Raw genomic sequence first — 288,358 nt, forward strand, 5'->3', positions numbered from 1 at the left:
ACAATGGTGCCCACATGAGATATGCTGGAACTGACTTCCAGTGAGTTCCAGCTGGGAAAAGCGCTGGTTATTCATAGGTAAACTCTCTTAATTCAACGTGGGAAAAGTTTAGCAATTACGGTTATAGAAAATTCATGTAAAAATACTTCATCCCAGAGGCACTGAACACCAAGGTATCTAGAAAACAAGTCTTTTTGTCATTTTTCTTTGTAAGAGGTGAATAGATACTGCGCAAGAGTTACACTCATGAATTGCACTCTGTATGGTTCGCTCTCTCTCTTTTCACATTGTGAAATCAGTCACATGAAAATGCTTTTTATGTACTTCTCTATCCACCAAACAGCTTTTGCTTCTTCTTTTTACACTCTGCCATCATTTTTACATGCGATTATCCAGATCACTGTCTCACCGGATGAATTTAGTTACATAAGATTGTACAGCTGACTATTGCTTCGCTGCAGTTTATAAAGACATATATTTTGCCCTTTACTCACCGGTCTACGTGTTGCCTCTTTTGGATCATTTTTACATGTAGCAATGCAGATTTGAAAGTAATGCAGACTTTCAAATCTGCATTTCTGCTAATTTCTCTCATTAGGAAAAAAAAAAGGATTCATTATACTATTGAACGCTTGTGGAACCAATTACAGCGGCATAGTTTTTGTTATGTCTAAGCCAGCAGCTTAATGGAGTGACGTAGCAATGCTTGCAAAACTGACATCCTGCATAATAAAAGGAAAACAAATCTTTTGCCAGATGTAAATCGCTAGATCTAATTCTAGCAAATAGTGATACACATCTATTTCACTCATTTCCATGAAAATCTCAAGCACGATTATTACAAATGCCTACAGCATAAGAAATAAGAATTAAAGAAGAACTCTGCTGGATCAGACCAAAGGCCCATCTACTCCAAAATCCTGTTATCACAGTGGCCAGCCAGACGCATCTGGGAAGCAAACAGAACACTTTCCCCTGATGTATCACCTCAAAGCCTTTAGGTCACAATGGTAAAATGAATATATAAAATATTAAATATTTGTATTAAACAGTGTTGCAATAGTAATATTATGCACTTTATTTACTACAAATGTATATTAGCTATGTTGACTATACAGTGGTACAGTACCTCGGGTTACAAATGCTTCAGGTTACAAACGCTTCAGGTTACAGACTCCGCTAACCCAGAAATAGTACCTCAGGTTAAGAACTTTGCTTCAGGATGAGAACAGAAATTGTGCTCGGGTGGCGCGGTGGCAGCAGGGTCCCCCATTAGCTAAAGTGGTACCTCAGGTTAAGAACAGTTTCAAGTTAAGAACAGACGTCCGGAACAAATTAAGTTCTTAACCAAAGGTACCACTGTAATTATACATAAACTTCCATTCAATAAACTTTAATGTGTCTGCATTCATAACCACCATTTGAGATAAGCTGCTACTATTCCCATTTAATATTTGGGAGACGAGAGGCCAAGGGCCAATTCACCCGAGCACAGGAAAAAGCATTTGTGAAACTTGGCGCCATCCAACAGCAGTTTTAACATTTGACAGGTAGAAAACACAAGATTGCTGCAGTATCCTGTGTGTGCCAGGAAAAAACTGATTTTAATAGAATCGGGGTCAAAAGGTTGGCTTTGTTGGCAAGCAGTTCACTGGTTTGTCGCCATTCTCACAATGCATTTTACTGTGAATAATCACATTGTGCCACGCCAGAGGAAGGATGGTTTCAACCTGAAAAATTAATCTTTTGCTATGGCGGCTCCAGCATGAGGCAGGGGGTGGCTGGACTTCAGTTAAGAGCAAACTTTAATACATATAGAAACAAATACGGTATACTTTTTGTAATAACCTCCACAGGGCTCATTCACACTTTATGAGGGGTTTTTCCAGCACAGGATTACTTGCACTGTAAACGATTGTCAGAATTTGACAAGTTGTCACCTACAACCCAGCACTCTTAAGCACATAAAATCCATGTGGTAATGTGATACACTGCATAGTGACATATGGTCAACAGTGTAATAAATGTTCGGTTTCTGATAATTGGTTCTCATGGGAAACTTACAGATTCTTGCTTCACACAATTAACTCAAGGCAGTGTCAATTTACTCTTGGCAGAAAGCCAAGGTCTGCCTGGCCTGGCAACAACTCTCTCATTGGTTAATGACCAGCACTGAACTCTGTTATCTAGGAATGCTAGCACAGTTGTTTCTTGTGGGTGTTAGGAGTAGGAGTGCTGCATATGGTTGGAGAGAGAGAGAGTAAGGATTTATTTTGCTTTGCTTTGTATGCAGAAACTCTGCTGGTTTTATTTTCTTTTAATAAATCATGTAAATGGTTATTCTGCATCTAGCCGACTAGTCATTTCCACCTCAACTAACTTCTGCGCTGTGCAGGAAAACTCTGCTACGTTTGGGCTAAAGCCACTAGAGCTATGCCTGACACTTCAAAATTCTAAGAATAAAGACATCTTTATGTGACATCAAATGCAAGTTTCTTTTCTTTTGATTTAGGCTGCAACATGAAAACAATCACATTGATCCCAGACAGGGACTTACTTCCAGACAAATTTATATATGGTTGCCCTCCATGCGTTGCTTTTTTCTTATTATTATTTTTGCATTTATTTATTGGTTTTCAAAATTATAAGTAAAACAATCTTTTTAAAAATTAGATTGTTGGCCTGAAGTGCTTTTTTCTGCTCCATTTACATAAAAGTCTCTGTAGGAATCAATCCATACCAGAAAGATCATGCTGTGACAATGGCCTCTTAATAGATACATTCAGCATGTTGCACATTAAAGTTTCTCCACCTCGCCATGAATGTACACACACACACACACACAACACAGACTGTTGATGAATTTCACCTAGCAAAGCTGTTATCCATGCAAGATTGGTTTCATTGACAAATTAATAAGGTAATACTGCCTATATTTATCCTTATTAGAATACTATCCGACTAAGGATCATAGTAGTTCAGCTTAACTCTTATATTTTAATTAATTATAGCATCATAATTGATTGTACACATTTATGCTCAGAATTCCATCACCATGTTGGTGCTACAGAATGTGGAAATGACTTGAAACAAATCTGTTTTTATCTCATAAAGGCATTAATAAAGGTAATAAGTGCTCTAGCTATCCTGTTTTCAATTATTAAAGAATATAATCTTTTCCAAGGAGGATCCCTGGAAAAGCTATTTAGAAATAGCAGGACAAGTGCCATTGGCTACTTCATTTATATTATTCACACAGCTCATTATAAATTCTCAATTGCATCTGCAGTCAATCTCATTAAATGTGGAATGAGGTAGCTAGGCGAGAATAGCTGGACAACAGTATGTCTTAAGTCATAGGCAAGGGACATGTTATTAAACAACACTACAGGAGAGGCGTAAGTAAAACATCCCATAGCAGGCATCGGTGCACAATGCAGATGTCATTGTTTACCTACAGAGGTTTGAGGAGTTCAAGGTTTCCAAATCTGGATACAACCTGGCTTGACTGATCTGCATCGCTCAACTTAAAAGTGCAAACTGAAAGATAGCTTGAACTTCCCCAAATGTCGCAATGCATTTCTCAGCAGTTTGATCTTATCAAGGTGCTTCTAAAATGCATGTTTTGAGAGAAAATGAATGCAGAAATGTGCATTTATATACACATTATATACACATGAAAAAAATGCAATTAATGCAGAAACTGAACAGAACAACATTATGAACGGCATGGTCCATTCCTATGTTCACCCAGACAGATAACAAGTTGCTTTTCAGGTATACAGTATTCTGAAAGAATACTGGTGATTACATTACATACTTCTTTTTCTAGAAAAATGACACTGGAAATTGAGATTCTTTTTGACCTTTGGATAGTAAGTGACTAACAAGTTTAATTAATAATAGACATGGCATTTTGCACCAGATGCATATTCTGAACTAGCCTTAACAGCAGTTCTACTTCCATAGTCCTACTCCTATTATATTATTATTAATTAAACTTGTTATAATTCTACCACATGTTATCATTCTACCACCTGCATATAGCAGCTGTTAAAGGAAAAGCACTAGCCACTCCTATGCTGTCAAGCCAAGTTTAAGGTTTTGTTGTTAACTTATAACTTATAACCTAAACAACTTAGGACCAGATTGTCTAAAAGAACACCTTCTCCTGTTATAGACTTGCCCACCAGTTAAGGTATTTGCAGACAGTCCTATCAGTTATATTGCAACTTGGGGGAGGATCTTGTACACAGTGGCCCCCAGCCAGGGGGATGATATGGCAAGCACTGAGATTCAAGAGGTACCTACTGGAGTTAGAAACTGTTACAAATATAACTGTTTACTCATGCTTACCTTGGCATCTAATATTAGTTGAATATAACAGAATCGTAGAATCATAGAGTTGGAAGAGACCACAAGGGCCATCCAGTCCAACCCCCTGCCAAGCAGGAAACACCATCAAAGCATTCCTGACATATGCCTGTCAAGCCTCTGCTTAAAGACCTCCAAAGAAGGAGACTCCACCACACTCCTTGGTAGCAAATTTCACTGCCGAACAGCTCTTACAGTCAGGAAGTTCTTCCTAATGTTTAGGTGGAATCTTCTTTCTTGTAGTTTGAATCCATTGCTCCGTGTCCGCTTCTCTGAAGCAGCAGAAAACAACCTTTCTCCCTCCTCTATATGACATCCTTTTATATATTTGAACATGGCTATCATATCACCCCTTAACCTTCTCTTCTCCAGGCTAAACATCCCCAGCTCCCTAAGCCGTTCCTCATAAGGCATCGTTTCCTTTGACCATTTTGGTTGCCGTCTTCTGGACATGTTCCAGCTTGTCAGTATCCTTCTTGATACTTGTTTTGATACTTGATATTATTCTTGTTTTGTTTTGAATTAGTTTTTGAACCTTTGAGATTAATCTTATAATGTCTGGGACAAATGCAGCTGCAAAAAAGAAAAGAAAAAATCATAAGACAAATTCAGCACCGTAAACAATCCAGCAGTCCCAAATCCAATAGGGAACTCTACAATTCAATCATCCAAAGGAACTGCAAAGGCTAGAATGTCATTCAGAAGGCAGCGGGGGTCAACTAAAATAATCTCTTGTTTCCTTAGAATTTAACTACAGGACATTTTCAAGTGCCTGAAACTGGACATCAAGCAGACACCTGATGAAAGCAGAAATTGCTTCCCTGGTGTCACATAAGACAGAAAAATAAACCTGAACACCATCATTCCTACTGGCAATAGTGCATTTATGTCTCTTCATGATGACATCTCAGAGAAACACATAAGCAGAACAGCTTGAGAACAAAAATTTAGTCCAGTAGAAATCCTTAGAGCATTGAAAATACCGTCCTTATCAATGGATTGTACGAGTCATGCTGTGTGAAGTGACCACTTCAGGCCTTGTGCAAGTCATTAAAATTTACCTTCCCATGAAATGTAGTGCCTAACTGCCTAGATCTCAATTAGATGAAAAGAGTTTTCTGCTTGTACTCCTGCTTAAGAAATGTTATTGTAGAAAGACACTGGTATGGCAGCAAATCTTGGCCTAGGCCCTGGACTATTACACAGCACACTCATAAAATATTAAACCCATGCCTTTTCTGTAAAGTGTAAACAACAACAAAGAGCAAGAAGAGTTGACCTAACCCTGTTAACAATTTCCCTGGGACCTACACACTCCAGAATAATAATTCTTCCAAATATCTGAAAACTTCAAAATCTCTGCCATAAAGTAGGGTTCTTGACATCTTGGCATGTTGGAAGAATTAAAAGTACCCTTTAATTTTCTAGTACAATAATCCAAAATCATTAAGGTTCCAAAGGTAGCATTTTACACAGTTGTCAGTACACATATGGTTCTTAGACACCTTCTCTTAAAAGAATGTTACCCGTTATCCTGTCCCAAAAGCGCTCTATACCTTTAAAAGCAGTGTGGTGATTTTGTTTCATTTGTTTACTTCTGGAAGTTATTCTTTCTAAGTATCTCCAAGGAGCTTAACTATTAAGAGGCTACAACTGGTCATCCACCATTCATTATAGCTACTCCCTCATGTCTGAAACACCTATGAATTCTTACAGGACAGGGGTGGTCTCTTCTTTAGTTTTCAGGTGTTCCTAGAGCCATGGAAATTCATACATCAAGGCAGCACAAGGGAAGGCTTCCTATGCTTAGTACCTCTGGAGTAATAGCACTGCCCGCCCCCTCAAAGTACTAGAGCCTAGGACTGGAACTGATTGTGTCTGCAATACTTTCAATTTAAGACGGAGGAAAAGTGGCAGACTGACTATCAACTACTGAAGAAATACCTGTCCCTCAAGGTAAGACATTTGGGATCTTTGCACAACAAGTAAAAGAATACTGTTTTTTGTTCCTGTAGAATGTTTTTACTTTGCCCTAATCCACTGTAGTTGGTTTCTTTCTTGTGGCTTATCTCAAACACTCTGCCGTTAATTTTGCTACATATTTCAATGATTAAGGCTGGAGTCGCAGTGGTGCTTCTTTAGTTTGCTGAATGCCAAAGAGCCTTTGGCACTTGTTCAGCACCAATACTATTAGATTAGCCAGAAGCTTAATAGTCAAAAACATCTTCTAAAGGAGTCGTGGGACTTAATACAATGAACGATTTTTAAGAAGCAAACCTCTCTCAGTCCTGATTTATTACAAACAGCAATTATAAAACCATAAAGATGAAGCATCCTGTTTAGATTAGTATTCGTCATATCTGAATGCATGACTTTTTTATATACATAAAAGGAGAACAAAATCAATGGCCGGTTTTTGCTTTATTTATTCGCTTAGCCTTGGAAGCTATTCCTCCTGCGTGTGTCTCCAAGAAACTTTTCAATCAACTTCAAGATCCATATCTCTCTTTCACAGAGTTTGTTATCTTAACGGGCCTGGCCTACATCTTCCCCTGTTAAAGTCTTTAGCACAGCAAGCATTGCATTGTAGAAAGAAATCAGAGGGGGGAAGCAAATACACTGTGACCAATTGCTCCATCTCTAGTAGTCTGACTAATGGTGATGAAACCCATTAATTAAAAAAAAAGAAAGGAAGAAAGCCGAATTTATAATTGAGGAAGAACATACAAAAAAAAAATTCTCAGTTAAGTGAGATTGCATATAAATGAGCTGAAAACCATCATTAGGGTAGCTCCTCTTTCTAAGCTAAAATGTGGACAAATGAAAATACAAAGATATACAGGTGCCAGCAAACATATTATCATGCCTAACGCACATCTCCCCAATGGTGTATTTTAGCAAAATTAAAGGGAATTACGGTAAGCTGTCTACCGGTCATTAAGGGTATAAAGTTTCTTCCTGCATTGCTGATTCCATACTCTACCACCAGTTTCAAAAAAGGAGGTGGTACCCTGAGGTACAGGGTCTATAATTTTAAACTTTAAACAAAAATTTATTGTAATTTGAAATGGAAATTCTAAAATGCACTTTTGCTTGAAAGATGGCACAGCCAATGTCTACTTCTATAAATATTATCCTAGTGACGGAAAATGATTTTAAATGTCTTTCCTTCTGGCAGCTTCCTCAGCCACCAAGCAGATTCCATGTGGGAATCAGCCTAGAACAGTGCTGGGCAACCTTTTGAGCTTGGTGTGTCAAAATTCGCCCAAAAAACCGAGCATAACTTGGGTGGTGTGTCACTTCGAGAGAGAAAACCATAATTTCGTGATATTTATAGTTTAAATAACAAAAATGTATAATTGTAATATATAACTGTATTTAATAAACCAAAAACTAATTATTTAACCAAACCAAACCAAAAAACCCTTATTTATCACAAAGTGCCCAGAGTTGTTGAGCTTTTTGGGGGGAGCTGCTGACCAATGTTTTGGAGGGTTTTCTTGGGGGGTGCAAAAGTTGCTTTGCTTTTGGGGGGGGAAGAGAACAAAAATAAATGACGAATAATACCTTCGCTGGAACTAACACGCAGCACCGACATAGTCTGCCAAAGCGCCAGAAAAAACAGCACAGAAAGGGTTAAAAACCAATCTCTGGCTACCAGCAACAACAAAAAAGATCCGGGTTTTAACAGCGGAGACAAGCTGTAGTGTGAGGAGGAGCGGGAGAACAAATAGGGGGGACGACAACAACAACATCGCGAATATGGGCCGATGGGGCGCGTGCCAGCAGTGAGGGCTCTGTGTGTCACGTCTGACACGCGTGTCATAGGTTCGCCATCACTGGCCTAGAACTATGAGGCCTTGGGGGATGGGGAGCAGGCCTTCCCATTCACCTTTATGGTGTGGCCTATGAATAAGATGTCGTCTCCAGCTTAGCCTCCAGTTCCTGCAAGCAGGGCTTTGGGTCACCCTAGAGGCTGCAGTTGCTTCAGCTAGAAATTTGCTCCCGCACCAATAGTGTTTCCCTCTGCAAGGGGTTGTTGTGGGTTTCATCTGAAATAAAGTGCCCCTAGTTCAACCTGGACTCTGTGTCTATCTGTTTATTTGGCCGCTTAACATTCTGAACTGCCTTTGGCAGTAGATTATTCTGCAGCAACTGTAAAGCCACTGATTATGAACTATTAAAGATATTCACTTGTCCTCATCAGCTGGAATACATTTAAGGCAAAAAGGCTAACCCAAAGTAATGACTTCAGCTTTCATCACTGAGGCAAAGAATTTCTTCATAGGCTAAAGAAATAATTGCATTATCTGTGACTATTTTTGCACACTTCTTTATTAGGTCCACTAATTTGCTGGTCCTATTGTTTACCTTTATGTATAATTTAACGTTTTAAACAAAGCTGGAGAATAATAGAACAGTATCTATTTCGTAGTTTAAACCTATACCGACCGTATATTGTACTTGTTTTACACATTAGAAAACAGCAGAATTATTGCCATGCATTTATTACATTTAACCACTTTCCCTTAACCTTTGCTCCACATCTAGTATTAAATGCATAGGGGGGAAACACGGTCTGCCCTGAGCCTATCATCTGTGGAAGGACTCATTAAGGATGGGGTAGCATTTAACAAAATTGATGATAAACTTTTTTTTAAGATGTCACAACCTGATTTCTTCGAAGGAAGAGTCTCAACTTCTGTAAAAAACAAAAAGTAAAGTTACTATGAAACTCAGATTAATATCAGTTTTACCATCTGTTATGACTGCAGACAGGAAGTTTCCATCTATATAGAAATAACCGATTCAAGCCTTGCAAGTGGCTAAGCTTATGCAGTCAAAACCACACTACCTATAAACAAGAGGGACATACCAGCAAACTGCAATTTATGTGTAAGGTTTTTTGTTTGTTTGTTTTTTAAAAGCAGACACCCCCCATAACAATATTGTGCTGTTCTTATTCTACCCCAACACCGGAATCTTTGTTGCCGAATGTATATAGTTTACACATTTATCCCTAAAAAAATAAAGTACATTGGTAATGCCTATTGAAATAACAAAATCCAGTGGATGACTGAATAACATTTCTAGTGCTTGAATAACATTTCTAGAGATTGAATAATCTGTCAGGTTCACTTCTTTTAGTTTCTCAGGACTCTCATCTTCAGTTCTTCACATTTCTCCAGCAAGCTACAATATATAAGAAAACCTCGTGAAAATTTGTCAACTTTTTAGGGTATTTTAGCCAAAAATATATTTGTATGCAGTCTGTTTACTCCTGCCAAAACACATTCTTGGGCTGTACTTCTGTGGCTGACTGATAATTGCCAGGTAGGAAAATGTCCCCTAAGAAGTGGCTTTCAGCCACTGGGCCCAACACAGATGAAAAAAGGAAGGGACTGGCAGGGCTCCAAAGAGTGTGGGGTGGAGACAGGAAACCAGGGGAATGACCCACAAGAAGTGATTTATGGGGTTTGGTGCTGCCTGCAAGGTAGGAGCCAGAGCAGGGAGAGCAGGAAACCACAGGACAATCTGAGGAGGAGGAAGGCAAACAGGATGTGGCATGAGAAGAGGCCAGTTTGAGAATTGTTACAAAGCAGGCAAGAGACATGTATGTAGATTGTCTAAATGCCTGGAACACAGGTTTAGCTCTGCTTTCAAGATCAATGTTGATGAGCCAAGAGTTTCAGTTCTTAAAAATCCTTCAATCAGGTAAGTGAAAAGACTTTAAAAAAAACCATAGAAGCACAACCACATCCACTCTTAATTTCTCTTTAGTGGCCTGATGCGTGTAAAAACTGGCATTTGCCTGCATTAGGATTCATTATTATGTACACAGCGCATCTTACACAATGATATTGCCATTTGCTACCTCAAAGAAAGCTAATAGCATTTTCAAAATGCAATTATAACTTTTCAGTAGAAAGCTCAAACTGTGTTTGGATAATCTGAAGCAACTCGCTACTACATTCACAGACAGCACACCAAAGCTAATAAATTCTCCTCATGTCTTCATATTATTAACACACCTACCGGCAATGTCAAGATGTTAGTTTAAAGAATTTCAAATATGAAACAGTTCAATAATCTGGTTGGTGAGAACTGACTGACAAAGCTAATTAACTGCCTGGAGAAGATTCTTTATAAATGAAGCAGCTTCTGTCTGAACACATTTTCAGGAAGAACAAAATGTTCTTTTTGTCTCTTGTTACTCCCTCACAAGCTCTATCCCTCTCTTCCTCTAGTCTCCCCATCCCACCTAAACTCTGGAAAAAAACGGAGTTCTCCGGATAATCTTTACCTGTTGCTCCTATGATACTTGAAGTCACATATCTTCCACACCTTGTGCTGTTTACAGCTTTCAATTGGATAATTCATCTCCCTTGTAGCTTTCATTAATTCTACCAGGGGATGATTCTTATATTATTTAGCTAAGGGTACTTTACACATTCGATTTCACATCTGGCATTCTGTCCTGGCAGGCAGAAAAACTGTCTAAACCATTCAAGGCTTCAAAGTTTTGATTTCCCTCTACTTACAAGCAGTCCCCTTTATCATCAAAACCATCCCACTCAACAGTGATAAGTTGTTGCCTTGTTTGTTTTCAGCATCATTTATGGGATTACTAATGACTTTTTTTGCAGGCAGGGGAGGGGGAAATATGAGAGAAATAATCCGCCTGAGAAAGTTGGCTGCAGTGTGAAAGTGTCACTGCCAAACATCGTTGTGTGGAATGCTATGGAAGGATCCACAGTTGCTTTTTTTCTCCATTATTTTCTCATTCTATATCCACATGATGCAATAGCCAACTTGTTTTTTTATTCATTTATTTAAAACATTATTATGTTGTCCTTTGTTCCATGTAGAATTTCAAGAAGGCACACAATCAATTAGATCAATCATTAAATGAAACAGGAGAGAGAAAAACTCATTAATTCTGAAAACATATACAGATTCAAATGCATCATTGAAAATATTGCAAGAGGTTGCCAGGGGAGCTTCTATAGGAGAGCATTTTATCAACAGGGTGGTACTGTTGAAAATACTCTTTCATTTTTTGTCACATATTATAGAATCATAGAGTTGGAAGAGACCACAAGAGCCATCCAGTCCAACCCCCTGCCAAGCAGGAAACACCATCAAAGCATTCCTGACAGATGGCTGTCAAGCCTCCGCTTAAAGACCTCCAAAGAAGGAGACCCCACCACACTCCTTGGCAGCAAATTCCACTGCCGAACAGCTCTTACAGTCAGGAAGTTCTTCCTAATGTTTAGGTGGAATCTTCTTTCTTGTAGTTTGAATCCATTGCTCCGTGTCCGCTTCTCTGGAGCAGCAGAAAACAAGCTTTCTCCCTCCTCTATATGACATCCTTTTATATATTTGAACATGGCTATCATATCACCCCTTAACCTTCTCTTCTCCAGGCTAAACATACCCAGCTCCCTAAGCCATTTCTCATAAGGCATTGCTTCCAGGCCTTTGACCATTTTGGTTGCCCTCTTCTGGACACGTTCCAGCTTGTCAGTATCCTTCTTGAACTGTGGTACCCAGAACTGGACACAGTATTCCAGGTGAGGTCTGACCAGAGCGGAATACAGTGGCACTACTACTTCCCTTGATCTAGATGCTATAACTCCTATTGTTGCAGCCCAGAATTGCATTGGCTTTTTTAGCTGCTGCATCACACTGTTGACTCATGTCAAGTTTGTGGTCTACCAAGACTCCTAGATCCTTTTCACATGTACTGCTCTCAAGCCAGGTGTCACCCATCCTGTATTTGTGCCTTTCATTTTTTTGCCCAAGTGTAGTACCTTACATTTCTCCCTGTTAAAATTCATCTTGTTTGCTTTGGCCCAGTTGTCTAATCTGTTAAAGTCATTTTGAAGTGTGATCCTGTCCTCTGGGGTATTAGCCACCCCTCCCAATTTGGTGTCATCTGCAAACTTGATCAGGATGCCCTCAAGCCCATCATCCAAGTCATTGCTAAAGATGTTGAATAAGACTGGGCCCAGGACAGAACCCTGTGGCATCCCACTAGTCACTTCTCTCCAGGATGAAGAGGAGCCTCAGCATACTTGAAAAGTGGCCTCAGCACCAGGAGGCACTCTTCCAGGTATTTGGGTTGCAGGCCATTTGTGACTTTTAAGGTAAATCCTACCATTTTGAAGTGGGCCTGGAAGCAGACAGGTAGCTGGTGCTTTTAAAACTGCCCATGATGTGCATAAATCTGGCAATATCAGTCAAAGTTCTGGCAGCCACATTCCACAGCAATTGAAACTTCAGTCATTTTCAAGGGCAGGCTCACATATATGCATTGTGGTAATCCAAGAGGAATTGTTGTTCACAAATCAGCCTTTTTCTCAGTAAATTTAACGCAATCCCCCCTGCTAGCCAATATCCCATCTGTAGCCATGGAGGTTCCTTACAATCATGTGCATTGTGTATAGGCTTCACACAGGGAATTTCAAGAGGTGATCTGAAGCTAGCTTTAATCAAGAATCAAAGGATATGTAAAGCAGCAGAATGAAAAACACACCAAGGCAAGCCTAAAAGCTCTCTCTCAGCTGCAGCAGATGTATGTAGCCCATAGTGCACGCATTTGTAAAGTTTCAGCAATAGAATTTTTATTTTAACAGAACTGTTCCATACACCACCATATGAAGGAGAACACAATTTTCTTGACCCTAGTGGGCCACATTTGTCAATTTCAGTTTCTGTCTTTTTACTCATAGTCCACTTAGCAGCACTTAGAGTTCAGGTGGGGGGGGGGAGAATAATCCCAATTAAATGTATAAATCAATAACAATCAGTTTGGTGCAGTAAAGCTAAAGAGCCACCCTCTTAATACTGGGATTGGGCAGACATTGGTGGGCTGGTGGAGCAGAAGACCATAGGTGGAAGTAGATCAGGCATCCCCAAACTTCGGCCCTCCAGATGTTTTGGACTACAATTCCCATCATCCCTGACCACTGGTCCTGTTAGCTAGGGATCATGGGAGTTGTAGGCCAAAACATCTGGGGGGCCGCAGTTTGGGGATGCCTGAAGTAGATCTTCGTCAGGCAGAGGCAATTCTAGTTTTGCGACATCCTCCTCTCTGCTGACAACAGAAACACTGAGACTACAGAAGAGGAACCTGACAGCCAATGCCAGCTGCTGGACCAGTTGCAAGAAATAAGGTGGGCAGGTGGACTCCCCTCATGTGTTTACTTTGCAGTCATCTTAATGACTTCCACAACATCTAGTTTGATTCATAGACCTCCTGATGTTGAACTACAATCAGCTGCAGTCAACATTGGGAATGACCAGGAATGATAGGAGTTGTAGTCCAATGACATCTGGAGGGCATCACATTGACTGCTCTTGATCTAGTGGAAAAGTGGTTGAATTTGAATTTTAAAAGCTTTCCTCTGTTCTGATTATTGATTTTAATTCTTAATCACCCTGCCTCCAAAGCATCTGAGGGTGTTATGCAACAGCAAATAAAGATCAAGATATATCAATGAATAAAATATATACAACACTAAAAAAATAAAATAAACAACAGAATAATAAAAACAAGACACTCATGTATGATTATATTTCTGCTAGGGATTAAGCATCCCATTACCAAATTTAGTGGTGTTATTTTTTTATTGCATTTGAATATCTAAAATGTATACACATTTGTCATATCAAAAGCTTTCCGAAGATATTGGTTAATAATTCAGAGAATGCTTCAAACATGGACTCTCCTTTTCCTTCAAAATTCTGCCAAAGAATGAAATCTCTTCTTTCCACTTTTGCTTTGAATCATTTTTCCAATTCAGAAACCTCATATTGATCCACGGCAATACCAGCATTCATTAGTCAGATTGGATGCTTCCTTTTCCATTTTAAGGTCTCTGCTAGCTGATTAGAGAGTTTATTTATGCATTCTTCTGTTCTTTCTAGTTCTCCCTTAAGAAAGACTTTTATCTTTACAGCTAGGCACAGATCATCAAGAAATTCAAGTTCTGTGTTACATGACTACCTATAATGAGCCTTAATGAAGCCTGCAAACAGCTGTTGAAAATTCCACTTGAATGGGCTTTCTGGCTTATCAGTAGCTTAGGACATTCTTTCAGCCTTCAACTGTTGAATCATTTGCTCACCATACTATCATGTGAAAAGGGAAATGAAACACTAAAGCAGCTTAATCCTTTTTCATTAGATATTTTATTTTAATCAGAATTTTAATATGTTCTTATTGAATAAGTACATTATGAACCATCATATCTAAGCCTCTCACCTTTTTTAATAATGCTCCTGTGCTGAACAGAGAGGCAAGCAAATGTTACTATGCAAATTTCCACAGAATTAATGTCCTCAGCAAAAGCAGAGTTCAAATCACGTTTGTTTGTTTTTTATGCAAAGGTCTCCAAATTGCAAGGAATTAAGCCAAACCAGTGAGGGTCTCCCTTCTGCCATCAATTCATAGAAGTTGGTCAAAAGATGTATAGGTGGGGATGAGGAAAATATGGTGGCTTAAAGCTTCTTTTGTTTTGCTGCCAGCTCCACACACACCTCACCAGCCTCCACTGAAAGTACACTCAACAAATGTGGCAACCCATACCATTTTCATGTCTTAACTCGCACTCAGACATAGATGTCTTAACCCAGTCTTAAGCCAGTGTTCACCATAACCACAGCTGTGGCTCAATTTCATGCAACCCTTGCCCTGTTTTTATGTGTCTGGCAAGGAAAGGATAGGGAGGAGGTACCAAAAGGAGAGGCAGAAAGAGAGAAATGGGTGGCCCCCCACCTTGGGTTCTGGGGTCATCCCATTTTTGGCTTCATCCCAGCACAGTTTTTACTCTGGCACCACCCATGTGTGACCCATGAATAAGGTCCTCAAAAGAGGTGTTCCTAGGTTGGACAGTGTTCTCGAAGCTACGAACATGAGTTTGACCAAACTGCGGGAGGCAGTGCAAGACAGGAGTGACTGGCGTGCTATGGTCCATGGGGTCACGAAGAGTCGGACACGACTAAACGACTAAACAACAACAAGGCTTGCCATATGTCAGGAAAATTCCTATAAAAATGGCGTCAAGGGGGAATTTTGCTAAATTGGCAAAATGTCAGGGAAAACCTTGAGGTATGGCAGTGAAAACGGCTTCAGAAACTTAAAAGCTTTAAAAAAGCTCAACAAATTTGGGGTCTTCCTAAAAAAATCCCAACTCAACAACTTTGCGGGTGTCCGGAATTTTACTTTTAGAAATATGGCAGCCCTAGGTTTTCCTCCCTTTCTACCATAATTAACCCTAAGTACATAAAACAGAAATAATTGAAATTCTTCTCTTGTCTATCCTGACTCCATAATAATAATAATAATAATAATAATAATAATAATAATAAATTTATACCCCACCCATCTGGCTGGGTTTCCTTCGCCACTCTGGGTGGCTTCCAACAAATATTAAAAATACATCAGTCATTAAAAACTTCCCTAAACAGCGCTGCCTTCAGATGTCTTCTAAACATTATCCGTCCCTCGCCCTATTCTCTGTTATCTCTGCTGTGTCTGTTTTCCAGATTTTAAACCCCCACTGGGGGTAGGAACTTTTTCTCTCATTCTTTGTAAAAGTCCATGTACACAGATGGTGCTATACAAATAATAAAATAATCATAGTCACATTTAATACTTGTCAAATGTATTCAAAGCTCTGATACGTGAATATATTGAATAAAACTAACAGAATTCTGTTAACCAAGGGAAGCTAACAGAGTTTCCAAGGGAAATTGGGAAGATAGAATAAAAGACCGCATACCTTGCCACAGACAAAGGCAACTTAATAGAATCAGCAATTTAAATCTTATTAATGAGATCATAAGTCCGAGTCCTTATCAAGTTCTTCAGTTATTCTTCACACATACCGGTAGCCAAGATCAGCAAAGAACTCTTAGTTCACATTATAGCAGCACGATCTAATGAGGAAAGAAACGACAATGAGCTTTTTTGGTAACAGTAAACGCCCTACCAATTGTCGATTTTTTTTCTGAGGTTTTCCCAGTATTTAGCTGCTTCTGGACTTTATACACTGTTGCAGATTGCGCAGGTCACATTAATAAAATAGAAGCAGTGATACTTCACGTGTTTAAGGGCACTTCATAATGGATGCGAACAGCACTACCACGGTGTCTGAGGGCAGCAAGCAACAAAGCTGAGCAGGTTTGACTGCCGAGGTTCAAAACCTCATTTGCTTTGTCTGTAAATGCTTCTAACTTTTCAGGTTTGGACATTTCTGTATGTCACAGTATCCTTTGGAGAGAGAGAGAGAGAGAGAGAGAGAGAGAGAGAGAGAGAGAGAGAGAGAGAGAGAGAGTCTATGCTACTGCTGTCAACGTCAAGTCAGCAAACAGATCAGGAGCTAAATTACATACTGGCATCTGTCCAGAGCTGTAGCTTTCAACGTTTCTCATCTTTCCAATTTTAAGCCCTTACCAAAATTATCAGCTTTTTAGTGCAAATTTCTCCTGATGGGTGCATTTTTGCAAGCTATTTTCCCTAACGTAATGTATTTGAGCGTGTTATTTTCACTAATATGGGTATTTTTTATTCATGTGTTCCCCTAATCTATGCATTTTTGTGCACATAATTTGGTTGGAGAACTGCATCGCAAGCCTTATGAGGAACGATTGAGGGAACTGGGTATGTATAGCCTGGAAAGGAGGAGACTGAGATGAGATATGGTAGTCATCTTCAAATATCTAAAGGCTGTCACATGGTGAATGGAGCAAGCTTTTTTTCTCTTGCTCTGAGGCTACCAAAATACATAGCAGGAAAACATTACTGTCCCTAAAGTTGCCAAGGTGGTAGCTGTGTCTGTTTTTGTGTGTTATCGTTGTTTTTGTCCTACAACTGATTATTAACACCTCAGCAGCTACAAAAGGAGACATCTTTTGTTATCATTATTAGCCTTATTGACCACTTGTTCCCTAAAAGTTATCCAAGCAGCTTACATTTAAAAATGTAAACATATTTTATATGACATATAAAAAGAAAAAATTATATAAAACACTAGCTGTACCCGGCCACGCGTTGCTGTGGCTCAGTCAGGGTCCCTGGCCTAGCTCTCGTGGTGTTGGCGTGGGAGGTGAAGAGCAGCATGGCTCGGCCTGGCTCCCAGGCTGCCTGCCAGCCTCCCTCTCCTCCTGGCGGCGGAGGTGAGGAAAGGCGAGGCCCGGCCTGACCTGGCTCTCGCAGCGTCGGCGTGGGAGGTGAGGAGCGGTGAGGCCCGGCCTGCCTCCCGGGCTGTCTGCCGGCCTCCCTCTCCACCCGGCAGCAGAGGAGAGGAGAGGAGAGGCCCGGTCTGGCTCTCGTGGTGGTGGTGGCGGCGGGGCCCGGCCTGACTCTCGCAGCGGCAGCGGTATTGGCTGCGGGTGGTGGGTAGTGAGGAGCAGCGAGGCCCAGCCTGCCTCCCGGGCTCCCTGCCACCCTCCCTCTCCCCCCGGTGGCTATCGATGGCAAGATAGGAGGAGGTGGGAGTGTGGAAATGTTTTTTTTTTTTTCAGATTCCCCAAGGCGTCTTTGACGTCCAACAGATGGCACTATTGCTACACAAAAGGATATGCTGTCTGTTCCCTTGACGTCCAATGGAGGACGCTATTTTTTACACAAAATCGTGTTTTTACCTGTGACAGGTGTGACATATATATAATGTAAGTTTATGCAAATACTCGTGTATTGGAATGGAAAGTTGTGCCAAAATTTCAACGCAATCAGTCAAGCAGTTTTGGAGAAAAGTGGATGCACACAAACATGGCTAATTTACATTTATATATATATAGATTAAAAACAACCCCACCATAACAGCAATCAGAAACTTTAGCAGAATACAGACAGTAAAGCAATAGAAAATAGTGTATTCATGTTCATACACATGCACATAGATGGATGTGTGCTGAAGAAAGGAGACATCCTTTGTAAAAATTTATTTCTAGAAACTCAGTGGAGGGCAGTGAACCCTGAAGCATGATAATGTCAGAAGCTCACATGTTGGATCCAAACTTAGTCATGTTTAGAGCAGACCTAGTGAAATCGATGAGACTAACTAATTTAAGGACCAATGGTTTTAATGGGCCTTCTGGAGGCAAGACTAAGTCCGGATGCAGCCAAAGATTTTACAAGGGATATTCAAAAGGCAAAGAATGGAGCAATAATTTACATGAGATCAGTTTTAGAAAATAGGGACAGATAGAGTATATCGTGTGTCTTGTCAAGTCTGATGCTATGAAAACAGTCCCTTGCTTGGGACTGTGGTAACAGGATAGTTTTCTAGTATCTACCAAACAACAACAAACAGTTAATGGACTGTAATGAACTCGACACAACACAAGTTGTACAGGTTAGATGTAGTAACTGTCCATTTGTTCTAGAGAGCTGTACTTCTGCAAAGCACACAAGATTGGTTCAAAATTCAGCAGTGTAATTTCATAGGAATAACCTTTGACACATATTTGGGCACCTAAGAAATCACCACAGCTACTGCATCAATCACAAGCTGCAAACGGATGGTATAAAAAGCACTATTTTCACTTTATTTTTTATAGATCTCCACATGCCGAATCTGAATTTTCATTAAAAGCTGCCACATATACTTGAAGAACGCAAAGGCTCTTAACTAGCAGTAAAAGTTGTATAAAGGAAATGGTTCCCCATTGAAATTTGAAATTGCCTTCCTTTTTTAAAAAAAAGCACAGGGAATTCTAGCAGCAATATATTCAGGCAACTGTATCATAACTGAAGTATTCTGAGAAGGATGTTAACATCTGTTGTACAGTATACTTCCTGTAACAATTAGGTGCATTTGTACAGTACATCCAGAGACCATTCAGTGATGATTATTACTATAACCAAAATGAATTAAGGGCAATGTGCCACAGCTCCATGCTGAAGAGAACACATCCAAATTTCCTTCCTGCTTCTCCACCTCTAAAGTGAACCAAGACAAGGATTTTACTGTATCATTGATTCCTCTGATGGATTAGATAGATAAAGGATACAGGATCAACTTCCACAGAAGGAAAAGAGCAAATCAGGTTCTGAGCTTCAGGATTCTGCACTGTTTTGGGACTAGATTATGGATGGTGGCCAGGCCAATGACCCTCAGGATCAGAAATGGCCTCACTCTACCCTCAGGATCCCTCACCACTGCTGCTGCTTCCTGCCACTGCTACTAGCTACCCTACCCCATCCCTGATAGGCAGTGGTGGTGGTAATTTTGCAGGGGAGGCATGGGTTTCTGCAGAAGAAGTAAATACCCCATGAAAATAAACATAGTGATGGCATCAGAGAATGCCCAGTGACTAAGTGGTAATGAGTCCTAGGTAGACCTCAAACAGCAGGTGCACCCTTCCATTGTTTCCTCAGTTGTAAGACCTGTCCATTGATGAGTAGACCTGGCATTCAGACAACATCTTTCCACTTATCAGTGAAACCATTAATTCTTTCCATGGCTCCATTCACCCACTCCAGCCCTTAATTAATTGCACTGCTACTACAATCAACTGTACAGCACCTCCCCATACCACATTTCCCCTTTAAAAGACCTAACACACCAGCATAACAGTACTGGGCTGCTGTCAGGACCCCCAATCTAGCAGTGCTCCAGGCAAAGAGTTGGAGGCTGCAGTGTACCTGATGGGAAGTCAGGTTAGGTTCAGAGATTAGACCTGACTGCTGAAGATAGGAAGATCTTTGCACCTGAGGCTGTTTAACAGGCACACCAGGAGCACATACCAGACTACAAGCGCCTAGTCAAATATTATCTTATAATGCTGAAGTATTATTTAATAGCTTCAACATAATTATAACAAGAAGGAGTGTGATTTAATCATCACAAGGTTTAATATCGCCCGTTATTGTGAAACAATTAAAAGGTTGCTTTTTTATTTTAAAAAAATATAATGAATCATTATACATTTTAACAATGTAAAAGATTTCTATAATTGTGCACTATTCATTGAGCATTCCTTTTCTTTGGCCTTTATACTGGGATACAAAGGTCATCCTACACATGCAATTTGTTAAATTAAAAACATGAAATTTAAACAAAAATAAGGCCACTGTGGAAAAAAACAAAAAAGCAGTTTCTAAAAGCAGGTATAGGGCCATTATTTTAACTACAACCCACATGCCAATCTGAATATAAGAATGTTTGTTAGATGCACTCTGACTGTTCCCATGTATATAACAGGGAAAACAACTTAATTACTGGAGGAGGAGAAAATTAACATTTGATCAACTAAAAAGCAAACAAAATTAACAAAGCCCTTATATTATTTTTCATCTGAAAAGTGCCAACATCTATCATATTCAAATACACTAGGTTCCCCCAGGAAAATTCTTTTCTCAGTTCATTAAATTTTGAAGATTCAGATTTCATAATATATCTTCCACTTATGTAATTCTTTGAATTGTTAATCATTCACTGTCAGGGACTGAGCTGAGGAGGAATGGTGGAAGACCGCTTCCCCATCCTGACCCTTCCAGGGAGGAGGAAGAGGAAGACAGTATAGATTTACAACAGGGGTTTGCGGGAGGTCACAACTCGGAGGCAGATGAGGGGGAAAGTTGTGAAATAATGGGAGAGGAGGAGCAGGCAGAGTCGGAGCAGCAGCTGGCTGACACGTTGTCACTAGAAAGCATTCCAGACCCACCATCTCCCAGAACCTGGCAAACCTTAAAAGTAGGAGAGCAAGGAGCTCAAAGACAGAGGGCACTTTAGCAGCACCCGTAGAAGTGATGAATGAGGAAGTGGGAGAGACAAGGGGTGGAGATTCAATCGGGACAACGCCATTATCCAAGAGGTTCAGTTCTATAGCCTCTCTCTGTAAAGTTTGAAATAAAAAAAATTGTAAGGAACTTTCCCATGTCTGTATACTTTCCTAGGCAACCAGCCGGGAGCCACTGACAGCATCCTAACATTCACAGTACTGAAGAGTAGACCCACATTTTCCCACACCCAACCTTTCAGAAAGACCAGATGTATGAAAAAATAACCAGAACTCAACTCTGTAAAGGGCTGCTGATAAGACCTAGAATTAGTGGAGTCAGGAGGACAAGTTTGCATTCCTGGCCCCTGCACACATTGGCGGAACATGCATAGGCCCGTTCTGCCATGCCCCATTCCTTTTCTGCCCTCTTCTATGTCCAAAGCAACCTGCATATTGGCAGTCACACATCAATTGAATGTGTGAAAAATGGTTGCTGCTTATATGCACATACATCAACTCGAACGCAAATATTAGTATTATTTAATCTATTTCAGATGGCTATTTCCTTAATTGTATCTGACAGCATTTATTTGCTTATTTATGTGTGTAATACTTCAGCCAAATTTTAATCAAGAAATGCTGACTGGTCTTTTAATTTCACAAACTCAAAATCAGCATCAGACTGTTGAAATAAACCTCCATTTATTTATTTATTTATTTATTAAATAAATAGAGGTTCATTTAAACAGGCATTATGTGTCAGTCTGACGTTGATTTTGAGTTTGTGAAATATTATTTTAAATGTTTGTTTTGCTTTGGGGATTGTAGTTCCATTTGTGTTTCACAAGTTGGTCTCTGACCGTAATAAATTTCATGTGTTTGTTTGTTTGTTTGCCATCCTTTCTTTCACGCTAAGGTCCCAGGACAGGTTATACCAGGGGTCAGCAAACTTTTTCAGCAGGGGGCCGGTCTACTGTCCCTCGGACCTTGTGGGGGGGCGGATTATATTTTGGGGGGGAAATGAACAAATTCCTATGCCCCACAAATAACCCAGGGATGCATTTTAAATAAAAGGACACATTCTACTCATGTAAAAACATGCTGGTTCCTGGACCATCGGGGGCCGGATTTAGAAGGCAATTGGGCCACATCTGGCCCCCAGGCCTTAGTTTGGGGACCCCTGGGTTATACCATTAAAAACACAATATTAAAATCAATTCAAAACAACTTATTTTAAAACAACCATTAAAATAAGGTGGGTCTTAAAAGCATACACTTCAAGTGTCAAAAACCAGGGTAAAGAGTATGTTCAAAGAATGTGTGAGCCGCAACTAAGATCAAGCCTCACCATGTCCCAGAAAACAGCTGCTGGTCACCCCCACATGTTGATCCATTTGCAGTAGGAGCCTATGCACATACATTTGTAAATGCAAGGGGCCCCTTTCACATTAATGCTATATTGCTGGGGTAGGGTGGATCCAAATGTAGGGACCTGGGTGGCACTGTGGTCTAAACCACTGAGCCTCTTGGATCGGCTGTTTGAATCCGTGTCAAATAGCACTCAAACATTGGGGAGGGTCTCCAATATGTTCCCTGAATATGGTGATTTGTCCAAAGATACATAATAGTTTTTCATGGTTAAATGTGGGTTTCCTCTGTCAAAACCCTCCATAGCTAAAGCAATAAATTCTCCCCCTTTCGTTTTCAAGATAAAAACAAAAACCTCTCCTTTCTCATATATGATTATTGAATTGCTCTCAAATCATGAAGAATTGCCTGGATTTCTTCCAACAGCTTCTTCTATTACACTAGCATTCGATACGCATTCCATGGGTCACCTGCTAAAAACCTCTCAGCTGCCCCTAAAGCAGGTTAACATTTTCAGTTCTGTGAACAAGAGAAAAGAGTTCTGATAATGATTGAATCCAAGCATGTAATGGATCAAGAAGCACTTTTTATCTACAGCACAAACTCCCATCCTTCTTCAGACATGATTCTCTCTTTCACTTAGTTCTCGTTCCTTCTGTTACAGTGCCAAATCTCCTCCTGTCCTATCTGTGGTGTTCAAGGCACCATGGGGTAAATTGTAAGAACAGTGAACGTGGAAAAACAGTTACATATCTCCTTAGCCATAATGAAACCGAAATGAATCACACATACCCATTCATGTCTCGAACAATACTGGAACAATTTTTTCCATGGTATTAGAAGATCTGTCTGTACAAGTGAGTCCATGTGATACAATTAACCGTATGAATTTTTTTGTCAGAAAATAGAAATGTTGTAGCATCATTACCAATCAATTTAATTGTGCATCAGGAGTAGCCAGCCAGGTGCCCTCCATATGTTTTGGAATACAATTACAGTACCATTATCCCTGGCAAACTGCCTGGCAAACTGGGGCTAATCGGAGTTATAGTCCAAAACATTTGAAGAGCACAATGCTGGCGAATCCTGCTCTAGATTATGTATGCTACAAAAAAGAAAAGGGAGGTGGAGTGGCTTCAGACATATCCAGGAGCCTCTACAACAGGCATCCCCAAATGTTGGCCCTCCAGATGTTTTGGACTACAATTCCCATCATCCCTGACTACTGGTCCTCTTAGCTAGGGATCATGGGAGTTGTAGGCCAAAACATCTGGAGGGCCGCAGTTTGGGGGTGCCTGCTCTACAACATGCCTAGCACCACTGACCTCATCAACCATCATCAGTGTTACTGTTCTTATACACTTTCGATTCTTCCCACTGGTTTGCAAGAATAGTCCCAACCTAAATCAGTCCATGTCCCACACAATGCTTCATTCTGCTTATTTACAATGGCCACATCTGCACCATACATTGAATGCACTGTTATATCACTATATGGCCTGGGAACTGTACTTTATTAAGGGTGTTGGATTTACCAAAGTGGTAAATCCAACACCCTTAATACAATTACCAAAGTGGTTTAACAATCAGTCCCTCTTCCCAGAGAACTCTGGGAACTGTACCTCTGTGAGACCAAGGATGGCTTAACAAATTGCAAGATCCATCAGAAATGAAGGGTGACATAGGTCTGAACTCTAAGTGTTTTTGCTTTCCTCTCATAGAAGTCATGTGGGAGAAAGTAAATACAAATTGCACCAAGTTACGTGTACAATTTAAATTGTGGGCACAATCAAGACCCCTAGTCCCACACGGGAAGGACAAGATGTGATGGTTTCACATATTCAGACTAAATGTGCAATATTTAAGAATGTTAAATTTCTAGTAGTATCTTCAGGCTCCAATCATATTCCGAGTTTAAACAAACATTTTTGTTCCTGCTCAGATTGCATGGTTGGTCTGGTCAAAATAAAATAATTCCTTCCAGTAGCACCTTAGAGACCAACTAAGTGTGTTATTGGTATGAGCTTTTGTGTGCATGCACACTTCTTCAGATATGGAAGGATATTTTTTTTAATTTTGTTTCGACTACCTGTAACTAGGTCTGGTCAAAGTTAGATGAACTTGATACAGGTGGCAACCATTTTTGGCATGTCCAATTGATGTGTGATCACTGACGCACAGGTCATTTTGGACCTGGAAGATCGAGGAATGGAGGTGGGGGGGTGGGGGCTTATGCACACTCTGCCAATGCATGCTTTGACTCAGAACACAACCCCTGCCAAAATGCGAAGTTCCCTATACAGTATGTGGAATTCCCAGCAATGGATGTCTGAGACTTACGAGACAAGATATTAGGGTTTATATTGATTGTTTGATCCAGGAGCACTACTGAGCCTTTGTTTATCTTGCTCCTCAATTCTCTCCTCAGATCTCGGGTATGTGCTTGATGTATTTGTCTTCATATGTTCCTATGTCTTAGAATACTTCAAAGGATATTTTAGACAACATCACACTTTCTGAGACATACAACTGCAAATACCCATACAGAAAGGGTAGTAGTTTTCCTTAATAAAAAGATGGAAGGGAGGGAGAAAAGGAAACAAGGGGCCTTAGCAGTGGGCAGCACCCCTAAATCTGCCTGCGCTTACCCACTGACCAGATTGCTAGTGTTGCTCACGTCCTGGATAGGTGGGTCAGAGATGCATTTATTCATAACAACCCCATCTTTGATCAGCGCCATCGAAGATCCTAATACTAGGCATTTGACACAGATTGCTAGAGTTGCTCACGTCCTGGATAGGTGGGTCAGAGATGCATTTATTCATAACAACCCCATCTTTGATCAGCGCCATCCAAGATCCTAATACTAGGCATTTGACACAGCACACACAGTTCCAATCCAAAAAGGTAAGTGTGCATGCAGAGTCAGTTGCTGGATCCAGCCTTGGGGGAACACAGCACCCAGTTGAACTCACGGCTCTTGATCAAGAGAACAGAACTGCATTGAGAATCCAGTTTCCAAGTACAGAACATCCTACTGGTTCAAGGCATCTCAAAATACAACATAGTGTAAAAAGAATTTTGTTCAGGTGTAAATATGGTTTAAGTGCCCTGTCATCTGTGGATATTCTCTGCTGGGTGAACAGAACAGAACAGATCAGAACAGAACAGAACAGAATTAGATTGTGAAAGGGATAGTATAGTTCTTGTTCAATTAAGCAATATTGAAATGAAGCTAGGGTTTTATAGTAAAATTAATGATCCTACTCACTCCACTTGGCCCAAAGCTATCACATGAAAGAAGAGCTAGATTAAGCTAAATACAGTTCTTAATCCTCAGATATAATGAGCAGCCCTGTCTGTTACACAAAAGAAAAGGTGCTGCCCACTGATACCACATTAATTACAACAATAAAGAAAAGCTTAGATTCATATTACTTCAAGTGTTATAAGCTTTCATTTCTACAGGGCTATTTCAAATCGTTTCCTTCAATAGGCTGCAATGAAGGAAAGGCTGTTATTGGGATGCTCACAGATTTGTTTTACACAATAGAGTAAAATGTCTGTTAAATACTGTAATCAGTTTCTAACACACTGAATAGGACAATGAAAAAGAATACTGCATGTGCTAGAAAAAAATTTTTATAATAAATATTGTAAAAAGAGAAAATGAAAAAGGCAAAGTGTCTGACATTATTTATTTATTTATTTATACATACCCCGCCCATCTGGCTGGGTTTCCCTAGCCACTCTGGGCGGCTTCCAACAGAAGTTTAAAAGTACATTAAAACATCAGTCATTAAAAACTTCAGATGTCTTCTAAACATCAGATAGTTGTTTATTTCCTTGACATCTGTTGGGAGGGCATTCCACAGGGCGGGCGCCACTACTGAGAAAGCCCTCTGCCTGGTTCCCTGTAACTTCACTTCTCACAGTGAGGGAACTGCTAGAAGGCCCTTGGTGCTGGACCTCAGTGTCCGGGGAAAACGATGGGGGTGGAGACAGTCCTTCAGGTATACTGGATCGAGGCAGTTTAGGGCTTTAAAGGTCAGCACCAACACTTTGAATTGTGCTCAGAAATGTACTGGGAGCCAATGTAGGTATTTCAAGATTTAAAGTGTTGCATGTGCAGGTAGGCAGAAACAAGTGAGTAATCATTTGTTTTCATTTAATTATTCCATTCATTTTCCTTATTAAAACCTTCTTCTCTTTATCCACAGTTGGGCAATACGTGCATTAGGACCAACTGAAATGTCACAAAATTGTAGCGTTGATGCGCAGTAACAAAAAAAAAGTGTCTTTATCCTTTCTTTGGTTTTCACTTTCAAGAAGTCTGTTTTCAAAAGAGATATTAACCTCCCCAAACTGAAGAGAGCGGGGGGGGGGGGGCAGCTGACAAAAGAAGTCACAAGCAGGCATGACAGCCACATTCTTTATACTTGAGGCTTGGCTGGTTTCCAAACTTCCTATAGGATTACTGCAGGGTATAAAGGGCCTTAAACAGCCAAGCAGTCAACAGCTGTCAGGCTGCCAACAAACTGTCTTTTTAGGCAGACGTCATGCATGCTGTCACCAGCTACTTTCACACAAATGTAGTAAGCCAATGGCAAGCGTGTGTTTTGATTCAGTTATTAACAGATCACTGTAGGGGACAGATGAATCGGAGCCAGCGCTTTGCTGTTTGACAAGTGGCAGGGGAGGGGGAGCCAGGACAGGCATAAAATAATAAAGGTCTGTGGCCTGGTTTCTGGCGCGAAGATAAATGTCACAGCACCATTTGCTGCAAACCTAGAGAAAAGATGCAAAAGGTGTGGATTCAACTAAGGCCACAATTTTATTTAGAACAGTGTTATATAACCAACTGATTTTATCAGTGAACTGAACTCTCCCCCCAATCCCATACAGCTGTCTTGAGCTAGCATGGGGCAAGATATAGTCTTTGATGTACTCCCAGGGCACTAATACCTTTCCCAATACACCCAGCCCATGAAGTGATGTTAATGAGGATTATTGATTGGGCTGCACAAACATACAGGCTATCCCAAACTCGATTACTCTTTTATGACAGCCCAGCAAAAGTAACAGCTACTTTGACAAAATGTCATAGGGTCATAGGCTGGACCTCTCAATTGTTCTTAATTCCCTTGTTGTCTTACATCATGTTCAGCCTCACCCTAAAACAATTAGGTGAATAGCTTCCCGTGATTACTATATGTAGCCAGTGAATGTAGGATCAAAGGCAGAAGCCTGTGTGGCATAGGCATTTAAACAAAATTAAACCAATGGCCTAATCATGGGCCAAAAAGAAAATTTACATCAGTGATCAGCTCCTCTGCCATGAACACTTAGGGAATGCCAAGAAGAATGCACTACACTGGACTAAGTTGAAGCCACAGATACCTACTCTGTCTATAGGACTGAAATACATCTGTGGAAGTGGAGAGTATCAAAACTTTGACTCTCAGGCTCCAATCCTGTGCATGTTTACCTGGCTGTAAAGTTGAAATCAGCCTGGAATGTAGGGGCAGTTTAGAAGCGGAGCATGTATCTAAAACCCAGTCTTAAGGCTAGAGAAACATCAGAATAAATAATACTGGACTTGCATAAGGGAACTCCATCAGTTCACATTATTGATTGGCTTCATTCATCTGAGGTTAAACAAGTAGAGAGTTCAGATAGTCTCCTGGAGAACATTTTGTTCCAAAAACCTGTTGCCTTTGGGCTACCTGAAATTCCAGGGGCCAGGGATTTTTTTTTTTTAAAAAAAAGCGGATGCTTTTGGGCACCCTCCGATTTAACAGCTGTGACTTCTTCTGGAATAAGCCTACATCACAACAATCTTTCATGCTTTTGTAACCTCAGTGGCTGCCAAGGAGCTCTATATTGGGGGTGTACTTTGGGAGTCTTTGAACACTGCAGTGGAATTCCACACCCACAGCCCTCCTGTGCACAGGGGGAAATAGCCAGTGTGAATAGAAAAGACCTGCGACAATTAGATCAGTATCATCATCGTCCTAATAAATGAAATGATGTGTATGCACATGCATGTGGCAAAACCACATGGAGAATAAAACAAAGGACACAGAGATTCAACCAGCAAATCTCTGGGAGGGAAAGTGCGTCTCTCTTTCCCTTCGCCAGATCTTTTTATTACAATATCAAAAGGTTACAAAGATTCAAATCATCCAATAGAATTCATCCTAAGTTCTAAAACCCCTCCCAGGTTTCCTCCCACCTTGAATCTGATACTGTTGGGAAGATCTGGAACTAACACCTAAATGCTAAAAAGACTTCCTGGACTTCAAAAGACTACTTCTAAGGACAGGAAAAGGGGCCGGAATTCTTGTAGAGATTAGCACTGTCGTGGTAAAAAACAGGTTTCACAGGTTTCCAAAGGCAAGCAGGAAGGAAGATTTGCAATTGACCTTTTGTCCCTTACAAACACCAAATGGCAATGGCAGCTAGAAAACAAACAGGCACAGATGCCTGATCTTTTGAACTCAGCTTGGAAACATGATTCCAGCACCAAGAGTAATGGAATTTAGCAAGGAATTTAATTCTCAGAAATCAGAATCCCTCAACCCAGGCAGAAAAAGTCTGTCCGAAGAACCCTTGGTTCTAGACCTCCTTCTCAACCACCACTTGGTTAAGTTTTCCTGATTTCCTACATTAAATTCCTAAAAGAGAACACTACACATGCACACACTTAGCCTTGTCCAAATATTCTCTCAGCAGGTTTCTGCCTCCCACTCTCCTTTTCTTAACAAGAAGAAACCATGCATGGTAGCTCAGAAGTGGTGGGCACATCACCTCATAGCTGCCAAGTTTTCCCTTTTCTCATGAGGAAGCCTATTCAGCATAAGGGAATTTCCCTTAAAAAAAGGGATAACTTGGCAGCTATGCATCACCTTGAAACTTGAAAAAGCAAAGGAAATCTCTAGGAAGTTTGAAATGCTTGCATTATACCAAATTCCTCTCGGTCACAATAAAAGTTAAAACATATACAAATTTCATAAACGCAACATTTTTCTAAGAGTGCTCACATTGTTTATAACAAATGGAAAGCAAGATACTTGAAAATTAAAGAAATATTTTGCATTTTTCTTCGTATCAAAGCTTTCTGTTCAAGAGGCAGCATCTATTTACACAGCAAATGGTTGGCTTTGCAACATTTATATACATATATTTCTGTCTAAAGGCTGCGGCCCTGGGCTTCTCCATGGTTCATTCTTGGCAGACTAGCTTAGGTCAGTGATGCAGGGCAGGATGTGTCGGTATGAGGAAAACTGTTCCACAATATCCATCTTTTAAAAGGCAAGAACAATGATGCCTCCTCAGCTAGATTTCCATGCATCCTAAAAGCAAATCCATAGTTTGCTAATGCCACTCACACCCACCCTTAGGGGAGGCCATAGCTCTACTCCCCTCTAAAGGAGCCTCGAGTGGCTTCTCCCAGGTGATGAATGTGGGTAGGCATTTGGGCTCTCTAGCTCAATAGGAAAGAGGTGAAGACCAAGCTATGTAAGCTGGCTCTGCCCCCATCATCTTCCCTCTTCTCCTTGAGGCACTCAGCCTCCCTTTAGAGTGTGTGCTTTGTTAGTTGCCCTGCTTTTTCTGTGGGAGCCCCTGGTTGGCCTTGGGGCTCTTTTTTTCACCTATTTCATCCACATGGGTGAATGGGGAGACTTCTCTTGAATTTGGATTATTGGCTTTTAGTTGGAACAGCTGAGAGAATTTAAGAAAGGGTTGATCAAATGCCTTGGGTATTTCGGGGATAATAGCAAAATCTGGTGCTTCTGCAGGCCTTGGTGAACATTGGCTTGCGGGCCATGGTATAAATGCCAAGAATTTCCTTTCATTCTTTTTGTGTAGTCACACAGAGTGGGTGTAAACATGCCAGGGGGAGAGATATAAGGGCAATGATGGCTGTATTAGAGCCTCTACTTATCTATTATAATCCTACAAACATGCTGAAGGCATTATTTAGGCTTAAATAATACAATGAAAATTTAAGTATTAAAAACTTGTACTGGGATCAATCTCATTAATATGAGCATTCTATTTTAATCATTATCATATGAACTTTTTTTTCCTGAACTTAAACCAGAAAAGAAGAGAAAGTGATGCCATTGACATTATTTTATTTTTTCTCACAGTATTTAATTCCTCTTTAATATATAAAGGCTATCTTAAAGAGGGAAGGCAGTATTCAGAAAACCTCGTTGAAAACAATGACAACTCTTCAGAACAGGGTAAAATAGTGCTACATATACTCAGAGCATTTGAGATTCTTATTGATAATAGCCATAAAATAACATATTTGTGAGATGACCTTCAAGCTACAAGACTTTTAGAGAAAGAACAGTGGGGAAGAATGTAAGAGCTGACACACAGGTTATTGACTTTTATGTACTTGGACTTTCAAAAAGCTTTCAACAAGGTACCTCACCAAAGACTTATCAGTCATGGAATGAGAGGAGAGGTCCTCTTGTGGAACAGGAATTGGTTATGTAGCAGAAAACAGAGAGTAGGAATAAATTGGCAGTTATGTGAACAGAGGGTTGTAGAAAGTGGAGTTCCCCAAGGATTGTTATTGGCACCTGTCCTTTTTAACTTGTTTATAAATGATCTAGTGTTAGGAGGGAGCAGTGAGGTGGCCAAGCTTGCTGATGATACTAAATTGTTCAAGAATGCAAAAACAAAAAGAGATTGTGAAGATCTCAAAAAGGACCTCTTCAAACTGAGTGAAAGGGAAGTAAAATATAAACTGTAAAGTGTAAAGTGTTCCATGTCAGGGCAAAATAATAATAATAATAATTCCACACATACACTCATGGGGTCTGAACAGATGGTATCAGGCAAGGAACAATACATTGAGGCCATAGTGGATAGCTTGATGAAGATGTCCACCCAGTTATGACAGCTGTGAAAATCATAGAATCATAGAATCATAGAGTTGGAAGAGACCACAAGGGCCATCCAGTCCAACCCCCTGCCAAGCAGGAAACACCATCAAAGCATTCTTGACATATGGCTGTCAAGCCTCTGCTTAAAGACCTCCAAAGAAGGAGACTCCACCACACTCCTTGGTAGCAAATTCCACTGCCAAACAGCTCTTACTGTCAGGAAGTTCTTTCTAATGTTTAGGTGGAATCTTCTTTCTTGAAGTTTGAATCCATTGCTCCGTGTCCGCTTCTCTGGAGCAGCAGAAAACAACCTTTCTCCCTCCTCTATATGACATCCTTTTATATATTTGAACATGGCTATCATATCACCCCTTAACCTTCTCTTCTCCAGGCTAAACATACCCAGCTCCCTAAGCCTTTCCTCATAAGGCATCGTTTCCAGGCCTTTGACCATTTTGGTTGCCCTCTTCTGGACACGTTCCAGCTTGTCAGTATCCTTCTTGAACTGTGGTGCCCAGAATATTCTTCATGCAAGACACAGTGAAACTCAGTCGCGCAAGAGGCACTGATGGCCACCAACTTGGATGGCTTTAAAAGATGATTAGACAAATTCATGAAGGATCGTGTTATCAATGGCTGCTAGCCACAATGATCATTTTTACCTCCACATGCAGTGGCATTGATGCTTCTGGATAGTAATTGCTGGTAACCATAGGAGGGGAGAGTGCTCTTGTGTTTAGGTGTTGCTTGCTAGTTTCCCAAAGGCATCTGGGTGGCTACTGTGAAAACTGGATGCTGAACTGGATGGGTCATAGGATGCTGGACTAGATATTTCATTGGCCTGATCCAGCAGGCTCTTATGTTCTTATGAGACTTCACAATCTACAGAATGAGCTACATTTTCCCTTGATAAGCACGAGTCACTAATTGTAGCTCTGAACACTTACATGCAGAGAACACTGACAAATAGACATGTTTGCCAATCCCTCGATCACATGTTATCATATAGCCACAGCATAGTTAAGGATATGCATAACATATAATCAATCCCGATTCCTTGGGCAATGTTGTGGGACTAAGTTCAGTTCCATGATACATTGCTGAGAGGGACTTGAAGCATCTGAGGCAGCTTAATAACAACCATCCACTTTGCTGCAAGACTTTATGTGCTTCCAATACTGCTGGCTTGTTCATATTTCTTTGAAACTGCTGCATTATTTGTCATTACCATGTTACCTAGAGAGTGAAGTATCTTCCAGCAGAAAGAGAAAACTGCTAATGGAAGGACGCTTCACAGATGGTCCAACACATTCAATGATATTTGTCCAAAAATCAACAATTGTGTTGTGAATAGGGGTTTTTTGTTGTTGTTTGCCTTAAAACATGTTTTAGGAGTCCTGGGCAGCAAAACACACACACACACACACACACACACACTGAAATGCTGGAAGAACAATTCCAATACAGATGCAGACTGGAAAGATCCCTACTTAACGATCTTTGAACTATTCAGCTAAGAGCTGTTGATTAGAGAAAGAATAGTCTTACATCTACCTTTTGAGATATTCAGGGTACATACTAATTCAATATCATCTAACATGGATTTCAGTTTAACACACTTTACACAATCCTACACTAACTCATAGTGACTTAGGCATACTGAATTCAATTGGGTACATAGGTGCCAAGTTCTCCCTTATGCTGAATAGGCTTCCTCATGAGAAAAGGGAAAACTTGGCAGCTATGATTGGGTATGACTACAAAAGTAGTCATAAACAATAAATAAAATGTCAAAAATACACAATCAAACTGAAACAGTTTCCTCATAAATCATAATAAGATCTTTTTAACAAGATACAAAAGATTACTATCAATAACAGCAACAACAAGCCACCGAAAAACCTCCAAAGAATACTGCATCCCAAGTGTTTGTTTGGGTCCTGCCTTCTCAGGCCAGGTGGGAAAAGGTCTACAAAACAGGAAGCAGGTCTTATAGGTTTGACAGCCAAGAAATATCCCTACTGGTCTGTGTCTCAGAATGCATTGCTTTTCCTCCTTCCTCCTTCTAATAAGCTTTAAAAATGTTTGTAATTTACTAAAGCACTAATAATGATGCTTGATTAAGAATTACAATTTTCTCATATGAGCTGATTGCAGTTAACACAGTGACAGGAGGTAGAATCTGAATTCTTTGCTGATAGTTCTGCTGGACACTTCAATGTAGTAAAAACCAAAAATAGTGCTTTACTTTAAAAGGCTTCTGAGTTCATTGTGCATCAGAAGAAACAATAATGCATTAAGCTAGTCACATCATGGAATGTTAACCAAATGTTATTATTCTAGAATTCATTGTTGTCAGAGACCTCTCTGTGTGATATCTGCCATCCTTTCAGTTTATCAAACTGCCTTCTAAATATTACTGTAAATATAAAAATAAAAACTTCTAATACGTAACAAAAATACGCCATGACACTCTTTCTTCCAAAGAAACAAAATTATTAGGCAAGATTACATAAGAGAGAGAAGTACCTTAAAGGACTCACTTTGAATTTCATCACTCCAGATAAGTGGAAGTATTATTGTCTGCTGTTATATGGCAAAAAAAAAACAACCTGTTGTAAGCTATTACTGTATCTGTCTAAGGGTGTGATGAAATGAAGTGCTTTACACAACAGCAGCTTTTTTTGGTGAATTGATTTTTTTATATAGAGAGAAATGAGAATTTAAAATTTTGACATTTTAAAAATAAGTGACACAAAACCACACGGCAGGCAGAAACATTTCACAATTGGATCTTTCCATATCCCATGAAGCATCCTGCTTTTACATTACTCCACAACATAAGGCATGATCACTTTGCTTGTCTTAATGAGTCCTAAAGGATTACTATATTTGGCTGAAAGATCAATTTGTAGCTAACTAAAAAATAAATATATTTGCTGTCTTTCCCCCCACTTTTCAAGAAAGAGCCAGCAGGATGGAGACCGTAGCATAGAAAAACGCCATTATATGTAGCATTCTGAACATTATGGGATCTCTTTCACCCCCCTTCCCCCTAAGTTAGTTGCATAATATTAATTCAAAAGCTGCACATGCAAGACAGTTGGTATATTCCAATATTCCTGAGCTTTCCAACTTCAGACAAAGGTTATGCTGTGAAACACATGTTCTTACAAGCACAGACAAAGCCCCCTGAAGCCCTGTCCCATGCAACATGAGAAAGTCTGGGGGAGAAGCATGATACATGTGAAGATATTAAGGCAGGGCTTGTGTGCATACTCCTGCACTAGTCCGTGGTTTGAACATTCAGGTGTTTGGTGAATGTTTGAACATGCCTTACACTGCCCCTGTATGGCACAACCCAAGCCATTCTGGTGATTAAATAAGCAGTAGTGCTGTATTTACAATGCATTGCCAAAATGGATTATCCTTATTAAATTTGAATATGCATGTGTATAGAAACATTGGCATTCATATATATTTAAAAGAATCTGTAGATAAAATTCAAGCAACCAATGCTCATATTATTTTTGGTTATCCCATAATGAGATCTACATAGAAGACTATGTTACAACCAAAAAAATGCATTACATCCAACACATCTGTTTTTTAAAATTAAAAAAAAATCCTAATGGTGCATTGTATGTTGTGACTGGGGAAGTAACCTGTATTTTAACCCGTTACAACCTTCTTCCAAAGTTGCATATGGTTACATATGGATCTCACCTTTCCACACAAAATGTCATCTCACAGAGGACAGGGAAACACATTGACCCTGGTTATTCATTCCTGTGCTTGAGGGCATCAGGAAACAAGGAGCAGCAATAAACAAAACTATTAACCTTTTTATACATTAAAATAAACCTGAAACAATTTCCTTCACTATTCTCCCACAGAGAAAAAACAACTTTATCCTCAAAAAGGCATTCTTTCAATATTCTGAAAATCTAGTCTAATGATATATTAAGTACTTTCCACCTAGCAATGGGATAACTATCATCAATCATGCCAATAATGTATAATTGCATCTAATTTGCAACATCTGTCAATTTTAGATGCATTGCCCCACTTAAGTCATTAAGGTAAGAGAGTAACTCCCACCTTCCATTGACTATCTTCAACTTAAAGCAGTATTCTCCATCTGCATCCAAAATGCCTGTAATGAATATGTTTGGAACTGGGAAACGTGAAAATACATGCATGTTAATAAGCTTTTAGTTATTAAATTTATATCCCATTCTTCCTCCCAAAGGAGCTTTTGAGATGTAACATAAACCACGAAACATATCCTGTTGCTGCTTCAATGGAAGATCTGGTGGATAACAGAGCTTAATCTCTGCCCTATAAAATGGACACTAAGAACACTCTTTGTTTCTTCTTTCAGTAGCAAAAGATTCTTCCCACAGTGTGTGCTGCCTGTATACTGGAACTTTTAGAAACAAAAGAACAAGCAGCGATACTCTGCTCAGAGAGCTACAGTTCCATGAGTTTTGGGGAGGAGAGATTGATTGCTCTGCCAATTGTAGCTCTGTGAGAGGAATGGGAATCTCCTAATATCTCACAGTACTAAACTAAACTTCCCAGCATTCTTTGGGGGAAGCTATGACTGTTGGAAGTGGTATGAAACTGCTTTAAATGCATAGTGCAGAAGGGGCCATAGTTTACATGGAGAATCTGAATTGAATCAGTGTGCTGGTACAGCAGGAGTAATCCTTTCGCCCTGCATAATTTCCCCCATCTAAACACTGCTGCCTTGGAGATAGTATTAATTTACCGGGGGTGTTGGTGGGAATATAGGTATAAATTGCTATTGGATCTGCTGGGGGAGAAAATGCAGGTGCAGAACTTAACAACTGTTTCTCACCCCATTGCTGTATGGATAACAGGGTGTTATCTATACTGAGGGAAATGATTGTGGCATAAAACAGATCAATCCATTCCCCAGTGCCACTCCAATCCCAAGCCCCCCACAGCTATTTTTAAGTAAAAGTCTAAATCATCGGAAGACCCCCATCACAATTTTCTCACTTCATATGTAGTTTGGTCCCTGACAACCCTTGTACTTTTCATAGCTTACCCATTCCACAGTCACATTTTGACCGCAATAAAGATGGATTTGATTTATATTTTTTAAAAAGCAAGTTTCAAACCAGAAGAGATGATGCTGTTTGTTAACACCACATTCTAAGGGCCATAAGTTTTTGGCTTTCATAGGATTTTGAATCTTTCACACTCCTCCTTTGAGCAAGAACAGTTGCTTGAATAAAAGGCATCACCTTAGCAGCCTTGTCTTTCATTCTCTGAGATGAAGATGACTACAACTATTTTAAGTGTCAAAAAGCAGGACTGCAAGGCAGAAGAGGTCATTCCCAAATCATCAGAGCACTCAATTACATTAAGAGCTATTTATTGGAAGTGCCTTCATAAAGTACCTATTACTTTGAGAACCAATTAACCTTTGATTAGAGCCCTTCACATACCCAGCATTGCACTTTATACGTCAATCTCTTTCTCCAGGAGGAAAACCACCTGTCTTGTACTCACTTGCCCTTTGATTCAGTATCCTGAATTGTCAGTAACTGTGCCCATTTATTCCTCTGGGCAGGAATAATTCTCCTTGAGTTCGTCATTTAATTCAAATAATGCCATCACTATCCAGAGGGAGAACAATTTATACAGGTATAAGGTGACCAGATACTAAAGGAGGGCAGGGCTTTTTGTACCTTTAACAGTTTTGTAAACATTTGGCAACTGTGGTTCAGGGTTGGGGAAAATCTACATCCATGAAAAAATTATCCTGCCTTCATTTGGAAATACAGTCTTATCGCTCTATTCAGAAAGGTACATGGATGCCACTTCCAAGATGGTCATGAATTCAGCAACAATCCAGAGTTGGATGTTGCAAAACTGCTCAGGAACCAGGTCAAGTTTAGGGCTTTGGCCCAGCTGCTGCAAAGATCGGTATCCAAGTATCCCAGAAGAACCAGTATCCAAGGACCCTCATGGCTGCTGCCTCTGATCGATCATGAGGAGCCAAAATGTCTCTCACACAGTATCTTACCTGTCTAGTGGCACAGGGCATGTAATGTGTCTCCTTGCCAAAGGGGTATGATGACCAGATGAATCCAGTGTGCAATTAAAACATCTTTGCTGGAGGGTGTGCTCCCTGGTGTCTTCAAATACATAATTTCTAGCCACTTCTGAAAAAGCTCACCCTGAACATATTGGTATGTGACATCTACCACCCAGTCACAAATACCCCACTTTTAGGAATGTATTTAAGGGGCTTGTGGCGCAGCAACTGCAAGTACTCTCGGATGAAACAGATTACACTGGCCCATTTCAATCTGGGTTTAGGCCTGGTTATGAGCCTGAACTGACTTTGATTCCCCATATGAATGACCTTTATTGGGAGAAGGATAGTGGGAGTGTGAACCTCTTATTCTTACTTGACTTCTCTGTGGATTTTATACCATTAGCCATGGTATTCTTCTGAGCCTTCTTGATGGGATAGGTATTTAAGGCACCCTTTTACAGTGATTCCAAAGCTTTCTCCAGGGTTGGTTTCAGAAAATAGCAGTGGGATGCTACAGGGTACCATTTTGTCCCCAAATGGTGTTTCATATCTATATGAAGCCAAGGGAAGCTTTGGGGCAAGGTGCGAGTATGATGATATTCAGCTCTACTTCTCTGTAACAACTGAATCAGGAGATGCTGTGCAAGCTCTGGACTAATGCCTAGACTCATGGTGAGTTGGATAAGGGCCAATGAACTGACACAGAATCCTGGCAAGACCGAGGCACTGCAGATGGGTGGCTCCCCACACCAAATAATAGGTGAATTGCCTGCTTTGGATGGGGCTGTACTCCCTTCTCTAACCTTCTCAATTTCAGCCACAGCATGAAGCATCATTTTAAAAAAAAGATTTAGATGTTTTTATTTTTAGTTTGAAGGCTGGCAAAAGGCAGGAAACACCAACCCTCTTCTGAAACCTTGTTCTCAATAACCTTTCTGCCACAGTTTGGCCCTAAGAGGGTTGAGCCTTGTAGATATTTACACTGACATTTCATCAGTCAAAAATAGCAGGAAGAATTCTCAAGAACACCAGTTCAGTATTTACAATTTCAATCACATAGCACTCACGCCGAAGAATTTTTCCAGGTTGTCATTGACCTAAAGATCCTTTTTCACAGTTTTTGTAACAGGAGCATCTGCAGAGGGGAACGCCAGCCACTTGAAACTCATTAAAACATACTTGAGATTGACAATGAGTTGGGAACATCTGTCAGAGTTGGCCAAGATTTCAATCAAGTGTGATGTGGCTGTGTTACTCTGCTACATTGACTTAATAAATGAGTTGGCTGCTGTCAGCGCAAGGAAAGGTTGGTTCTAATTACTACATTGCCCTTATTTTTGGGTACGTTTACTGTAAATGTTCACACTTTATATGAATTGCAGTTTCATGTGATAAATTTCCTGGCATTAGAAGCCTAAGTACAAAGCATTACAAGTTCCCTTTTCACTAGATCAGATCAGGCAAGTGCAATTGAACTTTATGACATTAGAAATACGGATTTCCAGCTATATGGGAGCATACACACCTTGTTCTAGGTTTGAGGGAGGCCTTGGCAATGCATCCTCTGTGTGAGGGCTTACCTGAAATGTGGTACCAGCAACAGTACACTGAGCCATGCAGTTTCTAACTGCCATTTGAATTTCCCACAACGGCCTGAAACTATTCAACACTGAAAGAATTGTGTGAAATTGGAAATGGTAAAACATGTTGAAGCAGACAGGGCAGTGGGGTCCACTGCCAGGATCCTGGGGGTTTTATTTCTACCCAAGTATGTTGGGCACTGACGTGTACAGAATTTACATACTTGTACAACTTCTGTTTCCTGTAAGGTTAACCATGAACCGAAAGAATGGAAACGCATTTTCTTCAGGTTGATAAATTATCCACAGTCTATTAGAGACTGTGGATGTTTGTGGAATTGTTTCCCATGGAGACATACTTGGCACCATCACTGTTTCTTTTTAGGTGCCCAGCAAGAACATTCTTATTCACCTTGGCTTTGAATCTTCATTTTCTGCTTACCTTTTAGTGGGATGGGGATGGAATTGGAACTCCCTCCCCAATGTAATGTATTTTACATTGTTGTATCCATGTTTATTTTTATAAGTTGCTTTCAGTTTCATTTTATATTAAAGCAAATAAAAAATATAATAAAATAAAAAATAAATAAAATAAAAACTGATGTGCTAAAAGTTATAAACAACGTATTACCAATCTACAGCATGACATTGCAAATGTGTATACAGTTTTCTTACCCATCCACGAGCTCCTGGAAACAGGTAGTTTACTTGCATGGGCTCCTATTACCAGAAGAATGCAGCTCCTGATTCTTAATGGCACTTAGACATCAAAAGCAATCAGAATGCAAAAAATAAATGGGCAGAGGAGTTTTGTTTGTTTGTTTGTTTGTTTGTTTGTATCATCTGGTTATGTTTTACAATGGGTGCTCTTGTCACATATTCTATAACCTGCTTGGCTTGAGTAGAATAAAGGAAGAAGATTGTTTCTGTTATGTATTATTATTTAATGAGAAATTAAGAACATTTATTCAGTTGGCAGGAGTGCATTGAAACAATTTTTCACTTCACTGGGAGAACCACCTCACCTCACACTGGTATGATAAAATATTAAGCTATTTGAATTTTATGACAATAACTTCATATGCCTTTATTAAAAAGTAGCCTATCAGCTTTTTTCGAATCCCCACAACAGGGTGAGCTCCCGTTGCTCGGTCCCTGTTCCTGCCAACCTAGCAGTTTGAAAGCACGTCAAAGTGCAAGTAGATACCTCCAGCAGGAAGGTAAACGGTGTTTATGTGCGCTGCTCTGGTTCGCCAGAAGCGGCTTTGTCATGCTGGCCACATGACCTGGAAGCTGTACGCCGGCTTCCTCGGCCAATAACATGAGATGAGCACCACAACCCCAGAGCCGGTCACGACTGGACCTAATGGTCAGGGGTCCCTTTATCTTTACCTTTACCTAGCCTATCAGCAGTATAGCACTGCTGAAGCTTTTAACCCTTTCAGACAAACACAAGCAATTTCTTTGGGCTGTAACATCAAAGCAGGGTGGAGTCACCAGTGACTCAAGAGAGGGTGGAGATGCCCGGCAAGTCAGCCGGGAGTGCCTGCATCAGCTGGGACCAGCCTGTAGCCCTGACGTATCCCATGGTGTAAGCCAACAAGGCCAACTTCATATAAAGCATCTATTTGTGAATGTTTATTTTAAACTGGGGTGGCAGTGATGTGTCCTTGGGCTAAATCTCCCTGATAGAAACCTCTAAACATCACTCATGTCCCACCTACCCTGTTTCCCCCTTTTTAATACATAGTCATAAAGTAAGCCATGGCAGGGTTTTTAAGCATTTGAGAAATATAAGACATACCCCCAAAATAAGCCATACTTCCGCGCCATGGAAACCAACCCCCACAGGCACCTCCACTCACAGAGTCACTCCATGCGGCCAAGAGCTCTGCTTAACAGCTGATCGCGCTCCCGCCTTGCTGGCTGCATCCCCGTGCTCCGCTTGCCACCACCGCTTGCCACCACCGCTGGGCTCACTGCTTCTTCCTTGCCTGGCCCAGCCAAGGAGCTTGGAGCACCCTGCAGCGGCGGGGGGAGCGCCTGAGCCAGTGGCCTCCGCCTGGCCTGGCCAAGGACGCCTGCTGCCCTGCCGCCCGGAACCGGTGGCTGCTGCAGTGCTGAGCACTCAAGAGAGCACAGCAGCGCCCTGAGCCGTAAAAACCGTACCAGTAATTAAAAAATAAGACATCCCACCGAAAGTAAGCCACCCTGTGTTTTTTTGAGGAAAAAAAGTTATAAGACGGTGTCTTAAAAAGGGGGAAACACGGTACACTGGACTCTGCGTAACTTGCCCATTATGAAGATTTTGTCATATTTATTGTAACCAATCAGTTAACCAGTTTATTTAAAAGCAAGACAGCTGTTTGACGAAAAAAAGGTCTTAATCAATTCACAATCCACCACAAAAGATGAGATATTACAAACCCAACTGTGATTGATTACATAAGGATTTTGCCTTTGAAGACAATGCTTAGCTAGCGACTATGCTCTGTAGATTCATGTAACTGTCGTTGCTGCAATGGCAAAGGGAACACTTCTGTCAGCATAGATCCAATCTGAATCTGTGATGCACAGAGAATAACCGTCCTTTTTGTCTGAATGCTGATATCTTAATAAGCACTTGTTCGTCTGTTCATAGCAGAGCTCCATTGCTATTGATAGTCTGACACGGTGCACTATCTCATGCGAAAAAAACAATAGGAGTTATTGACTCAGTAGCCATGTTTATATATGCACACACACATACTGTACACACATACTGTACATATACATATGTGTGTGTGTGTGTGTGTGTGTGTGTGTATGAGAAAGCGAGAGAGGGAGAAATTTATACTGTATAAACAAAGTCACACATTTCCTTAGAATAAATCAGGAATAACAAGCAACCTGTGATTCTGCATTCAGTTCCTTATTTTCACATTGTGAGCAAGCATGCAGAAAGTATTTGCTACCTGCCCTTTGTTTAATCACTCCTACTGTGAATAAAATAAAATAAAAAGATTTAATGTACTAAGGGACAACTTATTAATGTTAAGAGATCTTCAGTATGGAACCATGACACAGCAGAGATCTTTATTGTGTAACCTTGTTGATTCTCCTGGACGTTTCTTTAGCTTCTAATACCACTGTCAATCTTGGTGTTTATTGGTATATACTTCTCATTCTTTAAGATCCACACAAACAATTTTGTGGTAGTTGCAACTTTGGTGCAAGAAGATCAAACCTATCCATTCTTAAGGAAATCAGCCCTGAGTGCTCACTGGAAGGACAGATTGTGAAGCTGAGGCTCCAATACTTTGGCCACCTCATGAGAAGAGAAGACTTCCTGGATGAGACCCTGATGTTGGGAAAGATGGAGGGCACAGGGAGAAGGGGACGACAGAGGATGAGATGGTTGGACAGTGTTCTCGAAGCTACAAACATGAGTTTGACCAAACTGCAGGAGGCAATGGAAGACAGGAGTGCCTGGCGTGCTCTGGTCCATGGGGGACATGACTAAACTACTAAACAACAACAAGATAGACCTTGCAATGACAGGCAAATTTAATGCAAATTCATTTTTTTCAATAATTTTTATTGGTTTTATAAAATGACACAAAAGAAAGGAACATACAAAACATATCCATCCACCTTCTCTCCCGCCCCCCACAAGTCCCCTTCTGCCACAAGAGAATCCTGCGGGCGTTGAGAGTCGAAGGTAGTCCATTTTATAGCTGGGTTTGTCCTCACCCCCCTCCCTTCCCCCAGAACCTCCCCCTGCCACCAAGAGACCCTAGGATGAAAGGAGAGAAACGGGTTTGTGTCCCCCCAGCTATTTACATAAAGTCCCATAACATAATAAACAAAAAAGCAAAACAAACAAGCAATTAAAAGAAAAGAAAAAAAATCATAATTCTCAATTTCTTACTTTGTTAAACATTGTATTAATGACTTCCTCAGATCCCTTCTTCCTGGTTTCCATAATTTTCTAATATAATTATAGCGGGTTTCTTACTCTTAACTTCGATTCTTATTCTTTAAAAATAAAACTAATTTTTCCGCCTTCTTCGTGCCCCCTCCCCACAGGCCCTCTCCTGCCACTAGAGGAACCTGTGAGAGGAGACCATCCGAAGGAGGTCCATTTTGTAGTTGGGTTTCCCCCCGCCCCACCCTCCCCCCCCCAGAGCCTCCCCTGCCACCAGAGGCTCCAGGATGACAGGGAGGGAGACAGGCAGATATCCCCCCAACTACCTATCTAAACATACAATTTCTATTATACTAGTCTAAGATTTTTTCCGCAGCCCTTCCTCCACCTCCCCCACAAGAAATGTCAAATGTTTAATCAAATCTCTGCTCATACCTCTTAACCTTGTTCTCCTAGCTACCTCCTCCCCCCCCCCCTGGATTCTTTCCCCCATTCGGTTCAGCATTTCCATTGTCAAGCCAAGATTTCAAAACCGTTTTTCAACCAGCCTGAATACAATTTTACCAATTTTTTCATCCCACACCAAGTCTGTTCCAATTTAAAATCCAAGTCTTTGTCTTCCCCTCCCTCTGCTTTTCCCACCCCTCAATCTTACTTCGCCCAATTGCATTTTTCCAGACCTCCCCATTTCCTTCAAAAATCATTTCCCATTGTTGGTGATGCATTTCCACGTTGGCTGATTTCTCAGTTGTTTTTTTGGAAAGTCTTCTCTTCATGTTGTGCATTTTCTTCTTCTTTCTCCTTGATTTGTTGTGCATCATCCGAAGCTTGTTCTTTGAGATCCCTTTCATTTGCAAAAGTGTCATTTGAATCCTGTCCCTGATCCACCATGCTAGCTAGCAATAGGCTGAATTGTTGCTGTCCCTTTAAGAGATCTCCCAGTATTTCCAAATATTTTAACACAGTCTGTTGGAAGGCAGATGTTCCGGATGTTGACATCTTTCTCAATCGCAAGCAGAATGGAGATTAGAGGACAAAAGACAATGGAAATTTCCATCCTCAAGAACGGTAGAATCCATCTTGGCTAACCATTTTCATAATCTTTAACTCAATTCAATTTCTTCAAGTATCAAATAACATCAGTCACTATTTTTTCTTCTTTCCTTTTTTGACAGCTGTCAAATTTACTTCACTATACTTCCTTGCTGTACCTCATAGGGTGCCAGCCCCAGGACCGAGAAGGGGTTTTTCCCCACCCCTCTCCTTCTTTTGCAGGGATTTTTCTTATTACCGAGAAGTCTGTCCCCCTACACCCTGCTAATAGGGGTAAAAGAGTTTTTCTTTCTTTGGGTTTTCAAAGGGAATCAGTTTCTCTTTCGGCTTTGGGATATTTTAGCGCTTCTTAATCCGGCAGTAGGAAGAGATCGACTTCCGGTTTTTTTAAACCTCTTCCTAAGTTTCCAATTATCCAATTCTTAGTCCCAATTAGAGATTTCACTTACTTAGTCCAAATCTTTATTTTGATGGGAAGAATCTGCCGCTTCACTTCTAGGAGGTGACGATGTTGCCCAAAATGGCTCCCGCGACTCCACTCCGCTGACTCTCAGTGGCTCTACCGAACCTCCCAGGCAGAGGAGGAATCGCATCCGAAGCTCCGCTGGGCTGCTAAGCCCCCGGGACGCTCTTCCCGGGGTTTTTGTGGGGAATCCGCGGGCCCCGCGGATCCCCCCCCCTCCGCGATGCCACAGACCTCAGAGCTCGAGGTCTCTGCGTCCTCTCACCAGTGCGGCAGATCGGAAGTCCCAGGCAAATTTAATGCAAATGCAGGCTCTTTTAAAATGGGCTTTAAATATACAGTATATTGTATATTTATAGCACAATCCAAATGATATTTACTCACAAGCAAGTCTGCTCAACAAGTTTTACTCCTAGCTTAGTGTGCAATGCAGTGTGTAAGTTCAGCATCATATACCATAAACAAACCATCTTAGTAGGAGCCAAAGAATCACACTTGGGGCAAAGAAAACATCATTTTTATTTCTTTGTATTATGTCAAAGATGATCACTGTCATTTCAGTAATATCTAAAAACTGCAGAGCTGCAATTAGGTATGTTAAAAAAATCCATCTGTGCATAATTTAAATGCTACAACTGATACTTTTCTAATGAAAACTAATTATAACCTGGCCCAACATCATCATTTCAAGGTAGCCCTATTACTAAATACATAATATTCAATATAGAAAAATACCACTTTGATGGGGTAATGAGTTGGTTTCTATTCACAGTATTCTGCCACATTTATATGGAACAACTGACATTTTTATGAAATACTGACAGTGGGTGGCACTGTGGGTTAAACCACAGAGCCTAGGGCTTGCCGATCAGAAGGTCGACGGTTTGAATCCCCGTGATGGGGTGAGATCCCATTGCTCGGTCCCAGCTCCTGCCAACCTAGCAGTTCGAAAGCACGTCAAAGTGCAAGTAGATAAATAGGTACCGCTCCAAGCGGGAAGGTAAACGGAGTTTCCATGTGCTGCTCTGGTTTGCCAGAAGCGGCTTTGTCATGCTGGCCACATGACCTGGAAGCTGTATGCTGGCTCTCTCGGCCAATAACGTGAGATGAGCAGCGCAACCCCAGAGTGGGTCACGACTGGACCTAATGGTCAGGGATCCCTTTACCTTTACCTTTACTGACAGACTAAAAACATTGTGCTCTTGTGTTGCACACCATATTGTACTCGGTGTAGTGCTAAGTTAGTGTCCCTTCAGTGTCAGAGTTACTGCTAATGCAATGGGTCTTTTCCCCTCTCCTTTCCCGGAGCACCCCTAAATCTGTTCTTGGGGTTCCCCTAAATCCTCCAGACCAGATTTGGTGAGGGAACAGGCCATGTGCATCAGGAAGAGAAAGGGGAAGTCTCATGATGTTAGCGGTAACCCTTGTGTTGATAGGATAAGTTGGTAGAATACTGTCATATATTTCTTATGAAAGTAACTATTTATTTGAATAAAGGAAAAGTGGGACATCCTGGGATCAGATCAGAAACCAGGACAGCTTCCATAAAATCTGGAGCTGTACCTGGAAAATAGTGACATTTGCAGGGTCTGGAATACAACATTCTGAGAGATCCAAATAACATTCAGAAGCCACCTTAAGAACAAAGGCTAGACTGCAATACCACTTTGTCCTTCTGCAAATGGAGAAATGAATGAGCATGCCAGATGAAAACACAACTCAATGGCATGTTTCATGGATGAAATTTTGACCAGAAAGACACTAGTGAGGAAATGTAGGCCAAAAGCTCAGGCACTGGAAGAACATGAAAGACAGACTCCAGGTTACAGCTGTAAGTTTGACAGATGGGGAGAAAATGTGAAAACTGGATGCCAGTCAACTGGAAAGTGAAACACAGAAATTGCAGGCATGGCAAGGAAATGGCAAGGCCCGAAGGTTGTAAATGCAGAATACAGCTTAGGAAACTGAACTGAAGTTGTAAATAGGTGAAACCTATGCTGCTTAACAAAAGGAACCCCAAGTTGGTCTATTTTATGTAACTTTACGTTTCTCTTAGGCAATTTTTGCATGTGTTTTGTATTATTTGCCATATGATTTTTTTTATTAATTAAAAAAAAACTAGTGACTGAAAAGCAAAAACTCCCCAAAAGAGATGGGAAAATAAAATAACTCACATTGATTAAGAGCCTATTTACGATGTGATAGGCCCTGGCAGTATAAAAGTAGGGACTGCTTCTATTTCTGTGTACCGAAAGCATTCAAAAGTACCTAATGTGGTATATGTACTGTAGGAAAGCCTAATTCAGGTTGATGCAACTGGGTTTCAACTGTTGCTGATAGAAAGGTATTTGCATGATCAAGGCATAACTTGCCATTCCTGTCCAAGAAAAAATGTATGAATGGAAACAAAACAAAAATCTAACCACTATCCCATTACTACTCAATTCCATAGTCATCAAAATATCAAAAACTCCATAAAAGGAAAAAAATGTTGCCAATAAAGTCTGGGCTCTCTTAATTTCATGCACTGTGACTTCAACAATTTCTTCATTTCTCATTTATTTCTCTAAAAGTAGCTTCATTTAAAAACAGGGAAACCACATTTCATGCTCCTCAGTTTCATTAACATTATACAAATGCTTCTACCAAAAGGAGACTCCTCTAATTAAACCATTGTAGCAGATAAAAACATTTAAAATGATGAATCTGAACAGAATCCGACATTCCATATATTATCTTGAATTTCTTTTCATTATAGGATGTTAAAAATCTAAAATTGCATGCTTAAACATCTAAGGTCTGTCTTATAAATAACAGAAATGGAATATCTCATCCATTTTTTAAAGTGTTATCAGCAAGGCTGGAGAACGTTGATCAATATTGCGAAAACCAAACGCTGTGACCAATGAAAATCTTATATCTTGTTGACTAAGTGAAAGATACAGCCCTGGCTCCAGATGCATTTTGCAGGAAATTTAGTATCCATATTAAATGAATTACGCAAGTCAGACTCATCATAATTCAAGAGGAGCTACAGTACATGCTGCTTAATGGGCACTTGAAATCAAGTGTTTCCAAAAATGAGAGTAAAAGTTAATGTAACTCATTCCCTTTGGGGACAGGAAAATAAGCTTGTTTGACTGACACCTTTCAAGAAGTGAAAGCAGTGATAATGACTGCTCAGAGACTGACAGCATGAAAAGTGGGAAGGATTGTACTCAACCCATTTTTACCTTGTTTTTGAAGCAATGTAGTGCCATATTATACAAGAAGCACCCAACTTTCTTGCTTTGCTATATATCTAATGTCTTCCCCCCAGCACATTCTCAGGAAAAAAGCAAAACCCTTTCCATACATGTTGGGCCCAGCCAACAACCCAGCCATCTGCAGATACCATCAAATGGACTTATTTATTTATATAGTACACATATACCACCATTCTTCCAACAGGGTGTCATGTGGGTCTCCTATCTAGGCAGTGACCAGATCTAGATCTTCTTAGATTCACAAAGATGAAAGATGCACCATCTCTCATTAGATTGTAGTTGTAGTAGTAGTAGTAGTAGTAGTAGTAGTAGTAATATTAATATTATTAATAATAATAATAATTCACATTAGTATTGTGTTTTCAAGTGCTCGAAGCACTTCACATGCATTATGTAGTCAACCTGTAAGATTCTCTTATACTGCATTTCATTTTTAGATTGAGTATTGGTTTGAAGGTTTGATATTTTATTTCTGTTTTGATAATAGCTTTGATATAGAGTCATAGAATCATAGAATTGTAGAGTTGGAAGGCAACCTAAGGGTTATCTAGTCCAACACTTGCAATGCAGCAATAACAGCTGAAGTTTCTCTTCCTCCAGCCTTGGAATATGAAAAACATGAATGCAACCCAAAGTTGTGTTGTCTGTTCTTAAATCTAGATTTAACCTAAAGACTCAGAATCAACACCAGGATATTCTTTGGAATTATACCAGACCTCAGCTTCATATAATATTTTGAAACTTGTTATAGCGTATTTGATTTTCTGTGCATTGCTTTGAGATTCTATTTAATATGAAGTAACTGAGAAATTTTCTAAATGAATAAAGGTAGGTCAGTAATATCTTTCATACTGCAGAGTCAGTAATATTGAAGTAATTATTTTATTATTATTTATTATTTATTCAACTTATACACCGCCCTATGCCCGGAGGTCTCAGGGTGGTTCACAACAAGATGACAATATATAAAAACAAACCAAAAAGCAATAACCCCCCCCCCAAAAGCCACATTCTTAAAGGGTGTTGGGTGTCAATAAGATCAACCAAAGGCCTGGTTATAAAGGAACATTTTTGCCTGGTGCCTAAAGGTGTATAATGAAGGCGCCGGGTGAACTTCCCTGGGGATAGCATTCCACAGACAGGGAGCCACTGCAGAGAAGTAAGTAATAATTAAAATAAGTCAGTAATATCTTTCATATTGCAGGGTAGGTGCTGAAGCTGACTGACATTGGCTTGCCTAAGGCCACATGGTGAATTTATGGGGGAGGTAAGATTCAAACCATGGACTTCCCAATCCAAAGCTTTGTCTCTTAGCCACTGCACCACAAGTACACCAGAAGGATGTGGGTGGTGCTGTGGTCTAAACCACTGAGCCTCTTGGGCTTGCCAATCAGAAGGTCGGCAGTTCGAATCCCTGCGACGGGGTGAGCTCCCATTGCTCTGTCCCAGCTTCTGCCAACCTAGCAGTTCCAAAAAACACCAGTGCAAGTAGATAAACAGGTACTGCTGTGGTGGGAAGGTAAACAGGGTTTCCGTGCACTATGGATTCCATTGCGGTGTTCCGTGCACCAGAAGCAGTTTAGTCATGCTGGCCACATGACCGGAAAGCTGTCTGTGGACAAATGCCAGCTCCCTGGGCCTGAAAGCGAGATGAGCACCACAACCCCATAGTCGCCTTTGACTGGACTTAACCGTCCAGGGGTCTTTTTTTTTTTTACTTACAACAGAAAGAGTGAAGCAGGAAGCTCCATCATTCCACAATATTCATTCATTCATTTATTCATTCATTAAATTTATATAGATTCATATGGAATAAAGCTGAAGTTCTAAAGCAATTTCATAGGAGTATATCTGGTGAAATTCTCCCATTCAGGCAAGGACCTCTGCTTGTACAAAGGAATTTACCCTCCATCTCCTCTCCATACATGCACCCACACATCCCAAATCTGCTCCAGAGGGTTGAGGGACCCCCAGAACAGATTTGAAGGGGGCAGAATGAAGAGAGGAAGACTAAGTTCTGCTGCACAAGTAGAAGTCCTTTCCTGAGCAGTATGACTTTGTTAGATACAACCCATAATAACCCTCCCTAAATCAAGAACGTGAACAGTTCCTTCAGTGGTATCTAACAACTGTCACGGTGGCTCCTATTTTAAAGTCCATCTGGCCCAGAACTCCAATCTAGGATCTCAGAATTCACATGATGGAGAACAAGATTCAAATAGCCAGCTTCCCTCTAGATATCACTGAACTACAACTCCCATCAGCCCCAGAGAGTATGACCATGTATGAGAAGAGCACCATCTGCAAGGCCACAAGTTGGCCACCTCCCATTGGCTGTTTTGTCTCTTGTACCTAATATATAGTCTTAAACATTGATGATACACTCCTGGTTTATTGGGGTTAGCAGCCTTTGGTGGACTAATTCTCCCTGTAGTTATCTAATCCCTTTGAAGGGATTATAAATGGTCATTTTGTAGTAAAGAATATACCAATAATAATCCAATGGCTAAATTACTTTATTTTGTCCATTTTATACTACCGTGAAGGATGATGAAAAGTTCTAGCATTTTCAGAGTAGGTGAATAATTTCTCTGTATTCATGCTGAGCAATCCTTTAATTATTCTGTAATCCTCCATCACATCCACCCAGTCAATTTTTTTCTAAGCCAGAAGGCTTTCAAAGTTTAAGCCTTTTTTCCCCATAAGGATTTTTTTCTCTCTCCACCTCTCTTGATTTAACTTGCCTTCCCCCAAAAAACCAAATGCCATTGCATGGAGTTTAACCGGAACATATGCCAGTTGCCTGATGAATCTGAATTTAGTATGCATTGGGTTCAAATCTAGACCATATTATTATCCTGTACAGGCAGAGGGCAAAGGACCCCTGACCATTAGGTCTCGCCATGACCGACTCTGGGGTTGCGGCGCTCATCTCGCTCTATTGGCCGAGGGAGCTGGCGTACACATATCAAATAGAAGGGAGGAGAATCACACTATTTGGTGGCCAATGGGCGGGAGGGCAGCTGCTTCCTTTATAAGAGAAGTATTCTGCCTCTATCTTTTGGGGCTTCTCACAGTGATTGCAGGATTTCTAACCATGGACTGTGTTTAGTGAAGGATTACCCGATTAGCAAGTCACATTTGTGGGTATCCCTGTTTGGCTTTACATTGCCTTTTTTCCTGCATCCTTTGCCCTGTTCAGGTGCATGTGAATTATTTGGTTCTAATTGCCTTTTTCTTACTGTCACAACATGGCATTTAAGAGGACAAGGGAACTAATTTAGATGTCAGGTAAACACTCTGAGGCACCCTTGGGTGAAGGCTGTCTGACCAACCACATTGCATTGCCATCTAGCTAAAGGTGATGCTTAATCTGATGTTTTTGGGCCCAGAAGGAAGCACCCTGCTGAATCCTAGGCAGGAAAACCGAGTCCCCCTCCAGCTTATGGAGTTGACAATCAGAATCTCACCTATGTTGGGTGGGTTTGAGTCAAGTGCTGTTCCCAAGAGCAGGGGTTAGGGCATCTGTAGGCAAACTAAGGCGTGGGGGCCAAATCCGTCCCAATCACCTTCTAAATCCGGCCCGTGGACAGTCCAGGAATCAGCATGTTTTTACATTAGTAGAATGTGTCCTTTTATTTAAAATGCATCTCTGGGTTATTTGTGGGGCATAGGAATTCATTCTTCTTCTTCTTTTCAAAATATAGTCCAGTCTCCCACAAGGTCTGAGGGACAGTAGAGTGGCCTCCTGCTGAAAAAGTTTGAGCCCTGGGTTAGGGTACTTGCATTCCCTTCATTCACTATGCAAATTCCTGGCCTGAGGTTATTTGCCTTGCTGCAGATCTTTAAGCATCTTTGAGAAAGGTGTGTTCTTTACACTAAATGCATATCTTGTGGGTCTCCACTCCAGGGGTGTGCAGGCAGATAAGCCTCCTGCCAATGCAGGGCAGATGCAGAAGACATTTATATAAGCAAATATAAAATGCACACGATCCTAAAAAGCATAGATTTCACCTCCATAACAAATGGAATGTTTCAGCATCCCATCACCAGCAACTGCTGCTTTCATGAGTTACTTCAAGCATAATTGTAGCATCTGCACTTACCTTGGGGTAAGGAGAGGGGGTTTGTTTTGACCTCATTTGCACCTCCCATGGATGGGGAAATAATTATATTTCAGATTTCGCACTGAATTTTGCAACACAGTTCTCAGTCCCAAAGAGGTACCAAAAATTTGTTTTAAAATGTGTATTTGGGGGTTAAAATTAGATGAGAACTGTGCTCAATGCAATAAAAATGTATTTTTTAAATGTTTTTGGTGATGAATACATGCTAAGTACATATTTAAATAACACTGAAGCATGGTTTTCTTTTAGAACAGTTTTTCTTTTTTTAAAGTAGGAATAGACAAACATGACATTAACACAGACTGAAAAGAAACAGATCTGTCCATCTCTACCTGCCCCATTGAACACAGCAGAATTTACTCCTGAGTAATCATGCATAGGAAAGCACAGTCAATGGACCAATTTAAAGAAAGCTGCTGAAATGTGCAGAGAGTTGCACAAGCTAGAAAGACTTTGTGACATGTTGCTTTAGACTAAGCTGTGGACTGAAATATAAGGGAGGGGCGGGGACACGTACATAGAGTTTAACAACAATTTAAATGAAATGCTCTGTTCTGACTCCTGCCTGACATACCAATTTTCACGCCAATCTCCTGCTGCCCCAATATCTGCAGGATACCTTGAAATGGCTACTTCATGGGAAGGTCGCTGCTAGCACAACTCGTGGTGTTTTTTGGAACGATAAAACAAAAGCCAGTGATCTGAAACCATCTTTTTTTTTTTGAGTCACCAAGAAATCAAAAACATGCTAATTGTGATTTTCTTTTTCTGCAGCAATCTCTAATCCCTGGATGTACTGTGCATAAACCAGCAAGGTTTCTGTGGCCACCCTGCTGTAATTGACCTTTTGCTCTTCCCATTTCATTTGCCCTAAGTGTTAATTGACTTTGAAAAAGCAGTATATTATCCTTTTAGAGTTGCAGCTGGGGGGGGGTGGAGGGAGAGAGAAAAACTGATTTGTGCATGCCAACATCCTATAGCATCAAAGCCCTGTTAAATCATAGTGCAGCAGAGCTGGAAATGAGTCTCTGAGAGAAGCCCGGGAAGGGGGTGGGGAAGACAAAAGGAGGCACTGATATGACAGAGCTCCGGTGACATCTACAGGCAGCCTACACCCAGTCACTTGCCTAAGAGAGGTAATCAAAACGTCAATCCTCAGTACATTTATATGCACATTTTCTGATTTACAGAACCTAGATCAGTAACACTGCCATCACCCAAATTGAAACTGATATAGAATATCTTGAAATGTAATCTAATGCAGAGCCTGGAGGAATCTTATGATACTATCTCCTGGGCTTTCATATCATTTTAGGCTTTTCCAGAAAATATGTTTGCCACTCCTGGTGTTGTCTGGAATCTCTCCAGGCTAAATCTGGCAACTGGCTTTATCTTGTGCAACGCATATACCAGCTGTAAGAGGCTCCATATTCAGGCATTGACATATTCACAGCTATGTGTTTAGCCAAATTCAGACTCACAGGGGTGCATGATGTTTGACTGCTATTAACCAAGACCAGAGTATGAAAGACTGGTGCATCAACAAACTTTAGACCCACCAATGATCTGGGCAGTAAAGGTGATGCTCAAAACATGCTGAATTTGCACCTCTCAAGGGATATGACTTTTATTATAGTACTACTTCACTAATTAATGTTCATTAATCACTTGCTGACTGCAGTATCAAGTGGCAGAGAACCATCATATAGCAAATACCTAGAGTTTTGTAGCACTAAAGGCATAATACATTTGAATGGCGTCAGTTCATACATTCAGCCATCAGTTACCAGGTGCTGAATAGTGCTGAAAAAATCAAGTGTACTGTAACAGTTCAATCCTATGCATATCTACTCAGAAGTAAGTTCCATTGATTTCAAGGGGACTAACATGATTAGGATTGCAGCTTATGCCTGGCATTTGACCCATGAGATCAGTGCCTACAAAAAGGGGGGAGAATACATCAATACAACATGCAGCCATTAGAAATGCATGGCTGATAATTCTTCAGACACAGTTGTTTAAATTATAATGCAGTACAATCAAACAGCATTCCTGAAGAAATTGTTTCTCCCCTTATACAAGACAAGAGAGTGTACTCTTGGGAGAGTACTTGCTGTGAACTGTAAAGGCGGTTATTTAGCTTTTATCGTCTCATTATTTAGTTGTTAATTAAAGTCTAATTTGTGACTTGTAACAACCAGCAGAGGCAGGCCCCTGCATCTCTGCCTTTGTGGAGCAAAGACCAAAGAATGGCCAGATGCTTGCATTACTTGAAGAGTTGTATAGAAGGAGGAACATCAGCCCAGATATCTCCCACTTGCATGATAATGAAAGCTTCTTCTACATAACTCTTAAAGCACAAGTGGCAACCTGTTTTACATTGAGGGCTGCATTCCCTCAGGGATAATCTGTTTGGGGCTATGTGTTTGTGGTTGGCAGGGCCTGGGGCCAATGGTGACCAGGGCTAGAGACAAAGGTGGGCAAGACATCCCTTTTTCTTCTCTCTTTCTGCCACCCTGTTCCCCAGGTGGTGGTGGTGGTGGTTTGCCACCCATATGAAATTAGGCCAAGGATCCTGAGGTGGAAGTTTCCCATTTGTGTCTGAAAGGTGTAAGAACCCTGATCTCTTTTGCATCTGGTCACCATTTGCATATCTGCTTACACTCACGCAAACTAGCCAATTTCTGCGCAACTGGTATTTTTTAAAGATGTCTTCCTCTGTTCTTTCTTTCTTTCTTTTCTTCCTTCCTTCCTTCTTTCATTTAATTTCTTATTGATTATTGTAAGACTGTTCACTCTAGTGTATACTCTCTTTTTAAAAAATCCCATAAAACCAATGATAATAATAGAATAAAGTCCTAGAACACTTAAATGACACAGATGGAGTCCAGAGAGAAAAGAGATCTTGATAACACTTTGCTGAGCAAAATTTAACAAAAACCATATGTAATTTCAGGAGAAAAGAACAGAGAGGTTTTGTCTATCTTACTTCAGGCCATGTACAAGGAAACATTCAACAATATACAGAGAAAAAACATTCAAACATACAGAGAAAAAACTGCCTCTGATAATGTGCTACCTTGGTAACCATCATGCCACCCAGCATGTAGACCACCACCTCCTCTCAGCTAGCTGGCTTATTGGCTTCTTAGAATTAACTCTACAGTACAGTTATGCACTAAATGGTCTCTGCTATTGCACTTCTAACACCCTTTATACCAGGAAGACTCGCCTCAAAGAGACAACAAAGGGAAGGAGAGAAATATAGGAGAGTATCACATAAACAATTAGGAGCTGTGAGACAGCAAGAATGAGGTGCTGAGCCGTAGGGAAGATTCAAGATGGATGAACTGGGAGAGGCCTACAGAGAAGCAAGCTTTCAGAGACACAAACATTTCACAGATTCAAACTGCCATTCTTAAGAGATTTGTGATTCTTAAGATTTACTATGGGTTTAGCAAAGCTAAGCAGAAGAAGAGCAATATCTCACCATGAGCCTCACAGATCAACTCAGTGCACCTGCGAACAAAGATCAATGGGTGAAACAAATGTATTTTTTTATTTCCATTCGAAATGCTTTATGTATTCTAGAGGATGGTGTGTAAAATACATTAGGCCTGGAAGTAGTTCTCCCCTCTGTGCATAATATAATGGACTAATGTGAACATACGTATAAGTTTGGATTTCAGAATTACTTACATTTCTGACTGGCTATATAACCAAACATGGAGACACAAGTTTCACCTTCAAGAACAATTTTTAAAGAACAACTCCTGCTTCCTTAAGTATATAAGGCAAGTACTTCTTCAGAACTCAACCTCGGCAAGTGACCTCAATGTAAAACAGTTCCCTTCTCTTGTTCAACTTTGGAAAGAGCATAAATACCTACAGTCAGTGTTCTGTCGGCATGTACCAGGCCTCTGCTGAAGATGCGTTGTTCTGGTTTTAGTGAAGTGCACTTAAGGTGCCATCAACAAGGAACAACGTGTTATGATTTAGGCACATGGTGTAGGTGTCAAGTTATTCTGAGTGGATAAAATCCTCACCAGGACATTGCAGGCAGAAAATACTTACAATCATGAACCGTTCCAAATGGAAGGAGTTGACTTGTAGTGTGCCATGATATTAGTATTGATCCTGTTTGCTTAAAGACCTGAAAGAAGGAAAATGCAGCACGGCGAGGAAAATGTGCTGATGATACAAAATGGAGGGAGCTTTGCAAGTACAGAGCAGAAAAGCAATAAAACTTGCAATAACTCAGAGAGACTAGAATCATGGACAGATAAGTGGCTTATGTAATTCAATTTGGCGAAAAGTAAGATAATGAATCTCAGGACAAAATAACTAGGAAGAGGGCTATATCTTGAATGGCAGAATGGCGGCAGCTGAAATGACTGGTATTTTAACATTCTGTTCCAGGAAGTAGTTCATTGTAAATTCAGATTTTTAAGAAGTGATATAGAAGCACAAAAATAAAATAAAATAAAGGATTGTTCCATTGTTGTTTCTCAATGTCAAAAGCACAAAACGCTGTCGGGGGGGGGGCAGAAGAAGAGATGGAGAAAGGAGAACATAGAACTAATATTTTGGAACATAGAACTAATATTTTGGATCGGGGGGGGGCAGCAAACTGGGTGCTGAGCTGGAATTGTCTTTTCTTGAGTTCTCTTGTGACACTTCAGTAGGTATGGGTTTTATGTTCCCAGCTCAAAATAGGAGGCAAACACATTGCAAAGAAAGGGTGGCTCAGAGAGTGCTTTACTCCATTCTGCAATCTCGCATATAACACAGTGGTACCTCTGGTTACGAACTTAATTCATTCTGGAGGTCCGTTCTTAACCTGAAACCGCTCTTATGCTGAAGTACCACTTTAGCTAATGGGGCCTCCCGTTGCCGCCCTGCTGCCACCGTGCAATTTCTGTTCTCATCCTGAGGTAAAGTTCTTAACCTCCGGGTTAGCGGAGTCTGTAACCTGAAGTGTTTGAACCCCGAGGAGTTTGTAACCCGAGGTACCACTGTACTTCCAAGGCACCAACCATTACCAAAGCACTGACAGAGTACTTATAAAAAGAAAAGTTCAAAAAAAGAGTTTTACAATAGCAGTACTAGCAGTAATGGCAATGGATGATATTTAGCTGAGCTCAAGTCAGAGTAGACCCACTGAAATGAATGAACATGACTAAATTGGGTCCATTAATTTCTGTGCTGTATCCACAGAACCTCCTGAATTTGTCTCCTAGTGCTGATTGTGGTAGAGAATCTGCTTTAGAACAGATTTAGAACAGATCTGCTGTGTCACGTTTGTCTAGTAGAAGTTGAAAGGCAGTAACCTCCATTTTGAGTATCAGACTTGGGTACAATTAGGTGCAATTCCTCCTATCAGTTTTATTGGTTTTGCTATATACGCCTTTCACACAGTGTATGTTTTCAGCTTTCAATATATATCAGCCATCCTAATCGTCTCCTCTGATTCAACATGACACAGACCTGCAAGGTATTTCTACAGTTAGAAAGGCAAAAAGCCACAGATACCCCCAGGCATAACCTTCAGGTAACATATGTACCTATCAGAGATTCTGGAAAATAGCCGTGTGTGTTATGCTTGCAAGAGTGCCTTCCCCCCCCCCCCCCTCAGTTTGAAGGTGGAGGGTACAGAAAAGATGTGGAAGATAGAGAACATCTGTTATTTGGCTTCTATTTTCGTTCTTACAGAGGTAGTCTTTCCCCTTTGACAATGGTATCGGTGGTACAATTCAAAGTTAAAAGAAATGCATACTCATGGGAATCCTGTTAATCACTCACAGCTGTTAATTTTGACAGCCAATCTTTCCTGTTATCCTGGGAAGGTTTTCAAAAGTGCTGTTGGTATGAGCTTTCAGGTTTATAGTTTGAAATTTATAGATTGCAAGATTTCAAAGAAACCTTCAAAGCATTACGAGAATTTGTGCTCTAAAAGTTCAGAAAGTAAATGATCAAAGAAAATAATCTAGCTTTTAAGGTGTGTCATGATTTGAAGTGCCTTGTTCATTACATTTAAGCACTTTTGTTAGCAATTCCTGGATGACACCTCAGAAAGAGCAGGGATGACTGGAAAATGCCATGGTATTAGCCTAAAGAAATAACTAATTTTGACTCCAAATTCATTTTCTGTATGTCCAACAAATATTTAAATTCATGAATCCAAGCCAGCAAGAGGTTTTGTGCATCCAAACTCTTCTTGTGCATCCCTGTTTTATACCAGTAGGGATCAACACTACTGCAACAGCACTTTTAATAACAAATCTAAGAATGGCTAAACACAGAGACACACAAAGACAACTAAAAGTTATGCCCAATCATTCCTCTATCTTACAAATACCTGGGGTTACAGCTTTCCTTATTCCAAATTCAGATCTTGGCTTCCAGTAGATGTACAAAGAAATCAAGAACAAGAGGACTAAACTACTTTGTGCTTCACTTCCTATTTCTTTATGTTGTTTATTCATCATGGGTCATTAGCTATATTTAATCACTCTTTTGAAATAACTGTATATTACAATCTAGACTATTCATGCCTAGCAGCCTCCCCCAATTTAATGACTTAATTAAGTAATTATTACATGTTTACATGAGCAGGCCCTGTTAGCATCAATGGAACAGCTCACATGAGTGCTGGGTTCTCACGGGAGCAAACATTTGTTAGGGTTTCTTTTCAAATTCCTTTCAGTATCGGGGTCATCAGTATATACACAATCCTTTTTTATATAAGAACATTTTGTAAGAGCACTGTTAGGGTTTAAAATTAATATTGATTCTGAACATTTGGCAGTCAGCACTATGACTTGATTATTCATCTGGTCTCTGGAGATTTCTAAGAAAGTTGGAGATATTAGTTATTACACACTGTGCTACGGTAGTCATAGACGAATGCATCCGGTGAAGTGACCTACTCTAAGTAGTACCATGAGGAAAGGGGTGGGGAATTGATGAAGGCATGAACCGGTACAGAAACACTAAGAAGCAGCGTAGGAGCAACATTTGTCCTCCACTCCAGGCAGCAAAATGTCTTGGGTTGGCACTGGGTGGTTGTCAAAAGGTAGGTGGACATATCCTTACCTCTCTGCTTTGCAATGTAGTCATTTTGGTCTCCAAGAGGCAGAACACATTTCAAGCCCTTGAGATCACCCAGTCCCTCAGTCAAGACATTTGGAAGCACGGGGTATCCCTACACAGGAATACCCAATCCACAGGAAATCAGATTTGCATGCAATTCCTCTCCTCTGTCCTCGAGGAATCACTTTGGCATGCTTTGTGTTGGAATGCAGTTACAATAACTCCCTGTGGCATAAAACTCAGCCCATGGGCCACATTTTCCGGCATAAGTAAAATGGGAAGCACAGTTTTGGCTGCACTGGGATCACTCTCCACGGATGCCAAAGTACAGAAGATCACTGCTATTAGCTGTTCAGAGACAGTGAACATGCTTTAACCTGCCTTCTCCTCCTCAGTGGTCCTGGGATCTTGGATGTGTTGGGAGCTGGCAGGGGGTGTAAAAGTGGTAATGAGTGAATGAATAAGAGTGTGTAGAGAAAGGAAATACCAACCCTAGCCCAACCCACCTCACCTGGTTCCTCACCTGGGATAGCTCAGTCAGCAGAGCATGAGACTCTTAATGTCAGAGTTGTGGGTTCAAGTCCTGTGTTGGGCAAAAGATTTCTCAGCTGCAGGGAGTTGGACTAGATGACCCTCATGGTTCCTTCCAGCTCTATTATTCTATGAAGGCTTTCTTCAGACCAACCCAAAAAGCTCCCAACTGGCAACCACTGCCGTATGTGGCCCTCAGACACAAAAGAGCTGCCCGTCGTTCATGGCTTGTATAACTGGTAGAGTGTGATATATGTGCATTTGTAAATAAACTAGAAAATACTGGTGGTGCTATAGAGGAAAATAATAAAACACACAAGACAACCAAAGTGAAATATATAGCTTAAACCAAGCAGTGTGATTTGTCTTCCCTGTTTAAAATCACTACATCTTGGTGGCAGGTATGAGTAAACATTACTAGTAATGGGGGATATTTGTGAAGCTGGAAATAATAATGACTGGCATTTCTATAGCTTTTTTTCATTCAAAGCCTTCTAACAAGCTCCACATAATATTGATTTACAAATGCTGAACCCAGCCCTGCAAACATTTCAGCACATAAGTAGTCTGACATGCCCGGCTAGTGCAGTCACAGTCAATAAGAAGACTAGTTGTGCCAATAGTTACTCACATGCTGGCGCTGATAGGGATGTAAAACGGAAGAGCCATACATCTGAGATAGCGCAGCAGCAAGCCTCCACAGCAGATCTCAAATGAAGCTAACGAATCTTACACTCCAGGGATCATACGGAGGGTGACTTTATAATTACCCAAATTGAATGAGCCTTAAAATATGGCACCATTTAATTATACAGCCCTATCAGCACCTCCAGCGTATGACCTTACGCACATCCGTGGAGTCAGACAGTGCAAAGCAATTTAATACTCTAGCTGATCGCATTTGTGGGTAAAGTTTGAGCCACTCTCGAGAAGAGAGAGAAGATGGACCATATATAATTCCACAGCCTTGTATGGAATGAGATAAGACAGTTTGGACAAATGAACCTATTACCACTTCTCCTATTAATAACATTAATTTTATTAAAATGGTAATCATCATTTAAAATTGCACCACTGGGAGATTAGAAGCAAAGTGCTGCAGTGCCATCTGCTGGTCGTACAGCATAAGGACACCATGCCAATGGAATCACAACTTGCCCATTGTCAGTATCTCAGGCTATGGCTGTGGGTTGCAAACAGATGCAAAATATTTGCATTGATAAGAGTTCTTGCAGCCTAGCCTCGCTCTGTAATGAAATGTGGATTTTTGTTAGGAGGAATAGATTTATTCCCACTGATGCCTGCTATGGGATGCGAGAACTGCTATACATGTATGTCTTTCCAAAAACAATGTTAGTATGTTTAACAAGGAAGCGAAAATGATTAAGTGCAGAGTTTGGTGTCTTTATGTTACCTCAATAGGATAGGGCATGTTTTATGAATGCCTTATTTGAGCTTTTAAATTACATTTGAAGAAAAGAATTAAAAGCAAAATGAATTCCCATAATTTAAGACAAAGGCACTTTTTAAGTAAAGGGCAGTATCAGATTATATAATGACTGTTCTTCAAGAGCATCTCTATTCAGTTCACTAATTCAAATCATTGACAATAATATCATATATACATGTGTTTCTGTGGCCAGAAGCGGTTTAGTCATGATGGCCACATGACCTGGAAAGCAGTCTGCAGACAAATGCTTGTTTACCTTGCATGCATAAGATCCACTGTGTTCAATGGGACTTATTGCCAGCCAGGTGAGAGAGTACAGGATTGTAGCCTGGCTGTACTATTGTGTTATTCCATTAAACAGGCCTATTTTCTAAATTCCAAAGTCCACAACCCCTTTGCTTTTTGAAAAAGAAGGCAGATTAATGTTTCCTCCCTACTTATAGTATTGAAAGTATGGCAAAAATCAATAGGTTTTGTGGAGAAAACTTTGCCTGGCTACTGAAACCTGCACCATGGGATCAGTTTTTGTTGGAAAATGTTTACTGCAGCATATTGTATCGGAGTAAAAAGGGGGGAGGGAGCAGTTATTATAAGATTTGGAACATTGTGTCTTCAGTATGCTGATGACACTCAGCTCTATTTCTCTGTAACACCTGAATCAGGACTGGGTGTGTAAATCCTGAGGCAATGTCTGGATGTGGGCCAATAAACTGAGTCAGATTCCTAGCAAAATGGAAGCTCTTTGGTTAGGTGTTTCCTGTGTCTGGAAAACTGGCCAGTTGCCTGTTCTGGATGGGGTTGCACTCCCTTTGTAAGAGCAGGTTCATATTCTGAAGGTGATTGTAGATTTATCTTTAGCATGAGATGCTCAAGGGGATTCCTTCTACCAGCTTTGGCTACACTAACTGCAGCCATTCCTGGAGGATGATAATCTGGACACAGTAATCCATGCATTAGCTTCCTTAAAATCTTATTGTCGCAGTGTGCTCTATTTGGGGCTGTCCCTAAGGAAATTTTTGACAGGAAACTATCTTTCAAAAATTTTCTCAATATGCGGCAGGTATGTAAAATGCTGGACCTGCCAAAATCTACTGGATGTACACAATTTTACAGTGACAGCCCAAGGGAATTTGCTGACTAATACATGGCTCAGTTGATCCCCCTTCTCACGTTATAAAGTTTTTGTGCAGCACTCAGTTAGCAGTTCCTGCCTTTCTCTGTCTTGTTTCTGTCTGAAGCATGTCATCATCATCACCACCATCACCACCACCACCACCATTTATTATTAACCTTTTTGCACAGCAGAACCAGACCTGCAACCTCTTAAAGCTGCAATAACTTTGCCCTTTATCACATCTGGCCACTTGTCTTTTTGACTCCAAACATTAGTCAGTCAGCAGCACAAAATTATTTCAATTGTCATTTTAAAAAACTGATCTGAGAGTTTAAGAACAACAATATTATATAAGTTTTCTTCTAACGCCTTTTGAGGTTTCTCTGTGGCCATAACAACATTCCTCCTTCAATGAAACTCTCCAGTTACTCCATTATTACCTTCTTTTCATTATCTCCTGGGCTATCCATTCAGGATCCCCCCAACCCTTATTCCTAGGGAAAGAGTAATTCATCTGCTCAAGGAGATTTATAGCATGGGTTTTTCCCCCTGTGTTGTTGTGCTTTTTGCAGTAGGTCTTTATTATCTAATAATGATGGCTTGCAAATTAAATTAGTTTTTAATGGCATAGTTAAATTCTAATTTATGTTTTGGAGCTTTGTTTAATTCATTTAGTTGTAATGCAATTGCTTTCTTGCTATTACTGGTACCTTGCATTACACAGAGTTTGGTGCCTGAGAGAAGCAAATAGAACTGCTATAATTCTTTGGAATTTGTTAGACATCCTAGATACTCATAATCATTAGAACATGATTCATCGTTAATTATTATTATTATTAATTGAATGTATATACTGCCCTATACCCAGAGGTCTCAGGGCAGTTCCATCCCGAAATATGGCCGTATCACATGTCAACGCCCCCCCCCCCAACCTTGACAATTTGATTGCCTGATCAGAATGCCGTGATGAAATAGCATTACTTAAAAATCAGGGGTGAGTTTCAACCCTTGAGAAAACCTGAACAGACTGTTACAATCATGTGAGAAAATGCTTTTCAGAGAAGCTTTGTAGCTTAATTTGAGACAGAGTTTGCCAAGTGCTAGAGGGTCAGCTTTGAAAGATGTGAAGGAACAAACAACATAGAACAAGACATCCATAGGCTGCCATCAAATTTTGCCGAAACCACCATTCAAGATGGATTTTTGAGGTTCCTGCTTAGGTAAAATTTGAGGAATTTTGAGGGACAGTGAGAAATGACCTTGTTTCAGTGACATGGCCTCTGGTTTGCAGGCAGAAGGCTCCTTTTTCAGTCCGTGGCATCTTTAGTCAAAAGGACCCAGGAGCAGGTTCTCATAAGGCGGAGCTCTTTCACACTATCTGCTCCCTGAAAAAGCCAGGTATCAAACCACAGAATTCTCAGTACAATGTGCTCTACCACTGAGTTATGGTTCCTCTCTTATGAACACCTCCCAATGGCAAACAGAGATGTTTTGGGTTCTCAAGGCACTCACATGCAGGCCATTACCTAGTGTGAACCAATCCTATGAGTCCTATCTCAGATCTTACTGCGAAAATGGACATTGGGGGGGGGGGGAAATATTGATATGCACCACGTAAAATCATAGGGGTGAAAAGATTTTCAAAGAGTTCCATCTGTTCCAAAGCATTCTATAGAACAGCACTTACCATTTATTCTTGGATCTGAGATGATTTTAGTCATCAAAATGCACATGTATTTCTAAAAATAGTTTTGTCTCAGTAATGCACATTGTCAAAACTGCTAAAGATTCTCTGAAAGGGCACTGGCAACCACACTGCAGTCAGTCATATTTGTATTATAAAAGTTTTGTATTTATCTAAAAGTTCTGTATTTCCATTCCTAGAATATATGTGTTCCACAGGCCACGGCTATTACATGCTGTACTCCAAAGACTGTTAACAGCTTGAGTGGGAGATTGCTATCTATCATGGCAACAGACAGCCACCTATCAAAGAAAATGTATAGCATCTGAAGAAGTGTGGTAGAAAAAAGAAATGAATACCAAATTGCCATGAAGTTCTGAGCTAAAATAAAAAAAACAAAGATAAGCCATAGATCAAAGCAATATTCTGCCTATCAAACCTGTCTTTGAAAGGTTTAGCTTTCATTTTCATTGCTTTTCATTTGAAGTGTCATTGAAATCAGCAATATTTACTTCCAAGTAAATGTGTCTGGGATAAAGGCCCCATGTTCTGTTCATGCCACTAGACTTCCTTGGGGAAAATTGCTGAGGAACACCTGCAAAATAAACATAAAGAGTTGGATGGCCATCTGCCATGGATGCTTTAGCCGAGATTCCTGTATTGCAGGGGGTGGACTAGATGCCCCTCATGGGACCTTCCAACTCTATGAACCTATGACTTCAGGCAATTTTTTAAAACCCACAACATTACTTTAATCTCCAGTGTTTGTTTCTGTAATGGCCCTTAGCCCTGGTTAATAGGGTGAGATGCCCTGGTTAATAGGGTGAGATGATCTGTTCAATTTGTCAGCTTACCAGGTAGGCTACCTGGAACACCGAGCTCTTTCTTCTGAGTAAGGATAGGCAAATCTGTCGATTTCCATTCCCATTCCTTGCTTTTTCCAGACTTAAGTTCCGTTCTCCACATCTCCACATCAGTTTGCACTTAAAAAGAAGTCTCAATGAACATTCATCAGCATCTAGGTGCAATTTGTCCTACTACGGTATAAGCATTTCCATATGAAATTTTGGCTAATGTTTACAAACAAGTGCTCCCATATGCAATGCATTTTTCCATGCTGTTTTTACCGATAGATGCCTCATGCACACTTTCCCCTAGTATATGCATTTTCTTTACACATTACTTGGCTGGAGAACTGCATCACAAAAGGATGGCTGCATTTGAGTTGCTTTTTATCTCTTGGGGGTATTAAAGCAGTCCTTGCCACTTCTCAGTCCTCCACTGAATCCAAAGCCATCCACAGAGTTTATATCTGAGTTCTCAAGGGTCATGGAAAAACAAGCAAGGAATGTGTGGCTCCACTTTAAAAGCACAGATTCCTGGGTCAGTGTTTGAAACCTGTCTTTTCTATAAGAATATTAATTTCCGAATACTATGCATCCAGTTTCTCGGACTAGGATTTGGTGCTCAAGCCTTAAAGAAATAACACAAGATCTGAGCTATCACTAAACTTGGGGAGCAAACCTTTACAGGGTTTTTTCTTCTATCAAAGAGAAAAAGAAAGCACCTAAGAAACTGGTTCTACATTAGTTTTTCTTCCACTATAAAAAACCAGGTGGTTGAAAGTATTAATAAAATAAATTCTCAGAAGTTCTCACAAGCACTGACTGTTCTCTTGCCCAGCTAGTTCTATAAAAATAGAAAGAGTTAATGCTCTCCTGAAAACCCTGAGCACTAAATATGGTCCAAAGGAATGAGTCACACTCCTTGCTGAAGCTAAGGAGGTCAGGGTCTGATCAGTGCCTGGACAGCAGACCACCTGGGAAACTAAGTACGCTACCTTGGTGGGAGATCTCATATACACAGCTTAGAGCTCAGTGATGGAAGAAAGGTGGGATAAATGTAATGAACAAATAAATAAATGTACAGGTTTGCATTCAACACTGCTGTTCTGTATGCACAGCAGACTTCCACTTGTGCAATAGAACCTGCCCCCCTCTCCTCTCCTCTCCTACCCCCTAAACACCCTCAAAATCTGCTCCAGAAGGTTTGGAGACTCTCTGGAGCAGATTCAGAGGCACATTGAGAGAGGAGAGGAAAGGCAAGTCCCATTGCATAAGCACAACTCCATTTGTGCAGTACAGTGGTACCTTGGTTCTCAAACACCTTGGTACTCAAACAACTTGGAACCCAAACTCTGCAAACCTGGAAGTAAGTGTTCTGGTTTGCAAACTTTTTTTTGGAAGCCAACGTGCTCCGTTTTGAGTGTTACACTTCCAATTTGAGTGTTACGCTTCCGTTTTGAGTGAAACACTTCCGTTTTGAGTGTTACGCTGAGGTCGGTCTGTTTTTGCTATTTATTTTGCGTTTTTGTTTTTGCGGCGCTCTTTTTGTGACTGTGTGGAACCCAATTCAGCTACTGATTGATTGATTGATTGATTGTGTGACTGCAGTACATGGTTTATTGCTTTCATTTTATGGATCAATGGTCTCATTAGACAGTAAAATTCATGTTAAATTGCTGTTTTAGGGGTTGTTTTTAAAAGTCTAGAACGGTTTAATCCATTTTGCATTATTCTCTATGGGAGAGCGTGCCTTTGTTTTGAAATGCTTTGGTTTTGAAACGGACTTCCGGAACAGATTAAGTTTCAGAACCAAGGTACCTTGGTTCTCGAACAGAATCTGTTCCAGAAGTCCATTCGACTTCCAAAACATTCGAAAACCAAGGTACAACTGTACTGGATAGTCCCTTCTTAAGAAGCTGCAGTGAGTTCAGTGGGATTTCCTCCTTTAGACTTGATTAGGTTTGCAGCTTTAAGCTCCTACATTGCTGGTATTTTACAGCAATTAAGCTACATTTGAGCTACAAAACAACATTAAGCATGTGGGAGGAAATATAAAGACTTAGCCACTATTTACCATATGTAACAGTCATGAGGCAACATTTCTCCCTAATAATAATAATAATAATAATACGGTAATAATATATTATTTGTACCCTGCCCATCTGGCTGGGTTTCCCCAGCCACTCTGGGCGGCTTCCAACAAAAATTTAAAATACATTAAAATGTCACACATTAAAAACTTCCCTGAACAGGGCTGCCTTCAGATGTCTTCTAAATGTCAGGTAATTATTTATCTCTTTGACATCTGATGGGAGGGCATTCCACAGGGTGGGTGCCACTACCGAGAAGGCCCTCTGCCTGGTTCCCTATAGGTTTGCTTCTCACAGTGAGGGAACCACCAGAAGGCCCTCGGCGCTGGACCTCAGTGTCCAGGTAGAACGATGGGGAAGGAGACGCTCCTTCAGGTATACTGGGCCGAGGCCATTTAGGGCTTTAAAGCACTTTGAATAGTGCTCGGAAATGTACTGGGAGCCAATGTAGCTATTTCAGGACCGGTGTTATATGGTGTTTCAGTCTCTTCAGCCTGATTTGTAACTACCCTTACTGAACATTGTTCCAAAGCTATTCCTGGTGGTGGTCTGGTTAACCATTATCAAGCTTTAGCTAAGCCTAAAAACCCTCCAACTATTGGACTATTGCTAGGATGTTCGGGAGGGAGCCATCATGGATAAACTGACCCACCAAGTTATGGGACACCTTTTTTTCATAAATGGATCTGATCTGCTTTATAATATCCCTGTGTGCCCCACCCCCAGAAATAAGAAAAGGACTGGGTCTGATATATGAGTTAATATTGTTTTGACGTGCTTGACTTTGTCATAATGATGCTTTCTTTTTATACCAAATTTTCAGTTAGCCAAAATGAAAATTTAGTAGAAAGGAGTCTTCATTTTCAGTAACATCAATGAAAAGATGGAATGGTGGACAGGGTCACTTTTGTACCAAAGTTTAATCGTATATTTCAGCCAATGAGAATTCACTCCAAGCCATAGCTCACAACCTTTTTTGTTTTGATATAGTTGCTGGAATAACTTCAGATAAAAGCTTTCTGTTGCTTTGCATTTCTGCCAACAAATGTGGCCAAGTAAAGATGCCGTTTAGCCTGAACTAGAACATTGCTGCCCACAAAACGAAACACTTGAAACTGGGTGGCAAAAGGTGTGCCATCTTTTTGAATATTAGAATAAGCAACCGCTTCTTCGTTGTGAACTCACCAGTGTTGCACATTTGGAGGGTGGGGGATTTAACATACAATTCTAGAAATAGATTCAGCCGGGAGGCTGAAGCAAGCAGACCAAAATACTTTTAGGCCTAATTGTTACCTGTACAGCATCACAGGCAGAGATTGCTTATTACGAGACACAGCTGTACAACTAGCACAGTAACCCTCTACAGACTCAAGTACTGTGCGATCATCAGCGCATAGAACAAAGCGGCAATTTTTGCTGAAGGAAACCACAGGGGGAACACACTGGACTGGCAACTGACTGGAATTCAATTTACTGAAGTGATATTGAAATATGGAGGAGAGGTAGCAGTAGACTGATTACGGTTCGAAAGCTGCATTGCTAATACTGTCTCATGAACCTTTTGTCACCATGGCAACATGGTCATCAGAGCTATCCAGGAAAACTGGCAACACTACCCGATTGTTCATTTACATTTTTGTGCTAGATACTTAAAAGACGTATGATTTTATAAGGTGCGAGAGGGGGGAACAAAATATAAAATGATGCCCAGAGTAGAGCAATAACCCATCACCACTGCCATTTCTAGATACATATATACATAAAAAGACAGACAGACAGACAGGAATTTATTTGACTTTATGGGATATGAATATTATTGTATTTCAGGAAGTGACCAGAATTTTACAAGCACCAGCAACAATATTTGATGCCTCTCTGTTTTACAATCCCTTAAACCAATATGGTTTAATTGTGGGATGCAGGTGGCGCTGTGGGTTAAACCACAAAGCCTAGGGTTTGCCGATCAGAAGGTTGGTGGTTCAAATCCCCGTGATGGGGTGAACTCCCGTCGCTCGGTCCCTGCTCCTGCCAACCTTTCGAAAAGCATGTCAAAGTGCAAGTGGATAAATAGGTACCACTCCGGCAGGAAGGTAAATGGTGTTTCCGTGCGCTGCTCTGGTTCGCCAGAAGCGGCTAAGTCATGCTGGTCACATGACCCAGAAGCTGTACGCCAGCTCCCTTGGCCAGTAAAGCGAGATGAGCACCACAACCCCAGAGTCGTCCGCAACTGGACCTAACGGTCAGGGGTCCTTTTATCTTTACCTTTAAATGAATATGATCAGATTTAAGGTGGTTTGGTTCCACAAATGCAGTGGAATTAAACTGGTTTAAACCTAAGTACCCTGGCTTCATTGGTCTGTGGATCAGACTGGAAGCTTAGGTGTTTATTTTAAGCCCTCTTAGTGTTCCCGCATGTGGACTTTATTTAGTTCAGATGCATCTAAACGCCCACTAACAAATGCTTTCTGGCAAGGCAGAGTTCCCATGCAGAACACAAACAAAATTGTGAGTCTTCTCTCCTCCACCTGTCCCTAATCCCCTTACTTTTGTGGGTAGTATTATGGCAAAAGTGGCAGGGGAATTGTTACCCTGTCCCATCATGGAGCTCCAAGGATACTAGACTGAGATATGTCATCTCTTGCTTTGCTTTTCATATTGATATTTTAATTTTGTTACCTGTACAACTAGTGCCTGACGTGCTATGGTCCATGGGGTCACGAAGAGTCGGACACGACTAAACGACTAAACAACAACAATACCTATACAACATGAGCCATAAACTTCCAAGTAAGAAGTATGCCTGAGTCCTGGACACAGAAAAAGTATAAATCTACAGACAGATAAATAAGAGTCATCCAGAAGGTTCTCTCTTTGCTTAGAGGTCTCATCTACACCCAGGGGTGGACTTGGGTACAATGATGCCCTGTGCGAGGTCAACATTTGGCATCCCGCCTTGCCCCAGTCCTTGTGCTGTCTTCTCAAAGGTGGGTAAGGAGGAACCTGGCGTGAGGTGTGAGGGCTCTGGCAAGGTCCTAGAGGTCTCCCACCTCCTTCCCCAAATTGGGAAAGCACTAACTAGGCTTTCAGAAGGAGGCAAGAGGACTCTAGGACCTTGTCAGAGCCCCACAGCTCCTTTCCAAAGCCTTGTTTACTAGGCTTTGAGATGGTGCCCCCTTGGTTCAGCGTCCAGTGCATGAATCCACACCTGCTACACCATGTTTGCCCAATAAATAAAGCTTCAAAAAAAGTACAGTTTTTAGGCAATTAATTCAACTCATTTCTCTTGTTCTTGCACCAAAGAAAACATATAACTTAACATTACATTATGGCTGCAATTCTATGCTACTGGGGAGTAAATGCACATTCTTCACACAAAGGATTGGTCTGTGAGTTGATCCTGCTTCTCTTCCACACCCCAGACGTTCATTTTGACTTACTGTTTTGTTAATATCATCCATGAAAACTGGGACATTTAAGCTTTCTAAAGCCTCTGTCTTTTCCTTTATGGCGTACAAGCTGGGCTCCTGTAACTTTACAGACTGAGGGATATGAAAAATAGTATCAATAAACTTTTCAATGCCTCTCTAAAAATTCATAAAGCAGTTCTCCGGTAACATATGAGGACTACACAGTGCAGTGACATATATAATTTTTTTTAATTTTTTTACACAGACACTTGTTTGAGAGGACCTGCTTATCTCACTCAGGGCCTCTATGTTTATGAGTAATGTTGCCATCAGAAACACATGCTGATAAAACATGCATTTCACCTTTCCCTCGCAGCAATGGTTTACTCTTTCCCTATTTTTTTGGGCCAAAAAGTGTGCTTTACCTCAGAAGCAAAGGTAATTTTGAAGTGGCAAAGAAAATTGTATCTTTGAAGAAAAATGAGGAACCATTCCTTTACTTCTAAAGTGAACTTCCCTGCATGTTCCCCCTCCCTATTTCCCAGTGGGTGTTTGAAACCACTGTGAAGCTGAAATGCCAGGCACAACTTCAGTAATGTACAAAGTAAGCGTATTTATTTGCACACAAACATTTATATGCACGAGAACCACTAGATTATCATCACCACATGTTCACAGGCAGTGTGGGCGTAAGTGAGGGACAGCTTACCTCACTCACCAACGTACAAATTAGAGGCGGATGCTGCTGCCTGCCTGCCTGCCTGCCCTCCTTTCTCCATTTCCATTTCAGAGCAACAGGCATACTATTCAAGGTAAGTGAGATAGCTGGGGAAGGGCCATAGCTCAGTGGTAGAGAATCAGCCTTGCATACAGAAGGTTCCAAGTTCAATCCCTGCAGCTCCAGGTAAGGCTAGGAGTGGTCTGAAACCCTGAAGAGCCACTGTGAGAGCATGGACAGGTAAGGTAAAAGGTAAAGGACCCCTGGACAGTTAAGTCCAGTCAAAGGTGACTATGCGGTTGCGATGCTCATCTTGCTTTCAGGCCCAGGGAGCCGGCGTTTGTCCACAAGCAGCTTTCTGGGTCATGTCGCCAGCATGACTAAATTGCTTCTGGCACAACAGAACACTGTGATGGAAACCAGAGTGCACAGAAATGCTGTTTACCTTCCCACCGCAGTGGTACCTATTTATTTACTTGCGCTAGTATGCTTTCGAACTGCTAGGTTGGCAGGAGCTGGGACAGAGCAACGGGAGTTCACCCCATCGCAGGGATTCGAACTGCCGACCTTCTGATCAGCAAACCCAAGTGGCTCAGTGGTTTGGACCACAGCGCCACCCGCATCAGCATGGACAATACTGAGCTGTAGCATTTTATCCTGGCAGTTTTATCCCAAGGAAAAATACATAATGGATGCATGCAGAAGTACGCAATGTGACTTCTGACTGAACCCATGGGGTAAGTGCACTTTCCAAGCTTTGTACAGATGTTCAATTGTCACTTTGGGACTGAGCTCAGGGGAAACCCATTCTAAATGTTCACAGCAGAAGCTGGCTTTGCAGAGCCTTGATTTGAAGCAGAGTCCCAGTGAAATTCTGTAGTCATTCCTTCCCCTCTCCCTGGAGGCGAAGGAGGGCAGGAACCAAGACCAGCGCAATGAGCAATGAGCATGCTCAGTGGGTGCAGAATGTTCCCCGAATGCTGGGAGAGGAGGAAATGGAAAAACGGGAGGGAGGAGGATTGGAAAGAAGTATCTTGAACAGCAACACTACAACATTGTGTGGCAAGTCCTGCCAGTTAAGAATAATTGTCATTGACTAATAGATACTTTAGGGATGTCTATAATTTCTTTCAGGGAATGCTATATTGTAACCTGCATGTATCTCAAAAGTGTGCAAAGTGGTATTAGGGAAATTAAGTCGAAACCAAACTAATAACCTCTAGTGAAATAAATAGCTGAGACACAATCCTCACAGTGAAGCTTAAGGAGTTTCAGTGAAGAATTTTCAAAAAGAAAAAAGAAAAAGGCGGCAGTTCAGCTTTGCAGAGAACTGAATATTTTGGTGCCTATTAGTAACACTTGTCAGTACAATGGTAATGTCAAGTATCAAGTCTATCTTTCAGGGCATGAAATATTACTAAGAGCTCAAATACATGATGAGAAAATCATAAGGCACAGTTTTTACTGAGTTATCCCATTATTCCACAAGGAATTTCATTTAAAAAAAAATATTTCCAGCATATTAGAAAGCAAATAAACAAGCACCAGGTATATGAGGGAGGAGAATTCTAGGCTAGTCTTCTCTGTGGCATGCTAATTTTGTATGTACAGGAAGGGATCAAATATACACGCACAATTACCTGGAAACTGAAATGGAGAAGGTCAGCAAAAAAATTGTCACCATCCGAGCAATTAAGTTTTTTGTTGGAATAGTGTATGGTTTGGAACATATCCATTGGGACTTCTCATTTATTTGGCTGCTGTGATACAGTATTTGACAATTTCAATGTCAAAATATACATTTTAGAGGATATGTATATGTAGTTGACTATGTGTTTAAATAAATATTTTGGGAGTTGTTTTTTTTAATGCTGATTAATGTGGAAATCGAATGGAACAAAATTATGGTCCATTAATTTCAATGGGTCTAATCTGAGGAAAACTTAGTTGAATTCCACCCTATGTCATTTTAATAGGAGCTTGTGGTGGAGGTTGTTGTGTTCAAGTTTCTCATATAATTCAACTCCTAGTGAAAATAATCTCCTGAAACAGCACAAATTCTCAAGCAAGGCAGCAGAGCAACCATCTGTGAACAAGTGCCTCTAAAAACTACTTTAGCATCACCTCACAAATGAAAAAAGCAACTGTTCTCCTTCATTTTGCAAAATTTAGTGTCCCCTCTGTATACAGTCCTTCTGGGTACATCAATACCAACATTTTACTGGGCGTGGGGCATTGAAAGACCAGAGAACAATGGTACTGATGAAAAGGTGGGGAGTAGTTGGAAGAAAAGATTAAAGCAGCTGCATGATGAAAACACTTGAAAGATGTGAATATCAAGGAGGAAGATTAATTTTCTCACATACAACAAGTCAGATTATCTAGGAGTAATAAGATTAAGCTTGTCAAAGGAAAATTTATGATGAGTATCAGGAACATATCAAAGTAGAGTCAATAGGCAAAAATAATTGTCTTGCAAAGTGGTACCCCTATTAATTTGTTTAAATTTGAGGTGGATGATACATTTAGGATTACCTGACAGAAATCAACACTGACTGGGAATGAAATTGAAATAAGGTTCTTGTTTTTTAGGATGTATTATGGCAAAATTCTGCATATACTGATAGAGTCCCTTCATATCAATAGAACTACAGAAAGAGTTCTATACTTATTCTCTGATTTGTATAACGCCCCCCCCTACATTGGGCCAGTTTATACAAGCATGTTGATCAATTGATGATTACACCATCAAGTGATGACTTGTAGATAAAACCCAACAGATTTTTCCTGTCATATTACACTCTAAAGTAAATCCATATGGAGAGGGGTAATTTAAAGTGGAGATTTGTGTTTTCCCACCCATCAATTCTCTACCCCCAACACTAAACATAAACCTATGTGGGCTTTTCCTCCCACATGATGGCTTCACATAGGCATGTCAATGGCCACTGTGAGTACTGGATGGTTGACTAGTCTTTGGCAGCAGGAGAGCTCTGCAGTTCTGGAGGTTCCATGCTACTGCTGCCAATGTGTCCATGGTAGTAACTGTCACGAGGCTCTTGAAACAGAGCTGCTGATGGACCACTGGCTCTAAAGATGGCCCGTTTCTTGAAGAGGTTCCCAACCAGAACTTATGGTTCCCATACACATGCACACTCCCTGCCCTGGCCCACATGAAATGACAGGGCTGTGGATGCAGCAGAGAATCCTCTACTCAGTGTCTCCCTAACCCCAGTTAGGATTGCTCCCTAACCTGACAATCTCAAACATGCTGTTGTGTTCCGTAGGGCTTAACTCCTAGAAAGTGTGTTTGGAATTACAGTCAGATTCAAGCTGCAGGCTGTTCAAGCAAGTGCAACAATTTTATCTTCCTTTGTACAACCCATCCCAGTTTCAAATATACCGGCTGTGCTGTAAAATAATTTCAGATGTTTTTGGCACCACAGCCTTCCTGTTTCCTGAGCACGGTGCCAAATGGTTGTTCCACTGACCATATATTCTCTGGATCGGCTCCTGATATAAACTTCAATTATTTTACATTTCCTTATCATGAACCATCCTTGCCACCGGCTTAAACAACCCTTTTCCGGAATTGCATTGCACTGTTTGCTAGCTTTGCAGCTTCAGTGTCATCTTTTAAGAGAACATATATGAGTCGGAGCATTGAGCAATTCAACTCTAAATTCAGCCTTATGTGAGCAAATGCAGGCATAATACAGCAAGTGCTCGTTGGGGGATTCTAGCCTGAGAACAAAGCTTTCTTCTGTGCTTCATTCCGTTCAGCAATAGCATTGATTTTATTTTTACCTTTTATATCTATATAAAAGCCCTATCAAATCCTAAACTTGTTTTGTGTAAGATGGTATTTTCTTAATCCTCTTCTATCTCTATCACCCACTACTCTAAGTGCCAATTTCCCCCACGCACACACAAAAGACTAGTGTTTACACTGAAGCATTGACATTTTAGCATTTTTGTTTTTGAACAAATGGAAGCCTTAATAAAGGAAACAAAGATGAGCATCCTTTTGATTGCCCCTTTGTATGGTCTGCCTGCGATGTGTGATTCAGTAAAGTACAGCCCTGCGGTGGCCCTTTGATGCTGGCTTTTATCTACCTGTCCTCTTCACCCATTCACTGAATGCAGGCAGCCAAGTGGGATTTAACACTTTTTTAAAAAGCGGCAGTTAACTCCTGGCCACTTTAAGCCTTAAAAGCCACCAGACCAGCAGGGAAATAAGTCACCTTTTTCTCATCTTTGAATTGTAACCTCTATTTCACCCCACTTCACAGCTGAATACCTTGTAAAGCAAAGGAATCAAAGGGCACTTGAACAGTCTCCACATATATATAAGTGCACACAAAGCCTTCCACTTTGGGGGCCGCCAGGGCAAATGCCTGGCCTCACAACCAGATGTGGCTGCAAACCAAACAATAGAGAAAGAGACATGTATGGATAAATATTGGCAACAACTTTATTGAGTAACAGACATAGCTGGGGTTGGCATGCAATAGGGTCAGGATCCGTTGACTGAAGGACTTCCTCCCAACATGCCTGCTGGCGCATCCAAGGGGAGTTATCCAGCTTCAACAATCTAGCATGGTGCGAAACCATGTGACTAGGGCTGCTGATAGCCTGAGATGGCTACTGGCCAACCCAGCCCACTTGAACTAGGGCCAGGGACGGTTCACCTCTCAGGCCTCTTAAGGGTGTCCCCCTTTAGACTTGGACCCTACCCAATGCCATTTCCTTCTCAAAGTCTTGTGATACCATTGGCTAAGCCAGTTCCTTGTGCTTTGACACACACCTGTCCCAAAACTCTGGCTTGGCCAACTCCCCACTGGGCAAGTGAAAAGGGAAGAGAGCTGCCTGTTGTGCAGTTTACCAAGTGCTGCTCACATCACAAAGGATATGCTCCCTTGTCATTTCTTGTAGTGGATTTCACAGTGCTTCCCACAAAGACACACAGTTCTTTTCCAAATCGATACCACCATGTGCTCAGCAAATGACGACAAAAAAAGACACTCCTTGAACAGTAAATATTTAAACTTTGCTTAGAAACAGGAAAGTAATATTTCAGTACTTCTTTCTCTACTTTTCGATGCTTCTTTCTTTTCTACTTTTGACAGTTTCTCCTACTGTTCAGGAAGATGGGGGAGATTAAAAGAGCCCATCCCATCAAGCCATTTAACGTAAGTTGAAAACCATCGTGTTTACCAACAATATCTTCTGCAGTCTTTTTGTGTGCTTGACAGGAAATGCTTGGAATAGCTATTGCCTTGCAAACTTTTTCATATCTGCCCTGTCCTAGGGAGAGAACAGCAATTTCTCACTTGCGTTAGTATGACAAGATGGAACTAACATCTACAAGTGATATCAGCATAAATGATCATCAGCACTTGCTGTGCATCTATCTCCTACAATATGCACTTCCCAACGCATTTTGAGATACATTGGTAATTGTGGAAGAAAGTGAGGCTGTCTACAGCTGGCTCTCTACATGTCCCCAATCTTTATTTATAAGTTGTGTAAGAAAAAAAACAGGCAAAAAGACAGAAGTCTCTCGGTTCTTTGGCTTGAAATAGAGATGTCACTGTTTTGTTTGCAGCAACTCCACAGCCACTGAATGTTTACTGCCACTGATCCATAAAAGATGCCCACAAGAATACTACATATCAACCTGTTCCCTAATATTTTAATATAAGTCGTGCCTACCTACAAGTCATATTCCCTGACCTGGATCTGTTTTTCTCCCAACTAAAGATGGGGTAGGTAGGGTGGGGTAGGTGTCCTAGGCATTTTCTTCATGTTATTCTCATGCTGTGTGCGAGGACCAATTTGGGGGTTTTACCCTTGGGGTAAATTCATGTACTGTCATGCCATCTGCACTGTGTAAAGCATTCTTTAGAAGAGTGCACACACATGCACATACCCACATCCTTAGTTGATGCATGCAAATCAGCTGAGGAGAGAGAAATACTGCTTCCTTCCTGCACATCAAATGATTGAACTGATGACAGGAAGAGGCATATTTGCAATCCTCATCAGGGTTGGGTTGAGAGGGTTGAACCACTCCACCACATGCACACCCACACTGTGCCTATGTACATTCATTCATTCATTCATTCATTCTGCTACCATCAACACTGTTGTGGTCTTTTAGTTCTTACTTGAGGTCTTAAGAGAATGAGGTAGTAGTGGCTTCACTGACTGGGTACTTAATTCAAGCAATATTACCACTTATACTGGATTATATTAGCACTTGAATTCTGTCATGTTTGTGCTGAATTCCTATGCTTTATGACAAAGAGTGTGTAGGAAGTCTGATGGAGGAATGCCATTGCCAGAGAGTGTTCTTAACTGGAGGTTAGAGAAACATCTTAATATCTGGCAGGGACCCATTGGCTGCCTCTGCTGCTCTTTTGGAATGTCGTCAGTGGGCAGATTATGCAACTGTCTCAGTGGGTGTTTCCTATAGTTTAATAAGTATTTGCCTTGAATACTTCTACCCTGTGTTTTAGGAAGACCTCACCAAATGGGTCCCATAAAAATCACTTAAAACAATGATGACCAATGGAAATATGACAGTGGGGAAACAGAGCAGGAGCAAAAACATCAGTAAGATGAAAACATCAGTCAACTCTGAAAATACTGTTACATGCACCCCAGTCTCTGAGCCGTGACAAACTTCAAGGCTGCTAGTTTTTATCTTGGGTTTGGTTTCATTAGAATAAAGGTTACTGGATATGGTGTTTTTTTAAAAAAATATAGGGCTTTATTTGTGTATACAGTGGTACCTCTGGTTAAGAACTTAATTCGTTCTGGAGGTCCGTTCTTAACCTGAAACTGTTCTTAACCTGAGACACCACTTTAGCTAATGGGGGCTCCTGCTGCCGCCGTGCTGCCAAAGCACAATTTCTGTTCTCATCCTGAAGCAAAGTTCTTAACCCGAGGCACTATTTCTGGGTTAGAGGAGTCTGTAACCTGAAGCGTTTGTAACCTGAAGCGTTTGTAACCCGAGGTACCACTGTATATATATACAACCTGAGCATAAAACGAAAGGGCTCACAGCATTACCAGCCCAACAGATCTTGGTCCCCTGTTATGTTTCCAAGACTCTCACTTCCCAATGTTTGCACTGCAGGCTCCATAGTTCAGTGGTAGAAAGCCCTAGGTTCAAACCTCAGCATCTCCTGGTAGTTACCCTGTCTAAAATCCTGGAAAGCTGCTGCCAGTCAGTGTAGACAATATTGAGCTAGATAGACCAATTTGTCTCATTTGTATAAAGCAGCTTCCTGTGTTCCTCCTGTGACACCTGATAATTTACCGCTCTTTTCACACTGTATTCCACCACTCCTCTTCAAAGCAGCTTTGCTGGCTTTAAGCCTAATTACTGCCTACATGTACTGGAAATATTTTCCTGGGGAGAGACAACATATGATGGGCTGTCAAGGAACAATAGCTCGCAGCATGTGAAAAACATGCTGGTGTAGAACCACCATCATTTCTATAGCATTTTCAACACAGAGAAAATAAAGTGAACAGCGCTTGGCTCCTGGCTTTGCTAGACAATACAATCCTCAAAGCAGCACTCTATCGAAAACACAGTTTATCACATTAGGCTGGTTCCTACATCCACACTCATCACTGGATGATTTCAGCATCCAGTAATCATAGTAATGACTTGATTGTGATCTTAGTATATCAAACAACACAGAGAGAAAAGACAATGTATTCAGCGGGAATCAGCTCCCACATGTACAGTAGCTATGAATCAGCACACAAACAAGTAATCAAGAGATGCATGTGTGTATATATGAAATGACCCGTTTATTTTCTCACCTTGTCTTTCAGGATTGGTGCAGCTTTGGAGCTCACTGAAAAACAAGATTACCTGGAGGATGGAATGTCTCTGCAATATTCAGCTGCCATGAGAGTGCTGATTTAGTCTTAGATCAATTAAACTACAAAACCTGTACATACTTGTATGGAACTCAGAGGAACTTACTTCTTATTAGGGATGTAGAAGGTTGTGCCGTTAGTCATACTAGAATTCAGTGTAAAACCAGCTCAGATTGTAGTTTAGGATGAAATAAGAAATTATAGTGAGATAACTTTAAAACAATTCAGCATTTTAAAACAATTGTAAATATATCTTGTAACAACCACGAAATCCTATTTTTTCTTTATTGCATTTCTATATCTTCACAGGTGTTTGGGTTTGTAGCCACAGTGCCATGAGCAGAGGGACTGCCAGAGGGCAGCTGAACTTGTTTGCCCCTCTCCCAGATCATTATGGGGCCAAATCCTATGCCAGGCCATTAAGGAGAAAGAGAGGACTAGGGATCATTTTCCATATTTCTATCACCCCACCTCTTCCAGTCAAAGAATGAACTTTTGTTTCCCCCCCCCCACCATGCAGAGCAAGCAGGCTGGGTGAGAATGTGGGAGGAGAGAATAGGCCTTCTGTTCCCATGACAGGAATAGGGAATCTTTGACCTGCTGGATGTTGTGGGACTTCCACTTCCATCAACCCCAGCTAGCATGGTGGGGGTGATGGGAGATAACACCTAACAACTTCTGATGGGGCATAGGTTCCTCATCCCTGTGTTATTCTCCCTCTATACCAGGCATCCCCAAACTTTGGCCCTCCAGATGTTTTGGACTACAATTCCCATCTTCCCTGACCACTGGTCCTGTTAGCTAGGGATCATGGGAGTTGTAGGCCAAAACATCTGGAGGGCCACAGTTTGGGGATGCCTACTCTATACACAAACATGGTACTCACAGTTGCTTGGATCAAAACATTTAAAAATATGTTTGGTTCATTTTCAAAATGGTTGAAACTAACACTTGCTTCAAAATGCAGAAGTATATTGTGTCACAGGCAAGTTCAGACTAAGCATATTGAACGTCAACTGGAGGGCGAAAGACACCATTTTAGGTTCTGCTAAATGGTTTTTCATGGGAAAGCATGACACATGGTTGGGACATGAGATATAGCTGCCCACAATAGGCATGGGCAGCACATCTCATTAGGGTGTGTGCACCAAAGGAAATTTGTTTTAAAGGGGAACATTTTTTTAAATACTGTACGTGCTCATGCTCAATCATAAAGGACATTATTTTTACCCATCAAACTAAAGAAACAAAAACTTAGCTTTTAAAAAATTAACAACTGGATGTTATTTACAAAATAAACACTTAAAAAATGAGGCACAAAATAGTTTTCTTTCTTTCTTTTTACTGTAATGATAACCAGACTTTTACGAAGATAAAGTCAATTTTCATGCTCTCTATCTTTAACACAAGTTGACCAAAACAGATTAAGGCAGGCATCCCGAAACTTCGGCTCTCCAGGTGTTTTGGACTACAATTCCCATCATCCCTGACCACTGGTCCTGTTAGCTAGGGATCATGGGAGTTGTAGGCCAAAACATCTGGAAGGCCGCAGTTTGGGGGTGCCTGGATTAAGGCTCCTTCATCTTCCCTCCTCCTTCCTTACTGCCAACACAGGAGCCAATCACACACACCCTGCTGCTTCTAGAAACAGATGCAGGCAGGAGCTGCAAATCCATTCCATCCTTTTTATTCTGCCTACATCTCTCTCTCTCTCTCCCTCCCTCCCTCCCTCCCTCCCTCCCTCCCTCCCTCCCTCCCTCTCTCTTCTTCCTTCCTCCTCCCTTCCAATGATATTGACAGCCTAGGGAGTCAAATTGCCCTTTATACTCTCTCCTCTTCACCATGATCCCCATTATTTTAAATCACTAGGGTGTGCCTGAATACACCCGGCACACCCTGTGTACATGCCTTTGGTACCCGCCTATCTGCAGTAGGGGCAGTCTTGGATGCAGTCATTCAGTGGGAAGGTTCCTATAAGATCCACAGTGCCTGAGCACAGTCTCACAGATCCCCTGTCTGTCCTTGTGGTAGGTATGATGGATTTGTAGCCTGTGCATAGACTCAAGACCAAGCAATGTGCTTGTGCCAAATCTGGCAGCACAACACACTGATGCATTTTGTGCTCTTATCAGGAGCACATGTTGTTCCCATGTGGCCACGCTCTTAGAACATTTTGGGTTTTCTCAGCACGCACAATGAACTCCCTCTTTTAACTTTCTTGCTTGTTCCTTTACAGCTTCTTCTTTGTGCTTTCTCCTCCAAAGCATTTTAATGCATTAAATATAATAATAAAGGAGGCTCAAAAAAGAAATGAAACGCCAATATGACAATATAATTAAATTACTTTAGTATCCCGCTTATCTTCTGGTTTTCAGATCTGTGAGTTAAATACGGCACCAATTCAATTTCCTTAAACACTTGACAGGACCTATTTTCTCTGAGATTTCTTCCTAACAGGCTTTCAGTCACATTAAGTGCTCAGAAAGTGTACTGAAGTTGTATTTTATCACATAGCCCTAATTGAGCTGTCTGGACTAAAGTAGCTGAATGTTACAGAAATGTTTATTATACAAACCCACTTCATCTGAAGCTAGAAAAAGAGCATTTTTGTAATTTATCCCTGCAAAGGGCTAGGAAAAGGGCCTTTAATCACCTTTCTCATTTCCGTGAATTATGTTTATACCTCCGTGAATCTGGTTTTGCTCCAACCAATAGACAAGAGATACCTCCAACATTTCATGGCTGACTCTCATTATGCTGGTTGGCTCTTGTTTCAGATCAAGAAATATGTCTTAATTCCATATCATAGGCAGTAAAACCAACCATGTCTCTTTTATTTACAACCAGTTTCTATTCTGGTCCCTATGATTGGAGCCAAATTATGATCTTGGTGCTAATGAAATGTGCCTGACTATAACCTTCTAATTTCATCTCCATTTCACCTCGTGCTCTTTTTTTGTGACTTATTTATCTCTTTTAAAGCCCCAGTTCAAATCCTCTTGGTACCAGTAGTATCAATTGCTCTCTTTGCAACAAATTGGCCTTGGGGGACAATGCTAACTGCTTTTGCAGCTGGCTTCAAGCTGACTTCAAACTACAAAAGTCAAATAATCAAGCCAGGACCACCCCTCATCCTGCATCTCTCTATTATTCCAACTAATGTGCCTGGCCAGAGGTGTCAGGAAGTACCTGGCAAAACAGCAGCAATCCCTAATGCCTTGGAATAATAATGGGGTGTGTCCATTCGAAACCATAGGGGGGAAGTGGTGGTAACACTTCCTGATCTTAGTAAGTAAGACACCTGAATAAACATTTTAAAATGTCAACGGTATATTCAGGCATATAACCCTTATAGCAGGCCTTAAGGAGGTCCCTGGAACAAAGAGGCTTGAGAATAAAGAGATTTCTGTGATGAGGATGTCTCAAAACAACGTTCTTCCATAAGCTCCTTCCTCCTCCATTAACAGGAGAGTTATGTCAGGGGTAGGCAACCTAAGGCCCGTGGACCGGATGCAGCCCAATCGCCTTCTCAATCCGACCCACAGATGGTCCGGGAATCAGCGTGTTTTTACATGAGTAGAATGTGTGCTTTTATTTAAAATGCATCTCTGAGTTATTTGTGGGGCATAGGAATTCGTTCATTTCCCCCCGCCAAAAAAAAAATAGTCCGGCCCACCACATGGTCTGAGGGGCGGTGGACCGGCCCACGGCTGAAAAAGGTTGCTGACCCCTGCTCTATGTTATGAGAGGCAGAGACTTTCTAAATAGTCTTTCCCAACCTTTCCCCCGTTTACATGTCTGCAGTACAGAGCCTGTTCATTCGATAAGATTCTGGGCTGTGTTCTGATGGGCACACTGGGTTCAAGCAGAGATCTGTTTGGGTATCATCATTGCCCTGGACTGAGGCTGCATCCTGGAACACATGCTATGCCCCTGTTGTTTTAAAAGCTGTTGCAGCACCATAAGGATGCAACATCACAAATTAAAAAGTGATCAGTGCAATCAGTAAGAGGCACCCTTGTTTAGTTAGCAAGACCCCTTTCTGCTTTCCATGTACTTACTTCCTTTCATGAACTACTCCTCCTCTTATACTCAACTCAACTTGTCTTGTTTCACCTCCTTCTCGCAAATGCCGTCTCATTAAAATTCAGCACCCACACTAGACTTGCACTTTGATTGACTGACTGAATTCCCTCCCCCCCCCTCCGTCCACACTTGGCAGGCATTTAATAGTAATTAAAGATTTCTCAAATCCGTTCAAAGGGTACTCAGATAATCAACAGGCAATGACTTTGATTGATAGTCACTGTCAGGAATGCAAGAAGATGAGACCTTTGAACAAATTTCCTTGAAGAAGCCTTTCTTGTGGAGAAAATATGCTCTGGACTGAAGCACAGAGACAAATTTTCCCCATATGCCAACGATGCCAAAAAGAAGGACAGACTAGGGAAGATTTGCTGCAGCCTTCAACATTTCTTTATGATCCCATTTTGCCCTGGGGTGTCTCTCCTTTTCTGTGTTAGCCTTGGCTCCTGAGTGGTATGACATTTCAACTAGATATCCACAGCAATAAAAACTAGCACAGAAGCAGCCTTCGCTGCTTAGGAATTAAGACAGAAAGTGAATCCTGTGGGTTTTAAAATAATGAGAAGAGATGGCAAAACCAACAGCAGTGGTAAAAGGGCAAGAACAGTTAAAGAGTCTCCATGGGTCATCTTCGGAAAACATATTATTTCTGTATACATTCTCTTGATTTAGTGCCTGCTACATAAGGGCTGTACTACCACAAAAACTAATAAATCATTGCTCGGGATGACAGTTTTAGCACCTGTGCTTTATCATACAGCAGGGAACCTTGTAAATTACCCAGAGAAGCAACTGGTGGCCATACAGCATGTCTGGGAGAATCATTCAACACCCATCCTGGCACACAGATTAACTTCATTCCATTGTCAGTAGCATATAAAACAAAACAAAAAATGGCAGGGAGGTGTACCCCCCTGCCCCAATTCTCCTATTAGTGCATAGGACCAAATTCTGGTCCGTATACTCACTCAGCATCAATCCTGTTTGTGTGGTGGAAAAGCGGGGGTGTTCTAGGGGCCACCTCCACTATTCACATATTATCACAATGCTATCCTAGGCCTCCAAAGATACTGCTGTATGCAAATAGGCCCCTTTTAACATGTGATCTTCCTTCCTTGGAATGGCCCATATGCTGTAAAATCCTCCTCCTGCAATAGCATAATGAAGATAGCTGGCAAATGGATGCTAGAAAGCAGCAATTGTCAACAGGGCTATTCTGCCTCAAGCATTGCTTCCTCTACATGACTGCTTCTATAGGGCCACTGTGCAAGGAGGATCTTCCAATAAATGAACCGGACCATTTTTTGATGGATGGGAAATTGTATGAATTGGGCCTAGGTGTGGAATTTATACTTTACTTTGGGCCACAGGGCAGGTGCAATAAATGCCAAGTTCTTCACCATGAAAATAGTAGTAATAATTGCCTATATGCTCAGTATAGTCCTTTAACACTTAGGCTTCAGTAACCGGGATGACTTTTAATGAAACTGGTTCATCTTTGGCAGTATATTTGGGTAGGGGGGAAACCATCCATGTCATTCCTTGTTAAATGAAAAGATGCTTAGACACCCTGGATTTTCACACTATATTGAAATAACTGGATCTTATTCCAAAACATGTATACAGGCCACTGTCATCCTTGTGCTGCTGTGCAGTTTTCAAATACAGTGGTACCTCGGTTTATGAACACAATTGGTTCTGGAAGTCTGTTCATAAACTGAAGCGTTCATAAACTGAAGCGAACTTTCCCATTGAAAGTAATGGAAAGTGGATTAATCTGTTCCAGACGGTCCGTGGAGTTCTTAAACTGAAGCGTTCATAAACTGAAGCGAACTTTCCCATTGAAAGTAATGGAAAGTTGATTAATCCGTTCCAGACGGGTCCGCGGAGTACTCAACCTGAAGCGTACTTAACCCGAAGCATGGGTGTAATTGGTTCCGGAAGTCTGTTCATAAACTGAAGCATTCATAAACTGAAGCGAACTTTCCCATTGAAAGTAATGGAAAGTGAATTAATCCGTTCCAGATGGGTCCGCGATGTTCATAAACCGAAAATTCATAAACCGAGGTGTTCATAAACTGAGGTTCCACTGTAGTATTTAAAGTTCTCTCTTATTAGAAGCATGACATTGAAGTATGCAAATTGTCGGTCCAACCAATAGAAATATGGAAATACAGGTTTGCAAAAAGAGAAGAACTATATACAGTTTCAGAGTCCTGTCAATGGGGCCAAATTAATGCAGGCATAATGGGTTTTTCCCTCAAGGGGGAAGATGTGTGCCGCTCCTTAGTTCAAGCACATGAGAAGTTGTGTACACCTTCAGTCAGTGACGGATATACTCATGGGCGTACCCAGGATCAAAACTAGGGGGGGGGCAAGGGGAGGGGCCAAGGCACGGAAGGGGAGGGGCCACAAAGTGGGCGGGAACAGCGAACTCGCGCTCCGCCGGGCTGTGCCCCTCCCTAGCAGCAGGGCTGGTGGGCGGAGGCGGAGCCCAGCCCAGCGCGAGTTCAGCGTTCCTGCCCGCCACGCCGCGCTCTCTGGTTCCCCACCGCGCTTGGCCTTCCCAGAGGGCGCGCCGGGGAGCTGGAGGGAGGGTGCGGCGCGGTGCGGCGGGAATGGCGAACTCGCGCTCCGCCGGGCTGTGCTCCGCCTCTGCCCACCAGCCCTGCTTCTAGAGTAGGGCAGCTGCCCTAACTTGCCGCATGGTGGGTACGCCCTTGGATATACTGTATAAAGCCTAGCATTGCGTGGCAATAGCTGTCAAGTTGAATTGAAAGTCTGTGGATTCCAACAAATGCTGTGATAATGGAAGGTAGCATAATCCGGAAAGCATAGATTCCTTTACCTGATTTCAGGTGATTCCTCCTCCCCACTCCAGTCCGTAAGACAGAATCTGAAACATCTGGTGAGTCTCCCCAGCCCCAGAAACAGGGGTTGTCTGAGCATGCAAGGGGTTGCATCAGGGAGGAAGTGAAGGGGGCAATTGATTGCTTAAACTACCTTACACTTGCGCAAGGATAGATACAATGTATAGCACAGACAAGCTCAAACTTGTCACTTGTTTGCAGGGGAAAGCAATTTAATAGAAATGTGGAAAATTGGAATGTGCATTTGCAAATACGGAAGATATGTATAAATGAGTTTCAGCAGACAGAATCTAATAGAAATTGGTTATTATCCAAAGAGAATGAAGATTGTGTTACAGGCTCGAGTGTAAGAACAACTCATAAAAAGATTGTTCATCCTTATTTCAGACTCAGTATTTTCTTCTCGCTTAAAAAAAGTTTAACTTTTTCATCTTGTTACAATCTTTGTGGCAGGAATGAGGTTCAGAAGATTAGTGCTTCAGCTTTCTGAAAATTGCAAGTAATTTCAAGAGAAGCCAGAACACTTTCATTTTAGAGCATTTTAGTGCCCTATAGTTTAATTGGCAAACCATTCTATGTGCTTTCACGCTTTCTGCTCGCTGCTAGACTCACTAAATTGTTGGTCACAGGTGAACTAGAGAGCCAAACGCAGGCTTGTTGAGAGAACTGGTGCTCGTAACATTATCTCACACAATCTTGCCACGCTATCCTCACAAGACATATTCCAGATGCATATATTCAAGCAACAAGAGCTCGAAGGCCAACTACTCCAGATGCAATATTATTTTCCTTACATATTTTCCCATATAATTAAAAAGTTTTTAAAGGAGATCACCACACCCTTACCAGACAAGTGTTCATGTTCCTATCATTAGGAATCTTTAGTTAATATTTTACAATTGAGCAACCATGCTACGTAGGGGAGGGGACTTAGTTTAGTTTAGTACAGCGCAGGCTCTGCATGCAGAAGGTTCCATGTTCAATCCCCAACAGCTCCAGTTAGAGCTAGGAAAGACACCTGCTTAATACTCTTGAGAGCTTCTGCCAGTACATAACCAGATGTGTTAATTGTGTAGCTCCGTATAAGGCAGCTTCTACAGAAGAACATAGGATAAGCCTGATGGGTCAGGCCAATGGCCCATCTCATCTAGCATCCTGTTCTCACAGTGGCCAATCAGGAAACCTGCAAGCTGGACAGGAGCACAACAATACTCGGCCCACCTGCTGTTCCCAGCAACTGGTATTCCGAGACATACTACCTCTGACACCAGAGGCAGAGCACGCCCATCATGGCCAGCAACCGTGGGTGGCCTTGTCCTCCATCAATTTGAGTAATCTTTTGAAGCCTTCTTAGTTGGTGGCCATCACTGCCACCTATGGGAATGAGTGCCAGAGCTTAACCATGCGCTGCATGAAAAAGCAAAGCAATGCATGCATGAAACGTGGCTAATGAGCTCTGTCCAGCTTGGTGGGTCAGAGGTTTTGTAGGCCTGCCTTAATCTCCTGCCTCATTAGCAATGCTTGGCCTTTTGCAGGAAAGCCTTCAAGAGTTATGTTCTATTTGAAGAGTTATCTTCTCTCCTAATTCTCTTTTCTTTTTCTTTAAAAATGCCCCCAGTCATGTGCAGTTTCAGCTAAATATACAGTCTTGATTTGAAATTAAAAGATTGTCCAGTAGCATCTGAAGAAGTGTGCATGCACACGAAATCTTATACCTAGAACAAACTTAGTTGGTCTCTAAGGTGCTACTGGACTATTTTTTAATTCTTTATTTTGGCTGTGTCAGACCAACACGGCTACCTACCTGAGTCTTGATTTGAGTTAGGATTAGGAATAATTGTGTACAGCATTTCCCATCTTGTATTCTAAGCCCTTTGTCATCATTCCTCTTCACTTCTTTATCTGTATTTCTCTCTTTTTTTTTAAATAAAAAAATTCCTTCAGTAGCACCTTAAAGACCAACTAAGTTTATATTTTGGTATGAGCTTTCGTGTGCATGCACACTTCTTCAGATACACCCTGAATCTGAAGAAGTGTGTATCTGAAGAAGTGTGCATGCACACGAAAGCTCATACCAAAATATAAACTTAGTTGGTCTTTAAGGTGCTACTGAAGGAATTTTTTTATTTTGCTTCGACTCAGACCAACACGGCTACCTACCTGTAACTAGTCTCTTTTTTTAAATTCACACACCTGCATGGCATTCCATGGCGCCTTCATTATTCACCTTTAGGCGTCAGGCAAATCATTCCTTTTTAACCAGGCCTTTGGTTGACCCATACCCTTTTAAAAAGTGGGTCTTTGGGGGGTATTATTAGGTATTATTATTGGGTTATTGCTTTTATTTTTATTTTATATACTGTGATCTTTTTATGTGAACCGCCCTGAGACCCCCGGGTATAGGGGGGTATATAAATTTAATTAACAACAACAACAACAACAATACTGTGCCCTCATAGGTGTGCTTTTTGAATTCCTGAAGAGGGCTTGTGAAATGCAAAGATGAAGAGGTATACAACATTTTTGGGCCTGTCGAAAGTGTGTGGAAATCTAAGGAACTGTTGTGGGCACCACAAAATACCTATTTTAACCTTGATGCTTAAACTCTGTCTGTCCCCCCCCCAAAAAAAAACAGACAAAGTACCACAGACACACATCTGGAAACGACACAAACAAAACTGCAGATGACACCTCACCCAAATACGCAAAACCTCCCCCCGAAAAACAATTTGAAATGTCAAACCCTCCTCTTTAGAAAATTGGAAGGGACAAGTAATCATGGTAGACTTCTGGGTGTACTATGCCATAATGGGTACCCCAGGATTTATGTTTCAGGTTTATCGTTGTACCTATGCCTAGATGCTAACAGTAAGCCACTTTGAGCCAAAATTGGCTAAAATGTGAGTAGAAATATAATAATAGAAGCAAGCCCAACATCTGTCTTCTTAGAAGCCTCGAGCACTGCCCTCTAAAAATGCCATCTATTTAAACTGAAACTTAAAAAAAAAACACTCTCACACACACACACCATGTTGCTAACTTGAAAACCATCATGGATAGAAGCTGTACTGATTCCTCCCAATGAGCATATTGACAAACAAGTTCCACACTGAAAGCAGCAGTTACAATTTGGCAATGAGGGTCCCCCCCCCCGATTTTAATAATGTTGCCATTGGCATTCCCAGGTGATACGATAGCTGTTATTCAAGGTGCCGCATCCATAACTCATGTCTGCCAGACTGTTATTGTATGTACACTTTGGAATAAAGGAGCCTCGCTGGCTGTCTAATATGATCTCCTTTGCAATCTGTTATTAGAACATGCATTGCCCATCTCGTTAATCACACCTTTATGGGTAGTGAAGACATTAGAAGAAGAAAAAAGAAGGAGAGTGGGGGGATTTCAAGATCATGAAAAAAGCAGTTGAAAATAAAAACAGGGAGGAACAACAGACAGGCAATGACAGAAAGCTATAAGCACACATTTTTTTACTAAACATTTGTGCTAATCATAGCTGCCAAGTTATCCCTTTTTTACAGGGATTTCCCCTTATGCTGAATAGGCTTCCTCGCGAGAAAAGTGAAAACTTGGCAGCTATGGTGCTAATGGGAGGAGGGGATAAGAGACGTTTCCTGTCCAACGGCTGCCCAACAATTAGAAGCAATTATGTTAAGAATTTTTGGACATAGCACAGTACAATTAAAACCCAGAGGATAAATATATCACACATTCCCCATCCCACCCCTTTATCCATACTATCTTTTGGAACCAGGAAAGTCTGGTGGATTTAGTCAGAGTCATCATGACTTTTGCACGGCATCATTAATCTCTTTGCTTGTTTATGAGCTCTGGGCTTTGGCTGCTTATGTGTACTTTGCTGCCACCACCAGGATACTGTGGTTTATTTTTTGGTGGGGGTGGCGGCGGCAGAAATGAGTACAGTACAAGACTGCATACAACTGCACTGGGTGCGTTAGAGACAACCCTTTTCCCTTGACATACGTTTGCATGCAAAAGAGCCGCAGCCATTGAGATGAAGACAGTTCACAGATGCAGAAGCTGCAGGCTGCTTGTTAATCTAGGGGAAAAAATGGTACTTTTACAATAATAGGCTATAATTTTACTCAATTCATTATGGTGGGAATTCAATAAAAATATTTACAGCACACATGCATACCACATGATTAACGCTGATGCAGTAAACACCAAGGGGATGAATAAAGACTAAATTGTCATTATTTAGAGCTTTGCTGAGCGTTCTTTTGTCTTTAAGTACAAATGGCTTAAAGGACTGAAGGAGCATTGCTAAAAGCACTGCACACTCACTACCAGTAGTAGAAAGTGCAAGCAAAGAGCCCCAGTCCTTGGCAATATTTAACAAACATGGGTAAGCACAATTTTTTTTTATTGTGGACCCTTCAGTTCAAGTAGCATCTAGCAGGGCCAGGGGAAGAGGAATAATGTGGATTTTGTCACAAACTTTGCAACAAAACACCAATTGTCACTTTTTATCACATTGCAAAATATGCCAATAGTGAATATTGGTCCATTGGAGTGAATAGGGCACTGCCCCACCTATTTCAGACCGCCTTTAGTCAGCTCTCACCTACCTGCCTTCTTTCTTACAACTAGCCCAGCACTGACTGCCAGTTTTGTCCTCCTTAGGCTGTGTACACACTCCTTCATGCAGCTGCTAAAATGGACACTACCATAAGCTTTCCTTTAAAAGGGACCCCTGACCATTAAGTCCAGTCGTGACTGACTGGGGTTGCGGCACTCATCTTGCGTTATTGGCTGAGGGAGCCGGTGCACAGCTTCCAGGTCATGTGGCAGCACTACTTGCACTTTGACGTGCTTTCGAACTGTTAGGTTGGCAGGAGCTGGGACCGTGCAACGGGAGCTCACCCCATTGCAGGGATTTGAATGCCGACCTTCTGATTGGCAAGCCCTAGGCTCCACAGCGCCACCTGCTTTCCTTTAGGAGACAAGTAAAAATGCCAACACACCTTTGGTGGAGAGGAAGTGTTATATGGAATATAGGTATTGAGCAATTATGTAATTGTTAAAACTGCTGCTGAGTTTCCGATATTGTTGCTTTTGTTTCCCTTTGAAAATCATTTTATAGTATGTATTCATGTTCGCAAACCTACAACCATTTGGTAAAAGGAGGTATAGGAATCCCTGAATAAACAATCAATACATTAGTCTAGCACATCTGGAGTACCACAATCTGGTTTTTTATCCATAGCTTTTAAAGTAAGAGACCCTGGTTAATTCCCTTTGCCTTAGATTACTAGGGGCATGTCACTGTATCCTCTCAATCTGATCAAATCTTTCTGAAGTTCTTGAGATGAGGCATCCAGGGCTGTCTCAAGCCAGTCGGGCACCCAGGCGCCGTGGTGCGGAGATTGCTCCTGCGCCCCCGCCTTGGTGGGCGGGCGCAGCGCGCTGCGCAGCACCCTCCTGCCGGCCCGGTGCCCTGCGCCACCAAGGCTACCCCTAGAGCCGGGCCTGGAGGCATCACTAATTTAAACTCTGAGACCTGACCCACGTGTGTTAGTGGAAGGAGGCTGTCCCGAAGCAGAAGAGAACACCATGTTGCCTCCCAGGAGGACTGCATGTATGTGGCTGCATGTACATGTTGGTTGTACATGCAGAAAGATAAATGCTCATCTTTTTAATGCATTGCATTTTAAATTTGGTTTGCATTACATGAAAATTTACATTTATGTGCATAAAGGTGAGGAGAATTATTACAAGCACATCAGATTGGGAGCCCATTTTATACCCTGAGCAGCAGCTCACTCTGCAGAGTGCTCTTTTAGGAATCACTTCACCAACAATATTTGTGAATGCCATTATGAGAATTTGGTCTTATTGTGTGATCAATTTTCCTTTCATCTGTCACATCCTGCAACTTTTGCTTCGTAATCTTATAGGAAAATAATTCCAATTTGGCTGTTGCCTGCAGAGATACTGAACAGTTTCTTTCAAGGTATCTCACTTTGAAATGTAAATATTGGTTATTTCTCACATCTCCAGAACCGAGCCAATCAAGCTGCCCACTCAAAAATTATTCTTGGCTGAAAGTGCTCCAAAATATATTTATAGTCAACAGTTTAAGATTTGTCAGAGATTCAAATTTTCTGCCTGGTTTCAGTTATCTTTCTCACGGTAGTCTCAACAAAGTCTTTATTATTCTGTGTGATGACATTCTACAATATCTTCAAGTATCCTGTGCAAGTAGAAAATAGCGTTAGACATCCCTGCTCTAAAAGACAAGGAGATGGGGCCTGCAACAAAATGGTGCAGTGCAGGGTGCTGCTTTTCAAAATTCCAGCAAAAATTCATTCCCCCCTCTCTTCAGTCAGTCAACTTTTTGTACCAAGTGCACAGAGTCCTCATTACTCTGTTCTGAGAGTTCCCCCTGTTGACATTTCCCCCCTATTTTTTTGTACCTCTGCAAATCCAGGATTCCCCCCCCCCAGCCATGCCTCATCATACATCTCTTTTGAATGGATACTTCCATTTTTGCAATGGCATTCAAAACTCCAGGCTCTCCACATCAGGCGAGCTAGGTCTGCAACACATCATCTTGGTTTTTGCAATGCTGTGGACTGACAATACATTGAGTGCTTCAAGACATTGTGGGAAATGAAAATGTCAGCTCCTAGTCAGCTGTGAAGTACTTCTGCCATTGACAAGCAAGCACAGGCCTCCCTCATCAATGTACTCCCCTGAAACCTGGAGTTGGGCCTGCCTCAGACTATTATGCTCACCATAAAACCAACTAGTACACAAGGAAGCTTTTTCTGAGTTTTTAAGACACAACATTGCTACACATAGAAGTAGGTCCTAAACATCTTTTGCCATTGTTTTCCACAAGGAACTTTTAGCATGGTAGTTCTGTGAAGGTGTCAAGAATCTTCTGTTAGAAAGTGCCATCTCCTCCCTGGACTACATTTCCGAGGGTCCCTTGAGAAAAAGGCATGGCAATTAAAGCATCTCAAAGCTTGAGCGAAGCCTGGCTTCTCTCTCACTAACTCACTAGCCATAATGTGCACTATAGGCAAGGTTAGAAAAATAAGCAACTATTCTGCTCTAATCTTCAGTTGTATATATAATCTTAGTCTCACTGATAGGAAATGATTCAGTATTCTATTATCTTCAGTGACATGATTTATAGGGATTCTCTCTCTTCAACTGATCTAACTTGCTGCATGTGCAATAGTTATGAAAACAATTCAGTGGGCGATTTCCAGCCAAGTCATGCTCAGGGTAGGCTCAGTGACATTAATGGGAAGTCTATTAGGTCTACTTTTGAGTATGACTAACATTGGCTCTCATTTAAAGTTTTGCAGTGCATCAATTTATTCTTCAATGGGCTTTTAAAAACTTTGTTTATGGGGGAAGATTGGGTTCAATTAAACAGAATTAAGTGGTGTCAATGTTTGGGCTCGTGTTGAATTCATGGAATGTGAACAAGCAAGAATTTAGTCATTAGGAGATTTTTGGCCAGGATTGTTGGCTCACTGGAGTGATTTGCGTGGCGATACCCAGATCCCTCCAGGAGTAAATAAAGACACAGGACACGTTGAATAAGGTTAATGGGCATAAAAAGGCCACAACTTTATTGATTACGGGTGTAGAGAGGTATTGGCTTAGGCATTGGATCTAACCAACTATATCTGACTCCAGCCCGTTGTGCTGGCAGTCTGTGAAGGGTTAACCACCACTGGGCAAGCCCTGCGATGCAGATCAGCTAGGAACTCACCCTGGGGCCACAGCCATCCCGCCAGCACGTGAAGGGCTCGTGGGTGCCCGCAACCTCCCCTCCTGCTATGCCGGAAGGGACTTTATTGCATTGCTCTTCAACTGGTGGGTTGAGACCCACTAGTGGGTCACAACCTCATTCAATGTGGTTTGCATCAGTAGCGCTACTACGGTACTTTGCATTCACATGGTAAAAGATTAATAAATCAGTCCCCAAATGCATGTTTGGGTTAAAAGTGAGTCCTAGGTCTGAAAACATTGCCAGACAAAATTCCTTTTTTTCTTTTTTCTTTTTGCCAAAAACCAACCAAAGAGCACAGGTGAGAAATGGTACTGTCACAGGCGCGGTAGCGGCTACTCTAGAGTAACGACTCCTCAAAGCGTTGTCTTTTCATGCTTTTATTCAGTGCTGATTATTTACAGTGCAGAACAGTGCTATGTACATGCTGTCAGTTAGGGGTCAGAACCTCCGAATGGAGATTCGCGCGTTTTCTTCCAGCAAAGTAGTCTAGGGATACTGAATCTCCGCCCCCGTCGTTTCCTGCGCAATTCCGGGGTCGGCGGTATCGGCCTTCTTCCCTTGCCTCCCGCTTCCCTTCCCACACTAGGCATGGGCTCCGCTACCTTGCCTGAGCCTCGGTCACCACTTCCTGAGTCGCCGCTGGAGGTATCCCCCTCCCCACTTGCACTAGCGCTGGGCGACGAGCTGGTACTTAAGATGGGAGGGACCTGCCTGTAACTTCTGTCCCTCACAGGTACCAATCAATATTTTTCCCAAACATAAATGACTGCGTATATATTTTCCAAATGAGGCTTACATGTTTAAAATAATACGAGAGGAAAGTGCCATATCTCTGTTGCTTCTTTCCAAAAAGAAGGAAAATCTGAATCCATAGCATTCCACTGAACTAGGTGGATGACTTTAGAACAGGTTTTAAAAATCATTTCATAACTCTGTGTACGTGTGTGTTCATATATGCACATGTCCGCATAAATGTGTAACTCATGAAGCAAAAAGCTTAAAATGAAACCGTGAAGTTAAGAAGAAACATATTAAAGGAAAAGCTCAGCTCGTATTTAGCAGTGCCAAAACTAGTTCACTTTATACAGATTCAGTTATCTCAACAACTTAAAGCTTAAATGATTAAGGAAATAAGTTGTATTTAGGAAGGTACATATTAAGAGAAAATGCCATACTCACATTTGACCATGTTAAAATATACAAAAAATTGTAATGAGCCCATGCTTAGGAAAGAGCATTGTTCGACTTAATGTAAGTAATGAACCTTTCATGTGAAATGATGTAGTGTCACAACTCATTTGCATCCCACTTAAAGTGTAATTAGGTTTCCCTGACAGCATGGCTTATGGCTGAAAGAGCAGACCTGGCTGCTAAATTAATCCAGAACCCTCCTAGTTAATAACACTCTGCAAAGCAAACTTTGCACACTTTAAAGTTCCTGAAATCACACTTTACATGACAAATTAAAAAGGGATGCTAGTGAAGGCTTAAGGGATGATGGACCAAATTAATCCCCGGAGCTCATTTTACTTGAATTGCAACCATTTTTTTAAGAATAGCGTTTGATCTCAGGCAATTGCATTCAACACCGTGTTGCCATTTTACCACATTGATAGATGACCAGCATGTTAACTACAATATCCTTGGGCATCAGGGTTGCAGAGGGCCCAATATACATAAATGATGGAGAGCAAAATGATCGCCACTAATTTCATTAATTGTAGTATGCAATCAAGATGTCAATTAGGTAAACAGCACAAAGCATAGCTGCCAAGTTTTCACTTTTCTCGCGAGGAAGCCTATTCAGCTTAAGGGAAAATCCCTGTAAAAAAGGGATAACTTGGCAGCTATGGCACAAAGTAACATTGCAAAATGCCCTTTTTAAGGCCAGTAACTGCTTCCAACTGTCAAAAGGGGTATTAAAAAAGGAACCTGAAAGAAGGGTAAATATTGAATAGCTTAATTCAGGCAAATTCATATGACTGTTCATTTGTTACCAAATGGAATTATTAACCTCACTCAGAAGTGTAATCCCTGATGGCAATCAGTACTGTCAAGGTCTCCTGGTGACTAATGAAGGTGGCCATGTTTTATCTCCATTGTCAGAGACATTATGTTTCTGAATACCAGTTTCTGGAATCCACAAGTATGAGATATTGCTTGTGGCCTTCCTATAGACATCTGGTTGGTCTCTGCAAGAACAGGATGCTATTCTACAAGGGCCTTTGGCCTGATCCTACAGAGCTCCTTTTACATTTTTGGGACACCATGTGAATGACAGAATTAAAAAACTATGCTTAGCCAATAGTGCTACAACAGAATTCAAAAAGGTTTCCAGGAAGAGATAGAAAATAAAACTTTACTTAGTGTTGGAAGAAAGCATGTTATGATCCTCCCAACTTTATGGCTGACATAATGGTAACCTTTTAGGCTTTCATTACCTGAGATCAGGATATCTATTGGAAAATCTTTCTCCATATGAAAACACTGAAAGGCCCAATCAATTCATTTATTTTAATTGGCTGACCTACTAACACCATGAGACGACACAACTAATTAAATATTTGACATCTCATATTGAAGCACAACACATTGTTACGTGTTTTGTAATTATTTTTCTCAATGATTGACTTGACTTCAGAGGTTGATGAAGTTATGACCACAGATCTGATGGAGGCTGGTTCCAGTCTTCTCCCATTATGTCCTTCAGACTGAAATCTTTGAAATATTCTAGACGATGGCTATCAACAAAACATAAGTATATCAGCACAAGTAGTTAAGGTCCTAAATATATAGAGGGGTGTTTTTTTAAAAAAAATCATATGCAATTTTAAAATGATAGCTTTAGGGCATGGGTAGGCAAACTAAGGCCTGGGGGGCCAGATGCAGCCCAATCACCTTCTAAATCTGACCCGCAGATGATACTTGAGTAGAATGTGCCCTTTTATTTAATATGCATCTCTGGGTTATTTATGGGGCATAGGAATTTGTTCATTCCGCCCCCCCCCCGAAAAAAATATAGTCCGCCCCCCCCCAAGGTCTGAGGGACAGTGGACCAGCTCCCTGCTGAAAAAGTTTGCTGACCCCTGCTTTAGGGCAATACTGCTTTGAATAGGAGCATCACATGACAATATTATACTTTAATAATTAATAGAATTCAATAATTGGATGATTTAACACCCCAAAGGAAGAAACGTTAGCTCTTCCAACAAGGTTGCTACCATATTGATCAAAATATAACTGTCCAGTTAGTTAGTTCACAGGACTAATCTACACTAGTGAGTTATAACCTTCAAATACATTATAAAAACAGGACACGAGGCGGCACTGTAGAACAGCAATCTGTTGCCAATGGGAAATTGCATTGAGATAGGTAGATGATAGATAGATAGACAGATAGACAGATAGACAGATAGACAGATAGACAGACAGACAGACAGACAGACAGACAGACAGATAGATATAATGTTTTTAATAGCATTTTCCAGATCAGTGTAGATCCAGCCTTTGATTGTTTTTGTGAAAGTTTGGTTCTTGAACATCCAAGGCAAAAGTGATGAAAGTCAGCAGGAAGGAATGGGGAGGAATCTGACAATGTGAATTCCAAAGCAGATTCACCTGATCTGCACCTCCTGGGCTGAAGTGCAGATCAGAAGCAGGCCAACTTCAGAATCCAAATTTGCTTGGTATTCCACTCATTGAGCACGGGGTTACTTCTTTGTGTTCATTTTATCCTTGTACAATCTCAGGAGATTATATGGAGAGAGAAATGGCTGTCCGTCCGTCCCATTCAACCCAATGGTGTAACAATGCCTTTTTCTGCAGTTTTCCCTAGAATGGAACATCATCAGTGCCTGTCATTCCCAAAGGGGAATTGCAGGCTGTTTTTAGCAGTGCCAGTTGTGATTACTCCACAATGACAAGAACTAGGATGGTAGATTGGTTAGACTAGGATAAGGGAGGTCCCCACTCAACCAAGAAGCTTACTGGGTGACCTTGGCCCAGTCACAGTCTCTCGGCCAAACCTGTCTCACAGGGTTATGGCGATATTAAAATGGGTTCCTTGGAGGCAAGGTGGAATATAAATGTAACAACCACAACAACTTATGCAACTGGTAGCCATATGTGCTAAATAAAGGACTGAACAAGCCTTATAGGATCCACAAGAAGACATAATGGATGTTGGCTGATAATATATAGTTATCCTTCACCACAAAACCTTTTCCAGAGTTAGCTGAGGGAAAGGTATGTTCACTGCACTGTGGAAAAATGAGGACTGGCCTATCCTCCCATGATTCAGTCACCAGTTTTCCTGTATGTACTGCTTTTACACTTCATAAAATAGGTCCTATGAAATTGTCAATATGAAGAGTAAACAGCATAAATACTCAAGTATATCCCAGTAAAGAATGAAGGATTTTCTAAATGTGTTATATAAGCAGTTACTGTCAAGAATAAAAAGAAGCTTCAGGAAACAGTTGGAAAGCAATTTGAGAGAGACGTGGGTGTTTTGTACTCACAAATTAGGGCCCTGCCCTTCTTTGATCTCTTCTTGTGGTATTGGATAAAGTGCCTCATACATTCTCCCAACCCCAGACCCATGGATTGCATATGAATTCATCTTCACACCAAGGGGGAAGTAGTCCCAAGGAATAATTGCTGTACCATTCCAGATGCCCCCATTTATATCAGCTTTAAATGTCAATGGAAGTCCTTTCTGCACAATGGAACACAAAATGCACTCTAAGAACATTGTCACTATTTTCACATAAAGTTAGTATCAGTACAAGATATTAAGCCACATAACCATTTTAAAATAAACTTTAGCACAATGCTTATTAAGATAACACTGAATTGCTGCACGTGAAGCTCCTGTTAGCGCTTCTGTGAAAATGTCAGCTGATGTTTTAAGCATTTATAATACCATTCTATCTATTCAAAAATTTAATATAGAAGTTCAATTAAGAGAAGTGCAACTTTTGAGTTTTAGAAAGTGCTTTAAAGAAAGATATTCATGTCATTGGAAGACATTCAGGTAGTATACAAAAAAGTAAGTGGACTTCTTATTCAGTTTCAATTTCAATATGTCCTCTGAGTAACCATCTGACAGAACGGATTAAAAAGGAAGCATAAATCCCTGAAGCCAACATTAATTCAAATAAATAGCAGGAATTACAGGATTTCATTTGTGAAGAGGCAACCACCAGCTGCTTGCAAAAGCAATTACACTAGCTCTTTACAGAGCTGCCCTAATTGAAACTATTGGTATTGAAGTTGTAACATTAACATCAAAGGAGACGGGTAATAATTTAGATATAGGAATGTGCCAAAGGCAGCATTTGCATTAAATCTGGGCCACTCTAGGAGCCAGCTAGATCCCTCAGAGATCCATTCCTTCCTTTTCCAGCAGGCCATATCTTGGTAGACTGGCATTGGCTATGTACACGCTAATCTGCTTGTACCACAAAAATGTACCGTAGTTTCTCTCAATACAGTATTATTAATGTTTGTCCTCAACATGCTGCCTTCATTGTACATTGCTTCTAGATCCTGCTGTCCACAAGGGTGGGTGCAGTTAAAGTTTAAGAAACATTCCCTTGATTTGGTTATCTACATCTTTTCCTCCCTCCACATACCCAGGTGAATAAAAGAGGAAGTGAATGAATGAATAAATGAATGAATGAATGTTGTAATATACCTGTGTACATGAAAGGGTTAACTGGAGCTCAGTCGCCATTGACCAGCTCAAGCTACCAATTCACCAGCAAAAAAAAACAAAAACCAACAGCCCAACCTGTGTGCTTTTAAAGCAACTTAATCTGCATAAATCAACAGATGAAGCTTTTGACTCCATCAAGGTCAACGTTATCACCTGCTCATGTTTGTATGCTAAGCAACCGTTACAAGGCACAGGAGCAGGGTAGGGCCCACTGAAAATAATTTGAAACCCTAAATGGAGGTTGATCTAGGTCAGGGCCTCTGGGCACAGCTGTGGAGATCTGCAGTCAAATCGTCATCTGCCATAGACACACAGTGTGACATCAGACATGTCTCTGTGTCTCCTGTAAGCAGGGAATAATAGTAACTGGTCTTTTAAGTGTGTAGGGATAGGGGAGAGAAAATATAAATGTTAAAACACAGTGCACATAGGATATAAAACCATCCCTGGAACTCTCACACCAGATCTCGGTGATTATCTTTCAATAATCATTGTGTTTAATACAGATTCCTTCTCTCCATTCCGTTGCTTCCCTGATTTCTTCTTTTCTTGACTCACATTTCTCCCTTTTTAAAGCCCTCTTCAGGCATTCAGAAGAACATTGTGGGTTTAGAGCAGCCATCCCCAAACCTCGGCCCTCCAGATGTTTTGGACTACATTTGCCATCTTCCCTAATCACTGGTCCTGTTAGCTAGGGATCATGGGAGTTGTAGGCCAAAACATCTGGAGGGCCGCAGTTTGGGGGTGCCTGATTTAGAGTAAGGAATGAGCATGTACATGAGCCCTATGACTGTCATACAATTCAGCACCCAGGGGGATTCTAACCAGCTAAATATAGCTAGAATCCTCCCTACAATCAGGAAACCAGGCCCACCCAGGATTCCAATTACGTTCAGCTGAATGTGCTTAGATTCCCTATACCGACCTTTGCATTGAACACACAAAGTTCAGGGGAAGAGGGGGTGGGATGAGTGTGCATGGGGACAGTGGGGGCTGGGCCAATATGTCTGCCTCAGTCTCCATGCAGTCTCTCACAGACTTTTGATTAACTGAAGAGGGCTCTTGTCTCCATTTTTCTCTCCCCCCAAACCTGTTTCTCCCTTCTGCTTCCGTGTATAAACTTAAGCAGCAAAGTAGAAGTTGCTGCTCCCCTCTTTGCAAACAGCAAGGAAGGTAACCTGAAGCACAATGCCAGCTGCAGGCAAAACTGAACATTATAGTCAACTAAGCCCTATTCAGAGGAGACCCACTGAAATTTATGAACTAAAGTTTGTCATGCCTACTCTGAATAGGACTAACATTCAATACCATCCTAACACCTACAGTTTAATTTTGTTTATGAAGCTGGGAAGGAGAACATCACTCTTCTCTCCAGCAACTGACAGATCTAATAATAACTTTGCTCCTGGTGACAAAGCAACTGGAATTTTGGGGCTGTAGTCAGAACCCTTTGTTTAAGGATCACAATTAAATACTGCTGGTGGCAAAGCAAACAAACCACCCTCCACCTGTTAGCTCTGTCTGTACTGGTTTTAAACATAGAAATTATTTGTTCAGCTCCAATAGTAAATAGGTTATTCAATAAATATGCTGTCAGTTGTGGATTTCTGCTGTGAATTGCTTTCAGTATTCTTCACCTCAAGTATATTGCTGGATAGAACCCAGAGGGTGTTGGCATTACAGGTAGCTTATTTCATTTTCTGGGAACAATGATACAGCCACATTTTCATCTGTGTTTCAGATGCTGCATCGTATGCTGTATATTAAAGTCCTTTAATGCAATCAAAACTTTTGTTCAGAAGATAGATTCACACCAGAATTATGTGTGCTTTGAAGCAGAATTCACAAGTCACCTTGAACCAGGCTGGGGTGAATTAAATGAAGATTACCATAAAGGACAGTCTTAAGCCCTATTAGTTAAGTGGGACTTTCCTTGGTAAGTGTATATAAGATTGCAGCCTTAAATCATGAATAAACCACAAAAAGAAAGTTTGATTTAAGTTGCTGATTCTAAATCAGACTTCCCATTTCCACTTCAATTGTTTCCTAAACAAAATATCATAATAATTGTTTGCTATAACTCTTAAAATTTGTTGCTATAACACTAAATAGTAGTATACTACATAATAAGGAAATTTGTGTGTGTGAATTCACTCTATCCTACATATACTTTGCTTAACATCCCAGGTGTAACACTGATTTAAGAAAGTACAAGGAAACTGAGACCCCACCCTCACATACCTTTCACATCTGTACAAACATTGTTATCTGAACATATTTCTTGATAACAAATGAGAAATATAAAGCCAGGCTTGATTCCACAAAATTAATTTTTTTCTTATTTAATTTCAGTGCAATTACTGCGCATTTACCTGACATAAAATCACTGAAAACACACCCAGGTGAGCTTTTGGATATCATGTTCTAATCTGGAAACCTATAGTCTTGAGTGCTGATTCCTTGGTTTCCTCTTTCCAACATTTGCTGAAATGCCCCAAACTGGTACTAACTATAGTACTAACTTCTAATACATGGTTTGAAGTAGGTTTGCAAACCAGACTTTGGGGATTACTAACCTTAGTTTGCCCAATTTGGACACAGCGAACTGTAGCTAGAGCAACATGAAAATGGAGAAGAGAATCAGGAGATGAGAAGGGAGGAGGAAATGCATGAGCTTGCAAGCACATCCCCATTTATGATCTCCATTTATGATCCTCCAAATTATGGATCCTTAATGAATTGGACTTGATGACTATCCAGCTTCATGACTGAGAAGGGAATATCAATCCAGATTTCCCCATTCCAAGACCAACACTCTATTCCCCATAACACACCTGCTCTCGTATTATATGATACTGCTTGTCGTAGAAGTAAATAATGTGTTCCCCAGTTCCATTCTTGTAGCATGAATTTTTTAGAATAAGATGTTCTTACTTATCTAAGATCTTCTGTGAACGTATATCAAAAACTGAAAAAAATAAATCATTATAATATATGCCATATAATTCCTATTCTGTTCACATTGCACAGATATAAACTGACCCATGATAAACAGTAAAAAAAACTATTGAAACAGTAACATATTGATGCTGTACAAAATTCTAAAATATGATGGTATGCAAATAATTTATTATGAATCTCCATAGCATAACCCATGATTATTAGCTTCTAAATGTAAAATGCCTTTCTATGGGAATATATATGCATTGCTTATAATGGTTTTAAGGAATGCTGAATTGCTCAGCACTAAATAGGAAGGGAAATGGTCTCAGATAAATTTATAGCATAATAAAAACTTTGATGTAAATGCAGGATGTGCCAACAGGTGAGAGTTTTTTTTTAAATTAATTTGATTGAATAAGCTCCATGGAACCAATTTGCAAATGATTTGCAGATGTGTTGGCATTGCTTAACTATATTGCCATGATTTATGTTACTTAACACTAACGCAGATGATGAAATGAATTTATTGTCTGTAATTACCACAACAGGGGTGGGGAAAGCGATCAGAAAGGAAAATGAGATTTAAAACAATACCAAAAAACCTTGAACACAGAGAATGGCTATTTAAACTCTGCTCATAAAGCAAACTGTGGAAAACCATTGATTTAATTATACTGCAGCAACCAATTGTACCATTATTTGCAATTGCTTGCAAAATTCTTTAGCAAAATGACCTTATCTGATCTGGAGAATCTAGGTCCCATTATTTCATACACTCATTTATGAGTAATGTCTGCTGAACATCCATTGAAAATTATTCATGAATGCATTTTAGATGATGCCATGGCCAGGACCTCCATTAAGTTAAATAGCGGACATATCGTAATCAAATAACTTAGTGCAAAAATATTAGTATAAAAGGAGTTGCAATTTTACATAGTTTTACTCATCGTCTTAATCCCTGTGGTGAACTAAAGATGGTCACATTAGGCGGCAATCCTAAACTCACTTACCTGGGAGTAAGCCCCATTAAACTCAGCAGGCTTACTTTTAAATAGGCATGCATAGAATTCCACACAGCTGTTTGCAACACTGAAGAAGAACACATGGTGTTCTTTTGCTTCATTTTACACAGTAATAGAAGACTGGGTGCACAATGTGCATATAATAATATTCACAGGTTTTATGTACTCAGGATGATGAAAAAAGGTAGAGATTGGCACCCCCTAGCATCTGCTGCCTAAGGCAACTGACTCACTCTACCTAATGGCACAGTCAGCCTTGAAGCCACCCACAAAGATGCAGAGGAGTCATGTTAACAATTTATACATGCATTCTATAATGTCAGCATACACAAATGTGAGAATCATGGTGTTCATAAAACAGGAAATATACAGAGAGCATTCTAATAAAACCTTACTTGGTTAAATGCTTGATTTGTTTAATTTAACAACAGAAAAATTTCATGCGGAATTCTACTTACCTCAATACAATCTCCTGCAGAAAGAAGTAATACAAGATGTTGGCCATGCCTAGCAAAACAAAATCATGAGGATGAGGGGTGGGTGGGAACCAATGGCATTGTCAAAACAGGTTTCATAGGAATACAAAACAGTCAACATAACAATTTAATGAATTCCATAGCAGATTATAGAAAAGAACAAAATGTTGTGAGTGCTGCCATAAAATGGAGTATGTTGCCTTCACTTTGGGCAGACTTAGTCATTGTTCTCTGGAGCTAGGAAAGCTCAGGCTGTGTATGCATTGCTGTTTACTCTGGCTCCAGTGTGCTCCCACTGCTGGTGTTTGAAGCCATGTAAACATGACGTTAGCTAACCTTGTTTCTTGAGAAATACAGTGGTACCTTGGGTTAAGAACTTAATTCGTTCTGGAGGTCCATTCTTAACCTGAAACTGTTCTTAACCTGAGGTACCACTTTAGCTAATGGGGCTTCCCACTGCCGCCATGCCGCTGGCGTGCGATTTCTGTTCTCATCCTGGTAAAGTTCTTAACCCAAGGTACTATTTCTGGGTTAGCAGCGTCTGTAACCTGAAGTGTCTGTAACCTGAGGTACCACTGTACTGCTGTTTGATGTGTGAAAACAGAAGCCACGTTCACTTCACAGTTAAGCTGAGGTGTGTACATTTGAGATAGTTACTGCACATGCTCAGATGACAACTTCATTGATAGGCGTTTCAGAGAATGTGACAGTGTGAGACCTTCACCTATAAACCAAAGTCTAAAGTAATAAACACAATGCATTGTTTACATGGCAAAACTTACGGGCAGACTTCCACTTCCAGATAGTTTCTTGTTGCACTATTCAAAAAGAAGGATTCAGCCACTGTGAAAGAAATAATACCAGAATGCTAGTGTGTGCAGTTTGGAAGGAAGGGGAAAGAGAATCAACCAAGGAATTTTATTATTATTTCAGAAAGGCAAAAAATTATTCATCTTTATCATAGTTCAGTCTCACATCCATCCATAGTTCAGTCTCACATCCATCCGTATGTTTCACATACGGTTTTACTCAAAAGCGCATGGGTTCTTGTTTCAGATAAGATCTTACTATGGATTCTGTAATGATTTAACAAACTGGTTCATGTCTGGATGAATCTGGTTCACCTCCATGTAATCCATACACTGTGATTCAAAAAACACCTCAACTTAGTCATGTCCAAAACCTTGTGCAAACGTAGTGAGTAAGATTGTTGACTCCCCCCCCCTTTGAACAACAAACCATCTTTTAAAACCCTCAATTTCAAAAGTGGTTTGCCATGTTACATGTGTGTGACCCTGCTAAGCGTATGAGACTCCCGACGGTTTCGATCACAAGGGTCATAGGAACATTCAAGCCCACTCACCAGCGAGTAGTTAGTTTGTGGAAACTATTGAGACATCTCTTTATTACCTGTGGCTGGCAAAATTCTTGCAAGGAACTTAGCAAACTGTCTCGTAACAATATCCGAGGTGACCCTTCCTGAATCTCAAAATGGTTTTTGGCCTTCTAGGGGGACAGTGGACATGATTTTCACCACTCGGCAGCTTCAAGAAAAATGCAGAGAGCAAAACCAACCCTTGTACTGTATATGGCGTTTATTGACCTGACTAAGGCTTTTGACACTGTAAATCATAATGCCCTGTGGATTGTCCTTCTGAAAATTGGCTGCCCAGATGAATTTGTAAACATCATTCGGCTCCTCCATGATAATGTGACAGCAACAATCGCATATAACAATGGCTCTCAAAGTGAACCATTCACAGTGGGATCAGGTGTTAAACGGGGTTGTGTTATTGCCTCAACTCTATTCATTATCTTCATTGCCATGATCCTACGCTTTGTCGAAGGGAAACTCCCCACCTGAGTAGAAATCATATATCAAACACATGGAAAGCTCTTCAATCTGAGCAGGCTGATAGCAAAGAGTAAGGTTACCATACCTTCCGTCATAGAGCTTCCGTATGCTGATGACAATGTAGTGTGCGCATGCTCAGAGGATGACCTCCAAACCATCCTAAATATCTTTGCAGCTTACGAAAAGCTTGGCCTATCACTCAACATCCAAAAAAACCAAAGTACTGCACCAACAAGTACAAAATAGCCACTCTGCAGCACCACAAATCCAACTCAATGGTGTAACGTTGGAGAATGTCGATCACTTCTCCTACCTAGGCAGTTCTCTTTCCACAAGGGCCATCATTGATGCCAAAATCCAGCATCACCTGAGCTCTGCAAGTGCAGCTTTCTCCCGATTGAAGTGCAGAGTGTTTGAGGACCGGGATATTTGCAGGGAAACCAAAATGCTTGTTTACAAAGCTATTGTACTACCAACTTTGTGAAACATGGACTACTTATAAACACCATCTCCAACTCCTCGAAAGATTCCATCAACGGTGTCTCCGAATAAATTTACACATCACTTGGGAAGACAGGCAAACTAATATCAGTGTACTGGGAGAAGCAAAGATCACCAGTGTTGAAGCAATGATTCTTCACATCAACTTCGTTGGACTGGTCATGTTGTGCGGATGCCTGATGATCGTCTTCCAAAGCAACCACTCTAATCCGAATTTAAAAATGGAAAGCATAATGCTGGTGGTCAACACAAGAGGTTTAAAGACTGTCTCAAGGCAAATCTTTTAAAAATGTAGTATAAACACTGGCACTGGGAAACACTGGCCTGAGAGCACTCCAGTTGGTTAAGTGCCTTAACCAAAGGTGTCATGGGCTTTGAAGACACTCGAACTCAGGACGCAAGGGAGAAATGTGCTAGGAGGAAGGCACGCTTGCCAAATCCACACCGTGATCAATTCCCGCCCGAAAACCAATGTCCCCACTGTGAAAGGACATGTGGATCCAGAATTGGCCTCCACAGTCACTTACAGACTCATTATTAAAACCATGTTTATGAAAGACAATCTTACTCGGCTACGAAGGGCTCACCTTCAAAGCTCTTTGGGGTTCATGGGACTAATTATTTTGTTCTTTGGGTCCTGTCATATCTATGGGTGCTCTGTGATGACTGTAGATACTTTAGTTACAGGTAGGTAGCCGTGTTGGTCTGACGTAGTCGAAACAAAAAATAAAGAAATTCCTTCCAGTAGCACCTTAGAGACCAACTACCTATGACAAACCTAGTTGGTCTCTAAGGTGCTACTGGAAGGGATTTTTTTTAATTTTTTGTGTAGACACTTTAGGTTTCTGTATCTCGAACACTAAAGTTCATGCCAGGAGTTGCTGTATTTTTATAGACCAGTATCTGCTTTTATTCACATCCATGGCATATTTCATGCTTTGTTTATTACTTCATCCTGTGAACAGCAGACCTTCATAGCATACCACAAACTGCTTTGAGAATTCCCATCAATTTTAGAAAAGGTTAGTTGTGTTTCATGTGGAACTGCTGTTTGGAATGCCCAAAGTCCAAACCTTCCTTCAGCATGCTGAACCAGCTGAGTTGGCTATTAAAATGTTATGTTATTACAAAAAGTTAAAATCCTACTACGTTTAGTAGGAGCTTGGGGGGGTTGAAGTGAGTGAAGAATAAAGCTCTGTGTACAGGGCAAATGTAAATAGTGACCAGGATTAAACAATGATCTGACTGTGCAACCCTAAGTGGAAGAGGCATGAGGTACAGACTCCCACATTGGTTTCAAAGGGACTGGCTTTGCCAACTCTAGGCTGAAATAGGTGGAGTGGGACCATGATCCTGGGGTCTCTGCAATGAATGAAGGGACCTTAGATCCAGTTTGCCCAAGCCACCTTTTGGGCTACTGTGAGAGAAAGAGCCACCATCTCTAAATATATACCCGTTGAACTACTTACAGCATAGCAAGTCCCCATACACAACCTCAACAGGCATGGCCCTTTGCCAGCAAAGATCCATCTCTACAACATCCCACCTATTCCAGTTAGTGCTCGTGCCACTTTTAAAAAGACATACACAATGTTCCTTCATTTTGAAGTTGTTTGGCAATACAATGAACAGGAAATACTTCATCTCAAGAAGCACTGAACACATGAGCCCTTAATACACATTAATACTGCTAGGGGGGAAATCTGCTAGTTGAATCAATATTCGTTTTCTAGGCCTGAAACGTTACCATTTTTTGTGTTGTAAACCTTTAATAAAACCTCACCTTCATAGTCCCAAAGGCCATCAAAAGGCTTTCCAGGTTCACCAGGTGGAGCTGGAGGATCATCGAAGAATAAGGAGTTCACTTCCATTACTAAGCCTTGAACACCAGGTTTAAATGTGATCGTCACTGGAGCATGCAAAACCGGTATGCTGTCCCAGGTATTTACAATTTTATATTCTACCTACATAAACACATTAAAAGTGATAAAGATTTATATTATCTGGTTCCAACAGAGTTAGTCTTAGGCTGTTACTGCTACATTTCCATAGTACATTAAGGGCGTTTTCCCCATATTGTGCTATTTGGGCAACCTAGATATTGCAGTGAATGTGACTGTAGTCTTCTGGGAACAAACTTCCCCCCGCAAAGGTTTCCAATGTGCTGAATCAGATCCAAATCAATTAAGCATGCTAATTAGAAAACAAAATTTTAAAAGAAGTACATGCATGTTAGCTGCCTAAGTGGCTAATAAAAAATACTAATAAAAAAACTATCATAAGCAAATGTAGTTGAAGAGAAATAATAGATTAGGAACGAAAATAAAAAATGCACATTATGTGATTTAAATCTCACAAAGTTTTAGCTGTTGTTGTTTACTGGAATACTTGCAAACATTTTAATACCATGACAACTCAATAACATATATTTTCCTAACATTTCTGGAATATTTTGTGTATGTGGGGTGAGTGGGTGCCTGGGTAGAATTAAGGCACTGAAAATTATTAATATGGAATATTTACATTTTAAATCAACATAGGCTTTGAAACTCCCTAGTCTAGCGGGTACTGTTCTCACTCATTCATTTAATATTAAATCAATCCTAAGTGGGGTGGGCCCCTTCATGGATCAATGCCTTGTCGTGGCGAAGGGGCTTGAATAACTCAGAGAAGCTATGAGGTATGCCATGCAGGGCCACCCAAGATGGACAGGTCATAGTGGAGAGTTTTGACTAAACGTGATCCACCTGGAGAAGGAACTGGCAAGCCACTCCAGTATCCCTGCCAAGTGATGGGTGGGACAAGTGATGTGGAGGAATATACTGCCACATCCCAAGTCCTCTGAGCCTGGCCACAACAGAAGCTGAGCAGGTGATTTACAGTATTGTTCTTTTTCACTAGGCCAGCTCCAGACCAGTACAGCCCAGGGGGCTGCAGACTGGGCCCCTCCAAGGGCTCTGGATTCAACAGCCTGCAACATCCTATTTCAGAGATTCCGATTGCTTTTGCTGATAGAACAGCTGCCAGTAATAGTAGCTTTCCGCACTGGTGAAGGAAGAGGAGTGCGGGGGGGGGAGCGCACTGCCCCTGACAGCGCGATCCCAGTGGGGCGCCATCATGGCTGCCCCCCCCCACGCGCCGGGCGCCATGCCCCTGCAGGCAGTGTGCCACGCCCCCAGGATGCGCACCACACCTCTGCAGGCAGCATGCCCCATCCCCAGGACACATGCCATGCCCCTGCGGGTGGTGCACCCCGCCCCGGTATGTGCGCCAGCCCTGCCCCCGCCTGCTCTCTGCTCCCTGGTGCCGGAGCATGAAGCTCCGCCACCTTGGCAAAGCTGGCTTCCTACAGCAAAGGACACCTGGCCCCAGTGGCAGCCTTCCTCTCTGCTGCCAAAGGAGCACCAATGCACCATACAGCCTGTCATCTCAGTAGAAAGTGCAATCTATTTTATTTTATTTTATTTTATTTTATTTTATTTTACTATACTCAAAGAGAATGCAGAAGTTTATGGGAGTTGGAATCCCAACAACATCTACAGAGCCACAGGTTGGCCAGTCCTGTGCTAAATGAATAGTCTTCGGGAAAGTAAGGAGCAAATCTATTTCCACCTGTAACCAAAAGGTGGTTTGCCAAAATGGGCAGTCTCAGGGATACAGGACAGCTAGACTTTAGCTGCTGAAATGAGCCAAAACAGAACGCTTTTGAGAAGTGAGAGAACACAGCTAACATGCCAAATCAGTACAAGATTACAGCTCCTTTAAAATGTGCATAGGAGATTTGATGAGAAATGCAGCACCGTTTCACTTAACATTTTAATGCAATCGAGAAAACAAAATATAAAAGGTAACAACAGGTGAGACTTCACCATTGAATTGTATTTAATCTCAGTAACTGCTATGAAAATTTATTAAAATACTTTTCACAATGTTCTCATTCTCTTGTGTTTCCCATATATAAATTCTCACCTGTCTTGTTTCATCCCTCGGAAATTTTGCCTCATGATGACTGAACACAGCACTTTCACTTGGGAATAAAAGATAGATAACAATAGGTGAATGGAATTTGCCTGCATTAATCTATACTGTTGCACTACATTGTTTTATTCTCGCAATGCAAAACATCAGTTTAAAAACTGCAATCTCATTAGGGTTATATGGAACCAATGTGAGGTTCTATTTTGAAAAAACAAAAACACAAATTCTAGAAGAAAACTTAGTAGGGATTTCCTAAGCATAACATTGTTAACCTTAGTCTCCCATCTAGTGGCAAAAAGCAGTAAGAGTCAAAGTTTATGTGATAAGCTTATTAACACAATAATTATGGGGGGAGCAAGACACCTTAATTTTATATATACGGCATTAAGAGTGATAAAATTTCATAGAAAGTGCAACAACACAAAATTCTTATTTTCAAAACCTTGGAAACATTTCAGGAAGTATTGGGCAAGATAAATCATCATTTGGATTGATCTGGAAGACTTAAAACAAAGGCTGTAGGTCTTATCACAATGTTTGCCCACCTTTGGTCCCCACGCAGCTCTCAGATGTCATCCGTCGTTCCTAAAAGCTGTCAGCATGTGACAGTGACCACACCCCAGGAACACCTCCGACTTTCCGACTAAACTGGGTGAGGGTAGCTGATGAGTTTCAAACCCTTGGTGAGTTAGGGATTTTCTCTGCGTTTGAAGACAGGCTCCAGCAGATTGAGTGGATGAGCCCAATAGTGGGTCCAGCAGTAAAGAAGGCGGTTTCTGCATGTGCTATAGAGGGAAGCATGTGGGGCTTGTCAACCTGGGAAGGTAGTCTATCTAGGTGAAGGAAAATTCTGACCCTAAACCTCTGCTGCCTTGCTGGATACCTTCAGGAAAAGAAAAGGCTAAGGAGTAAACCCTATACAAATCCGGAGTAGAGTCTGTAAGATGGTTGGATGGTGTCTTGTACACTTCCTTCCAGCAACTCCTGCAGTCAAGCTGGTACCAAAGATAATGCTCTGCTTTCCTTTGGTCCACACATCAGTGAGGCCAAGAGGGGGGTCATGTCGTCTAGGGAGCCCAGGGCCGCCATATAACACTGCCCAGTGTGCTCTGGGGAGGTCACTTTGAATTTTAGAATTTTCAGCGGAAATGGTAAAGCTAGATTAAAAAAATACAGGTTGAAATTTTGATGCCAACTGTATGCTACATAAGCAACTTTGCTTCTTGCATTCAACTATGGAAAAGTCTTGGCTTCACTCTAAATGGACATTATGAGACTTTAATCAAATCTGATTTGATTCTGTCCAGTTTGGATATGAAGAAAACTGAATATCCAAGGCAGAGGTTGTGAATGAGTCCTTCTAATTCATGTAAATAGCAATATTCTCACAAAAGGGTAATTCCATAGAGACCAACATAATATTTGTAATCTTCTACACATAATATTTTGTGTATTGGCCGGTATTATTGTGTGTTAACTTGATTGATGTTCCCTTCAAAAATAAAGAAATATGCCAGATTGTTTAAATGATTTCTTTTTATTGTATTTTAAAAGTTGTGACTAGCAAAACAGTTTTACAACCACAATAATTTATCTGGACCTTAAAAGAATTATATTCTCTAAAATTTTGAATTAAAAAATCAATCAGTAAGCAATATACACAGTTACTGTTATTGGCAACTGTGAAAAAGTTTTCCAGCATATGACCTGTGACCAACATAACACATAAAATTCAGTGACAAACGCATAAAAATAAATGCCTTCAGAGCAAGACACTGTGTGATATGACACATTACTTTGCATTCACAAATTGCAGGTGTGCACCACCAAATCCATTTAAGAAGTTGCAATGCCCAAAGGAATTTTTGACTTGGCTCAGTCAATACCCTAATGATTTGTTTCTTTTCAACCCATTGTGTTTATTAGGAGTAAGTCACAGTAAGATGCTGGTGAATTTCATGAATATTTTAGAATTTGCAAACTGCTGGAGCAATTTAAGATTTGAAAAATAAGAAGCTGAGAGAACAAAAACTGACTTTACATCCCTACCTGGTCCACAACTTTTCTTTTCAATCTCCGTGTCTCAAATTCAACAATAACAAAGTTGCCAACTGACAGCAGTACTTCAGTGACTGTTTCTGCTTTCTTTCAGAATAATCACATTTCCCATATAGGCATCATCCCCTGTTTTTCTTCTCATTTTACTAAATGAGAAAGCCAACTTTTCAATACAATGAAGGGTCATAAACCTATTGTCTATTTTCTTGGAGAGGTCTTTAACTGAAGATTAGGAAAAGAGAAATTCCAAGTCACCTTGAATGTCATGCTGCTGGTTGCTTGCTCACACACACATAAAATGCCATTTTGAAAAAAATGCCAGATTATGAAACTTTGGAAAACATATTTAAAATGATACAGAATGCGTTAACTATTATACATGTAAAAATGGTAAATGGGTTTGTAGGCTGACATTTTCATGTAATTCCCCAAAACCATTTTTAGATCAAGCATATGACCCAAATCACCAGTCTCGAGCAGATGTCAAACTGACGTATAAAATGGTTCTTTTGTCTATACCCAACTGCATCATACTTTTTCTGCATTATCCTTCCTTGTTAACTACCATGTGCTTATGTTATTAGCATCACATCATTTATTGATTCTGCAATATTGTTAGGCACTATGCTTTCAAACACATTCCAAAATCTTATTTTGATCTCTTGTTTGCATAGCTGCTTTTAACAGATTTTAGTCTGCAGAAACTCCAGTTCCAATACATACTTGTGAGTTATCACTAGTAACCTCAATCTTAGCACCTGTTCTTTCATGCATTAGGAAAATCCTATTCTTTCTACCTAGAGTTAATACACCCCGCAAGCGGCAAGAGAAGCATGGTGTCCTCCAATATGCTGTGGTAATTGTGCTATTTATTTGTGGCCTTGTCTCAATTTGGGATGGTTAAAACAAGGTTCACTCCTGGTATTTTAAGAGTAGCTAGGAAAAGTGTGGAGTCATTACTGCCATAGCCGCTTGTCTTCTTTGATAGCATTTCACTTATTTTAGCAGCATGCACAGATGCAATGACTTGCCTGCTAGCAATTGTACCTTCCACAGCAGTGGGGGAGTGGGGTTGTGTTTGTATGCCATAGTGCTACACACTTTAATTTGAGTGCTACCTGTGTAGCAGTTGTCTTCCTGGAGCCCTATTCAGCTCGTCTACCAGACATCAAACAATATTCAGCTAAGTTTTATTCAGAATACATCCAGTGAAATGAATACGTTTGTTAGGTCCTATTAATTTCAATTTCTTCTGAGTAAAACTTAGTTGAATACCACCCAGAACATACCTTCAAAAGACACACATAAAACATGAACAGATCTGTGCTGATCAAGGTGGGTGCAACATTTTAGCCAGCATCATATAGAGATACATACACAACATACCCAGAGATACTATATTTTTTCTGTATTTAATCAAATGTCTTCTGTAATAACTTGCAGTTCAGATTATATTACATTGCCTTGGATGAAAAAACAATAATTTTCTTTCATCAAAAGTGAGCATCTAGCTACTTTCATTTTAATTTCATGTATAATGGGAAAAGATGATAAAAAGCACCTGGATCAATATTGTTCCATTCATTGTTCCTTTATACTTAAGTCATAATCAGTTTGGTGTGAGAAATGAAAACCTGCTTGATATACACAATGAACAGGTACGTCATTTACTTTTATCTTGCGCTAATCAATAATTAAAGATTAAATACATTGAGACAATACCCATTTCTGGTTAAACAGAACATGTTTTTAGTGGAATTACAATGTTTGCCTGCTCATGCCAAGTGGATAGTTCCACAGATCTTCCATGACCGCAAGTTGTCAACACCCCAAAAAGTGTCCATTTATCAGAGGGGCATTGAAAAAAATGCAGGTGGCAAACAGAGCAACAAAATAATTTTGCAGCTATCTCAATGGAGGTCATTGTAAATAAAATAAGCACATGCTTGTGTTGGGAAAAGTGAAATGTTTAATGTCCAATTATGCTCTAGCACAGGCATCCCCAAACTGCGGCCCTCCAGATGTTTTGGCCTACAATTCCCATGATCCCTAGCTAACAGGACCAGTGGTCAGGGATGATGGGAATTGTAGTCCAAAACATCTGGAGGGCCGAAGTTTGGGGATGCCTGCTCTAGCAGGTATAGCAGAGTGTGATTGGATTAGTTTCTCAATTCATTCTTGCAAGCAGCATCAATCATGGATTTTGTTTGAAAACAGCTTGATTACATCGCCACTTCTTATCCATTAGGATACACATGTGTGGCTTCAGGGGGGAAAGTTCCCATTTTCTTTACTGCAGAAGTAATGTCAGCTATCAGACAGCATCTATAATTGACTTAGGAAGAAATTCGCAAGAATGGAGGATAGGATAAATTAGATTGGAATTAGAAGGATTCTTCTCATCTCATCTCATCTCATCTCTTTTCTTTTCTTGGTATCCTTCCATCTTTTGCATTCCAGTCAGGTAATCTTTGAAGCGGTTGGGTATTTAAGACCCCCAGAACATGAAATACTTTACTACAGAGACAATCTGTGTGAGGGAAATGTGAGAAACAGAACCAATAAAAGAGCAATACTCAAGTGACCTGTAAAGAAAGTAGATCAATATGGGGATTTGAATAAGATTAGATGCTTGACAGCTGAAGATCACAAAGCTGATAAAATGACTAAACGAGGAAGTAAAGACACAGTCAATTACTCATTAGCAACAACTTGTGGGGTGGGTTGAGGCTGGACTAGACACATAAGGTGCAAGGACTTTTGGGGTGCATTGTTACTATTTGCAAAGGCCTGGACTCTCAGTATCCAGAACAAATTCTGGCCCAACATTAATAGTTAGTAAACAGCCTCCAATATCATCCATAGGACTCATAATAATATTGGTATATAATGCCTTAATGGCCGGGGACCAGTTTGCTTATGTGCCAACTTGATCACTTCAATCTGCAAAACTCACACTTCTGTAAGTGTCATGCAATGTCTATATTGCATTCATCAGGAGTCATGTCTTTAGCGCCTGTATTTTGAAACTCCCCGACTATTGACATTATTGATGGCTGCTGAAAATGTTTCTGTTTCAGGAGGTCTATTCAGATACATGACACGTTACATGTTTTGTTGTGTTTCAGTGTTTCTAGATTATTTTAACAGTTTCTACATGTTTTAGAAGTGTTTCAAATATGTTTTATTTTCCTGTTAATTGTATTTTTATTACAGAGCAAGAGAAAACAAGCATGCTCTCACTTCCATGTGACAGCCCTTAAGATATTTGAAGATGGCTATCGTATCTGCTCTCAGTCTCCTCTTTTGCAGGCTAAACCTACCCAGATCCTTATTGATAACTAAATAAAAGTATATGATCAGGATGCAAATGAGCAACTGTGAAAGGCCCAGTTGAGAGGAAACAAAACTTTTTCTCCAACCTAGACATTGGTGACAGATATTTTCATACATGCAGATATATAATGCAACTATGGCAGCGGACTTCAGCAAACTGAAGTCAACACTCTTCGATTTGATCCACTGAATGCTTATAAGTACTACAGTTAGGCAGTGGTCATCAGTGTCTAACCACCTACTTTAAGCTATCTGGTAGCCTACCTTTTGTCTTTTTTATTTAGTTGCATTTATATAGTGCCCACAAGTCAGATTCTGGTTGCTTCCAATCTTCTCCCATTAACAGTTTCAGGTTCAGGCATTTAAAATATTCTAGGCGATGGCTGCAAAAGAAAGGAGCAAAAGAGTCAGATAGGTTGGAAACATTTACACTTACCCCTTTCCACATCTGCTAAATTGGTATGAAAAAAAAGTTATTGCATTACAAAACTACAGTACAGTAACTATGTATTACAGAACTAGTGTAAGTGTGTTGTTCTTCACCACCCCAAGAATTTACACTGTAATTTATATGTGTGTGTGTGTGTGTGTGTGTCACATTCATATTGTGAAACTGATTCAAATAATTACATTCTGTGCCATGTTGCCTTCTGAGTTTTCATGCAAGAAAAAGTATGAAAGTAAGGAGTGCAGATAACACACTGTCAAATAAAGAATAAAAAGTAGCCACCAAGATAAACAGATGGGTAGTAGATAGGATTGGAGGTTTTATGGTGCAACTACCCAGAGAGCACATTACACTGTATGCAAGGTTATGTTTCAAGTGGACATCTCACAAAGTCTCATTTCAGTTCAGGCATAAAGCATTTTTTTATCAGAAGTGCACATTTTGCAGATTGAAATGTTGTAATGCACACATACTACCAGATATTTCCTTTCAGTAAATACTAATGAATATGGAGCACAGCAAGCTACCCCAGACCCAAGAAACCATTCAAAAGAACACAGGGGGAAGAAAAGTAAGCATTGTTCTAATATTTTACACCATCATTCATACATTCACATTTCCCAATGCACCTCTTGATCCAATTCAATAAGTGTACAGGTATTATATTATATCCCAAAGGATAAGCTTAGCAAAGCAGTGTACAGTATGTGTGAGAGAATGATCTTTAAAGGTTATTTTGTTTGAATTCCTTTAATGTGTTAACGTTTTCAATAGTAAAATTACTAGAAGCCGAATAAAAAGCATCCTTGACCAGCAGAAGCAACATCACTGCATTTAAGTTCTTGTCTAGATTCTGCAGTTTGGGTCCTAATATAACTTGCCCTTCTAACTTGAAGGGCAATAAAATATTCTCCCACTCACACCAGTCTCTTAGAACCGCCACTCCCCCCCCCCAAAAAAGCACCACAGGTGTACTTACAAATCGGGTTTCTGTTTTGCCACAATGTCATGTTGAGGTACAGGGAAGAGGGCTTCATATGTTCTGTTAACTCCTGACCCATGAATTGCAAATGCATTAAATCTGTCGGTAGCTGGTGGGAAATAACTCCAAGGAAGATGAGCTTTTCCATTCCATTTGACACACGTTCTCGACACTTCAAACATTAAAGGAAGTTCTTGCTGTGTTAAAAGAAGATATGCAGATTTACCCCAGTCCCGTGAGTGTTGAAGTAATTGTGTGTTTGGGGAAGGTGGTGGTGGAATCCTATGGTTCACTTACTTTGCACACTTTTCGTCTGCCAGAAAGCAGCAACACCAGATACTGCCCATGCCTACAAAAACATAATATAGTCATACCAGAAATATATCAATTAGCATGTCTCTAAACCAGAGGCAGCTTATAGTTGTCAGAAGAAAATTGTGTAACCTGACAAAATGCAAATAACTCCTAAGCAACTTGCTACATAAGTCAACAGCCATTAAATTGCACAACTGTATTTGCTTCATTCTGAACTACTTCTACAAATAAGGTAAAGGTAAGATAAAGGACCCCTGGATGGTTAAGTCCAGTCAAAGGCAACTATGGGGTGCAGTGCTCATCTTGCTTTCAGCCTGAGGGAGCCAGCATTTGTCCACGGACAGCTTTCCGGGTCATGTGGCCAGCATGACTAAACTGCTTCTGCACAATGGAACACTGTGATGGAAGTCAGAGCACACAGAAACACCGTTTACCTTCCCACCTTTATCTACTTGCAATGGTATGCTTTTGAACTGCTGGATTGGCAGAAACTGGGACAGAGCAACAGGAGTTCACTCAGTCACGTGGATTCAAACCTAGGGATGCGGGTGGCACTGTGGTCTAAACAACTGAGCTTCTTGGGCTTGGGGATCAGAAGGTCAGCAGGTTGAATCGGTGTGACAGTGGTGAGCTACCATTGCTCTGTCCCAGCTCTTGCCAACCTAGCAGTTCAAAAGCACACCACTGCAAGTAGATAAATGGGTGCCACTGGAGTGCCATGGTGTTCCGTTGTGCCAGCCATGCTGGCCACATGACCTGGAAAGCTGCTTGTGGACAAACACTGGCTCCCTTGGCCTGAATCAAGATGAGCAATGCACCCCATAGTCGTCTTTGACTAGACTTAACCGTTCAGGGGTCCTTTACCTTTACCTTTCTTTACAAAGAAGGCATTTGCTGAAGTAAGTCTTTACCAATCCACAGCCACATACACACACATCTTTATGGGCCGCTTTTAAATTTGCTCATAATTGTCCATCATTTTCACTGGTCCCCCACCCTAGCTACAGCACCACTCAAATCCCCAATTTTATATATTTTTCAGAGCTTGCCTCCCTGAATGGACTCAATAAAAACGTACACTGCCTTTATCCTATCTTGGACTCTTTATCCTATCTTGGATTCTTCTCACTCTGATTCTGTAAGAATACAGAAATTCATTCATTGGTTAATGTTATAATACTGCAGCTGCAAATTAAAGATTCCTACAGAGCTTTACATGTAGAGTATTGGCAACCGCATAGAAAAACATGCAGGTGATTTTGCTCTTAAGGACTCTGTCCCTGTGCATCACCTTACCATCTCACTGTATAATAATATTAATATTAGTAATTAATTTATTAAGATTAATATCCTGCCCATCTGGCTGGGTTTCCCCAGCCACTCTGGGCAGCTTACAACATATATAATATTGCATTGCACGTCAATATACATTAACTTTACAGCTCTGCTCCTTAGCTTACTGCCAAAATATACAGACTGAGAGAAACCATCTTATTTTTTCTAGCCACATTGTAGAATCACCAGCTACCTTCCAAAGCCACAGAACAACTCCAAGCAGAAAGACACTTCTGATACTGGACAAGGTCTGGATGGGATTCCCTAGTGGCAAATCTTGTTCTTCACCTCCATAAAGCTGAAAGCACTCTTAGAATTCTAGCAATCTCCCAAATACAAGCTTACACATCAAGGATTCAAGCATCATAATTGCATAAGAAATTAAAGGATTTTGAAATGTTTACTTACGGACAAAACTCCACTTCTAAGTACTGCTCAGTTTGGTGATTCAAGAAGAAAGCTTCTACAACTAAAAACCAAAAAAGCATTGCTGTTTCATTTTAAATCATTTTTATATTTACAGTGCAAACCTACACACAGTTACATGAACTCAATCCCAATTGCTCAATATAACTTATTCCCTACTGCATTTAGGAGTGCAGACTTAGGCTACAATCCTATATCCATTTACCTAGGAGTACAGCCCAATTGAACTCAGTGGGACTTACCTCTGAGTGGATACGATAGTGCGGCAGCCCACTAACTGTATATATTTTTCATAATGCGCTTTGAAAACTCTTTTCAAATAGCTTATAATTACCATAATCAAGAATAGTATTGCTTTTAAAACTACTACAAAAAAGTGTTTTACAAACTCTCTGTGTGTATATACGTAGGGAGAAGAAACAAAAGATTGATTCTTCCATCTTGATAAGGATGGAAACAGCTGTGGAAAATAACAGTTTTTCTACCTGATATTAGCTGTCAATCAGGTAAGTGATGCTTAGGGATTCTTACGGGATGTGTGTGTAGGTAAAATTGAACAGAACTGAGCAATCACTCATTGCACTGCCCCTAAGGAAAAGCCTTAAGTGCAAGAAACTGATGCAATATACTCCTAAAGCAATGGAATGAATGTGAAACAATTGAGAGAGCAGGGAAAGAATTTCATTCATATGTATGAAAAAGCTACTCAGGAATCCTGCTGCTACTTTCCAATGCAGTACTGATCAACGGAAACAGCTGCAAGAAATAATAATAAAATACAAATGGCTCCCAGAAAAAGATTTCTCCTCCACCTAGGGAAGTATAAATTATGAATTCTTCATACCTTCAAAAGCAGAAAATAAAAAGAATGGGGGAAATTGTTCCAACTGATGCTCATACAGCACATTTAAGTTTTTTTAAATACAAAATTGGTGTTATTATAGCAGGTAGCAGCATACTCAACTATTACTCCAGATTCTCCTCTAGAATGCTATGTGAACATAGCCAATTAGTGAATATTTTGAACACTGTACATATTTATTGCACTGCCAATTTGAATGCATTATGCTGTGAATGTTATTTTGGCAACAATGCTGCAATACTAACATTTAGAAACCTGCGGAGCTTGAATGCAAGATAAAGCCATATAAGCTTGATGGCATAAGAAAGAAGTTTAAAATGTGAAGATCACATAGCCAAGGAAACTTGCCAGATGACTTCACACTGATATATCGTCCTGTTTAAGAAAAATAGATTCAAAGTAGTGTTGGTAACATTGAAACTCCAACTATCAAGAACCGGTAGTCATCTCCATAGTGATGGAAATCAGGGAAGTCAAAGCGAAAGCCCAGCTGAGATGGGGAGAGATTACTTAGACTTGGAGAAATATAGTGGCTATGTCAAACAAGACCACAGAAGTTGTTGGTCCATCAAAAAATGTTTTAAGAACTTAAGAAGAGCCTACTGGATCAGGACAATGGCCCATCTAGCCCAGTATCCTGTTCCCATAGATGCCTATGTTAAACTGAAAGCAGGATCTGAGTTCAACAGTGAAGGTAGTTTTTAGTCGTGTTATCCAGATATTCCTGCGTCAGTAGTATGGTATGTGGCCTACAAAATGAGAGAACCAAGTTTTATAAGTTTTATGACTGATGATAGGTAGGTAGCCGTGTTGGTCTGAGTCGAAGCAAAATAAAAAAATTCCTTCAGTAGCACCTTAAAGACCAACTAAGTTTTTATTTTGGTATGAGCTTTCGTGTGCATGCACACTTCGTCAGATACACTGAAACAGAATCAACCAGACCCTTATTTATATTCAGAGGGTGGGGGTGGGGGGGTGGGAATGGGTGATGGGCTGATAGGAGTGGTGAACTGATGATATGACTGATTATATTAGGTACTTTGGATGTCACCCAAGCCAAATCACACTCAAGGTAGATACACTGCAATTAATGGGTCTACACTGAGCATGTCTCTTACAGTGAACATCACTCTTACTTTAAACAGGCTACAAAGTGGGTGGCTATTTGAAAATCTGTATTATGGTATTAGTTTTAAGCAGTTGATTTATCAACAGATCCCTTAAAGAAACAGTTGCCAGTAAGAAAACCAGTGAGCTTAAGCGGCAACTGTACTGAAGTTTGGGAATTTGTATTATAAGACAAAAGTTCTTTTGACTACTCATTTAGTGAAAATTAATTTATCCAGCATAAAAGATGAGAGATTCTGATGCTACACTTCCAAGATGTACATAAGAGTCTTTATCACACAGGAAAGTTAAAAACCTTGAAGCTAATGCACCAAGATTAGGGTTGCCATGTTTCAAAAAGTAAAAATTAGGACACCCCAAAAGTTGTTGAGATTTTTTTTTTTTTACAAAGCACCGCCTTTTGGAAATCCCTCTGCCCAGGACATCAATTCCGCCTTTGAAATCCCAGTAATGTCCGGGGAAATCTGGACATATGGCACATAACTGTCCAGACATGCGTAGAAGCGACTTCCGGTGCCACACCGCTGCTGATCCCGCATTTTTCAGTGGGAGACTTGGCAGCTATGATATGGCAGCCCTAACCAATATACAGTTACCAAACTTTATTGATGGGATAAATATATGGATTTGCATTCATTTTGTAATTGACTATGGTATTTGGGAATACCATATGGGAAGATCATTCAGAGGCAGTGCTTAATCACTGCCATGCATAGTAACGGATTAGTACCATTTTGTCCACTGTAACACTGTATATGGAATAAGCAGCTTGTGCTATAAATAGCCTATTGCTAGCATTTACACACTTGCAAACATATGTTGTAGCATATCCCCATAACAATTTGCAAAACCATTTTCCCCTTTGAGGCAGGAGCCTGTCCTTTTGTACTGTTTACACCATATAAACTGGCAATAATAATAATAACAATAATAATGCCCCTGTAGGTTTCATAGCATTGTATTTCTTTAGGTTTTCACAAGCTGTGTGACAATTTCTACAAGGAACCTGGCATTAATAACATTAGTTTTGATTCAGATCTGGATAATTAGATGATAATTTACAAAAAAAATCCCAAGACAAGGATAGTAATATATTTCTTTACCTAGGAGGCAGAATTGCAGAGAGGGATGCTCAAAAAAGGACACAGATTTCATGAAAATTGCCTGCCTTTTGAGATAACCTAAAATATATTACAGTACTTGATATATAAATTGTAATTGATGTTTACAACACAGTTATAATATTTATTCAGCTTTCATAACCCCTAATAATTTGCAATAAGTAGCCTTCCCATTACAAATTAAATGACCCTTCTGCCCCACTATATTACATTACATCCCAGCTAGAAGAGGACAGAGAGTGAGGAAACAGATGTTGGTGGAAGGGCAGCCTCTCCTCATCCTTTGGACCCCTGGGAAAGCTGCTGCACCTGGAACTGGTTGTTCCAGGTGCAACTGAATGGGACACAGCTGTGGGAGGTCTCAGGCAGTGCCTTGGGTCTACACCATAGCTGCCAAGTTTGCCCTTTTCTTGCGAAGAAGCCTATTCAGCATAAGGGAATTTCCCTTTAAAAAAGGGAGAACTTGGCAGCTATGGTCTACACATAAAGAACAAGTCTAGAGCGAGAGACTAGGCTGATGTTTGCTGCTTCAAGTAGCTCTTTTTAATGTGAAACCTTTGTGGGTGAGCTCAGAGTTTGCTGGACTCTGGGTGAGAAACCCAGAGGATGATAGGATGTGCCAGAAGGAAAAGGAATATTTTTATTTTATTTTATTTTATTTATATACACAATAACAACCCTATGTATTCATGCAGTGCTTATATGTAACTGTGTATTTTTGTAATATTATGTTTAAGTTGTTTGCTGTTGCTTCAGTCTTTTGTACCCTTATCTCTAAGAATATATATTTAATATATTAAGCAGTATAGAAATTAGATATTAAATAATCAATACTGGAAAGAAAACTGAATGTTTAGGGCACTTGTTTTGAATCAGCTTCTCTGATAGTCACAGGATTCTGGATACTACTAATGGAAAGCTCATTCTCTCAATGTAGATCTTACGTAACCAAAACAGCACCATCTAGCCACATCAGCAGCATAGCTGCCAAGTTTTCCCTTTTCTCGCGAGGAAGCCTATTCAGCATAATGGAAAATCCCTGAAAAAAAGGGATAACTTGGCAGCTATGATCAGCAGATTCAGGAGAACCCAAAGCTTTACAGAAGTAGAGGATGGGCAAAGGAGAGGCGGTGGGGGGGGGGGAATAGGGGACCTACACCCCCTCACAGCATAATAAGTATTGAGCATATTCAGTGGGCACAAAATGATGAATCTGTTGGGGGTGAAAAATGGAAAGCTGGGGTGGAATGGAAGACTCTGAAAAATGGCAGAGTTATCTGTCTGCAAGCTTGAACAAGAGCACTCCACATAACCTGTTGTTGCGTTTCTTTAAACAAAGTTCAGCATTTCTCTTTACAGGAATGCCAGCCTATACACAGGAGATGCTGCCAGAATATACATGATAGAACCTTGCAATAAGATTGATTCACTTACCCTCATAGTCCCACAGTCCATTGAATGGTTTTCCAGGTTCACCAGGAGGCGGAGGATCGTTAAAAAATGGAGCACACACTTCTATCATCATTCCAGCATCTTCACCTGTCAACTTGATTGTAACTGGATCATGACTGACTGGTAAGCTGTTCCATGTATCTTCAATTTTAAACTCCATCTGAATATTATATTGTAAACTTAAAATGATTAATTTTTTGCTTAATATTAAGAAGTTTTCCACTAAAAATTATTTGTAATTTGTTCCATTAAAAAACAAACCAAACTGCAGTGTCACTTTATCCCTCCTTCATTCAACCCTCTGCTGTTGTTTGAACTCACAACATTCATCTATGTCCCACCCCCCACCCCCTATCTTTTTTTCCTTTATTTTAATAATTTCAATGGGGGGGTTGGCAAATTTTCCGCACCAGGTACCACCTGACCTTGCTACGCCACTGCACACACCCCCTGCTTTACTCAAACTTCTGTCATTGTGGGAGTGAAAAGGGGAAACACTGAAATGGGCAGAAATGCTGTTCTGAAGTTTTCAGCTGCCTCACATGAGAGATGAGGTGCATTCAAACATCCCATAGTACTTTCTCACAATGTATTTTGCTCCCGGTACCATGTGTTTTCAACAAAGTTCCAGATTCAATGTAGTAATTTAGCAGAAATATTTTACTGACAAGCAGACACACATATATGTACAACATCCATCAACTGAACTTAATATTATCTAACTGAACAAACTGATGGGCTTGCTCTTAAGATACAGTAATATATATCAGCATGGGTTATGCATACAAAAGGGGCTGCAGAATAGAAGAAAGGAGGCATGGAAATGGGAGGGGAGGGAGATAATGTGTGTATGGAAAGGGAGATGAACAATAAGGAGAAGAGGGTAAGGGTGTGGAAATAAGGATGGTCTTTGTGCAGTGGTGGAGCTAGCGGCTCCGGCATCTGGAGCGGTGCAGCCCTCCGGGGGGGGGGGTCCAATTACAGCGCGGCAGCGTGATCCTCCCAGGGGGGACTGATTGCAGCATGGCGCCATGATCCTCCTGGTGGGTGGCCAGTTGTGGCACAGTGACGCGATCCTCCTGATGGTGGGCCAATCACGGCATGGCAGCGCAATCCTCCCAGTGGGGGTTTGATCATGGCGCAGCAGTGCACGCCACCCAGGGGGGATTTTGTTTCCCCCCCCCCGGGATGACACCTGGGGCGGGCTGCCTGCCCCCACCGCACCGCCCTTTCTATGCCCTTGTCTGTGTGCAAGGAGAGTTGAGAAAAGGGGTGAGGAAAAAATAGAATGAAGGTGCAAAGCGGGTTGCAAAATAAGACAGAGTAGGTGGCATGGGAATGGGGTTGAAGATGAAAGCAGGAGTGTGAAAGAGTCTGAATAGGCCAGGTTGGTAGCTTCATAACTGGGCAAAGGGCAGAAAGGGTGCTTATTAATTGCAATGTGTGGTAGGAGGATGCAAGAGGTTATAATGAGGGTGGACAAAAGTAAGTGAGGAGGCATGGACATGGGGGTGAAAGTGAAAACAGGGATGCAAAGTGTGTTTGCACAACAGAGTAGAAGAGACTAGTAGCTTCTGAAATAAGGTTGGGAAGGTGAAAAGTGAGCTTAGTAGGGGTGGGAAGTGGAAGCTCTAGACCCATGGTTCCCAATGTGGGGCTCACGCACCACAGGGCGGCAATTTGATTTTTAAGGGGGGCAATGAGTTATTAACAGTGAATGGCCTTTTAGGCTTCCTCCACGTGAATAGGAGTTCATTTTTTGAATAATAAGAATTATATGTCACAGGAGGGGAGGGCAATCAGGATTTTAGAGATGCTTGGGTGGGGCATGGCCAAAACAGTTTGGGAACCACTGCTCTAGGGGGTTAATGTGGGAAGAATAGTGGGGGGCAGTGAATGGAGCAGACAGGGGCACAGCTGCTAGTAACATTAATAGCATTCTATAATCTCCCACCTTCTACCCATTATTGCAAGTGACAGAACATTATTGCAACAGAGATATGCAAGTCGACCAATTGCATGTGTTACTGGAAGTTCCATTAAGATCTTGGTACAGAGTTATTACAGACGCAGGAGAACTAAATGACTTGCTGCAACACCATACCTTTTTCAGTACCTGACTGTTCATGCCTATTTTCACCACAGGGTGTCCACAGTGATCTCAACTTTAACTTGTATAAATATGCAAATCCACTATCACCCTCCAAATAAAGTTCTATTTCCACAGCAGTATTGGTGCTGAACAAATGGCCTACCTATGGATAAAGCAGAACATGTTAAAGTTGAAATACAGCTATATATCCTCTGCAATCTTATGATAAAAATAAATTTTCCTTATAAATAGTCTTGGAAATCGACTCATGCAATATCTTCTAAGAACTTAAGAGTGAGCTGAATCAGACCAGTGACCAATTTATTCCAGCATTCTGGCCAGTCAGGTGCTTTGGGGAAGCCTGCAAGCAGGTCCTGAGGGCAACAGCATGTTCCTCTTCTGTGGTTTCCAGCAACATGTATTCAGAAGCTTACTGCCTCCAACAATGGAGGAAGAACACATCCATCAGGGAAAGTAGCCACTGATAGCCTTGTCCTCAGTCTAAGAATTTGTTGAATCTTCTTTAAAAGCCTTCCAAGTTGGTGGCCATCACTGCCTCTCATGGAAACAAATGTCATAGTTTCACTATACATTATAAGTACTGTCTTTTGTCTGTCCTGAAGCTTCCAATGTTCAGCTTCAATGGATGTCCCTAAGTGCCAATGTTGTGAAAGAGAGAAAAACTTCACTCTCTCTGCTTTCTCCATACCATGCATAATTTTATACACTTCTGTTACAGAACCTACTACTGTATTTTCTTTGAACTAAAAAGCCCCCAATGTTGTAATATTTCCTTCTGCATGGCTGCCTCCAACTGGTACAAAACATAGCAGTCTCCCTTGATTGGCATTCTGTGGTCCATCAGCTTATCCTTGTGCCCTACAACTTGCACTTGTTACCTGTAGCCTTCCAGGTACCATCACCCTAAGCAGTTTTAAGTACATACTTTAACACCACTTTCTTACCTATACACCAAGTCCACACAATGAGGATATGGTATGTGAAAGTGTTTTCCCAACATTGTGGCACTCCCCTCTCAAACCATCTTCGAAACCCAGGACACATCAAGTAGGAACATTGTTAGCCTACTATTAGGCTACTTTGGGTAAAACTGAAGTTGGAGCATGCATTAAAAAAGCATATTTTAATGTTGGAACCCTACACAAAACAAGGTATTGTAAATACCGTAATGTGCAGTCCATACTTCAGTATCAATCCACCCACAAAGCAATCAAAAGACAATAGTTTAGACCAGTGGTCCCCAGACTTACCGGGCTTCGGGCCGGTGCCCGCTGCGCCGACCGCGTGGCGGGCTGGAGGGCAGGGGAGTGCGCGCGCAGCGGGCCGGAGGGCGGGGGAGTGCGCACCCGTGCGCATGCGCACACGCACAGAAAAAAATCGCCGAAAATCGCTTGTGCGCATGCGTATGGGCCTCCCCCGACCCGGAAGTGCATCGGAAATGACCTCTTCTGGGTCGGGAGAGGCCCATACGCATGCGCACAAAGGATTTTCGGTTTTGAAGGTCGCCGCCGCGCCGCAAGAGCGGGCGGCGGCAGCGGGCGGCGGGGGGCGTCGCGGGCCGGATTGGGAGGCCAATTGGGCCGTGTGACTAATATAAAAGTCAAAACTTTTTTCTCAATATGAGAAAATAGTTTAAAGGAGTTAAGCTGAGTGGCAAGTTGAGTTGAGCATATCAAGAAAGGAGGTGTCATGCAATTTATCCAGGAACCAGTTTCCCCACTTGTCTACATTATACATCTTCCTGCCCATACCTGCAGAGATAGTGCACTATTTAACTCTTTCCCTCCATTGCCTGTGGTAAAAAGAAACTTCGAATGCAGGACTGGGAAAATGTGAGCTAATTACAAATTGACTGAGGGATAGCTCTAGCATTAAAATTGCCTGCAATTGATGGGTCAATGATAGGGAATTTGGTCTCCAGTTTTTCCAAAAAGTATGTGAGTTGGTTCCAATATCCTGTCAATGTCTGCTTGTTGGGGCAAGGGGGGGCTATATACGTTAATTATGATTAGAACTAAGTTTGAAGAGCTCAGGAGGAATGCCTGGGCAATATTATTACATGCCTGGAGACTGTTGGGCACAAAGAAAATTAGTCCTGCTTTATATCGACCCATGATGTTGGATTTGTGGGCTAGGAGAGAATACGAGTTGTATCCCAACTGAGGGATAGCCATAACTGTCAGCTTACGGATTGGAAAATAAGGGATTAGCAGCCTCACCCAGCGGTGCGGCACCGGAAATCGGTTCTGTGCATGTTCAGAAATGCGCAGAAACAACTTTCAGCGGCGGCATCTGGACATGCGCAGAAACGATTTCCGCTGCCCAGACAGGGGCAGAGCGGCACCAGAAATCGGTTCTGCGCATGCCCGGGCATGCGCAGAGGCGATTTCTGGCAGCAATTGGAAAGTGAGCGAGCAGCCAGCCGCCGAGGTAGAGGTTTTACTGGGCGGCGGCTGGCTGCTCGCTCGCGGGGGGCGAGTGGAGCCTCCATTGCCAGCAGGGAGGGAGAGGAGCTGCTTTGAAACCCAGGAAATTTATGGGATATCTACAATCCGGGATAGCGGCGGGAAACGGATTGAAATAAGGGGGTTTCCCGCGAAAAACGGGAGGGTTAACAGCTATGGGGATAGCTCTGTCAGTTGAGCATGACACTCTCAACACGGGGTTCAAGCTCCACATTGGGTGAAAGATTCTTGCATTGCAGGGGTTTGGACTAGATGACCCTTGGGATCTTGTCCAACCCTACAATTTTACAATTCTATGCTGTTGTAGTGTTTGTATGCCCACAAAGGACATCAGGTTTCCAGAACTTGGGGAGGAACTTGGGAACTACTAAGGGGAAACACAAAGTGTTAATACATCCCATTAATTACCATCCAGTATTGTGGGTATGTGACGTCATACTGTGATAAGCGTTCAATATAAAGTGTGTATGTGTGGATGGAAAAAATCCGATCCGCACGACCCATATGTGCAAAAACTATGGAATATACACACCCTCTAACACAATATTGTGTGCGTGCAAGTGGAAGAATCACTCTTTCCCCAGGATGCCGACATACTGATGAAGAGGACAGTGAGACACATCCCAAGAGTCCCTTATCTCATCCTCTCTGTAGAGTAGAAATCTACAGTACAGTATTGCAATGACTGTTCTGGACAGTCTATGCGGGCAGCCCTCTTCGATTTAAACCAGGTCCTTCTCCCCTCTCCCCGCCCCCGTTCGGTTGCCAACTTTTCCCGCCGGAGAGGACCCTCTGCCTCTGGAAACCGCCGGAGACGGAAAAGTTTCAGCTGCCACCATTTCAGCTCACCGCGCTACCCTTTCAATAACACCGAGGAGCGTTGGGGAGGCAAGTTGCTTCGAAACCAGGAAGCGAGGGAAGGAAATCCAGCCCTGCGACCGGGCATAGGGCAGCTGCCAGCCAAGTCCCCCATGCTACTTTGCTCAGGAGGAGGCCCTGTTGGATTTAATGGGGCTCCCTCCCAGCATAGCTGCCAAGTTATCCCTTTTTTTAAGGGATTTTCCCTTATGCTGAATAGGCTTCCTCGCGAGAAAAGGGAAAACTTGGCAGCTATGCCTCCCAGCTAGGACTGCAGCCTAACAGGTCTACTCGGAAGTAATTGGTCCCTGGGAGATGTAGATACTAACTTCCGCGTAACCGCGCACACAAACTCACAGCGGTTGCCCACTCACCGCTCAGTTTTGTTCCTCTGCCGCTTCCTCGCACAGCCTGAAGTAAGAGGCGGGCACGTGATGCTTTTTTTCTTTCCCCCTTTTAAACCAATGGAAAAAGTCATCTCCTTCGCCTAGATTCCGATTGGCGGGCTGAGTCAGGCGCGTCATATGCGGACCCGTTTCCTCCTCCTCCTTCGTTTTCTTCTACTCCTCTTGTGTTTCTTGCTTCTTTTCCTGTCCGTCGGTCGTTATGGTAATCGGCGGCGTTGAGGTGGCGGGTTAACCAGGTGTCTCGCGCCGGTCTCTTACGGGGGAGGTGGGAGGGCCTGTGATTGGTCCAGAGAGGAGGATTAGGGCAGGCGGGGAGCAGCTGCCGCTTCACGCGCGCGGCGGGGTTCCAACCGTCAGTCCCAGTCCGTGTGTGGGAAGAGAGTGAGTGAGAGGGTCGCGTGTTCCCTCCCCACCCCCCACCCCGCTCCGCATTTCTTCCAAGAGAGCAATGTGACACGCAACAGGCGACCTCGTCTGAAAAGAAACGTGTGTATTACATACACTTGTCGGCAGGTATGGGGAGGCATTTTTCTTCAGTTAACGCTTCCTCTTAAATAATAATTTCTCCTATGGGTTTATACCTTCCAGCAGTCATTTTTCTCGCTGGCATAATCCATGTCTACTTTAGAGGTCCTTTCAGACGGGGGTTTTCATTGCAATATGCTCTTTTGTTCAATAATGATGCGTTATGGGGTGGGTTTGTTCTTTTTTAATATTAGTGGTTCTGAGATGCTTTCCCCCAGTGTTTCCATATAATTGCTGTTGGGAGAGACTATAACACAACAAAAACTAGATTAAAAAAAGCCCCTCGCTTCATAACATTTGTTGTAACTTTCTGCTGATATCCCATAACTTTCTATACAACTTATGTACTGGCTGGAAATGAAGCAGTATGACAATCCCAAAACTTTTGCAGGGACAAATGGTTGTGGGTTTTTGTGTGTAAATAGTGTTGAACGAAGGAGCATGTATGACCCTTCTGATTGCAGCATGGACACAAATCATGAACATGCAATAAAAAGGATGTGTTGAAGGACTGTTCTTATTTTTATCTTTTTAAACTTTATAATGGTACACTGATGAGCTGCTGTAGGCTGGGGAAGTTTTATATTTGATATCCAAGGGATCATGGGCATAGCCAAGAATTTTGTGAGGGAAGGAAGACCTTTTGTTAGGGAAGGCAGAACCTCAGTTTGCTGTGCATTTTTATTGGATGGGGGGGGGGCTGCACCCATGCATGGGACTACAGCTTTGAAAACTGAGTTTCCATTGCGATGTTTGATAGAGCAGTTTTTATTTCAGAATTATTTCCACATGCCGTATCTTTCTGTAAATAGGACACTTGTAGATTCTGAGGAGAATTCAGTTAGAAACTAAAGTTAGAAACGAATGGAAGTGAATTACTGTAGGTTTTGCTGCTTACATTTATCTGACTTTTACAGGTTTTGTATTTACCTTGATGAGAGGGAGTTCATTTGGTCAGAAACCTTATTGTGCGACCTTCCAGGTTAAAATATGGAAAGAGCAACTGATTTTCCGAGAGATCAAAGTAAGTTCTGCATACGAGTTCATTCAGACCTATACTGTTAGTTGATGTATTTCATTGAAAAGCTTAAACAGAAGTTTTCTGTTTTATAAAAGAGAAGTGGGGGCCAATAACAGCTTAGGTCAGGCATCCCCAAACTTCGGCCCTCCAGATGTTTTGGACTACAATTCACATCTTCCCCGACTACTGGTCCTGTTAGCTAGGGATCACAGGAGTTGTAGGCCAAAACATCTGGAGGGCCGCAGTTTGGGGATGTCTGGCTTAGGTGTTCTTTTGGATCTGTTGCTGTATATTAAAGTGCAGATAACATCAAAGACCACAAGTGCCTGTTACCTCCTTTTGCTGGTATTCTGTGCACTCCTATCTGGAGAGAGCAGACCTGGTATCTGTTATTTTAACATTCTGTCCAAATTAGACTATTGTAAGAGTGTCTACATAGGGCTGTCTATAAAGAGAGTACGAAATTGGTACGAAATACGGTTATTTGTTTGCTAGCAGGAGTTAAACAACTCAAATTATACCAACCCTGTATCACTTGCATTGCTTACCAGTTCGTTTCTGGGCTTAGTTTATGCTGGTTTTGCCCTTTAAGACCTACATTGTTTTGGACTAGCGAGATGAGTGCCGCAACCCCAGAGTCGGACACGACTGGACCTGATGGTCAGGGGCCCCTTTACCTTTTTATCTGAAGTATCGCCTACTGTCACGAACCTCCCAACGTCTTAAGATCAGCCTCAGAGTCAGGTTTATGGCCCTAGCGGAAATACCACTAGCAACGAGAGACTGACACTTTAATGTGGTGCCCTACATCTGTGGAATTTGCTTCTCAGACATCTTTGTCAGGCCCCTATTTGGTTGTTTTTCACTGAACTCTAAATATTTGTTTCACTTAGCTTTTCCTGAGTTATTTGTTAGGTTTGTCTCGCTCAGGGGTCCCCAGACTACGACCCGCGGGCCAGATGCGGCCCCATTGGACTCCCAATCCAGCCCACAACAACCCGCGCCGCCCGCTCTTACGGCGTGCAGTGCGGCGGCGCTCTTCCAGGTCGGAAAAAAGCGCCGAAAATCGTTTGTGTGCATGCGTATGGGCCTCTCCCAACCCAGAAGAGATCATTTCCAGTGCACTTCCGGGTCGGGGGAGGCCCATAAGCATGCGCACAAACGATGTCCGGCGCTTTTTCCGACCTGGAAGCGCGCCACTGCGCCAGTAAGTGTGCGCATGCGCAAGGGCGCGCACTCTCCTGCCCTCCGGCTCGCCACGCAATCGGCTTGCTGGCCACTGGTCATGGAGCAGAGTCAGTAGAACCCCCTATATGAGCAAGCAGGCAGGTAGAAAACCTCAAAATGGAGTGTTCTGAGGAGGGCCTTAGCTAGCCTGGGTTTCATTGGCTCCCATTTGATGGTAATGGGCCTGATCACTACACCAGCGCTAGGTTGGACCAGCACTTTGCCTACCTTATGCCTTCCACCTATCACCTTCTGCCCAGGCTATTGTGAGCAGCAGGGCTACTGATGCAGCAGTGACGCCTCCACTCTCTTAAACCTCAGTGCTCCCCAGCCAGGATTTGACTTGCAGTGTTGTATATTGAAGCTGTACTCAAGGTCATAGACCTAATATTAGTGAATCTGGTAAAACTTGTGTGCATACGATTATTATTCCTATTCATTATTATCCTGCTTTTGTACCTGTAGGTAAAGGTAAGGTAAAGGACCCCTGGACAGTTGTCCAGTCAAAGGAAACTGGTACCTATGCAGCACAAGCACTACCCTCAATAAGTAAGAATGCAATCATAAACTCACTACTGTAGTCCCATTGAACTTGGGGATTTAACATAAGAGGAGCCCTTCTAGAGCAGAACAGAGGTCTGACTGGTCCAGTGTCCTATTCTCGCAGTGACCAACAAAATTCCTATTGGAAACCTTCACGAGGGACTTGGGTGCAATAGCATTTTCCCAACTTGTCATCCCATCCCCATACAGAGGCATACTGTCTCACACTGTGGAGGTAGAACATATCCATCATGGTTAGTAGCTATAGCCTTATTCTCCATAAAATTCTCTAATCCTGTTTTAAAACTATCAAAATTAGTGTCTGCTTTTACATCTTGTGGGAGTGAGTTCCATGGTTTAACTCTGTGCTGAGTGAAGTACTTCCCTGTTCAGACTCTTCCAGCATTGAGCTTCATTGGACAGCCCCCCCCCCCAACTTTCTAGTAACATGCAAGGGATTGTGCTTCAGATTCTGGAGAATTTCCATTACATTTTTCTTATGCTTTGCAAATCTTTCACCCTTTCAAATTCATGTTCATTTCCATCAAATGAAACAGTAATAATGTATATAAAACAGAAATATAAAAAGAGGCAAAAGTGTTACTTCAACATCAAGATAAACATTCCTCCTTTTATAGAGCAAACACAGTGGCTGTTTCGTAAAGACTAGCACTGTAGATCTGGTGAATATGCTGCATATGACAGCTTAATCAAATTGGTGCTGAAATATTAGCATCACAAAGTGAAACACTAAGCATTTGTTTTCAGGGAGTTTCAAAGGTGCTCTTGTTACATCATTGAAAAAGCTGTGATACACTTCTGTTCTGTTTAAATTTCATTTATCTAACATGCTCAGAAAATGTTAATAGCTACCACTGGGAGCCAGGTGTTAACATATGAAAACACATTTATTCTTGGTCTACTGCAGCTTCTTAATATAGTTGCCTACTAGTGTTTTGCAACTCCAAAGCATGCCTAATCAACTCAATACAGACAGCCAATGAATGGGTTACAATAAATGAAAAACAGTTTGTTTAAACTGCCATCCATTACTACATCACTTTAACTTCTTGTCCTGCATAACTGTTGCCCCAGACACTCCTTAAAAATTTCCAACTTGGCAAATCTAGAAAGATACAGTTTTCAGACCCAAATGAGTATCTACTTTTACTGTAATTTTAGGTTCAATATATTTTATATTTTTATGAAACTCTCCCTGGCATGTTTGGGAGAGGCAGTAAATAAGCAGTTTTACTGTAATTCTGAATTGACAAATACCTGACAAAATGTTCCCCAAAATGATACCGGTAACTCTCATCTCAGTGACTTATCAATTACACCCTTAAGTGAGAGATAACTAGGGCAGAAGAATGATAATATTCAGATTTTGGGAATACTTCTGGAGCCAGTATTGCTCCTTAAGGTTTAGGATACTGCTGTTGCCAGATGTGCTTTTACTCATCTTCAGCTAGTGCAGCAAATGCAGTCTTCCCAGAATAAGACAGTTCTTGTCACTGCTGCACATGCTTTGGCACATGCTTTGCACATCATTGTTGAATTATTGAAATCCCCTCAGTGTGGAGCTGCTTCCAAAGCATGTTTGGATACTGCAGCCAGTCAAGAATACTGCTGTCAGTAATTCTGAGGATGTTATTCAGTATTATTCAATCTCCATTTTCTTCCAATATGTTGGTGCAGGTAGTGACCTTGAGAGCCGTAAATGCATTGGCCTAGGGTAGAACTCCTTGCTGCCGTGAGCTCTTGCCTGCTTGTTAAGATCATCTGGAGAGTCTCTGCTCTGCCTCCCACCTGTATCAGAAGCCTAAGTTGATGGGTTTCCTAGAGTAACACCTGGGTTCTAGGGTACCCTTCCCCAGGTGGCACTGCTGGTTGTATAGCCTTTTGAAAAATTGTTAAAACTGTCCTCCTTAAAAGTTTTATATATTTTATAAATGACTTAGAAGGCGCCAGTCTAACAGGAAAGGAGCATATACATGTTGAAATAAATTAAACATTTACAAATATTATTATTTAAATGACTGAATTAATATCACGTGAAGGATAATGTACAAGAGTCAACATACATCAAAATCTACTTCCAGGATAATCAGTAGAACCCCAGTTTAACAAAAGTCCAACCAATTTGAAATCTGTCAAGTGAACTCTTATTTTAGGTAAATTGGTAGCAAAGATGAATAAGGTGACTCCAAATAATGTTTTACTATCTTCTTAGATTTTGGGTGGTGGAATTCAACAAAGATGTTGGTAAATAAAATTTGGTGAACAAAACTACTTACCCTGCAAGCCAATGCATTATTAGTTGGAAGTGGTCCACTGTGTTTGATGAAACTTGCTCTCAAATAAGTATGTATGGATTGCAATAAACTTTTTTTTGTTGAATTCCTGTCTAAAGGTTATTTTTTGAAAAGGTGCATTCTTTTATAACAGTAAAGGAAAGGGGATTCACAGTGAAAAGTGATTAAAACTGATCTATAAACTATATTGCATTTTAAGTTATATGTTGCCAAAATAAATGTCGTCTTCATAAGGTCAGGAAGCAAATGTATTAGGAGACAATATTTCTAGTTGAATTTCATAATGTAAACTATCAGTCCTGCAAATTAAGGGATTAATTTGTTTCAGATCAAAGGCTAAATGATGTGCCCCAGCAACTTCAGACAGAGAATCTAACAAGAACTACCTTTGAACAGGTAAATTTATTTTCTGGTGTTTACATTGCAGTAAGCCACCAAAATGATGCACTGTAGAAAGATGTTGGAAAGGTTACTATTTTTTAGACGTCTCTACAAATTCAAGTTTTCATATATTTGTGCATAAATTATTGACACTAGAGCATGGAGGAGCTTAAAAGTTTGTTTGCAGTTAGAAGCTATCCAGGTCTTTTTATTTAGGAACTTTTTATACCAGAGGTTTTCAACCTTTTTGAGCACATGGCTCCCTTGACCAACTACCTTCTTTCTGCAGCACCCCTGTGTGGCTCAGGAGCCCAGTTATGTCATCCCTTGCCTGCAGAACTGGCAGCCTCTCACCCTTTTTCGGACACACTCCCTTGTGAAGTGTTCATTCAGCCTCCTTTCCTTTCCCCTCTCCTTGGGAATCCTCTGGGCAACCAATGCTGCCTCTCCTGGTATCTGAGCCGCCACCCCCCACCCCAAAGAGAGATGTTTCCTTACAGTGCCCTACAGGGGTCTGGAAAGAGGATCCCCCCAACCTTAGTGACCCAACTGAGACTGGCCAAAGTTGAGGCCAGCATCTTACCTTGGGAGGCAGCAGTGGGTGCTGCCGGGCCTGCATGGCGGAAAGGCTCTTCTTCAGCACCGGGCACTCAGCTCCCAGGCAGGCATTGCACACAGCAAGCACAAGAAAGGTGCCTGCCTGGCCTCCCACTTGTCTGCCCGTTCCCAACAGCAAGGGGCTGGCAGACTGGCTGGCTGGGCTCCATTGGCCGCTTGTTTGCTTGGTTACTCTAAGGCTGCCTAAACTCCCTTGCCAGCCCCAAAGGTACTATTTGCCTGCATAGCATGTAGCCAGACATGCCACAACAAACAGCCATTCAAGACACTTGGAGGCAGAGATGTGAGAGGGCATCCGAGTAGGGAGGGAAGGAATGAGGGACGAAGGCCAGGGTTGCCCGCTGCACCCCTGACCATCATTCAAGGCACCCCAGGGTGCCATGCCACACTGGTTGAAAACCACTGTTTTATACAGTACTAATTTTTTAGAATAGGGACCCAGGTGGCGCTGTGGGCTAAACCACTGAGCCTAGGGCTTGCTGATCAGAAGGTCGGCGGTTCGAATCCCTGTGACGAGGTGAACTCCCGTTGCTTGGTCCCAGCTCCTGCCAACCTAGCAGTTCGAAAGCACATCAAAATGCAAGTAGATAAATAGGAACCACTATAGCGGGAAGGTAAACGGTGTTTCCATGTGCTGCTCTGGTTTGCCAGAAGCGGCTTTGTCATGCTGGCCACATGACCTGGAAGCTATACGCCGGCTCCCTCGGCCAATAATGCGAGATGAGCGTGCAACCCCAGAGTCGGTCACGACTGGACCTAATGGTCAGGGGTCCCTTTACCTTACCTTTACCTTTAATTTTTAGAATATTGCCCATAAATACATATCTGCAGAACTGTGGATTAAAATAACAAGAATCCATACAATAGAAATGAATGGGCTTTGGATTCATACACTTGCTTCTCTTAGCCTTTTATTCCCCTCAACCACCCTGATTCCTTCCTTATTGTCTTAGTTGTACCAAATCATACCTTGTCATGATCTCTGAATTGTAGTTTCTCTGTTGTTGTGCAAGCCTCCTTTAATGATTTTTATTCATAAAGGTAGCTTATAAATATTTTACGTAATACAAAATTGCTGTATGACTTTATTTATGAACTGCCTTGAGATGTGTGTATATTATAATACATATCATATCATATTTCTAAAATCTAAAAGGCCTTTTCGTAATTGTTCTGAGGTTGACTGGGGAAATACTGTATATTGATCAGATGCTGCTACAAATTTAAATGCTTTACTGATGCTTCCAGGTTATAACTTTATAGATCAACAATAATTGCTAATCCACAGTTTTTCTAAAACAAAAAACAGAAATTCATAGTACAACAAGAGTCTGGCTCTCACTTATAGTGAGTGGTGTGCCACAAATTTGTAATACTGTACTGTACTATAGAAACTAATATGTTTACATGGGCTTAGATGAGAACATTTCACTCTGTTCTAGTTTCTAATCATAAGGTGGTATGTGAATCATCATTTGGAACACTACTAGTCATTATAGATGGAGACTTTCTTTCTGCTGTGGAAAAAGATTGTGTTTATCTCCAGAAGAACTGAAATGACATATATCATTTTAATGTAAAAGCAGAATATGGAATTAAACATCATTGCGTATGGAATGGATTGGCCAAAACATGAAGATTTTAGAAAATTAAATATGCTTCACTTTTTAAAAATATGTGGTAATATGTAACAGTATTAAAAGGAAATAGTTTCATTTCAGAAGAATCCCTTAGGAGGTAACAATGAAGTGGAGCCTGAACTGATGAATCAAAGGTAAAGCGGTTTGTTTTGTGTGTGTGTTATAATTAAATTTAAAGTACTACCGTGTTTTGAATGTGATTTGATTATTTGGTTTGTTTTCTGTCAGCCACTTTTTAAATGTTATTTTCAAGCTTGGAAATATAGAATTAGAAAAGGAAACAATAATGTATTTTTTCCTTTCTCAACTTGATCTGTATTTGAAAGGAAGTCTCTGTGTATACTGATAGTGCTCTATGGTGCTTTACCTTTTTTAAAAACAACAACTGTTATGCCTCATTAATATTTGGTGCTGACTTCCATTTTAGCATTGGTTCAAAAGGGGGGAAATGGTATATAGAAATGAGGGAATTATTGGATGCCAGGATCCAGGTTTGGGGCAAGTACTCTTTGGTGAGAGAAGCCCAGCAGAGATTTAAAGTCACAAAATATGCAGCAAAGTAAAGCATGGAAATTTAGGTAGTTAGACCTTTAAAATATGTCCTTGTGAGTTCCTTCCAAAGTTCCCCTCTTCCCCCAGCATAGGAAAAAGCCATGTGTTTGGTAAGTTAAAAAATTACTTACAAACCCTCCAAATGTCAGGCTCATGTGCTTTTCAATAAATCAGTCAGAAAAGTTGCAGAAGCAGTAAAACATGGCTTAGTTATTATGGTGAAAGTCCTAAATTAATGGTTTGAAACTCAAAAGTGGCTTTGAGCTTCTCTGATTGACTGGGGTACAACAGTAGGCTTTATTAGCTTCCTTCCAAGGTTAGCTTCCTCTAGCTAAACCTGGCAGGATAGCATATAGTATTAACCCATTTGTGACTTAAGCATGTTGGTTATAGGAGGCTGGTTGTCCCCACAATATCAAGAAGCAAGTCCAGTTGAACTTGGTAAAATATACTCATGAATAAACATGTTTAGGAGCATGCTGTGCAACTTGAGGTTAATTGGCGTTCCTTGATGGCAGTGATGCCATTAGCTGTGTTTGGAGAACCCATGGCTCTTAAACAGGGTCAAAATGCCGCAAGTGCCCCATGCCTTAGGAATTACAATGTGGGAAACCATAGCAAGTCTGAGTACCCAAGCTCTTGGACATCATCAGGTACTAGACTAGTCCTTTCACTCCTATATCTATTTGCACAATTATGTGAATGTTGCATGGAATTTTCACTGGATATAATTTTTTCTAAGGTTACCATTTTGGATGCAGTAGAGCTTCCACTGAAAGGCAGGCCATTCCTTTATGAAAATAGATTTTTATTTACACCAAACAAGGCGCAGTGTGACTCATCCCCCTCTATTGACAAGCACTTTGCTGAGGAAATGGGAAGGATTGTGTTGTATCAAGCCACAGATCACCTCCTTTAAACTAATTGAATGTTCAGTCAGTGTTACCAATGTCTTTATTTTGTATATTTTTACTTCTACGTTAGACTATCTCCTCTAGCTGCTGATTATGATGGACATCTGAAGGAAATGAATGAACAGCTGAGGTTCTGTCAGGTATGAATCACACACACGAGTGTTTTCCTGTTGCTCTTCACACAAGCTTATTAAGATCAAATTTTAAGAGATAGTAGCATGTGCCGTTGAAATCTACCGTAATGCTTATCATACTCGGAGTAGACCAGTTGAATAGTGAGTAAATTTGAGTATGTCTGTCATTGAACACCCGTTATGAATAATATTGTCAACACTAAAAAACAGTTTTTGTTCTAAGTTATAAAGTGTTATAATTCTTTTTTTCCTGGAGCTGAACTAGGAAAAAGTATTTTGTATCTACATGTTTGTGTATCTACATGGTGTGCGTGAGATTTAATTTTAGTGTGTCTAACAGTTTAGTGACACCTATTCAAAAATAAATGCTTACAGTTATTTATTGCTTTTTTTTTTAGGTGCAGATGAGGGAATTGCGACTAAAACTTGAACAAGTTACCAAGGAAAATGAAAGGTCGATTCACCGAGTGGCATTATTTTTTGTTTCTTTGTTTCTTTATTTATTTTTAGATTTCTATACTGTCCTTCATCCGAAGATCACAGGGCAGTTTACAATATAGAGACACAAAAATACATAACATAATAGCAAACCAAAATAGTAATCCCTCCACAGTTTAAAAGGCCATAGATTGTTTAATCAGCCAAAGGCCCGGCATAAGAGAAAGTGGGGTAAAAAGATATGTAATGAGGGTGCCAGGCGAGCCTCCCTAGGGAGAGCATTCTGCAAGTGGGAAGTCACCATGTCGCTCAGATTTTGAGCGCAGGGTCCAGGTTGGTTCATATGGGGAGAAGCAGTCCTTGAGGTACTGCAGTCCTGAGCACTTTGCATTGGGCCTGGAAACTAATTGGCAGCCAGTGCAGTCAGGCCAGGTTTAGCGTTGTATATATGTCTTGTCCCAATGAGCAATCTCACTGCCGAATTCTGCACCAGCTGAAGCTTTCAACCCGTCTTCAGAAGCAGTCCCATGTATAATGCATTGCAGTAATCTAACCTAGAGGTTAGATGGTGTTGGAGGAGACTCTTGAGAGTCCCATGGACTGCAAGAAGATCAAACCTATCCATTCTGAAGGAAATCAGCCCTGAGTGCTCACTGGAAGGACAGATCGTGAAGCTGAGGCTCCAATACTTTGGCCACCGGGACGACAGAGGACGAGATGGTTGGACAGTGTTCTCGAAGCTACGAACACGAGTTTGACCAAACTGCAGGAGGTAGTGAAAGACAGGAGTGCCTGGCATGCTATGGTACATCCATGGGGTCACGAAGAGTCGGACACGACTAAACGACTAAACAACAACAAACAACAGAGGTTACTAGAGCATAGATAACAGAAGTTAGATAACTATCCCTGTCCAGATGGGGTGCAACTGGTGCCTATGAGGGGAATGTGGTGGTGACTGGATGTGAGCCAGGCCCTTCCTGTGAGTCATCCCAGCTGTGGCGGATGTTACCTGGCCCTCCTCATGGGGCAGGAGCAGGCAGGCTTACGCTTAATGCCTCGACCAGTGCCTAGCAGCTGACTTAGATCTACTTACTTTAATCAAACTTGCTCTCAAGTATGTGTGTATAGGATTACAATCTGAACACACCTCATCTCTCCTCTCCTCTCCTCATTTTGCCATCAATGTCTCTTCCCACCCACTTTCATGCTGCCAGATGCATTTTCAGAGTGAGCATTACTATTGCTAGCATCATTTTCAACCACCAAGCCTAATATTTAGAAATACTTAAATGCAAGCAATTAGTATATTTCTAACCCTTGTCACATATCTGTAATACTGCTCATATAAAACTGTTTACTCTTTTCTTTCATAACAAAAATATATGTCTTTACCTAGGGAACCTGGAGTACTTGATTTATGTTAACTTAGTAACATTTACTTATTATTAAAGTTGTATCCTGCCGTTCTTCCCAAAGTACCCCAGGCCTCCAAATTTTTAAGTAACAATTCCATGCTGAATTTTAGGTGCAGTGTACTTTCTTTTTCTATAGGAGTCGGTGGGTTTTCCGATTCTTGTCCCTCCAGCAACAACAGAGAGCCAGGCTTTTGGAGGCCACAGCAGAGCCCAGTATTGTCTTGATGAAAGCTCAGATCTGGCAGGGAAGGGGAAAGGGTCTCCTTTTTTGAAGTAGATACATCCCTAAAGGACAGACCAAGAACAAGGAGAGACATCACTGGGATGATACAGTACTGCATTTCTTCACAATGTTTAATTCCTCCCACTATTTCCCACAAGAAACTTAAATTGTGTCTTATGGCTATAGGATATGTTTCTAATCTAACGTCCTCTTTGCAGAATTTTTCACAGCAGCAGCCACTTGTTTTTAGCTTCTCAGTTTCTTTATTGCACAGCAAGAACTATTAAATTCCTCAGAAAATTCCTGCTGTTCACTTTGGTACTGTGCCAGGATATGGTCATAAGGGATCTACAGATACCGCTCTTAGTGTTTGTTTCTCTTGTGTATATCCTGTAGAAAGACTTCAGTGTGCTTATAGCTTCCAGAATAATTCAATACATTGTTATAAACTTGAGAAGTGTTTATTTTCCTGCTGATGGTTCATTTCCATCAAATTGGCTTTGATTACTATTTTAAAATAAATTGCTTGTCTATATATTTGTAACCTAGATTGCATGAAGAATTGAAAGAGGCTGTTGAAAAGCAGTTGGAGGCTCTGCAAGCTGGTCCTACCTCAGGGGATGGTACATTCATGGATGAAAATATAATAAGAAACCTTCAAGACCAGTTACAACTAGCAAATAAAGTGAGTGGATTCAAACATCCAGCCTGCCTTGGTTCCTTTACTCTTTTGTATGTAGTTTTAAAGCATATTTCCTCAGAATTTGCCCTTCCCCTCCTTTTACAGTGGTATCTTGGGTTACAGACGCTTCAGGTTATAGACTCTGCTAACCCAGAAATAGTACCTCGGGTTAAGAACTTTGTTTCAGGATGAGAACAGAAATTGTGTGGTGGCAGCGGGAGGCCCCATTAGCTAATGTGGTACCTCAGGTTAAGAACAGTTTCAGGTTAAGAACGGATCTATGGAACGAATTAAGTTCTTAACCCGAGGCACCACTGTATTTCTCAAGAAACTGTAGTTTAGCTATAGATTGTGGCTAACTATATGCTTGTGAAACATGGACCACTTATAAGCGCCATCTCCAAATCCTCGAAAGATTACATCAACGGTGATTCCGGAAAATTTTACACATCACTTGTGAAGACAGGCGAACTAATATCAGTGTATGCACTTCTCAAAAGTAAAATTTTGTCAGGATTTTTAAGCTTGCTTTTAATTTCAGGATTTTATCTTATTGGTAATCTGTGAACCTCTAAGTTCTGTTGAAGATGATGTAATAAGTTCTGGTGTAGTGAATGAAATGTTGGACTAGGACCTGCAGAACCAGGGATCAAATCCCCACTTAGCTGTGAAGCTTACTGGGTGACCTTGGGGCAGTCACTCACTCTCAGCCTAACCCACTTCAGTGTTGTTATGAGGGTAAAATAGGAAAGAATAGGACTGTGTATACCACCTTGAATCCCTTGGAGGAAAGGTGGGAAATAAATGTAATTAATTAATCTTCACATTTGAATTCCATTTTTGGCAGCTAGGTTGCTGTTGAATAGAATTGCCTACTGTTTAAATATATAGCATATAGGAAACAGGTAAGTAATAAGTACCATCGCTTTGGGAGGCAAGTGGGAATATATTGCCGTATCTGCATAATGCAGAGTGGCTTTGTAGAAAAATAACAACCTCTGCTTTCAGTTTTCTGAATCTTAAGCACTAAACAGAAACAAAGTTTCTCATATACTATATTTGCATTTATTTTTGTAGGAAAAGGAACATGCAGTAGAACTTTGGCAGACAGTATCACAGGAATTGGAGCGTCTTCAGCAGATATATCATGCACACATGACAGAAGCACAGATTCATATTGCTGAAAGTCAAAAACAAAAAGTAATCCAGTTTATTGTAATAGCTATGTATTAAAATTCGATTAAGGCTTCAGTCCTCTTTTATGGTGGGGGTGAGACTCCATGGTACTTGCTCTTCCACAACCAAGGCCATACTGGGTCCTTCTGGCTGGGATGGGTAGTGGGGGAGATGGAATTTTGTTCTCTTTGTCCCAGTGGGATGGACATGCCAGCTATGTGGCTGGTGCATATTCAGACTCAATCCATTGACGTGCCGGGGAACAAGGAGGCTTTGGTTCCTTGTTCATGGTCTGTCCCCATCATGCCCATCCCATGTAACATCCTGTTTCAGACCATCCACTGAATGGTGCATCTATTCCAGCAGACTTTTCTGTCAGGATTTGGGGGGCATAAGTGCTGTCCTGAGGGCAGAGCTTCTGTCCTTTGGCAAAGCAGCTCTTAAATTGTTTCTATAAGCTCTTCATCTGGTACTTATCTGACTTTTGGATTGCTTTTGTAAAAGCAAAAACATGATTGTTTCTCATTTCCTTGAGATTTCAGAGATTGTCTTCAGAATGTGACATTGGTGCATTCTGAAGGTCTAAAAACTAAAAGGCATATTAGAAAAGGAGCACACTTACTATGACTTCAAAGCTCCTTATTTTGAAACCCATCTATGGATTTTCAGGGGTTAATTGCAGGGTTACCTCTCTTTAACTTGCATAGCTGTTATACATAGAACCCATTACTACTACACACATGTGCAACTATTGGTTCTGGTGGAAATGCCTCACATCTGGTTGCAGAATGTTCAACCACAGCTTGGCATTGGCTGAGTCCTTTGTGTGTACATTTTTCCATTTCTTTCACACACGGAAAAAACAGTAGGGACTGAAATATACCATTATTGCTTTTTCTGCTGCTGTGTATTTCTTTTGAAATATCTGGCTAACTGTCAAAGAGAGAATTCTGGACGACAGCCAGTGGTAATGTATACAATATAGTAATAGTACTTAAATGTTTAAAATGTTAAGCTTGAGCATTTATTTTTATGTTGATGTTAAATCCTTTAAATTATAATTACATGCTCTGCATCTTCTTTTTAGGATCAATTGACAAGCTTTCAGCAACTAACAAAGCAACTGCATTTCAACAACGAAAAAACAGAGTCAGTAAGTGAAACACTGAACATTATAATAACATCTTGAAACTGTTGTAGCCTATCTCATATGAATGTCCACTAAAAAGGGGAAAATAAATAAAACAAATGCAAATAGCTCCAAAGCAGATCCTAGGCACTTCTTAACTGTGTATATTACAAACCCCACCTTATTTTTTAACGCCTATGCCATATTTTCTACTTCATTTTTAATCTGTTTTAATTTATTTGTTGGATAACATAATTGGCCCTTGCTCTGGAAAATTAGGTCAGATTTGCGTCACCATGAAGAAGCAAGCCTCTGTCTGTGAAACCACACTTATTTACTTTTATTCCTTAGGGGTTTTTTTATCATTCAAAATAATGATATACAATTTTCTGTTTCCTCCACTTCTCTTCTTCACTTTTTGTGTCAATTCTGTTAGAGGGTAGTGAAAATGATTATAGTAGTGGTTGTAAAAGGGAGCATGAACACTGCATAGGGTACAAAAATTGTTTTATATTATATATGAAAATGCAGTACGACATAAGTTGACAATAATACTATGAAAAAACAAAGGCAAATGATGTAAATAGCTACATTTAAGAGAGGATTAAGAGGAAGTGGAGAACCTGTGAAGAAGATAGTCAAGTTGGGAAATTATGAAAGACTTAAACATTTTGGAGTCAACTGTTAGCAAAGAAAAAAAAATTGAAAAGCAAATTCTTACTACTTGAGGTAAATATGTGTAATCAGAACTTTTAGAACTTTCTGCTACAGGTCTTGGCATCAAATAAAAATATATCTGCCATACTATATTTACTGATTTTTTATATTTTTTATTTAATTTAATTTTTTTTCTTTGGAATGTATTAAAAGACTTTTCCATTATTGTAGCTTAATCAGGTATTTAAGAAGACTGTAACGGAACAGAATGTAGAACTGGACCAGCTACGCAAGGAACAGAGGTATAAATGAGATTTCTGAAACCTCATTTTATTTCATGAGCCCTAGTAGCTTGTTCTACCTTGTTTATTAAACCCATCTAACATCACAGAAACAGCAAACTATGTGACAGTGGTTCATATCCAGAGGTGACTTTTGAATGAGCAAAAAGTTTTTGTGCAATGAAAGTTTCATTAATTCTAGTCCACTGCACTCCATGCACTACGCATCCCTTCTTGTCCCTAACTCTTTTGAAGGGTTGCAGTGGGGAATCTATGAAAATAAAGACCTTGCCTGGTAATAGTGAAAGTGCCTTCTGCTCATGCGAACACAGATTCTAGGTATCATTCCACTATGGTTAAACTGTGGTGGTTGTGTGTATTTTTTGATTCTTAATCCAAATTGAAATTGATTTAGAGCAGCTTTTGCTAACCTGGAGCCCTCTAGAGGTTTTGAGCTGCACCCCACCCCAGCCTCAGCTTACCTGGCTGTGCTCACTAAGGCTGATGGGAACATGCATGTGAACACATACATTGGATATGTGGCATGTGTGTTTGTAAGAGCTTACATTTGTGAGAAGGTGGTTTGTGGTGTGTGATGAGTGCAGGTTGGTCATCCCTATGTCCCCTTTCCTTAATAGTACAGATTGTCAAGGATTCACACTTGTTTCTCCAAATGGGAATGAAAAAGGACGTCTCAAATAGTACATGTTTAAAATCATAATGTTTGCATGATTTTCTAACTTTCCGTGGCTCAAACCCAATGCTGCTATTCTGCTCACAGAATAAAAACTGGCTACAGGGTTGAAGGACTTTCCAGAATAGCACCAAGGCTGGAACTGTAGGAGAAAGTGAAATCAGTAAAAATCATGGCCACTTCTCTTACATTATTAGCATGTACCTTTCCTGAACCAAAAGCCATTTGATGAGCAGAATGGCAGCGCTGGATTGTGCACAATGGGATTATTACTTTTTTATCTCTGTTTTGCCTTGTACACATTAGAGATTCAAATAACATTATTTAATGTTAAGGAAATGAAAAAATAGCTAAAAGCAGCCCTTTTGCTTAAAAAAAAAATCTAGTCATTTGGTGTTAAAGTTGGCTTTAGGTATGTTCTAAAACTATATTTGAAGTTGAAAATGTAATTATAGAGGTCTCCTGTATCATTGCAGGGTGTGTGTGTGTGTGTGTGTGTGTGTGTGTGTGTGTGTGTGTGGTGTTAGTAAATACTTGCATAAATAATTGATTGTCACAGCCTGTGGGGTTTCTTTTTGTATAAGTAGCAGTAATGAGAGTGAATAAATATTTTAATGTAATGGTCCTGTCCCTGCAACAGAACTAAGCACAGAAACATAGCAGTTTAGTGCATATCAGGTTAAAGTTTTTAGTTATAAGTGGAAGTGTAGCTATGTAAGCAAACCTAGTGGATTGGTTGAGTGGATGTTTTCCCTATTGCTGCATTGCGGTGTCCTGCTATTCTGTTCTGTTTCCCCCCTCATATTTCTGTGGTTGTTGTTTTTTAAGGTTTTCTTGGTTTACAAAGATATGTGCAATGTTTCATAACATTTTTACAAATCAGTTTCATTTGTTGAGACATTGGGAAGAAAAGGGGAAGAGAGGTAGATAGGGGAGGGTGGGTGGGGTCAGGTGACGATGTTTATATTTTGCTTAATATGTGTGTGGGGTTTTGTCAGCATCGCTTGTGTAGGTTCTCTGCTGTTCGCTTGTGTTCCTTTGGTATATTGCTGTTTTTTGTGATTTTATTTTATTATTATTTTTAACCTGCCCTGGGACCATTTGGTGAGGGATCTCTTCTGAGGAAAATACCTACCTACCTACCAGATTCTGTTAAGGCCTGTGTAGATATGAAGATGCTTGCCTAATAGCAATGGGCAGGGAGTTCCAGAGAGTAGGTGCTGCCACAGTAAAAGAACAGTTCCTTACAAGTGAGGAATACTTTTAAAAGTGCCAGTTCCACAGATCAAAGGAGTCAAATGGGTATATATCAGGCATCCCCAAACTGCGGCCCTCCAGATGTTTTGGCCTACAACTCCCATGATCCCTAGCTAACAGGACCAGTGGTCGGGGAAGATGGGAATTGTAGTCCAAAACATCTGGAGGGCCGAAGTTTGGGGATGCCTGGTATATATGGACAATATGATACTTGAAGTAAGCTGGCCCAGAGCTGTTAAAGACTTTTTATGCTAATAGGAACACCTAAAAATTTGTCCCAGTAATGAATCAGCCCAGGTCTTGAAAGCCACAAAGATCATGTCTAAAGCCTCCAACAGAGAAGCAGGAACACAGCTGCAGTACCGTTCTCTTGCTCTTAAAAAAGGATGTTTATCAGGGTGATCAGTCTCAGGGCTGGGCTTGAACGCAGAGTAAAATATATAGAGAAAATATTTTAATTATTCAAGTGTGAACAATAAATATCTGCTGAAAGCCACAGATTGCAGTAGCACCTGCTGATGGAAACTTCTACTTCACTTCGTAATTCCCTGTATATACAGTTTTGTTAGAGAGTATTCCTATTTCATATAGAGATGGTGGTGTTATTGCTGAAAAGTGCTTCACAGAAGTTTCATAAGAACATAAGAAGGGCCCTGTTGGATCAGATCAAAGCTTTATCTGGTCTATCTGGCCCATTTCCCACAGTGACCAGTCAGATGGTTTTTTGGAAGCCCACAAGCTTCCAAAACGGCAGTAATTCTTTTTTGCTGCTGTTCCTAAATGACCCTTAAAAGAGGCATAAGATTTTTGGTCCTGGGGTGGTATACAGCTCTCATGACTAGCTTTCACTGATAGATTTATCCTAAATTAATTTGTCTAATCCCCTTGTAGAGCCATCAGAGTTGGTGGCCACATTTGTGAAAGTGAATGCCATAGTTTGAGTACGTTCTGTGCCCTGTGGCTGTTAGAACGTGTATGGGCTCAGTATCTGAAAAATCTCCATACGCATACCACATTATCTTAGGATCCATGTTGCTTTTGTTAAGACACTGAGGTCAGCTCCTTTCAGACAGTTTGGTACCCACATAGAGACCTGGCTGCATAGAAGCAGTTTTAGCAGTAATCTTGCCACTGATTCACAGATAAAACAGATGGAGGAGATACAAAATATACAAATATGGTTTTTTATTGGTCCAATGTAAGTGGACCAATGTATGGGAAAATATTATTTGATTATACAATTTAGTTAAGATGAAATAAGTAATGTGATTAGTAACTCTAATCTGCTTTTTTACAATAAAGTAAATAAAATTAAGAGTGTTTATTTTTACGTGTAGACAATCCAAGTTGGACTTGAGAACAGCAGCTGCTAAGGTTGATGAAATGACCAGACTGATTGAGAATCTTCAGGCCCAGGTAGAGAGAAAGGTATGTCATGTTACTTCTGATTTCAAACACAAGGCATTAATCAGACTTTGGTTGGTTGGCTCCTGTTTTTTTTTTTTTTTTAAATTGAAGCGAAGCTCTGATAATTTCTGAATGACTTCTGTGGCTTCCAGGAAGAAGAGGTGCTTGCTGCTCAGGAAAGAGAGGAAGCATCAGACAAACGCTTGCATCAATTGCAATCTAGCATAAAAGAACTGGAGAAAAGGTAGAACATTAATTGATATAAGGAGTGTGTGTTTTTGATTCTCTGGCACCATAAGAAGGAGCATTGAGAAATTTGAATTCCTTTTTTTTTTGCTTAAGCCATTACAGATATGTTCTTTAATTAAATATAGCTTATTAGACTTATAACTAGACTTGTTACTAACTGTAATTTTCTATGTATTGGATCTAAAAGTACACTTCCATTGGTAGACAGCGTCTTCTCACAGAAGGGTTATCTTCTCACAGAAGGTTTGTTTACTCCTTTCCTAACCAGTGCCTTCTGGTGTTCTGGACTTCAATTTCCATCGTCCCTCAGTGCTGACTTGGGCTGATAGGAGGTGTAGTCCAAAACAACTGGGAGGCCACAAGATTTAGGAAGGCTGTGTGCAAGTATTAGAGTAAAGGTAAAGGGGCCCCTGACCATCAGGTCCAGTCGTGTCCGACTCTGGGGTTGCGGCACTCATCTCGCTCTATATAGCAAAATTGCCTATCTGGCTGTTTCTGCAGCCCTAACTTGTTATGCACAATAAACCTTTGAGAACACTCTTATCCAAAGACATAGAGTGGAAATGGCTTTCTGGATATGTTGAAGGCAAGTAGTCTGGGCCTTCATTATACATTGGCATCATCATGAAATGCATTTGGAAGATGAGCAGATGCTGAAGACCCTGTGTAATGTGTTAGATCACTGGGCCCTTTGAAATAATTATCAAGGGCAGTTCCACATGGTGTTATAGCAATAGTTAAGGTTGCACAGATATACATATCAGTCATGAGATCTGAATTTGAAAGAGCTTGTCCCTTTGCCAGGAAAAATTGCTGAACTTCTGAAAACTAACCTTCAAAATCACTTCAAGATAGTGAACTGTGGCAAATGAAAATTCATATAACCTTGCCCTCTCTAGATTACAAGAGCTGACAATTGAATGTAATTTCAATCCTAGATTTAGCTTCAATCAGTTAAGTGGTCCTTGTTCTGATATGCAGGCTTTGTGTAGCTGCCGAAGATTTGAAAGAGCTAAGAACAGAAAAAACAAACCTAGAAAAACAAATCCAAGAACTGAATGTGAAGTGCACTGTTATGGAAAGGGAGAAGAATGATGCTATGGAAGAGGCTTGTAAGAGCATTCAACTCTTAGAAGAAGCTAATCTGCAAAAGAGTCAGGTAAACAAAGCACCAAGGGACCAATTCTGCATATCTGTATATTCACTCTGGTTCTTTTTCTGAAATAGCTGGAATAATCCAGAACTTGAGTGAGAGGCTACAATTTTGAACAGCCACCTGTTCAAAAAGGGGCCTTTTTAAAGCCACCTCACACTTTCAATTATGTATAAATAATGTAAGTATTTCTGACAAGTAGTCACACACTTTAAGGATTATAATGCAAATTGTGTATTGTGTATAATTGTCATTTTTTACATTCTTCCTTCATCATGCACTTTCAGGAAAAGTGACTTCCACCAGACACAGTTCACATTTCAGAAGTGCCTGCATTCTCTTGGAGCAATGGTCTTAATTGAACATTAAATAAAACTTGGGATGTTTCATTGGGGCTCCCATTTTAAGGATCATCGTTTGGGTCATTCATTCCAAGGCTATGACATCACAAGTTAGCATTTAAAAAATTTGAATCTTAGGGCATATATGTTTGCAGTAAGGCAGTTCAGGTAGCATAATCTGTATAGAGCTAGTGTAAATTTTTCTGTCAATTCTGAACCATCTTGCTACTATGATGTACAGTAGTAAATAGAACTCTAAAGTGTAGCACTCTAGAGACAAACTGTGCTAGAGGCATAAAAATCCGAGCTGACCTAGTTAGTAGTGCCCAAAAAATTCATGGAGAAAGCTAGAGAGTTCCAGAAAAACGTCTACTTCTGCTTCATTGACTATGCAAAAGCCTTTGACTGTGTCGACCACAGCAAACTATGGCAAGTTCTTAAAGAAATGGGAGTGCCTGATCACCTCATCTGTCTCCTGAGAAATCTCTATGTGGGACGAGAAGCTACAGTTAGAACTGGATATGGAACAACTGAGTGGTTCAAAATTGGGAAAGGAGTACGACAAGGTTGTATATTGTCTCCCTGCTTATTTAACTTATATGCAGAATTCATCATGTGAAAGGCTGGACTAGATGAATCCCAAGACGGAATTAAGATTGCCGGAAGAAATATCAACAACCTCAGATATGCAGATGACACAACCTTGATGGCAGAAAGCGAGGAGGAATTAAAGAACCTTTTAATGAGGGTGAAAGAGGAGAGCGCAAAATATGGTCTGAAGCTCAAAATCAAAAAAACCAAGATCATGGCCACTGGTCCCATCACCTCCTGGCAAATAGAAGGGGAAGAAATGGAGGCAGTGAGAGATTTCACCTTCTTGGGCTCCTTGATCACTGCAGATGGTGACAGCAGTCACGAAATTAAAAGACGCCTGCTTCTTGGGAGAAAAGCAATGACAAACCTAGACAGCATCTTAAAAAGCAGAGACATCACCTTGCCGACAAAGGTCCGTATAGTTAAAGCTATGGTTTTCCCAGTAGTGATGTATGGAAGTGAGAGCTGGACCATAAAGAAGGCTGATCGCCGAAGAATTGATGCTTTTGAATTGTGGTGCTGGAGGAGACTCTTGAGAGTCCCATGGACTGCAAGAAGATCAAACCTATCCATTCTTAAGGAAATCAGCCCTGAGTGCTCCCTGGAAGGACAGATTGTGAAGCTGAGGCTCCAATACTTTGGCCACCTCATGAGAAGAGAAGAATCCTTGGAAAAGACCCTGATGTTGGGAAAGATTGAGGGCAATAGGAGAAGGGTACGTCAGAGGACAAGATGGTTGGACAGTGTTCTCGAAGCTACGAACATGAGTTTGACCAAACTGCGGGAGGCAGTGCAAGACAGGAGTGCCTGGCGTGCTATGGTCCATGGGGTCACGAAGAGTCGGACACAACTAAACGACTAAACAACAACAACAACAACAAAAATTCAGGACAGAGCCAAAGATGATCCATTGCTACCATTTGCTGTACCCTCCCAAGTAGTGATACCTTCTTTTATCTAATAATTTTTATAATGGTTAAAGTTTATATTTATTGCTTATATTTTAGATTGTATTTTGGATTGTTTTATGTATATATGTGTATGCTGGTCGAGAACCGTAACAATAACTAACTAACTAACTCTAGAGACAAACAACTTTTAAAATATAGTCCGTAATACTTTTTTTAAAATAGTTTTTAAAAAATTGATACCAGTCCATTTCGTTTTGGGGGGGAAACCAATTTCTTATAACTTTGAAGTACTATACTTGTATTTTGACAATAAAAACTAAACATAATGTTCTCTGATATGGAAAAAGGGGATGATCCAGTCTGTCCTCTGCATGCAAGAGGAAGGCTAGCAGAAGGAGGGAGCTGTCAGTGGGAGAATTATGCACAAAGAAAGGGCATGGAGGACAAGGGGAAATGTGATGAAGAACTGGATCATATACATATTGCTATTGTACTCCAATGGAAGGAAGGACATTCAGATTGGATCTCTCAGCTGTGGGAAAGTTAAAACAAAAGGTCTCGAGAATGCAGTTGTTTAAACTCAGAAGAAGGTTGGTTGAGGAAACAGATATCTAGATTCAGGTAGGTAGCCATGTTGGTCTGACGCAGTCGAAATAAATAAAAAAATTGTCCAGTAGCACCTTAGAGACCAAGTAAGTATGTTCTGGGTATAAGCTTTCATGTGCATGCACATGAAAGCTTATACCCAGAACATACTTAAATGGTACCCCTGACCATTAGGTCGAGTTGCGGATGACTCTGGGGTTGCACACTCATCTCGCTCTATAGGCCAAGGGAGCCAGCGTTTGTCTGCAGACAGCTTGCGGGTATTGTGGCCAGCATGACTAAGCCGCTTCTGGCGAACCAGAGCAGTGCACGGAAACGCCATTTACCTTCCCGCTATTTATCTGCTTGCACTTGATGTGCTTTCAAACTGCTAGGTGGGCAGAAGCTGGGACCAAATAACAGCTCACTCTGTCGTGGGGATTCGAACCGCTGACCTTCTGATCGGCAAGCCCTAGGCTCTGTGGTTTAGAAAAAGTGCGTTTTAGAGTTTGTTAATTTTCTGTTCACTAGAATATGGTCTTGTAACTTTTTAATTTTTAGAATTGTTACCTGTTTTGTCCTCAACAGGAGTACACTTAGTTTTTTAAGGACTATTCATTTCATTTCCCATTTAGGCAATGATATGTGCAAAACAAAAAGAAGAGGAGATTGAAAATATGAAGGAAGCATTTTCTCATCTGCTTCAAGATGCTGCTTCAAGTACTAGAAAGGAAGTGAGTTGTTGTGATTAAAACTTTATTTATTGGAGAAAACATTTATAGAAAGTCTTCCATATAAAACAGCAAAGCAATTTACGAGAAGAATTTATGTAATTAAATTTAATTTATATACCGTCCTTCATCTGAAGATCACATAGCATTTTATAAAAATACATAGCATAACAACAAACAAAACAATAACCCTCCCAAAAACAGTAATCAATACAATAAAACAACAAAAGACAAACAATTAAATGCTAAAATACACAAACAAGCCCAGTATTCAAAATCAGTGCTCAGACATACCCCCACAAATTGGTGTGTTCTAACCAAACAGTGGAACACCAATACTCCAGATGGCTGCCTGCAGTAATCTCTAGGGGAATGTTGTTCCACATCATGGTGGCAAGTGCAGAGGACTTTCCTTGAGTTGGCAGTAAATAGGTGGGAGCATGCTCTCAGATTTGCTCTCAGATAGGAATGGACCTAAGCTTTTCAGGGCCTATCTTGCATGTTAATTATGATATATATATATTTTTCTGGATGTTTTATTAACTGTATTGTTCTAGCTTGTTTATATTTTTATGTTTTTGTAATCAGGCCAGGGATCAGTTGACAAGATGAGCAAGCAGCAATTTAATTAAATTTAATTCTTATTGTTTATTCTAATAGTGCATTGCATGACTGGAAAAACTAACCATTGCACACTAAACAATACATATATATATATATTTTAAAAGGTAGAAAATGAAAAGAAAAGGTGCAATATTCAGATATCTCGATTAGCAGAAGAAATTGATGCACTCCAGAAGGTATGCCTTAGTTGTATTGGAATTGCTTGTTCTTTGTCTTTAAACTTTTTGGGGGGAAATGTAAATTGTATCATGAATTCAATCTTTCTGCTGTGTCACATACATTGGAAGAATGAAAATTCTAAAAGCAAATTCAGCCACAGTTGTGCATAGCATATGTCCTATGGATTTCATCAATAGTGATGGGAAAGAAGCTCTGATCCCATTGAAAAAAAATAAGCTTAAAGGTGCTTTTGCTTTTGACTGGAATGCTGTCAAATTATTGTGTGGCGATACCCCGAGCCCTCCCGGAATAAATAAAGACACAGGACACATTGCATAAGGTTAATGGGCATAAAAGGCCACAACTTTATTGATTACGGGTGTAGAGAGGTATTGGCTTAGGCATTGGATCTAACCGTCTATATCCGACTCCAGCCCGCTCTGCTGGCAGTCTGTGAAGGGTTAACCACCGTTGGATTAGCCCTGCGATGCAGATCAACTAGGAACTCACCCTGGGGCCACCACTAGGGGGCGTGTCTTAGGCCTTCACCTACCATGGCTTCGGACATGGCCACGCCCCCGGACTCCTTAAGGGAATACCCTTCCGCATTTTGGGGGAGGTGATGACAGCAACCTCCCCCCCCACCTGTAACCTTTCAGAGATAATCCAATGCCTACCGCCAAAAACCAAAGTTGTGACGAGTTGCTACGAGGTAAGCATCAGAATCTTCATTTTAAAAAATTCAGCAATGGCTGTTGCTGGGTGGTAGTAGTTGATCACCATTTATGCTTTTGTTTCTGAATCTGACAAAATGGTGGAGAACTTTTATCTTTTTCAAAATTCTGGAACAAGTCTTAAAGTCTGTCAACAATATTTGAGGATTTTGGTGTATGTGGACATTTTATTTTGTTAACAAGTTTTCATGCAAGCTCTCTTTATTCACATAGTAGTAAAGGTTTTTGAGCAAAAAGCTAAAAATGAAGGTTCTCTCTGCTCATCAGACTTTCTACCTGTGCTTTTGAGGAGGTTCAGCAGAAGATGAAAAAGATAAAAGTTTTGTTTGTGGCGGGGGTGGAGAAACTGTATCTGCACTTGGATGCAAGGTCATGGTAAAATATAGGTGTCTCCCTGGCAGGGGATTCTGAGGTAAACAGGGATTAGGGGTTCAACAGGGGAACAGGACAGAAAGAGTCATTTAAAGGATAAAAAGAGATAAAGGAGTGAGGAGAAATGCTTAATTCTCCCTTTGCCCCCATCCTCCCTCCAACTTTGCAATTTTTTGTGGAATATCCCCCCCATCCCTTTCATTTTTTTTGTTCTAGCATTGTATTTTTATTTTGCTTATTTTCTTACCTACCCGTATATACTCGAGTTTAAGCCGACCCGAATATAAGCCCAAGGCACCTAATTTTACCCCCCAAAACTCTGAAAACTTATTGACTCGAGTATAAGCCAGTTCACCACACCACAAACCGGCGGAGGAGGAAGGAGCAGCCCGGAAGGGCTGCTTTCAGGCTGCTTGTTCCTCCGCAGCTTTCAGGCTGCTCGTTCCTCCGCCGCCGACAGCGAGAGGCGGGCAGCAGCGAGACCAGCAGCGAGAAAGGGCTCCTTTTGGGCTGCTTGTCCCTCCGCCGCTACCTCTGCCGCAGCGCCTCTCCCCTCTCCCAACAGTAGCTCCTGTGCCTGCCCTTACACGAGGCGGGCGGCGCCGGTGGGACCAGCAGCGAGAAAGGGCTCCTTTCGGGCCACTCATCCCTCCTGAGTGTGTGTTAGAGAAAACAAAATCATGTGCATAATCAATTATATGACAAGCTACTTGTATGTTAATTTGCTACAAGTGCTATAAATATTTCAAAAACTATTGTCCCAACAGAACAACCTAAATTAAGATTAAATTACTAGTATATATGTGACTTGTTTTATATGTAGAGAAAATGCAAGACAGAGAAGACTTAAAGGAAGCTTAAAATGAGTGACATTTGTGCTTACTCCACATACCAGGTGGTAGATGACTCAACCCTGGCATTGTTTGTTTGCCAAGTAGAGTTTGCTCCTTTTTCTTCCTAATGCTTGCCTTTTGCTTCTTTGGTAGGAATGTGAAGAGAAGCAGATCCAAATTGAGCGGAGTGCTAGAGAAAGGCAAACTGTGGAAGAAGAGCTAGAGAAGGTGAAAAATGGTTACCATAGTAGTTTTCATGTATTAGTATGTACTATGCTTATCTGTATGCCAATACCTAAGATTACCACATTTTTCGCTCCATAGGACGCACCTGACCATAGGAAACACCCCATTAAATATTTGAGGAAGCTTATTTTGCAAAGGGGGAAAGCTCCAATTTTTTTAGGATCAGCTCAAAGTTGTGCAGCTTTTTTTTGCAAATGGGAAAAGCCCCGTTTTTTTGGGGGGGGGGGAGGTCAGCTCAGAGTTGTGCAGCTTTTTTGCAAAGGGGGAAAGCTCCATTTTTTAGGAACAGCTCAAAGTTGCTGAGTTTCCTTGCAAAGGGAAAAATCCTGTTTTTATGGGGTTCAACTCACAGTTCTGCAGCTTCTCTAGGAAAGGGACCCATTTCTACAGTTTCCAGACAGATAATCTAATCACCCCGTCAGTCACATGTCTCCCTCTGCAGACAACAATTGAGGCCTAGGCAAGGGGCTGGGGAGGGAGCTAACTTTCTTATCTCCCTTCCCGATCTCTTGCAATCAGCTGCTGAGTGGGTTCCTTTCTCTTTCCCTCTTGTTAGCCTTTAGCTCTTTATTTTTTTTTTTAAAAAAGCACGATCTGCCTTTAGCCCCTGGGCAATTCGGCTCCAGGGACCACGCATTCGCTCCATAAGACGCACAGAATCTCCTCTTATTTCTTAGGGGGAAAGTGTGTCTTATGGAACGAAAAATACGGTATATGTCTTGAAAATTCTAATATTTGCATGTGCGATACAATAGACAGAGGACAAAACATTGGAACCTTTTTGAGGTAAATACAAAGTTATTGTTGAGGTATTTTTGAGGTAAATACAAAGTTCTTGTCGAGGTCTGCTTCCTCTACAATGGCTGACCCATAGCATAGTTCTTTGGTTAGCTTATAAAGATATAGGTCAGCTGTCTCTGGAGATAATAAGTTAATGTGTAGGCCATTGTCTGTCAGAAAAGGATTCTCCAGATATCCCTGAGAAATTGGGAGGAGATGTAAGTTGTGCCAGTCCAGAGATTGGAAACAGATTTTCTCCAGAATTTGGATTGTTTCATGTTATGAGGCTGCACAATATAGAATGTGTATCTCAAGAATGCAGAGCAAATTTGATCAAGGTTGCATCATGGAATTTATTGTGTGCCTGGAATGCATAACAGTATTAGGGAAGATAATTGGTGGTAGGATGGGGTTAAAGTATGAGAAGAATGCATTCTGGAGAGAATACAGAACATGTGTCTTAGTATCAAGCATTATCCCCACCCCCAGTTACTGTCATGCTTATAGTGGATTTCATTTAAACTGCAGAAATGTTCTGTATTGGGGAAGTGAGTTAGATCCATGGAAATAAGTGTTGAGATTCAGTCACAATGAACCATGGTTTAAAATGACAGAATCAAGCCATAGCAAGCTTTGGGCTCTTCTTCTTTTCTGTTCTTCTGGCATTTCTATGAGGATATCAGAAGCATGTTTATAAGGAAGTTTCATTTCGTCCATACGCTACAAACTGTGATGAATCATAACTGATTTGTTAATCTAACCAACTTGAAATCATGGGTTAAGAAGCTGATTTGTTTTCAAAAAGAATATTTAAGATTCATTACAGATTAGAAGTGTTGTTAGTCGATAATGGAAGTGAAAACTTACCTCCTTCTCAAAGTGGAGGAGGAAAGGGAAGGGTGGAATGCATAGAGGCTTAATGTGGCTCATTCCCATCATGATAAACCATGTTTTACGATGTCTGAACTGGCCCATTATCATAGAATCCTTACAACAACCCAGAGCACAATCCTTACCCTTTGTATCTGAAGTCAGCCCCATTGAGTTCAATAAGAATTGCTCCACTTAAGTGTTGTTGCTTTAGTATGCTATATTATTCCTATATCACAGATATGAAGTAGGGTGCTGAGGCTTAGAAATTGTGAATTCAAGGCAGAGCTCAGTTGTGAATTGGGAACGTTCAACCTCACATTAGCCTCAGCAGTATACCATCACTTGGAAACTCAGACTAGAGTTGATGAGCAAATAGATGAGATACCAGTAGCTTTTATGTAAGTCATTACTCATAGTAAAACAACAGTTCCATGAACCATCCAGTGACAGTATCCTTTGTTTAACTAAAAACCCAATGAAATGGTGAAAAAAGTATTGAAGAATTAGAAGATGGGTGTAATCTGTTACCAAAAATCACTTTTATGCAAGCTCTGTTTTTCTTGCTGCAACTTTCATAAAGCATTTTCGAGATTAACTTAACAATGAATTACAAAAATAAAAATGACCACAGTCCAGAGAGCAGTGAATGAAAGAAAAATGCCACATGAATTTCCATGTGCAAGGCCTAAGTGCAAGATTTAACTATGTGATATAAGATTTTTATATGCAGAGCAGATTCCATGGATTCATCATCCTGCTTCTTGCAATAAGCTGTTTCTGTAAGGAAAGTAATTACTCTGACTACAGAAGCTGTTTTCTGTGAAAGAGCATTTCTCTATAATTTGTCTTCTAGAAAACCCCCATTTAAAAGACTAGGTGAAAAATGCAACTAACATTAAAGGAGTATGAGCAAAAAAATATACAGATTGATGAGATGAGGGTTACAGGTAAGCAGTTCACACAATTTCTTTAAAGTCTGTTATGCTGCCTTTCTGCCGCACAGTAGTATTCAAGGCAGATCACAAGAAGGTAAAATCCACTTTAACAAAAATATAATTCCAGGAGAGAGATGGATGCAGGAAACCACCTCAGTCTGTTCCAGCTGAGGTATCTACTCTCCACCAGGTCCTACCACCAGCTTCCCTGGGCGAAGGATCCTCAAGTCTTTCAGTAATAATAAAAATAATAATATCCTGCCCATCTGGCTGGCTTTCCCCAGCCAAAATATAATATATATATTATATATTTATATTTGCTGGAGAGCTTTATTTGTTTTAATGTTTCTTGTAAGCCATCTTGAAAGGATTTGTATCCTAAAAGGTGGGATATACAGTAATAAATTGTAAGAAATAAATATCAGTATCAAACAAACAGCAGCAAATAATACCGTGTCTCAAAAATGGGCTAAAAGCAATCAAAAGCAGCAAAAGTAGTTCACATATCCTAACCGAGTCAACCATACTATTAATTATAAACATGTTAATACAACATTAAATAGTCTATGAAAAGCTTTGGGTAAAGTAATCCTCTTGTCTGAAGCCAGAAGGATAAGAGAATAGGTACTGGGATGATTTTCATTGGAAAGAGATAGTCGTCGTAGAAATGAAATTCCATTATCTTGAAATTTAAACTATGAACTATAAAGTGGTTGATTGTGTAACACCAGTAGCGTGGTTATTGTTACAAGGATCTAAGTGAATTTTCTTTTTTAAACACTTCAATCAGGTGTATCGTGAAGGTAGAGGAAATGAAGGTGATTCTAGAAAATTAGAAGAGCTTTACCAAAGGTGTCTCATTGCTGAACTAGCCAAAGATGATTTGCAGCGAAGTCTACAAACAGCACAAAACAAAATTAAGCAACTTGAAATGAAGTAAGTAATCACTATTTACTTATAAACAAGTACTGACGTTCATTCAGTAATAGTTCACTGGAAAGTCCCTTGAATTGAAACTTTTGTCATTTGTTTTTATATCCATTGTCCATATTTTTATGTTGTGGTACGTGCACAAGCATGAATGAGCTGCTGGGAATCTTGGGGTTGCATGCTCTACCCTTTCTCTCAGGCAGCCAGGAAGAGGATTTTGGCACAGTTTCACTTTCCATGAAACCTGGCTTATGTGCAAACCAGAAATTGTGGTTTCAAGCAAGGTTTGGCCAGTTTCTAAACAAACCAGCTGCAAACCATGGGTTATGAAACTGAACTAGAGTTCATTTTAAACTATGATCTCTCTGTCATGCATAACAAGTCAGGTTTTGCTGAAAGTGAAACTAATATCTGTCATATTGGAGGGGAAGGAGTGAGAGCAGAAACTTAGATAGGGTTGCCATATCTTGAAGAGCAAAAAAGAGGACAGCCTAAGAAGTGCACAGGACCACCGCCACCACTCCCATGCATCTCTTTCCCCACCTTGGGCTGGCAGTGACTGGAGCATACAGAGCAGTCTTACGCCCTCAAACCCAGGTATTTCCTTTAAAATGTAAAAATCCACACTGATGGGCATATTGCCACCCCCCCCCAAAGGACAGGTCTGGGATTTCCCTAAGAAACATTGGTTTCTTTCTACTCATCAGTGCCAAATTTACATACGGGCTGGGCAGACTGCAGCCCAGGGTCTCATAGTCTGTGGGCGCTCAGTCTCTTTCCAATTTTTAAAATAAAAACAGGCAAATTTTAGTATTAGGCCCAGTTGCTTAGTAACATGGCACACGTAACTTATGAGTCTGACTGCATAACAGTTACACAAGTGCATACTTACTGTTAGTAAAGTTAATGGAGGTGTTAAAGTCAGCTATGAAGCAATACAAGAGTTCAGATCACTGTCTATCATTATAGCGTGTGCTTTTCGAACAATAAAGGATTCTTTTAATTTTTAATTTTGACTTTTTTCTGAAAACCATAATGAGTAAGCAATATAAAAGTGGTACTAGTAAATGAAAGCAACAAAAGAAAATACTCAAAAGTTTGAAGCCAGTCATGTTGTATGGCATCATACAGCAGGTAGAACCAGCCCTATATAATCTCTCAGAAACAGGAGCCTTAGATAAACTTTCTCCAAGACACAAATTTACGGAAATTCATATATTGCTGTCATGGATGTTGTTGAAGCCAACCTATTTCTGACCACACAGAACCTGCCACAGTGTGTGTGTACAAGTGTTGAATGCTTATAAGAAGAGTACATTTCTCTTAGAATGTTACTGCTGCTGACAGCATCATGCTTCAGATCATCTAAGAAGGAAGGAATTGCAAAGCATTTCCCCCCATTGCAACTGAATAGAAAAGAGTCACATGGTTACAGGGGTTTCACTATAACTTATGCTCTGTGAGGGAGGCCCTGCAGCAATGTGACTATAGAAAACAGAAGCTCCTTCTTTTACTTGTAACTTGGTAAAGGCTTTTTTCGGGGTAATATATTCATATCCCTTAGGCTAGGCTTGAAGCTAACTAGGGTAACTTTTGCTGTAGCTGCAAAACTGCAGGAATAATTTTATTTGCCTACACAGTTGAGTTTCTTCTACTAATACCAAGTTTAATCAGATTATCCTCCCTATATCATAGCACAGCACATCCATTCAAAAAATACTATCACTTACTGTAATAGTATTCAAAAGACATATCACAGTGAAGATGAAAAGGCTCATATTTAAATAGTATATGAAGTTCAATACCCTCCCATAGTCTTCTGAAATGTTATTAAGTTAAATAATGTGCAGTGCAACCCTCTGAATGTTTACACAGAAGTAAGTCATATTGTGCTCAGTACGAGTTATTCAGGTAACCTGCTCCAAAATTGTCTAGCTGTGTTTCATTTTTGCTCTTATTCAAAGCCCTGAGAATGTTTCAAGGCATGTCCAGAGCTTTCCATATAATAACTGAAATAAACAGGGAAGTCTTTCTAAGCAGAGAGGCTCCATACAAAAAAAAATGAAACTTAGTGGGGAATACTTCGCTTTTTAGTTGCCAAGCCTTTTGATCATTCAAATTCCACACTACTGAACATTGTATGTATTATGCATTCACCTTAATTGAAGACTGATATATTAATCTCTCTGCATTCGTTTAACATATTTGTATCCTACCTTTCCATTCAATAATGGATTACCAAATATTGTTTGTGAATTTCTCCTCCCTTCCTCAACTTCAAGCTATGAGGAACAGAGAAACAGTGGTCAGGAAATGATTTACAAGTTGCAAAGTATTCTGGAATCTGAAAGAAAGAACTGTGGCTCTGTCAGTGAAGAGCGCTTAAAACTCCAGCAAGAGAACGAGCAGTTTCAAAAAGAAATGGAAGAATTGAGAAAGCTGGCTGTGGAGGCACAACAAGCTGCAAAATTAAAGGTATTCACATTTATATGGTATTTTATTTTTGATGCCACATCTTCAAAGATTCAATGAAAGAAGAAATCTGTGTACAGGGAGACAGACAGGGTGTCAAATTTCTCACCACAGCAATATTGCCATAGTTTAATATTCCTTAATTTTGTATTCCATTCTTCTCCTTTGGTGTTTTTCAAAATATACTAAAATTACCTTTTGCCATTATAATAATGTTTCTTATCCACATATCAACCCAGCTATGTAAGCAATGGACACAACTGACTTTTCCATTAATGTTCCAGTGTCTGGAGGCAGTAGTTAGGAGGACTGGATAACTACGTGCCACTTGGTTCTTTTCCCAATCAAGTAATTTACTTCCAGACAGCAAAAACTTTTTTAAAAATCATACATAATGCAAACAGTCTAACATGTTAGTCTTTTTCTATAACAAGAGATATACAACCTAAATGTCTAGAAAATGCACAACACAATATAGTGCAAGGGGATTTTCGGCCCAATGACTATTGACATCACCTTTAAAAAAGGGATAAGGAGCATTTTGTACATGCAACTCTACCAACCTCAATTTTGATATGATTCAGATCCACTATTGCTTATCCCTTTCATTTTCTTCCTACTTCTCTTATATGCTGTGCTTGTAAGAGAAGATTCCTGTTTTTTGTTTTTTTATCATCTGCCTCTTAATTCCTTAACTTTCTCTTCTGTTCCCCCGCAAGAGCTGTTTTCTCTTCTTTGCAGCAAAGTTACACATTAACTTGTCTTCTTCCTTCCATAGTTGGTTAACGCCCTTCAGTTGCTCACTTCGGCACTTTACACTTGGAGTTTGCATAATAGTTGGCTGAACTAATTAGCTGTTGTTGGATGGAGACTTGGGGACAGCCTCAAGTTTTTGCTCTGATACCTAAAAGATAAATCAGGGCTTCATACAGAATTTTTACTGCAGGGATTCAAGCATTCAGTGATAAAATGAATAAAGGATGAAAGATTTGCACACCTAGAAACAATTATTACTCATCATGTGTGATCCAAGTGTGACAATCTGCAATCTCTTTTCAATCAAATTAGTTACTGTATTCATTCAGAAATGAATTCTTTCAGCTTATATCCACAATTAAAAGTCCAGTAATCTTTTGCAGATAGATATAGCCTGATTGTCAGTATGTGCACACAAACAAACAAACAAACTTCAGTCCTTTAGTCAAAATACAAAAGCTACCGTGAACTGATGTGAGGCTTTAAACTTATTTTACTTTTTTATACTATAGATAAGCATAATGGAGAATGAGCATATAATAAAAGAGCATGGGTCTGAAGTTCGTTTGAAAGAGATGGAAGATGTGCATCGAAAGTCTACTGCTGAGCTGAGACGCCTCTTGATAGCTCAACAGAAAGCAACAAATCGGTGGAAGGAGGAAACAAAGAAACTAACAGAAGCTACAGAAAGCAGAATAAATAGTTTAAAGTAAGTAATATAATTTTGTTTGGCATTTTTAACAAATGCAGGCAGCTGGGTATGGATCCACTGGGACCATAATTCAAACAGGAAATGTAGATGTGATACTGTTCTTGTTTAGATTTTAATAAACATTCCTCTGTTTTGTGATTGTCCAGAAATAATAGCTGTTAGAGCAAAAATTTGAGAAGGTAGATTTAAAGCTTCCAATAGATAAGCATTGCTGCGGGGAAAACTGTTTCCCTACTGCAGTTCAGAAAGGTTTATTAATGGAGCCTGGTCCTCTGAATAAGCTTAAGATGCAGCAGGGCCTTAGAAAGCACTGGGCCTTAGAAAGCACTGCTAAAAACAAGGCCAGTGGAAGTGATGCTATTCCAGCTGAACTATTTAAAATTTTAAAAGATGATGCTGTTAAGGTGCTACACCCAATATGCCAGCAAGTTTGGAAAACTCAGCAATGGCCAGAGGATTGGAGAAGATCAGTCTACATCCCAATTCCAAAGAAGGGCAGTGCCAAAGAATGCTCCAACTACCGCACAATTGCGCTCATTTCACACACTAGCAAGGTTATGCTTAAAATTCTACAAGGCAGGCTTAGGCAGTATGTGGACCGAGAACTCCCAGAAGTGCAAGCTGGATTTCGAAAGAGCAGAGGAACCAGAGACCAAATAGCAAACATGCGCTGGATTATGGAGAAAGCTAGAGAGTTCCAGAAAAACGTCTACTTCTGCTTCATTGACTATGCAAAAGCCTTTGACTGTGTCGACCACAGCAAACTTTGGCAAGTTCTTAAAGAAATGGGAGTGCCTGATCACCTCATCTGTCTCCTGAGAAATCTCTATGTGGGACAAGAAGCTACAGTTAGAACTGGATATGGAACAACTGATTGGTTCAAAATTGGGAAAGGAGTACGACAAGGTTGTATATTGTCTCCCTGCTTATTTAACTTATATGCAGAATTCATCATGCGAAAGGCTGGACTAGATGAATCCCAAACCGGAATTAAGATTGCCGGAAGAAATATCAACAACCTCAGATATGCAGATGACACAACCTTGATCGCAGAAAGTGAGGAGGAATTAAAGAACCTTTTAATGAGGGTGACAGAGGAGAGCGCAAAATATGGTCTGAAGCTCAACATCAAAAAAACCAAGATCATGGCCACTGGTCCCATCACCTCCTGGCAAATAGAAGGGGAAGAAATGGAGGCAGTGAGAGATTTTACTTTCTTGGGCTCCTTGATCACTGCAGATGGTGACAGCAGTCACGAAATTAAAAGACGCCTGCTTCTTGGGAGAAAAGCAATGACAAACCTAGACAGCATCTTAAAAAGCAGAGACATCACCTTGCCGACAAAGGTTAAAGCTATGGTTTTCCCAGTAGTGATGTATGGAAGTGAGAGCTGGACCATAAAGAAGGCTGATCGCCGAAGAATTGATGCTTTTGAATTATGGTGCTGGAGGAGACTCTTGAGAGTCCCATGGACTGCAAGAAGATCAAACCTATCCAATCAGCCCTGAGTGCTCCCTGGAAGGACAGATCGTGAAGCTGAGGCTCCAATACTTTGGCCACCTCATGAGAAGAGAAGAATCCTTGGAAAAGACCCTGATGTTGGGAAAGATTGAGGGCACTAGGAGAAGGGGACGACAGAGGACAAGATGGTTGGACAGTGTTCTCGATGCTACGAACATGAGTTTGACCAAACTGCGGGAGGCAGTGCAAGACAGGAGTGCCTGGCGTGCTATGGTCCATGGGGTCACGAAGAGTCGGACACGACTAAACGACTAAACAACAACAACAAGCAGCAGGATAAACTATAAAGTCTATCCTATTCTTGGAAAGTGAGGCTATTGTTCAACCCTGCTCTGCTTCTGGAAGGAAAGGAACCCTGCCTTATTGCCTCTTCTCAACAGTGGCTAGAACATGGCATGTTCTCATTAACTTTTGAAGTGATTCCAAAAATCAACAGTGCTGCTCAAGGAGGTGGTAGAGCAGTGGAATAGCAATGTCAGTGCCTCATGCAGTCAAGCTGCAGGAGATGGGTAAAGGTAAAGGCGCCCCTGACCATCAGGTCCAGTCGTGTCCGACTCTGGGGTTGCGGCGCTCATCTCGCGTTATTGGCCGAGGGAGCCGGAATTTGTCCGCAGACAGCTTCCGGGTCATGTGGCCAGCATGACAAAGCTGCTTCTGGTGAACCAGAGCAGCGCACGGAAACGCCGTTTACCTTCCCGCCGGAGCGGTCCCTATTTATCTACTTGTACTTTGATGTGCTTTCGAACTGCTAGGTGGACAGGAGCTGGGACCGAGCAACAGGAACTCACCCTGTTGCAGGGATTCGAACCGCCAACCTTCTGATCAGCAAGCCCTAGGCTCTGTGGTTTAACCCACAGCGCCACCTGGGTCCCTCAGGAGATGGGTATTAGCACTCAAAGTGGTCACTGAGGTCAGGAAATAGCAACCGAGTCAGTATTTGCTGAATCTGAATAAGTGTTTAGCTGTGAAAACCCCAGATTCTGTTGCAACACGGAGCTCTGATCATTGTATGCAGGTATTTCTAAATCTTCAACTCAAAAGGGGGGGGGGGAACGTGTGGACAAAAAAATCAGTAAGTTGTTCATAATAACTTTAATTGGCTTCTTTCTGAAACAGTGCCGGTGGGAGTCAAAGGTGGTTTAGAAGAAGCTTATTGAATATTCTTTTTGTTAGCGCTTCAAACTAGGAAATCCCATTTGCAGTCAGGACCTGGAAATTGTAGCATAGTCTGATTTAACAAGAAAAGATGTACCTGCGCCTTCTATCCTCCCTAGGCAGTTATTTTTCTCAACTGAATTCCCATACCACAACTCATGGGAAGGACTATGGGGAGGTAAGCAGCAGATGCAAGGATAGTTGTGCACCTGTCCTCTTACAGGATGGACTTTGGTAATCTTTTGTAATAGGGCACTCTGTGTGACGTCAAAATGTGGTGCTACCAAATGAATCTTCTTAATTTTGTGCCCCCTCGGCTCAGGGCCCTGTGCAGGAGAACCTTCCACACCACCCTAAATCTGGCACTGCCTCTTACTATTACAGTCAGAGGTACATACCACTCTGGCCCTGCCTCTGTCACACCTTCATTGGCTCTAAACTTTTAAGGAAATAAAAAGTCATAAGTGTTTACCAAGCAGTAGCAATAGTGGCTATATGTTATATACTATTTGGTTACTGCATTTGGCATTGTTGTCACAGGTACATGAAGTGGGGGTAGTTTGGCCAGTAAGGAGCCCCATCTGCACTGCCACCCTGTGGTGCCTATTTGAGATCATTTGGAGTTTCTGTGGGCTCCTATGGGGGTAGATATTTGCTTTTATAGTTCCCAGTGGAGAATAAAATTCTAACCAAGATAGCAACTTCATCATTTTTTTTCTCCACCACACCCTGAACTCCACCTGTTTCTTGGACACCCTTACATCAGGGCAGTTATACTTACATCATCACTTAAGGTTACATAGGTTTAAAGGATTGAGTAGCAATCCTATTCTTGTTCAGGATAGGACAGAGAGATATTGTGTGTGTGTGTGTGTGTGTGTGTGTGTGCATGTGTGCGCGTGTTCGCACGCATGCCATTTTGCAGCACCAATTCCCAAACTTTGAGATACTTGAAACAAACAGATAAATCCTATATGAAATACCCATTAAAGTACATAGAGTCAGGTGGCCCCAGGCATTATGGGAATGTATTTTAGAATTTCCAGGTTCAGTTTTAACAAGTCTCCAAGGGAGTTCCTTGAAGTGTCTTAAGATACTCAGATCTCGATAATGCAGATTCAGCGTATGCTAATTGTGCATGCTCCTAATGTTGAAGTGACCTCAGTGCCTTTCATTTATTAAAATCCTTTCACCTTACTAAGGAGCCCCATCATGTTGAGAGCCACTCTGGGAGTTAATTGGCTGAAAAGCAGGCTATAAAAATCAGGGATAAATGAAAATGGGTCACTTAAATTGTTTGTGTTGCTCTTCAAAGATCCCCCAGTATCTTCAGTGGCATTATTTCTATCATAATGACCTATAATCCTACAGTCCTTTTTGCTCATTACTGCTGTTACAAACTGTACTGTGAAATCAGAGAGGAGTTTGGGGTTGTGGTGGTATGAGCCAACCTATTATTAATCGTAATAATATTATCACCAGCATTTCTATACTACCCTTCCTCTCTCAAAATCAAGTAAGAATAGCTGTTAATCTTACACATTCGTTGTAAACATTCCTTCAGCTGGGGAAATGTAATTCCTATTGAATCCACTGAGACTTAGGTGTTTGATGCTAGGCACAGGCTAACAAGTTAAGGTCAGGATGCTAGTTACCTTGTGCACACTGGAGTGCCTGCAGTTTCCTCCTCTTTCAGGAGCTCATTGTACCACATCAGATGTTTCCGGGCAGCATTCTCCAGCTTCTCAGAGTAGTATTTCAGGCAGTGAATGATGCAGCATGGGAGAGGGGGCAAACAAAAGCTTCCTGTGCAGCTGTTTGGATCCCCTTAAATTAACACTATTTTGAATAAATCAGTTTTGAGTTTCATAGGCGTTCTTTCTGAATCATGGTTGTATCTTTATATCTTTAAGCTTTTGGTCGTACTGCTTTCTCATGATTTCCAAGACTGATCCTTCTGGGATAGTATAGTTGTTCATTATTAGGTATTAGCTAGAGCAGTGTTCTTTTGACATACCATCTAGTCTATTAAATAAATTACATCATATTTAGGGACCTTTGAGTCCCCCCCCCTTCATTTCTACCCTGTTATTTTTGGCTGGAATTCTGTAATACTTGGCAACCATAACTGTTTATTTTAAGATATTGATTAAAAATGTTAACAGGATGAGAAACAGCTGCAGGTACTGGCAGTCTACAAAATATATAATTACTAAGAATAACTGAAGCATAATACGGCATAAGTCAATAGAAAAACATCTGGAATGTGCTGTATGTGTCACATGAGAATTTTGCATGAAACACTTCCCACAGCTGGCAGATTTATTATCTTTTCTGCTCTACTACTAAACAGCTCACCTTTGTTTTCCACACATAAGCCTTTGTGGTAGACACTTGAGCAATTTTCTGCAAACTTCATTTACCTATTTTAATAAGGCAAATTCTCTGGAATATGTAGGAACAATTGGGACTGATTATCGCTCTGATAGTTTTATACTATGTCACCTTTCTTCTGGGGGACAACTGCTTTTCACTATCTTGGTATTTTAGAATTACCAAACGCAAAAGGGTAGCCATGTTAAAGGTAAAGGTACCCCTGACCGTTAGGTCCAGTCGCGAATGACTCTGGGGTTGCACGCTCATCTCACTCTATAGGCCGAGGGAGCTGGCGTTTGTCCACATGTGGCCAGCATGACTAAGCCACTTCTGGCGAACCAGAGCAACGCACGGAAACACCGTTTACCTTCCCGCCAGAGCGGTACCTATTTATCTACTTGCACTTGACGTGCTTTGACACTGCTAGGTGGGCAGGAACTGGGACTGAACAACAGGAGCTCACCCCGTCGTGGAGATTCGAACCGACCTTTCAATCAGCAAGCCCTAGGCTCAGTGGTTTAGACCACAGCGCCACCCGCATCTAAGAAATGTACCGTGGCATAGGGTTTTGTGTGCAAGAGTTCAATTGTTAGATGCATGAATTGTTTGACATATATACAGATGGTTACAAGGTGGGGGTGTTGTTGTAGAGTGGGGTTAGGAAATTGAACAATCAATGCAAATAATAGGTGTTTTAATTTACTGGGGGAAGAGTAATGCAAAATAGTGTTTAGTGCAAAACAGATTTAGTGAAAAAGGTTAATGTTTCAGTCTGGTTGTGTGTGGTGAACTGCCAACTGTTGATTAATTGGCAAAGAAGATAAAGCGTAGAAGGTGTGAAGATGAACAAGCTTTTGGTAACATTACTGCTGTTTGTTGCAGAAGCTTGTATGTGTACAGGGTGTCCCAGTTTTTGAGCCACTGGAAGATGAGTAGTGGACTATAGTTTTCCTCCTAGTCCTTCAGATTACACAAACTAACTACTTGGGGGTAGGGGAGCTGATTCTCATTGTAAAGACAACATGTGAGAACCTGAGGCTCCTCTCTCCACTTCCCCAGAGAGATCAGAATGGCTTTTGGAGCCTTAGGAAATGGTACCAATGGGTCTCATTTCCCTTAGGTTCCTAGCACTGCAGAGAGGTGGCAGTGATCTCCATTCTGATCTTGGTGGGAGATTGGAGAGCTATAATGTGCAGCCTTCACAATGAGAATTATTTAAGAAAAGCCTGCTATGTAATGTGAACATCTAGTTTGGCCCTAAGAACATGAGAGGAAAGAGTTCTCATAGCCAGACAACAATGCTATGAGTCCTAGAGCCCAAGGCAGTGTGGTTTCTAGGATTCCCCAGTTTGTGGATCTTGGAAACAAATAAAAAATAACTTGCTCTGATCACTTGAGGTGTGCCTGCGTAGATTTTTCCTGCCCTCCTATGATACATTTTTGCACACATTGTTCCTTTCAGTATTCCATGGGTGTGAAAAATGCATTGTTCATCAAAATCTGCACATCCTCCTGTTCGTAGGGCAGTTGAAACCCTGGGTCAGACAAACCAGAGTTTGGGACAAGATCCATTGCAGGAGAAGGGATTGGGGTGCCCCAGCCTCAAGCTTGCAAACCTGTTCACAGAGATAGGATGTTCTATTTCTACAAGCTTCATTAATAAATTTGAGGTAGTAGGCAGGACTTTTGGCATTTGCTCAGTGGTACAAGACGCCAGGGCGAGGTAAAGATTTCCTGTACACAGTGTGCATCTTGTTGCAGGAGCTACTTTGCTCAATACAAATAAGACAACCAACCATAGCTATTTATGAAAATAAAATGCCTCCAAACTAGCTGTACAACAACTGAGTTGCTACTCAGACTTCAATGAGAAGAAAACTGAGTGGGAAGGCATGTGCACTCAACAGACCTCTTCCTTGAGTTTAGTGGAGTGTTTGCTCCCACTTTTTAGCTCTGGAAGGTCCAGCTTTGCCCAGGATCCCATGTGTCCCTGTAGGGAGACCATGACATAAGTGGTATCTAGGTTAATACTTGATGGACACTGTCCATAGGATTATATTGCTTATTTTGTCACATTAAGCAGGGATGTGGCATTCCAGATGTTGGATTCCAATACCCATTAGCCCAGCCAGCATGGCGAGTAGTCAGGGATGATTAGAGCTATAGTCCCAACTCCTGGAAATCCACAAGTCCCCTGTCCTTAATAAAAAAAGTTTGTATTTTTGTGAATCTGTCCTATAACAGTACTGTCACAATACTAAATATGGCCATTATTGGTATCTCTTAAAGTACTATCCTTTTCATACTTCATTGGAAGGAAGGAATTTGAAAGAGGGAAGAATATATGATTGTCCCATATTCCTCTGGAAATGAGTTAGGTCAACATATATGTTGATTTTCATTAATGAGTTTCTTTGATCTTGTTTCATAGAAGTGAGCTGAGCCGTCAGAAAATTCACACCCAGGAGATACTTTGTCAGCTGGAAAGAGCAAATGAAAAGGTTATTGAGGTAAGAGAATGATCCTCATCCAAATGCTGTGTTTTAACTAGATGTACATCTTGTGAACTCATAATTGGTTTATTAGAGTTCTTAGAGCAATTCTCAACTGGAAAACTCTGTCCTATTTGTGATCATACACTGGGAAAAAAGTGCTAGAAACATTTATTTTACTATTATTAAAACATACAGCTTTGTTCATAGCTAATTTTGCGCTGTTAATTTTTTTTTTTACTAGGTGATGGTTCCTTTCTGTGATCTTTAGCTTGTCATTTTTTTTCTGCAATGGCTGGTTCAATTTTTGTAACAACTAAAAAAAATTCTGTCACAATTAGCCCTCCTAAGCACTGATCTTTATAGTTCTGCCTCTCTGGACAGCCCATCATCTGTCCTTACTTTCCTTTAAAGGCCAACTGATTGAAGCATCTCAGGAGTCCAGCACCACCCCTTCCCTGTTGAAATTTGTACTTGTAACTTCCTTAATATTATGTTTTTTATATATAAAAGTTGTGTCATGAGATTCCGAAGACTGGAAATCCCTGTCAAGGGTAGACACAATGCATAGGAGCAACCTGCCTTGTTTGCCTGTTAGTCGGTTCCTGGCTTTGCCATTTACCAAGTTTCTCTTCCTTAAACCTTGTTTCCTGAAATATGTATGATCTGATAACATAAACTTAAATTTGTAATGAGCTATTTCATTTATACAGAATGAAAAATTAATGATGGAACATCAAGAGAAAGTCAACAGACTTCAAAGGCGACTAAGCCAGGCAGAAGAGAGGGCAACCACAGCATCTCAGCAGGTATCTAGAAATAAATCAGATCAGCACCCTTATTACAGCTGCATAACCAAAAATCTTTAATCATAACATTATTAATATGCCGCCCATCTGATTGGTTTGCCCCAGCCCCTCTGGGCAGTTCCCAGCAAAATATTTAAAACACAATAAAATATCAACCATTAAAAACTTCAATGTCTTCTAAAAGTCAGATAGTTGTTTATCTCCTTGACATCTGATGGGTGGGTGTTCCACAGGGTGGGCACTACTACCGAGAAGACTCTTTGCCTGGTTCCCTATAACTTTACTTTTCGCAGTGAGGGAACTGCCCGAGGGCCCTCGGAGCTGGACCATGTCTGGGCTGAACGATGGGGGTGGAGACACTCCTTCAGGTATAATGGGGCAAGGCAGCTTAGGGCTTTAAAGGTCAGCACCAACACTTTGAACTGGGCAGCCTTCAAATTGGATCATTTAATGAAGAGCTGAATCAGGGTCTTAACAACTCTTAAAACTGGCAACTGTGCAATTCTTCTATGTATTCATAATGAAGGTGGCTTTCACTCAGTAAACCTTTCAGAAAAAAACTTCGGAATCATTTGAATATATATATATATATATATATATATATATATATATATATACCTTAAGTATATTCTAGAAGCAAAATAAAATAATTTCCTCACTCTATCTGTACTTCAGCTTGCATTATAATCCAATTAGTTTAAAGATTCCTACTGAAGAAACAAATTATTGTTTTGTTTTGTTTTAATTACAGCTCAGTGTGATTACAATGCAGAGGAAAAAGGCTGCCTCCTTGATAGAGTTGGAAAATACTTGAAAGTAATATATTGTTCTTCCACACAACATGTAAGTTGGGGCTTCTTAAGAGCAGCATTGGAGCATTAGGACATATCATGCACAGAGTGACTTCTATAAAAATGTGCATCACTGTTGCCCGAGAAAATAATCACTGTGGCTTCTCCACAATAAACATTAAGCAGGTAACTGCAAATACATATTGAAGTGAATTAAAGCTAGATGGAAAGGTGGTTTTCCATATAACGTTTTGTTTTATGGAAGAAAACTTTGCCACAAAGTTTGAAATACACAATTGCTGAATTTTAAGGTGTGTTTTTTTTTTACAACTGACAGTACCTAGTGCTGTGTTAATAAACTCAACATTTTAAAACTATTTTTTCCCATGTAAGGTGCTCAATTTGAAAACAAATTGGCCCTTGTAAAATTGCTATTGTGTTTATTATTTTACTTTATTTATTCCTTAATGTTAATTGAAACCAGTAATACTACTCTTTTCTGGTCCCCCACATTCTTGTGGATATACAAACAGTTCCTATTACAGATGGATACTTCAAAGATGTTGTTTACAGGATTCAGAATACTATTGCATTTCCATGTTGTATAATGTAGGAACTACCAAAGAATCAAAAGGGCTTTTAGCATTATGGCTTGAGACATGTGTTTCCAATGCACACACACCTGAGTAACTTGGCTGGGAATTAGCCTCTCAGAAATAAGTGGATGGGAAGGAATTTAGCATCATGGCAGGGAAACCTTGGCCTTCTGCAACCCTGGGTACTATTTCTGCTGGAGTGCAGGCTGTTATCTGGTAGAGCTGCCTCAGAAAACTGGCACCTTAGCCAAATTGGCAAGTGCAGCACAAGACTTTGGGTCTATATAGTAGAGTACCATGGTGGGTACTTAGAGGAGGGACGAAGAATGTTTAAATTTCACAATTTCAATACAATAAAAGGGGAGAGATTGCCTTGTAAAATGTATGGAGTAAGCATGAGTCACTGAAGTGAGAGTAGGAAGGAATGTGAGAGGAGAGCAAAGAGGTGGCAGTGAGCCAAGGCCAGCTTCACTGAGATGGGTTGGAGAAAAAATAACTATAGGAAGAAGACTGCAATGGGCTGAAAGACAAGGAATGAGATGAGTTATTGTCATTTTTAAGTCTACTGAGATGAACAGAGAAGGGGGAATCCTCAGTAGCAGATTATATCCAAGAGCAAGGAGAAAATCCAGACTCCTAGCATTTCCACCAAGTAGGGATGGAAAGTGATGGGCCACCTAGGCAGAAGTTGCAAAGGTAAGTCTAGCTGAAAAGCTTTTCTGCTTCTGGAATCTTGTGGAAGTAGCAGCATAGATGTCAAATCATAACACTTGACGTGTATTGCAAAATGTACAGCATTTATTCACATACAGACAAAGGCACAATTCTACTAAATATTTTAACAAAAAAATACAGCCATCTTCAACTAGGTCTTTATAAATACTTCAAAAAGGGAGGAAAATAAATACAGGATTGGGCCATGTAATATAAAATAGTCATCTCTACATATACTTTATTTCTGATTCTTTTTTGTCATCATGCACCTGTTTTCAAATTTGAGCAAAATGGACACCAAAGCTAGGCACATAGTGAAAAATCATCTGTACAGGGTTTTACAAATGTAGTAATGAAAGTTTTTAAAAGTTTTTTTAAATAATATTTGTACACATGAGACATGTATAACATTCCATTCATTTAGGGAGTGTGTGTGTGTGTCCATCCGTCCATCCCCAAAACCTAACAGATAGCATTCCAGGTCATTACAGAAGGGTTTATTAAGCCTACATTTCAATGTAGTACACCAATCAAAATCAAGAAATGTCTTGGGCATTCTGCATAAGGAAAACGGTGAAACCTAACAAGAAATAACAGCTGTTTCCATATTAACAAAATGAATGCAGTAGTAGGTAAGGATCACTGCTCTTTTTCCTCTCAGAGTAGCATGTAACTTGTACAGTTGCAGCTATGGGGGAAAGCACAATTTATTTTTCTCTTTTGTTTTTCTTAATTTTTGGTTCAGCATTATTCAAAAATCAGAAAGCTTATTAACCTAAACATGGTGGGGAGCAAAACAGGTAAGGCATTGCTCTGCACAAATGCTATCATTCCTAATAGTGCAAATGTTATGATATTTCTTTCAAAATAAGTCATAACATTGAATAATGTTTACTTATAATCAAATTTATTTTATTCCTTCTATGGCTTGATGAACAACACCCTTACAGGGCAGGCTAACTGATAATATTTCACTCAACCCTCACCCAAAATACTTACTGTATTGAAAAGTAAATTAATCACGTCCCTCTTTTCCCATATTTTAACAAGAACATATCTGCTTTTAAAGCAGCAAACCTGGTCAACATACCTATAAGATATGAGTAGTTTAATCAGAAGCAATAAAGCCTTATAAAACTACATCTTTCATATCACTATTTTTTTCATTTCCAGTATCCTAAACTGTTGTCACTATCTTGATCATGTTAAGATTCAAGGCCTCAGTGTCTTAATCTTATTCTGATCCAAAGCTAGGCATGGATTGGAGTACACTGAGAATAGAGGTGTGCAGGAGGGACTTGTTCTATTTACTTCACTTCTGGAGAATTCCTCTGGTTAAGCACTTGCAACAGCCTCTATCTGTGTGAAGTTCTGTGCATGCGCTAAAACTCCAGTGTGCTAACAGCACCTGCTAGTTTAGGGCTCTTAAATATACATTAAGGTTCACTTCAGATGCGCCTCCAAACATTTGTTTGAGAAAACATGTACAAACCACAAAGTTGCACATTTCCCTTCCCCTCCCACATGGATCCCCTTTCAGCTGCCTGTTTAAGCACAAACCAGTTTGCTGTAACATCTGCCCTCCAAACTAGATTTGGAAGCTCCACTTGCAAGTGTGGTTTCTGATTCTAGTACAAGCAATATTGTAAATATGGGCAGTGCCAAACAAGAAACTGAGAGGAACCAAGAGTAAATGGAGATGATGTGATCCCACAACTAATTTCTAAATCTTGAGTTTGTTTTCATTTGTTTTAGGATTGTGACCTCTGTTCCAGAAGCAAATAGGAATGAATTCTGAGAGCTGGTTCCCAAAATACATCATCATGCAAACTCCTACTAAATATATTTGATTCACAGGTACACACATTACATTTTTCCAAGTGGAGAAGGCCAGGGCTGCTTGCATGTAAGGAACATGTACTGTGTCAACCTCCCCAAGCAGTTTTTTGATCATTCAGTGACTTGCATAGCAAGATGGAACAGCAGCAATCCAGTTCTCAGTTGAAACCCCTGGAAGACTCAAGTCAAATTGCAAGGCTTCAACATTTCTTTCATAGCTGTAAACCCACTTCTTGCGAGTGAAGTAGCTGTTGATGGACTGGGGGAGGGCTGCCCATTTTTATTTTTATTTTAAACACCTACAGCTGCTTAAACTTTCTTAAAACTAGGTTATATCTGATTTTACATCAAAGTTCTGTCCCCAAAGTTACTGCAGCCTAAAACTACGTTATGTGCATTATAGATGCACTCGCGATAGAGACACACACTCTATGGGTGCAAAAAAGAAAGAAAAAGACTCTGAACGATCTGTTCATCTTATTGCTGATGGCTTATTCTCATTAGTTATTGCAATTCTTAAAATGATGTAATCAGAACACAAGCCCCTCCTTGGTCAAATCTAATCCTTATCATAAAATCATGTTGTTAAATTGGCTTGAATGTAAAACGCTACTCACATCTTATTGCCTTTCCATTGTATTCAAAATATATATATATTTATTACATCCTTCTCTTTTTATTTAAAGTAACCCTTGTGTGTCAGAAAATTGCATATCCCAACACATACCGTTAGTGCATATTGGGAAAGGCTGCTGACTAGAGCCTTTAGAAACATGGGCATATCTTCAAAGCAAATTTCAGCCTGTTTACCTGTCATGGCTTCTCCCCAAAAACCTGGGAATTGTGTGATGAGATGCTGAGAATGCGTTATTGAAAAATCTGTTGCCCATCAGAGTTACAGTTCTCAGGTTGGAGAGTAGACAAGGAAGGAGGGGAACCATGACAGCAAAAACTATTTACTATTTGCAGTGTAGACGCACTGAGTCTTTCCCACTTGAATTGTCATCATATTTCGGATGGGCATTGTCAGCAGAATATAGCAGGCTACAAGTCTGCCTTCCTTCTCAGAACAAGATAAAAAGTACTTTTAAGACATACTCTCCAAATTTGAGGAGCTGAGTAGTTTTCATACTCTTAGTCTGAGTCCCTTCAGAATAGCACTATGCTGCTACTGTTTTCACAATTGGTCAGCTTGGTTCTATCCCTTCAGGTATCTTAGTAGTCATGGTAAATTCCTCTTACCTGCTTGATGGGCTTTTATGAAAACTCTTCTGGGGTTCATAAAGCTGCCAGGGAAAAAACACCACCACCACCACCCTAAAACAACAAAAAATGCAGACTACTAGGGCTTAGTCCTAGCACAGCATCACCAAAGTGACAATTTAGAGTGGACGATGCAGTGCAGGGTGATTATAACCACCATTGTAAATCCTTGTGTACTAACAGCTTGTGCTTTTCAGAGACAGAGGAAAATCCTTAGTGCTATCCACCTAAATCAGGGTTTCCCCATCCAAATCTACCCCCATTAAGTGTTTGATTTTGATTTTATCTTTTAATTTGTATTCATCTTATTGATCAATTGGCATAGCAAGATCATCTTCTCATGTGATTTCTTCAGAAAAGTTGCAATTAAAAAAGGTTGTAATCTCACGGACATGACGGGTGGAGGACAAACTCTTAGTCAAGTGCACGTAAACATATTTCTACAGCCCGGAGAAAACAGGCTCACTCTTGGCTTATATTGTAGCCATGTGTAAGGACCCCCCCACCCTTCTTGTCACACCAATAAATAACGCAGAGTGGATAATTTTTCCAGGCTGGGGCTTCACTGATTCCAGTGCTGCTATTGTGTCCCACTCTCTAGTCAGGAGGCAAGGATGCTTCTCCTAATGATGTCTGTCCTCCTAGGAATAGTGCTATTTGAACTGAGCCTTTGTTGCCTGCATTTCTTCTCGGCCATCTCAGTTTCTGAATCGCTCATCTCAGCATCAGGGGCGTACCCATCATTCTCGCTGTCCACTTTTAAGTTGCTTTTGGCCCTCTCTTTAGGGGAAACTCGACCCAGGCCCGAGTAAGGATAGTTAGAGTTTTGGCGGCACATCTCTTCCTGCCCTTCTCCCTGCTGTTGTCTTTCTCCTTTCTTTGGAATTCGGAATCCTCCCCAGTTTTTCACAGGGCTTCTGGGTGTCGTAGGCACTTTAACCGGAGTTGGATTATAGTTCATTTTGAAAAAAGATCCATTGCATTTAGGCACTATATCCCTCCGGGTTCCAGGTGCTGACCTGCCACTCGGGTGGTTCACGGCCCTTTTGTTTTCTAACTGCCTCTGAGACAGTTCGTTGGGTCTCAGGGGTTTGTGGTTGTGTTTAGAAGGTTTCTCCTTCAGTCCTACCTTCATCACATCACAATGGGAATGATTGTCTCTTCTCTTCCTGTGGTCTGCTATAACAACCCCATTCTTCTGTTGTGCTGATCCAATTTGTGCTTCTGCAAATGTCTTTTCAAAACTGAAAAAGCTACTGGGAGTTGCAAAGCCTTCCCTTTGGCTGGGCTGCTTGAGTAAAGATTTGTCATCATGCCCAGAGCTCCTCCTCATCCGCTCTCTCTTCTGTGTTTTTTTCAAAGAATGACTCAATGACATGCCCATTTGCTTTCTGAAGAAAGCTGAGTGCCATTTCAAATCCTCTATCTGAGGTGCATCTGGGCCCAGTGGTGAACTGTTGAAGAGCATTATATTTTCCATAGAGGAGGAGGAGGAAGGCATGCCTGCAAAGACACAAATGGGTTAATGTTTATCTGAAGCAGCTTTCAAGCATTTTTGAGTTTCATAGCCAAGAATGTCCTTTAGGTGGATCCAGACTTAAGTAATGTGCTTGGTTCCCAGTGAAATCAATGGGCCTTTAAGTCATGACTAAGGTGTCACAATTATTTCAATAGTACTTAGGTTCAATTAGCTAGTCTTGATCCAACCTGCTGGTTTTTTTTTAAAGGGTTTTCTCTAAACAGCTAAAACACGGAGCACCAGTTTCACAACACTGAACATGTGGCAATAAGCTATCTGTGTCAAACTTTTTTTTAATTAATGGCAAGATTTTAATAGGGCTTTACTGCTCTGAAAAAACCCCACTTCTCCCTGATTAAATACATGTCCCTTTACATCAGAGGCTGACTTCTCTATTTCTGCTTAGTTACATGGGGCAATAATTGTAGAGTTTTAATAAATATCACCAGAATAACTAAAAATTAAGGCAAGATGTTGCTTGCCTTTGTACGGATATATGGTGTGTCAGAATATTGGCGAGAGAGTCAAACTGGAACAAATAAGCAGTACTGGAATAGACAGTAATATTTTTCTACTTGACCCAGGGGACCAGATTCAGTGAAAGGTAGGTGTACATAAAGGTAAAGGGACCCCTGACCATTAGGTCCAGTCGTGACCAACTCTGGGGTTGCGCGCTCATCTCGCGTTATTGGCCGAACCAGAGCAGCGCACGGAAAAACGTTTACCTTCCCGCTTGGAGCGGTACCTATTTATCTACTTGCACTTTGACGTGCTTTCGAACTGCTAGGTTGGCAGGAGCTGAGGCCGAGCAATGGGAGCTCACCTCGCCTCAGGCATTTGAACTGCCGAACTTCTGATCAGAAAGCCTTAGGCTCTGGTTTAACCCACAGTGCCACCTGCATCCCATTTAAATCAAAGATTCATCACAAGTGTGGTTACTTGAATGCAGCTTCCACTGATATGAACTGGATTTCTGAGGGTCATAGGCCTATCGGTATTCCATTGATTTCAGTTGGGTAGGGATAATGTGCTTAACCCTCCCACTGAAATCTACAGGACATTCCAGTGCTGAACTCCCAAATATACTGTGTTCATCATGTGGAAGTTCCAGTGAAATCAATGAGACACTTTGCATGTTTGGAAACAAATTAATACTGAAATGTCCAAATCTGTGAGTACACTTTGCTGAATGTCAAAGTTTGTATGTTCATTGGTCGTTTAATTAGGTAGCATAAGCATAGGAAACTACAGATGTCAGAGCTTGATCTCATTTTGCTTTGTCCCCAGATTTTAACGAAAACACACTTGCCCTGAGAATAGGTGCTTTAAAGCTTACAGTTCACCAAAGTGAACACATCTCCATTAGCCAGGGGTGGCAACCCAACAGAGGCCCAGCTTTGCTGCCTGCCTTAGGAATGCAAGAACAAGGGGACTGGGGAAGGAATTTGTCGAGCCACAACAGAAGTGGCAAACTGGCCACTTCATTCTATTACTTGCTGCACTAGCAGCTAGATCATATTGCACCAAACCAGAAAACTCCTCAGGGTTGGGTTATGTTAGCAGCCATGTTAGCATAAGCCAGGGTTGCATGGATGTTGTAATAAACCTACATATTAAAAACACCAACATCCAATGCTTTAACACTGGATTTTAAGGCAGCTAAACTGGTGCTGCTGATTGAAATGGGAAGGTCATTCAGCTGCAGCAGTTTCTTGCTCAACGGGTACTAGCGTCTTTGAAGAATATATAGTTAAAAGCTAGCTATTTCTTCTGGGTTCATGCTTTTAAAGCACTTTCTGACTGGCAAGCCACATTAAAGAAAGGTCGTTGTTCCACTTAGTTTCTGACTGTCTCCAAAGCACTTTGCTTGTCAGAGTAAGACACTTAGGTTTAAAGAATGTGATAAAAAGGCAGACTTTTCTAGCTCAATTCATTTTTAACATAATAGACTCTTGGAGCTCTGTTCTCCTGGCAGTATTTTCCTCCTTGAGCATTTGATAAATTTCAATTGTGGTTGAAGAGAGTCAAGTTGTCAACCATTTGTAAAAGAAAGTTAAGTGTAGCAACTAGGATGCATTGTTCATCTTATGACATTCATGCCCCTGATGTTATAAAGAAGGAATAAAAATATGTTCCAGATGAATACAAGCAGGGGGAACGATACTCCTGGTTTCATAATCCAGACCATAAAGTTATCTATTGCACATAACGGAACAGCAAATATATATATTTTGTCAAACAATACTGATTTTAATTAAAATTAATAATCAGTTTTGCACAATGAGATAATTCAGAATTTGGAACATTGCTTTCATTGTCAGCTGTGGGTGGGGGAACACAAGGACTTATGTAATCCTTTTCTCATGTTCCCCTGCGTCTTAGTTGCAAAGCATCAACAAAACAATGTAAATGAAAAAAACTGAATAGACCACTAAACTCACTGCACAAAAATTGAGTCAGTTTTCAAAGTAAGACAACATAAACAAATATTAACTGTGCTTTAGAATTTGTCTGCGGGTGCTAATATACTATTGAAATTGCCACTCAATTTCAATACAAGTGGAAATAAATATGCTTTAATAAATTGCTAGATTATAGATAAGAACAAAATTAAATTGTTCACATGTACCCAGGTTGTGATTGTGAATAATCTGATTTAGATGGAGGGCAAGCAAAAATAAGAATTTTAATTAAGAAGCTGTAAGAATTAAGTAAAGGAAATTTTGAGGAGTAGGATCTAAGGAAATCTACATAATGGCAGCTAAATAATGTTGGAGGAAAATAACTGCCAGGTAAGATTCAGACTTGCACGAATATAAACATAAATAGCAAGTGATTTTATATTTATATAAAGAAAATACTTTTGAGTGGGACCTGTATACACTTCACTGATTGAATAATACTATATTGGGAAGTACAGGCTGGTGGGTAAGGAGTTATGAAACTGAATACATCTGAAATGTAAAAACATAAAGCGCAAACCTATTCAACTTTCAGGAGGGAAAGCAGATCATCTCCATCGCAAAATATAAAAAGAGCCAGCAAGTGGCAAAACACATACAGAGGCCTACTAGCAATGGTTTTTAATAGCTATCTACTATAGCAATCCACAAGTCCCTCAGTAAGTCAGAGAAATTATCAGTCTTTCAAATATTTAAACGTGGTTGGTGGTTTTTTCTCAGTGTGCAGGGTTATGGTGAAATGCAAGCCAATACATTTCATTACAGTGCACGAAAACATTACAGCAATAATTTTCATTCCAGACCAGTATGCCAACACATTTGCCATGCCATACTCCAACACAAAAAGACAAACGGAACTCACCTGAAACTCTTTCATGCTCCACAAGATTTGTATAGAGATTGAATATCTGTTCCTGGACTTTGCAAACAGATCTTTTAATTTTTTCCCGTCGGGTCACCATATATGTTAGGTTTCGTACCTAAAAACACAATGTGCAGCACTATGTTGATTCACGTAAGAGAAACATATTTTGAAGTTGATATTTGAATTTTAAAAACCACCTAAAAAGAGGAGCTTTTCCAAGCTAGAAGACATTTTGCAACCCAATCTGGCATGTGTTACTAGTGCTGAAGGAGAGGTATGTTACACCAGCACAGAGGACCACTTTTCTTTATTCCTACTTCCCACATTAAGAACCTACAAAGAGGTCCTCCTCCAATGGTCTTCTGCTGGTTCCCTCACTGTGAAAAGTTACAGGGAACCAGGCAGAGGGCCTTCTCGGTAGTGGCACCCACCCTGTGGAATTTCCACCTTCCTCACTTTGGGTTGCCCTGTTCTAGCTCTACAAGCCCTTATTGAGGTGAGGCAACCAAAGCTGTACAAAATATTCCATTGCGCCACAGATTTGTATAATGACATATTGTTGGTTATATTTTAAATTTCGTTCCTAATGATCGCAAGCATGGAATTTGCCTTTTTCACTGCTCCTGTACACTGAGTCAATATCTTCACAGAGTTATCCGCTACAGCCCCAAGGTCTTCCTAGTCAATTACTGCCAGTTAAGACCCCACAAGCACATAGGTGAAATTTAGGTGGTTTGCTCCAATGTACACCATGTTACACTTGCATCGCATTTGCCATTTTACTGCCCATTCACTCAGTTTGGAGAGATTCTTTAGAAGCTCTTCCCAAACCCTTTCATTTTAAGAGATCTGGAGCTAAATGTTGTTGTTATTTAGTCGTTTAGTCGTGTCCGACTCTTCGTGACCCCATTGACCATAGCACGCCAGGCACTCCTGTCTTCCACTGCCTCCCGCAGTTTGGTCAAACTCATGTTCGTAACTTCGAGAACACTGTCCAACCATCTCGTCCTCTGTCGTCCCCTTCTCCTTGTGCCCTCAATCTTTCCCAACATCAGGGTCTTTTCCAAGGATTCTTCTCTTCTCATGAGGTGGCCAAAGTATTGGAGCCTCAGCTTCACGATCTGTCCTTCCAGGGAGCACTCAGGGCTGATTTCCTTCAGAATGGATAGGTTTGATCTTCTTGCAGTCCATGGGACTCTCAAGAGTCTTCTCCAGCACCATAATTCAAAAGCATCAATTCTTCGGCAATCAGCCTTCTTTATGGTCCAGCTCTCACTTCCATACATCACTACTGGGAAAACCATAGCTTTAACTATACGGACCTTTGTAGGCAAGGTGATGTCTCTGCTTTTTAAGATGCTGTCTAGGTTTGTCATTGCTTTTCTCCCAAGAAATACTGGAGCTAAATACTGGAGTTGAGAACAAGTTCAGAATGGCCACATTGTTCAAAGCATCAATCAAAGGCAGGTAGCTTTCAGAACGGCTTCACATTCTCCCAGAGGGGTGTTCATGCCACACTAAACTGAAAATCTCCAAGAATCTACATTACTTATCAAACAGAATAGATGAAAGTTTATTACTTTCTATCACAGCCACACACACACTCCAGTGGCTTTTTGTGAGCACAGGAGCTCTATAGTGCACAGAAAGCTGTTCTGCCCACAGGGGGTTTTCCTACTCACTTTAATGAAGGGAAGACCCCTGCAACTACAAATGGATGTATTTATAAAGAATTCGCAATGTTGAGAGAACCTGGGAAGTCTACTCATGCAGAACAAATATGGTTTCAGAGTCCATAGCAAGGCCCACAAATTTACCATTTGCAACTGCTTCTCCCATCCTCACCTTGCAAGTCAGAAGCAGGCCTTGAAGCAAAGGATCTGGGAAATAGCAAGCACAAAGGATGTAGAAGGAAATCCCTACTGATTGCCTGAACATGTCATAACACACCACTACGCTCAAAGAAGTGCCAGCAAAAGGACGGGCAGAGGTGGAACTGCAGGTTCACCTCTTCTCTAATCATTCTGAGAGAACCTTCATAGGATGAGATCCAGGGCCACATGCATTGACCATTGTGCACCTTTCAGCTGCATTGAGCAGGATTTTTATGTCTGATCCAACAGCATTCAAACATCAGGATTGGTAAGACAACTGAGGCAAAATTAGTCTTTCAGACCTACTGAACAACACAACAACTTACCCTCTCCAAATCCTGCCGGAGGTGGGTGAAAAGCTGTAGCCGCCTGAACAGAACATCCTGCTCCCGTTTGGCCAGATTGTCCTCTTCATCTTTCTTTGGGGTGATCAAAGGTTTGTTGAAGTTTGATTTCCGCTTCAACTTCCAGTACTGGTACAAAAATTCTACAGAGTCCTCGGGAAGCTGCAGCGCCGTGGCCACTTCTGAGGCGTTGACAAAGGCATAGAACTCATCTTCCAGTTGTTGAAGCTTCTGCTTGCGAACGCTGACCCTGTGGGCCTCCTCCTGGTTTTGATCCATGCTGTCAAAAGGCTCTAGGTGAGCAGGAGGGGAACTGTCCTGTGCCCCATTCTCATTTTCCTGGCTGGTGAATTCACTGAGGTTTTCCTCATCTGACTTCTTGGTGGAACTGTGCTTGGGGCAGTAAGACTTGAACTTGACTTCATCATTGTCGGCCAGAATAGTCTTCATCTCCAAGCCACGGTCAAATGCACAAGTGACATGGAAGGCTGTGCGGCAGTTTTTCACTGAACACTGTAGGTGTGGGAAGAGGAGGGGATGGAAGAACAGATCTTAAAACATTTACATTTTATGTTTGTAGCTAACAGGTTGTGTAAAAACAATCACATGGTTTTGCAAGGCCTATGTATCTTAAATTTCATTATGAGCTCCCTTGAGCCCAACACAAGGTGGGATACAAAAATATTCACAGTGGCTCAAATCTCAAGAACCACAAGTGGACTTCTGCTGAAGTAATAGCCATCTCCTGCCTCATTGTCACTGCAGTTGCTTGCACATCCCATTAAAAAAGCTATTTCTGCTGCTTGCTATCATATTTGAATCATTGGCAAAGAAGCTCACATGTAGGCTGCATGTGGCCACACAACCTGGGAGCACTTAATACTGCAGCATTATTGAAGTTCAGCAGGTGTGGACCCAATAAGTACCTGAATGGAGGACTACCACAAGCCCCACATAAACTGCTCTGAGATTTCTAAAGGCAGAGGAGTGTGTGTATGTATGTGTATATATATATATATATATATATATATATATATATATATATATATATATGTAAACCGACCATGTTTGTTTCTCTCCACGTTTCACCAAAACCGCTTGACCGATTGCATTCAAATTTGGACGCAACGTCACATGTGAATACGTGAGTAACCACATACTGTTTGCATAGACAGACATCACAACAGTGCCAGGTAAACCCCCCAAAACCCCATGTTCCATAACACACCACTCAAGACAAAAGTGCATGCTGGGAAATAGAAGCCAGAAGCTGCATCTCACAGGGCAGGGCAGATATCAGCCGGGATCCTACCGCCGACACTGCGCCGAAAACCAAGCCACGCCACGCCGTTGCCGTCCCCTTCCCTCTCCAAAACACCTCAGCTCAGGTTTGCAGGGAGTGGAGGTGTGGACTCACCTGCGTTGGGTATGGGGGCAGGACGGGATTGGGATGGGTCATGGGTCAGGACGGGTTGGGGTGGGGTGGGGTGAATCACAGGGATGAGCCACAGCAACACTTGGCTGGGTACAGCTAGTAACAAATAAAAAGTGCTTCAGAACTTCTTCTGTGGGTCTCAAACAAGCAGCTTGTGTTCCTCTCTCCATTCCTTACCAAAGAGCCACAGCAAAGCTCTATGAAGCAAATAGCTTATGTTTCAGGATGTGCTTCGATAGGCATTAACATAGAAAAATCCCTTTACATGCTACCTCTCCTCTCCCCCCCTTCAGGGCTCTCCTCCAACTCCAATGAGGATGGAATAAATGAGTGTCACTGACATTTATGATGACAGGAAAATGCCAGACTTAACCCAAACGTATCTCACGTGAGAAATATGTGTGCGGCAGAAGGATATTTATACAGTCCTTTTGTGAAAAGGAGCCAATTATCCTCCTCCTCAGTGTTTTCCCACTCAGGTTGACTCAGCAGCCAGATGTCATTTAAAAGTGCACAGCAGGGTTCAAACTGTAGAAGCTTCAGATAAATCTACTTGAATAAAGTCAACACTGAGGCACAATATGAAAGGCGGTGAGATGTACATTGCCCTCTGGCCTTCCCCAATAAACCTTCACTGACAAACAGGCCGACAGTGACCTAAAGGCGCACTGAACAGTTTCTCCATACAGTAAAACTGAATTTTAATTTGGGCTCTATGCTGCTGTCATTTCTCACCTCTAGGTTAAAGAGTATGAGAAATCCACATTTAGCATTCAGTTGCACTAGTTGCCCATATGCTTCCATGTGTTCAAAGTTCTTGTATTAATTTACAAGGCCCTTAACAACTTGGGTCCAGGTTATCTCAAAGACTGCCTTATCTCTTATATTTCTGCTTTGTCACTTAAGTCTTTGGGGGTGTCACTTGTCTCCCATGCACAGCTTATAGCCACCAGGGGTTGTGCATTCATTATTGTGGACCCAGTTTTATAGAACTCCTGTCCAGCTACGGTCAGGCAAGCCTGCCCCCCAAAACTTATTGTGCTTACTAAATACTATTTTTTTATTCCAGCAGGCTTTTTAATTGAATTCTAATTTTACAGTTTTAATTCATTTTTAGTTTCCTTGCATAAAGTCCCCTGTACACTGCTTAGATACAATTGTAATTAAGTGGTATATAAAGTGTCAAAATAAATAAGTAAATCCTTACTGCTGTGCAGCTATGCAGTGATTTCAATTCTCCTGTTCAAATGTACACATAAAAAAGACACACTGTCACCTTGCTCCCAAAGGAAGCTGTCAACGTGGCTATTGCTAGGGTTGACAATGGCTAAAAGGACCTGGCTTTTAAGTGGTCACTCAACTGGAAACAATTAATTATAACAACATTTATATATCATGAAGCCATAACTTCAATTTCCTAAAGGAAGAGGACAATTTCTCTTAAGCATGAAACTTCTTACAGTTTTGAACTATCTACCAGCTATGCACAGACAGGAAAGGGAAGTCATCTTTAAGTTTCTTTTATATCACACGTGGCACAAGGAGGATGAAGCTAGAACAACTGAATGATCTGTGCCGTGGAAGGTTGTTAAAGAGTCCCAAAGCTTACATCTTACTTGCCATCAGAAGCAAATTAATCAAGCAGCAAAATGTTAATCTGCGATGGAAACTTACATTAAGAGCATTAAATATATTAGATTGCAGTCCTACAGTTCCCTTCTCTGAGACCGTGTGATATTCTGTACATTCTTTACAAGAATGTACAGATCTCCTAAATTAAATCTGCAGCCATATAATTACAGATATTCTATCATCATTTCAGTGGTGATATTGCTCTGTGTGCTTGTGATGCAGGCCTGCACCCAGAACCCTTCTGAGGCATCTCTTGCTGATGTAAGTTTGTCACCCACCACCCACTAATTCGTAATGGCGAAATTCCCTAGATCCATCAATGAACCAGCCCACCCTTCTTACCCCAGACATAGTCAATAAAAGGAAGCAAGTTACGCCTGCATTCAGGCCTATACTAGGCTGAATATTATGTAAGACTGCCTAAGTGTAGGATTATTTAGAACAAACTTTTATTTTCACTCTTTCACTAAACTCCCTATTTTGCCCACTATCTTGTATTTTCCATAAATATTTTAATTTTAATCCTGGGGTTGACCAGGGTTGAACATTCAATTTGAATCCTAGGATCACTTAGCTAACAGGTGTCATATATAGATGTACCAGTTGGTTTTCCATGCTACTTGCTTAGCATGGAGGTAGCAGGAACCACACATTGGATTCCAGCTGCCTTTAGGCAGGAGGGAATTTCCTAACACTGTTCTCCTCTCAGATTAAAAAAAAAAAGTTGTGTGTTTATTTCTCACCCCAAACCTAGGTGGTTTTGAAGAAAGAAGTGGTGGCAGTCTATGTATGAACAACCTGCATTAAGTGCACTAGCCTGATCCTGCACTTCAGGATAGATGGGGTGGTTTCACCAAAGCGCTCTTGGATCTTAAGAGACTAAAAATCAGAATGAAAGCCCATCGGTGTATTTCAAGGATGTGGAAGGAGTCAATCCAACAATCTGATCAAGTGCCACCTTATCAGAGCATGCCCAAACACATTCACTTGCAGGGGGAAACCAAAATACCACCCATGTCATACATACATCAATGCCTTTCCTTGTTATAGCAATGGGTAATACTGGAAAGTAACCCAATGTGCAAAAGTAATACCAGAAAACCACGAGCGAGATCCTTCCCTCAAGCACGTGCGTGGGTGTTTTTGTAAAAGGCATGCTCCCCAAAGCAACAGCAATGCCCTTTTTGGATGTTTGCATTATGAACTCTGCAGGACCTTCATAAGGAAGAACAGGACGCACCCACTAGTATCTATATTCAGGGCAAAGATTCAAGCAAACAGATGAAGGTCTGCAAAGGACTTTTAGTATTTATTTATTTATTAAAGCACTGGGCACCAATTAGATTTCTATGATTCATATTCTGTGCTTTTGTTTTACACTTTGTTTGGAAAGGGAGCAGTAAACAAAGCCTCTGGCAAAGGGCTTGAAAGGCTGTCTGGCTGCACTACTGAATCTCTGGCATATCAATGATTCAGAGTAGAGAGTGAAGCCAGGGAGGGGCTAGTGCAACTGAATGATCTACACACAGAGCAATCCCCTAACACATGCCCTTGCCCCACAGCCAAGTTCAGTTTCCTCGAAAGCCCTGCATGGGCAAGTCAATGAAAAGAATTCCCCCAACTTCCCTTCTACAGAGGGGAGGACATTGCTTGCTATATGCTTGCATCTTTCTCCATATTAAACAATTGCTTCTTTTGTAGTTAAAACACGCACCCACACATACAGGATACATTCAGGTTAGCTCCCTATTCAGGTAGCAATTCTTTCATGTTTATGAAAGCCGCCGACCTTCTGATCGGCAAGCCCTAGGCTCTGTGGTTTAACCCACAGCACCACCCACGTTGTGATACTGGCCCTAAAGAACATCTCTTCGTTCGCTTGCCCATCCGCCTGCACCAATCACCACTGCCCGCAGCTTCGTTACTCAACTGCGCAGCCCGCAACCTTTGGCATACAGCCCCAAATGCCGTGCCACAATGCTGCAGAGGTGCCAGAACGGACCAATGAGGTGCCAGAACTCAGTTCTGGTGAGTTCCGGCTGAAAAAAAGTCCTGGGTACAGGCAATTTCCTATTTACACGAGTTTCCTATTTACACATCGCAGCAAACCTGGAAGTGGCACAAAAGAGCAGGAAGTAGGAAATGAAACTCTTTTTTAAACATACCTATACCAAAATAGATTTTAGAGACTGTGGATCTTAGGAAACTATCAGGAGAAACAAAATATGAGGATGTTGCATATCTGTGTAGCTAACCAACTAAAGTGGGAGTGGTAGGGAACAGAGGCCCTCTAGACATTGCTAGACTACAACTCCAATCGTCCCTGACCACTGGCCATGCTGACTGGGGCTGATAAAGAGTTGGGGGCCTGACAACATTTATCTGGCTACAAGTTCACTACCTCAGATTTCAAGTAAGGGTCCTTGCTTTTAGCAATCATTGTGTAATATGACAACAAGGCCTAAATATCTTCAGTCCAAAGCAGACCCCCCCAAATTAAAATCCTAAATTGATGGAAGTTAAAAATGAAAGCCTCACTACAGTAGCGAGATTTTTGTAGCAAATGCATGTTCATAATACCCAGTCAGAGTGATTTACCTGTATTGATGCCCCAACCTTCTCGTTACAAAGACTGCACACCAGGGCCCATCTGCTGCTGGGAATATGGGAGACCTTTGTGATGGGCTCCATCTTTTCTGGGCTGCCAATGCTCACCTAAGAATCATTAGATAAATAAAGAAGGAGTGGTGGGAATCAAGTAGTGAACAAAGAACAGGAAGCATGGCTATCCTGGAGTGATCTTGCTATGGACGAAAAGGTAAGCTAACTATTTAAGTGTCCAACCATTTATTAAACCTATTTTTTAAGGATAGAAAATTATTACATTTTTATCACACCCTTCTTCTAAGGACCTCAGAGCAGCATGTATAATTCCCTCAGCACCACCACCCAAAGCTGTATTCATAACAACATTCTGAGGTAGTAGGATATGCAGTGAGTAAGTGACTGGTCTGTGGTCACTGACAAACAGGAATTTGAACCCAGATCTCCATAGCTAGCTGTGTTGTTTGTATCCTCACATTCTTGCAAATCCTCTTGGTCACCACTGACAGGTGGCACTACTCCAGGGTCCATGATGATGGGTGCTATTGCACCTTGTCTTCCTGCAAATTCTATTTTCAGATGCAGCTGAGGCAAGACTCTCTCCAACTGGCTGCAGTACCTGACACTCCTTGTTGACACCCACCACCAAGGCTGTCTGCTCTCACTATAAAACATACAATACTCTGTACTCTCCATTCTGAGCGTGTGCAGAGGAATCAGTTGCCTGAAACACCCACCTCAGGAATCCAGAGGGCACAGCTAACATGGACCCACTTAGTCCCACTACGAGTTGGCTTCATGGCTCCGCCTTTCTTGGGACACAACAAACACTTGGGCTGAACACCAAGAGCACAGGTTCGGCACAGCCAGCTGCCTTCTGGAACTTTTAGGATGCCATAGCATGCCTGCCACAATGACACAGAAGTGAAATGAAGAATGAAATAAGAAGAATAAGAATAAGTTTATTATTTATACCCTGCTCATCTGGCTGGGTTTCCCCAGCCACTCCCAGCAGAATAGTAAAAACATAATAAAACATCAAACATTAAAAACTTCCCTAAACAGGGCTGCCTTCAGGTGTCTTCTAAAAGTCAGAGAGTTGTTTATTTCCTTAACATCTGGTGAAGAGCGTTCCACAGGATGGGTGCCACTACCAAGAAGGCCCTCTGCCTGGATCACTGCAGCTTCACTTCTCGCAGTGAGGGAACCTCCAGAAGGCCCTCGGAGCTGGACCTCAGTGTCCGGGCTGAATGATGGGGGTGGAGACGCTCCAGATATACTGGGCCACGGCAGTTTAGGGCTTTAAAGGTCAGCACCAACACTTTGTATTGTGCTCGGGAATGTACTGGGAACCAATGAAGATCCTTTAGGACCTGTGTTATACCGTATGGTCCCGGTGGCCACTCCCTGTCACCAGTCTAGTTGCCGCATTATGGATTATAGTTTCTGAGTCACCCTATGTAGAGTGCATTGCAGTAGTCCAAGTGGGAGATAACCACAGCATGTACCAATCTGGTGAGACAGTACACAGGCAGGAAGGGTCTCAGCTGGTCTCTCTACCAGGTGGAGTTGGTAGACAGCTTCCCTGGATGCAGAACTGACCTGTGCCTCCATGGACAGCTGTGAGTCCAAAATGACTCTGGGTCTGGGAATGCTCCCTCAAAGAGGGAAGGATTCACCACCCGCAGAACCCATCGCCCAGCCCTTCCTGGCTAGCTCTTAATGAGCAGAATGGGCAAGGATCAAAGAGACAGGTGGTCATTTCACTTGTCCAAGCAGCCTGTCCACATCCTCAGAGGTAACAGATTGGAATTGATCCCATGCAACTTGACTAGACAGGACTCTAGCACTCTCCCAGAAAAATGCAGCAATGATTAAAATGCTAACAAATAATAAAAAGGACACTTCATTGTATGGTCTTGTTGCTAATATTTCTATAGCACGTTTGGTGGACATAACATTTGTTATAATACTCCCCTTGTTCAGCCTCACAGCAAATGTGTGAACCACAGCACAAGCAGCTTTGACATCCCGGTTTGGAAGAGCACCAAGCACAGGGTTAGCAAAGCTGCTTTCTACAGGGATTGGTTGCGCAGCAAAGTTTCCCACGGGGAACTTAGTTGCGCAGCCAACCCAGCTACACCTGTAACTGTCCCACACCTGAAATTACATATGAGGAGGAAAACAGTTTTGTGGGCCACACTGAGACCTGTACCGGTATCAAATTTGGCCTGAGGAACAGAGGTTCCCCAACCCTGCTGTAAAGGATGAATTCTAACTTCTTCTGTATGATTTGTCACTAAAACAGCTTCCAATTGGTCAGGACTCCACATGACTGTGGTATCTCAGGAACTGGCTTCCCCAAAATATCAACTGGATCATGTAGAAAGCACACCAGTACATGAGCTACCGTGATTTGCGACCAGGCTGCATGTGAAGTTAGTTCCAGATCCCCAAACATGCAGAACCATATTAGTAGTAGTAGTACTCGTGACACCAAGTTCATATTTGCACCTGCCTCTTAGGTTGCCCTAGATATGAGAGGTCTTACACTGCAATAGTAAGGAAATTGGAACAGGAAATAAAGAGAACTATCATAACCAGGTTACAGGTAGGTAGCCGTGTTGGTCTGGGTCGAAGTAAAATAAAAAAATTCCTTCAGTAGCACCTTAAAGACCAACTAAGTTTTTATTTTGGTATGAGCTTTCGTGTGCATGCACACTTCTTCAGAAGAAGAAGTAATTTTCTGAAGAAGTGTGCATGCACACGAAAGCTCATACCAAAATAAAAACTTAGTTGGTCTTTAAGGTGCTACTGAAGGAATTTTTTTATCATAACCAGCTGTGACAGCAAAGGGAAGGCTGATTCCTGCCTGGGTTAATAATTATCTCAATTGGAGTTAAGCCAGGACTTTGAGACTAAAATAAGAGCATGACATATAAATAAGAGCATTAACTTCTATGTCCATCTGAAAGATGAGAAGGTGAAAAAAATAGGGGGAGGTCTTCCAATGGCACAAGTGCTACTGCTTTGGGCACTGGCTCAACCTTTGCCCCAAGGAAAGGTTGACCACAGCTGTGTCACTAACATTTCTTCTTGTCACAAACAGAGGACGCCTTCAGAGGCATTTTTCTTGGCTCTGTTTCTAACTTTGTATAGTTCACTGAACTCAAAATGCAATAAGAACATCTGCCAACGTATTAAAAGGAAAAGATGAAAAATAATTAGAAGAAACTCTAAAGTAATTTTGCAAGGCAAACCATGCTCAAAAGGCAGTTTGTCCTATTGGATATGAAAACACATGTACCGTTTATGTTTTCATCAATTGCAGGACCCAAGAGACAAAATTACCCTTCTCTTGCTTATCAGGTATCAGGTATGAATGGGCATAGTTAAAACACTGGTGGGGGAACACATGACAGACTTTTCCCTCAACAGGAAGTAGCCAACCAGAAAATCTGATAGATTCAAAAACTGCCATATAAATTATCTTCTGCACCAAAAAGTATTTGTCATTTCTGCTGTGTTGCATGGGATGCCTTATTCACTTCCAACCATGTTCATTATAAATGAAAGTGCCCCACATTCCACATATACTGAACACGCTTGTTATTGGCATGGCTATATATGCCAGACAAAAAGATGGTGATCTTTATCAAAAAGTAGACTATGACAGCAAATAAGAGCAGATCCAATGATCTGTCTGTGGGTCTGGGACATTTTTGAATAGATTAAATTGAAAGATGAATAAAATGAGGATGACAGCTCCACATTCCCCTATGCAAACAGACTGTCTGCCTACTTGCGTGATACATTTTATTTATTGATCATCTCAAGAAATGAGCTGCCTACAGAAGCTTTCCCATATATGTATTTGGATGGTGCAACATTACTACTGGGAGCTGCTAGCTGTTGATACATGACTAGCACCGGACTGAGCCCTTATGTTACTTTGGCTATGGTTACCCCCCTCCCCCAAAAAAGAGCAACAAACTAAGTGGCAGATTTTCCAAAGAACAGGAATATGTGGGAACCAAATTGATAGGTAATGTCAGAAACATGAGAGATGCTGGAAAATACATATGCTTATTGTTACATGAACCCAATGTGTTTTGGCCTAAGAGCTTATCTGTATAAAGTAGAACACTTACAAAAGTAGAAGACTTGCTAAACGACAAATGAAAAGCCTTGCAAGAGCATTTAAAATACAGTTATGCATAATTGTATAAACCTCGTTTTCAAGACAAATTAAGAGGTCAAAAACCATCCATTTCAAAGATCTTGAAGGGCAAAAGCTCTTAAGAAGCCCACCTCAAACTGCAGAACTAAATACTTGCAAGCAAACCCAGGTTTGTGAGAAATGAAAGCAAGCAGAAATCATCCACAAATTACCAATCACTTGATGCACTCCAATGATGTTTTTGAGCAGTTAGGAAAGGATGTTTGTATGAGCTATAAGATATGGCTGGTTCTACTTAAAATAGGTTTTCTTTCTGTTAATTTGACTTGAAAATGAGGTTTCAATGACATATTGTATTTTAAAAGCTTTTTAAAGGCTTTTTATGTGTGGTTTAGCAACAGATAAGCCCTTGAAGAAAGCACTGAAGCTGAAACATGTCAGGCTAATTTAACAACAAACATGCATTCTTTACAGTATCTTTAAGGTTCATTTCTCTTTTCTGTTTACACTATTGGATGCATCCTGTTTTTTTCTGTACAAAGAAGAAGAAGAAGAAGAAGAAGAAGAAGAAGAAGAAGAAGAAGAAGAAGAAGAAGAAGAAGAAGAAGAAGAAGAAGAAGAAGAAGAAGAAGAAGAAGAAGAAGAAGAAGAAGAAGAAGAAGAAGAAGAACAACAACAACAACAACAACAACAACAACAACAACAACAACAACACTGGTTGGTTCCCAGCATAAAAATACAAAATGAAAACTAAAAATACATAATAAAACAAAAACAAACCAATAACCCCCCCCCTCCCACAAAGACATTTAAAGGCCCTTAGAATGTTAATCAGCCAAAGGCTTGGTTACAGAGAAAGGTTTTTGCCAGGCACCTAAAGATATGTAATGAAGGTGCCAGGCAAGCCTCCCTCGGGTGCACATTCCACAAATGGGAAACCACCACAGAAAAAGCCCGTGCTCCAGTTGTCGTCCTTCAGACCTCTCATGGAGAAGGCACACAAAAAAACATGAGATATCTAGGGTTCAGATGTATGCAAAGAAGCAAAATGTCACTTAGACATGCAAGAAACCAAAGCTAATGATTTTAAAATCCAGAAACCCATTAAAATGGGGCAACTTAACCATCCTATCTGAATTTTCTGTGATCTTATGACATCACCTCTCTACGGATCCCTGTTCCTTTGCCTCAATATATGCTTCCACCTACTATTAACCATACATCCTAAAAAAGCACCCAAGGCTTATGAAATCCTCATCACCTCCTTCTTACCACGGTGAAATCTAAACAAACTACTCTCAATTCCAATTATTATTGCATCTGGCTGCTGTACCTGATGAACGCAAATATTGCATTTGTCACAGAACACCATCTCATTGCCATCTTCACCATCTGGAGACTGGCAAACGTCACAGACAACATCCTCATCATACTCAATTCCAAGCCCTTCCTCAGTCTCGATAGCATGATTCATGTTGTCATAGCATCGCTGTTCAAATTCTTCCATAACTCTCTCCATGGTGTATTCATCCAGTTCAGGCATCCCTGGGAAATCAATCCAATGATGTTTGCTTTTAATATAACAGAGACATTGAGGGACACAGCTTCTTCTATCAATCTACAAATAACCAGATCACTCTATTAACATTGAATGACTGACCTTATTTACAATTTCACATACTGTACCTTCAAAATAATCTGCTGAAAGGCATCCATTAGATAACAATAACAAAAGCCAAGAAAAAGTGTGCATCAATACAATGCAGTTCTTGTTTATTGCCAGTAATCCAAACCACACATACTGGACAAAACAAAACTTTAAAACCAAGCGTAGCATATTGATTTGGTCAAAGGCCTGGAAACAATGCCTTATGAGGAACGGCTTAGGGAGCTGGGTATGTTTAGCCTGGAGAAGAGAAGGTTAAGGGGTGATATGATAGCCATGTTCAAATATATAAAATGATGTCATATAGAGGAGGGAGAGAGATTGTTTTCTGCTGCTCCAGAGAAGCGGACATGGAGCAATGGATTCAAACTACAAGAAAGAAGATTCCACCTGAACATTAGGAAGAACTTTCTGACAGTAAGAGCTGTTCAGCAGTGGAATTTGCTACCAAGGAGTGTGGTGGAGTCTCCTTCTTCGGAGGTCTTTAAGCAGAGGCTTGACAGGCATATGTCTAGAATGCTTTGATGGTGTTTCCTGCTTGGCAGGTGGTTGGACTGGATGGCCCTTGTGGTCTCTTCCAACTCTATTATTCTATGATTTTGCAGTGGATGGTTGAAAATCTCATACAAATGTTTTATTTCAATGTATTCAGCTTTTTAAAGAGCCAACTGCTCCTGGGGCTATTTTGCCAACTATTACTACGTTTTTATAAGGCTCTCTGCAGAACTGCACACCTTTATAAGGGGTAAAATATTCATTTTGTAAGGGAACATACTGCTCTTCACTTTAGACCATTTGTCTAATTTTAGCCATTTCACAGTTGACTCTTAAGCCTTCTTAATTTAAATGTCTTTAAAACAATTCCAGATGCTTTTTGAAAGACTATTTGGTTTCAACAATGAATTGCTACTACAGAATAAAATGTAACAGACATTAAAATAAAATAAATGGATGAAACAATTGTCAGAAGTCCAAGACAGTGTTGCCATTAGTTAGCAGGGCCAAGAGCTGAATGTCACTATAGCGGTTCCAAGTTTTTTTCCGTCAGTTCTAGGGAAACCTGAAGGGTTTGGAAGCTAACGAAGTCCCTGAACAACAACGGACAGTTTCAAAAATATCGTTCACTTTTCTATTAATACATTTAAAGATAAGATGGAATTGGCTTTCCTGACACATTTCCTTTTTCCACTTCCTTCACATTAATCTAGGAATTAGAGCTTTGAGATGACTGTTGCCACCCAACAAAAATAGTGTTGACATTTGTGCTGTTTTTCTCTCCCCTCAGTTCTCCACACCCCTCTCCTCCACATGCAGGAATATACAACTTGCTTCTGAGCATTCCTAGCCTTCTCCTTTTCTCTCTGGAAGCTTCAACGTGTACCATATGAATTGGCAGCTGCACTACAACCACCCCAGACTGCTCCCTGTCACTTGTCTCACAGCTCAGCCAAAAGTTGGCCGTAACTGGATGTTGCACTCACCCATATCTTTGAATTCTTCATTAGCCAGTTCCAACCATGCTGCATCCATGAAATTAAGGTCATAGCGACAGACGCTCTCTGCCAAGGTCCGAATGTCGACGTAGCCAAGCTCAGGGGGCTCAGAACCTGAAGAAAGGATGTACTTCCGAGGTCTTGTAAATATGACTGCTTTTGTCTCAGATACAACCCTGCAAGTGTAGCGAACAGGAGGTGTTAATTACACCAGGTTGCAATCCTCCTTAAAGTGGTGAAACCTTCATTCTCCGATGCAATTACTGCCAGAAGCTTCAAATTGCTATGCAGCAAAATAACGGTAATAATAAAATAACAACAACAGAAAAAGATCATCTGCCAATATTGTAGCACCAGAGGGATGCACGTCTGCAGAAATAAAAATACATAAATTTTATTATTTATTGAAAGCATCTATATCCTATTTTTTCCATTTAAAATTACCCTCGTTACCTTACAACATACCATATTTATGATAATCTAATGCGCCATCGAATCTAATGCACACCTCAATTTTCAAAATCTTGAAACCAAAAGGATATTTGCTGGCCCTAATTTTTGTGATATAATTTGGCCCCAAAAGGTGTGCATTACATTAGAATAAATACGGTATTTAAATTGACACCAGAGTCTGAATAATAAATACATACACAAGAAAAATTAACACAAAAATGATGCTCGTTTAAAAAACAACAACTAATTGCAGCACACAAATATGGAGGAAGAAACATCACTCAAACAGCACACCAGATCATGTAAATTACAACCGAGTTATTCTATTATTCTAGAAACTACAAAGATAGTATTGTAATCCATGTACTGAGAGAGTGCATGGTCAGTAGATGATAGATGTTCTGGGCGTGTAAAAAAACAGTCAATGTTTCTCCATCTTCTGCTGTCCACACTGAAGCAGCACAGAGTGACAAAAGGTGTAAAAATGCAAGTCATAGTTCTCACACAAGGATTCCCATGAAATCAATAGATTTCCTCCTTCCCACCCTGACCAAATTGCACCCAATGGAGAGGAAAAGTTGGGTGAGGAATTGGAAGGTGTGAGTTGACCTCCCATTTCTTCCAGCAGTCTGTTGTACTGTTTATGCCAGTGATGGCGAACCTATGACATGCGTGTCAGATGTGACACGCAGCGCCTTCACTGCTGGCACGCGCCCCATCGGCCCATTCACGCTGTTGTTGTTGCCCCCCCCCATTTGTTCTCCCGCTCCTCCTCACGCTACAGATTGTCTCTGCTGTTAAAACCTGGATCCTTTTTGTTGCTGTTGTTGTTGTTGGTAGCTAGAGATTGGTTTTTTAACCCTTTCTGTGCTGTTTTTTCTGGCGCTTTGGCAGACCATGATTGGGTGTAACAGCGTTCATTTTTTAACCTGTTCTGTGCTGGTGTTTTTGGCGCTTTAGCAGACTATGACGGTGCTGCGTGTTACTTCCAGCGAAGGTATTATTTGTCATTTATTTCTGTTCTCTTCCCCCCCCCCCAAAAAAAGAGCAGCAGCTTTAGGGCATCCCTCCCAAAAAAAGCAAAGCAACTTTTGCCCCCCCTAAAAAACCTCCAAAACTTTGGTCAGCAGCTCCCCCCAAACTCAACAACTCTGGGCACTTTGTAATAAATAAGGGTTTTTTGGTTTGGTTAAATAATTAGTTTTTGGTTTATTAAATACAGTTATATATTACAATTATACATTTTTGTTATTTAAACTATAAATATCGTGAAATTATGGGTTTTTTTCTCGAAGTGACACACCACCAGAGTTATGCTCAGTTTTTCCAGCGAAATTTGACACACCAAGCTCAAAAGGTTGCCCATCACTGGTTTATGCACTGTGCCAGGTGAGAGAACAACAAGATTATATTCAGCCTGTAGGAATTATCCATATGTGGATGCCTATACATGGAACTGTATAGGCATCTACATATTCTGTATGTTGACTTTATGGATCTGCCACAAGCCCCAAAGTTCAACAAAAGGTAAGAACACTAAATAACCTGTGTCCTGTCCTGGAAATTTAGGAATTGTCTTCTGTAGTTATACTATTGTGACAGGAAGAAGATGTCATGCAAAGATGAAAGTGTAAAAATAGGAAAATGGGGGATACAACACAGTCAAAACAGCAATGGGTTCTTAAATGTACTGCTGCGGTTAAAATGAATATTTTAATGAATGTTTATAAGCCACTCTCTTTCTGCATGAATCTAAACTGGGGATGGGGAACCTGTGCCCTTCAGGTGTGGCTAGACTACAACTCCCACCATTCCTGCCCACTGGCAATGCTGGCTGATGGGAGATAAGAATCACAGGTTCTCCACCTCTGACCTAAATTAAAAGCATCAGATTTACACTGCTTGGGAAAAGATGTTGATATGACCAAAACTGGGTTTAGAATACAGGCCATGCTGCATTTTTAGCATTAATTATGCAATCACAGATCTACTTCGTAACACAAGACTGCATTTCGAAGTTGGAGGCTAACGGAGGCTGAAGTCACATGAAAGAATCATGGGGCAATACTCATGACAGGAACAAGGGCTAGAGGTTATAGACAAAAAATTCCATAGTCATCTGGAATTTTTCACAAAGAAACTTTCAGAAAGAAACCCAGTGCCTGCTCTGAGTTAAGGCCAGGTTGGAGCAACTGTGACCCCCCCCCTCAACATGTTTTTCGTCTACCATCAGCCCCAGCCAACATAGTCAGGGATGGTGGGAATTTAACAATGGGAGGATGCTTCCATATTCTTTATGTCTAGGTTCAGTGGTGAAACATTTAGCCCTCTGGACTTTGAATGCAGAAATCTGAACTGGGGCTTTGTGTGTGGGTCTTCAAATACAGAAGGTCCCAGGTTCAATTTCCAGCATCTCCAGTTAAAAGAAATCAGATAAAATGTGGTGGGAAAGACCTCTTCCTAAGAACTTGGAGAACTGCTGTCAGTCAAGAGTGACAATACTGGGTGAGAGAGACAGAAGGGCAAGGAGTCTCATTTGGTATAAGCCAGCTTTGTTCACTCGCTACTTAAACAAATTGTACAAAGCAGGCAAATCTGTACCAATGTACGCACTTTCTAATGTGACTTCATTTGGGCTAGACATTCAAGAATTTAGAATTTTGCATAGCATCTGTTGTTGCTGTAATTGGTTCAAATGACTAGATCACAGGGAGTTCTGAAAATTAGACTTAGTGCAGGTCACTCATCATGATCACCAGAAGTAAAATCTAGCCTTGTAAACATGCCATAAAAAAATTATCAACATTTTACCGGTGCTTGCTGGCATTCCTTAGCAACAATGAGAGCTAAAACCCTGCTGCATTTTAAAGAAAGCCAAAATCACAATGATTCTCAAAAAGGATGTATTAACAAAAATATATCCATGGAACTGTTTGTGCAGTTCATACCACATCCTAGCCAGAGTCACTGATGACTGCTCCACTTCCAGATTTTTCTTGGGGGAGGGGGGATAGGTGACACAAGAGAAGCAAGTAACTCATTAAAGTGTTGTGATTTCTTTTCTGGAATGTCTGAGTAGGCAGTGCACACAACATTGGATCTGCTCACAAGGAAGGGCTACAACAAATGTTCTATGAGGAAGAACTCATTTTCAAATAGGAAACAGGAGTCCTCCTTCTGCCAGCATGTATTGTTGCAAGTAAGCACTCAGTCTGGCTTGTGATGTCCTTAATTCACGAGTACAGCCGCTGGTGGGAAAGGCTTGACTTTCATCTACAGCAATTTGCTGGGGCAAAATCAGTTGGCTAGGAAGGGTAACAAGGGACCCAGGTGGCGCTGTGGTTAAACCACTCAGCCTAGGGCTTGCTGATCAGAAGGTCGGCGGTTCGAATCCCTGTGACGGGGTGAGCTCCCGTTGCTTGGTCCCAGCTCCTGCCAACCTAGCAGTTCGAAAGCACGTCAAAATGCAAGTAGATAAATAGGAACCGCTACTGCGGGAAGGTAAACGGCGTTTCCATGTGCTGCTCTGGTTTGCCAGAAGCGGCTTTGTCATGCTGGCCACATGACCTGGAAGCTATACGCCGGCTCCCTCGGCCAATAATGCGAGATGAGCGCGCAACCCCAGAGTCGGTCACGACTGGACCTAATTGTCAGGGTTCCCTTTACCTTCCCTTTACCTAGGAAGGGTAACGTTTTGATCAGCAGAATGGAACCCAAGTTATCAGGTGATCTGCTTTTCAGTAAGCAACCCAACAGGCTGCTGAAAGGTGATGCTGATAGGACAGCTGTTTTGTTTCCTAATGGGTTCACTAAGCTATACCTGGCTACTGGCTCTGGAATGGTCCCCGGACTGACTGGCACCTGAACGCCTTTCTCCCATTCCTGTCTCCAAGGGTCTGCCAGCACATAGTACTCATCAGGGTTCAGCTGGTAGGAATCAGGCAGCTTCATGGCAGTGATCAGGTCTGTTCTAAATACCTGCAAAGAAAGGAAGTGAGAATGGGGGAGGGATGAGACACTGATATTTGATATTTATACTCTATGATTCACAGCTCCTGGGTAACCATGGAGCACGGTGCACAACAAGGTCACCAACATTGCCAATTAAGAGGCCAGAAAGTTAAACCACATCAGCATGCTGAAACAGAGAACTGAAAAATACAGTTTGGACTTGGGGCCCATAGTTCAAGTTGCCTATGTCAAATCAAATCACATGACACAAGCAAATGGGCAAACAGTTATCGTCAATTTCAACAGGAAGTGCAAAAATTCCAAATATCCCTAAATATAACCCCAACACAAGGAGTTGTATCCCAAGATGAGATAGCCTAATTCTTTCCCTTGTGAAGCTTACTGATATCTGTACATCTAGTGGCTAAAAAGGGAAAAGAGGGGGAAATAGGTAATTTCAGCATCTCTTGTTTACTGGGATCCTCATTTCAAGAGATGTCCCATACTTCACATGTTCAGAGCCCAGAGATGATATTTCAGTATCCAAGTGTTACAGCATCTTTACACTCTGCATCTTCAATATCCCAGGCCCAATCCCCAACACATGTAGATCAAATAAATCTGCCACAGCTACCAGTCAGGACTAGGGCTATGCAATAAATCACCATATCATTGAATACAGTATCGAAATAACATTGTGATAAGTGTTTCAACAAGGCAGAGAATTGACAGCTTCCCAGGGGGTAGCTCAGCCGAACCATACTTTACAGATACTTTGCAAGCACTTTGTCTCCTGCTTTGTTTGGTCTCTCCCTCCTACCAATAAGAAATGATTATAAGTCCTCACACAAACCAGCAAAGTCTTTCAGCTTCAACCATATCTTTCCACTTAAGAGCTCAACTAATTATGCAGAGCTGGCTAACAATCCAGGAGGGAGCAGAGCCAGCAAGGCATTCAACTCTGCTCTCCGTGCGCATGCTCAGTGAGACACATGAGTGGCATTTATGAGTAGAACTCAAGGGGAGGCACCTTCCTACAAAGTACACCCTATCAGATGTTGATTAACATGTAAAAAAAAAGTCACAACCTAAGACCACATCACCAGTTGCATTTCAATTCACTCCTATGTGGCACAGCTGGTAACAGCAAGACTTGCACCCATTCTAACAGATATAATAAGGCAGAGTCTAAATCTGCACCAATGATCATGAAAGTAGCATCTCTGCAGAATCTCAGCCACCATGAAAATGAAACTCAGGAGGATACAGGATACGAGCAGGTCACAATGCATGTCAGATGAACAACCATGTACATCCATTTAAGAATCAACACCACAAAAAATGCTGTAGACCCAGGACATGCTACATATACTGGGTCTCATAGTTTAAACCAAAATATCAGCCAGGAAAGTTCATAGCCAATATATCTCCAATGCTTACCACTAGAAGCAACATCTGCCATCCAGATTTACAACTGTTTGTAGCTATGGTTCAAACTGTGCTTTGAACGTGAATGATTTCTGAAACTAGTAAAACATCTTGGGAAGTTGTAGGAAGTTATCAGCCACAAGCAAGCAGGGAAAGGGTCCCTAACCCAACATGTGTCATGAGTTAGAGCCATACATCTTTGCGGAAAGCAGTTGCCTGTGTGCAATGCAATCTGATTTGTCACTGCTCATCAGCAAAATACAAACCATGAAGTGGCAGGCTTCAAAAGAGCAAGGCTTTGCATGCCTAAGCACCTTCCAGATCTCTTATTGCGCTTCTGCTATTACAAAGTAACAAGGATCATTCATGCTTAGCACCTCATCTTCAAATCTCTATATTAACTGCCACATGCCAACAGAAGGGTATTTATCTGGAGTTTTAAAGGTGCTGGGGCAGGATGGAGGAAGAAGTGAGGCCAGATGGTTTTGCTACAAACAGTGACTAAATCAGTCCATGCAGTACCAGCAAGACCTCTAAAATATTCTGTCTGAAGACTCATCAGTTTATGGCCAGTGCAGTCAGCAAGGCACACAGCCAGCACCACTCCACACTCTTATAAAGCGGAAACAGGTTGACCAGGAAGCTCTCTCTCTCTCTCTCTCTCTCTCTCTCTCTCTCTCTCTCTCTCTCCCTCTCCCTCTCCCTCTCCCTCTCCCTCTCCCTCTTGTTCTTTCTCTCTGTGTGTGTGACACAAAATAATATTGTTTACCTGGCAGAAATCCTCAAACCACTTGTCGTGTATTAATCGCAGTGCTTTACTGGGACTGACGAAGACTACATGCTTTGAGGATTGCTGCATTTTCCAAACACTGCTAGCAGTGATGTAAAATATATTTCACGTGAACCACCCAATTCACCAATTGGGTTTTCTATACTCTATGTAGTGAGCCTTCCCACATTTTGCCCTTTCAGAGTTTTCCACCAGACTAGAGAGTTGCAAATTGTACAGTCTTGCTAAGTATAAAGTTAAACATTGTTCAAATCACCATGGGTGTAACCAAAATGGAAAGGGGGGGTGATTTTTTATTTTAAAAAGTAGATTTAGTCAGGAATTTGGACAGATTAAAACAGGGATATAAAAAGGTATCACAGAGTCTGATACAACTCAAATGATGGTGTACAGGCTACTGAGCCACCCACACAGGAGTGATGGGAAATGGTTGACTCTGCCTTCTTGGCTAAATAGAAAGCATATTACATTTAGGTTGAGAAGGCACTCCTGACATACCAACAGCTCCTGTCTGTCCCCTGTGACCCACAACTGCATAGAGAGTGGGAGGGAGATTTCAGAATTTTTAACACCCTTTCTTTACCAAACAATAATTTTTGAAGAACTCAAGAGAAACAAAACCAAAAACAGAATGCTTAGGAAAAGAGGAATGTAAAGAAACATGGTGTTTTGGGGGGAAAATACTGCAGGAACTCTAAAAATGCTGCAAAATATCAAAAGCTACAGAATAATTTTATTCTTGTGTAGGGCTGGGCAATGTTGGGTTTTTAACGTCACAGTGTTTCACCAGTAAAACATCATGGTTGGGCGATATACTGCGATGCTGGAAAAAACTGCATTGGCTCCAGCCAGAGAGATGCTGGGTGAAACTGCCACAGCTCTCATCATGGGAGCTGAGGTGCTTTCACACCAGCACCTCACAGGATATGGCCAATACAGCTGGCCCCAGCCTGCTGCTCACCTAAGGCACCGGCCCCCAGCTGAGCGAGCCCTAAGCCCCTTGGTCAGACTCCACTGGCTCCTGCCCCCAGTGGAGTCAGCCCTGAGTCCCCTGCCGCTCATGCTGCGCCAGTACTGTCAACTTTCCCTTTTTTGCGGGAAATTCCCTCATTCAGCACCCTTACTTTCATATCCAGGAGTTGACAGCCTCATAGGATTCCTTACCTTCCAATCCGGGGGTTGACAGCAGCTGAGCAGCCCGGATCCCGCTCCTACTCATGTAGAAGCAGGAGCAGGGATCTCTCAGCTGGGGAGGGGGAGCACCATCCCACCACTGACTTGTGCAAGCCAATGGCGGGTCAGGGGCGCCATAAAACTGCTTGGCTGAGGTGAGGGCAGCAGCACGCTCTTCAAACAGGCAGTTTAAAGAAGTGAAGGAAGGAACAAGCTGCAGCAGCACCTCGCCAATTCAGTTTGATTCTCCCTCTGCCGGGGCAGAGTGTGATGGTGGTTTCATCAGCAGTATATCGCTGGTGAAGGTGAAACCGCCACCGCTTGTCCCACTGCCTCCAGCTCCCAGCTAGTTTGTTTGTCTCTCAAAGCATTGAAGGCAGAGGGACTCATGAGCGGTGGTGGTTTCACCGGTGATAGACCACTGAGTGAAGCGGTCATCACGGTCTCCCCCCACATACCGGTCCTGGGCAATATATTGATATATTGCCCATGCCTACTCTTGTGCCAGGGACAATATTTTAGACTAAAAAAACCCCTTATTTCAACTGCCTAGAGAAAAACAGGGTGTGAACGCCTGAGCTGAACATTTGTGATGAGTTGCTCTGGCCACAAAACAAAGGAGGATTCAATGGAACATCAAGGATATAATTTCCAAGAATCACTGCCTCGCACTGCCATTCCTGCTGCTCTGCAGATGCAAACCGCATGCCTAAATCCAGCATTGCAGAATTACTGACCTCCAACCCAGTGACTGGCACACAGTTCTTCAAATATAACTTTAAGAACTGGTGCTGAGTTTGCCTGCCTTTCCTCTTCCCACCTCATCTCTTACCCCTTTCATTTAGTGTCTTTCGAATTGTAAGCCTATAGACACAGACTGCATTCTTCACTGTTATTGATCTTACGTATGCCACTCTTCGAGCCTTTTTACGCAAAGGTAGGGGTAAAATGCTTTAAATAAATATAGGGAGCTTTGAAAGTGACATATTGCTGTTAGAATATTAAAATATTCATAATAGCATTCAGTACCAATTCAATTAATATAAAAACAGACATGCTACAAGGAGGTAGATGTGGAGAAAGAAAGCTACTTGGAAATGGGAAACATACAGGAACACACACATATCCAATATCTAATTATAAGCATGGGAGGTCCATCAGCAACTGCTTTCCTATTCATTTCAGTGAAAGAAGCAGGCCTGTGCAGGCATTCATTTACATCATGAGTTGGGAACCTCTAGCCCATAGGCACATCTTTAGCCCACAAGGCCATTTTCCCAAAACCATACCCAGCTGCCAACTACTTCCCCTGCATGGAATGTGCTGGTGAAGCAGCCCCCTATGGACAGCAGGAATGAACTCTGCTCACTAGCTGATGAGCAGAGAGTTCATTTCTGATCTCCATAGGGGGCTGCTTCACCAGCACATTCCATGCAACCCTGCTTGGTGCTGCTTTCTAGCATGTTCCTTGTAAGGAATGCACTGGGGAAGCAGAACCCTCCCCACACCCTGCAAGTCAACTCTGAGAGGCAAGCAGGAAAGCCCATATTTCAGCCACCTGACCTCACCATGATGTAAGATGTTAAGTGGGTGGTTCCACTCACATGTTAAAGTTGGCACATGGGCTGAGGGGGAGGGCAATAAAGATCTGGCACACTGTGTCAAAAAGGTTCCACTTCTCCAATCTACATGCATGGAATTGCTTCTACTACCAGAACAAAAGAGGCAACCCATACATATTAATTCACTTGGCCAAAGGATTATACTGTCCACAGTCATGAGCATGAACAAGCGAGGGATAAAGATTTTAGAAACCTGCCAGGGCAAGACCCCGAACATGAACATATAAGATATCTGGTTATGATGAACCAGACAGTCTTCTTAATAAGTTCAACCTACAAAGAATATCCCTTTTCTTCTAGTTTCATATTTGGCTCAAAGGACATCTGCCAATTTGTAAGGCGTGCAACAGATTGCACTTGGTGATCCATCATAAAAGTTCAAACTGATTTGTATTTCCTCCTTTGATCTGTTCTCAAAGCAATGCAGATGAAGCACTCAAGGAGACAAAGTTTTCTGGTTTGACTGCTTTGTTGAACAAGGACTATTACTCGTAAGTGCCACGTAATGGTTAGGAAACTAAGGAAACACTCCTAGGTACACATTTTTCACTGTTCACCACAAATAATAATAATAATAAAACATATTCCCCGATATATATTTTGAAAAGGAAAAGGACTATTTTAAAAAAAAACTAGGTTGGGTTGGTGCCAAACTAACCCAATATTCATGGCTAAATAACTAACTTGATGCTGGCAGGGACTGTGGCAGCAGCTGAGCTCCCTGATCTCCTGGCCAGAAGAAAGGTTGCTGGGTGCCAGCTGAGACGGAGCAGAAAAAGGAAAGAAAAAGAAGTATTAGGAAAAGGAGACACATCTGTGTTTCAGCAAGATGCAAGAGCATTTAATCAAGAGAATACCTCTGATGGTTTCCGATCTTCGTGCTTAGAGCATGAACTTCTCCGATGCTGAGACCTAGAATGCTGGGACCAGGTTGACAAGCCTAGAAGAGGAAAAGAAACATGGAACTGAGAACAATGGTTATTTTGGCCCAAAAGGGGTCTCTATCATCACCATCAATTTATTTATACCGTCTTTTTTTCTCTGGCAGGATGCAGGACTCAGGGTAGCCTTTGCTCATCCCTCTTTCACATAAGCTGTCTAAGCCAACTTCAGTGGGAACCAGTGTGGTTAGAGTGTATGAGGTTTACTGAGTAGCCTTGGACCAGTCTCTCTCTCTCTCTCTGTAAGCCTCACATACATCATCAAAGGGTGGTTGGGAGTTTATTAACGGAAGGAGAAAAACTATGGCTGCTGCCTTGAATTCCTTGGAAGAAAGGAGGGAAATAAATGTCATGAAATAAATAAATAAAAATAAATAGTTCACTATGGCAAGCAAGAGCTACACTTTCATTCCACTCCTTGGTCTATATGTCATAATGAACGTGTGGGAGGAAAACTGCTGGCTCAGTTTAAGGTCCCTGTGATCATTCAATATACAGTAATAGTTCCATCTTCATATAAATTAATACAATTAATACAACAGTAGGCACCAACTGTAGCAAGTGACTTGCAGCTGTTCTTCAGGTTTTTCTCCACACCCTCATGGAAAACATGCTATTGAAAAGTTAGGTACAGTACTCTACAGATGCAGTTGATCTTACAAAAAGGGTCATATTACATTAAAAAACAGAGTTGTTCAGAAACCATTATCCTGTACCAATCTTTTATATCTTTTCCCTTTGTCAAGATATTATGCCCCAAATTATCTGGACAAATTTATTTTTATTATGTGCATCTCCATATATTTTTGTTTGTTCTTGGTCTATATTCATGATTGTACCAACTAGAAAAAGTGCTGTCAAAATTGTTACCAGCAGAATCCATGGTTGTTCTGTCTGTCCATGCATGTGTGTAAGTATACCATCAAAGTTCCGACTGTGTGCACAGAGAGCCAAACCTTTTGTCCACCAGCCAAGAAATGAAGCAAAATAATGTTCTGTAAGTTACCAGATGCTGGGACAAGTGGTGGGGCATTACCATCTCCAACATGGGAACTACCCAAAGTTATCTGCTGTCTGTGGCAGGGGCTGCACTAGACAGGCCTTTTGAGTAATACGTATGTTTTTTATTAAACAAAATAAAAAATAGAGTAAATAAATGGTGAGGGGGGGAGCTGCTCACTGAGGAGGCTAAATGAAGGAGCTGCTGACTGAGCAGGCTAAAAATTAAAATAGTAATAAATCAAACAGATGTACTGAGGCTATTATTCTGCCTAGTAATGGCTGAATGCAACTAAACTGTATTATTTTTGTAGGATTTGATATTCCACTATCAAAGTAGGAAGAAGATTAGATGATGGTATGCATTTCATTATTTTATTTAAAACAAGTAATGATAAGCATGTGCATATTAGGAGGGGAGAATGGCATGTCTCAAATTGAGTAATGATGTAAACACTGCAATGTGCTTTTTTAAAGCAGAATTAAACCCAGTTCTTATGATTACCAACCTTCTGTCATTTTCTTACTGTGTTAGGAACTGCATTCATTTTAATATGTTTGCAGTCCTTCCCGACAGTAGATAGAAAAGCAAACAGGAGGAAATAGTTCAGGAAGGGTGACAATATTTGTTGCTTAGTTTAGGCCAGGCACAAGGAACTTCTGGCCCCCAGGCCAATCTTGGGCCTGCCAGGGGTACTAATTTGAACTATGAGGTTGCTTTCATCAGCCATGCCCACCTGCCCTACAGACCTGCTGCTGCAAAGGAACAATTGGCAGGGTTTGAGCACACTCCTGAATGCTCCTATGTAGGCCCCCTTTTACTTTTATTTGGCTCCCTGTGCAAGCCCCCTGGGATCAGCACAACTCAGAAGTTCCCAATCATAGATTCCAAATGGAGTCAATCCCGGTCACAAGCAGGGCTCACATTCTTCATTTGCATCTCCAGATTGAATTCAAGTGCTCTCTAAATGGGCACATCCAATTATTTCCTGTGCAATTGTCACCTGGCATCATGGTGTCCTCAGGTGGGTTCAAGCCTTCCTTCCTCTCAGTGTTTTCAGGAAAGGCTGCTTTATTAAAATGAAATATTTCAACAACAACAAAAAATTCAAACAAGATAGCAGTGCTGATGCCACTCAAAATATTTTTTTTTAAAAAAAGTCCGCTTACGTATTTGCTAACTCTGCTAAGACAAATCATCTCCATAGCACTAAGATTATGCAAACTAGGTCACAAAGTCCAACAGTCACCACATTAAAAGAAAACTCATTATCAGGAAGTCAAAATACTGGGGGGTTGTGTAAAATGGTTAAATACTTGGATAGAATGATATTTCTCAATTCAGCACACATGTCTATTGTTGAGTATCATCACTCTGCCCATTATGTGTTCCAAGTGTTCTGCATATATTGGCGTATACACATTTTCCCCAAGGACAGGTGAGGCGGAAAGAGACAGAGAGACACAGAGAATCTGACATTTTAAAAATGAGTAAGTCCCCATGAGCTGCCAGAGCATATCCGGTGTCCCAGGGAGCACGCCCAGCCACCAATATGCTACGCTGCGTGGCATAAGATTAGCTACAGAGTGCATAATGCAGAACAGTGTTGTAAAACCAGCTGCAGAGCACCCAGCTGTGTCCCAGGAGAGCTCCAGGCTGCTATCATTTCATTGACACTTCAAAGCCTGAGCCCCTCTTGGAGGCTGCACAGAGTCTTCCCCACTGTAAATACAATGCTTCTACACTGCAAAATCAGACAGCACAACAGAGTTTCCAACATAGAGAGGCATGCCTAGCTGCTGATCCTGCTCAGTGCTGGTATTTCCATCTGCCGAGACTCACTCTGGGCTCTGTTTGAGCAAGAGTGGGCACAGTTGCCAACAGCACAATTTGTTGGGAAACCATGCAGCTGGAGCAGAAAATGGAAGTGGTTAGAACAGTCTGAGCTGCCAGCCCATCATCATAAAACCTTATTTCAGACTTCCTTCTCAGCCTGCCAAGATCATGGAATCTCAGACAATCTAGCCACCAGTCCCACGCAATGCAGCCGCAGTCAGAGGGCAAACTCTGTGCAGAAAATTGCCTGCAAAACAAGCAATTCTGAACCACCACCCTCTCCCCCCGGAAAAAAACAACATGGAATGTATGGCATTAAAGCACCATAAATTACGGTTAGTATTCTACTTTATTACAGCTATAACTGCAGGTGCATTGTCTTCAGATTATATCCAATACACTATTGTATCCAAAGCTGGAACAGTGTGGAAGGTTAAGGGTGATGCAGGAGAATTCACAAAAATCACCTCTCCACTTTCCTTCTGGATCGAAGAGCTTTCTGTAAGGGAAAGGACAGCACTGGATACAACCCGTTGGGTCTAACAAGGCACGGTATCTTCTGACATTATCACTGCTGGTATATCTGCTGGTCAATTAGCTTTCTCTAATGCAGTGTATAGCAACAATACTATTCTTTATCTGATCATTCTGGCAAGAAAAGATAACCCCACCTTGCAACTAATCCATAAATGACACTTACCCAGGAAAAACCCTCTACTAGTCTGCCTGCTAACACATAACTTTATTAGATGTTTGTGGCTCATTGATCACCTTAAAGGAAATGGAACCCACCCTTTTCCGATTTATAAAAACTTCCCTATGTCAGCGTTTCTCAACCGCTGTTTCGTGGCACACTAGTGTGCCGCGAGACGCTGGCTGGTGTGCCGCGACGAGAAGGGTGATTTGCATTGTCACGTGCCTGGCGGCCGCCAATAACCAACGCTGACCCGCCGGAAAGCAATATTTCTCCTCCTCTTTCCCAAAGCTCAGTGCAAACGAGCCTAGCGGCCACCAATACACAGCGCTGACCCGCCAGAAAGCAATATTTGGCAAGTGTTTCTTACAGTCATAATTATAATATAGGGCGGCACAGAGTTAATTTTTTTAACTTTTTTAATGGTGGTGTGCCTCGTGATTTTTTTCACGGAACAAGTGTGCTGTGGCCCAAAAAAGGTTGAGAAACACTGCCCTATGTGGTTTTCAGGAGGAGATTCTAACTTGCTACAAGCAACCAGGAAAATGGGTCAACATTTTTAAGATCCTAGCAACAACAGAAAAGGTACACACTTCCTATTTTAATTTATCCCTATATACCTTCTTTTGTACTTATCCAACATGTTAACCATGAATACCAAAAGTGCATGCTAAGAGTTTGTGGCAAGACAGTAGGCAAAGCTTCACTGCTCTACAGCTAATCCAATATGCCAAAGATAGTCAACATCATATGTGGCTGTTCAATAATTATATTGCAGCTCTGGGCAATTCAATAAGAAAGTAATACAGTATTACAGTCACATCTATACAAATTAAAAACAGATATTTGTACTTGTTCCTTTAGGAACATAGGAAACTGATTTATACAGAGTCAGACCCTTGGGCTAGATGACTCTCCAGAATTTTAGGGAAGGCTCTTTTCCGGCTTCACCTGAAGATACCAGGGATTTAACCAGGGACCTTCCACATGCAAAGCAGATGCTCTAGCACTGAGCTACAGCTCTTCCCCTATGGCCTTTCCCTACCCACAGACAGATTCTGGAAGACAAGGTGATTTCACAATTAAGAACTTTTATTTTTAATACATCATTGTTTAATGCTTAAAAAAAAATCAAAGGAAGATTGCATCCAATGTGGCACTTCCATCTGTGGGTAGTTTGAAAGACAATTGTGAGACTTCTCAGGAGGAAGAGGAGGTAGCAGGAATGTGATGTGAAAGTGTCTCCAAGGCAGGGCTTCTTTTCAGTTCCAGCACCTCTCAGGTGAGCACCATTGCCATCAAAAGAGAACAAGGGAGGTGTTCATGGTGAGTTCCAGCACCTCTTTTTCTAGAAAAATAGCACTGCTCCAAGGTATGGGATCCCAGAGAAACCAGACGAAGAGAGAGATGAAGAAGCAGAGTCTGGATCTCAGACAAAGGAAGATTTCCACTGCAATTTAAAGGAAGGTAATTTTTGTCCATACTCACTATAGCTGACTGCTCTGGCGCCACCTCCCTACCTTCCACCCTACCAGTCCCAATGGGCACAAGCAACCACTGCAAGCCACACACTGAGAACTTGGGGAAAATATAAGGTACTCTCTCATATGCTGAAGGCATGGAAAGAGTGATAATTCTGCCATATCTTATGTTCTCCAAATCCCAGCACATATCCAAAGAAGTTCCATCTTCAGTTCTGTCAGAAATCAGGAAGGTAATTTTTCTGCTGGGGTTTATGAAGTTTTGAAAAACAGGCCTAGCTTTCTTTCTCCCTCTGGAGCATCTCATGGGATTTTGCCATTATTCTATGCTAAAGCTCAATATTTAACCATTAAGACATGGGTAGGCAAATTAAGGCCCAGGGGCTGGATCCAGCTCAGTCACCTTCTAAATCCAGCCTGCGGACAGTCTAGGAATCAGTGATTTTACATGAGTAGAATGTGTCCTTTTATTTAAAACTAGTGTCATTGAGCCCATTAAATAAACAGGCGCTAGAACATATGTGTGAGGAGCGGCGGGGCCGCAGCCTTCCCTCCCTCTGTGCGCTCGGCCACGGGGCGCGCCGGGAACGCAAGCAAACAAACTCGCTCTCCTGTCGTGCCCCGCGGCCGAGCGCACAGAGGGAGGGAAGGCCGCGGCCCCGCCGCTCCTCTCATGGGCCAGGGAGGGTTGTGAGGAGGAGGCGGAGGAGGTGGCGGTGGACCAAGATGGAGCTGCCGCTACGAAAAAGCCAGGATTTCGAGGGGTCTGTCGGTGGGAGGAGGAAGAAGAAGAGGACGGGGGAAGTATGGAGGATGGGGGGAGGGAGGACGGACTCTGGTCCCCGAGGCTCCGTTCGCAACCAGGCCCCTTTGTAGGAAGCGGACGTCCCCCTCCACACGCTTCCGTGGCTGTCAGCGCTCTCTCTGCCCTCTCAGGAAAGGTAGCCCTGAGGGCTAGGAAGGGAGGGAGAAGCTCGAGCGGATCCGGCTGCCGCTGCCTGGCGCTTCATTCGGCCGCCGCTGCCATCTTGTCTGTCTCTCTCGTGCCCTCATGCGCTCCAAGTGTCTCTGCGTTCCAAGTCACATCGGCTGCCCGTGGGGTACATGCGCAGTAGCGCAAACCCAGAGACACAGGGACTGGACGCAGAGACACTTGGACTTTATTATATAGGATGCATCTCTGGATTATTTGTGGGGCCTGCCTGGTGTTTTTACATGAGTAGAATGTGTGCTTTTATTTAAAATGAATCTCTGGGTTATTTGTGGGGCATAGGAATTCGTTCATCCCCCCCCCCAAAAAAAGATAGTCTGGCCCCCCACAAGGTCTGAGGGACAGTCTGGCCCCCTGCTGAAAAAGTTTGCTAACCACTGCATTAAGACATGTTGTATGAAAATGAATGCCTTGAAGTTAACAGTTTCCAAACTTCTTAGGGGTGAGGCATTCTGCCAGATTCCTTTTGGAAGCAGCTCACTCACTAACCACACTAGGAGGCACATGCTTAATTAACTCAACAAGAATACCTAGCTGTTTTTACTTGTCAAATGCTGGAGGGCCCTAAATACAAGGCTGGTTCTATCTTTATAGGAGAGATTACACTATCACAGTCATTAACAAGTTCAAAGCTTATACATCTTTGTACTCTTCAGACCAAACCCCAGACCTATGCAACTTCAGCAACAGTATTGTGATGTGATGTGCTCTCAAACAAGAGGGGATAGGGTCAGAGTAGTGTTGATCCCCACCTTATCCTTGTTGATCCCCACTCCCCCCACCATCACATTTCCTTTTTACTGAACTGCAATGCCTGCTTAGTGCTATTTCTGCTCTGTAATTCTACTGTGGCCTACACACAGACTCCCATTGCAGTAACATGAATATATTTCTAGTTTATTCAATCGTTTTGTATAGAATTTCACTATGTTCTGAACTTGCTTCTTTGTATTAAGCTAAACAAATTCCTTACCTTCTTCCACCAGGTATCACTAAACATGCTGTACTCACTCCCTTTGATCTTCTACGCAACATTTCACTTGATAAAATACATTTGGGATGGGCTTAGCACATTTTTTATCTGAGTGTGGTTAAAATTATGCAGAACTAGACTTTAGCACGATGCAAAAATACCTGGCTACAGAACACACTTTACTGAAAAGCTCCCAACCTCAGTATGAACAGTTTAAAAGCTAGGAGCTCACTCCCATTAAAGCCAATGGGGGTTTGCCAATTAGTTCAGTGAGAGCATTATTATACTCTAAAGCTGCAGGACCACAGAGTTCAGTGTGGCTTAAGAACATGAAGCATGCTAACAGTCAAGGAAGAGGGACGGGGACAAGGATGTATTATCAGGAAAGCAAGATTCATCTCAACTATTAAACTGCTTTCCCTGGTAATGGGATCTCACTTATTCTACCCCCTTGTTTTTCCTCTTTCCTATCTCTTTTGTCTTCTAAGGAATAGTGAGGCAGAAGACTGAAAAGAAAGGGGTGGGGGAGAGAAAAGGGGGTGGAATGAATGTTGCCAAAAAACTGACAAGTGTAGAAACAGAACAAAATAGAATCAGAAATGATACAAGAAAGCTCATACCAAAAAAATAAGCCATTCTAGGCTGATCTAACTGACAGTCCTGCTCCCAATATGTTACTTGGCAGGCAGTCTAGTTGAATTTAATAAACTTACTTCTAAGTGCGCATAGGATGGAGACCTGAAAAGCTATGGCTATCAAAAGGATAAAAAGCACAGCAAAACATTTAATTCATATAATCGGAAACATCTCAAGGAACATGGAATAGAGCTCTGAGGCTTTATCAAGCGCTGCAGCTCAGCTGGTGCAAATTTTTCCTGTGTGTTCAATGGGCCTTCCTCTTCTGTCTCCTCCAGTGTTCAGCTGCCCAGCCTCAAAATCAGCTCCAGAGGATTGGGCACTCTCTGGAGTAGACTCTTGAGAGCATGTAGTGGAGGAGGAGAGGAAAATCCCACTGCACCAGCAGAATCCCACCAGCACAGTACTAAACACAACTCCTTAGCTTTGAACATTAAGTAAATTTAAAGCAACAAACCTTTATTCATCACCATGACCTCCTTGGAGGAACCATAAGATACACATTTGATAAAAACAAAGGCAAAAGCAAAGTAGCTTCTTGGTGTTTTCTGACACCACCAAAAAAATAGTTGGCTTTCTTACTTTTTCTTAGCAAGCCTTTGCCCCAAGTTGACAGAATAAAAACTTGAATTCATGCAATTATTTGGAAAATATTTAGAAGTTAAAGGTTGTCTGGGATTGTTTTCCAACAGCAAGAGGCCAAGAATCAAAAATTCAGCACAACTTGCAAACCCTCTTCACCAGGCCATAATAATAAAATGTTACATCAGTAGAAAACAAGCAAATCTTCCCAATGCATTTCAATCAAACCACCATAATTCACTACAGAGTTTTACTAGAGGAATCTTTTTCATATTGTAATTTGCCCTTTGAAAGATGTTTAACTTAGGCCTGCATCATATCTGAATTGAAAAATAGCAATACCTTTCTTCAGTGACTCAGTCCATGTTCCCCTATTTACAATTAGGTCATAAAAGACTAATCAAAACTCAAACTCCACTACATTTTTTTTCCTTTCTGACTTCAACAGCCAGGAGGGCCCCAGAACACTTTGCACTTAAATCTCACCTTCCATCCCAGGAGATGAGCATTCATTTATGCTAAGCCACATCTAATGCCTTTGAGAGCTACATAAATTATACAAATAGAGAATAAGTAATTTACTTGTTTGGAGAAGTAAAACATTTTTTTTAAATGCCACTGCTACCACTGATTCATCACAGATACAATTTTTCTATTTTTAAACTAAAAAAAACCTCAGTCCCAAATAATCTAAACTCAAGAGAGAGATTGAATGAAACCAATGTTAGCTGCACAGAGAGCTAAGAAAAAAAACCTATTACTATGGGTAGGGCCCATTTACACAACCAAATTAACATGCTGAGCAATATAGAGGATTTGTTTTGGGGGGTTTTGTGCTTAAAGAGCAGGACAACAATCTGTAGTAAATAGTAAGTCAAGCTGTGATGTTGCCAGTGTAAGTAATGAATAATGGTGTTGTTGTTTTATCCAGTTACATTACTGGGCATTGTGTCATTCACCATTGGCAGTTCTGAAATGTGAGCTACAGAAAAGTTTTTTGTTTTTTTTATTTTAAGTTTTAAAAATGCTATTCATTTATTTTGATGAACATTTGAATTTGTATGTATTTCAACTATATGTAATAGCCTTTATTTCTATTTTGGTGTTACCGTATTATTAGCAATTATATACCCTTGGCCATACAGTGTGATTTTTGATTATTATTTTTTACAGAAAGTAGCTTTAATGTTTTATACACTTAAAGTACCTAGGCCTATACAATTATGTGTAACAGCATGTGAGGTGGCCTTGATTTAAACAGTTGTTTCTATAGTTTTATTTAGTGCCAGTAACTGGGTTTTGTGCAGGGACGCAGGTGGCGCTGTGGTTAAACCACTGAGCCTAGGGCTTGCTGATCAGAAGGTCGGCGGTTCGAATCCCTGTGACGGGGTGAGCTCCTGTTGCTTGGTCCCAGCTCCTGCCAACCTAGCAGTTCGAAAGCACGTCAAAATGCAAGTAGATAAATAGGAACCGCTACTGCGGGAATCCGGTAAACGGCGTTTCCATGTGCTGCTCTGGTTTGCCAGAAGCGGCTTTGTCATGCTGGCCACATGACCAGGAAGCTATACGCCGGCTCCCTCGGCCAATAATGCGAGATGAGCGCGCAACCCCAGAGTCGGTCACGACTGGACCTAATGGTCAGGGGTCCCTTTACCTTTACCTTTAACTGGTTTTTGCAGTGCCATTCAATGGTACAAGGTACCATTTACCAGATATTGACATACTGAAATATATTATCATATAATGATAATATATTCAATGTTAATGCCTTCTTTTTTATATGTATGTACATAGTTTTGTTTTAGTCACCAAAACAATTATTGCTAGAGCTATTAGAAGCACAAGATACCTATTACTGAATTTACTTGTATCAAACCTTAACATGCCAATTGTATTTTTTGACTTATCCTATAACATGAACATGTTCTAACAGAAGAATAAAATATGATTTAACTACTGAGTTTCCTTATACCAAACCTTAACATGGCAATTACTGGTGCCATCACCAGCGAATATTCTCCAATTTTAAATGGAAGTTCTCTAATATTCTCATTAATCGAGAATATTCTCCAAAAGATTCTCGAGAGTTTAATATCACTACCTGTGACCATGTCACTCAAGCAGGAGAAGGGCTATAAGAAATCTGTAGCACTTTTTCTTTCTGTGGAGAGCTATCTGCAGAGCTGATGCCTAGTGTCTTCCTTACATCTGCCCATCAAACTAGACTAGGAATTTAGAGGGGATATATCCACTTTCTTGTCAGTTTTATTTTCTGCAAATTCTCTCTTGTTCCACACACATCCTCTTTTGAACGTGAGGGAAGATCATGAGGGAGAACATGTTGTTTCTTCAGAGGTGAGAAACACACTCTGTGAGGAAAGCTCTCCCAGCTGTCACCTTTGATCCTTACCCTGTCATTCCAGAGGGATTTGCCACCTATTTCAACAGGTCATTATCCTGTTCCTGATGGGAGAAATATGCACCTAAAAGATCTTGACAGAACTGGGCAGTCAATGATGCAGTCATGTGACTACTTCACCACAGGCCAAACAGAATTCACATTTATCACACTGCTGCAAAGTTACCTGAGGCCTGGACAGTTATTTAATGAAGCACTCATATGATCACTTCCAGAACAGCAGATTCTTATCATGCCATCTTGATGGTGTGAAGAGGTCTGCAATCCATGTAAAGCTTCCAAAATCTATACATGTCTGGCTAGTTCTATTGTAGGTAATCAGACTTTGCACCAGCTCTAGTACATTTCTTGGGCAGAAAGGAAAATGAGTCTCTAACGATAGATTCAGGCAATTCATTTCTCTGGGTGATAAGCTCACCCCAGGCAAAATGTACAACTGATATTTCCCATTTCCCACACATTCTTACAAAGACTTCTCCCAGTGTTTAAACATAAGCTTCAAATTATTATAAGAGCATGCAATAGTTAAACCCAAAACCTACAGTTATGAAAAGCTACCTTAAATTGTCAAACATGACTGTAATGTTTACACACAAAGTACATTTTTAAAGTTGAAAAAGTGGGCGCTTCCAAATATTACATGTTGAAGTATTAAAGAGATATGTGTTTTTAAGACCACAGCTGTTGAACAGAGATAAAAAGAAGCAAGCTCCTACTCACAGGCTTCCAATCTACACTTGTTTTGCAAATATGGCAATGCAAATGTTCAAAATAATATATTACTTTTTGTATCTCATTTGTTGGCAAACAGCAGCATTTCAGTTTGAACACAGTGTGGGAGTGGGCCTGTTCCTCCAAATAATAAAAAACTGCAAGGGATTTTGTATTCCAAAATTGTCTCTTTTCCCCACTACTTGGAAAAAGCTACTGTACCCTTTGTATCATGGTCTCATCACTGTCTACTTTATGAACCATTCACAAAAGCTCTCACAAACCACTATTTAGGAAGCAGTTGCTTAAATTACTCCACAGGAGTGGGTATCAAAAACAACATGCACAATAGGTCAACTTTTCCTAGGTGTCAACTTAAGGGGCCTGCTTACACATAAGCAGTGTATAGAAAAACAGGAGTATTTTGAACCCCATTCATGATATGCATAAGAAAATGGTGACATAAGCGTGACAAGCAGCCTCAAATCAAACTTTGATCCCCTTATTACAACCTGAACACTTGACAACATTTACAACTGATGTAGCAAACATTTACTTCAACGCTTTAAACCAAAAAAGAACTTTAATTTGTTTGGGTTTTGGGGTAGAAATGTATTACTGCATGCTGTGTAATCAGCTGTAAAGCCTTGGGATGCCTTACTTCACCTATTGAAATCTGTTTGATTTTAGCAAAGCTTTTTCATATTAGCACTCTACCCAACTGATATGCAAATCACCTTTGTTATTTAAAGTATGATATGCAAAGTTGTGTGTGTGTGTGTGTGTGTGTGTGTTTAAATAAACTCATAAACCTGGTGTGATACAAGCACAAAAAGGAGCACTTACTGCCATTATCATCAGAATCCTCACTGCTGCTGGGAAGTCGACCTCGTTTCATGATCTTCCCGGGTAACAGCAGGCAGCCTGTGAAGAAATGCAACAGAAACCAGAAGTTATCAAATTCTGAATCAAAGAGCTCACAAATGAAAGCAAGTGCCATTAAGTAGCATAAATAAAAGCAGCAAACATCCTGAATATGTTCAATTTAGAATGCATCCCATGGGACAGCCAAAAAGAATATCTAAGTTGGTTGACAGGAGCCAGCCCTACAATTAGACAGAGTGCAGCAGCGGCCCTAAGCAACATGCTGGGGAGTGGTAGCAGTTGAAGACAATGTCCAATCACCATTTTGAAAAATAAAACTGCTAGCCCAGCTGATTTCTGGGCATGGAATAGGAATGGGGCACCATACTGTCCTTTGCCTCAGGAAGTAGAATGTCCTGGGCCACCAATGTTGATGGAATCCTCAAGCCAAGCTCACCCCAAGAAGATGTAAGATCTTTTTTATGGCTTTGATATTAGCAAATTTAAAGCAACTGCAACGGAGCATATACTTTGTCCCTATTTAGCAAATATTTATATTGTACAACACATTTATGAAAAGGTTTTACAACCGTAGGAGGCATCAAAACAGCAAGACTAATTACAAAGGTCACTGCATCCCTCAATTGAGCAAGCAGTATGCATAGAAATGTTCCCACACTAGCCAATCACTAAGCTCCTATGACAACACAGAAACAGAGACTGTAACTGAACAGTATACCAAACAGAGACTAGGTTCACAATGAGCTAACATTTCCTGAGTGGGGGTGTGCATGTGAAGATGTGTTGTGGGAGGCTAATTCAAAATGCATTAAGAACATAGATACACAAGTTGAGCAAATCATCAACACTATGTTCATGCTGGCCACAATCCTAATCCATGTTGAGCCTTTCACATAATTTAGTCCCATGTGGCTCCCCATGGCAAGAAGTAATTTCATGGCAGAAAGAACAATGCAAGAATCTACCCCACTGAGACACAGAAAAAAGGATATCGAAACGTCTCTCAGTAATGGTACTGCTGCTGTGCTCCCAAATCCTTAGGTTGTTCTGATTTGCAATTCAGGATTTGTTAAAAAATCAAAGCAGCAAGGCAAGTGGAGAAGTCATCTACATGTTTATTATTTCTTATGGCTGCACTTGCTGTATTTATTCTGACAGCTATCAGGAATTCCCAGTTCCTGTCCTTCACTGAAATAGCCATCAGTGATACAGATAAGGATTAGTAAAGCCAAAGCATGGGTAATTTTAGAAGAAAAAAACATGCAATGTAAGAAAACATTTGGTCTCAGTTTCTCACTTCCACATTTAGGACACTGCTTAAGGATCTTTTCAACACATGTGGTAGCAACATCCCATCAATGAACAACACTTTCAGCATTCAGAAGGAGTCAGAATATAGACAAATTTTATAAATGTTTATTTGGTTACCAATGAGTTTGGCAAGGGTACTTAAGCAGCCTCTCCCTGATAATGACTGAAAACATCAGCACCTGTGTTGGCTTAGCAGCCTGGCCTTAAAAGCGTTCCAAAACATGTCTAGATCATGACTAACCATTTTCTTAAAAATAATTGAAAAGCTAATAGAACCAGACTGTGGCTAGTCTCATCCTGGACATGTGCCGGAACATTCATGAGGCTGGTTAAAATGACAAAAACCCACTAAATCTGTCCAATGTGTGCTGACATCAGCATACTTAAATGACTACATGAATAATCCCCGAGAAGTGAAAAACTATTTATCCTAATAGGTCCCTTCAGCAGAGATGATGCTCCAAAGCATTACATTATGCAATAAATGCAGACTCTGTTACAACATAAAAATAGCCAGTGAGTATCCAAGTGCTAAAAGGCCAGGAAAGGAGGGTGACAGGGAGCTAAAAAAGCGGAAACGTGACACAACAAGTGAAGCAAAGCATGTTCAGCATGAATTAAAGTGACAAGTACTCTAGGACATGCATCAAATCTCATGAGGCTTAGTTTGCCATGTTTCAGTTCCAATCACAATGTGGGCTGGCCAAGCCATTAGCAGCAAAATCCCAAGGCACGCCTTCCAGGTGCAGTTTCAGGAATCAGCTGCCAAGCTGATTTGCTTCTAGTTTGGTGCTCAGACACTGAACTGATTAGATGTCATACGAACAGCAACTTCTAATAAGCCACTCCACTGGCATTTACAACACGGACATCTAGCCAAGTGAAATGTAGAAAGTATGTCTAATTGTAATGGATGTTTAAAAAGAGCAATATGCTTAGATTACAAACCCTCAACAGAGAAGCCGGACTCATAAGACAGAAACCACACTAGAACCCATGGGCCATTTCTCATGGAGCAAACATCACTTTAAGCAATCATAGTCACATTATCTTTAACTCTTAGTTACACTTGTGCTTGCTGCTATGTAATTCCAGGTAAACAGAAATCCCTATTGCCAAAAAGTCTGGATATTCAGATATTTGGATGCCGCACAAGCTATAGAGGCAGATAAGGTTGAACTGTACAAATTGAATAAAGACCTCACTTTAGACAGCTAATCAGAAGCAGAAAACTGAGCAGATTTTGTCCAAAGTATGCTAGCCATTTCAGTCTCTTGCAATCGAAATAATGCGTCTCAATGCTATGGACCTAAAGCGTGAAAAAACAGAAATCTACAAGCCTTGTTTTACTCATCCACAGATGGTTAAACACAGGATGCAACCAACGATAAAGGCAGACAAAACATTGCAAGCTGTATCAAAAATTTAGGGAGTAGCTATGTCCCACTTCTGGGAAAGATGGAAGCATAACATTCTACTGATGAACAGCTCCCTTTTCAAAAGGATTGTTAAGCCCTTTCAACCAGGTGGTACAAAAAAACAAATACTGCAGCCAGCATTCACAGAACAGCCAGCTACTGTACATATCTGACCTCCAGCTGTTTTGTAAATACTGTATCTAAATTCCAGTAAAAAGTTCTCACGTACAACTTATTAGTAGGTTGCCAACCTTCACAAAGATAATTTACATATGATTATATTAAACAAAAAACCTAAACATCACCTCTCAACTTGCAATATTCAAGGCCCATTCTTTGGTGGCAGAGCACACTCCCTACAAGGAAAAGGTCACAGCTAGGGCTGAGAATGACTTCTCACTGCCAGCCACCAAGGACACTGGACAGTACAGAGCTATAGAGACCAATAGCCTGACTCAATGCAGGGCAGCTTCTTAAGTGCAGGCCTAATAACTACTGTCTCATGGATACTGTGCCTGCTTTGCGTGCAGAAGGTCCCAGGTTCAACTACCGGCATCTCCAGGTAGGGCTAAGAGGATCCCCTGCCTGCAACCTTATAGAGCCTCTGCCAATCAGCACAGCCCATACTGAGCTAGATGGTCCAATGGTCTGAATCAGTATAAGCCAGTTTCCTATAGTAACCACTAATATTTTAGTTTCAACCAAGTGAAGCACTGCATTACTCCAACAGTCTGTAATGTCCTTATCTGAGATATCATATCTACAGAATGACTTCTGCTTAAGTCAGATGTGTAGAAAGGCATTGGCCAGAAATGCATTCTAGCCACTTGATGACAGAATTTCTTAATATAAATTGCTCTGCTTTGCTTTGAGCTGGTTTGTCCTAACATAAAAAAGTTTTGTTTGTTTCAGACATATTAAATTCTTATGACAAGAAGAAGCAAACGAATGTCACCCACAAAGAAGGTGGGAATGAATAAACCACTGAAGACTAGTCCCAATGTTTCTTTTAAAAAACTCTCTTCCTATGGAAAGTTAGCATGTCAAGTAGGTTAAAGTCTAGGGTACTCCTTGGTTTATTTGTTCTACACACAGAGATTTTTAAGTTGGAAAATATTTGTTGCGTAGCCAGCAGTCTGAAGTAGTGCAATACAAGGAAGATTTCTGAATGGGTAATTCAGCTCCCACTGAGCATTTTGAAGATGTTAAATTTTGCATTAGTGCCAAGTTACTGAACTAAGTTCAAAGTGCTAGTTTTGGTGTATAAAGCCCTCTACAACTTGGGAGCCAGTTACTTTAAAGACTGCCTTACCCTTTATATATGCACTTGATCACTGCGCTCTGCAGGTGAGGGCTGATTGCAGATACAATTTTATCAGGAGGCTCATTCCGTTCCACACAATATAGGAAGAAGCTTTAGTGCTGTGGCACCTACCCTTTGGAATTTCCTCCCATTAAATATGAGACAGACACAAACTCTATTGTCCCTTAACACCTTCTGAAGACCTTCCTCTTCCAACGAGCCTTTTAAGTAGATATCTTTCCAAGTCTGTATCTGCATTGGAATAGTTTTTAGATGTCTTATGATAGGTTTATTAGATGCCCTCAGCTTCTTTGGGAAGAAGGATGGGATACAAATGTAAGAAATAAATAAAGTATTATTAAATAACTAATAGTGTGCACTGTAAGAATTTGGGAATACTTTGCTGAATCATGTATGATGAGAAGACCAAACTTGGGTTCAAGAAAGACCAACTGAGTAAACATTCAAACAATTCAACAAGAATATTCCAAAATTATTGCAGGACTCTGCTATTAAAATTCTCTAGGCTCCTATTCACAGATTTCCACATTAGATCAAGAGTATTAAGAAAAAAAGGTTTTAACATTTTCTCTGGAGAGTTCCACTTGCTTCCAAGATTCCCAAACATGATGGATAAATAGAAGTGTTTCATATTTTTAAGAAACAAGTAATTGCAAGCTCAAGAACAAGCTACCTAAACATTTTATCTTTATCACTTAAAGAGTCAGCATGAATTTTGCAAAGCAAAACTAGAACTCAGGTAAGAATGAGCCAGTCTATGCTGTGTATTTGAACTTTCAAAAAATTGCTGACACCTTAGCACAGAAAAATAGTTGAAATCCCTAGGCTCTGGAATCAAGTTTCAGTTACCCCTGCATATGGGCATTTTCCAACTGTGTCTTGCATTAATTCCTAAAGAGTCATGGTGGGAAAGGAAATGTCTTTTTCGTAACTCACTGTTTTAAAAAAATAAGAAGCATGGCCAATTTTCAAAGAGGAGATGAACAGAAGCTTATCCCAGAGACATGTTTATCTTAAAGGAGTTGTGCCTGCAATCACTAGTTGTTTAGGAAATGCTATGATTAATAATGTTGCAACATTTGCAAACTATACTTAGAAGAGGCAGAGAAGAATGATAAGGCTTGTATAACACAGAGGGACTATTTAGCTCAGTGACAGAGCACATGTTTTGCACACAGATTAGTCCTTCCTATGTTCATTCCCTGGCATCTCCTATTAAAGCTGGGACGAAGAACCAGCGGCTGCACTACGTATGTTGCTGTACTACAACTTCCATCATCCCTCACCACTGGTCATGCTGGCTGAAGCTGGCAAGAGTTGTAGTCTAACAAAACCTGAGGATCTCTGATACAAATGCTGGAGAAAATTGCAGCATGAAATTGTAGGTGAGCTGCTGCCAATCAGAGTAGACAATACAGACTCAATAGACAAACAGTATGATCTGTGTAAGGCAGCAGCCTACATTTCTACAAAACAGCAAATGATTAGCACAAAAAACTCACACAGGGAAACACTCTAATCAGCGGGTAGGTAGCCTTGTTGGTCTGAGTCGAAGCAAAATAAAAAAATTCCTTCAGTAGCACCTTAAAGACCAACTAAGTTTATATTTTGGTATGAGCTTTCGTGTGCATGCACACTTCTTCAGATACACTAGAAACAGAAGTGTCAGACCCTATATATATATAGAGGGTGGTGGGGGTGGGTGGGAATGGGAGATGGGCTGATGGGAGTGGTAAACCTGTAGATGGCTGTTAATGGCTGCTGATGGCTGCAATTAGTCCTGGGCTGAGGTGCTAAAGAAAGCTTGATCATGCAAGTTAAACAACAGATCAACAGAGCCAGACTGATACCTAGGGAGAACCTGCTGCAAGACAGACCCAAAAAAGAAAATAACAGAACACCACTAGTCATCACATACAGCTCCCAAGTTAAAACAGTACAACGCATCATCAGAGATCTACAGCCTCTCCTGGACAATGACAGCTCCCTTTCTCAAGCTCTGGGAGGAAGACCTTTCATTGCCTACAGACAGCCACCCAATCTTAAACAACTCCTCACCCACAATAATACAACCACCAGACTTAACATGAACACTGGTACCAGAGCCTGCAATAAACCCAGATGCCAACTTTGCTGCCACATACACCCGGACAACATCATTACTGGCCCCAACAACATCCAACATACCATCTCAGGACTATTTAATTGCTCATCTTCTAACATTGTGTATGCCATCAAATGCCAACGGTGCCCTTCAGCTCTCTATATTGGACAAACAGGCCAAACCCTACGCCAAAGGATAAATGGACATAAATCTGATATCAGGAACCATAAGACTGAAAAACCAGTAGGAGAACACTTCAATCTCCCAGGACATTCTATACAAGATCTCAAAGCAGCTGTTTTATTACAGAGAAATTTCAGGAACAGACTGGAAAGAGAAGTTGCTGAATTGGAAATCATTACCAAGCTTAAAACCATGGAAGCACCTGGGATGAATAGAGACATCGGATTCTTATCTCATTATGCATGATCAAGCTTTCTTTAGCACCTCAGCCCAGGACTAATTGCAGCCATCAGCAGCCATTAACAGCCATCCACCCTCTGTATATATATAGGGTCTGACACTTCTGTTTCTAGTGTATCTGAAGAAGTGTGCATGCACACGAAAGCTCATACCAAAATATAAACCAAAATATAAACTTAGTTGGTCTTTAAGGTGCTACTGAAGGAATTTTTTTTATTTTACTCTAATCAGCCTAAGGGAAGGAGCATTTGCCTTTTCCAACTTGAATATTTCCATATCACATCCATCCAGCGTTTTCACTCCCTCCCCACCTTCCCTGCTCAGATGGCCTGCCCTCCATAGATAAATACAGCCAGTGCACAGTTGATTATTTTTGGTTGCTATATTCCAAAGCTCCCTTGAATTGGCTTTAAAAACAAAACAAAAACCACTATATAAGCCAACAGGTTTAGGGACAGTAACATGCAACTTACTAGCTCAACCCACATTTTGATTCCCCCCCCCAAGAGGTCAGTATTGGGAGCATTAACATTACATATTTATATCGCTTGGTTGCTAATTAACTTCTCTTGAAAATGACAACTTGCTATGGGTTATTACATAGCTTCTGAGTTGGTCTGGATGATCATATCTCAGCTTAAGAAGTATTTTCCCTGTGCACGCCACCTTTACAGAAGCCATGGTTAAACCAGGAAGCCTCTAGTTCAGTCATCCCCAAACTTCAGCCCTCCAGATGTTTTGGACTACAATCCCCATCATCCCTGACCACTGGTCCTGTTAGCTAGGGATCATGGGAGTTGTAGGCAAAAACATCTGGAGGGCCGCAGTTTGGGGATGCCTGCTCTAGTTCAAATACAAATTAAGAAATCATGGTTGCCAACTTTGGAACAAGCCAGCCTTTGAAAACAGCTTCAACCCACAGGTTAATAGCCTGGTTTGTTCCAAAGTTGTTTTTCCTGGTTTAGGTGACACGAGAACCTGTTTCAATTTATAAGACTTCCTTGTTTGGTTGCTCATGCTGCAAAGGGGTTGAGATATGATCATCTGAACACAGCTACACTTTAGAAGATTTTAGGAGGAAAGTAGGGAAAAGCAACCCTAACCACTTCAGTGTAAAAAGACAGTTGAGAAAGTGAATTAAATTACTGTAGGTGTTACTATGGAGGTGCAATGATGTATCTATATAAACAATAACATCAACATAGATTCAATAACGCACCATGTTCATATTGTAAGATTCAGTTAATCTTGCAGTAACATTTTAGACATTGTCCCATTCCCTCATTTTATAGGGGGTTACCTATTTTCCACTAGACAGCAATGTAGGTATTGCTGTGTAAAATTAAACACAACAAAATAAGATATATTCCATTTTTTACTTTCTAGGGATATCAATATTTAGGAAGTCTTTATATATATATATATATATTTACAAAGCTTGATATAGGTTGAACAGCAGCATGTGGAGAAAATGTAGTTTCAAAGTGGCTACAATTATTATTTTAATGGCTGAAGAGAAACAGATTTTTATATGGACATTAAATGTGCATCCCCAGGTCAAAGCTTTTATAACCTGTTTTTCCTTCCAGAGTACTTTTAATGACTTCCATAAACCCCTGGGTAAACAGGATTTATAATTCCAGCTCTGACAGATCATTAACTATAACAGTGTTAACGGGTGCAACTATAATAAACTGCACAGAACCACTACAGAGACAGCACAGGGAGAATGCAAATGTACACCCTAAAGACAGACTGAAGAATTAGTTTTCTCCAAAATAGCCCATGAACGGATATGATACTGGCTGTATCAAGACCTAATTAGAACATCTAAGCAAGAGATCATTTCAAATATTATTTTGCATATTGGTAAAGAAGTGTACCATCTAATCTTGGGCTACATTTACGGTAAATGAAACACCTAAAGTCACAGAGTAATTGATACACAGGTGCCTTTCTGTTACGCACAACTGACTTCAGTAGATTTTTCTGCTAACTTTGCACCAATGCAGAATATTATTTTGTTTAAAATTAGTTCAGCATTATTCTGTATCTCTGTAGCTTCTGAAGCCACCATGAAGGGGCCAAGCAACCTATTTTGGTTTTAGTAGCTCTCATGTATTCTGGCAGTGATAAATTAGACAATGCACATCTAGTTTAATCTACCTCTCACCCATCAGATTTATTTAGCAACTTAAGTGTGGAGGAAGGTGTTACCAGAATCCGTTTCAAAAGGTTCAAGCTACTGGAGACAGACAGTGATCACTTTCAAAAGCTGCATCATAGCTATGCTGTGGGAAACACAGTTCAATATTTTATTACAGTAACAGGCCTATTGCAGTGTCCATTTATAAATATTTAACCAAATGGATGTGCAATGCAATTCTATATATGTTTATTGAGAAATAAGCCCCAGAGACCAATGGAGTATGACTCTGAGCTAGATCGCACAAAAAGCATTAACAGGACCAAAGTCTTAAGTGGGTATGACTCTGAGCTAGATCGCAGCCATGGTCTCTATTTACGACAGTCACTGACAAATATAATTCATTCAAAGTTGTATTTATCATTATGTGTCAAGATGATGTCCTTTAGTATCTTGACGAACAGATTCAAAAATTGTACAGAACCTGCCACTTAGGGATTACACACTGTATTTCAAGATTAGCAGTGGTGGTAAAAGATTTAAACACACAGGTCACAAACTCAAGAGCAAACTGTTGCATTCAACAACAATCTGTGATAACCTACACCTATGATCTCAAAACACAGGCAAGAACCCTCACTACATCTATAAGCATGCTCTGAAAGGGGATGCAGGAGCCACCCTTAAAACTCTCTTGCTTTGAGTGTTGTGAAGACTGTCAATCGTGATAGAGTATGCATCCTATGATTCATATGACATATTTCTACTTTGTTCTGCATATTAATTTTAGCAGAAATACAACTTGGTGCATCTGACCTCCCAGAACAATTTGTTGTTCTGCCATGAAACTTGCATAAAATCCTGAGCAGCTAACTTTGTACACTTGGTTTATCGCAAGGATTCACCTCCAGCACAGATTTGGACAGAAAGGACCCCGTGGGGGAAAGAATAGGGGCTTGAACTTTCAACTTGTGCTTTTAAGCTTTTTTTCCTCATGACAACTATCCCAACGAAGGCTTGATCTTAGTATCTCCCCCTCTCGCGCACACACTTTTATTTCCATCCCATTCTTTCAAGTGCTGCCGTTTTCAGTTTGAGGGCAACAGCTGCTCCGAAGGTACAGCCGCGTCTCCTGAACCCGCCCACTCGCTTCCCCAACCCGTTCAAGGCAGCAGTTCTTTGCCGGCCGCCTTCGCAATCCACCCGGCAAAGGAGGGGCCGCGGCTCCCGCTGGTAGCGGGTCCCACTGCGGACGGCGAGGCGGGGGCAGAAATACCGGGACGGCGCTCGGAAAGGGTGAAAAGCGGAGGCACCGGCGGAACCTTCCTGCGCACCAGCCACATCCCCACCGCTCGTCTCTCCACTTGCAACTGACCGGCCCTCCTCGTCGCATCCTCCAGCCTGGCTCCTTCCGCTCCGCCCTCTCCTCCCGGCTGCACCAATCCGCTCAACCCCGGCTGCAAATCAAACTTGGTGCTCCCGGCGCAGCTCTCTCGCTCTCCCTCCCAAATCCACCTCTCGTCGCGCTCAAAGCGGCCACGCAACCCTCCCGGTTGCCTGATTTCCCTCCCCCCTGATCTCCATGTTGTAATGTCTGGGGAAGGAGGGAGGGGAGGTTGAGTGAATCGAGCATAGAGCCGCCTTGGAGGAGCTGCCTGCCTGCCTGCCTCTCCCCTCCCTCTCTCCTCCCACTCCTCGACAGTTCTGGAAACTGTATCACCTCTTGTCACAGGAAACCATCCAGCAGGCGGTTGCAAACAAACAAACGCCCTCTGGCCCCCACCCGCTGGAGAGAAGGGGAGGGAAAGACACAATACCAATCCCCACCACAAAGGGTGCATTGGAGGAAAGGGCGGGGGTCGAGGCGAAAACCCTCCAACGATTTGAGCAGCTTGGAAAGATTGAAGATGGGAAGTAACACCCCCGCGCACACAAATATATATATATATATATAACAAGCCTAAGGAGATGGGCGAGCAGAAGAGCACTGTGGCGGCTTTGTCTAATTTCAGCAAGGGGCCACGATCGCATCAGCTGCATTCCCCTCCCTTCCTCCTGCTGGAGGTTGGGAACGGACGACGGGCTGTTAGGTGGCAATGATGCGGTTATTTGAAAACACCACCACCTACACCCATTTTATTTGCTTTGACGCGGAGAGGGGAATGGCTCTCCACATTCCCAGAGCCGATCCATACTTCCGCCAGTGTAGGCACCATGTACACACTCCTTACATTTTCCTGTTAGTCTTATCGGCGTTGTTCAATAACCCACATTTAACCTATCTGCCGTGTATTTAGCAGCTACGCGCCCGTATTTCCCGAGTACACCTTGTGACGTTTCTCGAATGCATTCTTACATAACCACCAAGACTGCTACCAGGTTTTGTCCGGAGCGGAGGGAGAGATTAAGGCGCCAACGCGCACCCGAGACAGCCTCTGAGAAGCCCAACGGCCCCCGAGCCTCACCAGCCTGCTCCATTTCTGTGCGATTATTGATGCAGAGGGGAATTGAGGGCAGTCTGACCCCTCGATTGCAGAGTGTTTTGAAAAGTTCGCACCCACCACCTGCCAGCGTTTGCGGCTGCACAGCAACCATACATGTATTTAAGCTCCCCGCTGCAAAGGGGGAGGATTGGGTGAGATGTCACTAAAAGAATGGGTAAGTTGAGGCTTTTGCTGACGCCGTGCACCTGCCTGTCCGCCTGGGCTCCTCCGTCTCCACGCACAGCCCAGCGAAAAAGGCCCGCCTCCTTAAGGGGGAGCAGGCGCATGTAGCAAATGAGGCTGTTCTACGAGGATTCGAATCCCAGGGCAACATTCCACATTCCATCCTTTCCCCGCATTAATCATCCACGCCAGCAGCAGCAGCGTTGAGCACCGAGAGAATCTGCTGCCACCCAGCAGAACAGCAGTCTAACAACAAGCCCCGCCACTACTGCACACACCACACACCCCTTGTTTCCCTGATATCCATAAGCTCACACTTCCTAACACGTGCACTTTTGGGGTCTTACAACTTGCTCCCGCGATAGTAGATAAAAGACAGCACGCTTCGGATTGTTGTTTTAACCAATAAAATAAAATAAAAAATATGGTTCGAGGTGCTTCCGCCACCGCAAAAAATAAAAATAAAATGCTCATCTTCGGGTCTACACAATGCCCCTGCTGCACCAAGTTAAGCATCAATACTGCAAAATTAAGCTTTATGTCCTCCCAACCGTTATAAGCTTTCCGTGGAAAGGAAAACCACAATCCGATCTGTGGAGGGAGGATGCATTTATTTGGTAAACTGTGTTTTTGCCCTCTGTATACTCCCTGCCCTTGAATTAATGCAATGGGTATTTTGAACATGTGGGTGACACGGCGACAGATCCTGGTTCCCTGGCTACCCCTCCCCCCCTTCCGAGAGATCTATCTAAAAAGGACCTGCGCTCTGCCGCTGCCATCTGTCTCCCAAGTTCTTACAATGCTTTTCACTTTCCGAGTAGGGCTGATCTATCAGCCAGCATGGATGCGCTTTAGGGTAGCCTGCCTTCCACCTCACCGACAAAGAAAACTAAACCAAAAGTCTATGGATGCACGAAGAAACAACACTTAAGGCACGAAGAGGGGGGTGGAAACCCCAACAACTCCACAACCGGGTTCATTCACCTTAAAAAAGCTCCCGGTTTGGCTAAAAGCAAAGTCTGCAGCGACATTAAAAAAATATGCAGCCAGCCCTTAACTCTCTCCTCCCCCCCCCCCCGCCGCGCGCGCAACCCTTTCGGATCTGCTCTCAAAAGCTCCCAAAATAATCGCCGATTTTCCCTCCTCCCCTCGCCCCCACCCGGTTCCTCCCCAGCAATGTACAAGTTGCTTATGGGATAGTGAAGCTGCAACTCAACTGCCTCCCCTTTTTGCTCCCTATCAAGAAGCAAATCTTTTGGCGCCATATTAATGACGTACTATATTATTTCCACTAGGCAGCGACCTTCGGCATTAAATTGCTCTCTAGCTGCTTCTGGAGAACTCCAAAGCTAAGCAACCAAAAAAGAAAAAAGAAACCCCACCACACATCAAATATGGCTGTGCAAGGCGGCTCGTTCTGCGGCGACGGGCGGAGAGGAGGCGAGCGTAAGGCGCTGCCTGGGCACAGTTACCTGCTGCTGTTGCTGCTGCGATGGTTGCCAGTGAGGTTGGAGTTGCTCTGCACGGAGGGGTCTGTGCTGCCTCATGAGTTCAGACAAGCACTGGAGAGTGGGAGCAGATTGTGGCTCCCTTCAGACACACACGCACACACATATACAGGGGAAGAGAGAGAGACTCGCTCTGACTGACGTTTTTACTTGTTATGGAGGAAGGACTCTGTGAATCAAACTCATTTCTGGGTCACTGCTGCCACAGGGGGGAGCTACTTTAATCCCCTGCCAAAACTAGGGGAAAATAGGGGGGAGAGAAACAGGGTGGGGAGGAGGCAAGGAAAGAGAACGAGAGACACTACCGCACTTGGAAACTGTCTGCTTTAACTCCTTGCAGCCCTGAAAGAGCTGAAGATGTCATGCTCCATTTACACTGTGCAGGGAGGAGACTCCCTCTGTTCCGAAGGTTCGCATCGAGGGACCCGCCTCTTTGGAAAAGAAGGAGCATTTCACGCAGGGACAGCAGCCAGTGGGTGTTGAAGACGGATCTCACGCGTTCCAAAAATTGTCAAGTTCTTTTAAAGGAGAAGTCTCTGTGGCTTATGCATTGCCTGCTACCTGGGCTTTTGCTTGCTTCCTTGCTTTTGCAAAGGACGCACCATGGCGAAATGAATTTTTTTAAAAAAAATATAGGAGAAACACCCGAAGCAGTAATAAGAGAATCAAGAGATGGCTAACAGGCATGCCAATTTCTCTGCTTGGGGCGTACCAGAACCGTATGATGCTGGAGACTTAAAAATATTTGGGAGGGGGGCTCCTATGCCAGGGGGCCAGTTCTGAACTGGACGACATTCACTTGTCATCCAGCCTTTCACTATAATGTTGTGGTTATTTATATTTATAAGGATGTATTGATTTTCCTTTTTGTTTTTAAAACCAGTAATAATTTTATAAATTATTTCAATTTATCACCCACTCAGCCAAAGAATGCTTTCTGCATCAAATGTTTCACAGGTCTATAAGTGTTCATTTCACACACACACACACACACACACACACACTCCTATTATGCACCAGTATCAGCTCAACATGAGGTATTGTTAAGGCATAGCTGCCAAGTTATCCCTTTTTTAAAGGGATTTTCCCTTATGCTGAATAGGCTTCCTCGCGAGAAAGGGGAAAACTTGGCAGCTATGTATTAAGGGCATGAAGCAAGATCAGCCCTCAAAACAATGTGCCAGATTCCAGTTCTGCATTTGAGTTTGGAACCATCTCCACAGGAAAGCATCCCTCTGGTCATGCCCAAAATGGCTTTTCATACATGGCACCAAATGTATATTTAAGTTTCTCTTTGCTGTTTTTGTACAAGTGAAATATTGTTCATGGTAGGTAGAACATGGAAGAGCATCCTTTTAAATATATGGACATTATAGCCAATATATTCAAATTACAAACAGTGGAAATGCAAAGTATGAGATTCTTTCCATTTTACAGATGGAGAATTTAGATGTATAGTAACACTCAAGAATGCCCATTGCTAAACTAGAAATAGATTTCAGTTCCCCATGATCCAAGTCCAGCACTCTACACATTGGTTACTTCAAGTCTATAGGTAAAGGAAGAGATTAAAAAATATCGGGGGACAGGGGACGGGACATAATGGTAGGAGCAAAAAAACCACCCAGTGAGGGTTGAGCTACAGATCGCTGGCTGATTGAGGTAGGGAACAGAATATCTGTTGTTAGCCACTCTGAGCCCGGCTTTAGCCGGGAAGGGCAGAATACAAATAAAATAGTATTATCATTATTATTATCATTATTGGAGTGAGAGGAGAACAGTAAACAAAGCACACACATGTTGCAGTTCCAACTTGTCATCATGACAAATAGGCTAATACATCTCTGCTCCATGAATTTGCCTAAAGGTAAAGGTAAAGGACCCCTGACAGTTAAGTCCAGTCACGAACGACTCTGGGGTTGCGGCACTCATCTCGCTTTACTAGCCGAGGGAGAAGGTGTTTGTCTGAAGTTTTTCCGGGTCATGTGGCCAGCATGATTAAGCCGCTTCTGGCGAAACCAGAGCAGCGCACGGAAACCTATTTATCTACTTGCTCGAACTGCTAGGTTGGCAGGAGCTGGGACTGTTGGGAGCTCACCCTGTTGCGGGGATTCGAACCGCCAACCTTCTGATCAGCAAGCCCAAGGCTCAGTGGTTTATACCACAGCGCCACCCGCATCCCATGAATTTGCCTAGTCCCCTTCTAAAGCCACCCAAGTGGATGGTCATCACCATATCTTGCAGCAGCAAATAATTTTCATTGTTGTGTTTCATTGGATGGCTACATTAAGTTTTCATGTTATGAAAGAAAGAGAAAAACAGCTGTCAACTTTCTCCAAAGCATGCCTAATTCTAAAAACCACTATCATGTATGCCCCTCTTTTGTTGCCTTGTTTATATCCTAAAACAATAGAAGAAGAAATCTTTTAGCCTTTCATTGTAGAGAAAGTGCTCCAAGCTTTATGTTATGCAGGGCCTCAGAGGTTTGGTTTTCTTGGAATGACAGTCAACTGAGATGGTAGTGTTTTTAGAATATAAGATGGAATGGCTCATAGTATTAGCACTCAACAAATCTTGCCTCCCCGTTAGGTTCCCAGGGAGATCACCAAGCCATAGCTTTGGGTCCAGCACAGAGCCAGGAAAACCTCTCTATCTCCAGCTTCCAAAATGCAGACACAAACTCTATTGTTTTTCTACCTTAACAAGGTGATGTTGTTTCCAACAAATTGGGAGGTGAGGAGGGCTACCTCCATTTGTCTCTATGACTACTGGGCAGCCTCTTTGCACATGTACATGGTAGCATTTAACCAGACAGCTAAGGAACTGTTCTGACCCATTCAGTGACCCCTTTACTAGATTCAAAACTTCATTGATGCAGAATCATAAGTCTGGAAGGGACCCACAGATATAACCCAGACTGATCCTCCAATCCCATAACAATTAGCCACCATGGCTTGTAGCTATTGATACCTTATTATTCCTGTCCTAGAACTGAGCCCTATGTTGGTTTGTCATCTGATGCAGGAGGGACAGAGAGGAAGCGCCATGCCATTTTATCTCACTTTTAACAGTAGCATGAGATGCAGAAATTAGCAGCTCAAGATTCTCACAGCATAGAGAAAGAAGAATCCAGCTGCTGTTAAAAGACACAGAAGTAGGGGTTGCTCAAAAAGTAGGCAACCTCAACTCCTGAGATATTTGTATTTTGTTGCTACCATCTGCTAACAGCCCACTAATGAGACACAGTCCACCCGGATATCACTACACCAGTATTTCTTGCATTCCAAAATATGGAATGTAAATGCAGAAGTGGCAGGCCTAAGACATGTTTCCTTAATCAATGGATTTACATTTTTCCCTGGGCAAAAGCAGGCATGTGTCTTTTTCAAAGCATCTCTTGCCAAATTAAAGAAGAACGCTTCTCTAGGTTTATCATAATCTCAACATGAAAAAATAAGCTTGCTGGGAGGGAGGAGAGATATTCTAGCATGGTTAATGTGCACTAATTACAGGGTAATGCATCCCCTCTGGCAACCCTTTTACCCATGTGCCAAAAAAGTCACACCTTATTCAGCACTGTGATGCTAGAAGGTCTCCAAACGAAGGAAGTTGGGAGCAGCTACACACCCTACACACATACACACGTGGAGAAAGGGAAGTATGAGCTGTTGTTTGCTCTGTCTCATCTGTGATTCAGCAGAAGAATTGCTCTTTATATATTATAATAAGCTAAGTAATTTATCCAAGCATATCATGGTGATAAAGAGTACATCTCCTGTCAAGGAAGTCAAAGGCCACTTCAGTGATGAACTCTTGCTTGAGTCAGAATCAGTCTCAGCAAAGTAAACTATTTTTCAAACAAATCAGAAAACATCTAACCTCAATTCCAAAACTTGGGCCGCTTCATGTTCTTGATGATATTATTGAAAATGCAGTAAGATCCAAATACCACTATGCTAAATGAACATCTTGCAAGCCTCAACTCCTGCTCCACTGCTACCTTCTCTTCATAGACTGAAAACAGCAGCATAGCCAGAACAACAACTCATGCAGGGATGCAAAGGCAGCATCTTATGAAGTCACATAATTCATATCCATAGCATAAATTAAAAGCACATTAAAACTGCATGCTTTCCCCTAGATAATCCTGGGAAATGTAGTTCATTCCTCACAGAGCTACAATTCCAAGCAACTTTAACAAACTACAGTTTCCAGGATTCTTGTTGGGACTATGCACTTTGAAGGTTTTTTCAGTGTATGGTGTGGATGTATCTGAATGAGAAGTGATGGAATGATCCAGACATACACAATGTGGGTACAGAAGAATGGTGTGTCCCCCATCAGAAGTTGAATGGAACGAGGTAAGGCCAGAATAGAAAATCATGCAGAGATGTAGCAAGCCACCACTGTGGATACTACTACTCTGGGCTCACAGAAGTCCATGCAACATGCAAGAGTGTTGGCTAAGCCGAGGCAGGGAGACCCAATTTCCAGTCCTTTCTTGACCCTGAAGCTCTTGGTCCAGTCGCTATTTCTCAGCACACCCTACCACAGTCTGGTAATGAGGATAAAACAGTGGAGACCTATATGTTGCCTTGAGCAGGAGGCAGGACAAAAATGTATTATTATTATTTGGTGTTATTTCAATGTATTTGTCATGGCATATTAACAGTTTTCTCATAACACACTCATTTGCATTGGCTCACTGTTAGGCAGTTACTATGATCAGATAACAAAAATGGCACATACTATGGCCGAAAATAAGCCCTGAGCTTCCTGAGTAGAATGCCACTGAGAACCATATGCAGTGTTAGGTTCAGCACTTGGAATTAGCAGTTGACATGTATGGATAATCAACATGTAGTAGGGCCAGTCTGCCACTCCCAACCTTGATATATTGATTAGATATTCTGTGCATCATCTATGCACATGAAAGTTTTGTGACTGCTCTGCTACCCTGCAAAATGCAAGATACCAGATCACTCCTATAGAGCCTATTTGCATGTAGTATTCACAACAGCTCTATACAAAGGACCAATGAATGCATAAAGGTTGAGTGGAAGGCAGCATGTTGAAGCCCCCTTTTCCTTCCACACCTTAATTAGCTACATATTATCTGAAGAGGACCTCTATGCTGGAAATCACCAGCTCTTTTTATTCTGTATATTCTTCCTTCCCCACACAAGTTGAAGTGTGACTGTCTGAAGCAGGGAGCCTCCTGGACTCATAGAGAGTCCTAGTGTGTTTGTTTGCGTGCTTGTTTGTTTTTGTTTGTTTGTACCCTGATTTCCCAGGGAGTACATGAGGCTCCGCACTTCAAGTGTTTGCCTTCCAACCTCATGGAGGTGCAGCTGCTGCACTACCTTAGTTCCTGTCTCACATGTTTACTTAAAAATGGGTTTTAAATGCATTAAGAAGGCTATTGTTTTACCATGTTTGTAAGGTCAGCTGGGATGTCTGGTTGGTGAGATATTGAGGAAGATGGACTCTTGGGAAGATCAACCCAGTGTGTTTTGTTTGTAATTAAAGGCAGGATTGCTATTTCAGCTCAGGACCAAATTAACTCTCATGCTGAGTAGGCTAAGGAGCAGCTCCCTGACCAAACCATATACCTGCAGAGTAATTATGTGAGAACAAGAAGAGAATCTCTTCTCTGCTCCCCTGGCACTGGGCTTTAATTTTTCCTCAGCTAAGGGCTTTAATTTTTCCTCAGCTAAGAACATGGTGGCACCTTTCTGAAACAAAAAAGAGTCACCAGCCTGAATGAACATGACCAGACACTGCAGATTTCATGTTCAGAGTGAAGACTGTCTTTCTGCATATATGCTGGGCAAAGAAGAAAATGTGGCTTTTTGATTAGACACAAATACTAGCCAGGATTCATCACATATAGATGATACAGATTATTATTTTTTAAACCCAGCCCTCTGATAAGGACCACCATTAGGAACAGCTGCAAAATTAACCTGTGTAATCTTTAATTATATGCACACCACAGTGCTAGATTTTATAGGTATGCACAGTATGGGCAGAATTAGGGCTCCTTGTGACTGATGCCCCAAGTTATTAGTATGCATTCTTAACTGAGAAAATATCATTGAAACATGACTACAAACAATGAATGGTCATTGTTGAATTCTAATATTTTAGTGTGTTGCATTGTTTCCACTCTTCATTGCTCCTACTCTGCAATTAAAGTCAGTGGAGGCCCAGTTCATTAGAGCAGAAGTCACTAACCCAATGCCCATGAAGACCTTTATAGCACTTGTGGAGGCTGCAGGTGCCATTAAGAACACTGGTCTTCATCAAGTACAGGAGATGCCGTGCTTCAGAAGCTTGCCCTCTAATTTGTGGAAGGTAATTGTGATTGCAATGAGAGGGTGGAGCTTATCAAACTCATCCCTGCTTTCTCTCACTCAATGCTACAGTATTTGCATGAATACTTAATTCACATTTCCCGAAAGTATATGCAAGCAAAAATGCAGCTATCCTTTGAAATTTGAAAGCCCTCTAAATTTTGTGATGCAGTTCTCCAACACAAAAATATGTGCACAGATGCATATATTAGGGGTGTGTGGATAAAAATGCATATACTGGTGAATATAGCACACACAAATGCATTCTATTAGGCCTATTTATATGCAAAAATGTGCATATTAGGAAAAATGAACACTAAAATGCTGGTGAAGTTGACAGATTCCTCCATCCTGAATTAGAGGGCAATTCTCTTTCTTTTTTGTGAGTTTGCTTGCTTTTCAGTTGACTGTGCTTTTGGGAATGCAGTTCACACCAGAACCTCTTCCCCTTCCCCTAGTTGCTTCTAGGCCAGAGATGTGTGTAAGCATGACCAGCTTGGAATTCTACCACTCTTTCCTTCATGAAATACATGAACATTGAGAATGTGGCTCATTAGCTAGTACAGAGGCTTGAGTTAAGAAGCAAACAAAACAAAACAGCATTCTCTTGCTGTCAACTAAAGGAATAAAAATAGTTATATCTGTGTGGTGTAGAAACACAAATTGGGAAGCAGAAAAATGGAAGGCTGAGAGTGAAAGTGAAGCAGTCTTGGAAACAATGGTAGTTGAACCATTGACTTGGCTGGCAGCATCATTCTGCTTTGCCAATGCAAACCTCATTCATATTTCAAGCCAGCATAGCTCTTTTGAGAATAGATCTGCTTAGAGTCATTGTACATAACCATCTGAACACAAGGCATGGAGTTTGATGTTGTGGCAAAGATAACCAGCACATAGCGTTTCAACAAGGAGAATCATGACCTAGGCTGCGGCCATGTTGGGAGCAAATGCCAAGGGGAAACATATCTAAGGATCTGTTGCCCCAGCTTTGCCATAATTATAAGTGCAGATACAAAAACCATGCACTCTCTGAGGAATTATAGAATAATGCCTACACATGATTCATGTGACTGCTGGTCAGCTATCCTCATGAGGAAATGCTAAAAGCTAACCTAAGCACAGAAGTTACCAACCTTTTGGGGCCCATGGATATATGTTCTGTGAACCGCCCTAGACCTTCGGGTATAGGGTGTTATATAAATTCAATAAATAACAAACAACAAACAACAACAACATTTGCAAACCAGAGAAACTGCCATGGTCAACACTCAAACTTCAACCAAGCACATACCACAATCTATACTCAGCAGGGGAAGGGGGCTTTTCTGGTGCCAGGGAAGACTTATGCAGGTGAATCTCTGCCCACAGGCACCACACTGACAACTTCTGCCTTAGCAGCAATATCAATAATACTTTACTGCTAGTAGGTGGTTTGAAGTGTTACAAGATTTGCACTTCCTCAATTTGGTATTAGTTACTGGCACTGATAGCTCAGGGATGGGTAACCTGTGGCTCTCCAGATGTTTTAGACTGCAGCTCCCAGCATCCCTGCGCATTGGCCATGCTGGCTGGGCTGCAGTGGCTGCTGCCCACTGGGCAGAAGACAAAGAGACCAACAGCAGCTGGAACCAGAACCACTGACATGTCCCCATCCTCCCTGCTGAATTCTGTAAGGGCAACACTGAGACGAAGGAGGAAGTTGACAGGCAGTGCCATCCCCTGGAATGGTTTTAAGTGGGCAGGTGGTGGTTCCGGTTTCCGCCTGCAGGAATGGCGGACCTGTTTTCCATCCCTCTGACCTTCGTAAGGAATTTGGCGGTTGCTAGGGGAGTAAATGGCAACCCCCTACCCTCTCCGGGGGTTACGGAGAGGGGCCGCTGGCCCGCGATGCCCCCAGACCCACTCCGACTGTTTATGGAGTGGGGGGAGCTTGGGCTGAAGCACTTACGAGGGCCAGGACTCCCGGACGCTAATCTGCATGGCGGGGATTTCCATGATTAAAGAAGATAATTAGGCTTAAATCTATGGACATACTTCAGAAGGAGGGGCAGAAGCGCTGTTTACTGCCGAGAAATCTATGCTGCTGAGGGTGAGGAGTTAAAGGCTATATTTCATCTGGAAGAAGGATTGATGGGGACGGAGCGATAAGGGAAGCGAGTCTTTCTTTTTTTATTTTTTTTCATATGAGTTACTTTGTACCTTCCCAGACGTGATGTCCTGGCTTGTTTGGAGTGAAAGAGAAGCAAAAGACTGTGTGAGTTGAACTTTATAAACTGTTGTTATTGAGTATATTTTTTGAAGATGAGGAGTTGCTGACGAGAAAAGCCCCCCTCTAGTTGGATGGGAGGAGTGCCTGGACGCGTTCGGAGGATTTATGAGTTGTGACGCACTTTGAATTGGAGCAGCGACCTGAAGCTAAGTTCAGCTATAGGGCAAGGAGATCCATTAATTTACCAAGAGTCTATGCATGGTGTGAGGTCTGGTTCTTCTGCCTGGAAAAGCTGTAAATTTTATAAAGATCGTTTATCTATGAGAGAAAACGAAAGTGATTTGAGTTTTTTTAAGATGGCGCTGCTTCGTGTTGAGAGTCGACGCAATAGGGACGCTCCAGACCAAGAAGATTTATGGGGAGGCTGGACTGATTAACTCACACAGGAGAAAGAACATTTGTGAAACTTTGTTTGACATTTATCTCAGCAGCTGGGAAATAATCGGTTGAAAGAGGAAAACATCTATGTGACTGTAAGGGAAAGATCTGGATTATTATGAACTCGGAGAGACGATTTGAACTTTAGAAAAAAGACGGCAGTGGACGGTTGCGAGGAATCCCCAATTTCTTGAAGCATGGGAACCCAAAAAAATTTTCTAGATGATTTGGCATAACATTCGGTTTGATTGATATATATGTGTATAATTTGAAATAATGAATGTGATATAATTGGTTTTAATTGGAAAATTAATAAAAATATATTTTTTTAAAAAAATTAAGTGGGCAGGTGGGAACACACTGGTTGGTGGGGCAGTGTCGCATTTGTCCTAATGGGGCAGTGTCCACTGGAGTTTGAGCTGGTGGTAGTTGTAGTCCAAAACAAACAGGTAGTTGTAGTCCAAAACAAGACATTTTGCCACTTGAGGAAAAACTGAAAATATACCCCCTGCCCATAAATCAAAGTGGGTCACATGCAAGGCTGACCTTTTGGTCCTGGAGACAAATGCTTCTCCCTGGGAGTAGACAACAACAACAACAACAACAACAACGGGAGGGTGGAAATAACAATTTGCTGCCTGTTCACTACTCCTGGAATCAGTTGCCTGAGGTGACAACCTTTTTGAGTCCACAGCTCCCTTGACCAACTGCATTATTTATGTGGCACCCCTGTGGGGCTCAGGGGCCCAGTTGAGCTGGCAGCCTCTCACCCTTTTTCGAACACCATCCATTGTGAAGTGTTCCCTCAGCCTCCTCTCCTCTCCTTGGGAATCCTCCAGGTAGCTGCCACAGCCTCTCTCTGAGCCGCCTCAGCTCCTGGCAACCAGCACCCCCTGGCCAGCCCAAGACGCACCATTTCCTGGGGAGCTTGTAGCCAGGGCTGCTGCAACAATCAGCTGTGCAAGCCTTTGGGAGGCAGAGACACGAGAGGGTATCAGAGAAAGGAAGGAAGGAAAGAGGGACAGAGGCCAGTGTTGCCCACGACACCCCTGACCTTCATTCAAGGCACCCCAGGGTGCCACGGCACACTGGTTGAAAACCACTGGCCTAAGGACCAGCCCTACACAGTAATAACTTACTTGAAGGGTCCTTAGTCTGTGCACTCCATCACATCCTGTAGGGCATATAACATAGCTCAGGGGTCCCCAAACTACGGCCCCCGGGCCGGATGCGGCCCAATCGGCCTTCCAATCCGGCCCGCGACGACCCCCGCCGCCCGCTGCCGCCGCCCGCTCTCACGGCGCGCGGCGCAGCGACAATCAAAAAAATCGGCAAAAAATCGCCGAAAATCCTTTGTGCGCATGCGTACAGGCCTCTCCCGACCCGGAAGAGGTCATTTCTGGTGCACTTCCGGGTCGGGGGAGGCCCATACGCATGCGCACAAGCGATTTTCGGCTATTTTTTTCCGCCCGTGTGCGTGTGCGCATGCGCACGGGCGCGCACTCCCCCGCCCTCCGGCCCGCTGCGCGCGCACTCCCCTGCCGTCCGGCCCACCGCGCGGGCGGCGCGGCGGGCACCGGCCCGCCGCTCGGTAAGTCTGGGGACCCCTGACATAGCTCTTCACAACATGAAGCACAGAAAAATGAAGAGCAGTGATAATGCAGGCAGCTATCTAGAGAGGTCTTTGCTGTGTGAAAATGCACAGCTACCATTGCTCTTCTACACGTTCTTTTTAAATGCAAAGTACAGCCCATGATCAAGACAGAGATACAAAGGAAATGCCTGAAAAAGGGAACTGAAATATAAAGAGAAAGACAATGATGCAGATGTACCTGATTGTGACCTTATAGCATGGCTGGGCTGTGAAAGTTAAACCCCAAGAACTATCATTCAAGCTCCTGTGAAAACTGAGAATGAAACAAATAGAGCATTTGCAAAGCCAATAAATTAAGGTCCTTGTCTCTTTAGGAACTAAGAGAAAAGGAGTAGAAATGGATGGATGGAAAATAAACATTTTACTATGCTTACCCCTCTATCTAGCTAATCAAAACTTGATCCTGGCGGACACATCCTACATCTCTAAGGCACATACCACTGAGATAAACCAGAGAAAGGTCATTCCTGATAATGAAATATTTTCCACCCAAATAGATTTAAAGCAGAAATTCTCCTTTATCTCTGTAAAGATACCATTAGCAATTCTCAGTCAAGGCCTAGGCAGAGATCCTGGTTAGACTGGTGCAATACCCAAATTAGTGAGGCTTGGGGCTTGCTGTGAACTGCTCCAAGTATTAACATTATTAAGCTGCTTCTAAATTAGCCTGGTTTTGACAGGAGATAACTACCTCTACCATACAACACTGCAGCTCTGAAAAGCATATGCCTCAAAAGGAAGCCCCATACAGTGAATCCTATGCATGCTTACTGAGAATTAATTCTACAGTATTCAATAGGGCAATACACACTAACTGGAGCTCTGAATTCAATGGGGCTTGCTTCGGTGTAGGATTGCAGAGTTAAGCAAATAAAACAGGTTGAATGTTAAGTGGTTTCATGGTTGCAGCCATCTTGTCATCTCCAGGCAGGAGGGGGAGGGAACCCTAAAGATGTTGTTTGTTTGTTTGTTTGTTTGTTTGTTGGTGCGCTCTTTCTCTCTCTCTCTCTCTCTCTCTCTCTCACACACACACACACACCCTACCACACTGACTGCTAATGTGTGTGTGTGTGTGTGTGCGCGTGTGTGTGTACACACACCCAGAGCTGTTACAGTGGAACCTCGGTTTATGAACACCTCGGTTTATGAATTTTCGGTTTATGAACACCGCGGACCCATCTGGAACGGATTAATTCACTTTCCATTACTTTCAATGGGAGAGTTCGCTTCAGTTTATGAACGCTTCAGTTTATGAACAGACTTCCGGAACCAATTACACCCATGTTTCAGTTTATGAACGCTTCAGTTTAAGTACTTCGCGGACCCGTCTGGAACGGATTAATCCACTTTCCATTACTTTCAATGGAAAAGTTCGCTTCAGTTTATGAACGGTTACTCCGCGGACCGTCTGGAACGGATTAATCCATTTTCAATGGGAAAGTTCGCTTCAGTTTATGAACGCTTCAGTTTATGAACAGACTTCCGGAACCAATTGTGTTCATAAACCGAGGTACCACTGTACTGGAATATGTAACAGTGAAGAGTCAGGTCTGCTAAATCCTTTTCATTCCTTTATTTCACTGTATATCATTCTTACTTGATAACATTCATTTCGTCTTTTACATCTGAAATATTTCACATTAATCCCTGAAGAATCTCATGCCATGAAAATGAACACCGAGCTAATAAAGTTGACTTTTCCCCTGCTGCTCAACCTCAGTCATGCCCTCCTTTAAGTCTTAGCTATCTCCTCTCTCCACCCACCCAACCTTTTAAGCCAGATTCTTGGAAAATTCCCTCCTCCAGCACTTTCGCCTTCAGGGTTAGAAACATGTTATAAAGCATGTAAAAATGTAAAGAACAAAAAACAACAACAACTCTGCCCTGTCCAACAATGTCAAATTTATAGCCAGAATCTAATCTCTAGTAGTAGGAATTCCCTCAAAGTGTTCATGTTTACCGTTATAAGAAATGGTCATTGTCTATCCTCAGCATTCTGTTGTTTATTTTTAGAAAATGATAGTCACATTTTAATTGGTTTTCTCACATAAAGAAGTTAATGAAGACCTACTCATCTTAGGGAATAAACAAAGCACAGCACACTCTGTGTTATGAAGTTGAATGATAATTATTTCATTTCTTCTCTTCACACTAATAAGAGTTAAATTCTGGGTTTGTTTTTTGTTTTTTAAAAGAAACACCATCTAGCCACTAGTGGGAAGTGCCTGGAGCTGCCCAGGAATTAAAAGAAACCAACAAATATTGTGATTTTTTTTAACTGATAATTTGTGAGTTTTAGTGCTGTACACACATGCACACCAGCTCAGGGCTCCAACCTGACCGGGGGAACACCCCATCCAGTCCCCAAAATCAATTAGTGTGTGGTGGGGGCAATGCTTAATTATGGTTTATTTGGTCCGCCAAATTGATTCAACGTGGCCTCTGACCTCCAAACGTAGACGAAGAAAGCATTCTCCACCTTGGGAACTCTTGTGCCAAATTGATGAAAATATATTCAGAGCCATCCAAATTAGGGCAGGTTGGAAGCATCATGCCAAATTGAGAAACGATGTAATCAGAAACATCTTGATCAGTTCAATTTGGTCACATCACACCAAAAATCAGGTAAAGTCATGCCAAAGTCACAGTTTGGTCCACCAGTGGCCCACTGTTGATGTAAAACACTGCCCCTACTTCGGGAACCCTTGTGCCAAGTTCAAAATTTGTGCAGTTTGGACCTTCCACATCAGAACTACTTACAAAGAGAAAACAAAACACTGCCAGAAGTATACTTCCAGAGTTGGGAGTTGTGGGGCCCACCACAGCCAATGCATCATCAGTGCAGAATGACATATGTGAGATTAAGAGGAGGGACTCAACTGTTCCAAGTACAAGGTCACACCACACATCTAGCAAATAACAAATCAACATGCTGACGTACTGACACAAAAGCAAACTGACATGAACATGAGAATGGAACTGTATATAAGAAGCAAAGCTTGTTAACCCTGGCTCAGAAATTCAGTACTTAACTGCTAGAGAAGACTACACTCTCTTGTCACAAAGCTGTATCTTTTTAAAAAACAAAACAAAACCATATAAAACGCAAACACATGCTAATACTGTATACTTATGATCATAACATGTAATCTTGACGCAATTCACAGTGTGGGTGATTCATCCATGTGTCACTCAGATTCAAGAAAAATAACTTTTTCCAAAACAAAATAATCTATGCTATGATGCAGTCACCCGAGTAATCTTGCAATTTAAATGACGTTACTTACAAAGTAAATGGCAACAGGGAGATCTTAGTTACCTTGCCATAGAGATCCACACATGTCCAAGTGTTGCAAAGGGGTAAGCACACATGCTTTAAAAAACGTGTCTGCCAATCTTATGGTGGCCGAAAATTTACAGGAAACTGAGGTGCTGAGGTGCTGATCACTCTTTTTTATTTTTAAATAAAAACAATACATAATTATGTACATGAGTTTGACCAAACTGCGGGAGGCAGTGGAAGACAGGAGTGCCTGGTGTGCTATGGTCCATGGGGTCACAAAGAGTCGGACACGACTAAACGACTAAACAACAACAAAAATTGTGCATATAAGAACACATACCCCAAAAAAAGAAAGCCTCAAAGAAAAAGGAGACGAAGCCTGTGAAAATAAATAATTACATACCTGCTTAGGGGCTAAACAGATGACCCTTGGGTCCCTTCCAACTCTAAGAGTCTATGATTCTAAGTTGTTGTTGTTGTTGCTGCTGCTGCTGCTGCTGCTGCTGCTGTTGTTTTTAATAAATTGGGAGATCAGGTTTACAATCAAGTCTTCCTATTTTTTAAAACAACAGCAACAATTTAAAAGCTGTACAGGATTAAATAAGGGTAAAAGTGCCAGAAAACAGATTAAATATCTATTTAATCCTTTCTCTTCATACCATTTTCAGGAATGGTGCATAAGGAAGGATTAACCCTTTCCCACGGTGCTGCTGCAGCTGGTCCTCCAATCCAGCACTTTATTTCATTTTTAAAGTCAAAAGATCCAATCATGGACCTCTCTCATAACATATGTTTTGGAAGTCCAATAGTTAAACAGTACAGCAAAGCAATTTCAGCTCTACATAAAGATTCTATAAGTCCACACTGCATCACTCAGTAGTGTAACTGGCCAGAACCATTTATAGTAGAAATATATATTAAATACTGATTCAAGTAAACTGAGCTTTGTATTAACATATTCTTTGCCTTTGACCTTACATGTATTCTTGTTTTTAAAGAAAATGCATGATCTGTTTGCACTGGCAGATTTGTGGTAATGGATCAACATCTGTTCCTTCAGATGTAGAGCCTAAAGCCACACCACTTACAAAAGCATCTTCCTTGCTTTCCTACAGTGTGTGACTAACACTTGTGCATTTATTACCTGCATTAGTTACATTTACTAGGGAGCTTGCTACATTTAAAGAGCACTGCAAATGCCAGTTGTCAACTGGAATTAAACTTGCTCAAACTATTGATGTATATTATTGATACTTGACTTATTCTGCTTCAATGGCAATAAAACATAATTTTATTAAACAGGAGGGAAGTGATATTTCATTTGTATGTTTTAAATGTATAGTGACTGTGAGTTTGATGCTGTCACTGATTTGGCATCTAGAAGCGGGAAACAGTGTATATGGATGCGCCTTTTCATGAATAAAGAAAACAGACTGTATAAACAGCTAGCAGCATCAGCAGGAGCTTTCTCTACCCCACAGAGCAGGTTCAGGGTCAAAGGACCATGCACACCTCCCAATACCTCCATAGGTAATAAAATGATGATAGTCTCTGAAATATGCTTACTAAGGGCAGAAACAACTAACATTCACCATGAATGGTCTGTAGACCACTTTGGAATTCACTAAGAAAAGAGAAGAACCCAAAGCCACAAAATTGTAATAGGTACAAATCAAGGTATTGCCATCCTGTAACGTTTAGGTGCCACCCCCTCCCTGCAATGAACCAAAATGGCTATCTGCAACAGGAGTAATCACCACTATTGTGAGTGCACCCACCAGTATTTCCTATGGCACCTGCAAAAGGTCTTAATAAATATTCTTTCAAAAATACACACTGCATAAGCCCGTTTGCTCTTCCTGTTCAACTCCTGTTTGCACAGGCTCAGCCTCTCCTACATTGAACATGCCTCCTTAAACATATCCACATTTTATTGGATGGCAGGACTTGAGAACCTCCCTCGCATTCTGAACACAGGAGACAGGAAAGTAGCTTCTCTCTGTGAGCAAGCACGGTGATGGTTGATGTAGGTACTTTTTTCCACCATTGATGGGGCAGCATGTCACCCATTTTATGGTTCTGTCTCTTTCTGCTGTTGTATTCGTTCATTCATTCATTCATTCATTTTATTACTAAACTTATATCCTGTCTTCTTCCCTTGCTTTGGCAACCACTCGTAGCCGAGTAATATTGTCTTCCATAAACATGGATTTAACAATGAGTCCGTAAGTGACTGTGGAGGCCAATTCTGGACCCACACGTCCTTCCACAGTGGGTACATAGGTTTCCGGGCGGGAGTTGATACGGTGTACGCTTGGCAAATCCTTCCTCCCTAAGCCTTATGTTGCAGCCATTTTATATTATGCTCCATCCCCTGTGGCAGCTATTTTGGGTTATGCCACACGTCCACAGCAACTATTTTGTGACTGGTGCGTACAGCACTCTCTCAATATTCCAATTGAGTCCACAGGCCCAAAGACAGCCAAAGCACGATCTACAATTTACCACAGTACCGTGTTTCTCACATTTTAAGACACGTCTTATATTTAATTTTACTCAAGAAAACAAGTCTATGGCTTATTTTTGGGGGGTGTCTTATTCGGGGGCTGGATCATAACAGGGAAATGATTTTTTATATGGATTTTACAGATGCTGTACAACTGGCTGTGTTTATTTCTCTATTTAGAAATCACGTTTCTCTCTCTCAGGACTGATTAGCCAGATGCTGCCTGAAATCACAATTGGCTTTATCAAATAGCTGTTAAGTACTTTCCTTTGATGCCCAGATCTCATGGCTACAATAAGGTTTCTACCTTTCAGGACAAAGGCAAGGTGATAATAGGAAGTTGTCTTTATCTATCTCCTTAATCTCCTCTTTCATATGCATAACCTTTGAAGCCTAGGAATGCAAGTTGTCTGGGTCTCTCGGCAAAACGAGTTTAAAAAAATCACCCGCGTGTCTGCGAGAGCTCGCCACTTTCCTACTGTAGCTGCAGTTTGCCTGCCCTGCTCTCTGTCTCGGCCATCAAGAGGAAATCAACAGGCAACTCATGGCTGGGCACATACTGGTAGAATGGAAGGGGGAAAAGATGGGGGGAAGCAAGAGGTGGGCTGTGTGTGTGGGTGTGTGGGTGTGTGTGTGTGTGTGTGTGTGAGAGAGAGAGAGAGAGAGAGAGAGAGAGAGAGAGAGAGAGAGAGAGAGAGAGAGAGAGAGAGAGGCACAGGGGGAGAGAAATAGACGCGCACAGGGGGAGAGAAAGAGACGCGGACAGGGGGAGAGAAAGAGACACACACGGAGGTCATTCATGAGGCAGCATCTTTAATCGCTCCTCTTTTCTTCTTCGTGCCTTCCTCTCCTCTCCACCGCAAATGCCACTTTTGTCCTCTTCACCAAGTAGAGCTCACATACGGTAGCACTACGGCTTATTTTCGGGGTATGTCTTATATTTTTTCAACCCATGAAAATCGTGCCATGCCTTATTTTATAGGCACGTCTTAAAATGTGAGAAACACGGTATCTGGTTGGACACTGTGAGAACAGGATGCTGAACTAGATGGGCCATTGGCTTGATCCATCAGGCTCTTATTACATTCTTATGTTTAGCAAAATTCTTCCTACAGACACATATGATACTTGCAGTGTGTTTTTGGGACTGGAGCACAGTCTGACTTTTTTCTAAACTTGCCTAACTTAAGGTATTTGGTTACTTACTATAAGGCACAATGAGAAAAAGTGGTTACAATGCTACATTACTGTACTCATGCCTTGTAAATAAAGTGCTGGGTCAAAAAAGCTAATGGCATAGGAAGATCTTGCGTTTGCTTTTTACATGACATGGCACGTTCCAGACTAGTGAGAAATAATAGAATCACAGATTGGTAAGGTTGAAAAGGACCCCAAGTGTCATGTAGTCCAATCCCCTGCAATGCAGAATCTCAACTAGATCATACATGCCACCCTGGGTTCCTTTGGAAGAAAGGATGGGATAAAATTCAATAAAAACAGGGGTCCCCAGACTTACCGTGCAGCGGGCCGGAGGGCAGGGGAGTGCACCGGAAATGACCTCTTCTGGGTCGGGAGAGGCCCATACGCATGCGCACAAAGGATTTTCGGCGATTTTTTGCCGATTTTTAAGATCGTCGCTGCGCCGCGCGCCGTAAGAGCGGGCGGCGGCAGCGGGCGGTGGGGGTCGCCGCGGGCCGGATTGGGAGGCCGATTGGGCCGCATCCGGCCCGGGGGCCGTAGTTTGGGGACCCCTGAATAAAAATAAAATAATTTTTAAAAGAGTTGTGTCTGACCTTTCAGACAGGATAAAGACATGTTTGTTTCATTGTTGCTGCTGCTTTTTTCACGTGAAAAGCCTGGAATGTAACACACCAAAACTATCCCTTATGAAGTGTGCTGCATAGAATGGGGGGAGAGGGTCTTGTCAGTTGTGATGCCACTTTTAGGGAAACCTCTCCCCGGGTATGCTCACATAGCATTTACATTCATGTATTCAGCAGCGCAATCCCTTCAGAAGTAGGGCTCACTTAATTCAATGAGACTTTCTCCCAAGTCATTGTGCATAGGATTGCAGCCCATTGTTTTTCATTGCCTAGACTTTTTAAACATATGGCATATTAGTTGTTTTTGCCATGATTGTTCTTTTATGCTCTTTTACTGTTTGATAGGTTATGGAAACCTCCCCCCAGTGAAGCAGCAAGAAATCATTGACAGACTGGACTTTGTCAAACAACTTCTTCTGTCCCAAAAGGGTCTCCCCCTGAAGGACGGCCACAGCAATTATCTGCAATACTCAAACGGATACCTGAACAAACATCCCCACCACGAGCCTAACATAAAATCCAGGTCTCCTCCAACGATTGACCTAGCATCCCACCCGGAAAACGCTTCTACACCCTTGAAGAATGACAGCTCATCCCTGCCACCGTTAATAGACCCAATAGACCCAAACTTTCCTGCCACGTTCTCCCCAGACTCCAATAACCAAGAGCCCAACTAAGATCAGGAATCCATCTGCAAGCCCCCTGGGTTCTTTTACCTCAATGCCAGACCTAGAATTTTCCCTTGGCGACAACCAGTCAGAAAACCATTTACTCCCACCTACTCTCATACATCCCTCTCTGGTAACCTCTCCATTCACAGCTTCACGGCTTAGCCAACAGTCTAACGTCAATGAAGATACAACTCCAAGACCTAGCCCATTCCTTATTGAAGACCCTGCTGGCCATATTAATAAGCTCATTGTATCCCCGATGTGCCCACCCCAAAGAAGCCCTCCATTGCCCGAGGAAGCTCAGGATTCATCATTCCCTGGTAATAAGGAAAAATGACTACCGTCTTCCGCCAAGATACTCCCTGACTGCCTGAATGTCATGTCATGGAACGTGGCAGGTTGGGGCTCCAAACTAGGAGATAGGGAAGTCTTGGGCTTTCTTACAAAATTTCATATCATTGGCATACAGGAAACCTGGTGTTCGGATCATAACATCTGCCCTTCCCTACCAGGCTATGATGCCTTCGTGACCCCGGCGTCGAAAACTCATCGTAACGGGCGCCCCAGTGGCGGGCTGGTCACCTTCATCTCCCAGGCTTGCTGGCTTTCTGCTTCTTTCCTTCCCTGGCTCGAATCCAACTACATCAAAATTCTCCACATTACCAGCCAATCTCTAGGAGACTTCATATGTATAAATCTTTACAATCCCTCCACCGTCTCTCCCCCCCCCCCCGACCAACCCACTTATGGACAGACCTAAGTTTCATCTTAGATAAGTCAACGTCAGAATTCCCTAACTCAGAGACCCTTCTTATGAGGGATTTTAATGCAAGAATTGGGCCAGATATAAAGTCATTCATAGCTAACTCGCAATGCTTACCAGACCAGATGGCGTATATTCCATGGAAATCCTATGACAAGGTTGTGACCAAGGATGGCATCGCACTTTTAGAACTCGCCATTAATCATGGCTTATACAGGGTACACGGCACCTTTAAAGACCAGTCCGAGGGCTTCTTTACCTTCATATGCCCCAGAGGAGCAAGCGAAATTGACTACATTTGGCTTTCCTCCACATTGTTCCCCCAAGTACTTAGTCTTCACTAGGGTGGACAGTGACCACCTCCCAATTGCAATCATACTTCGAATGATATGCCCTAGTTTGTCCACCCAACCTGCCCATCCAGCGTCACAGTCGCTAGTGCCAAAACCTAAGAAATGGAACTCCTTTCTGGTTATGGAAAACCAACCTGGAAGTTTCTGAACTGAAAAGTGGCATATAAATCTTTTTACTCAGCTAGATAAACAAATAGGTACTCAAGGCAGCTTACAGAAATTTAAAAAATCAATCATAATGCAATGAATAAGCCATCTAAAACAATATTAAACAATATTTTTTTTAAAAGCTGTCTAAAATCAGAATAAAACTGCAACAGTGGTAAAAATCACACTGTGTTAAAAGTACAGCTGAACATGACAGACTTCACCTGGTGAATAAAAGATACTGAGAAAGGACAATAAGAACAGCTATCTACTATTAAAGGAGCTATACTTGTCAAACTGCTCATCTCAATAAAAAATCAAATGGAAAAACAAATTTACAAAAGGTTACTGTAGCACAAGCTCTAGATTAGAGCTAGACAATGAGACTTGCTGACTGTTAGGGAACTGAATGCTAGGAATATAAAACCAATAAAGCCATGTAGCAACCAAAACCGTTTCAAGGTTCCCAAAAGAATAAGGTGCCAAGCCAAAACGTATATAAAGGGTTGCTAAAATCAAAGGGCAACCCCCTGAATTACAGGAGGCATTAATCCTCTCACCAAACTTCACAACTAACTCATACAATGGCGAGGAAGTGATCCAGTGCCGTTATTTGGCCCATGGACACTTTCATTGTTTCTAATAAAATTCTTGTTGAATTAATTACACACAATAAAAAGTGACATAGAAAATAGTGCTTATGCAATGAATTAATGTGCCAAGCTGCGTTTGGCGCTGGCCCTTTCCTCAAGTCTCTTCTCATTTATTTACTTCGGGGACAGGAAGCAGGGGGTGTGGGGAATGTGCTGACAAGCAAAGGATCTTTTTTATATATATTAAAAAAAGAACCTCACCCATCTTATTCAGGGAAATTGATGGAATCTTCACACAATGCTATTGTCAATAGGGGATTTTATTCAAGCAGCGCAATTCTGGGTGTCTACTCAAAAGTCAGTCCCATTGAGTTCATTGGAGTATATGTCCAACTTTATGTATGCAGCACACATGCCCAATATTGCAGGACTTACTTCTGAGTAGGCAGGCACAGAACAAATTTGCACATGATTTTAAATATGTTTCAGCTTCTGAAGGCTGCTAAATGCAACAGACTGTTCAGAAACAAAAACTGACACTAGAATCTGATACATGACTGCTCAGAAATAAGCTCCACTGAGTTCAAGGGGCCTCACACATAGACAGGTGAGCATCAGATTGCAGCCTGTCAGTTGCCCTGTAGGTTTCATAATCAGAATAAATATTAGCTCATACAGGGCAATGTGATATATGGACTAGGTATGGGGAGACCCAGCTTCAAATCCCTAATTATCTCAGTGGGGGGCCTTGAGCCAATCACTATTATCCACCTTAGTCTACCTTCTAGGGTTGTTGTGTAGATAATAAAATGGGTAGGGGGAGAACCACATATGTCACCTTAAGCTTTTTGAGATATCAATATAACTAATTGGGTTTTTTCAGGGAAAAGACATGTGATCTGCTTCCTTCCAGAAGAAGTCAAGTTCTTAAGGAAACCAGTGTGAGTGTTTAACAGTAGCCAAAAGCCTTTTGCTTTGCATTGTCCTGCACTTGCATGCTTTTGTATTCCCCCCCCTTCCTTTGAAGCAGAAAGAGTGACAGCAAGCTGTTCCTCTTTGAAAATTATGTCTTGTGGCAATTAAAAAAACAACAGTATAGAGTACACTTTCAAGTACATTCACTGTGTAGGGAAAACAGGCCTCACTGGGCTTCCAGTGGTCAAGGAGCAGGAGTTCATATGTACTGCCCTCTGGTGGTCCTTTTACTCTTTCCTCTCACCAGCCCAGTTCTTACCCAAATATTGATATAATGTAATGTAATGTAATGTAATGTAATGTAATGTAATATTATAATGTAATGTAAGGTAAAGGTAAAGGGACCCCTGACCATTAGGTCCAGTCATGACCGACTCTGGGGTTGCGCGCTCATCTCGCATTATTGGCCGAGGGAGCCGGCGTATAGCTTCCAGGTCATGTGGCCAGCATGACAAAGCCGCTTCTGGCAAACCAGAGCAGCACATGGAAACGCCGTTTACCTTCCCGCAGTAGCGGTTCCTATTTATCTACTTGCATTTTGACGTGCTTTCGAACTGCTAGGTTGGCAGGAGCTGGGACCAAGCAACGGGAGCTCACCCCGTCACAGGGATTCGAACCGCCGACCTTCTGATCAGCAAGCCCTAGGCTCAGTGGTTTAACCACAGCTTGTTTGCTTCTTAGAAGATCCCTATTCCGCTTTTCGAATAAGCGACCTTCGAGGCTGCTTACAACAGATTGCTGTCCCGCGCAGGAGCAAGCTGGCAGCCCGGGTGCTCTGAGTCCTTCGGCCGCTGGACCGGGCCCGGCTGGTCGCCCCCCACCCGGTTGTTTGTTTGTTTGTTGCTTGTGACGGGGGGCCCTTTGGCTCTTTTCCTTTAGCGAGGTCTATGAAAGATAAACAAGGGGAAATATGCTGGCTGTGGTGGTAGAAGCAGAGTCTTGGGGGAGAGGCGAGGAGCCAAAACCATGGGGTCCGGGATGGAAATTTCCTCTTAACCAGATTGCATAGCTGTCAACTTTCGGATTTGAAAACAAGGGATCAGCAATAGCCTCACCTGTCCCGGGGACAGGTATATCTAACAATGCAGGATAGCAGCTGGAAACGGCGCCCACAGCGCCACCTGGGTCCTATCATAATGTAATGTAATATAATGTAAACAGTCAGCTGGAATAAATAAAACATTTTGGGTATTCTAATGTTGTATACCAGTTTGTATATCAGATTTTTAATACAAAATATATGTGCATTCTATCTGTATATGTCTGGTTATATTGACAGAATATTTCGAAACATGAACTTTGGCATGAAAATCTTGAAATACTGAATTTACACTTATTTCCATGCAATTCAGGAACTGTGGTTTGAAACTGCAAGAACTAGACTTTGGAAAACATTTTAAAACCAGCTCTTCATGTTGCTAGTGTGGAATGTTAAAATATTCCTGAAAAGAAAGCCATTTTTTAAAATAAATATTTATAAATATTGATATAGGATTGTGACCAGCATTGTAGGTGGAAAGATATTGCATCACTTATGCAAATACAGGTAACTCACAACTTACACACATTTAACTTGTGCATATTCAGCTTTACATGTTTAGCAAAATAAAATAAAATAAAAATGGGAGCAGAAATTGGGTGGGCGTCTGGGGGAAAGGCTTCAGAAATCCCACCTGCTATTGAACCCAAAATGCTCTGACTTTACACAATTTTGGCTCTAGCTTGCACACAACAGCCAATAAACTGGAGCAGGATGGAGAAAAGCTGAATACAATGATATCACATCATACATTTCTTAAGGAGGCAGATGTGAAAAAAGGTTAGCAGCAGCCACCCATCCAGACTGTAACATCAACTTCAGCACTTAGCATCAGTGGATCTAAATCATTTGGATTTTACATCTTTTAGGCCCACACATGAGCTTCAGGCATCTTGGCTTAATATTCTATTCCAGAATTTTTAATACATAATTTTCCCACATTAGCTTGTACATACGCAACCCATTTTTGTTTTCTAATACTGTCAGTACAGAGCTACCTTTATCATCATTTTCTCCAAGGCGAATAAACACTTTCTCTCAAATCCTCAAGGCTGAATGAATGCAAGGCACATGTCTTAAAAAGGGTATGTTCTTGCCACATTGGAGATTACTATTTCTCATTTACTTGTTTTTTCCTATTTTTAGTTAGTTGTTACTTTAGCACCCCCTCTTTTTTAAGATTAGTACTCTCTTTTAAATAATGTTCACCCCTTCATCTGCTAAGATGTCACCACAGTCACAACTACCATGTCCCCAAACACTCAACCTCTAAAGGTTTTTTGAAATAACAATTTTCCTTGTCCTTCATCTTTCCTTTTTCCTCATCTGGGCTTCCATGGTTCATTGATTTACTACAGGAAGGGAAACCATGGTTGCACTCAGGTCCTGCTTGCCCACTCCCACAGGCATCCGGGTGGCCACTGTGACAATAGGATGCTGGACTAGATGAGCCATTGGCCTGATCTAGCAGGCTCTTTTTTATGTTCTTACATTTTTGCTTGGTGAATGATAGCTGAATGTGTGAAAGGGTTCTTTTAAATAAATGTACTTATATATTGGGAGGAATAAGTTTTGATTTAACTGCTGAAGGCTCTGTTGAAGGGATGGAAATGAGGTTGGAAAATTAAAGAGGTATGAAAAACAAACACATGACAACTTTAAAAAAAACTAAATGCTATTGGTTGAGCAGTATGTATTGATTTAAAAATAAACAAACATGGAAATTTGGTTTTAAAAGTGTTCAAAGACCACCAAGATTAGAGCGATATGGCTGTACACCCACAATATATTTAAAGCACATTTCAAATACATTTAAAACAAATGGCTTCCCCCAAAGAATCTTGGGACACATAGTTTACCCCTCATAGAGCTACAATTCCCAAAACCTTTAAAAAACAGCAGTTCCAAGGATTCTTGCGGGAAGTCGGGCACTTTAAATGTGTTTTAAATATATGGAATGTATGCAACCTATACACCACATATCATTTGAGGAAAATAGATACTTTACCTATAAAATTCACCAGTAGCTACTAGTAACTATGGCTACATGCTACCTCAAATATCAGAAGGAATATGCCTCTTGATATTGCTAAAGATCAGGAGAGTGCTATTTCCTTCAATAGTGGGCTTCCCAAGTATCTGGTTGGCCACTGGGAGAACAAAATGAGAGACTGGATAAACCTTTGATTTGATCAAGCAGGGCTCTTTTTATCTTCTTAAGTAGTTGGACAAAATGGCAATCTGCACAATGCCAGCCAAAGGATCCCGGATAACTGTATTGCTCAGATATAAATATTCTATCATCTAAACAATCACTGCTTGGACTGATATTTTACTCTGTTGCCAAAATAATTTTAGCTCAACTGCATGCTATGGTAGTACTTGCCAGTGCTAGATCTGAGGCACAAATGAAAGTTCCTTATTCCCCTTCACCAGTACACTTTCTTAATGAATAACTGATAATCTGCCACTGTGCATTTGCTTCATTATAAACACAATCACAAAGGACAGTTTTAACATTCCTGCAATGAATGGCAAAGCATTTATAATAATTCATTTCTCTGGATATTGGTGAGATGAGCTTTGCAAAGACGATTTCCAGGATGAAAATGGGCTGATTTCATATATCCCATTCCTGACCTATATGTTTTTACTTGCCTGAAGTAAATGCCAATACTTACAAGAGTGCTGAAAGATAGAAAGTGAGTTATAAAATACTTCGAGTGAGCTTCAAACTGCACATTATTCAACAAATTTAGGTGACCCATGGAATGGTCAAGCATATGCTTTGTAAACAAAAATCCAGGTTCAATCCCTGGTATCCCCAAATAGTGTTAGGAAAGACTAGAGAGCTGCAAGTCAGTGTAGAGCAAGGGAAGCCCTCCAAAATGATGTTGGACTACAACTCTCATAATCCCCAGCAGGGAGTATTATAGTGATATAGTCTCACAATATCTGGAATATATGGATCCCACATTGATTTGGGAATATCTTGTGGCGATTTTTGAATGCAGGTTAGTTGTTCTGGAGAAGAGCTGAGGAATGGAACCATTTGTTGGGCTAGAGGCAGCACACCATCACAATATTACAGTAGTTTAATCCTATGCATGTTTACTTGGAAGCAACTCCCTCTACGTTGAGTGGGGCTTATTCCCCAATACCTATGTCTAGAATTGAAAGTAATCTCACAGAATTTGATGGCACTTCTGAGTAGGCATGCAAAGGAGTGCATTGTTAAAGTGTTGTTACATATTTTTTCTGTTTCATATTTCACTTGGTTTTCAGGCAGAAGTCTAACAAGGTCCCTTTACTGTCAGCGGTGGCACCAGAAAAAGGGGGACCCAAAATGGGCAAAATATATTTCTAGGTGGGTGAGTTGCATCCCACATGTTAAGATATCTGAAAGAATATGTTAATGACAAGAGTCCAGCAAGGCACGCGCGCACGCACACACACACACACTCGGCACCAAAAACAAAGGATGTCCATAATCATACAGAAATCATTAAATCGTGTATGCACAGAAAACCTCCACCACTGATGAACAGGGGGCATCCAGACAGGGACTTAATAATGTAAACAGGTCACTGGCAGCACACATTTTTAAAAAATAACTAAATTATCATATTTATCCCTAAAATAGTACTGTAAATCCAGATTAAAGATCAAGGGGATATGGACTAGCATTTTGATGCCAATGATGTTGTCTGGGTGCTTTTTAAAAAAAATGAATGAAAAATACTAGTCCCACAATAAACACCCATCTGGAAGTACCCAAAGTCAAGTATTGCTAGACCACATAGCCAATAAAGATTCACGACAGTAATACATAGTGTCCTTCCAGACTGGTGTTTTATGGCATGTATATTCCAATACATAAATGAATGAATCTTTATTTGCGTCAGCCATCAGCCATAGCAATAAAACAACAATACGATATACAAATAATAGAAATAAAAAGTCAATTATATAAAATACTTTTTAGGGTTTTGAAACAATAGTCAAATAGTTTGATCTTATTCTAATTGCCACAGCTAATTGTCACAGCTAAAAATCTTGCAACCTTTTGCTGGCCCCTGCTCATCTTGATCTGCCAAGAGAAAGGACACTGTGGCAGTGGTTGGGTAACCCGGAATGGACAATAAAAGAGGAGTGATAACCTCATTCCTCAAGGAGTGCAAGCCAGAAGGGCATGCGCCAGCGATTCGGTATTGCCATCTCCACAGGGACATAAGCATTTTTCGTGTGGAATCTGTTGGAATCGTCTCTCCAATACAGCCGAGGGCATTCAATCTTGAGTAATATTTTAGAATTGCTAGGTTATGCAGATAGGGTGCCAGAGAGTTGAAATGGGAAGTTGGAAAATAGTCATACCATGGGCAAAACTTCCTTATTGTGGCCAAGTTGTTATGACGCTTAATATCATTTAGGTGCTGACAAATCAGACTGTTTGCTTTACTAAAATCCAAAGTGAGTAGCTGTTGTGGTGATAAACCACAAGAGTGAAGTTTTTGATAGACAATTTTAGTCCAGGCGCTCTTGTGACAATCTTGCAGCACTAGGGATATTAGACCAGGGGGATTTGAGTTTAGGTGAAGCCAATAGTTAAGTGTCCTATGCCAGATCCAAAATTCTACCAAGGGAAGATTAGCCTCTAGGCGCAATGATGCATTTGGGACACAGGGTGGTACAGAGAAAATTTGCCTTACGAACTTTGATTGGACAGCTTCCACAGATCCAAGGTGAGTGCCTGTCCAAATCTGAGCCACATATAATAACTGTGCTAAGGGTTTAACTTGGAACACTTCCAGGACTGAGGGTATAATTCCAATACCGTACATGGTTTTAACACAATAACAGTGCATTGGTGGAGGATTTATTCTGCTTTGGTTTGTTCTGTGATGCTTCCCCAATGCAATTACATGGCTGCTGTCCGGAGGAGCTGCAGTGCAGGAAAAGTGTTACAAAAATAAACCAAAACATTTGTTGTATAAGAAGCTATGGGATTTCAGTGTTGCTGTAGGGTGAGGAAAAAATTGTGGTGGTTCAAAAATGAGGTTATGGAAAGGGGGCAGGCAGAGAATTTTTGGCAGGCTTTCATAGACAATTTGAAAGAGGTACGGAGATGATGCTTGGGATGCCTTTGAACGCAATGCTGCATTCCTGCAAAAAGCACGGCCCTCTTGAGTTATGAATGCTGGGAACTCACTCAAGTATGGACTCAGGTGTAAATATGTGATAAATCATATTTCATACTGACACTACAGCCTCAATTGTGCCTTATTCCTAAAGGAAACACAAACTATGGTTAAGTGCCAAAACCCCTGGAAGTGGCCAGTAACAATTCTAATAGTAACGCCTCTAACCTGGCCCTGTAGCAAATTGGCAACCAGTGCTATCTCTGAGCACAGGTGTTATATGCTAACAAGGCCATACTCCTGTCAAAAATCATGCTGCAGCATTCTGCACTAACTGCAGCTTCTGGATCAAGTGTAAGGGAAGCCCCACACAGAGCGGTAATCCAGTCCCAAAGTAACCAAAGTAAGAACTACTATTATGGGATCTGCACTCATTTGAAATGAAGCAGAGTGACTGTCCCAAACCTTTTGAAAGTGTATTGAAAGCATGATAACATGTGACAGATCTGATAGCATCATGAGCACAAATCATCATGAACCTTCAATAAAAAGGACATCCCAAGGGGGCCCAAGACAATCAGAACCTTCTGGTCAGACTCTGTTTGTGGCAAGTCTAGGCACTGGGTCTCTTTCCTCCTAGTTCAATGAAGTTCTTCTTTAATATAAGGCAGGGGTCAGCAAACTTTTTCAGCCGTGGGCCGGTCCACCGTCCCTCAGACCATATGGTGGGCTGGACTATATTTTTGGGGGAAAATATGAACGAATTCCTATGCCCCACAAATAACCCAGAGATGCATTTTAAATAAAAGCACACATTCCACTCATGTAAAAACACACTGATTCCTGGACCGTCTGTGGGCCGGATTGAGAAGGCGATTGGGCTGCATCCGGCCTGCGGGCCTTAGGCTGCCTACCCCTGATAAAAGGCACAGAGGTTATATTAGGAACTTTACGCTGTCTTTTTAATTACTTGTGCCTCTGTGATTTCCTTCTAATGCTAAACCTCAAATGTATATAGCTTTTCAGAGTCAATTCTCTCTGCCTTTGAAAAAAAAAGTTAAAACACAACATAAACAAAAAAGTGAAAGACTTTTCATCATTCATTAACCAGAGTAGGAAGTGCCAAGAAACAAAGTTCTCCTTGTAATCTGTAACATGAAGTGAACTTGTTTTTACAGAGTGGGATGATACCCATTTAAGACATATCTGTTCTGCCCCTGCATAATCTGAATATAAACTGCAGCTCTCCCCAGTAGCAGAGCCAAAATCTGATAAACTGATTTTGCAGAGAGCAAATCCGTCTGGGCAGCACTAGAAAAGATTTTAAGCAGATGTACTTTCCTATCAATGCTTGCATGAAAAGCAGTTTAAAAAAAAGAAAAGACACTACTCGCTCTTTTTCAGCCTCTCTATTGTTAAGTGTAAATATGCTTGCTTTCGATATGGTGATTATTGCAGAGCCATTTCCTCTGAGCACCTGCTTATTTTAGCACCAAAGATGCTGGCCGCATATTCACTTCAAGTGTTTTTTAACTCACTCCAACAGCCTTGGTTAAGGAGAAATGGGACTTACTCAAGAGATGGGGCTTGCTCTTTGTTAGAAACAGTTGTTGGAAATTTAACTCCCCACCCCATTCATTTCTCTCATATTTAAGTAAATCTAAATAGACACAGATTTTTACACTTCTCAGCGCATCATAGTCCTATGTAACATTTAGCTCATAATGAGAATGAAACGTCCATTTGCATAAAAGGCATTTTGTTTCCCCGCATATGGTATAACATTAGCAGCCAGCATATGTCTCTATCATTACCAACAAAGCAGTTACATTTACAGAACAAACACTGAATAAAGAATACTTATTTTCAATATGTCACTTCTTTCCAGTATGAATAAAAAATATCTAAAATGGATGCTTCCTAATGAGCAGATTCCTAATGAGCAACCAATTGGAGAGGCTAGCAGTGCAATCCTAACCATGTCCCCTCAAAGATAAGCAATACTGAGCACAGTGGGCATAGCCAGGGGCAAACTACCATTAGGCTGAGTGAGACAACCACTTCAGGTGGCAGGTGCGGGAAGGCAGAGAGCAGCAAATGACAGAACTATATGTGTGCCATGCTCTACCTTTTCCCTTCCAAAACAAACCTGCTGCCTTCAGGTGCGGCAGGGGACACTGTCCCATTGCAAGTGATGAAGTAAGATTCACCTGCCAATATACCATATTTTTCCATGTATAACACACCCCCATGTATTTTTTTGGACCGCAACAAAAAAATGGGGGGGGGGGGTTGCCCAGAGTTGTTGAGCTTCTTTTGGGGGGAGATTGAACAAAGTTGTTGAGCTTTTGGGGGGGCACCGCCAATCGCTCTACAGCCTGCCCAACAATGCAAATCATACGCATCGCTACAAACACCAATCGTCTGCATCCTCGCCGCTAAAAGCACACCCGTCCCAATCACAGACGATTGCACGCATGCCTCACCACTGCCGTAAATAGCCCGCCCAATTGCCGCAGCCAATTGTCAGCAGGCATTGCCCTATCACCACTGCAAATCTCCTGCTGGCTGCTGCCACCAATCACACACACACACACACACACACACACACACACCCGTTATCCATGTATAAGATGACCCTCTATTTTTAGTATTATTTCTAAGGAACCAATATCGTCTTATACACAGAAAAATACGGTAATCTACTTTTGTATATGGAATGGGCAAGGAGCCATCTTGTCCTTTGCCTTGGGCTGGCCCTGGGTATATGATTGCAGCTCTGGACCCAGTTCTAAATTTATGCATATACATGCCCCATTAAAGTCTCAGTAGAATTTCCATGTAATTATATTTCTGATAGGGGAATTCAACCAAAGAATGCAGTGGCTACTATTGCTGGTTGATTTGATGTATTACTGTATGATTTTTTTAAAAAAAAAAGTCTGAGTGGTTATACATAACCTAAACAGGAAAAAATATATAAAAACTAGCTGGCCCGGCCATGCATTGCTGTGGGTTTTTGTGTTAAATGGACCCTTTTCTGTTAAATTGACATTCAGAATCTCCCTTCAGAGTTCCTTCATCTGCCCTGTCCCAACCCTGACTTCCCTACTCTAAGTTTCAAAAATAAGACTCCCTCACCCACGCGTGTTCCTGAAAATGTCCCCAAACCCCACTGCTTTGGCTGACTCAGGGTCCTACCTCCCCCTCATGGCCGTGTGTTCCCCCCTCCCTTTGTTGTGCCTCATCCCTGTGATTCCCCCACCCTGTGAAAGGCCCATATTCTGTTTGTTTATGCCTGTGGCCTACTGGGCAATGTTGCGGCCTACTCAGTTTTCCCTGTCCCAACCCACCCCCCACTGCTTTGGCTGACTCAGGGTTCTTCCCCCCCCCCATGGCTATGTGTTTTCCCCCTCCCTTTGTTGTGCCTCATCCCTGTGACCCCCCCCCCCCATTGTGAAAGCCCAATATTCTGTTTGTTTTTGCCTGTGGCCTACTGGGCAATGGTGAGACCTACTCACTTTTCCCTGTCTCAACCCACCCCCCACTGCTTTGGCTTAGGCCACCACATTCTTCTCTAACATAAGTATATAAATATATTCTAACTAAGAATATAAAGAATACAAGAAAACACTGTGGCCTAAGTCTAAATAAGAAACTGTACTTTCACTAAAGAAGATACCACTGAAGAAGCCCAATATTGGGCGAAACAGGTCTTAAACGCCGGCAACCTGTCTGTCGCGTCGTTGCTGATCCACCTTGTATCGTCTGTACTTTGCGTTTACCTTATTTCCTATTAATGCATTAAGACTTTGGTTATTTCTGTGCCTTCGTGTTCTGCCTGTGTTGTATCACTGTTAAAATGGCAGTGGCTACCATCTATGGAGGAGTAAACTACATTGACCATAATAGCACTTGCTTCCCAGTAAGCATGTGCTCTACCCAATTGCTAAATATTCAGTCAACATTTGCTTACTGACCCAAAGAACCCAAGAACTAAAGGAATCACTCAGAATTGCATGTTCTCAACAACAGAAAACCAGCTATCATCCAGTAATTGCTATAATAGTGTATTTTATTTGCTTTCCAGGTCTGTGGGGCAAGTCAGATGCACAGTGATTTATAGTGTGATTTTCCATGCTTTTCCAATGCTCTTTTGTCATTACTGGATCTTCAGCAATTACTTTACTATATGAAATGTATCCTCACAGTTATTTAGTCAAGGTCTATGTCCTAATATCCCTTTATAGACGTGATTATATAAGCAATGTCAAGACCAGACACTTAACATTGAAGATAGCTGTATAACATGATAATGGATGTTGCATCTTTATGAGACACTTGCAAAATAGTTTTTTGTTTTTTAAGAAGAAAACAGTTTACTCCCTTCTAATATTGCCTGAGATACTTTCTGAAGAAGAACATTAGTTTACATAATTTTACAGTTAAGAGAAACTGAGATTTTCAAAATCCACAGTTGGGAATCATCTTTATTAGGACCAGCCTAAATGCTTCAAAGTCATGTGCACACTTTTGAGTTCTTCAGAACTCACTGAATGAAATAGTATGCAAAAAGGGGGGGAAGGAGGGGGGAATAAATAAAGTGTTTTTTAAAATAAAAATAAAAAGACTATTGTAGCTTTGATGGCTGCATTAAGCCCGAAGATGGAGATTGCAGTCTGAATTACAGAGCCATAAATGTGTGCCTTCTCAAAAGTCAGTTTCACCAAGTCCAATGGACCTTACTCACAGAAAGGATACATTGCAATGGCTAACCTGGCCTGGCCAAGTTGTTTTTTGTTTTGTTTGTACAGTATTGGGGGGGATAGGACCTCTAATTGTGCTTGCCAGCTTGGAAAAATTTTGCCTACTTACTGGAATTGCCCTTTTATGTTTGAGATTTTAGAAGCCAAGAGTTGAAGCAATGAATGCTGTTATTCAATATATGAAATAAGGGTGCAATTTAGAAAACATGGAAAGATCATTACTGTATACTATCAAACCCTATAAAATTATAAAACACTTGGATCCAACAAGCCTTATTAGCCCTTATTAGACAGGATATGGTTAATATGGAAGTAGTAATTAAGGGTGGAGTAAATGAACAAATTCATGTTGAGTTACACTTTAATGTAGCTCGCACACCAAAACATACAAAAATGTGTGTCTTGTGGGACACCTTTGTGAAAGTATCATGTAATGATGCATTGTATTAGGAGAAATGGTTTGCAGAAGTGTGTATTAGGCAAAACTGTGTACCAAAATTAGGAAAAATGTACCTGAAAATTCATGTGTGTGTAGCAAACTGATGCAAAAACAGGGCAAACGGAACTTAAGGCTGAAAAAATGAGAAACCGAGAGGAACTAAAATCGGCAGGTTCCTCCATCCCTAGCTGTAACAGTACTATTTAAAATAATCTATATTCAGTGAGAAAAGTAAGGAAGCAAATTAAATTCCCATGGGGCTTTTATGTGACACCACCACCTATGAACAATTCAGAGAAGTGTTAAAACAGAAGCCTCTGAGACCTTCGGTATATCTTAATATTTATTTTTCTGTACTTTCACAGGGATATTTGTTAACATCTCCTGATAACTGTACAAAACTTATAGGATATTGTGGGTAATTCTTTGGATATAGAGTTGAAGAAGTAATATCACAGTATTATGTAAACAACTCTGTTTCAAGAGAAGGAATATGTTTGTACTAGCTATTGCTCTCACAAGATTTCAGATTCTGGAAGATTTCAGATTCTGGAAAGGGAGAAAACCCACCAATAGTTACTATCCTCCTCCTCCTCCTCCTCCTCCTCCTCCTCCTCCTCCTCCTTCTGCATTATTTTCCCCATTATCATAATTCTAGAACTCATCTCATGAAACAGAAAGTTTCAAGATTCAGGATAAAGGGAATTACTTCTCCACACAGAGCATAGCTAAATTAGGGAATTTGCTCCAAGATGATGACAACCAACCTGGATGTATTTTTTAAAAGATTAGACGGATTTATGGGAATAAGGCTATCAGAGGCTAATAGCTATCATGTTCTGTTATACCTCTGCTATCCCTATGCATATCAGCTGTTGGAAATCACAAGTGGGTATTATTTTTATTTTATTTTTATTCATTAAATTTCTATACTGCCATTCACCCGAAGATCACAGGGCAGTTTACAATATAAAAACAAAACTAAGATAGTAATAAACAAACAAAATACCCCCCCTCCACACACACACGGTAGAGTGCTGTTGCACTAAAGTCCTGCTTACAGGATTTCTATAGGCATCTTATTAGCCACTGCAAGAACAGGATGCTGAACTAAATGGCCTTTAGCTCGACCCATCTGGGCTCTTCTTATTTTCTGTTCATTCTAAAACTAATTCATCAGGTTAAAAAAAAAATCTTATTACTATATCAGTACACTGGGACAAACTTCACCTAATGAAGTTTGATTTTCTCAAGCTGCCATTAAAGGAATAGGAAAGCTGCTAGAAAACAAGGACACTACAAAAGCCATCGGAATCTGGAATCAAATTTATCTTGCCTTTGAGGGGCATGAGAAAGCTTAGGGGAGCCTCTCCTTTTTTGCATCCAAAGAATATTCCAGCCTGAGTATTTGTCCTCTCTGTTTAGATGGTTAAAATGCTAATTCCCAGCTGCTGGCAGTGTGAAGATCTGTCCAAACAAAACACTCCAGGTGATGCAAGTCTAAAGTTTTCACACCAAGCACTGTTCTTTATCCAGGGGAGAAGGAGCCGCCTGCAACCAGAGTGACAGTGACAAACTTCAGAGTACACAAAAGGGCTCCTTTGCAAGCAACGCCAAGCAATTTCAGAAGGAAAGCCAACAGTCTGAACCAGCAGCTCTCTGCTTCACCCTGTTTTTCCGTACTTTCTGTCTGGGGGGGAACCTTTCTGGATAACAACACAGCCACAGTAATCCTGTCATTAGCAGCCACAGAACTGTCACATCAGTAGTAACTCTCAAGTGGGTGTAAGCTACAGCCCTTTACTTCAGCTGCTTGTTTCATTGGGGAGAGTTTTCTTTGACTGCCAGCAAAGGGACCATGTACGGTACATTTGTCTGTCATTAATACATACAAGCTCTCCAGAGCACACATAAACAAAACAGTCATGTACACTTTGCTAAATGGGCTGCATTTCTATTTTCCATTTTCTTTTTGTAGCCAGCCCAAACGAAGCCTATGTGAAAAGCCCTGCATACAAAGCAGTGTGGGATAACTTGCTTGTAATCTGTCGTGTACGATAGAGCAATTGCCACTCACTTCACTTACCCTATTCCAACACTGGGAAATAGATTATTTTTAGAAATGCTTTGTACACAACCTAGCATTCAAAGTGGGGACAACCTACACCCCAGCCTCCTGTGGATTATTAACACATTTATGATGAACATTCTTGAATATAATGGGGAAAGTCCTCCCTTCTTACTTTATCATCTTTTGTGTCAGTATTAGTGCAAAACAAGCAGAACTTGACTGTTCAGCATCACCAAGTGCTTTTTTATTCTCCACTGCACCAACATTTTCAGTTGTGACACTTTTTTGATTGCAAGAAAGGATAAACATGATCCACTGTGAGGTGGTCTCTCACACACCTTGCACAGAGTTTTCTTTTTTATCAGTCATCATTTCTCCGTGACACTAAGATGTGTCCCATATCACATTATTTACCCGTTCCCCCATGAAAATCCTCACTGGAACAAAAAACTATGTAAGTGTACATATGTAATATTATAACTGAAATCTGAAAAATAAATGATTGTTTATCTGACAGGAAGCAGGATAAATGGCAACTCTAGATGAAAGAATTTATAAACATAATGTCTTAAGAAACAGAAGAACAAGCCAAATGATTTATACTACATATGTCCCCATGAAGCAGAGATTTTGAAAGCATCCAAAGTGAACTTCTGCAAACAAAACATAAGCCTCTTAATGGGTTTATTCTACAGAAAATGTTGTTTTCTTCACTGGAATGCTGAGTGACATCTATAGCAATCCCATTTTCTCATCATCCCTGCTTGGCTTCTGCAGTTTCTTTCTGAAACATTTAGGCTGCAATCAGGCACACCTCAAGGCTCCTTAAATGCCATCGGCTTCAATAGGATTTAGGAAGGTTGTATACCAGATTTGCAATGCTAAAAGAACTGAAACCTAATCCTCACATCTGCACACACACTAGTGCTCCCAAGCCTCTCTGTCCAAAGTGACTGCTCACATCATCTGAGAAGGCAACCTCAAAATGTCAGTACTGTAGTAAAAACACAAAGTCCATATGTACATCTGTACATACCCTTGCATACACCAAAATAGGCTATACCGGTAGGATATTGCAGCAAATTGGGGGTTTTAACAGTCCCTTAGTTTTTTAACTAAGGGACTGTCTCCAGCTCTATCCTCTACAAGAGGATATTTTGCACAAGCCCTATTTTAGCCCCAGCAGGGCTGAGGAGATGGCCTGGTTCCTACCCTAGTCTTCCCCATTATCCAGGTCATCAGAATCCAAAACCAGCTACAGTACATGGCATTTTTCAATAGCAGCCTATGGAGGCAGTCCTGTGATCTCATCATTGGTGTATGGCAAGGAGTACTTGTTGTAGAGTTTGTATTTGACCTAAAGGCTTATTTACGGTACACACTAGATGGTCACTTTTGACAAGCTTGGAAAAAAATAAAAATAAAAGTCACAAAAAACCCCAATCTCTATACATCTGTTGTGACTTCTTTCTTTAAGGCTATTTCCCCACCACCACCTTAAATAAAATCTGTTAAACCTACAATAGAGGCTGGAAAGGTTTGTGTTGTGGTGGGACAACAACTTCTATCTACACAGACAAGTGATTTCAAGTTGTTGCAGTGTCACTCACGGGTCACTTGTGTTTGCATATACTGTAAATCTTGCACTTTACTCACTCCTGCATAGCAAAACTAAAAGCCCAGTACGGTTTACATGATTTGTTTTCCCAGAAGACAGAGAGGTGATCTTGCCACAGATAACTGACTGTCTTTACCTTCTGATTTACACTACGAAACTGTAAAGAAATCAGAGGCTGAAATTAGTCAATTTGTTGATTCCCAGGATGATCAATGGTGTAAACAGAACATTTCCAAAGTAATATATCTCACTCATTAATAAATACCATTTTTAATGTAGGGATGTGTAGAACCCAATGCTCTCTTGTTAATTTTCTTACAGCAAGTTCACTTTTTAATTGTATGGTAAGATCCACAAATTCCTTCTAGGCCCTCAAATTGTACTACAGTGGTACCTCTGGTTAAGAACTTAATTCGTTCCGGTGGTCCGTTCTTAACCTGAAACTGTTCTTAATCTGAAGCACCACTTTAGCTAATGGGGCCTCCTGCTGCCGCCGCTCCACCAGAGCACGATTTCTGTTCTCATCCTGAAGCAAAGTTCTTAACCTGAGGTACTATTTCTGGGTTAGCGGAGTTTGTAACCTGAAGCGTTTGTAACCCGAGGTACCACTGTACTACTTTATTCAGATGTTACTTTAATTGCAAGAAACCAGGAGCAAGGGAGATTTGAGCACATGCAATATAATAATTAGGGACACAGGTGGCGCTGTGGGTTAAACCACAGAGCCTAGGGCTTGCTGATCAGAAGGTCAGCAGTTCGAATCCCCGCGACGGGGTGAGCTCCCGTTGCTTGGACCCTGCTCCTGTCAACCTAGCAGTTCGAAAGCACGTCAAAGGGCAAGTAGATAAATAGGTACCGCTACAGCGGGAAGGTAAATGGCATTTCTGTGCGCTGCTCTGGTTCGCCAGAAGAGGCTTTGTCATGCTGGCCACATGACCTGGAAGCTGTACACCGGCTCCCTCGGCCAATAACGCGAGATAAGCGCTGCAACCCCAGAGTCGGTCACGACTGGACCCAATGGTCAGGGGTCCCTTTACCTTTAATATAATAATTAAGAATAAACAAGCCAAAATAGACATGACAGATAAAGCATTTGCACATATAAATGCCCTATGTGTGCTATACCATATAAAACACATGTACAATTAAACTCAGCCCATTCACATGAAGGAGTTAGCAGGGAAGCAGGCCACTTTCCTTGGATACTCAATCATCAGCTTGCTAACTGGGCAGCAACTCTTCATCCAGGCTTTTAGCGGAGGCTGAGACACTGTGCCAGCTGTTATTAATTTATCACCTGCCACATATCTAGGTTTCTGGTAACCTTAAAGGTAAAGGGACCCTTGACTGTTAGGTCCAGTCGCGGAAGACTCTGGAGTTGCAGTACTCATCTCATTTTCTGGCCAAGGGAGCTGGTGTACAGCTTCCAGGTCATGTGGCCAGCATGACTAAGCCACCAGAGCAGCACACAGAAACGCTGTTTACCTTCCCGCCGGAGCAGTACCTATTTATCTATTTGCATTTTTACATGGTTTTGAACTGCTACCGTGTTTCTCATATTATAAGACATGTCTTATATTTATTTTTTCCTCAAAAAAACACACTATGGCTTATTTTCAAGGGATGTCTTATTTTTTCCTCCTCCTCCTGCTGCGGCCGGCATTGCTGCTGCGCCTATCACTATGTCTTATTTTCAGGGTATGGCTTATATTCCTTGAATGCTTAAAAATTCTGCTATGGCTTATTTTATGGGTATGTCTTAAAATATGAGAAACAGGGTAGGTTGGCAGGAGCAGGGTCCAAGCAACGGGAGCTCACCCCGTCACGGGGATTTGACCGCCGACCTTCTGATTGGCAAGCCCTAGGCTCTGTGATTTGGACCACAGCGCCACCCGTGTCCCTTAGTGGATGTTTTATACTATGCATTTATTGATGTTATTGTTTATGAATGTATGGTTTATTGTTCTTTAACCAACCAAGCCTTATGCATACACACACTCGTACTAACACATACACCACAAACCAAAGTATCAGAATAAATACATATAGAATATATTACCATACAAAATGTTCGTAAATATTCCCTCAGAAAAACAGAGCAATAATTTATTATAACCTATACGATCTTCAGATGCAGTTGATAGCTTTTGCATCTCCATAGCCTGTTTAACCAACTTGGTGGTTCCACAGAGTTTTACTTAGAGGAGGGTTCTTACTGAAGACAATTAATATATTTTTATGTGTAACCTGTCCAGGCATCGTTTTGAGGAAGGGTGCCAGGCATGTCAAACCTGCGGCCCTCCAGATGTTTTGGACTACAATTCCCATCTTCCCCAACCACTGGTCCTGCTAGCTAGGGATCATGGGAGTTGTAGGCCAAAACATCTGGAGGGCCGCAGGTTTGACATGCCTGGGTGCACCTATCAGTTTATTAAATAAGTAAGCAAGCAAGCAAGCACACACAAACCAGCTGTGCATTTTATTTGAGATGGAACAACATCAGACTCTTATGCCGGAAAGAGCATTATTTTTGTCCACCTTAGGAGTTTTGGCTTTATGAACTGCCTTTCTAGAACAGATGGTGGTCTAGCCATGCCAGCAAAGTGTCTACAAAAGTGGCCAGGCAGATATCTCTGAATAAAAGTTCCCTAGCAGGACATGGCAGTGAGGGCCACCACCAGTTCTGCATCCATCACATCTCATAACACCAAGGTTCTTTTTAGCTCTCATGACTAACAGCTGTTGATACTTACTCCTTGCTATTAAAGTAATGTATGAACCAGTCCATAGTTCAACCTGTGAGCAAGGCTTGCCTCTTCTAGGTACTGACTGGATATTTATTATCTTGAAATCAGGCCTTTTATGAGTTGAAACATTCCAGAGCAAAAGTACTGGGCTGTCTTATTCAAAATACTTTTATTGTGTTCTCTCAGTAACAAACTGAGTGTATACTCTAAGGAATGGAGCCAATAACATGCTGACCCCGTTGAAGTAAATTAGAACTTTGTTATGGCTTCACGAGAGACATGATTTTATCCATTAGTCCGAGTTCACTCTAACCCATTTTCTAAGAGAGGTGTAGCAGTAGATTATTTATGTTCCTTAGGACAACTGAGAAGGAATTTAGCTGTGGATATGAATCATTTGTGGTCATAAAGAATAGATAGCTAATAAGAAGAATGTGGTATAAAGATAAGAAAGCAAATTAGCAATGTAATTAGGAGATAATTAGAAGAGAGCCAGGGTGACCCAATAGATAGAGCTGGACCTGGATTTAATCTCAGCTTCTTCCATGTATTCACTGGATAGCTTTGTGTGTTCATTATCTCACAGTTTCAGCTCCCAATGGGCACAATATCAATATCAGCGACCTAACCACACAGGACTGTGAGTGGAAGCAATAAATAACAATGCCACATTGAGGGTCAAACAAGAGGTGAAGTGTCATGTCATAACCTTCAGCAGAAGCATGTGGCTCAGCAAGGCAGTCCAGGGTTGCAGCACATTAAAGAGTTCCAAGATGGCAGCTTACTCCAATGAAAACTAGAGGCTGCCTGTAAGTTTATATAACTCTTTAGTCCAAACTACCCCTGTGGCTTCTTAAAGGGACAAGCATCTGGCCTGGAGGCAAACAGTTTGTGCCTCTCAGTCGCTTCCTGCTCAGCTTTGGGCAGGTATGGAGCAGGAGATCCTTGAATCCTCCAAGGAATTGGGCTTGGGGGTGGTGATGGCTGTGAAGGCCCTGAGTCAGTAGAAACCATAAAAAGTTAAAAACAGACATCAATTAATCAAAGTCACTCTCAGTAACCAAACGGTGGGGAAATAACTTTTTTCCAACTCCCCCACCCCACGCCTCATAGCCATGTGTGCGTGATTTGAGGGAGTTGTGGCAGGAAAGGAGACATAAACCCTCTCATTGCACTGCAATTCTGATAACAATCACACACAGACTCTGATGACTGCAATTAATTTAAGAGAAATGAGAGTTATGGTTGCATGCTACACATTAAACCAGCCTTCCCTCCAGATGTTTCAGACTATGATGCCCATCAGTTTGAGGCAGCTTGACCAAAGGTCAGGGATGATGAGAGCTGTAATCCAAAATGTCTGGAGGCAATGAGTGTAGTTCATGAATAGCTAACCTGTGGCACTCCATATGTTGGACTTGTAGCTCCATCATCCCTGTTCATTGGACTCACTGAATGGCTCCGATGGGAGCTTTCAGGGGGCTGATCAAAATAGTACCGTAGTTCAACACCCATATGTTTATGTAGCTGTAATCACTTTTGCCATGCTCAGGAGGGCACTGTAACAACAGTACAACCACTCTTGGTACCACCACCATTACATATTTCAGCTTTTTATGATTGGGGTCTAAATATAGTAACCTTTTGCCTATTTTATTAACTTGAAACCTGTGATCCTACAGAGACTGAAATGTGTAAAAAGCCTATTGAAGTTTACTGGTAAGAACACAGCCTGATTTCACACAGGCTCTGTGCAGCAAAGCCTTTTTACGTGAAGCATTAGATAACATAAATATTAACATTAATGCACCAAAACAAGGCTTAATTTCTGCCAAAAGCCATAAAGTTGTTTTAGCTAATAAGTGAGATATTTATTGTTTGATTGAAACAGTAGATGGAATAGGTATGCATTAGCATATCACCTAACAATTGACACAATAAGCAAAGAAGTATGTTTTCTGTTCTCCTTCCCAGGCTGCAGAGTTCTCACTAAAACAAATATTCAACTAGAGTTTAATTTCTCTCTGAAGAAAATAAGAGGTTATAAACACTTAGAAAAAAAATAGTGGTAATTACTGGCATTAATTTAAATACTTTGCTACTAACATTTATTCCTGTAAATATGCTGCAGATTTACATGATAAGAGGAAAGAAATTACGTTTTTTATTTCTCAGTTGTTTTTATATATGGATTTGTTTGAGCAATTCACACGGGAGATTAGTCTACTTCAGAGAGAAAGGGCCTAATTCTAGACTCCTTTTTCAAGGAGTGTCTTGCCAAAGAGTCACTTTGCCACATAATCCCTTCCAAGAGCTGCATCTTGAAAACTTTCATGCCATATGCACCAAGGGTGGGATGGAACTCAGGCTTGCAGGATCTATTTTGATTTTCATTGTTGTTGTTGTTGTTGTTTAGTCGTTTAGTCGTGTCCGACTCTTCGTGACCCCATGGACCATAGCACGCCAGGCACTCCTGTCTTGCACTGCCTCCCGCAGTTTGGTCAAACTCATGTTCGTAGCTTCGAGAACACTGTCCAACCACCTTGTCCTCTGACGTCCCCTTCTCCTAGTGCCCTCAATCTTTCCCAACATCAGGGTCTTTTCCAAGGATTCTTCTCTTCTCATGAGGTGGCCAAAGTATTGGAGCCTCAGCTTCACGATCTGTCCTTCCAGGGAGCACTCAGGGCTGATTTCCTTAAGAATGGATAGGTTTGATCTTCTTGCAGTCCATGGGACTCTCAAGAGTCTCCTCCAGCACCATAATTCAAAAGCATCAATTCTTCGGCGATCAGCCTTCTTTATGGTCCAGCTCTCACTTCCATACATCACTACTGGGAAAACCATAGCTTTAACTATACGGACCTTTGTCGGCAAGGTGATGTCTCTGCTTTTTAAGATGCTGTCTAGGTTTGTCATTGCTTTTCTCCCAAGAAGCAGGCGTCTTTTAATTTCGTGACTGCTGTCACCATCTGCAGTGATCAAGGAGCCCAAGAAGGTAAAATCTCTCACTGCCTCCATTTCTTCCCCTTCTATTTGCCAGGAGGTGATGGGACCAGTGGCCATGATCTTGGTTTTTTTGATGTTGAGCTTCAGACCATATTTTGCGCTCTCCTCTTTCACCCTCATTAAAAGGTTCTTTAATTCCTCCTCACTTTCTGCCATCAAGGTTGTGTCATCTGCATATCTGAGGTTGTTGGTATTTCTTCCGGCAATCTTAATTCCGGCTTGGGATTCATCTAGTCCAGCCTTTCGCATGATGAATTCTGCATATAAGTTAAATAAGCAGGGAGACAATATACAACCTTGTCGTACTCCTTTCCCAATTTTGAACCACTCAGTTGTTCCATATCCAGTTCTAACTGTAGCTTCTTGTCCCACATAGAGATTTCTCAGGAGACAGATGAGGTGATCAGGCACTCCCATTTCTTTAAGAACTTGCCATAGTTTGCTGTGGTCGACACAGTCAAAGGCTTTTGCATAATCAATGAAGCAGAAGTAGACGTTTTTCTGGAACTCTCTAGCTTTCTCCATAATCCAGCGCATGTTTGCTATTTGGTCTCTGGTTCCTCTGCCCTTTCGAAATCCAGCTTGCACTTCTGGGAGTTCTCGGTCCACATACTGCCTAAGCCTGCCTTGTAGAATTTTAAGCATAACCTTGCTAGCGTGTGAAATGAGCGCAATTGTGCGGTAGTTGGAGCATTCTTTGGCACTGCCCTTCTTTGGAATTGGGATGTAGACTGATCTTCTCCAATCCTCTGGCCATTGCTGAGTTTTCCAAACTTGCTGGCATATTGGGTGTAGCACCTTAACAGCATCATCTTTTAAAATTTTAAATAGTTCAGCTGGAATATCATCACTTCCACTGGCCTTGTTATTAGCAGTGCTTTCTAAGGCCCATTTGACTTCACTCTCCAAGATGTCTGGCTCAAGGTCAGCAACCACACTACCTGGGGTGTACGAAACCTCCATGTCTTTCTGGTATAATTCCTCTGTGTATTCTTGCCACCTCTTCTTGATGTCTTCTGCTTCTGTTAGGTCCTTACCACTTTTGTCCTTGATTATGGTAATCTTTGTACGAAATGTTCCTTTCATATCTCCAATTTTCTTGAACAGATCTCTGGTTTTCCCCATTCTATTGTTTTCCTCTATTTCTTTGCATTGCTCATTTAAGAAGACCCTCTTGTCTCTCCTTGCTGTTTTTTGGAAATCTGCATTCAGTTTCCTGTATCTTTCCCTATCTCCCTTGCATTTTGCTTGCCTCCTCTCCTCCGCTATTTGTAAGGCCTCGTTGGACAGCCATTTTGCTTTCTTGCATTTCCTTTTCCTTGGGATGGTTTTCGTTGCTGCCTCCTGTATAATGTTACGAGCCTCCATCCATAGTTCTTCAGGCACTCTGTCCACCAAATCTAAATCCTTAAACCTGTTCCTCACTTCCACTGTGTATTCATAAGGGATTTGATTTAGATTGTATCTTACTGGCCCAGTGGTTTTTCCTACTTTCTTCAGTTTAAGCTGGAATTTTGCTATAAGAAGCTGATGATCTGAGTTACAGTCAGCTCCAGGTCTTGTTTTTGCTGATTATATAGAGCTTCTCCATCTTTGGCTGCAGAGAATATAATCAATCTGATTTCGATGCTGCCCATTTGGTGATATCCATGTGTAGAGTCGTCTCTTGTGTTGTTGGAAGAGAGTGTTTGTGATGACCAGTTTGTTCTCTTGACAGAACTCTATTAGCCTTTGCCCTGCTTCATTTTGAACTCCAAGGCCAAACTTGCCAGTTGTTCCTTTTATCTCTTGATTCCCTACTTTAGCATTCCAATCCCCTGTAATGAGAAGAACATCCTTCTTTGGTGTCATTTCTAGAAGGTGTTGTAGGTCTTCATAGAATTGGTCAATTTCACTTTCTTCAGCTCCGGTAGTTGGTGCATAAACTTGGATTACTGTGATGTTAAAAGGTCTGCCTTGGATTCGTATCGAGATCATTCTGTCATTTTTGAGATTGCATCCCATTACAGCTTTTGCCACTCTTTTGTTGACTATGAGGGCCACTCCATTTCTACTACAGGATTCTTGCCCACAGTAGTAGATATGATAGTCACCCGAACTGAATTCGCCCATTCCCTTCCATTTTAGTTCACTGATGCCCAGGATGTCGATATTTATTCTTGTCATCTCATTTTTGACCACATCCAGCTTACCTCCATTCATGGTTCTTACATTCCAGGTTCCTATGCAATATTTTTCTTTACAGCATCGGACTTTCCTTTCGCTTCCAGGCATATCCGCAACTGAGCGTCCTTTCGGCTTTGGCCCAGCCGCTTCATCAGCTCTGAATCTACTTGTACTTGTCCTCCGCTCTTCCTCAGTAGCATGTTGGACGCCTTCCGACCTGAGGGGCTCATCTTCCAGCGTCATAACTTTTATATGCCTGTTGTCTTTGTCCATGGAGTTTTCTTGGCAGGGATACTGGAGTGGCTTGCCAGTTCCTTCTCCAGGTGGATCACGTTTAGTCAAAACTCTCCACTATGACCTGTCCATCTTGGGTGGCCCTGCATGGCATAGCTCATAGCTTCTCTGAGTTATTCAAGCCCCTTCGCCACGACAAGGCATTGATCCATGAAGGGGTTGATTTTCATTAAAACCCCAATATTCACCAACCAGATGCAAAAGTCATGCACTTAAAGAAAATGGATGTGTGAATGATACTACCTTATAAAAGTGCCTTTGCAGACACATCCAAATTAGCCAACAGTTCTCAAGAGATTCAGCACTTACTGAGCTCTGCCCACCAAAGGCTGATAAGCTGCTCCATCACCAATATTCTCCACTGCCATTTTGGGACACGTTGCCTGCTGCTTGGATCTTCCTTAGAGCATCAGGTCTTCTTGTCCTTTCTTTACCTCTTCTCTTCCCAACCTCAGAAGCACCTATACTGAGGCAGCACTGGGAAGATAATCACCTGCTGCAGCTAAACTATCACTACTGTAAGTAATAACTACCAACAGCTGCCACGTGGCAAGACATGTTCTGCCACGAATAGCTCAGCCTCTTTTTTCCTAATGGTAAAGCTAGGCACAGAAAACTATGTCTTTATCACACTGAAACCCAAGAATTTATTACCATCCAAGTACTACAGCCCATGAAATTGCTTTTCAGGTTACACTCATTATGTTCCATTTTCCATCTGTTACCTCATAGATTTGTGTAAAAGGGAACACAAACTATTTCCCAGGACAATTTAACAGGCAAACTGATACCTATCAGCACAAAGTGAGATGGTAATGCTTGATGCCATAACCACGAAAGCAGAACTAACTTTTAGAGTGGATGCTGTGCTATCAAGGGAAGGGTTCATGTTTTCAAGCTACTGTGACAAGCCAAATTAAGTTGTATTTTAAAATACCCTGGCCTGGCCAGATATCCATTAATTTAAGAGGTCACAAAAATTGAAACTCCCTTGCTCCAGAATGTCACAAGCAGCAGAATACAATAGATGATAGACAGTAATGCTACTGGTAGCACAACAGAGAACTTTTCATTTCATAATACCATGTGGGGCACCCTTTACCCCTGATGCCCAGTATAACTGAAAGGGCAGCACAAACCTTATAAATCCTCATCTTCCTTCTCAATGAAGTGCTGTTCTTGCTGTTGCTGGCAATGTCACCAGTTAGCATTATTACAGGAAATGTTGTGTGTCATTTTGTGTGTCATTTATTCTGATACACAATGTACAGTTAAAACACAGTATGTGACACATTGCTGCATGGCACATACAAAGTGACCGATATTCAACCAGTTAAAGAAAAGCTCAATAGAAATCAGTGTGCAAAACTTCAGTAGCTTCCATTTATTTAAAGCATTAACTTATTGGAATTATAATGGAAAGAGGTAAAGGTAAAGGTAAAGGGACCCCTGACCATTAGGTCCAGTCGTGACCGACTCTGGGGTTGCGTGCTCATCTCGCATTATTGGCCGAGGGAGCCGGCGTATAGCTTCCAGGTCATGTGGCCAGCATGACAAAGCCGCTTCTGGCAAACCAGAGCTGCACATGGAAACGCCGTTTACCTTCCCGCTGTAGCGGTTCCTATTTATCTACTTGCATTTTGACGTGCTTTCGAACTGCTAGGTTGGCAGGAGCTGGGACCAAGCAACGGGAGCTCACCCCGTCACAGGGATTCGAACCGCCGACCTTCTGATCAGCAAGCCCTAGGCTCAGTGATTTAACCACAGCGCCATCTGGGTCCCTCAATGGAAAGAGAGCATTGTGCAAATGACAAAACTACTGTCACCAGAAGAAACCGCCCAGACCTTGACAGAATCAAATGGAGGCCTCTTTTTCCGAAAAAAGTGCAATGTACTTTGTGGTAATCTTGACTCCTGAGCACTTGTGAGCTGTGTCAAGTTGCTACTGCTTTGATTGCCAAAATTCTGGCACCAAGATTTAACCATGAAATAGCAGCATAAAGAATTCAGCAGATGCTTAGAGGCAGTAAAATCTTGGTGCCAGAATTTCTACCAGGGAAATCGGCATATAAAACTAAAACTATGGGAAAGCAAAATATAAAATATAAAACCTCAACTCAACCTACGCTCAAAGGAGAAAAAGTATTTACAGTAGAACCTCTACCTACAACCGCCTCCACTTGCGGATGTTCCAAGTTATGACCATGGCAAACCCGGAAGTAACCGACAGGTTTGCCACCGTTCGCACCTGCGCAGGAGTGATGATCGCCATTCATGCCTGCGCAGAAGCGGGCAATCGCCGCCCACGCACAACGGCGCCTCTCCCAGCGACCTGTTTCACCATAAGGACAGGCCTCCAGAAAGGATTGTGGTTGTGAGCAGAGGTCCCACTATATAAGAAAAGATCTAAGAACGAAATACATTTGGCTCCACCCACTTTTGTCTCTTGCCCTGCCTCCACACACACCCGGAAAAGATGGTCCCGAAAATGAATGTTGTGGAGAAAAGTTTCCCCATTGATATAAAGTCAAAGTAGTTTGACTGCTTTTTTTTTTATTTAAGCGGGGGGCATTCAAACTACTTTACATTAAGGGTAATGTCATGCTTGCCCATAGTTATGTCATGTTTGCCCAGGGTGTAAATCACACTAAATACATTGTTAGGACTTACTTATATTACCTGCATAAGGTAGGTTTTGCATGCTTCCAACAATGACCAGGTGTTGTTCCCACATTAGATCCAGATGCTGCATTTGGTGCAGAATGCAACAGCAAGGCTTCGAACTGGAGGGGCCTCCCACCAGCATATAAAGCCTTTGCTGAAGGAGCTGTATGGTTTCGCTGCTGGTATACACTACACCAGGGGTCAGCAACCTTTTTCAGCCGTGGGCTGGTCCACCGTTCCTCAGACCATGTGGTGGGCCGGACTATATTTTGGGAGGGAAATGAACAAATTCCTATGCCCCACAAATAACCCAGAGATGCACTTTAAATAAAAGCACACATTCTACTCATGTAAAAACACCATGCAGGCCCCACAAATAACCCAGAGGTGCATTTTAAATAAAAAAGACACATTCTACTCATGTAAAAACACGGATTCCCAGACCGTCCGCGGGCCGGATTGACAAGGCGATTGGGTCGCATCCGGCCCACGGGCCTTAGGTTGTCTACCCCTGCACTACATTTTACTTGATCTTCGCCAAAAGGCTTTACAGCATGGAAGTCTTTCAACACTGCCCATTGCACCACCTACGTCAAACAGGTAGTCGATGCAATCAAGGCTGAAACAGTGAATGCATGCTGGCAGAACTTGTGGGAGGAATGTGTGCACAATTTAAAGGAATTTCCAAGCATTGCCACTGAGGTGGAGGACATTCTGCAAATGGCTAGGTGGATGGTGATGGCTTTGCTGGCCTCATCCAGGAAGAAGTAGAATCGCTAAATGAGGACCCACAGGTATTGACTGTCGAAGAGCTGGAGGAACTAATTAGATCAAGCTCAGAATGTGAGAATGAGGATGGCAAGCATGAGCCAGCAAGCTGGAACCTGCAGAAATTTTCTCAACTCTTCCAAAGTAATAAAGAAAGTAAATGATCTGATTGCATAATTTGACCCCTCCATGGAATGCTGCTTCAAGATCATCCATGGGATTCCAGACACTCTTAGACCATGCAAGGAAATTTTTGATAAGCTCAAAAGACAATAGCAACAGTTGACGCAATCACCATGTTCCTCACAAAGGAACCAGCAGCAGTACCAGCAAATGTACCCAGGCAACCCACCTCTGGATCTGGACCACAGTCAAGCACTTCTTTTGGCTACCAATCAAACCCTGTGGTCCTCATATCTTCTGCATCAGCATCCAGTGAGAGAGAGAGGAGGAGAAAGACTAAGAGGAAGACAGGAAGCCTCATTTGTCCCTCACTGTGCAGTGATTAAATATATAAAAATCTGGTTTTTTTTCCAGCTTTCTAAATGGTGTTCTGGCTTTACACAGCAAGCCTTGATCCCAGCAATGCATACTGTTGATTTATGTGAATTGCAGGACTGAATGTTAATCATCTTTTATTGTATACTAGCTGGCCCTGCTACGCGTTGCTGTGGCTGAGTCAGTGAAACTGAGAAGGGAAAGTGAAACTTTAAGTCCCGTCCCGCCCCCCCGACCGACGCCATGTTTCCCTGCCCTTCCCCCTTCTCCTCCTACCGTGGCTTTTTCCTTGAGTCTGCAGGAACATGCCGGCTGTTCCTTTGACGTCCACTGGAGGGGGCTAGGTTTTTTTCCACCTAAAATGACGTTTTTAGGTGTGATAGGTATCATATTTGTGTAATGTAAGTTTATACAAACGACCGCACAGTGGCATGGAACGCTGTGTCCAAATTTGACCGCAATCGGTCAAGCAGTTTCTGAGAACCGTTCGGTTTCACACACATGCACCCTTTACATTTATATATATATATAGATTGATTGATGTTTAAAATTACTGTACATAACTTACATTTTCTGGATATAAAGCAATTATTTATTTTATATTCGAAATTACTATCCAAAGCTGTTATACATTCTCTTCAAATTAGGAGGGCAAGCTTTCTGTGAAGGTCATATTAGAAAACAGCAGCTATGTATAACATGGTCACAGAAAAGGAATGCAACATAGCACGACAAATGATGTGCAGAATAAAATACAGGAGGGCTAACCATTTTGAGAGAGCAGTGAAGTAGCATACTAATTTTAGAACAAAACTCAAAACCAAAGCCAAGATCCTGTCACTAAGAGAACTGTGTGCGTGTTGCAGAACAGAACATTAAGACATAGAAGAATCAGCTAGCTCAGGGTGCATCCACATATATGTTCAAAAGCCAAGCTACTATAGAAGTGTACTCACTGCCCTTGTACAGATTCAAAAAGTTCTCTGAAGAATTCAGCTCAGTTCCATATGTTTCCACACATTTGGGGAAGAAACTGATTGTGTGCACTACTGATTGGTTGAAACAATGCTGTTTAAAAGGTGGGAAGGGAGAATGGGTATTTACAGGGCAATCCTAACCATGTTTACTTAGAAGTAAGTCCCAATGAATTCAGTATGCAGCCTTGGAGGTTTAGTTTGGAAATATAATGTGAGCTGCATACTGTACTGTGCACATCTTGGGGTGTCAATAGTGCTTCTGAATCAACAAGTTGGCCCTCCATGTGAATCTAACTGGGAGGGCTATAGTAAAATGCAAGGTGAACACTGAGTATTTTCTATTCTTGATGAAGAGGCAATGGTCAAACAGGGAACGATCGTCACTCATGAATAGAGCATCTACTCTACATGTAGGTCGCAGATAGTCCAAAGCATCTCCTGTTAGGGCTGGAAATGTCCTCTGCATGAAAACTTGGAGAGCTGCTATCAGACAGTGCTGACAGTACTGAGGTATGACCCAGTTCGGTATAAAGCAGCTTCCTATGTTCCTAATATATGACAGAAGGGCTCACTCATTTCGCCTGGATGAAATTAGTGATTGAGGAACAGACTTCATATTGTGCCAAGAATCCAGCGATTTCAATTTTTGAATACTTAATGCAGTGCAGTGAGGTTGTTAATTTGCTTCAGAGAGCATCAAGAGTGTGTGAACATATCTAACCATTCCTCTTCTTCCCCATTACCCAATCTCTCTCTCTCAGCACACACACACACAAAAACACACACACAGGTTACTATTTGCTCTGTGTTTTGAAAAATATATTTGCCTGTATTTTCCCCTGGCACAGCAAACAGCACTTGATGAGGTTATCTATATCTGAAAAAAACATGAGTAAATGATTAGAACATCCCCATACCACTCCTCCAAGTGAATTTGCAACACCACCTTGCCATGAGTGTACCAGCTGCTTCACTTTCCCTGTGCATGGAAGCACATATTGTAGCCATCCTCCTTACAAGGCAGGTATACAAGAAGTCTGGAATCCCAGTCAAGTTTTGGAGGTCCATTACTGTGTGCAGTTACTGTCAGTTTGCATTTCTTAGTACAGTACAGAAAGTATTGATCTGATGTGCAGAGATCTTTCCTATTCTATTTAATTCTATAGGGTTCTGGAAGTTTCTCTGTGTGAAAGAAACAAGCAGAAGGTTCATGATGTTTGGGTTATTCCTTCAGAGAAGCTGAGTACAGCTGGCTTAAACTGGTTTTGTTATCTTTTCTGTCAAGGTCATTCTGACTTTAAAAGGCCAGAAGGAGCCTGGGTTTCACTTTCACTTTCTATCTCTTTTCCTTCTGATGTGGTATTTTGTACATACCTTGTTTCTCCAAATATAAGACACTGTCTTATATTTATTTTTCCTCAAAAAAACCACAGTGGCTTATTTTCGGGGTATGGCTTATTTTCGGAGAAACACAGTAGTATGCTTAGTGTTAAGGTTTAGACTTATTATAATTTATTTTAAGTTTAAGTTAAGTCTGCTGCAACTGGATTTCTTATGGACAGTGCCAATCCTGAATGTATTGGATTTGTGTCCATCATGTTCATTTGCCTTCAGTAGCAGTGAAGCTCTGCTGGATGAAATATTAATTGCCTCTGATCTATTTTTTGGGAATCCTGCAATGTGTTTAAGTTTTTACTCTGCTAACAATACATTGGAATCTACTCTGGATCAATATTGAGTAGAATTTCATGAAAGTTACAATGGCTAGATAGCCAATCCATGGTCAGCATTCAAGGAAGTTGTAGCATGAAGGAAGAACAAAGACAAAAAGGAAGAATGGAACTGAAGACAGAGAGAGCTGGGTCAGGGAAAGCTTATAATATGGTTACCAGATATCCCCATTTCCTGGGGACAGTCCCCGGATTTACAAATCTGTCCCTGGACAAAATCCGTCCCTGGAATGTCCCCAGATTCCATTTAACGTCCCGGGGTTTATATTTTAAGTGTTGTAGATTTATTAGTAGAGAATGAATGTTGTGTGATTGGTTCAACGACACAAGACACATCATATGGGGACTTCGGGCGAAAATGGCTGGCAGCAGGCAGCTCCCAGAGCCAAATGCACTACCAGGCTGGCTCTGGGCTGCTGAGACTGCCGCTGCCACTGCCAAGGGGGAACCAGGGATACCCGGCACGTCAACTCGGGGAACAGCTGACACACACACCCCACGACCCAAATCGACCTGGCCAACTGCCCAGCAGCACTCTGGGGCCAGGAAAACCCCGGAGCCGACACAGGGAGAAGGAGGAAAGGAGAAGGAGAAGGAAGAGAGAAAAAGAGGAAGGAGAAAAAAGAGGAGAGCCGCTGCCGCAGCCGTCGCTAATGAGGAGAGATAGGAGAGCACCGGGAGGGCAAGGACACGTGGCCAAGCCCAGGCCCGAGCCGAGCCTATGCCACGGCAGCTAGCGCTACAAGAGAGGAAGGCCAGAGGAAGGTCATGCAACAGAGGAGACCACAGAAGAGAAGATATTACTTCTTAATTATTATTTTGTAATAACTCCCCCCCTTTTAAAAAAAGTGTCCCTGGATTCTTTGGGGGGGGGGAATCTGGTAACCTTAGCTTATAAGCACTTTCTGTCCAGTTGGATAAATTCTAATCCAGAAAGCTTTTATAAGGCTATCAAAGCCAACTCTCTGGATACACAGTTACAATAGACAAGGACAGCATTAAAAAGTGCATCTGAAATATGGTTTGCATGCTATTTTTATTATTATTCTGACTACATAACTGCAACACATAGACTCTAACAAAAACTATGCTAGGCTTTAACTTACTGTTAAAAAAATAACTAATGAAAAACATATGCAGAGAAGAAAAATACTGCCAGAACAAAACACCAGAGATGATATAAACCATCATTATAATTCCTTACAATGCCAAGAATAAAAACATTTATTAAATCGCCTCATTGCTTAGAAAATATGTTTATTTTGTTATCTCTCCCTGTGAGAATTTTAGGATGTGTTCATTGCTCAATGGGGGATGTTCAGACCACAATCCTTTATGAATGCACTGAACACAGGACTGAGGAGCAGGATTGCACCTGCTAGTCAAGACACAAGACATCTACTGGTCACACTCCCTGGTGGCCGGATGTTCAGTGTCCTTGTGAAGGGGGGCTTTATGCAGATGTTCATATGTATGACTCCCTCACATATGAAGCAGTTTGCTGTTTGCAAAGGAAGAGATGGGTGTCTGAAAGAGCTTGGACATGAAGGGAACAAACACAGAACACCATAGGCTTAAATTTGATAGAGCCCCAAGGCTAGAGCTTAACTTAGAGGTATGATTTACTGTGGTATTCTGAACTGTGTTAGAGAACAAGCATTTTATTTTAACGAGCAAACTAGATAAACCCCAAATGCTTACCCTGAACTCCTTCATCATCATGGGCTTTGTTCCACTTAAGCTTATGCTTCTTATGTAAGGTGCTCAGCTGGTATACAGCAAGATGACAAGAAGTGTATCAAACTTTGTGGGGAACTAACTTTACACTATAGTATACAAAGTAAGAGAAAGGAGCATTAGCCTTCCCCAAAAGAAAGTCTAGGGCTGCCACGTCTTCTTTTTAACTGACCTCTCACTGCCATGCTTTTCCTTCTCTAAGGCAGAGAAATTTGGAGATACGGTAAGTAGTGGGGAAAGATTTGTTTGCCCAAGGCCAGCTGGCGCAACTACAGTTTTGTTCTATTTAAGAACATCACAAGTCACTTTGCTGAATCAGACCAGGGTCCATCTAGTCCAGCATTCTGTCTGCAACAGGGACACACAAATACAGGCAACAATTCACCAAGTTGCGTATAAGCTTCAGAGGGATTAGCCATCTTGGTCTGTTGCAGCTGAAAAGCAATCGTCTTTGCAACAATGTGCAGCTAGCCACATAGCTAAATCACACAATTGACAATATTGTCTACTATCCTGCAAAGTGGTGATGAAAACTTTATCATACCTTTGCATCAGGACATAAATCCAGTGAAAAGATTCTAACACTTGACAAAACAATACAGATAACTAACCTACCAAGTGGGTCTAAGCACACTGTGGTAAGTGACTGCTTGGGAAAAGGTTGCTGGTTTATTGCCTCTGAACATAATTGGAAACCTTTTGTCTATTACAGCCAATGGTGGCTGGTGCCCATTGGAATTGGTAGGGCAGAAGTCAGGTGGTATGATAGACACTGGCAGGCAGGACAAACTAATTTTGTCACCATCCTCCTTGCTGAATTCTACAAGGACAATGATGAGATTTAGGAGGAGAAAACTGATACGCTGTACCATCCCTTGGACTAGTTTTAAGAAGTCATGTAGGTGAGGGCTGTCAGAGGTCATACTGAGGTTGGTGAGGCAGTGACCTATTTGCCTAAATGGTCCCATTTGCCCTGATATGATTAATAGACATTGATAAGTACCGTAGGGGACGCAGGTGGTGCTGTGGGTTAAACCACAGAACCTAGGGCTTGCTGATTAGAAGGTCGGCGGTTCGAATCCCTGTGACGGGGTGAGCTCCCGTTGCTTGGTCCCAGCTCCTGCCAACCTAGCAGTTCGAAAGCACCTCAAAATGCAAGTAGATAAATAGGAACCGCTACAGCGGGAAGGTAAACGGCGTTTCCATGTGCTGCTCTGGTTTGCTAGAAGCGGCTTTGTCATGCTGGCCACATGACCTGGAAGCTATACGCCGGCTCCCTTGGCCAATAATGCGAGATGAGCGCGCAACCCCAGAGTCGGTCACGACTGGACCTAATGGTCAGGGGTCCCTTTACCTTTACCTTTAAGTACCGTAGTAGGGGAGAGGGGCCAATGGATGTTCAGCAAACTACAATACCAGGCAGAAAGCAGGCCAATAAACAAGGAGGTAACCTATATTTCACATGATGAAAAGGAGATCGGAATAGTAGGAACTGATGACTCCTATAACTAACATGGAAATGTAGAGGCCAAGGCAAGGCTCTGGGGCTGTATCAGACTCTCTGGGGTCCTCAACACAGCCTATGGCATCCCTACTGCATTCCATGGTATTCAATCATTTTAAAGGCCAAGAAGCAACAAATGGCACATCCACTGTTGAAGTGGCCCCAGCCTGCCATTTAAATCACCCCATGTGCCTTAGGCAGGCTTGCAGCAAGCAAACTTTCTAGGAACGGAGGAGGCAAGACAGAGTCAAGTTAGAAGTGATACACAAGAGGATTTACATGAGAAAGGAAAGTCCAAAACAATGTAAACAAAAGACTTAAAGAGGATTCCAAGGCATACCATGCAAGTATTTTCTTCAAAAAATGTTTAAAGATTAACAACTAAATTAAATTTCCTAGGCATGTGGATTTGTAATTTTAAGTCATTTCCATGGACGAGAGCTTTGTTAGAAAAACACTGGGGTATTTTCAATAAAGCTGTACCATTTGGGACCTTTTCCTGGTTTTATAAGTGAAGCAAGGAGACTTTGAAAGAGGATCCTCTTGCAGAACTGCCTATCTTGTTTGCCCATCATGAGATGCAGGCCCTCAGGCTTCACCATCACCTTGGAACATATAACCATTACACAATGTATTCTGACGCTCGAGTGCAAATTATGGGGAGACCTGGGTTCACATTTCAACCTAGTGAAGCTCACTGGGTGTCCTTGAGTATCTCACTGGGTATTTCTCAGCCTAAGGGTGTTGGGACCGGGGCCACCTCTTACATCAGGCAGTGTAAGGTGGCTGTATTGGACAACAGTTGCTGTGAGACACAGATAGTAGCCCCCCCAGCTGTTCATACCCCATACCTGGTCATTCCC

The 288,358-nt window shown here is 41.4% G+C and overlaps 4 protein-coding genes across 34 annotated transcripts; 1 reads left to right on the top strand and 3 right to left on the bottom strand.

Annotated features, from left to right (window-relative positions):
- Positions 1-95,941: 95,941 nt before the first annotated feature.
- LOC118083788 (UPF0462 protein C4orf33 homolog) lies at positions 95,942-110,623 on the bottom strand. 2 transcript variants are annotated; one of them, XM_088660335.1, is made up of 7 exons: positions 110,484-110,623; positions 109,930-109,987; positions 107,744-107,924; positions 104,387-104,447; positions 103,587-103,635; positions 97,962-98,158; positions 95,942-96,182 (listed from the first exon to the last, which is right to left on the bottom strand). In XM_088660335.1, exons 3-7 carry the CDS (start codon positions 107,829-107,831, stop codon positions 96,095-96,097), a joined length of 483 nt encoding a protein of 160 aa, XP_088516461.1. In that variant the 5' UTR covers positions 107,832-107,924; positions 109,930-109,987; positions 110,484-110,623; the 3' UTR covers positions 95,942-96,094. The 2 variants fall into 2 exon arrangements, with proteins under 2 accessions (XP_088516461.1, XP_088516460.1); XM_088660334.1 differs by lacking the exon at positions 110,484-110,623 and having other exon boundaries at positions 109,930-110,064.
- Positions 110,624-111,456: 833 nt separating this feature from the next.
- On the bottom strand, positions 111,457-129,342 carry LOC132591104 (UPF0462 protein C4orf33). Of its 4 annotated transcripts, none has more exons than XM_060278601.2 (8): positions 129,212-129,342; positions 125,506-125,656; positions 123,384-123,561; positions 118,821-118,881; positions 117,060-117,111; positions 116,760-116,959; positions 115,597-115,715; positions 111,457-114,526 (listed from the first exon to the last, which is right to left on the bottom strand). In XM_060278601.2, the coding sequence occupies exons 2-7, from the start codon at positions 125,527-125,529 to the stop codon at positions 115,613-115,615; spliced, it is 618 nt and encodes a 205-aa protein (XP_060134584.2). In that variant the 5' UTR covers positions 125,530-125,656; positions 129,212-129,342; the 3' UTR covers positions 111,457-114,526; positions 115,597-115,612. The 4 variants fall into 4 exon arrangements, with proteins under 4 accessions (XP_060134584.2, XP_060134585.2, XP_088516459.1 ...); XM_060278602.2 differs by having other exon boundaries at positions 111,457-114,581; XM_088660333.1 differs by having other exon boundaries at positions 113,390-114,526; positions 123,384-123,580; positions 129,212-129,243.
- On the top strand, positions 129,301-176,424 carry SCLT1 (sodium channel and clathrin linker 1). Of its 21 annotated transcripts, XM_088660319.1 has the most exons (24): positions 129,606-129,757; positions 130,687-130,793; positions 132,483-132,566; positions 135,204-135,271; positions 137,596-137,648; positions 139,051-139,120; positions 139,513-139,568; positions 141,743-141,878; positions 142,953-143,075; positions 144,139-144,204; positions 145,069-145,139; positions 148,407-148,497; positions 148,629-148,720; positions 149,707-149,884; positions 152,945-153,043; positions 153,769-153,840; positions 155,916-155,990; positions 159,387-159,532; positions 161,809-162,001; positions 163,267-163,463; positions 170,950-171,028; positions 171,724-171,819; positions 172,571-172,662; positions 175,676-176,424. In XM_088660319.1, exons 2-23 carry the CDS (start codon positions 130,760-130,762, stop codon positions 172,631-172,633), a joined length of 2,142 nt encoding a protein of 713 aa, XP_088516445.1. In that variant the 5' UTR covers positions 129,606-129,757; positions 130,687-130,759; the 3' UTR covers positions 172,634-172,662; positions 175,676-176,424. The 21 variants fall into 21 exon arrangements, with proteins under 21 accessions (XP_060134581.1, XP_088516454.1, XP_034969956.2 ...); XM_060278598.2 differs by lacking the exons at positions 129,606-129,757; positions 175,676-176,424 and adding an exon at positions 129,301-129,446 and having other exon boundaries at positions 172,571-172,987; XM_060278597.2 differs by lacking the exons at positions 129,606-129,757; positions 175,676-176,424 and adding an exon at positions 129,404-129,480 and having other exon boundaries at positions 172,571-172,987.
- On the bottom strand, positions 173,983-232,896 carry JADE1 (jade family PHD finger 1). 7 transcript variants are annotated; one of them, XM_035114057.3, is made up of 12 exons: positions 232,527-232,896; positions 219,624-219,701; positions 207,371-207,453; positions 207,198-207,272; positions 201,370-201,527; positions 197,085-197,272; positions 195,271-195,482; positions 190,495-190,662; positions 189,752-189,868; positions 184,069-184,599; positions 181,866-181,983; positions 173,983-178,525 (listed from the first exon to the last, which is right to left on the bottom strand). In XM_035114057.3, the coding sequence occupies exons 2-12, from the start codon at positions 219,673-219,675 to the stop codon at positions 177,624-177,626; spliced, it is 2,604 nt and encodes an 867-aa protein (XP_034969948.3). In that variant the 5' UTR covers positions 219,676-219,701; positions 232,527-232,896; the 3' UTR covers positions 173,983-177,623. The 7 variants fall into 7 exon arrangements, with proteins under 7 accessions (XP_034969948.3, XP_034969946.3, XP_088516440.1 ...); XM_035114055.3 differs by lacking the exon at positions 232,527-232,896 and adding an exon at positions 229,665-230,253; XM_088660314.1 differs by lacking the exon at positions 232,527-232,896 and adding an exon at positions 229,294-229,502.
- Between the last annotated feature and the right edge of the window lie 55,462 nt (positions 232,897-288,358).

The sequence above is a fragment of the Zootoca vivipara genome, chromosome Z1 (genome assembly GCF_965207765.1).
Source record: "Zootoca vivipara chromosome Z1, rZooViv2.hap1.1, whole genome shotgun sequence".
NCBI lineage: Eukaryota > Metazoa > Chordata > Lepidosauria > Squamata > Lacertidae > Zootoca > Zootoca vivipara.

Excerpts from the sequence above, each read along its gene's own strand:
- LOC132591104 (XM_060278601.2), bottom strand. The coding sequence starts at position 125,529 with ATGAACAGTCAGGTACTGAAAAAG. Across the intron at positions 123,562-125,505 it reads ACAGTCAGGTACTGAAAAAG|ATGGAGTTTAAAATTGAAGA; the intron begins GTATGGTGTTGC and ends TATAATATTCAG. Across the intron at positions 118,882-123,383 it reads TGGACTGTGGGACTATGAGG|TTGTAGAAGCTTTCTTCTTG; the intron begins GTAAGTGAATCA and ends TTTGGTTTTTAG.
- LOC118083788 (XM_088660335.1), bottom strand. The coding sequence starts at position 107,831 with ATGGAAGTGAACTCCTTATTCTTCGATGATCCTCCAGCTCCACCTGGT. Across the intron at positions 104,448-107,743 it reads TGGCCTTTGGGACTATGAAG|TGGCTGAATCCTTCTTTTTG; the intron begins GTGAGGTTTTAT and ends TTTCTTTCACAG. Across the intron at positions 96,183-97,961 it reads GAAGGGCAGGGCCCTAATTT|CCATCGTCTAGAATATTTCA; the intron begins GTGAGTACAAAA and ends TTTTGTTGATAG.
- SCLT1 (XM_060278598.2), top strand. The coding sequence starts at position 130,760 with ATGGAAAGAGCAACTGATTTTCCGAGAGATCAAA. Across the intron at positions 149,885-152,944 it reads CTAATCTGCAAAAGAGTCAG|GCAATGATATGTGCAAAACA; the intron begins GTAAACAAAGCA and ends TTTCCCATTTAG. Across the intron at positions 171,029-171,723 it reads CAAATGAAAAGGTTATTGAG|AATGAAAAATTAATGATGGA; the intron begins GTAAGAGAATGA and ends TCATTTATACAG.
- JADE1 (XM_035114055.3), bottom strand. The coding sequence starts at position 230,229 with ATGCACCCTTTGTGGTGGGGATTGGTATTGTGTCTTTCCCTCCCCTTC. Across the intron at positions 207,454-219,623 it reads GGATTCTGATGATAATGGCA|GCTTGTCAACCTGGTCCCAG; the intron begins GTAAGTGCTCCT and ends TTCCTCTTCTAG. Across the intron at positions 190,663-195,270 it reads GCAATATTTGCGTTCATCAG|GCATGCTATGGCATCCTAAA; the intron begins GTACAGCAGCCA and ends TCATTGTGGCAG.